Source organism: Harpia harpyja, chromosome 17, assembly GCF_026419915.1.
Source record: "Harpia harpyja isolate bHarHar1 chromosome 17, bHarHar1 primary haplotype, whole genome shotgun sequence".
NCBI classification, from domain to species: Eukaryota; Metazoa; Chordata; class Aves; order Accipitriformes; family Accipitridae; genus Harpia; species Harpia harpyja.
Genome location: NC_068956.1, coordinates 3,582,128 through 3,806,757, shown reverse-complemented (window position 1 = coordinate 3,806,757; position 224,630 = coordinate 3,582,128). Strand labels below are relative to the sequence as shown.

The 224,630-nt window shown below is 48.2% G+C and overlaps 3 protein-coding genes and 1 long non-coding RNA gene across 12 annotated transcripts; 2 read left to right on the top strand and 2 right to left on the bottom strand.

Moving 5' to 3' along the window:
• The first annotated feature begins 9,687 nt into the window (after nucleotides 1-9,687).
• GDPD4 (glycerophosphodiester phosphodiesterase domain containing 4) lies at nucleotides 9,688-48,103 on the top strand. 3 transcript variants are annotated; one of them, XM_052812675.1, is made up of 16 exons: nucleotides 9,688-9,780; nucleotides 25,210-25,429; nucleotides 26,066-26,169; nucleotides 27,226-27,319; nucleotides 32,858-32,917; nucleotides 34,498-34,596; nucleotides 36,919-37,012; nucleotides 38,585-38,730; nucleotides 39,086-39,168; nucleotides 40,041-40,191; nucleotides 40,745-40,969; nucleotides 41,786-41,943; nucleotides 43,244-43,391; nucleotides 43,906-43,988; nucleotides 46,091-46,173; nucleotides 47,013-48,103. In XM_052812675.1, exons 2-16 carry the CDS (start codon nucleotides 25,247-25,249, stop codon nucleotides 47,042-47,044), a joined length of 1,743 nt encoding a protein of 580 aa, XP_052668635.1. In that variant the 5' UTR covers nucleotides 9,688-9,780; nucleotides 25,210-25,246; the 3' UTR covers nucleotides 47,045-48,103. The 3 variants fall into 3 exon arrangements, with proteins under 3 accessions (XP_052668635.1, XP_052668633.1, XP_052668636.1); XM_052812673.1 differs by having other exon boundaries at nucleotides 9,693-9,780; nucleotides 25,221-25,429; XM_052812676.1 differs by lacking the exon at nucleotides 32,858-32,917 and having other exon boundaries at nucleotides 9,693-9,780; nucleotides 25,221-25,429.
• Nucleotides 48,104-50,122: 2,019 nt separating this feature from the next.
• MYO7A (myosin VIIA) lies at nucleotides 50,123-153,477 on the bottom strand. 4 transcript variants are annotated; one of them, XM_052812669.1, is made up of 51 exons: nucleotides 153,363-153,477; nucleotides 135,108-135,165; nucleotides 114,343-114,456; nucleotides 113,156-113,308; nucleotides 110,238-110,255; nucleotides 106,980-107,164; nucleotides 105,351-105,472; nucleotides 103,352-103,494; nucleotides 103,143-103,256; nucleotides 102,126-102,279; nucleotides 101,379-101,455; nucleotides 100,339-100,458; nucleotides 99,366-99,508; nucleotides 98,758-98,968; nucleotides 98,133-98,268; nucleotides 97,620-97,726; nucleotides 94,381-94,437; nucleotides 89,008-89,145; nucleotides 85,151-85,309; nucleotides 84,712-84,804; nucleotides 83,248-83,342; nucleotides 81,989-82,073; nucleotides 80,889-81,107; nucleotides 80,614-80,721; nucleotides 79,842-80,051; nucleotides 79,085-79,288; nucleotides 78,068-78,244; nucleotides 76,082-76,339; nucleotides 74,878-75,005; nucleotides 73,455-73,581; nucleotides 69,094-69,213; nucleotides 68,189-68,362; nucleotides 66,731-66,958; nucleotides 65,283-65,453; nucleotides 64,155-64,272; nucleotides 63,736-63,862; nucleotides 63,452-63,621; nucleotides 63,161-63,351; nucleotides 62,487-62,611; nucleotides 61,499-61,656; nucleotides 60,244-60,397; nucleotides 59,973-60,128; nucleotides 59,450-59,555; nucleotides 57,673-57,786; nucleotides 57,001-57,088; nucleotides 56,259-56,365; nucleotides 55,151-55,336; nucleotides 54,264-54,380; nucleotides 53,013-53,096; nucleotides 52,350-52,469; nucleotides 50,123-51,614 (listed from the first exon to the last, which is right to left on the bottom strand). In XM_052812669.1, exons 2-51 carry the CDS (start codon nucleotides 135,123-135,125, stop codon nucleotides 51,525-51,527), a joined length of 6,777 nt encoding a protein of 2,258 aa, XP_052668629.1. In that variant the 5' UTR covers nucleotides 135,126-135,165; nucleotides 153,363-153,477; the 3' UTR covers nucleotides 50,123-51,524. The 4 variants fall into 4 exon arrangements, with proteins under 4 accessions (XP_052668629.1, XP_052668630.1, XP_052668631.1 ...); XM_052812670.1 differs by having other exon boundaries at nucleotides 76,250-76,339; XM_052812671.1 differs by lacking the exon at nucleotides 94,381-94,437 and having other exon boundaries at nucleotides 76,250-76,339.
• Nucleotides 153,478-156,462: 2,985 nt separating this feature from the next.
• On the bottom strand, nucleotides 156,463-215,357 carry CAPN5 (calpain 5). 4 transcript variants are annotated; one of them, XM_052812408.1, is made up of 14 exons: nucleotides 215,234-215,357; nucleotides 213,734-213,831; nucleotides 196,364-196,540; nucleotides 179,492-179,623; nucleotides 168,651-168,859; nucleotides 168,036-168,228; nucleotides 167,275-167,468; nucleotides 166,460-166,537; nucleotides 165,698-165,893; nucleotides 164,570-164,692; nucleotides 163,863-164,059; nucleotides 163,371-163,492; nucleotides 160,162-160,298; nucleotides 156,463-159,820 (listed from the first exon to the last, which is right to left on the bottom strand). In XM_052812408.1, the coding sequence occupies exons 3-14, from the start codon at nucleotides 196,523-196,525 to the stop codon at nucleotides 159,638-159,640; spliced, it is 1,926 nt and encodes a 641-aa protein (XP_052668368.1). In that variant the 5' UTR covers nucleotides 196,526-196,540; nucleotides 213,734-213,831; nucleotides 215,234-215,357; the 3' UTR covers nucleotides 156,463-159,637. The 4 variants fall into 4 exon arrangements, with proteins under 4 accessions (XP_052668368.1, XP_052668367.1, XP_052668369.1 ...); XM_052812407.1 differs by lacking the exon at nucleotides 215,234-215,357 and having other exon boundaries at nucleotides 213,734-214,425; XM_052812409.1 differs by lacking the exons at nucleotides 213,734-213,831; nucleotides 215,234-215,357 and adding an exon at nucleotides 212,715-212,796.
• Nucleotides 215,358-215,490: 133 nt separating this feature from the next.
• LOC128153271 (uncharacterized) lies at nucleotides 215,491-218,321 on the top strand. The gene is made up of 3 exons (XR_008238909.1): nucleotides 215,491-215,607; nucleotides 216,025-216,211; nucleotides 216,605-218,321. It is a non-coding gene; the product is annotated as an uncharacterized LOC128153271 (long non-coding RNA).
• The last annotated feature ends 6,309 nt before the right edge of the window (nucleotides 218,322-224,630 follow it).

The window sequence follows — 224,630 nt, the reverse complement described above, 5'->3', positions numbered from 1 at the left end:
AAATGTTGCCTGGTCAGAAACATGAAGTGTGTAAAAGGCAGTCACTTCTTAGCCGAGATCTCTGTTAGTATCCTAATCCATCTGTCTCTCAAAATGCCGCAGGTTGGTATAAGTAGGGCACATTTGCAGCAAAGTACTGTGCAAGAATGGATGGCAATGGCCTGTAAGTAGGTACTTGCTTCCTTAAAACCTACCATCCTTGGCTGACAGTAAAATTGGTCCAGACCAGAGTCCAAGAATAATATTTGTTTGAACCTCATTCCTAATTAAGAGCTTGTATAATCCATTTGTACAGTGGATGACAACATCTTCAATGTTAAAATTGTTAAAGGTAAAGTCTGATTCTCCATCTTGCCACCATAAAATAACGAGACTTTTTAATGGCTTCTTATTTCAAAGTAATGGCGGGCCTGTAGGTGTATTTTGGGGTCGTGAGCCCAACTGGGTTAAGCGTATGGATAATTAGCCACGAACGATGAGATCCTAGAGCATTAATGACAGCTCACAATGTCAAAGATGGGATCTTAGAGAAGCAGCTGCCAAATTTGACAGGGAATAGCGGACAGTAATGAAACTGAAATACAGATGGGAACAGGACAGAAACTCGCTGCCAAAATGGATGCCTGCAGAGGAGCGGTGGGAAGAGCTACAGAAGAAGAATGGAGTTGGTCCAAGGGGTGCTGGGGTAGGATGAAGCAAAGGTTAAAACTTAAATTATGTAATTGCTGAGGAGATTCAGGGAGTGCCACAGCAGCCTGCTGCATCTCAAGGTAGCAATGTCTCTGAAGGAGAAGAGCAGAAAGGAGCCTGGGAAGGGGAGAGGTGCTGGAAGTGGAGATGGGAGCAGCAATATGGCTTTGAGTCACAGCCCATGCTAAGAGAGCTGGAGCTAATCCAGGAGGTTTGCAAAAATGACAAAATTCAGCTGAAAAGGGAAAGTGGGAGCTAGAATGGAGGAGATGGCCTTTATGTGCCAAGGAACTGAAGGGAGGCCAGATTTCATGGGTATGTGAAACGGCAAAAGCAAATTTAATGCAGGCTTCTGTGGATGACAAGCAGCTTGTTCCCTGTTGCCTTGCAGCATCAGTACAGCGTCTTTTTGCGATCAGCACTGCTTTGGGATCATGTCAGCAGCCACTGGGCTTTGGTCTCGTGTTTGTAAAGAAGACTTTTTGCTCTGCACCTACTGATTGCTGACTCCAGCTTTCATCTGTTGGCAGATGTCTTTGTGTCGTGTCTCACTGGGAAGTACAGGGGCTGTTGGCATTTTAACATCAGCTAGATAATGTGTTTCTCTTCATATTGCCATGGCGTAACTCTCCTGTACTGCCGGGTTTGTTTAATGTGCAAGGTCAGCTCAGCCATTTTAAAAATAAAACTGAAACCTTAAATAAAACCTGAATGAATTACTTGGTTCTCCTTAACTTGCTATTTCAAAGACCCTTGCAGTGACAGTAGAACTGAGTGGAGGTGCTTAAAGGAGAGGTTGTGTTTCTCTGATCTTTTTTAGATCAATCAGATCTTACTTGATTGAGCAAAGTGACTACGCTAAAAGTTGTTGCAGCAAGTGTGATTTTTACCACTTGGATGTAGTTAATGCTGTGACAAACATCAGCCTAGAAGCAGGATCTAGACCATGGCTTGAGGAGGAAGAGGAGGAAGCAGCTGGCGAGGGAAGTTGTTGTCTCCTGGATGCTTGTTTTCTCCCCAGGTAGAGCTTGGTGTCTGAGGCTCCTGGTATGGAGGAGGAAATCAGCAGAGGGTTTGGGATAGGTACCTACAACCACCTTCCCCAGCATCACTCTTGTGAGATCAGTAGGATAAGGATGATGACAAGAGCAGGAGTTGATCATCCTACGTACTTCTTCGCACAAGTGCCTCGCTGCAGTGGGGAGCAGGAACATCGTGATTTGGGGAGGACACGTGTGCCACCACAACCCTCCTTCTGCAGTTCATCTCCTGCCTGTAAAACACCTGACCTGGATGTTTGAAGTCTGAGAAACCTGGCCCAGTGCTGAGAGGACTTTCTGAGCTCAGCCTCTGAGGAGCGTGGGGGTAAGAGGCAGTGGGAAGCTCTGCCAAGCTCTTGTGAGTCAGCTGGATGCTGAGCCAGATTTTAGAGAGGGTGCTGGAAGAAAGGGGAACACCTTGAATGGGGCAAATAGCATAACCAACTAGAATAAGGCAATTAATGTTACTTCATAGAATCCCCTCCGCCCAGAACAGATGCTCTAGCTGAAGGCTGCTTTCCAACAGCTCTTTTTTGGGAAAGCCAAAGAAAAGACCTGTTTCTTTTTTTTTTTTTTTTTTTTTTTTTTGTGTGTGTGTGTGTGAAGATGAGGGGCCCCATCACTTGAGCAAGAGGAGCACTGCAGCCCAGCTGGCTGGGATTGCGGGCGATTCTCTTTGCTGTGATGTGGTAGCATCCCGTGTCAGATGTCCATGTCCCACTAGAGACAACCTTCTCCTCTGAAGCTTCACAAAGCAGGGTACCAGGCAAACTTACAATCCTGGTAACATACCCCCAAAAGTGCCCCTAAAAATGCTTACTGGGTTGGTGTTTTGTGGCTCTACCTCCTGCTGTGTGGAGGACGCACAGTCTAACTAACATTTTCTATGACTTCTGGGGGGACTTTCTGTGTTGGAGGCCTCTTCCCTTGAGATGAACTTGGTTGAATTGCCCAGCAGTTGCTGTGGGTGGGAGATGTTGGACAATGAATAATTTCAAGGCTTTAGGAAATGGTCGATGTTGATTTCAGTGAAGTATAACTCATCTGAAGGCTCTTCAGAGCCCTAGGGATCTTTCCTCAAAGGTGAATTCCTAACCAAACTTAAATAATTAGTGGGTTGGGGTTTTTTTAATAGCTGAATCAGTTTTGGAGAGTCAGATAAACAACTCTGAAGATTTCAGCCTTTAACCAAACATGTCTGTGAAACTGAGGTCTCAACACATCTCCACTTAGGAATCTGTAATGACATTGGCCCAGGCATGGGTCACCCTTGCAAACCTTGGTGCCTGTCCATTTTGCGTCCAAACCAGCAGTATACGATGTTCAGCAGTGCTCTCTCTCATCAACTGCTCATGTGTGTGCAGCAGGTTTGTGGTTGCACCTTTTAAGTAGAGAAAAGGACGGAACCACTCAGCTGCGTTTAGGATGAGAGGAAATGGCCTCAAGTTGTACCGGGGGAGGTTTAGATTGGATATTAGGAAAAAATTTCTTTACTGAAAGGGTTATCAGGCATTGGAACAGGCTGCCCAGGGAAGTGGTGGTGTCACAATCCCTGGAGGTATTCCAAAAGCGCATAGACAAGACACTTCAGGACATGGTTTAGTGGGCATGGTTGACAGTTGGACTCGATGATCTTAAAGACCTTTTCCAACCTGAACGATTCTATGTGGGAAGGCAGACCCATGGCAAAGGAGATGAACTTCTGCAGGGGTCCTGGTCAAGATGTCCTGGCTGCAAAATACATCCCAGCCTCAGGTCTCAATTCCCAAGGCCTCATTTTCTTCCATCTGCACAGGAGGGAAGCCCCTGTGTGATGATCTCAGAGGGGTGTCCTGAAGCTACAGGTGCAATTATTGCTATTCCTGTGGCACCTACCCCAGATCTCTAAAGTTTTACTTTTTCATCCCTAAATTTAGTGCCTTGTCCTCTTAGCTCCTGCTTTACAGGGAGAGGTGATGCCCTGTGTTAGACCAGCTGATCTATGGAGGGGGAGCAGGGGAAGAAAGACAGGGAGAAGCTTTGGGGAACACACAGCTTCAGGTCTGAGCCAGACATGGCGAACTGGCTGCTAAATCCTAGTGGGAGCAGTTATTCTGTGTGTAACTGCAGGATATTAGTTTATTTGAGAGTAAAATGGGGTAATTAGTGGTAGGAGAAGCAATACGCTGGTAGGTAGAGCAGAGAAGAGGTGTTCTTTATCATACACTGCAGGGAAAACTGCAGCACCCCATGCAGATGGTGCTTTGACTGGGTCCCTCATTTTTAGCAGCACCCAGAAAACTTCCAAGTTTTGGTTCCCAAGCTCATCTTTTAGGAGGATCCGTAGCTTGAACACGGTGTGCAGGGAGCTTGCTGGGCTTTCCCCGCAGGTCTTTCCCCATTCCTGGGGCTGTAATGCCCTCTCTCGGCAGCTGCACTGGGGATTCATTTCTTTTTATGTTGCTCAGTTTCCACGAGCAATGTAAAAAGCAGCTTTTTATGTTTCTTTTGGAGGCTGCATGCTGAAGGCAGCCCACACGCACCAGCAGGGATAAGGAGATGGTCATGACACAGGATCTGGTGTCCTGAGATGTCCGTTCCCCTGCGATCACCCCATCTCCAGCTTAGCCCTCGTCTCATTTTTAAGTTATTATTTACACTTATGCGTCGCGGCAGCCTCCTAAGGCAAACGTGTCCCTCCCAGGCCAATGGTTACGTGTGAGCCATCGAGGACAGACCTTCTGCTCCCATCACAACACAGGTCCCTGATGCTGGGTCCTCTGTGTACATCAACAGGGTGGGTGTTTGCAGACACCCCCATGCTTCCCCCTGGTCTGGTGGGGCTTTCTGGTGGGCCAGGTCCATGTTGACGTAGTGGTTAAGCCTGGTAAGGCAGAAGGGGCTTGTCCCCGCTGTGCCATGACGGCTGGTGGGTTTGAGAGAGGCTGCAAGGCACTGCTGAGCAGAGGCTCGTCCCCTCCTAATGCAGTCATGGGTGAAGTGAACCAGGACCTGCCCCTTATCCCACATCTTGTGCCCCAAAACCCACTAACCTGCTTAAATTTGGGGTTAGTAGCTCTGCTCACAGTCAAGGTCAGGGTCCTGCTGGCCACGTGTGCAGCTGTAACGGTGTCCAGGACTCAAGCACTCCTGGATCATGCCGTGAAGGACAGTGGGCAAGTAACAGCCCTCTCATTTCTCACTGGTGGTGAGCTGAAATGTTCAAAGGCTGCTCCTGGGGGCTGGACTGGTACAGGAGGGCAGTGAACTGGGGGGAAAACTGCTCCCCCAGCCCCACTCCTCCTTTTCATTCCCCAAGCTCATCGCTGCATAGATGATGGTCCCCTAGTTGGGAAGCATCTGCCACTTTCTTCTATTCCCTGTTTCCCAAACATGTCAGGCTCTAACCCCACTTCTCACCCAAGGTCTTTGTGTTTTATAGGCACCCCAGAGCACCCCAGGCTTTGGGAATGGCCCAAGCTGGGGATGCTATAAGTCGTCCCATCTCCTTTGCCACCAGGAAGAAGCCGGCAGGCAGGTCCTAGCCCAGAGAGGACAAGCGCAAGGTCAGTGGCAATGCTAGGACAGAGAGAGATGGTGGTGTTCCCACACCGGGCACCATCCATCTCTGCTTTCCCCTTGCACCAGGGAGGGTGGGCTGGGTGCACCCAGGTGGGTGCGAGGGCTTTAGGCAATGGAACCTCCTGTGTTGGCGTGCTGGGGAAGGGTTGTCTCATCGCTGGCAGCTCCCTCTGACCACCCACCTGTGTGAAGGGTGAGAAGTGGTTTGTGAGGTCTCTGGGCTCATCGTGGTGATGACAAGTGCCACCCGAGAGCCTCCATGGTGACAAAGCTTCACAGCCTGGGAGAGATGGGGCATAGCACAGGTTTAAGAGCCTGAATGGTGGGAAACACGTTTGCTGACCCAAAACAGAGCATTAAATCTGAGCCCCCACAAAACTCATTTGGGCTCAGGAGCATCACACACTGCATGGTTCCCCGTAGGGTGACCTGTGCAGTTTATAACTCTGGAAAAGGGGGGACCTCATTGTGACATCCCTGCTGAGAACCAGGAGGGTGTCCCCACCACCTGGGGGGAAACCATCAGGGAAGGGGCTAAGCTCACAAAACAAAACCCTGACATGCTTCACTCCTGACATCCCTCACAGTCCGCCTGCACCCTTTGCCACGTTACTTTGCTTGGGCGCAGAAACATTTGGCCAAGACATGGTTTATCGGACCCTCTCCTTCCTCACCGGTCCTTGCATCTGCTTTTCCCCTCTGAAACTCCCTTGGCCCTTTCAGGGTAACTCAAGTTGCATCCTCCCGGGTGCGTTGCAACCCCCTGATTTCTGCTGGGAAAGAACGAAACGACACCGTTGCATAAAGGACAGCCATAAAATATAGAAGAAGGGCGAGGACCATCTCTCCCCCTCTTTTCACGATGCTGTATCAGCTGGTCCGTGGTGCCAGCAGCCGCCAGCCCCACTGTGGGAGAGCAGGCAGTGGAGTTGCTGCAGCAACGGCTGCGAGAGGCAGAGAGTTTGTTGCTGCTGGCCACTTTGAAGGGTGAGGTGAAAACTCCTGCAGCCGCTCTCCATCCACACAACACGGCTTGTGTTTGTGCTGGCGGGCTGGTTCCCCATGGTTGGACTGCACGGTGAATCTGTCTGGTCCCTCCTAGCTGCCTGCCCGAGGGATGCAGCTCACTCAGAAATGATGCTCAGAGCCTCTCTCTGAATCCCAGGACTCAGGAGGAATTGCTTGACAATTTTGCCTGCTTGAGTTTATTTTTTGAGTTTAAATTCCAGCACTTGGGGTGAGTTTTGCACCTCATGGGTTGCACACTCCAGAAGAAACTGCCAGATCCTTGGCACATCTCGACAGGCTTTGCACCATTATTCACAGCCGCTATCGTCACTCGGGAAGGGACAGCAGCATTTCTTGGGACCAAGCGGGATTAAAAATAACTCTGATCAATCCAAGCAGCCTGAGAAATGACAGTGAAGGAGATACTGCAGGATGCAAGAGCAGGGTCAGGCCTTGGCTTCCCTGGAGGCTTGCCAGCACCACACAAAAGCTGCTGCTCCCCATTTTCACGGTGCCTCCTCTTTGCCTTGAGTATCAGCTTCAGGGGGCTGATACTCTCCCTGATTTTTGATGTTTCAGAGCTGTGTGTCAAAGGGTTCAGGCTGGGAGATGGGGAGAGAGACCCACTGCAGCCTCATCCCCCAGGGCTCAGCGTGAAGCGGGGTCTCTCTCCCTTTCTCTCCCCAGCCCATCCTCTGTGGCTCTACCAACTGATGCTTCCGCTTTTCGGTGGGATCCTGCTCGCTGCAAAAGGCAGATGCTGCTCGCCTGTGGCCACAGGGTCTGTATCAGCAAGCTGCCATTCCCCAGGAGAGCAAGGGCTGAGGTTTGGATCAGTTCGGGTCAACTCCTCCTTCTCCCCCCACCTCCCTTATCATTCCTAGAAACGCCAATACCATAAATGGTGCCGTTTCTGTAATTAATCTTATGGGAATGTCATTACCTGTGTGAGTCATCTGCTCTCAAGGCTCTGCAATCGTTGTGCAACAGCGCGATGGAGGGGGGACACGCACCGGCCCCTTTGTGCTGCCAAGGCAGGGCATTGCAAGAGGGCAAATGTCCCAAGCTGGGTAGGACTTAGGGTGGGAGGACGTGAACGTATGTATTTCCCAACAAAATACCCCACACTGTGGCCGGCAGCTGGGCAAGGAGACCATCCCCACTCCCTGTTTGTGCCATTCCCCTCGGTTTTATCTTCTCCTGACACAAACAGAGGCAAAACTCACGGGGGTTCAAGGCTGACCTGCCCCTCTGATATCCTCAGGGCGGGTTTGTACGGCACCAGTCCCTTGCAGGCATTTACTTTATGGGCTCATAAATTCCAAGGCTGGGCTCGCTGGTGGCAGGGCTCCAGCAGATCCTCACTTGCCTTCCTTGCCAGCTGCTGGCAGGGGTAGGGCACCGACTGGGACACCGGGCAGGGATTTTGTGGTTGAGATAAGCTGGTGATCTCTGAGCTGAAGATTCTGAAGCCAGAGCAGCCTCTGCCCGGTTAGTGAGTCCTTTGCCAGGTGTTTGCAGAGCAAACCGCGGTGCTGAAGGCTTTGCATCTCTATACCCAGAAGAAAGAAAAAAACCACGGCGTTATTTTAGGGCAGAGAACAGGGATATTTGGGATTTTCTTTGCTTGTTAGGAGGTGGGGCTATGGTTGTGTTTTAAATGACCTTTTTCATTTTTCAGGTCTCTTCCCTCCACTGCAGGAGCTCTTTTGCGCTGATGATGTTGCTCAGCCCTGTCCCCTTATCCCCCATGTACCCCTTGGAGTCCATCCATGCCATGAGGATGCAGCAGCTGGAAGAAAGGCAGCCCGGGCAAGGATGACGGTGAAGCCCCTTCAGGAGGTATTTTGGGGGGCACTGACCTTGCTGCTGGCTTCAAAGGCAGAGCAAAGCTCTTGGGCTCTCTGGGCTCTCCACTATTCCTCAAACTTGCCAGGCCACCCCCATGCCATGCCTCCCCTGGGCATGGACCTTCAGGACCTTAGCATGGCCCCATGATGAAGCTGGGCTCAACATGGCCACAAATACATAAGAAGAAAAATCCAGTGGATCAACTTGGGAGATTAAAACTGCAAGGTCCCTGGAAAAGCTGCTGTTGCTGCTCCCTACATCTCATCAGTGCTATCAACCTTCTTAATCTCACCCTTTCCTGCTCTATTTATCAGATTTCCAGGAATCAGACTATAAAGCAAGTAATATTTCTAGAGGCTCACACACAATCCCATGCCTCTTCACTCCAGCCAGCTGAGCATTAGCTGGAAGATGATCAGCAATAAAAACAGCTGCTTCTACCTTCATACCTTGCAGTTCCCTCATTTATTTAATATTCCAATTCCAATTCCAAAGGGAGATGATGCTATTTTAGTAAGGATTAGCAATACTGCTTTTAAAGTGGAACTCTTATATGCCTTCCACTCATCATTAGGTTTCAGAGTGAACTAGGCTGTCATTTCTAGCTCATCTTAAAAGTTTCTCTCTGTAATGTGAGCTGCCCCAAAACTGCTGGGCCATCATTTCTGGCCTGTTCTTCCCCTCTCTGTTTGCAGGGACAGTTTGCTGATTTTGCTTTTGAGGGACCCTCTGATCCGTCTTTTTATCCAACAAGAAAAATCCCAATGTGAGATACCACAGGGACAAAAAAAACTGGACCAGTGCTGTTTCAGAGAGCCCTCCAGGGCTGAGGGGATGTTTCTTTAGCCTCTCACGCAGCAAAGAGCTTTTTAGGAGCAGGAGGAGCTGCGTGAGGTTGTGCAGCTTCCTAGCCTGAGAAACTTTACAGTGGGATTTTGCCTCTCTGAAAGTCCAGGGTGCATTGGAGGTTACAAAATACAACCGCAAAAACTGCTTTTGTTGTGCTGACCTGCCCCCTCTCCCCCTCCAAAGGAAGTTGTGTCTCTAATAGGATTTAGATACTAAATCCCAAAACCATGCAAAAAAATAAGAAAAATAAGCAGGTTTTGCATCCAGGGTTGCTCAGAAATCTGGTGCAGTGGATTCTTGCCTGGGGCTCACAGCTGTGGGAAGCATTTTCACAGAGGAGGTTTGGGAGTTTTAATTCTGAGGGTCAGCGACAACATGTCTTGCACAAATCTCCTTTGGGATACTTCCTCGGACCCCATCCTTTGGACACCTAATTCTGCTGAGGCGGGATTTGAATACCAGCCTCTCCTGTTCTGGGTGAGGCGAGGGATGAATCCAACCCAGGTTCACCCTCAAGTCCCCGGCATCTCCCAGAGCCATGCAGTGAGCAGCTGCCTGCGTCCCATGAGGAGATTTTAGTTTTTCCAGCCTTGGGGACTGAATTTATAAAGCCTCGCGTGGCCCCTCCTACCGTGGGAGGGACGGCTCCAGCAGCCTCTCTAATACTGGGTGTCACACAGCGGTGCCACCATTCGGGTCCCGGAGTGTCACAAGCAAAGGACACAGCAACCTAAGTGTAGCAGAAAGCAAAAAATAACCCCTCCATGAGTATCCCAGCGAGGTAAGTTACCTCCTCTCTCCTAACTCTTAAAGATGCTCCTGCCTGGTGAAATGCGTCTCTGCCTGCTCTGTCCTGCCTGCCCTAAAAGTTAGCACTGTTGGGGGGGGATTTCTTTGACTTTTTCTTTTTTCCCTTTGGACTTTTGAGTGTGTTGGTTGGGATGCGATAGCGGGTGATTGACCCAGCTCCTGCCTGGATTGCAGCGACAAACAAAGCCCGAAGAGCCGGAGAATGGGGAGAACTGGTAACAAAAGGGGAGCAAAGGGGGTGATTTGTGAGCGGGGGGGTTTCTGATGGCTGGCTGGGGAGGAGAAGGTGCCCAGCAGTCTGGCTTTGTTCTTGGGGTCTCTGCTGGATGAGTTGGCTGTGACCTGTTGAGGGGAGAACTGGGAGCTGGGATGAGACGTGAGCGGTGGGTGGCTGGTGGGGTTGCTGTGGCCGGGGTGGTGGTGGGAGGGAAACGGCGGCCGAGCATTTGCAATTCTTGGGATAAAGGGCTGTTTCCATAGTAAAAGGGAGAAAGGAGCCTCTCTCTTTCTTCCCGAGTTCGCCTAGCGTGTGAACGGGGAGGTTGACTCGGGAACAGATAACCCGTGAAAGGGTAACATCTGGGAACAGCTGTAAATAATCAGGACCTGGTTAGAAAGGCTGGAAGGAACCCTCTGGTCCAACGTTTGCCCCGCCGCTGCATGTCACTCTGGGAGTTTTGGTGGGCACCTGTTTGGCGAGCAGCTCGCTTTGCAGCTGAAAGCGGTATTTGGCCCTGGTTTTAGTCTGCTGCTGTTGTCCGAATACTTCCACATTACTTGTAGGGATAACCATAATTAGCAGTGAAATGGGGGAATTTTTACTTCTAGGAAAGAGTGAACTTGAATTCAGGGTCAGGCACTAAGCTGATATGAACCTGGGGACCAGCACGAGGCCAACATAGGATTGGATTGTGCAAACTTTAATTAGCTGGAGGTCCAACCCATGGTGTACATCACCTCCTCTTCACTTCTATGCTTTCTTTGGGAATCCTGATCTCACAATATAGTGTCTCTCAGGACTTATCCTCCAGCATGTGATACCAGGTGGAAGGGCAAGAGAGAACAGAAATAATTTCCTACAGCTGCTCAAGGCTTTTAAGCTGCATTTAACAAAGAAAAAAAAAAAGCATAATGTACCCTGGGATCAGCCGGATTTTAATTAAAAAAATATTCTGAATGTGAAGGGAGCCAAGGCTATCACTTCCTTTCCAACTTTGCTATTGAAATGTTTAAAAGGTGTGCAAGATTTCCAGGGCAATTTGAAATCTTTGCAGAGAAATACAAAGCTGGGTTTCATGACCAGTCCTGTGACTTTCTTACGCCACAACATTGGACCGAGGTGATTGGATGGTGTCTTTTGAGCTTTATGTGTTATTTCTAGTGATGAAAATGCAGTTCTTTAAATTTGGTGGGGATAGCTTGTTGTGAGACTACCTGCAGCTTACAAAGTGCCTCTGCACAAGTTGTCATCATACGGTGGTGTTTAGTGTGATAAAATACCAGCCAAAATTTAAGAGAAAGCATTTTTTTTAAGTTTGTGGCCCTTTGGCAACATGCACTTAATCTCCTTGCTGTTTGAGAGACCAGAAGCCCTCCTTCAAGCTCGTTGTGTGCAAATGGCTTCACAAGTTATCACCCATCAGCTGAGACACGTGTGCTCCTGCCTCCTTGCAGGGTGGAGCAAATCCTGCCCAAAGTGGCAAAGTCCCAGCTGGGTGGCTTTGTGTTGGGGACAGGCTGGGGAGAACTCTGCAGTGGTTGCTCTCTGCAGACTGCAATGCCGTGCATGCAGCAATAGCCCAACTTTGGTCCAAACCTGGCTCCAGGTCTTGGGGTAATTTGAAGGAGGAGGTCTGTACCTCATCTTGGAGTGACCACCTATGATTCGGCTTGCAGGACTGCCCCAGAGACCTCTGCGGTGTGTGATAAATGAGGGTCTTGGACTATTTTTAAAAAGAGCAGATCTGATAGGAAGTTGGGAAGGTCCTTTCGGCTCCTTTCGGTCCTTACTGAAAGGAAAGAAAGGGAGCCAACATGGGTAGAGCAGCTTGGAGACATGACCTGTGAGGCACCCTGGACCATGCCTTCATGGCAGGATGAGCCCTGAGGGCAGCATGGGCTTGGCTCCACGTTGCAACCTCTGTTCCAGGTCCGGATACCTTGTGAGAGAGCGCTGAGCAGGCTGCCTGCAGGTGCTCCTCTCTTCAGCATCTTGTCCTCATCCTGTTCTCCATGTGCTGGAGACTGCTCTCCCAGCGGTGTTCAAGGAGGAGCCACAGCTGGCTGCTTTTTGGTGGCTGAGGGGTTGGCATTTGGTAAGATCCCAGTAAATGGAGGGTGGCATTGGCTCATGTTCCCTGTGACTCTCCCCACCAGCAGAACGTTGGCATCTGCTGCGTTTCAACCCTTTCTTGTCCTCTCCAGGAAAAAGGAAGGAAGAAGAAAGAGTGATACTTTAGAGGGTTGAACAGATTGAACATGCCCATGTCCTGGTTTCATACTGGTCTTTCTCTCCTGTCATTTTTTGCCTCGCAAGTCTTTGTGGTGTCCCTAGAGAAGATGCTGTGTTAAGCATGATGAGGACCTGCTTTCAGGGTCAGGATGGACTCTTCATCCTCCTGGTCCAGGTCCTTTCTGGTGGTTGGGCAGTTGTAGTCTACGTGAGTACACACGACGCTGTAGCAAGAAAGAGATGAGGGACCCTGTCCTGGGACTTGTCTGGTGCCAAGGGAAGGCTCTTGGGTCCATCACAGCGCACCAGTGTTTTCTTTAGTCAATGTTTGCATGGAAAGGTGACAAGGGCAAGAAGTTCACCGTGATGGTGGTGCACTGTAAGAGCAGCAGGCAGGGAGATAGAGCAGGGTTGGGTGGGGGTAACGTGTATGCGTGTGATTGAGGCTGTGGCTGCTGCCCATGAGGACAGTTTTGATGTCAAACTCGCTGTTGGGTGCAAGAAGAAGGAAGAACAGATCTGCAAGCAGGGCACAGCACGGAAGCGGCTTGAAGCGTCGCTGTATGTCTGCACACTCAGGCTGGAGTCTCATTGCTTGCATAGAAATGCTTTGGAGTCAGTCCCTTCCTTATTCTCCCACCTCATTTCCTCTGTTCTCCAATGCAGCAATTCCTTGTTTCTCCAACCTCCATCTGCTCTAATTAGGCTGGAAGCCCCTGGAAGGTTTTCAATCCCTGAGAGGTTTGTACAGCACCGAGCCTCTGTGACAATTGATGGGTCCAGTCCTCTCTGCTCCTGCGGCCCCGGCTGCTGCCACTGATTCAGTCTGGTCCTTTCGGCAGCTGCTCTTAATCACTGAACTTATTTTGGAAGGTCTCCAGAGTTGGAGAAATAAAAGACACTTTAGAAAAGGGGGGAGGGGGGAAATTGGCAAGAGCAACTGCTTTTTAAAAGACTACTTAGTTCTTAAGTTGTACTTGCTACTGATTATCCTTTGCTCTGTGATTCCTTTAATTGATTCATGCCTTAAAGCAGTCAGAAAGGTTCTGTGGGGTCATGGTGGCTCTCTCCTAAGCACTCTCTTTCTCTGCAAAGCTTTTAAGAGTTTTTGGTTGAGCAAAACCCAGTTCTTGCAAGAAATGCAGGTGAATGACACCGACCCTTTTACCTTCTCCATCCCCCAGATTATCCAGCCCCCATCTTAGAGCTTTACCGCTGTGACCTCTTCCTTCCCTCCCTGTCGCCAGTTGGCAGCCTGCTACCAAGCTGAGCCTGTCCCATATTCCTCTGCAATTCATGGTGAATGCTGGTTTGGGGGATGATTCTTTGGCCATTCTGTAAGAATGAGGCACTGTAGGGTTGGGAACTGCTGCCCTCAATAAGTCATGTGGTCCTACCCATGGGAGCATCTGTGGTCCCCGTGACTGCTGCGTGTAAATCCGCGTGGAGAATTTCCGTGGCTGCCCTTTGTACGGCAGCAGGGATAGACCCAGAGCCAAGGCGGTGACAACCCCCCGGCAGTGGTGGCCTTGGCCTCTCCATGCCGCTGGCTGAGTGACAACAAGCCGCCCTGTCCACCTCTGTCCCTGCGGATTGGGGGGTGGGATGCACCTGGCAGAAACTGCTTTTTGGAAAGAAGTGCTTGTTGGGCTGGAAGGAAGTGAAACATGATCTATAGGTGAGAAGAGCTTTAACAAAGATCCAGAAAACATTGTCATCTGGGAGTGCCACCACGGCTGGTGTCAGGAGAGCCTGTATGGGACGTCAGAGGCTCGCGTGCTGGCTCCTGGCACCGAGCTGGTCCATGTTTGTCACTGCCAGCTGTAACCGCAGAGCCGTCGTGCCTTGACCTGGGCACAGACATCCAGGGCTGGCTCCCAGCACCGGAGGAGCTAAACCGAGCAGGGCAAAACTGAGCAGGGCAAGGTCCATCATGTGCTTGGCAGCGCCTGGCTCTCCCTCATCCTGGGAAATACTTTCCTCATCCCATTAGCTGACATCTGCCTGGTCTGAGCTTTTCTGTGGGGGCATCTTCCAGGTAGCCATGGGCTTTGGTGCCCATACCAAGGCAGCTTGTGAAGCCCAGGATGCAGAAGTTCCTTGGAGGTGAGCTGGAAGGGTCACAGGTCTGAGCTGGGCTCACTGGGTTTGCGTGATGAACGCCGCTTTGACTTGGGCTGGGTTCGTGCCCTGACACATTGGACACGTGTGGGACAGTTCATCTGCCCTTGGATGAGTTGAGTTGAGTTGGGTTGTGCCCACTTCTCTCTGCTGGCTGTACTGGGAGCTCAGGGTGACCGCTCAAACACAGAGATGAGTCCAACCGCTCTTACAGGAGGACCAAGGGAGGAATGAAAACATCCATCCCAAGCTCTGCAACTAAATAAATTGCTCCCTTCCTCCGGGTTGCTGGGATGTGAGTGCTGTTGGGTGCTGATCCAGCAGAGCTGACTGTGCTGGGTGTCCTGGGCCCTGAGGAGGTCCATCAAGGTTCTGCCCATGGGTTGTCTGCACTGATCTTCCTGCCTTGCTAAGCAGACTCCATGGCTCACACCAGCAGATGCAGGAAAATCAAATGAGCTATACAGTCCTCATCTGCTGCCCTTGTTGTGCTGTTGGCGCAACCCTAAGTTGGGAAACTGAGGCTCTGGGTGACGGCTCCGCTGTGTCCGTAGGTTGGTGTTAGGTCAGGGGATTTGAGCATGGATCTTGTGTGTCAGACTATCCTTTTACTCTGAAGTGAGTTCAAAAGATTTCTGAGATGGTTTATGAAGAAATGTGGTAGTGTTTAATTAGCTGGAAAGGATTTTCCTCTGGGAACAGCAGAACTACATTCTTATGGTACAAAAATGGGCCAGCCCTGATGCATTTGGATGCTGTACATAACTAAACAGAGAAACCTCTAGCCAGTGGCATGGAAAGCATCCTTTCTTCCCTTTTCCTCCCCTCTTTGCTGGGATGTTTTGCTCCAAGGTCTGAACTTTAACACCCACAGCTTGGGGGAGGGCCAGCGCTGGGGGCTTCGGCGCAGTGACCGTCTAGGGCCCCCGTCCTTTGTCCAGGCTGAATAGCTCTCTGCAGAGCTGCCGGGCAGAGGTATGCAATCTGCAAACCTCTTTTCTTTCCCCCTCTTGGCTGACAGACAAAGTCTTCCCTCGGAGACGATGCTCGCGGCAGTATGCTGCCCTCGGTGGGGCTGTGGGGCCGGAGAGGGTCCCCCACGCTGCGTCCCAATCTCCTCGTCTCCCCTTAACAGCAGGGCACAAAGAGCCGCTTAGGCATTCACAGGAGCAGAGAGGGACCCAAGCCAGGGCACGCTGAATTGCACAAAGTAGGATTTATCTTCAAAGAAATATTTCCCCCCTTTCTGAGCGCCGTTTTTTTTTCTTTTTTTTTTTTTTTTTCCCGAAGGATTTATTCTTCCTCCTCCTCCCCCCCTCCAAGGCAGGCTTTGAGACGTTGAAGCACTTTTTGCCTCCCCACGGTGGCTTTTCAATGGTGGGAGAGCGACTTCTTAGAAAGCCATGGGCCACCCAGGGGCAAAGCCCAGGGCTGTTCCCCATGTGCTGCACGGGGCTGAGCTGAGCACGGCTGCACACATCGCTGCTGGTGATGTTGCACGGCCACAAGCAAGTAGGTTAGGTGAGGACAAAAGGTGAGGACAAAACTCTTCCCTTCTCCTGTTGACCACGCTGGAGCGTGGGGAGCAGCATTTTGCCCCACTTTGGTCATGCTGAGTCTCCATTTTCAGGCTTGACCTGGAGGTATGAGCTTACCAGTGCTCCTGATTCCCTCTTTGGGTGAACAAAATGACACCTAGACATGGACATCTTGCTGCTGCCAGCTGGGACCAACATCTGGCTGGGTGGTGGAAGGTCTCCATGTGGTCACAGCTGGAAGGTTGCTGTTCTGACTGCTTTTGGAGCTAATTTTTGCCTATTCCCACCTGTACTGCCCAGAGGAGGGATGCCAGCTTCCCCAAAGGGCTGGCCATCCTTATACAGGGGCCCCCAAGACTGAGATAAGGGGGGGCTATAACAAGTTTATGGGTTATATATCACCTCTATGAAGGAGCTGAGGGTCAAAGAGGGAAGGCACTGCTGATGGGTCTAGCATCAACAGGGCCAAAGCTACCTGTGTATTGTGCCCATTTCTGCGATGCTGGGAAAGTGCCCGTAGACCCTGTTCTTGGATCAGAGCTTTCTTACACTACGAGCCATGTGAATACATCCTGGGAAAGCAATTCCTGAAAAACACGTCATCCAAGCCATTTCATAGGTGAATATCTACTTTTTAAAATGAGATTTCTGATTTCTGATTCAGAGTTTTTCAGGCCCTTCCATGGCCAAACTGGGCCGTATCCACATTGTAGTACAGGGGAAAATATGGAAAACAGGCATGAAAGCATAATATTCTGCTGTGTTTACATCAGCATTTGATGCTGGATTTTGGGGCTTCTTTGTTATCCTCAGCCAGAATCTTCTCTCCCCCGTTACCATCAATAAAGCTGACAGCAATTGCTGCCACTTGGGGTGGGAGAGCACGTTGGGTTGGACACGGGTCACCCTTTCCTCCCCTTGGGACTGGAGCATCCCTTCCCTGGAGCAATGAGGGCTGGTAAGCCTCCCGCCTGCTCATCACCTGGACCCACCATGATGGAGCAGCTGCAGCTTTAGTCCTCGGGACCATGGAGACCCAGGGCTGGCATGGTCTGATGGCCATCAAGCATGCTGGGCTGGTGGCTGTGGGTGGCCACCTTTGCTTGAGTGGTGCAGTGGAAGTTTCTAGAAGGACAGTTGGGGCTGTTGGGACTTTCTAGAAGGAAGAGGGGGAGGTGCAACATTCTACAAGGAGGGTTGGTGTGGGCAAGACCTTCCAGAAGAAAAGCAGAGTGGGCTGGGAGGACCTCTCTAGAACGTAGGTAGGGTGAACCTGTGTAGAAAGAAGCTTTCAGTCAAAAATAATTTAAACTCAGACCCCACTGAACAGCTGTGCTGGGAATAACCTCCCATTCCCCCTCAAAGGAAAGTTTCCCTAACCAAAATCATCCCCATCTATGCCAGACCCATGCTTTTGCTCCTTGCAATGGAGGAAGGCTGGTGGCGTGCAAACCTCTGCAGAACTGAAGCCACCTGGCCCTTTTGGGAGATTTCTGTGTAATAATAATAGACGGTAATATGCTTGAGTCCAGCCAAAGACGTGGCATTTGTGAAAAGTCTTTCTCCACCCTTTCTTTTGCTTCTTTTTTTTTTTTTAAGCTACTATTCATCAGCTTTATTCAAAACACTCATTTTGCTCCTAGCAGGCGAGAGGGAAAATCTATTGTAGTGCCGTGAAACCCTTTTACAAACACAATGATTTCCCCTTGCCTGTTTCCACACGAAGCTGAAAGCATTTGTATAAAATCCGTTGTAAATGCTCTGAGGCTTGGCCAATAATTTCCTGGGCACACATTTGTTAATGTAGCTCACAAAGTACTTTGAAGATGAAGAAAACCAGCTGTTATTTCCAATGACGATGATTATGATTAAACAAGGTTTCTGCAAGTGATTGTGGATCGTGAGTCATCCCTGGGGACCGGACGTTGGGGAAAAACATCCTCCAAGCATGAGAGACTATTGAGAGAGGTAACGTGAAGGAGTAGAGAGACACCAAACAGTTTTGGGGCAGGGTTGGGGGAGAGGAAAAAGTGATTTGTGCGAAATGTGGTTCAACTTTGGAACTTTATTTCCCACGATGGTCACTCTGGAATAAAGCCAGGGATTAAGGTGCCTTTTCTACCCTAAATTCTCATGGCCAATCTGTGGCTTTGTTTTCAGGTGAATAGATCCCACCTTGGAGTGAGGCTTGCTTCACCATGCAGCGTTACCAAACCCTTATCACTCGTCCGCAGCCACAGGGGTTCCTCAAGGGCTTGTCAAATTGACCCCACAAAATTGATTGGTTCCCTCAGAAGGTCTTGCCTTAAAGCATTTGCATGTGACCACAGATGAATCCTGGTCTTAGCAGACTCTGGGACTGAAAATTGAGCAGGCCATGCCAGCCATTTCCAGCACAGCTCCTGCTGGGTGTCTGACCTTTAGACTGTAGTGCAGAGAGTCCTCTGTGACAGGGATAAGTCCCTGTGCAATCCTAATAGATGCAGGATTTTGGCTGTACTTGCAGATTAATTTGGTAGAAATGCATTTGATTATTTGTGTCTGTTCAAAGTGTGATGGCATATTACAAAATACAGGGCATTAACCTTGGTGGAAACCTCCCCATAGCTTTGAAAACCACAACCATTGCATGTTGGAGGTGTACTACAACAAATGAAATGAATAAATATTGTCCCTGCAATCATAGGAGCAGTTAATCCTTCTTAAACCCTTCTACTTCCACATTTGTTTGTTATTTCTTGTGTTAAGCCCTATTGTTTCTTTGCGCTAATGACACCTCAAAGCCAACAGCTAATCAACTCATGAAATGTACTTTGCATGTGTTTGTCTTGAGCTGCACATACTCCCTGGGATCCCACACAGAAGTAAGGTATAATTAGGGCTTATAAAGAAACTGTTGGAAGTCTTAGTGATAAATTATAATTATCATCTGCCAGGGAAAGGAAAGGATGTAGCGTATATTCCACATCATAGGGAGATTATGACTAGCTTTATTTTATTCGATCCTTTTTCCTTTCCTGTGTTAAACCTCATTAATTCGCTGAAAAGAAACGGAAAGCAGATGATGGTGAAATAAAGGGGACCCTAGGCTGTGATCCAGAGCCCTGGGCAGAAATGCAGGTTTAAGGAATGCTCTTTCTTTGCTGAGCTTTTCTGCCTGGTGGCAAGGTCTGTGTGCCGCTCGTGGTGATGGTGATCAACCAGCAGCTTGCCAGGAGGTTGATTTTACTCCTTTGCATCTATTGATGCGATGTTGTGGAAGACTCCCAAGTGGAAGGGCAGGAACCGATACTCCAGAGAGTGGTAGGATGGCACCAGAAGTCCCCACGCAAGGGAGCTACAGGTTCTGGGAAAGCTCAGCTCAGGCAAAAGGCACCTCCCACCCCTAGCATGGGGTTCATTTTTCTCTCCAAATCCCTTGAGAATGGTCATATGGGCTAAGTGGGCATCACTCCTATCGCCTGCTTTCCTATGCCATCAAGATGCTCAGGGCAAGCAGGCCATGCTCAGGTGCTGAGAAATGACCGTCTCCATGTCACTCACATGGCTGCTGGTACCCACAGAATTTTTTTTTTGCTAATTTTCTTCTTGCAGCTGACTGGGAAGTGTGTTTGTAATATCTGAAGAGAGCCCTGCACCTGCCTGCCCGTGTGTTGTAGGATATTGTGTTGGAGAAAGCTGGTTAGATGTAGGAGAAAGGAGGAAGAGAAACACTTAAAAGGCACAAGGAAAAGGCTATAGGGCAATGCCAAATTTGGCTGCTGTACCTGTTTATCCCTCAAAAGATGGATGCCCTAGCTCTACAGCACAAAAAAAGACAAGGATACTCTCTCTTTCCTTGTGTAGTGGCATCTCAAGCAAGCTCGGCTTGCAGTATCTTCTGCATTCAGGCCATGTGGCTGAATATGTTTCCTGCTTTTTCTCCCCTGCTCCTTCGTCCGTCATCCCCCTGGGCTATTTCTCATGCTTTTCCTCACTCTCTGTCAAGCAGTGGGAAACAAGCAGCCCTGTTCAACTGCCTGCGATTATGGGGATTCTTATCTGCGAACAAACAAAGTCTCTGTTTGCAAGGGAAAAACCTGAGATCTCTTGGGTTTATGGAGCTGAAAAACATATGTTACCGCTTTCACGGCTCACTTGCTAAGGAGTCCTAAACTTTGCTCTCCTCCTGATGCGTGTTTTCCTGCCTGCTCTTTGTTCCCTTGGCTTTCCCAGTGAATGGATTTGGATTTGCTCTTTCCCTCCTCTATCCATTTACCTTTGCCTGGCGGAGATGGGCAGGGATTGCAGACGACCTCTAAATTTTAGGAGCACTCTGCTTCAAGTCTAGATGCAAGCACTGTAAGGCCTTTTGCTAAGTCCTGGAAATGACTGAACTGCTCCAAATCCTAACACAGATCTCCTGTCTTTCGGCCTCTGCATCTACCATATGTTGTTGTGGTATTGTTTGCCCCTTAGGTGGTTGCTGGGTCCAGATGCTGGGGTATTATCTTTGTTAGGTTCAGATGCTTGTGAGTTCAAACGCTTCTACATTTAATGTGGTCTGAGGCATTGCAAATTCAGCCAGACCTTGGGAGAGGTGGTGTTATGGCTTCTGAATGCCTCACCGTGGCTGTAACAGCAGGCTGGTAATTTGTGAGCAAGGATGAAACTGTGGAATGGAGGATGATGGAGAGCCTGAAGGGTAGCTGAGGGGTAAGGAAGGAGCTTGCATTAGTTCAAACACAATATCTGAGCACATGGAAGTGCACCTGAGGGCAGGAGAAGTTGGGAGGTAAAAGGGAAGGAGTGATGCCTGTGTGGAAAGTCACAGAGAAAGAGAAGAAAGGTGTGCCTGGAGATCTGAGCACATTTTGAGCTGAGGAGGACCTTTCTGTTGCCCTTGCGTTTGTCTTTGTCTTCCTTATCCTCACACAGGACTTGTCACTGGTAAGAGGGGTTTCTCCTGGACTTCTCCTGGAGTCACCACCAGATCATTTGCCCATACCAGCAACAGCACAGTATAAATGTGTCGCAGATACTTGCATCCCCCAGAGCTGCAGAGGGAGATGAGCTATTCCTAGGAGTCACTGCTTTCAGAGTGAAGTAGCCTAAGGTTTTCCTTACCCTTGTCAAATCTTTCCTTTGCATCTACACACAAGTATTGCCTTTTCTCTGGCATCTCAAGTATCTCCTGTGCTTTGTTTCTCAGTGGAGAGCCATCAGTCCCCTACAGCCGTGGGGCAGAGTGGCTCAAAGTGTCCCATTTGTTTTTTCCTATGTGAGTCCCAGCTGCCCAGGGAAAGCAGGAGCAGCCTTGTGTCAAATCATGATCTGGGGCTTGTCAGGGTGGTTTCTGCTTTGGATGAGAGCTTGCTGATCTCACTACATGTGGTATAACAGGTTTATTGGCTTCCCTGGTCTCTAGCCAGTCTTGGTCTCTGGTGGTATTTCTGGATGGGTCTGATAGGTGACGGCAGCGTCTTTTGTGCATAGCCATTTCTCTTTTGAGCAGAGGAGGTTTTCAGCCATAGTAGATCTCATCCCCTAGTCAGCTCAGGTCAGAGATGAAGAACAGATGCTGGCAAAAGATGGGAGAGAGTGATGGGCTCCTTATAACCAGCTCCAAAGAATCGTTTTCCTGGGTGCAGAATTTGTGAACTCAGATGCCTAAATTTAAGCCTCGTAAGTGCTGCTTCCCAAGGTTTGGCAAGGGCTGGGTGCCACCATGCCCTGAGGACTTTGTTTGGGGTCAGCTCTTGGACAGTGTGTCCCCTTTGAGCACCAAGGGCTCTGAGGCCTGAGCCCATGATAGATACCTAGCCCTGGACTGGCAACCCAAAGAAAATGAAAGGGGTTGCACCATGTTTATAGTGGCTTCTTTCTGCTGTTTCTGCTGTACTGTCCCCTGTATGTTCAGAAACTGCATTGCATCAAAGAGCTCCTCTACCCCAACCATACCTTCTCCTCCTGGTAGAAATAGCCTTCAAAACCCCAAGCTCTTGAAATGCTCCTGAAGTAACAACACATTGTAACTTCAGCCTAGCATCGCTGAGCTAGCTAAGAGTAATTGGCCTGTGGGGACGACCTATCTCCTTAGCAGGCCAGATTGTCTCATGTAGGATGATATATCTCCATTTACTTGAGTGGATATATGTCAGAAAGCATCTGTATTCAACAAGATGAATGTTCAGTCTAGGTTTGTTGCTTTTGTGGGATGCTTTGGCCCTTTGCAGGCTGCAGAGGAGCAGCTGGGTGAGGTAGCTCTGTCCTTTGGGGCCTGGGAGAGGAGGGACAAGGTCTCTGAGCAGAGAAAGAGAAGAGGCAGGGCAAGGAAGAGGGATGGATTGATGCTGCGCCAGCAGAAGCCAGAGCCCAGAGCAGGGGACAGGTTATGCTCTTTGTTTGTTGATATGAAAAGTTTTACGAAGCTGCTTATTGCTGTGGTACCTCAAACATCTTGGGCAACGTGGTCAATGGGGAATCAGGGGATGTGAGACATGAAAGTTTTTGCTGATCTTTGGCCAGCCTGATGTTTTTGGGAGGGCCAGGGGTTGTTGTTGGTGGTTGTGGAAAGGAGGCTCTGTTCCTCTCTTCCTCCCTCCCCAGCTTCCCCTGCAATGAAGGGTCCCTTCCCTAACAACCACTGGGTTTGGAGAGATGACTTGCATGGGAAAACTAAGGCAGGAGTTCATTAAATTCTTAATTATAGAGATGTTCTTAAGTGCTCTGGCGCATAAAGCTGAAAATACCTTTCCCTTGCCACTGGGGGTGAGTCCAGGATGAATTCTTTAAGCATTCAGATGACCAAGGCCAGACGATGTGTTTGATACATGTGAGAAACTGGATGCTGCAAGTGTCGAGTAGCCTGTGCTGTGGGTGAACAGGTCTGCCCTGGAGGGGCTGTGGGTTGTTCACCGTGTCCTGTTATGGCTACCATGTGCCAAAAAACATGGGAAATGGAAAGAAAACCCCAAATAGCAGGTGACTGTGGACTCCCTACAAGGATGTTTTGAGGAGGAGAAAACATGAACTACGAGGAAAGAGTAGAAAACCTGGGGTTGTTCAGTTTAGAGCGGGCTTAGGGGAAGACATCCAAACTGTTGTGAAATATGTAACAGAGGAAAAGCTTAAGCTGTTCTTTATATCCAACGTGAACAGGGCATGAGGTAGTGGGCTTAAGCTGTACCACAGGAGACTACACATTGGGAAAAAACTTTAAATGTTAAAGCTAGTTTGGACCGGAGTAGCCTGTCTTGGGAGCTGGTGGGATCTCCATCACCGGCAATTTTTATGAGGGGGGAAGACTAACTACTAGATTTAACACCTGACATGCTGCTGTAACCAACCAGATGGAGTGAACAGTGTTTTGAGGTCTCTGTTATCTCTGTTTTCCTGTCAAATCCTATGTGCTCGTTGGTAAATATTGATGTGTGAGCCTCGTGCCCACACCAGGAATGTGAGTAACAAACCTCATGGCCCTCTGCCAGCAAAATTGATGGGTTTGGTCCAGTGTCCTGAATTCCTATTGCTGAAGGAAAAGGGCTGGGCAAGAACAGATGCTGTGGTCTAGTGATAGGGGAACTCATGGTTTAGGGATCCTCCTAGGAGGTAATAAATACTGCAACCCCATGGTACACGACACCCTTCTGGTAAGAGCTCTGAAGGTTCAAATATATTCAGAAGGTGTGGCTGGGGTAACTTGGTAATTACTGGGTTTATGCCAGGTGTACTCGAGGCCAGCTGATGAAGACAGCAGGATCAGCTGTCGTCTGCACCGCTCGCCGGTGGCATAACGCCTGCACCCCTCATCTGTGCTCTGGGTAATTCAAGAGCAGGATCACCATCTTGCCGCACGACATTAGCATCAATTTTTTACTATGGGGTGACCTGCTGATGCCCAGATCTGATACTGCTGAGCTTCTAGAGATGGCTTGACCCCACCATATCCAAGAGTGTGGGATTCCCTGTGACTGTCTGGGATGGGCAGACACGTCTGTCTCAGGAAAATATTCAGGGCTTGGCATGCTTGGGCACTGCTTAATTAGTAGTGGTCCAAACTGAAACCCCTTTTGTTTCATTTCCATCCTCTCTCTTTGCACCCCAGCTGCCAATAGGCTGGGACATTTGGAAAGGGTACCAGGGATGCATCATTTCAGTTTTAACTTGCATCTTATGTCTCTGTTTTATTTGTGCTTTCTGCAAACTGATCAGGTTTTGGGGAAGTGTCAGTTTGCAAGGAATTATCCACTGATTTCTGCAAAGACGCACAGGGCTCTGAGTTATTTGCAAACAACTTATGTGTGCATTTCATCCGTATGTATAGTGCAGCAAATTGTTCATTCTTGTTCTTAAATGGCTGTTATTACATCAGATAAATCAGGGAAATCGGAGTCCTAAGCTGAGACTTTGCAGCACACATGCCTGGATTTGAACATGGTTGGTATGGACTCAAGGATACAATGGCACTTTTTAATGCAACAGAAAAATATCTCTGGCTATCTCTGTGCTCTGAAGAAGTGCTGGATAATGGTTCTTCTTTGTATGCCTACACAAGACTTTTTTTTCTAAATCTTTCCTTTTGGTCTTGATAGTGCCCTGCTGGGTGAACTGCTCTTTGCTGGCACAAACCCCTGTGCTATTTGCTTCACTGTTAACTAAACTACATCAGTTGCAGTTTACCACCAAGTTCTTTGTTTAAAATCTTGATTATGAAGAGATCTCCTATGTGTGCATCTTTACAGCTACTCTTTCTGCCCTTGAAAAACAGTGCCATGTAAAGCTATTTCAGTCAGGAGAGAATTTTTTCTGAAGGGATCAGTCTCTGCAGTGCTGTAGTTTTGCCAGGATAAGAGATGTTTATGTGGAGCATTTTAGTCCCTTTCCAACATGAACTAGTTAAACTGGTAGCAGGTTGCAGACAGGTTACAGTGATGTTGAATTAATTCTCATGGCTAAGCCTGGGCTCAGGTTCTTCTGACATAATTTGGGAATCTGCAAGGAGTGCTTAAGTTAGTGATTTCATTTTCCAGAGCTCCCTGTACAGTCAAAAGGAGGCAGAAGTTCCCTCAGAGGTGATTCAGAGCACCTAAGTTACAACCGGGAGCACCACTGACTGCTCAGGAGAGTTGCAATCACCATGTGTTTCTGTTAGACAGCTCACTTGGGTATATAAAATTAGGAGAGGTGTCCTCAGCACCCTTTCCTGCTGGTTGCAGCATCCTCTTGAGAAACATTCCTCTCTTTTTTCTGATATGAAAAGCTTACCCAAAAAGAAAGGAGGGTTACAGTCTCCCCATAAAACCTGTAGTCTTGTTTCAGGAGGAAGATGAGATAAAGCCACTCAGATGGAGGCCAGTTCCACCAGCCTCAAGAGGCTCAAGTTTGGAAAGCTGAAGGTGGTACGTCGGCGCTTGCTACAGAGATATGAGCATCAGCCCTTCATCTCCTGCCTGGCTGGTTTCTACAGCTGCCGGTGGAAGCGGTACCAGCGCAGAAGGACCGAGCCTGGGAAATGCTGCTGCAAGACGGTAAATTAGCTCAAAATCAGCACAGATATTGATTTATGTGTAAGGACACAGAGGAACGGGTCAGTCCAAGCTGACAAGTGGTTGATGTCATGGGCCAAAGGCATCCCTGCCCAACATCATTTGGAGCCCACTGAGATCTGTGGGATTGTTAGATTTTGCTCTAAGTGTTTGATGTATTGCTGTGTTTCTGCGGCAAGCTCAGTTTGTCTGTGCCATCGCACAGCTAATAAATGTGTGGTGGCGGGAAAGGACTTTGCACCAAACCCTCCGGGCCGGTGAAACATCTCAAAGCCATAGGATCAAATTAAAGAAGTAAAACTGGGGATGGGTGTGCAGTAAGAATTGCAAAGAGGGCTGCTGCAGAGTGCGATTCCCTCTCACGTGAGGTGGTTAAAATCCTGTTCATCTGTGAAGTCGTGAGACCTGTTTTGCCTGAAAATAAATACTGCAGAGTACGCTTTTGAGGACATTCTACTGGTCACAGGGGACAGGGAGGGAAGTCCTCTCCATATCTACTTCAGGAGGTCCAACACCAAGCCACGTGTCTTAGGGACAGGCTAAAAGTGTCTGCTATTTGCTCTGATTGCCTTGAGGTAGACAGGGCTCTCACAACTTGTCCTTCCTCTCCCTCTCCAGCGGGAATGCGTGTTTTTCCCATTGCTTGTTGGAGCTTTCTGCTTTTCTCTGGTCTTTCTGTACATGTGGGGTGAAGCGAAAAATGACTACAATAACTTTGACTGGTAAGTACCCTCTTTTCCTCCTCTCCCGCTCCTCGGGCAGGTCACCAGGGTGGCTGGGCAGAGATGAGCACCCTCCCCAGCAGCTGTGCTGCAGCAGGGCACTTTAGCCGTGAGCCAAAGATTTGGCTCCTTAAACTCTTGGTCACAGCATCCAAGTTGAATGGCCATTGACTTCAGAGGTGCTGAGGCTCTGCCCTTTGCTTGGCTGCAATTTTTAGGTGTAAGTGTAAATTTGGGAGAAAGGGGAGGATCATCATCACAAAAATTGTGAGTGAAGGGGACTAAATAGCTCTTTCCTTTCCTTCTCTGAGTCTTTGTTTTTTTTTCCCCTGTTCTCTCTGAAGAAATGTAGTAGCTGGCATCAGAGGCATTGTACCAGCTATCTCGCTGAAAGAGAATTGCATGTTCCCAGGCTCGAAAGTAAGAAATAACTGGCAGGGATTTATGCAAATCCTTTCCTTCTGTAGTACGTAGGCAACAGTTATGCAAATCTGGCCCCTAAAATTAAATTAAAACAGCTGAAATATTATGGAGGGGAAAGGTGTAATAATGTTATTCATCCTTAATGAGCCTTTGGGTAAAAAGTAAAGCTTCCCCCTCTCTCCTTGGGCAATCCCTCTGCAGCTCCTCCAGCTTTCTGGTGTTTTCTGCTTCAAAACCTGACTCAAATCTCCTTTTTGCTGTGGTGCCCTACGCAACTGCAAGCAGACAAGGTGGGCTGTTGGCCTGAGTCATGGCATCTCACTGTTTCCCCAGGCTGCCTTGTCTACAGCAAGATGCTGTGTCTTACAGTCAGACCAGGAGCTCTCTGGAGCAAGGCCATCAATTTGGTCCTGTATTTTACCACCCCAGCACATTGGGATATTAGTCTGGTGGTTAATGCAATCATGGAAGGTAGCTCTTAACCACTTTTGCATGTTACAGGGTAGGTTATTCTTCCCTCCTTCTTTGTGTTATTACTTTGAAAACTTCAAAATTTCAAGGAGCAGGGCTGTTATTCCCCTCCAGTCCATGTGCTAAACACAAACACTATTATAATATTTTATTACTTTTTAGGTATAACTATGGGAACCTGGGCTTTTGGTTTCTCTGGTCTCTTGTTCTCCTGATTGTGGCTGCAATCTTGTTCATGTACATCACGCTGTTATTGGTAAGTAATGCTCCTTGTAAGCCGACCGTGATTTATAGTCCTAAAAAGTAAACATAAGGATGGCTTTAATGTGTCAGACCAAAGCTCAGCCTAGCCCTGCATATGATCTTTAAAGAGAAGATACCTGGGGAAGACTGGGAACACAAGTGTTTACGGTACTTTCTCCCCATGTTCACCTGTGGATGACCAATTTCAGCTTGGGGGTCTCTGAGCCAGACATAGTTTATGTGTTTTCTCTCAATGATTTCCCTTCGATGAATGTGTCCAGTCTCTCCCTGAACCCAAGGAAAGCTAAGCCAGCAGTGGCTGGATTTAGATTTAGGAGAAGCTAAAGATTCTTGCTTTGACAGCAGGGAAGTATGGGGCTCTGAGTCATGTAGCGGTGGTGATATGTCATCAAAGCTGAGTTATTCCTCTAATTCCAAATAAAAAGGCTCATTAGAAGAAGGGGAACTTTAGTTACTGGAAACCTACCAAAAGCAAGCATTTCCTAAAATGTCTACCTTTTTCTCTGTCCGCTCTCTCGTATGGAACTCCCCAAATAAAGACAGATCTGCATCTGTGTTTCCACCTTCTGCATCCCGAGCTATAGGCTAAGAAATCACTTTAACTCCAGGGACTGGAGTCCACGTTCAGTCTCATGCCTGCTCCAACTTTCATTTTGAAATGCCAGGTGCTGAGGGTGAGGTTATGGCTTTGACTCACCTCTGTGACCAAGACAACCAGCTTTTATCATCAATTCCTGCTGTTCTTACCCATTCCCTGATGTGTCATCATATAGTCAGTCTGTAAATTGCTCATGGCAAGAAATCTCTTTTTGCTTTGTTCATGTAGTGCCTAACACAATAGGTTTCTGGGGTCCTTTGTCCCTGCTGAAGTACAAATAAATAGTGATTTTATTCTAGTGCTAGCAATAAAAACCCAAAGTGATAAATAGGACATCTGCTTGGCCATGCCCACAGCAATCAATAGCATCATAAAAGCTGTGGACTGACGGAGCTCTGAGTAGGGCAAATAAGAATATTTAATTACAAGGATTCTGTGACACCCTGGTAGCTCTAGGGCTCAATGTCTATTATTCAGCAAAGCCTACCTGGCTTTCCCAGTGGCCGTGGAGTAGTACGGGTGGTTTGGTGGTTACAATGCTGCTTTGGGCAGCTCAGAGCTTTGCCAGAGATGCCCATGTGACATGGATACCTCTGAGATCATACCTCAGCAGGCTGTGGATCTGGAGTCAACATCAGGATCAGACTAACCCATCATAGCACATGCTAGAAGTGGGCTTTACAGGATTTCCTGGGCTCGAGGAGCCTGAAGACCCCTGGGGCTGGTATGTCAGCTTGGTCATGCTCTGTCTGGACCCAAACATCAGCCAGTGTCCAAGCAGTGGACTTTCTTAGAGGAGTTTCATGTCCTTGGCAGCATGAATGTGATGACTGCAAGCTATCAGGACGGGTGATGGGCAAATAAAAGCCAGAAAGGAAGATGGAAAATATGAGGTGAAATTGGTGTCCTACATGGTTCAGTTCAGTCTTGGTCCCACTCTTCATTGTGTAGACACATCCTCCTCCTTCTCTCAGCAGCTCAGCTCTGTCTGATGAGGCTAACAGCATTTGCCTTCCTCAGGAGGATGAGCATGGGTAAACCTGAAAGAATACAAGTAGTCTGGATGCTATCAGACAAGTCCTACAAGAGAAACACTTCAGAGGTTCCTCTGCTCTGGGGTCAGCCCCTGCAGTGAGGGTCCATGCTCCTTGCTTTCATGAAGCTGTTAAGCGACCCACCCAAAGCTGTTGGGTATTTCTTAGGGCACTTGACCTGCTTGATTGCATCACCATGTCATCATGTCTCATTTGGCAAGATTGCTGCATGCATCAGCGTTGAGCAGTGGGCATTGGGAGGCATGAGGCCCCACGCCATCAGAGCTGTTACCTAGACAGGCTTAGGTCTTGAAGGAAAGGGGAGCGAGGAAAGTAGTCACTGCCACCATTCATGCTCCCACTATGTCAAAATGTGCAGGGTCACACAATGGTCACATGCTTGCATGCAGGGTCTTGTGATGACAACTGTGGCTCAGCGATGCTCGTCCCGGCAGGGCTCCTTTCAGAGAAGGGCTCTACCAGGAATCACCCCTCCATCACTCTTTGCAGAGCTTCCCTGTCACAGCATCTGGCCTTTCAGTGTAGCCCTTGAACCACCCAGCAAAACACTAGGACCCTCACAGGCTAATCAGTGCAACTCAGCCTTTCCTCATCTAAATAGATCTATCAGGGTGGGTACTATACGATAGCTGGATCGCTCTAATTCATTTCAGACAACTGATGGCCAAATAGGTTGCCCCCATGATGAATTACATCCCATGTTCTGGTTGAACAGTGTTGGATGGAGACTATCCCCACACGTATTGCAGGAAGGACTGGAGATCTCACCCAGACAATGCTTCCTTGTCATGTTTTGCATCAGCAGCCCATCACGTCAGAAAACCAAGCACCCTGATGCCCTTGTTGGAGCAGAAAGATTTTATAGCAACCAGTGGATGGTCTGGTTTTGTCTGTGAGCACCATACCCTCTTCCTTAATGATGGCACCCAAATGGAGCCTGCAAGCCTGCTTCCATGACCTTATTGTGAACCACTGAAGCAAACACTTTTCTGCCCACCAGCCACCAGCGGCTGAACAAAACGCTGCACAACAAAGCACTTGCTGTCTGGACAAAGACGCTCTCCAGCCGCATGCATCATTGTAATTTTTTCAGACAATCAGTTTCAATTAATTCAATTGTTATCACTCCCGAAGACAATTTTCTCATCCCCATTAGAGCTAAAAGGTTAAGCTGAGGGGTCTAATTGCAGGACCATTCATGCTCAGTGAAGAAGAAAAAACTTTTCTTGTTCAGTCTTTCAAACACCAACAGATAATATTTTCCTCTCTGTAGTTCAACCATGTTTGTTCTAAGGGTTTTGTGGAAGTGACTAATGACTATACAAAGTAAAGAGGTTCCCATGTGTTGTGGCCTCTCCATTTGTAGGGTAAGAGAGAACTCAAAGTAGTACATTGGCACTGAAGCCCCAAAAGTGAACTCAAACCTCCACACCTATGAGAGTAGGGTCCCAGCCGTGTTCTGAGTTGCTGCATTTTTGCCAGAAAGTGAATGTAAGGATCTGAATTCTGCTGTTGTGAACATCTAAGTGAGCAGATGTTTCAGGTGAGCTGAATGTCTACGTGCCTGCCTCCAGGTCCTTGTGGTGGTAGGCTCAGAGCCTACCTAAGCCTCACCAGCACTATTGAAATAAGTACAAGGTCATTCCCATGCTGAAGTAGAGTGGGGTTAAGCGTCTGTTGTCCATCCTTTTGCAGCATAACCTTGTTGTGGTCAGTGCACCCACTCAGAAAGAGTGAGACAGAGGTGCAATCCTCCTTGCCACGAATCCCTCTCTCTTGCCGCTGGGAAGCATCCCTCAATTACCACTTCTCAGGTATGTGGTGGAAGGGAGACACTTCCACACCTCATGCTAAAGAAGAGAACAGTGCAAATGTTGGAGGCTGTAAGATTCGGGGAGATGCTGGGGCTGGCAAGAGGGACCTTGGCTCTAGCCTCAGCAGTACTAGTCAGAAACATACTGGTCACCTAAGCCTACATGTCTGTGTACTTGTATTACACAATCCCAGGATATGTGTGGAAGCCGTTTGGAGGAGACAGACCTGCTGGTGCTGGTTGTCCCTTTGCCTGAGGAAGTCCCGTTCTAGGTGCAAGCCTGTGGGACATTGCTAAGGGCAGCTGCTCTCTATGGCAGGGCGTGTTGGACAGGTCCTGGACAGCTTTAGAGGAGAAGGATGAAGCTAGGTGATTGTGGCTTGAGGTGTTAAGCTTCAGGGGTGCGCATCACATCAGCTCACTGGTCCATCGAGATGCGTTCTCCTAAAGTGACCAGTGGCGCAACTGTGAGAGTTCCTTCTTCACCCTCTGAGGATGAAACCTGGTGATTATTTGTCTCATAAGCTGATAATGAGATGTTGTTTCCATCCATGAAAATGAGCTCACCCTCCGATGGCATTCCCAGATGTGATGCATCATTCATACAGAAATCGTACTGCAGTAGCAGGGGAGAGTCCGGCTGAGCATGGCCTGTGAAATAAGTGTTTGGCTGCACCTTAGGCAAGGACCAGGTCTTTGTATAACATTACTTGCAGAAAAGGAGCAAAGTGTCTTTTTTCTTCCTTTTTCTGAAACAGCTTATTTAAATGGGGCTGGCTTAAGATCTTTAGAAGTAATTCAATTCTCTCTGAACTGCTCCCATGGTTACTCATCATGTGCTGGATTCGATTAAAGGAGGCTAATATGTCAAGAAGCACTTAAAAGCTGATCTGTATTCTCTGCTGAGCTTATATCTTGCTTCAAATCATCATGATCCTGAAAAGAGAGTGTGTTTGTAGCTGGATAGGAAACAGCTTAAATTCCTTTGTAGTTGTGTTTCAGGAGAGAAAAGCCTCTTCCCCTAAATCTGTATGTCCTGTTTTCATACGATCCCACTGTGCTGTAGTCTGGAGGGACCTGCATCATAAATGATCCTTCTCAGTACAGCACTGATGTCTACTAACAGACACTTTTCTCTGAACCCTGATATCTGATGATACTGGTCCCCAAATTGTCCCTTATGGTGGTTGGGAAACTTGCCCCAGGCACTCGGATTCCTGAGCATAGACCTGTGCATTTTCACAGCAGCAAGGTACTTCTCCTGGTGAAATTCATCACCAGGTTCATCAGTTTCTTAGGTCCGGGACAACTTGAAGAAACTTTCCATCAAAGCCACGGACTGGCTTTCCTCATCCTTTGCTTCTTGGTGTTCAAGGCTTCTCGAGTTGTCCCCTGCCCTGGCTGGGGTTTGTGCCATGCCTCACTGGAACCCTCACCAAGGGCTTCAACTTGCCATCGGAGGGAAAGAACGTGTCAGCCACCAAAAACTAGAATCTTTGAATCTCCAAGGCAGTTTTCCCTGTTCTGAGATGTGCCTGTCTCTTGCGTTTCCTGCGATTACTGTGGGAGTGTTGTCTCCTTCGCTGTCTGCTCTGTATTTTTGTGGTGCTTTGGAGGCATTTTTTATTCCCTGACGTCTCTCCCGTGGTTAATATGCCTCTAATCACAGCAAATGCCTCTAATCACAAAAAATAGGCAAGGTTAGTGCTGAATTGGTTCATAGCATAACAGTAGACCCTGGCCATCATGCCACTTTCAGAGTTTGTACTCACAAAGAAAAGTCATTGAAACTGTGTACCCTGAAGTGCCCCATTACCTGTTACCTGTGAAAGGGCTTTGATCCTGCAGGGCAGCCTTGGTATGTGTTTGGCCATTTCAGAAGCATTTCTACTGTAACAATAAACACTTCTCTCCATACACTTGTCCTGCTAGCAGCCTTGACATTGTGCTGGAAGACCTAGTGTTAAGTGACTTCCCAATGCAAAAATAATTCCAGAAGTACCTCACTGAACACACTTCGTCATCTTCTACCAGGATGCAAACAATCTCTTCTTGATTTCCCAGGTCCTAGCGATGTGTTTGCTTGCAGAAGGTCAGCAGCTGTACCTACACTGGAGTCACAAGGTAGGGAGACTCAGGGCTTTCTGGTAACTCTAATCTATGCTTTAAATCACTTGAGTCTGTGGTGTTTCTCTGCATGAAAAACATCTTAGATTATGGGAGAGAAGGAAGAGAGGGAAGAGGTTAATCTTAGGAGACTATAGATACCCATAAGAATGATATCTCCACCTGAGCTGATCACCTAAACTCCCTTTGTAGTCAGCAGAGGGAGGTGAATCCCCTGAGGATGCAATTCATCCAGCTGGTCATAGACATCTAAATTAAGATGAAATGAATCACACTTAAAGTACCTTTTTTTCCCCCACTGACTCTAAAAGGAGCCTGCAGTGACTCATTCAGGTGAAGTCTATATTTGACAGGTCTACATGTGGTAACATGAAGACAAAAGCTAAGTTTTCATAAGGACATCATGTGGCAGACTCCAGCAGCAGTGAAAAAAGTGGCTGCTATCTCTGCAGAAGAGAAAGCTGGCTTTTCCAAGGCATCCCAGTGCCTTATGCCTTTTGGTCTTTCGGTGGTTTCAGAAATGCTACCTGGAGTTTTGAAGGTGCAGAAACAAATCCCCAGAGAGTTGTTGCTGCAAAATGATGCATTAGAATCACCGTGCTTGATAAATTATTGAGGCTGAGGCGTTTAAAAAATTATCCTCTAGCCATGCAGTTTAGGGGAGAATGTAATGTGATTGCAAATCTTGCAGTGGAAGGGAATAGCTGAACATGCAGATACTTGATCCTGTGTTTCTTCATTTAAGTAATGGAAACACAGTCATCTTTACTATTGAAAATTGGCTTCCAGAAGAACCAGAAAGATGTAGAACAATTTGTAAAAAAACCCTGAGACTGCATCCTTGGGTAGAAGAGATTAGGGACAGATTATTAAGGTGTTGATCTGTAGGATCCCCCTGAAAAATGGTTAGAGCCTTGGTCCAATTTCTACTAGCACTTAGTTCTCAGCAGATACATGATGTACCAAGAAGAGCCTGCCATCACCATAGTGCTGGTACCAAACTGAGCAAGAAGCCAAAGAATAGACCGAGCTACCTCCTCGCTTTTTTGGTTAAAAAGTGAACTCTCATCTCTTAATTATGGGAGTCTTTGCTGTTGCTGAAGCCTGTTGCAGAGCAGCTCATAGCATAAGGAAGCTGTGTTGCTCTCTCTTTTGGATGGAATTAATCACTTCTGAATTTAGCCATCTGCAGGTTAGGGATTTGATGTAAGATGATGATCTAGGCTTCATCTACATCAACAGAGAGAGAGAGAGAGAGAGAGGCATCTTCCGTCATAAAGCAAGTGGGAATGGATCACCTCTGGGAATTCCTCTCTTTGTCCAAGGATTATAGAGGGAGCCTTGAGAGCTGACTTAGTTGGGTACCCAACTCTTAAGATCAGTCTTGCCAGCAATCGATAGCACTGTTGGTCTGGTTTTAGTCCCGTTGGATCTTTTTGTCTCTGAACTGGCATAGTCAAGCTGATGCATCCTAAACTTACCAAGTCCAAGCTGCTTAAATAAGCCTGTGAGTCAAATGGATGGCACACCCTGTGCAGAAATGCTGAAGCTGATTTATGTCTTCTTTGCCTTTCCAGATTGGGACTTTTCTTGTCCTGGGCTTCTCTATAACAGCCCTCTTCATATTATCGGTACTCTGGGGAGATCAATGGAAAACTGTCCGCCTGTCATTCCAGGTAAGAGGGGCTGGGAGGTCTGTTTGAAAGAACAACTTGTTTATAGAACAAATTTGTGGTAATTGCTAGAAAACATTCCACATGCGTTTTTCACATGGGTTTTCCTGGCAGGGTATGTGTCTTTGAGTAAACTTTTATTATGCTTAACATTTCCTGTTGGGAGAAAGGAAGCCAAGACCCAAGGCTGAGTTTCAAGCTATCTGATGTAACATGTCTCAGTTTGGGAAGTCACATCCTTTTTTTTTTTTTTTTTGGCAAAAATGTTGTAGGTATACTGTTAATTTTCAGGTGCCCAGGACAGGTAAATCAGACCCCTTTGGCTGCATTGCTGGAGCAAGAACTTTCTCCCTAATCAGTTCTTGCCAGTTCAGCAGCTTTAGCACTAGCACAGTTTCAGTCTTCTGTGACTCAGAAGTGCTTCATGTCCTGAGGGCAGGACAGCACGGAGTTTTTAGGGAGCAGGTGGGGAACGCTGGTATCAGGTGGGACAACCTGCAGGGTGTGGGAGGTCAGAGTGCATGGTCTGCTGGCCTCCTCAACTCTCACCAGATCTGGAGATGGAGGCAAGACCTGCTCAGTGCTGTTTAGTGTCTGAGCATCCAGGTCCCCACATGTATTGGGAAGCAAGAAGTATGTAGCCTTTGATTACACATCTGACCTGAAGATGTTATTTGGGCCTATCACTTCTCCCCCATGTGGCTTACTGCTTGTGAATGTTGGGAGAGCAATGCATATGGACTGGAAGAGGAATCACAGATGTGGTGTTCGTAGGGTGTGGTTAATTGCACGTTCCTGCTCTACAGAGTTTGGTAACCATTGGGCTGTGCACTGGCAAAGGTAATGAGAAACCATCAGCTTCTCCTCTCCCTTACAGACTCCAGGGGAGGTGGATAAGGAGAAGGAGACACAAGAGCCTTTGGGTTCCCCACAGGTGCTGTTTATTTTGGGTGTTCATGCCCTTTGAGATGCTTCACATGGCCTCCCACTGCTGTTCCCAAAGGACATGAATCTCTTGTAGATCCTGTGTCATGTCCATTAGCCCTGCAAAGCTATCTCAAATATCCTGGACATCTCAGATGGCACCTCTGTTTACGTAACTGAAGCGTGCCTCTGATCGGAAGATGTTGGTATCAAGTGTCCGGGGCAGACAGTATCACATGCAGTAACATCTCTCAATGACTGCTGCTTTCTTCAACCCTTCCAGCTTAGAGAATCAGGCATGGACTAAGCAATAGGAAAGGCTTGCATCTGGATAACTTTTTTTCCTAGCACATACCTTAATAACTCTCAGTTCTAGCTGGAACAATAACCACAGGGCTCTGACGAATATGAGAAAATGATGGACCGGTTTCTTTGACAGATTTGCCTAGTTTTATGAGAAGTGTGTCATACCAACCTCCATTCAGTGTCTGTACAAGTGACAAACTATTTTTGCTTGGTTTCCAGCTCTGATCATGCATTCATGATAAGCACAGAAGTGATTCTTAACTTCTGATCTTGTTTGATCTTTAGGATGAAAGAAATCTAGTCCAATTACTATATCTGTCCAGCAATAGGTATTATGTAATATATCATAAGCATTAAATGAATATATTGTTTTGTGTCAGTAAATCAAGAAAAATACCTACACACTGAGTTAAAAGTTTAAAAAAAAGAGAGAGAAAATGCAATTAGCCCTAATGCAAGTGAATTAAATGCTTTGAAAGAAATGCAAATTAATTATTTTTCTGGAATATATTGCTAATATGTGAAACTAGGTACTGCAGGGTTTATATGAGTCTAATAAAGTCCATGATCAGACATGTACCAGATTAACTACTTCTCTTATACCACAATAGTTAGTTCCATGCAGGTGTAAATACCACATTTTATCACTCAGGTTTGTTGACATCAGTTTAATGATTTAGCTGCAGTGTGGTATAGAGGTGACTATTACCTGGCTGGGATTGGATTGGGTTAGATTGGATTAAACTGGCTGCTCCCTGGAAGATGCTCACAGATTAGGGCACAGCAGTAATGGCAATCGTGTCCACATGGATGAGGACAACCATGTCCCCTTCAGCTGACTTAGGAGAAAGGAGAGCTGTGTAGTGCAGTGAGGAGCCCTCCTCAGCCTGGGCAGCTGGTCTGGCTGGGGGCACATCTCTCTCCTCCAACTCCAGAGGTGTTTGGTGGATCCGACACAGGTGTGGGAGAGAGGTTGAACTCCTGGTATCTGCAGCAGGAGCCCATCCAGGTGGAAGGCTGTAGCCGTGGTGGGGTTTGTTTCCATCTGCATCCACACTTCATCTTTTGACTAAAATCCTTTTCTCTCCTTCCCAGATCACAGCTCCCTATCTCCACATAGGGGCAATAACCATCATGGTCCTCCTGTCCTGGCCCGTGGCTCTTCATGCCATCAGAGCAGATAAGAAAGGTACGGTAGCTCTGCTTCCTGCTCCCTATATGACAAAAGACGTATATCAGTGTGGGAAAATAGGTGGGCAGGAGCCTTTTCCTCCCACACCTGCAGTCCAGCTGGACGAGACTTTTAACTTCTGTGTATCCCAGGGAAACTAGCAGGGCTGGGGCTTGGGCTGTGCACTGTCCTCTGGCTGTCCAGGTGCGTTACTGGTTTGCATGTTCCCTTCCACAGTTTTGGCCTGTATCAAGGCAGTGACCTGCCTTGAGATGGAGGAGATTAGCAGAAGTACCCATGTTCTGATTCATGCATGGAAATTTGTTCAGCCCTCTGCGGGGAAAAAGCAGCCCATGGCAGCTCTCTTGGCTGACTTTTGTTTGCTATTCTCAGCTTTGCTGTCTCAGAAGGGATCTCCAGTCCAGTCAATCCACGTCAGACTAGTGCATCTCAGGAGAAGCCAGCTGAGATAGGGGAAAGAGCTTCTTGATCAGTTCCTAGTGTTATCTCATGGGAAGCTCCTGTCCACCTCCGAGAAGAGTGACCAAGTAGTGTAAGGACAAGGCCAGATACCAGGAACAACTGCCGAAGAGCCTGGCTCTGGGACTGGCTGTTTTTCTCTGACCTAGTCTCTCCACATAGCCAAAATTATCTACATGAGACCCATCTGCAGATATTGATTTATAATAAAAATCACAGACAGAATGGGATACTGAAAGCATTTTTTTTTCCTGCCCAGGATTTTTCTTATTGAACTACAGCTGGGGATATTGGGAGGGAATATGCTGGGACCCTAGACATTACAGTCCACCATGCCTAATGGACGCCCAGCTCAATACATCAGCTTGGTGTAAGCCCAAGTTCCTTCAGAGCCACTGGCACAACATGCAGAGGGGTGGTGGTACCCATTCAAGAAAGAAATATTGGCACATAGGTGCTCATTTCTCAGAGGAACTCTTTTGTTCCCAGAGGTGAAGGCTCACTGGAGCTCTTGGGCAATGTGTTAACAGACTCCAGAGAAGACTGTAGGGAATGAGTTGGCAAGTTTCTGAGATGCAATACCCGTGCAGTCAGTCTGTAGGATTCTGTAGGTCACACACAGAAGGTCACTGACAGCAATCTGAATGAACGAAGGAAGTATTCACCTTAAGGGGATGTAACATAGTTGAAGGAGAAAGGTTTCTCCTCCTCTTCACTGTGAATGAAACTTCAAAGTGTTGCTTGTTCTTACCTGAGTAAGAAAAAAATCAGCATCCATCTGTTGAGGATTGTTTTTCTACAGATGGGGGATATTTCATTGCACCACCTCTAAAGAAAAAGAAATTAAGGCCATGTCTTGCTGTAAGACATAGTGAGATGTAATTAAAGCACAAAACCTACAGTCCTGACTTAGCCCATGTCCTTGCTTTGACCAGTTTGTTTTCCTGGGTTGCATTGTTTGGAGAGAAAGTGAAAATTAGGGGAAAAAGGGATGGGACAAAGCCCAACAGCTACTTTAGCTGGAGGGCTGTATTAAAAGTCAAGCTGCAAGGCAAACCCGTATGTTACCACATGGATTAACTCTAGCCTTCCTCCTTCAAATTCTTTCAGTTGTTCAGGTGATAATTGTTGGTCCATACCTGGCTATCCTTCTCTTTCTTTTCTTGATACCTCTGGGGATGTACTCTCCTTGCATCAGAGAGATGGGGACGCTTGGACCAAAGCCAGCCCTTATTGGACACCGTGGAGCACCAATGGTAGGTCTGGAGAAGTTATTTTACATCATTTTTTCATCCTGTCAGTGTCTTGCTACCTTCATCATCATCTTCTGGGTTTTTTTCTGTGAAATCTGTAGAGGGTGGAAGGGGACACATTTCCTTTTAGAATTGCATGCCAAAGGCATCGCTGCATGGGTTTGCTAACATGGATAACGCTGTTCCTGAGGGACAAGATGCGTTTGGTGGCTAAAGTGGAAGAAAACAAACAGTAGACTTTAACAAGATAACGATGTTCCCTTAAAAACCAGAGGTGTTACAGAGACAGAAAGTACTTACAGAGTCCTCCACAGTGTGTTTGAAAATTATCTGCTCATGCGCATTTTTTTTTTTTCAGCTGGCACCAGAAAACACTGAGATGTCATTTCAGAAGACAATTGAACATGGTGGGGATGGTCTTGAAACAGATGTCACCATCAGGTAAGGGGAAAATATCGCATCTCACAGAATATGCACTGCTTTTTCTAAGAGTTGCCTTTGGAGATGTGCAACGCCAGGCAATGAGGTTTTACTGATGGCTGGGACAGGGTCCCTCGGTGCGTGATGATAAGGGCTGTAGGGCATGGTTGTTCTCAGGCAAGTCAATGAGCTGTAGCTATTGATTTAACAAGTGTTATTTCTACAGTATATTTTAAATGCTTTGCAGAGTATAAAGACAAGTCTCTACCCTAGTTTGACTTCTACGCCACAGTGAGGGCTGTATCAGGCCTACAAACCAACAGAAAATTGTGTTCAGACTTGGGACAGCATAGTCCTAATTATTAGTTCTTTAATTGCCTTTGTTTGTGGGACCCATTGCCATGAATTGCTAACATGCTGTGCAGGATGAGCAGTTTCCAGGCACTGAATGAGAAAAATACTAATGCTTGGATGTTCTACTGATGTAGACCCTTCTATAAGAGAAAATTTTGCCTTTCCATCACTGTCCATTTAGACTTCAGTCCTCTGAAACCCATAGAAACACTTTGGTGTCACCAAAAGAGATTTCAACCATAAGTTACTACATATTTTTGGAGGGGCTGGCAAACATAAATGCCACTATCTCCACTTTTCCCCTGAGGAAACTGAGGCACAGACAGGCATGACTTCTCCAAGGTCACCCAGCAGTATTTAATCCAGAAATAACCTGGTGTCTTGAGCCTCAGCCTTCCTCCCTATCCCACCCTCTGCACTGAGGGAGGCTGTACTGCTGCATTCACGGTGGCCCACATATTCTTCTGACCTGGCATGAGTCTGCTCATGCCATGAACAAACCTGCACTCCAAGTGACCTGAACTCTTGCTCTCCAACAGCTACGATGGGGTTCCTTTCCTCATGCATGACAGCACCTTGAGGAGGACAACTAACATCAAGGAGGTCTATCCCAATGACACTGCTCAAAATGCTGCGTTATTCTCCTGGGATGCCCTGGAGGAGTTGAATGCTGGAACATGGTTCCTTAAGGTAAGCACCATAAAGGACTATCATCAACTGGATGTAGAAGACACCAGCTGGCTACTACTTAATAGCATGAATGTTAGGAGAGGAACTACTGGTTGACCCAAAACTCAAAGAAGTCAGTAGAAATCCTTCAGGTGGGGTCTCCTTGCTTTGTCCAGTTGGCCTTTAGGCTTAGGAGACCTATAACAATTGGCTAGTGGGTGTTCTTGTGGCTCCTCATCACGGCAGCAGCAGAACACATGGGCTAGGGGAAGAAGACAAGAGCTACTTGTGCAAGCTGCTGTGTATAATAGTCACAGCTAACATGATGAGACAGAGAAGCACAGCAAAACTAGCTGTAAACTATGCAATTTAGGTCCCAGAAGCAGTGTCGTCACAGCCTGGGTTAATTTCCTCTGTTTATCAGGTAGAAGAGCTAAGCAAAATAAAAGATCCTCGCCCGCTGAGGGCTGATGTCAAACTTTTTCCCTCTTAGAGATATGAGTTTTTTGCATGCAGCTGACTTCCAGAGGTGACTGCCTGATTGATTTCCTTTTTCATATCTGTTTATTTCTAGGACAAACCATTTTCATGCATGGGCTCACTGTCAAGGGCAGATCAAAACCAGGCAATGAATCAGTCAATTTACAAGCTAAGTAATTTCTTGCGCCTCGCAGACAGTCAGAATAAACTTGTGATATTTGATCTCTACCGCCCTCCAGAGAAACATCCTTACAGGAACTCGTGGATCAACAGAACCCTGGAAGTCATCCTCAGCGAGTCGGGGATTAGACCCCATCTGGTAGGGTGGCCTCACTCCTCCATATACCTTTTTATTGCTCTCTGAATTGGGACTTTGGGGTCATACCTTGCATGATTTCACCTGCATAAAGTCCGTCCCATTGCATTTCACTTGTTTTAAGAGGCATCATTTGGAGTATATTCCTACTATTGGTTCCTCAGCAAGTACAAAATGGTGTAACCCTACAGCAGCACAGGGAAATAAGCCAGTGAATATACCAGCTGATGCTTTAGCCCCTAAATGGCATCATTTCATCATTGTAATAATTGGCAGCCTACTCCCTGCCACCCATGCTTATTTTACATATTGCATAGAAACTCCTGGCTTAAATTAAAATACACTGAGTTGGGAGCCTTCATTGCCTTCCTCCTTCTCCTGGCAATGGATGAATGCTAAACGCATATGGATCAGGTTATGTACCCATCGATGTCCGGGGAGTTACGCTGATCTGTGTCTGCTGAAGATCTCTTCTCTCATGCTGGGAGAATGGGAGAACAGAATATTTTCTGTTGCCTTTCCCATAAACCAAAGCTGTCTTTCCATTCATTTCAAACACCGCATCTTTTGTTGGGCTGTGTGAAATGTACTCACTGATTTCAAGTTGATAAGCAAGGAACAGTGAATACTTATTTCTTGATGAAAGTGACTTGCAAGTTTTAACTCTGCATCCAAATGTTCTTTGATCATTGAACAAAACACGTCATTTGACCGGCTGGGTTAAGCCCCTCAAGACATTATCTTTACTGGGTTTGTGTGAAGGGCAGGGCACATTAGTACGTCTGCTGTGAATTCACTGGGTCCTCTTGTTGCCTGCAGGTCCTCTGGCTGGAGAACGACATGAGGTCCTTTGTTCAGTCTGTTGCTCCTGGGTTTCAGCAGACAATGGGCAGTAAGGCCCCGGTTGAAGACCTATTGATGGACAATATTGTCAAACTCAATCTGGCCTACACTGAAATGTCCAGCGAAGATATCCGGTAGGTTGCAGTTTCAGCCCCAAGTACAGTCGGTGGACTACAGCTGGACTATGCCTCATGCATGTGGCAATGTCTCCCTCCAGTGACCAGCTCCAGGATCTATAGCATTTTCGGAATCGCTGCTTTAGATCAAGCGGCCATCCCTGTTTTATTTTGGGAGTGAAGGACTGTTGTTCACTCCTACTGTTGACCGGTGTGTGGTCAAGAGGTGGCATACGCGATTACACCCCCTCCTGCCCCCAAGTCCATATTTACTTGACCAAGCTCTGAGGATCTCCTGGGTAGAATATCACAGCTCTCTCCTGATTTCTTGTCTTTGTATTCACGCCGTCCTCAGTCCCACCAACACTGCATCATGGAGAGTGAACACCTATTTCACCTCCCGTGGCTCTTCCACAAACATCGGTGTGAGTGCATAATGCTGTGGTGAGAGACCATCACTCTCTTGTAGCTGATGTTTTGGAGACTTCATTTCTTGTCTCTGTTACCTCCAGTACTCTGTTGCTTGTGACACACTGAAAATGTCATCTCTTCAATGGAAGGCTCCACATTCATTGCAGAAATTTCCAAAATGGTTCCCTCCAAAAAGAAAAGAAAAAAAAGAAAAAAAAGAAAAAAGAAAAAAAAGAAAAGCCAGTCTTACCTGTCCAGCTCTCCTTTTGTAAATAGGATTCTTTGCTTTTTCCAGTGCACAAACCAACTGAAATTTAATTTAAAAAAAAAAAAGAAAATGAGAAGTTTAATCCTTTGGATGAGAGTAATGTTCATGTTTTTGCAAGGATAATTTTCACAGGATGTAAAATCCTATGTAGGTCCATTTGGGTAAACCCTGGATAGATCCTAGGTAGATTTACAAGTGCTGTTATTGATGATACATTCCTTTACCATCGCACAGAGTATGAACTTACTTCATATTAAGTTTCAATAGCTTGTAAGAACTTGAAAAATGATGAGTTGATACAGCAAACAAAACAAACATAAGTAGCCAGCTTCGAGGTAGTTTTGAACACACTATGGGGAGATTACAAACTCATCATTACATTGACTCTTATGGCAAAAGGGTAAGAAAAGTTTTGACCTTTTGGACATTTTAACTGCATTTGCTTCCAGCGGATCAGCTATTCTGTATTGACCAATTGTGAACGATTAATTATTGGCTGGTTGGCTTTCCTTTCTATTCCTTATCTAGGTCCTAAAGCAACCCTTTGCTACAGAAAATTGCTGTTTCTCCTTGATTCAGCCCAAAAGAACTACTAACCTCCTTGCTTAACGAATGCTATTGCCTTTTGGTCTTTTAAAGGAAATACGCTGAGGCAAACATTACCACCAACCTCTATGTGGTCAATGAGCCATGGCTTTTCTCCCTGGCGTGGTGCTCTGGGGCACACTCTGTGACCACCAATGCCGTCCACACGCTGAAGAATCTCAGCCAGCCACTCTTCCTCATGGTAAGCAAAAATCCTCCCCTTCCCAGGGGTAGGAAGTAGGGTTGGGATGTTCATGGTTACCTTTGGAGACCATGGGGCAGTTCATGCATGGATGAAGGACCCTTTGCATGAAAAGAACCTGAGTTGAAACCTGGCAGTTGGTGTTCACTAAAAGACAATTTTGCCAGAGAAAATGAGATACCACCAGTTGATGTTAATGTTGGAGGGAAGCAGTGAGAACTACAGGGCCTGCCTGTACAAACAAGAGGTCCCTGTTATATTCACTGTGATGTGCTACAATCTTCTTGGCCACACAACAGACCTGTTTTTATGAAGGATGATGATTTGGCACCGACAGGCACTGGTGAGTGGCCACTTTGAAATGCCACCAAATGCTTTAAACCCCTGAGGGTTGTTACTGCACATGCAAACCAGGCAGCTGAATGGCCATATTCGAGCAGCAAGAAAGAGCTTGAACAACTTTTTTGCTTATCTTGGGATCTTGGTGGTGGACGCATACTCTGTTCTCTTCCAGACTCCACAGCAGTACAACATCATGTGGATCCTGACAGATCTGACCTCTGTGCTCCTCATCTCACTCATCTTTGCTCTGCACTGGTAACTACCAAGTTGCTAATGGCCATCCTAACCTGATCTTTTGTGCCAGGTGGAGGGAAGGAGGGATGCTTTTGGGTGATCTGAAGGGTTAAAACTACTCTTGAGAACATTACCTTTCCCTTCAGGAGCTAGAAGAGAGCCCTGAAAGTCTGCAAAAACCTCTCTGCCTCTCCTGCTCGCTCTTATTTTCCCTTGCCATTTTGGCAGCTCAGGCATCGTCTACCCTCAGGGTTCAGTGGAGACCTGGTGGATTTACAGTAGCAACAAACCAGGTATCGAACAGTGTCTCTCTGTCTGCATAGGCCAGAGCCCCTGAGAAGAAAATGTCTAAGTGTGTCACAGACAGCACATTTTGTTTCTTCCCACGCTGTCAAAGACATTGCCTCTGTTTAATAATTGGGAAATCTGGGTGTCGTGGTTTAACCCCAGCCAGCAACTAAACACCACGCAGCCGCTCACTCACTCCCCCCCACCCAGTGGGATGGGGGAGAAAATCGGGAGAAGAAGCAAAACCCGTGGGTTGAGATAAGAACGGTTTAATAGAACAGAAAAGAAGAAACTAATAATGATAATGATAACACTAATAAAATGACAACAGCAATAATGAAAGGATTGGAATGTACAAATGATACGCAGTGCAATTGCTCACCACCCGCCGACCGACACCCAGCCAGTCCCCCGAGCGGCGAATCCCTGCCCCCCACTTCCCCGTTTCTGTACTGGATGGGACGTCCCATGGTATGGAATACACCGTTGGCCAGTTTGGGTCAGGTGCCCTGGCTGTGTCCTGTGCCAACTTCTTGTGCCCCTCCAGCTTTCTCACTGGCTGGGCATGAGAAGCTGAAAAATCCTTGACATTAGTCTAAACACTACTGAGCAACAACTGAAAACATCAGTGTTATCAACATTCTTCGCTCTGAACTCAAAACATAGCACTGTACCAGCTACTAGGAAGACAGTTAACTCTATCCCAGCTGAAACCAGGACACTGGGGTTCGTAGGACAGGCTCACTCCAGCAAATCGGGTTGGGCTGCTGGATGCTCTGCTCTGCAGAGTTGGATGAGGAACTTGCTTGTGCTCTTATCCCAGTGGTGTCCAAGCAAAGCAGGAGGTGCTGGGCTCAGGTCTTCAGCTGGCCGGCTGCGGGGGGGTGGAAGGACCAGCCCAGCCAGCCCAGGGGTGTTTTCTGCAGGGGTGCTGGCAGCACAACTGTGCTGCCGGTGACGGCAAGGGGAAAGTTCGGGAATCTCCTGCGTGCGCAGTCCGGATTGTTTGTAACCATGACTTGCTTTGGCATAGGAAAGGGTGGCAGCTCTAATTTTTGCTCTGGGGTGGTGGAGAAATGAATTAGTAGCAGTACGGCCAGGCGGTGAACTAAAAGCTGTACAGGCACGTTTGCTGGGCACCCAGGCTTTTCCCTTCCCAAGGCAAAATGGCTCCTTCCCTTCCTTCCCCTCTCACCCTGCCCTGTTCTCCTCAGGTCCTGCTTTAGCGGCTTTCACCTTGCTTTCAAGCCTCCAATTTGCAGGATGGTTCGCAGCCACTCCTGCAACGCATCACCACCACCGTCAGACCTTCCCACGCCTGTCTCCTCCAGGCTCGCGTTCATGTTGTGTGTACGTTTCCCAGGGCCCTGCATATGCTTCTGATCCAGCCAAATAACAACCTTTTCTGGGCAAATAACAACCTTTTTCTCCCAGCCCTGCTGGGAGTGAAGGGCCATCAGCAGTGCCTGAGAGCCCTGCTGCGTGGTCTTGTTTGTCAGGTTTACGAATGCACCAAAATCGCAATTTTTAAATTTTCCTGGCTGCTTAGGAAACAACAGCTGCAAACATTTCTGGGGCTTTTCAGCTCTTAACTATTTCTTAGAAAACAGGACTTAGTCACAAGGTTGTCTTCAAAATGATGTTGCACACATGAAGTGTGGGTGCTTAGACATCAGTGAGGCACTGGAGTCCCTTCTCGGTGAGGATCTGAGCAAATCCCAAAATACCAGGGCAGTTCCTGCCCTGACAAAGAAAAAAGGTGTCCGGGGCACCAGGGAGCTGCGAGGGGAACGACAGCGAGCGGTGGCCTGACCCAGGTGCTTTGCCCCATGCAGGTGGCGAGAGCGGAGTTTCTCCTGCTGTGCCCATGACGGTGGCCCGATGCTGGAGAGCGGCACCTACAACAAGTTCAGGACAGGTGAGGAGGGCGAGGAGAGCCGGGAGCCACATCCTGCTCAGGGCCATCTCCGTGGGGGCACTGGGGTCCTGATGGATGGATGGATGGGTTGGTGATAGGTGCCCGTGCTCTGGTGAAGGATGGCTTCATCCTGGGCTGTCTCAGTCTCAGTCGCAGGTGGCAGTGATTTCTCCCCTCTGTTCAGCACTGGTGAGGCCATGTCTAGGCACTGGGTCCAGTTCAGGCTCCCCAGTACCAAGTAGATTGTGACACTACGCTGGAGGACAGGGCATTTGAGATCTGGGTTTGCACAGTGGGGGAGAAGGTCAAGGGGCTTCTTATCACTGTCTGCAACTATCTGATGGGAGGGTGTAGAGAAGATGTTTCTTGAATGTGCAGTGACATCAACACAAGCTGCAACCTTGGAAATTTTTACTAGATATAAAGAGAAAAAAAGAAATCTTCCCCATGAGGGTGGTCAGATACTGGAACAGGGGCCCAGACGCGTGGGGAATATCCACCCTCAGAGATGTTCAAAGCCCTGAGCAGCCCAATCTAATTGGCCCTGCTTCAAGCAGAGGTTGGGGCAGAGACCTCCAGATGTCCCCTCCAATATGCATTATTCTGCGATGCTGTGAAAAGAGAGCTCAGAGGTGCTGAGCACTCTTGGATCTGCAAGGTGGGGTGGGATTGACTGGGGACCCTCCCATGCACCAGGTCTCTGCACCCATGGAGCTACCATCCAGGCAAAATTACCCAACCTGGTCTTCACACATTTTCAGCCAGGTTCTGTTTGCTCATGACGGATGGCAAAACAACTGCAGATGTTTCAGTAGCTCACTGTGTGTCCCCTTTTCCAGAGCTCAGCGACATGCCCGCTGTCTTGGCCTGATATGGACAGGGAGGGGACGTGGACCTGCCATCTCGATGAGGGCTAGAGAGCAGACCTCCTGCTGCCCCTTCCTGCAATGCAAACACCAACCTGCCAAGGGGCTCAGGTCCACCTGGTGAGGAGGAGCCATTTGCCTCTGTGCGGAGGAGGCAGGAGATGAGCACCGAGGTTCCTCTCCTACAGTTTTACTCACAGTTCCGTACCTGGTGGGGAGCCCTGGGGTGTAGGGAGCACAGATGGAGTTGCAGCCACGAAGCAGCTGCGCACCATGATGAGATGCAGCAACCACATGGAAGCCACCATTTAACTCCGAGACCATTGGCATCCCACAGGGCAATCATCCTGTAATCTCTCCTGCTGTGCATAAGCCCTCTGTTTCCACAGCTGTGTTTTACACATGCTGCAAATATCTGAGCATCCTCCAGTCCTCCTCATTCTCAGCTGCCCGTGTTTCTCCTGACAGACTGGCTTCTTCTCCACACACTCCCTCCCTCCTTCCTCGCAGGTCTCCTCCATCCCTGAGAGCACGCTAGTCCCACCACGATGGTCAAGTGCTGCTGGCTGGGTCACTACGGTCCGTACCTTTCTATAACACAGGCAGTGGCAGCTTAGGTTTTCCTTTTCCCCACTCTTGCCCTGCCATAGACCCTAACAGGACAGTTTCTTCCCCTTGGCTGTGAGCGAGGGCCTATCTTCCCATGGGTGCTGAAGGACTTTTTGGTGCCTTGGCCGTGTAGCTGCTGAGACTATGACCAGGAGCACACCACTTTCCTTCAGAAGGATTGAGCTGCATGTGAACCAGTCCCACCAAGTGTCCTGTTTGCTTTTCCCTTGGGAAGGTCTGTATAACCACACTGTGGTTATTTCCTGGGATTTATTCCAATTTTCATTTCTCCCAGTGGCTGCTGGCACACAGGAGAGAGGGGGTCTATGCCCCGCACCGCAAGGGAGATGTGAGCATCTCCCAGGTTTAAGCCATAAATTTCTACTTGAACGGATAATAAGAACACATTTTTTGTAAATTGCAAGTGCTGTTTTAAATACATTTTAGCTCTCCTACCCTGTTTTGTTCTTATTTCGACAAACTGGGAAAGGGGAAGAAAATAGTAGTCTTTACCTGAATGAGGCTATAGACATTTTCTCATACACAAGTCTCACACAGCTTGGTGGTTTTGCTAAATAAAGCTATCACGAATGAATAGTGACAGAGAAGCATTAGGTTTCAGAGTTAGCTGTGCTGAGAAGCACTCAAACTTTTCCAAGTTGCAGTTTTGGAGTATTTTGGAGGCTAGAAATGCAAAAAGGCAGCATTCTCCTTTGGAAAAGGGCTGAAGGGCTGGTGCGTTGGTATAGAGCAGCTCCAGGTCTATGAAGCATGGGGAGAAGATGCTACTGATGCTGTTAAACCCCCTTTCCATGCTCCGCAGCCATAGCTGGTTCATAGTTTTTTGTGGGTACCACTCCCATGGAGGTACGTGAGTAGCGAAAATGAGGAGGTGGAGAGTGTGTGGGTTGAGCAGTGGTGTGCACCATGGGGTCCTCAGCCTGTCCCCTGGTGTCCAGGTGAGGGACTTGGCTGTGGTCCCCCAACTGCTGCTTTTAATATGTATTAGGAAAAGCCACCTCAACGCGCCTTCATCCATGTATCTAGCTGCTGGTTGGCCATTACACAGTGGTATCTCCCTGTACTCACCTTCCTCATCCTCAGCAGCCTTGTCCAGGCAGAGCCTGGCCTATTAGACCTGTGGTCTCCTGCAATGCCTTACGCCCTGTCACATCTCGGCTACTATTTTTGTTGCTTCACAGGCAACAGGGTCTGGCAATGCCGTTAAGCACGTGGCTGGTAGTCTGACTCCCACACAAAAACTTTTCACCCAGTACTTCCTGCTGAATTACTGGCTGAATCCAGTGATTTAGCTCAAAACTGGCCTTTGTGGAAAAACCAGCCCTTGTCTTAGAGGATGACCAGTGGAGACTCCCCGGGCTGCAGTGTTTTTTACCCAAAAAGAAAAGATTTCACTTAATTTCCAGTCCAGGCACGCTGATGATTTGCTCCCAATTGCTGGATACTCTCACCAGGAGTCCCACTCTGCAAGAAGAAGTCTTGTCCCCAATGAGGACCTGGGAGCCCTGAGCCCACCCTTCCCCATGGAGACATCACCACAACCACGCAGCGCAGAACAGCCTCCCACAAGCCACTTGATGCTTTTTAATTAGAATATTTCGCTTGGACATATGTTTTTCATGTTACATCGCTTGGTGTGAATACAAAGAGGCCAGCAGACGCTAATACATATGACACACAGGCACACGCACACAGAGTCCTGGCACCCCCCAAAATGATGGGGTGCGTGGGAGGCCAACAGAGCTGTAAGTGGAGGGATGAGGGTGGTGGCAGGGGAAAGCTGGCCCAGGACAGCGCTGGAAAACATTGCTGTGCTGTATCATCTACTGAGTGTGCTGTGGGAGGCAATGATGGCTGGAGACTCACGAAAAGCAGTGGTGGTGATGGGGATGATGAACACGTGTCTAAGGACAGGTGGGATCCCTGGGACAGCTGGATCATGGCAGCTGGGAAAGGGAGAGAAGCATCAGAGATGGATGGTGAGAAGGCAGCTTGGCTCCCAATGTAGCCTCGGCTGGTGTAACCGTACTCCCATCACCAGAATGCCTTGGGTAGGGGGATGGTGGAGGAAGGGGATCTCCTAGCAGCCCTGTCTGGCTGGTGGATGTCTCCGTGCAGCATCTCATTCACTTTTGTGCAGCAACCGAGTTCCAAAGTCGCTGCTGCATCCCAGCTGGATGTCACGGTCCTTGAGGTCCGGTAGGCAGTGCTGCCGACTCTGCCTGGCACGCCATGGGGTTGGAGGTCTGAGTCCAGCTGAGCTTAAGAGAACAATACATGACACCCTACAATATGGACTTTTATGAAAGCAGCCAAACTCAGCCCAATGCACAGGACCAAGAGAAGTCTCCCACATCTACCGCGATCCACTCAGCGGTAGTGACACCAGCACCAGATCTTGGTGGACAATTGTCACCCCTCCTGATGCCCCACACCCTCCTTTGACATGTACTCCTTTGAAGCCCGGATTTTGGAAAGACACCCCAGGCTCCTTTCCCTGCATCCCCCAGACGCAACATGGCTTCAGCCTCCTCTGCTGGCAGGTCCCAACTCTGCTCCAGAGCAGGCTGGTCTGCACTGCGTGGCGTCAGGTGGAAGAGCGGAGAGGAGAACCAGCCAGCAGATTAGTACAGCCAACCAAAGATGGAGAAAAGCCCACTGAAATCAAGGGCCTGCCCTTGCTGTGAGTGGTTCAGGTCTAGCTGGGACTCATAAAGAGCCATTTTTATACAGCAACACACACAAAAGCACAATAAAATAATTAGCTGTTTCCAACCCTGATGGCTAAGTCCATGTTTGAATTACAGCTCAATGCAGGCTTGGCCTCAGTCTTCCAAGCATGGGGACTTCAAAACCCCTACATCTATATTGAAGATTGCAGTAAAGATACTCCCAGGGTTAATTCATCTGGGCACAGGGGGCAAAAGGAGATAATTTGTTTTCCAAGCTTCACTTCCAGCTGAGCTCATAAGTTGGGAAAGATGTGCCTTACTCAGCCTCTGGCAATCACAGCTCTGGGAGAATCCCTGGGCGAGGGATTGTCCTGCAGGTCACCCTTAGCCCCGAGTCAGCATCCAGATACTGGCACAAAATGCAGGATTTTTTTCCTTTTTAATATTTTAAAAAATAAATAGAAGAAGAAACAAAACTTTAAAATTTGTTCTTTAAATATTTCCAGCATTGCACAGACAGCACTTTAGTACTCTAACCTGTTGGATCAGTAGTTTGTTTATTTTGACTCCTAGTTAAAATGTGCTCCTCCCAGCCTGCTTTTTCTTTCTGTCCTTCTTAAGAACACAACGTATTCTTTTGTAACGTCAAAAAAACAAGCCCTGCAGTGTTCACTGGACATCTTTCCAGCATGGGTCAGGGCTCTGTTATTCCTCTTCAAACCTGAAATGCCCATAACCTCACCAAAAAGCTGTTAGCATCCCGATAGCTCTCTCTTACTTAAGAAAAAAAACAAACCAAAACAAGCCACGCGCACACACACACAGAAATCCTCTTCCAAGAGCCTTTGCGATGCCAACCATTGGGTTCAGGCAAACCTCCTGCTGCAGTGTCTTTGCTCAGTCACTGTCCGAGAGCAGCGGTGTCCCCTGGAAATCTTTGAGGTGTAAGATGGAGTCGGGGTGCAGGGTGGGGAAGGAGAACGGGAGGTCAGAGATAGTCGTCTTCGCTGGAAGGGGAGGTGGGATTTGAGCCCTCAAGGTCAGAGTCCAGCGAACTCCCTGATGGTGTTCGGCTCATCTTCCACATCTGGGAGGCAAAGGTTCTCCCCCAGCTGCACGGGTATCCCACAGGCCTCAGCTGGTGAATTAGCCTCATGGCCACCTGCCAGTGGCTTCTTGCAGTTCACTTGCTACCCTTTGCACTCCTCTGTTTGCTCATGGCTGTCAGCATCTGGCTGATGTACGAGGTCAAAAGATCATCCATCTTGTACCCCTGAGGAGGAGACAGAAGATGTTACCTGCCTTTAGAGCATAGATCACTGTCTCCGGCTCGTGCCTCCAGAACACGCTGGCTACCAGTTTTTGACTTTCAACTTTTCAGGTACTTTTTGACCTGTTCCACTATTCTCCTTGGGTGAAATGACATCACCACAAGGAACACAGTCCAAACATAATTTGGAGTGTTGAGATGGAGGAACTCATCATCCCAGGATGCTCTTGAGGCTGGGATGAGACCTGGATTTTCAAATGGCCAACAAAATACTGAATGCCTCAGATAGATAAATAACAATTAATCCAGCAGGAATTTTTATCCTCCAGGCTTTGGGTTTAAGATAGTCTAGGAGGAGTTTTGTTTCTGTGACTGTTACGAGGGACAAGCTGGGCAAAGGATCTTGGTAAGAGGGCTCAAGAGTACCCCCTGAGCCCATGTTGGCTTTAACGTGCTTTTCAGACCAGTGACAGGGAGCAATGCCCCATGGTCCTGAGACGGCAAAGTCCCAAGCACCTCAGGCTTACTTGTAGGTTGGATGATGGACCAACTGAGAGCCCTGATCCATTGAGCAGAGCCATGGGAAATGCAGAAGAAAAAAACACATCGGGGGCTCTTCTAAGAGATCACTTTCAGCCCAGAGAATCCCTGAGACGCAATTTGCTGGAAGCATTTAATTTTGCCTGCCAAAGTCAGGATTTAGTCTAACTGTGTCCAATAATCTTTAACGCTCCTTACCAGGGAGGTCTCGCAGAGCAGCTTGCTTCCTCTCACCAGGTTGCCAATGGTTATATGAAAGTATGTGTTGCCACTGCTCCAGTTGGAGATCTTGGTGAAGGGGTGAGTGATGAGAATATCCTGGTGGGAACACAAGACTGACACTCAACATGCGAGAGCCTCGACTTTCATGAAGGGCTGTGGGGACCTCTCATGTCCTTGTTCACTTTCCATCAAAGCAGACCAAGGATGTCTACTGTGATGAGACTGTACCATGGCCTCATGGGAATGGCAGTGAGATGCGTGACTCTGGATCCTCCGGTGCTTGTGGAGGACTGCTGTACTAGAATCACCACGCGGCTAGTGGAAGTAACTAGCAGGAGCTCATTTACTCCAGCTCCTGTCCTAACGTCTGTGAAAAGATTAAGGAAGGAGTGTGTGTATCCTCCAGTTACAGGCCCCTAACAGTTGATGCTGCCAATCCATCTCCTGTTGAAAAAGGCTGGGCTGGCCCTCTGCAACAGTAAATTTCTGCCTCCAGAAACTTTTCTGGCTATCCAGCCTTTCTAACTAGGCTTAATGAGAACTCCTGAAGTTCTGAACAACACGCTCTTTGGGATGACCTCTGTGAGGGGTTGGGGAGTGGGCTCAGGAGCATCTGGTGAAGACCTCAGTTTTGCTTACCTTGGTTTTGGGATCGATGAGGCTGACTCCATGCTTATTGATGGCAATTAGAAGGATTTCTGGATAATTTGGCTCTGTAGTTTGCTGTTGGAAATGAGATTAACTGGTTAGGGGATGTGTCACGCAAAATCAGACCCCTTCCTATTTCCTCTCTCCCTGTCTTCTCCTGCCAGCATTTGGTGGCCCATTAACTGCTATCCAGTTTATCCTTTACAGATAAACATAGAGGTCATTAAGGTATCAGCAGTGGTCAGCGCTGTCTACTTAAGTACAGATGTCCTAAACGCATGATAACCAGTGGGTGACTTGCTGACAGCATTAAGTTCCTTCCTTCCTTTGGTGGCCTCCCAAAAGTGAAGCCATCTTGCCATTGGCAAGGAAGAGCTGGGACAGGCTGGCAAACCCCAGACCTCTCCTCTTCCAGTCTCTCTTTGGTGTTCTGCTCATCCTCATGCCTGCTGCTGTGGACCTCCAGGCCAAGACTACACTGCTCTGTCCCCTTCTGATCTTTACATTCAGTTTTGTTCCTGACGGTAAACCCTTCTGCCAGCCCTGTATCATGAGGACCTCCAATTTGTTCGATTGATGAGTCAGAGCACAGGGGATGGGGGCTCAGCTCTTGGTGCCGCTACAGATTTCTTGGCTACCAAGTCACTCTTGGTGGAAAAATCACAGGATATATTCAGATCCCTTATGCTGTCTAAGATGGATACAAGAGAAAATGACGTGCCCAAGTTCAAGGAACTGATGAGTAATTTTAGCAACTTGTTTCCAGCCCAGGCTCACTGTGTGGTCATTGAGAAAAGGGAGTTGCAATAAGGCGTCCAGAGTACTTGGACAGACTTCATGACTACTGGCCTCTACTGTCTTTGATGGAAGTCTGGTGCTGTGGTGGGTGGTCTGGATTTGGTTCGTGGTGGGTGCAGACACGTCCCTTGGAAAACCACACGTTTGCCTTGGCAAAACAGAGAATGGCTCTTCAGCAGCACAGCTACGAATATAGACCCACTGACTGAGATATGCTGAAGCTCTACAATGCCTTTGTCTGTGTAAAGAGGCAGGGCAGCAATAAATGAGTGTATCATCAGCCCTTTACCAATGGGCAGTCTCACACTCTTTCCCTGCTTCATCAGAGTTGTCCCAGTCTGGTCCAGACACTGGGACAACCCTGCAGACCTGGAACCCTTCCGTTATATGGGGCTCCTGACCTGGGCTCAACGCTGCCAGAAAACCCCCAAGAAGGGAAGGTACCTTCACTTCAAAAAATGCTGATCCAAATGTAGGCCACTTGAAGATAATCTTTAGGAAGGCAAGCTTGGCTTCTTCTCTTGTTTTGCCTGCGTGCTTATTGTAGTATGCCACGATGGACTGCAACAGAGAACACAACAGAGCTGGAGGGTTTGCACTACCTAACACCAGGGATGTTTGCAGGGAAGGAGCATCAGTCCCACAAAGATGGTCAGTTCTAGTTTCTGCTCCAATGAACACTTCACAAAAGTGCTGGCTAGTCACTGGAGCAGGGCCTGGAACCAAGGCAAGTCCTTCCTTCTTAGATGAGCTGTGCTGGTGACTCCATTAAAGGGATTATAAGTTTTGATCCTCCAATTTATGCAGCAGAGGAGACTGAGAGACCTTCAACCCAGAGAAGCTGATAGCTTGCTGGTTAGGCACATGGCTGAGTTCAAGACCCAGGAAACAGAAAGGACTTAAAAGACTATTTCTTGGCAGTGAGACACCCATGTTATTTTATGGCTCTAGACAAGCCTGTACCTGTGCCACAGCTCTTCCTGTGTAAAGCAGGGAAAATTACCCCTCTACTCAGTAGTCTGCCTTAAACAACAGACCTTTACATGAGACCGTCTCCCAGCATGTGTCCACATGACGTTGCATCCACCCACTACAGCCACAGCCACATGCAGCACAAAGAAAACCCACTGCAAGGCACGCGTGTATGAGCGCACATGTACAATTCCTCCTCTTGGTGATGTTGGGAAGGCTGCAGCTCTGCTAAGGCTCAAAAGGGACCGTGGGTCACTCATTCTGGCAGCCCCACTTCAACGCTGAACGTCAAACAATTCACCCAAGAGACTCGGCTTCCCGCAGCCAGGCCTGGCATATGACTCAAGCTGCTGTTTTACCCTTTTCCAGTCGTCTGGAGAATGCTGCCGGACGAGGTCCTGAGGCACCAGCTCCTTCAGGAGCTTGGGGATGCTGGGGAAATAGGACTTGTCATCCTCAAACTTCACCCGGTAGATGAGAGCTGCCAGCTGCAGGACCTCTTCCCGTGTGCATTTGTGGTAGCCGCGCAGGTACTTTGGTAACTCCTGCATGGAGGAAGGAACAATTCAGAGATAGAGGGGATGACCACAGACCTTCACCCTCAGATGTTAAATGGAGTTTGTGGAGGTATCCAGCCCCTGGTTAAGAGACTGTGCCCTGGGAACACTCGTAGCAGTTGTGTTGAGCGTGGTGGAAAGGCAGCTGCTCAGCTGAGACCACACTAGATGTTTTAAAGATCCTCTCTGCTCTAAAACAGTCTCCTGTTACATGGAACAGGGAGGTGCCTATGGTAGCTGTCAGGTGTGTGAACCTACAGTCTTATTCACCCTCCCTCATCCCAGGAGATCCACCCTTAGTAACGGCCACTTGGAATCGAATGGGTTTTTTGCCTTTTTTTTTTTTTTATTTTAAAAATCTATTCCCTCATTACCAGAAGTGTCTGAAAATGTCTCAACTGACTAACTCAACCATTAAGGGATACAGTCATATTGGGATAACCACTTTATCCAGGCAAGAACACAGGGAGTGTATGTGTATGTGAGAGAGAGCTTTGGGACATGAAGGTGTCTCTTCCACCCCAGAAGAAACAAGAGCAGAACTCTAACTTCTTACCTGACTGCTGGGACCATCACAGCTCATCTCCATGAATGGGGGTGGCTGAAAACCCTCAGGATGCCTCTGAATTCAGCCTCCCTGCTGAGGCTGCCAGCAGGACACACTCTCTCCCGTTTCTTGCTGCCCACCCAAGAGCAGCTGGCCCAAATCCCAGCTGAGCTGGTTACCCTAAAGTGCACAAAGGCTGCTCCTCGCCATGCAACTCAACAGCGCTCTTTGCAGTGCTCTATTTAAGGCAAGAGTTCTTCCTATTTAATGCAAGACTTCATCCATCTGCAGATGGACAAAGCCTTTGTAACCCATTCCTAATTCCTCCCAAGTCTCCACTGCTATTGCAGGCTCCCGGAGTACCTGGTAATAGTGGAAGATTGAGTCTGCCATCGAGTCCTTTCCAGGCATTGTGTTGGTCCACAGCTTTTTCATGAAGAACACTTGGTAGGTGAGGGAAGGCACGATACCTGTGCAAGGGAAGCAGGGAGCAGATATGTAAAAGCAACGTTGTGAGTACCACCTGGCAATCGGTGTCCATGCAAGCCAGCGGTGCCCACGTGCCATCACAACCTGCAGGGACAGGGGCAATCGCAAGGCCAAACGGACTCTGACCTTGTGGAGAAAACCACATTTTTCCCTTGCAAAGCTTTAATAAAATGGAAAGAGTGTCTGGATTCACTTGCACAACTGTACTTCAATGATAGTGCTCGTGCCTAATGCAGGACAGAGGAATTGCACCCTGGAGGCACGTGTGTTTTGCAGCCACTGGTATATTCAGCAGAGCTGCAGCCAGCTCCACTGTGGATGTGGGCAGCAAGGCGAGATGAATCCCACCATGGAAACCTTCCCACAGACAGGCCCTGGAGAGCTGCCCACCATCAGGTGCTCTTTGTAGGGGCCAGGTCTAGCCCTGGAGCAGAGGTCTTGCTGCTCCTGGACAGATGATGTCCCAGGTGATGTCCCTAGGGCTGTCCCCTGATAGCACACCCACAGTAGTGTGGCCCAACAGATGTGGCAGACCATGTGGTCAATCTAGTTTGAAAGGTCTGGAGGGCTCTAGGAGGGCTCTGTCTGACCCACAACGGAGAAAAGTCACTGTTACCATCTTTTGCTGGTCTTGCTTTCTTTATCCAGTCCGTCAGGTGTCTCACAAAGTCAAAGAAGAAATCTCCCTCGGGGACGCTGATGACCTGGGGGACACAGCACATGGTTACGAAGACTGAGCGAGTGGCAAGAAGCCACAGGCAGGATTGGCTGTTGCCCCATCTCCTGTAGTTGTTGCTCACTGCTTTGTCCCCGTTACACTGATGTGTTACAAACTGCTGACGTGAGAAAGCCACAGCCAGCACCTTGCTGCAGGCTCTGTCTCTAATTTCACCCATTACTCCTTACCGCAGCTGCCTATTTCACTGGAGCAATTCGTTTCCCTTCATGATGACTGTCTCCATAGATTTCTCCCAGTTGCCTGAGGCAGCTCTAAGCTGCACGTTTTTCTTACTTAGTCCTTTCTTATAAACCCAACTCAGCAACAGGCTAGGAGAGCTTTGCCTGTGTTTTAAGCCCTTTGGGATGACTGCTATAAGTCAGGGCTGTGGGACTGCAAATCTCAGCTGTAGCAGGTTGGATCTGACTTAACGACACCACGCTGCTTGCCGAGAAATGCATCTCACCTGTGAGGGTGCAGATAGCTCTGGCTCCACCAATGTGTACCCACTGGCAGGTGGGTCACCCCGAGTGCCTCGGGGCTACCCTAGCCTCTGGGTGGGTCACTCACCTTGTCGGAGATTTTGACGAAGAGGCTGAAGCCCTCAGAGGACTTTAGGAGCAGCCTGTTGGAGATGTTCTGGCAGAAGTCCTTGGCTTTTGTGCTGGACTCCACCTCAAATGCCTACAAAGAAAGGAAGATCCTCACCACTGCTACCTCAAGGTTAATTTCCACTTTATGCTCTCTGAGGAGCTCGAGGCTCAGCTGCGCAAAGGGATTTAGGTGCCCACCACCAGTGAAATCAGTGACATTGTGGATTGTGGCTCTGGGCATGGGAAGGGACATTTGGAGAAGCTCAGCCATGCTACTGCTGTACCGTTGTGCTTCGTGATGCTCTATCTGTATCCCGTGCTGGCTTATCCAGGGCTCCCCAGGCAACACAAAAGATTTTTCTGATCTAACAGTTACGTCTCAGAGCTGTTTTTCTAGGGGGGGTAGAGAGCGAGCGAGATATCTCCAGGCTGATTTGTCCCAACTGTCTCTCCACTGATGATGATGAGGTCAGATGCCTGGCTTAGACCAAATGCCTGACTTCTAGGTAGCTGAAGAGAGGGGAGATGACTCCTGCTTTACGTGTGGATGGGATATCTAAAGGACTGTCCCACGTGCATGCAGGTCCTAGTCCTGGTTTTGCCTTTTGAGCTGTGCTCAGAATTTACATCACCTCAGTTTTGTTCTGTCCACTTAAAGAGATTCGGTTCGTAGCAGTTTAAGGAATTTAAGCTTCTGACCACCACATGCATGACTCTGTTAGCCTGAACCACCACGACCCATGTTTCACATCCCACAAGAGGCCAGCCTGGAGCTCAGTGCTGCTGGTGTTCAGCAGCTCTTTAGTGCAGATGCATGTTGTACTGGAATGATGCTACTCTGCCAGTCCACCTGGGTGACTGCCATGGCCAGAAGGATCACAGCAAACCCATCCAAGTGCAGAAGTCCCACTGCCTCCTTCTACTGGCTCTCACACAGATGCATGTGTATAAAGCTCATTGCTGGTCGTGTAGAAAAAAGCACGCAAAGTGATGAGAAATCCCAGCAGTTCTCTCAACTCTCCATTACAGATAAGCAAGCTGCTGGAGAGGAATCCTTTTCCTTCCATGGGTGTGCACTCTTTTACTCAGAAACCCACTTAGAAATACAGGAATTTAGTTGTGCCCAAGGGCATGAGGGGAGAGGGAGATGCGAGCCTCACAGGAAGACTGTAATCAGTAGCATGAGACAGCAGTATCTCAAGGACATGCATATCTGCTCTGGCATCAATATAACGAGCTGCCTTATTAGCACGTAAGATGCTTAATGAGAGGTTCCTGAGTGCAGTTGTGATTTTTGTGTCATCTCAGGTCAGAAGGTATAATTTCAGTTACCTACTTGCCAGTGCTGCCATAATCTGCCCAGTCCCCAGGGAGCCCCATCATGGTACCCCCGCTGGGTGTAGTTGGGTGGACAATGTCTGTCGGTCTAGGCTGCAAATAACTGATAGCCAAGGCCTGTGAGCCACCGTGAGTGAATGGAGATGAACCCACCCAGTTTCCTTCTTTCTGGGGTCATAGTATAAAGCCTTCAGTAAACACTAGCACATCTTGAAAAACGTGAATTGCAGTAAATCAAACCCCTGAGCTGTCAGGATAGATAACGATGGGTTTTCCTTACACTGCTCTGGTCCAGAGTCTTCTGGAAAGGATGAGTTTTTCTGAATCAGAACCAATATTAGCCTCTTCTGAGATTTTAATAGGAAAATTGACTGCCATCCTGACAGAAAAGAAGAATTTCCTTCTCCCCTGTTTACCTCATCGGTGTCATCAGGGAAGTAAACCTTGTGGAAAATTTGGGTGGTTTTGTGTTGAATGGCTTCCACTTCTACCAGATGGGGCGGGTACTTCCTGGATCCATTCCTGCAAAACAGGAGGTGGCAAATGCCCAAGCATCAAAGCAAGAATCTTTTGTTTAAATCTTCCATTTTAATACATATTTTTTTTTGAGTAACTTCAGCTACTTTCTTAATATTAGGTTTTTTTCCCTCCTAAAAAGATGAAAGCAAAATTGTTATGGGGAATGTGTATTTGCTTAGGTTGTAGGTGACTTAGAAGGACCTGGACAAAGTCAACTTAATTAATCTCTACTTTCCCACACACAGTTTATCAGCGATATCCTCCACCCAATGTCCCTTTCATTCACTTGGTTGAACACAGAGAGAGGCTGTGAGTTTTCACTGTCCCCCCCAGCCACCAAAATACCTCCTACTCATATTTTCTCATGCATATTTGGATGCTGTGGCACAGTCAGGACTAGGAGGTCTTTTGGTGCTGTACCTCAGGGCTTTCTGGAGTCTCTGGATGCAGTCTGCTGCCAAGGGGTGATGTTTCCTGGACTGCAGAAACCTCTGGACATGGGGCAGGAGGATGTTACTTGGAGGGAAAAGGCCTGTACACAACCACAACAGCTCCCAGCCTTTCTCTTCACTGTACCTACACAAGGAGAGACCCAGGAGGAAAAAAAATCACCCACGGCACGGACACTTCAGATCTGCTTTGCTCAAGAGAGGCTAGTGCATTTGGGCCAAGGGGAACGAACAACTCTTACTTGATGTGGTTGTCCGTGAGCTGCTTGAGGGTCTGACAGTAGATTTCATCCTTCAGGGGTTCGGCTTTCAAGGCACCTTCAAATATTTGGTCTGTCAGCTCATTAACTGAGCGGGTCCTTTTCGATGGGTAGTCACCCATATACTTCAGCACTGGTGGGAGGTAGGAGTCAAGGATCAACTAACTGGGATGATTGGGGAAGCCCTTCTGTTGATGATGTCATTAAAGACATCCTACACATGACTACAGAAGTGGCTGCAATTTGATGGATGGGGCTCAGTGTGTCGTAAAGGCTTTAGATTGCTTTAGGCGATGTCCCGCAAGCTCTCTCCCTTTATCATGCATCGTCCCAGGTGGAAAGAATTGTTTTGGGGTCAGCATATGTAGACCTAAGAAAGCTGCATGTGATCATGTGTTACCTGATCACACATACAGGTACTACTGTAAAAGACCAGATTTTCGGCTAGTGTCAGACACCAGTGGAGCTGCAGTAACATAAACCAAATAACGACCTTCACCATCATGCCAAATTGCAACTATTCTGCATGAGAACAGGCCACAGTTTTCTGAATTAACATGTATGACACAGCAAGAGGAAAAGGATAAAATTACAAATGTCCTCTTGGGTTTTTGCCAGTTCTTTTAATTCCTCCTACTGTTATTATTTGCTAGTAAGAGGAAACCAGTATTAGCAGCAAGAATGTAATATTAATCAGTAACAGGCTTATACAAACAGAATGGTCAAACCATGAAGATTGGATCCTAGAGCAAAGCCCCACCAAAAAATAAAAGCTACTTCAACAGATTGGATCTATGTCTGCACTCAGTTCATCTCTCCCATGCTGTGTACGTTCTGCCAAGTAAGGGATATTCAGTCCTCGAGGCCCTGTGGACTGTTTGCATCCACACCGATTAGGTCTACAGCTTTCCACAGCAGATGTATTTTGGAGAGACATAGCTGAAGCAAGCCAGAACAGAGCCAGTGAGTTAACCACTAAGCAGTGTGGACCAGCAGGACTCAATAACTTGTTCTCTGGCCCTCATTTAGTAAGAAGCAGACAGCTCTCAGGTCTCAAGGATGCTTGAGTACAGATTTCAGGATCAGACCTATCTCCAAGCCTGCAACATGGTCCCAAAGCCCTTAAGGGGGACAAGAAACTTTTCCAAGAGCTTTGCTTGGGGCCCTAAAGAGCCTGGTCAGCTCTTTGCCTGTCAGACCTGTTGCCCAAGGGCTCCCCCAGGCAGTGGAAGGATATCAATGAAGGCCATGCAGGCTTCTTGGGACAGCTCCTCGCTGCCCAGGATCTTCTTCAACAACGGCTGTTTGATGGGCTCACGGGTGTAACACCACAGCTTGTCCTTCCCGCGGCTCTTGGTGATCATCACCCGGCTGAGGGTATGCTTGGGGGGTGGCCTGGTGGCAAAGGCAAAGCAAGAGGAAAGGTGGAGAGGTTAGAATGATAAAAGGGACAGCTTGTGGCCAGTGTTTCACCTGGGAAGGTTGCTCACAGCACCTGGCTAATGAACTCTTAAACCAAATGGGACTTCACAGTTTAGCAAGTATCCAGCTCTGGTTCTGCCCAAAGATAACCATTTGTACTTTCCTAGGGCTCAGAAAAGTCCCTTAGGGCTCCTGCCCAAGCACTGACACCAAAACAACCTTCTCTACCCCGAAAAGCTTCTAACCACAAGAGGAAGAATGATGGCAATGGATGGTCAGGGCAGCAACACTGAAAGAATATTACCTAGCAGAACAAGCCTACCAGGGTGAAAACATCCCCGAGGATCTGGTCTGCCTCTTTGGATTGCCAGCCCATCTGAACAGGAGTGGGAGTTTTGCCATCAGTTTGGTCAGCTGCATTCACCAGTGGTGCACATTTAAATCTTTGGAGCTGAGATGAAAATGCCCGCACCTAATTCAACTGCTGCCTACGAGGTCTGAGGCTGTGTACGGGATCATAGGAAAGCAATATGAGACCACTATGCACAGCCTCCCACATAATACTAAATTTCACGGTTACACCTGTGCTGAGCCAATCTGAAGAAATCTTTCTTAAAAGAAACCTTGTCTGTGGAAAACCTACAGCTCAAATGCCATGACCTAAACTGGAGGTTGCAATTGTACAAAGTCACACAAGGGCATATTTGGAGTCTTTTCCCATAGCCAAAAACTTCCTGATTCCCAAGCTACCTGGATATGGATTCCTATTCCTATAATTTTTGAGGATGGTTTAAAACAATCACCTAAAATAATCATAGGAAAATTCCTCCAAGGTGTACGGCTTTACTCTCTCTTCACTGTCTGAAATTGCCAGCTGAGAGGTTCTGATAACATCTTGTCGTTGGTCAGGGGTCATCGTGACCAGTGCCTGTGAGATGAAAAGGTCTCTGTCACCCAGTATATTTGATATAATATATATCTGGTCTATTCAGAGAGAGGAAGCAGATACAAAATCAAAAGAACAGTGAGTGAATAAGAATAACCCATTAATTCCAGTTAATAGTAAGAACTGTGCAATTGTCATTTCTCTGTGCCATTCTCAGTCACCAGTGCAAGGAATAACAAATGTTTCCATAGCGTGGATCATTTTCTAATGAAGATAATGTGCTTTGGATGATACAGCTCCATACATGAATGTAGTGGTTCCCTCCAACCCCAAATACACATTCAAGTAATCAGGCCAGCTGGAGGGATTTAGATTCATGGATATTCCAAGTCACAAGCTTCTGGTGTTCGAGGTGACAAGATCAGAAGAAAGGCTGAGATCACTTTGGCCTTGGACAACTTGTCACCTCTCTCAGCCACTTTAGTTTCCACCTTATCATCAGGGAGACTCTGGCCAGATCTAAGCTCTTCAGGAAGCCTTTGACCTCCTCAGGCGTTGTATCAAGTTTTGACATTCTGTAAGACAGCTTACCACGATCTCCAGTGGAGGCATGGTGACTGTAGGCAAGACGTACATGGAATCGGTTGGGAAATCTCCTCTCTGCTTGGTCCGTTCATTGAACCCATTAGCCCACCCTGAGTTCATCACATGTTCTCCTGTGTCCTGGTCCAGAACTATGAGGTCTCCTTTGAGGAAGCTGAGGAACCCGGATTCTTCTCCCACTGCAAGAAAAACAACCATTAGTTTGGTATTTTTTTCCAAAGCCCTTGGAAGTAATTAATCTATCTATATGTTTACCACTGGGCTGGGTCATTTACTTACCAGGGTTTGGGTTGTCTTGGAGAGTGACCACATACTTGGATCTCTTCCTTAGTCCTTCAAGGAAGGTCACCACCAGGTCCCGGATATCCTCTGCGTTGTTGGAGGTGAAAGTGTATTCATCACCTTTAATGGTGGCCAAGGTGAAACTCTGCCCTTGCAACTTTCCCCCTCTAGGATATGTTTTTATAGGAGACATAAACAAGAAACGTAATGGCATCAAGAGGCAAAGCCTGGAAAAAGGCTGGTTTATGGTGAGATTACCAGCTAAATCTGTTCCTCCTTACCTGCTGCTTGACACAGCTGTGATCTCTGGGAAAGAGAGCTCTAAGAGAACCTGCTCCTGTTCATCCACAAAGTACACCCCTGTCCAGTTGACAGCTACAATCACATCATTTTTAGGCAGGCTTGGCCCTGAATTGAAGACAAGACATACAATCAGTTCATGAAGTGTCTTAGGATATAGAAAGTGTGTGCATTTCAAAGGAGGACGCAAAGATCAAAAACCTCAGTGTTATTTTTAGTAAGAGAAATAGTGGCAGACTCGTAGCTTGAGCCATTGCTAATCAGAATGTGCCACAAAATAATGTATCAAAAAAAGACCAGCTAGATGGTCCATTAAGTCTTCTTGTCTGTGCAGTCCCTATCTCTCCTTCCTTTTGCTTTGGAGCATCCTGTGCTCCAGGGATGTGCTCTACTGACTCACCTGAGAATTTGAAGGCTTCGTAAAACCGAGAAAACAGTAAAGGCCACTTGAAACGTGCAAAATCCACTACCTCTTCCTTGACTTTTTTTGGGTCTGCCCTCTTCTGAGTATAAATTCCCTACAGACAAAGCAAACCACAACCAACATGAGGCACAAACCCAGTTATATCCAGGAAGAGAGCTAACAAAACCAATTCATGTCACCTGAAGGTCTTGGGACTAATATTAATTGAGGTCTCAATGCCACTAAGGGCCAAAGAAAGTCCTACACGAACAAGTGATAGTTTGGACAAGTCCTGGCCTTTGGTTCCCACTTCACGGAATAATTTGACTTTGAGAAGGCTGGGCAAGCCTCTAGGGTGACCAGTCTGGGTGGGATTCATCTCAGCTAACTTTGGGTTTCCCTAAGGTAGGTGTCTATCTTTCAGCTTGACAGTCCCTTAGCTGGAAACAGACACTCGACAGCCCTTAAGCACAGGCATCTAGCTTTATTTAGGACATCCTCAGGTACCTGACACTTCTGTATGTAACTGACAGGCTGATGGAGGACCTGCAAGATCCAACTGAATTGTATCCCTGGGTCTCCATTGACAGTAATGGGAGGTGAGACTCCTAATGCACATGGAGATGCTTACATTTTTAGGGGTCTTAATCTGAAGCTGGCTGCTGCTGTTAAATGAATGCCAGTTCTCATGCCTGGATGACCAACCCTCATGAGTGGTCATGAGTTATGGAAGGTGTCACTGTGGGAGGGTGTCACAAATGTTCTAAAGGAAGTCAGGGAGGTTTTATACGGTGCCTGGCACAATAAAGTTCTGACATTGCCTGGAGACGTGAACTGCCACTGTAATACAACCAATAACACCACGATCCTTTGTAACAGACACGAGACCCCAGAGATGGCATTTCGCTTCTCACGGTGAATCTCTGCAGGTCATCTTATTCTGTCAGATCTTGCCTCAAAACCAGTGGTAAAGCTGAATACGGCTAGTACAAAAACTGCCCTTTCTCTTTGCTTTAGCTTCAGGCCAGGCTAAAAGCTGAGCTCTGATGTCTGATGTATGTTTAAAAGGCACATGAAGCTACTGAAGCACGCCTTGGTCCTTGCCAGGTGATATATTGTCCCCACCTTTTTATGTGCAGCTATAATGAGCTGAGCCCATTTTTCCACTGTTTTTGAAGCTGTGATCTCTCTGTCTGGGATGTAGGATGGAATTAGATTTAGCAGCCTTTCCAGTACCATCTCTGACCCGTAGTCCACATAGTACTGCTGGGAAGCCAGTTCTGCCAGATCTTCTTCCTGTGGGATCCAAACAAGCCAAGTTAATCCTGTTACCAGGCCACCACCTCAACATCCATCCTCCATCACTCAAAGAGCTCTTTGTAGAGGCTGGCTGTACTGCTGCTTCAGAATGGTGTGGGGATTTTTCCTTTCAGCAGAACGTCACCAGTGCTTTTTGCACACCTAAAGTTCAGGGACTGACCACTAAAAGCTATGGTTAAGCCTTAACATGTTCAGTGACCAGCACCATGCAACCCTGTACTGTGTGTGAACATGTTTGTCCCAGTCTTTCCTTGAAGTTCAGTCTCCTTCTGATGCCTGCAGTCAGCAGTGGGTGATTTTGCTATGGTAGGCAGGGTTTAATGATTGAAAACTGCATGTATCCATCATTTCTCATACTTGAGAAGCCCGCCAGCTGACGCACCTGAGCATAATGCAGAACTGTAAAATGTCGTTCAGTGCAGCTACATTCCAAGCACTTTGGGGTCAAATAGTAGAGCTACCGAGATGATAAGAGCATGAGGAGACCAGGAGCAAGAGATGGGGAGGAAGAAAGGGCAGGACTTCTCATAGGATAAAAGAGCTGCAGTTAATGCAATATAGATGGGAAAAGATGGTTTAGTTCTCAAGGTGACTGGACTCTACCAGACCACAGGAGAATGAGTAGGTGTTGGGGAAGAGAGAGATATCTTCAGTTTGACACCTGGATGATTTTAAACACAAGCCCCCCCCCCCCCCCCCCCCAAAAAAAAGTGATGGACATTGTCAGAGATTTTGATCTTTCTTGAGATGCTCATTTCAGTGACACTGGAATAATTCTGTAAGCTTCCAAAGATTCTAGAAGCATAGGCTTCTGCTGCCAATGTCCCTTTAGCATATGGCAGCATTAATGGGTTTGTATTGCATGGCAGAGGTCTGGCTATCCTGAAAAGTATCTCTCATGTTTAAGGCTTAGCAGGATTCACCAAACAGGATCCTGCTGTGTACTCCTGATCTGGCGATCTGGTTACAGGCTACCTGTGGCCCTCCAAAATGAGGCTGATGGATGAAGTGGCCTTTCACTCTCGCATCCAAAATTCACCAGGAGAGGGTGCTCATGCAGCACATGGGAGCATCCAGTCTGTCCCCAGCCAAGAGGATGTGATTCCTGTAGCTACTGTTTCCCAAGCGAATACCATAATCCCCAAGCTAGCGGGTGTTCAGGGAGGAAGATTTCTCATCCCCTTTGGTGCAACCTATTTCACCATGTCGAGGATACATGTTGGACCAGACCAGTAGCTGCTGAGGTCACATACCTTGTCACACCGGTACTCCCCAAACTTCACCCCTCGCACGATCTGTTGGTAAATGAGATTGGTGGCCACGTTGTCCTCACTTGGGTTGTGCCAAGGAGTGAAGATCTCCTTCCTGAAGAAGAGCCGCCACGGCGCGTTGCGCTCCTGCGCTCCCTGCTCTTTGGCGTACTGCTCGCACTGAGACACGGCATCCATCACATGGTCGTTGCCGCTCCCCAGCGAGGAGACCTAGTCAGGGCAGAGGTAAATGTGGCGTTCACCCGACTAAATGCTGACCTTTCTAGGTAGAGATATCTATCTCTGAGTCACTCAGCCAGGCTTCCTTTATTATCAAAATAAATCAAAGTAGCTATCTCTACTAGCCAGCCAAGATTGAATAGTTCTACAGCATAGCTGGGTAAGCTATTTTGTTTTGAGCCCCAGTTTCCCATCCAGAATGAAAGGAGAACATCAACGTGAATGAGCAAAGCCAACGTTCCCATTATAAAGTATTGTTTATTCATACTGTGCTTTGAAACACCCTGTTTCAGTGTCATGGACTTGGATCCAACCATGCTAAGCATCAGACAAACCCAGAACAAAAAGCCTGTCCTGCTACAGAAGATTTATCACCTCTGTCTTCTCACTGTGGTCTGGCATGAAGCCCTAAAGCACTATATCTGCTGAGTGAGCATCCCTGGATGAACATCTCCTCAAAAAAGACCAAGAAGATGGAGTATAAACCATTTTCTTCTCCACCCACAGGCAGAGGTGGCCACATCTGGAGGTGAGAATATACTTCATCCTCTTACACAGCTGCTGTAGGAATAATTCTGTTTCATTGGCTTGCAGCTGTTGTCTCACCTGATGAAGTTTTACCCTAGGTCTGTTTTCCCTTCTCATTTATGCTTACCTTTATTTTTACAGAATTTCTGAAAAAAACATGTTTTGAGGTTAAATAAATTGGGTTAAATGCCAATGCAGGTATGGCAGTTCGGATTTTAGCTCATTTTAGAAGCTTAATTTCAACCATTAACTTTCCAGTTAAATATATTTTCTCCTTTGCATAAAAATCCAGGCTGTTTTACTGGAAATTCACCTCAAAGTATCTTGACTGAGAGTAAGAGCATAGCATCACAGATTAATGTAGGTGGAAAGGCATTTCTGGAGGTTTCTGGTCCAGCCCACTGGTCAGAGCAGGACCATCTTTGATCAGGTTGCCTCGTGCCTTCTCCTGTTAAATTCTGAATAACTCCAAGGAGGGAGATTTCATAGTGTCTCTACAGCCCTGCTCCAGCATTTAACCACTCTTATTGTGAAAATCATGCTGGGACTTGCACTGTAGAAATCTTTCTTCCCGACCTCAAGACTGGCCGTTTGCTGGCACAGAGTCCTTCTGCCCTCTGGAAGACATGTGACGGCACAGAGAACCTCCCTCTTCTTTCATAGAGCTAGTCAGGTACCTAACTTAAGATATACCTTGTCAAAAAGTGCAATGTAAAGCGAAAAGCCAAATCGGTCCTTCAGGCTGATTTTGTCGGCCAAAGAATTACAGAGCTCTTTAGCGGTTGTTGCAGAGTCGGTCAACAGCGTTTTTGTTGTCCCATCCATAAATGTGACAGGCAGCATGATCGGTTTCTTGGACTTGGTTGCCTAGTGGATTAAAGTCAAACTTTATAAAGACATGTGTATTTCAATCCCATTGAGACCATTTACCTACATACTCTTCCACCCAACTGTGGTAACCATTTTCTAATTCCTGATCTCACTGACTGGCTGCTTTTCAATACTACCAAAACATACTTCTCAACAGGATAATGTACGCTCAGCCACTGGAAGCACTTGGAAGTCCCAGATTTTTTATTTAATACATTCAGTCATCAAAATGCCTAATCCAGTAAATCCAAGCATGCCCAGGAATGCTCCTGGGCACTGGAGCACAGCTGTCTATGCTAGTAAATCAGCATAGAAAATGAAAAATTACTGTACAAACTGTGCCTGTTCCAGCTATGGCTATCCCTGAAGAAGTCCGAAGGACCGTTCTCAGTAGGTAGTTTGCCTGTGGCTACGTTCGTCTGGAAGACAGTTTCCTAGCGTACATGGGGGCTTGCTCCGTGCCAGCTGGCCTCAATGCCCGAGAGCACTCTTGAGGACATTTAATTTAAAAGTATTGATGTAGCCAAAGGAACTGATCTTCAACATACTCTGGAGCAAAGCCAGGATGCACGGGGAATGCCATGTCTTGGAAATACATGAAAATTCTTGAGAGAAATAGGTCTATTGTCATGCTACTTTCTGTCCTGCCAGAAATGTGGTTCCCATGATAGTGAAAGGCTTAAACGCTGAGCCCCAGCTGCCTGGGGAGGGGATGGAAGGGCTCGTACCTGCAGCTCCAGCCAGCTGGGCGGCTGTGTCCTTGTCCCATTGGCAAACGTCCTCCTCAGCCTCTCTTCGCAATAGGGAGCATAACCTGGGGGGCCTCCATTGATAAAGTTCCTTAAATACTGTTGGCAGCAGGGAACACGTTGGTTAGACCATGGGCTCTAGAGGCCAAGCATTTGCAAAGGTTAAAAAGCAATGTTTTACTGGAGAAAAGCTCTGTGGGACTAATGGCAGCGATACCGCTCAGGCTCAGGGTGTTCCTACATCACATTGCTGGAAGCTGAGAGAGAGTAGGACAGTCTGCACCCTTGCCTTGTTCCTACACTGTGCATTTCTGGCATCGGTGGAGATAAGATACCAGCCTAGACAGACCTTTGACCAAAGTCAGTGCAGCAGATTTTCTATTCCTGCTGTTGCTGCCACTGCTTTCTATCTCTGTAGGTTAAAGATGTATTATAAAGCGTTATTGAGTGTTGGCCAAAAAGATGGGAGTGAATGAAAAAGACCCATAAGTAATGATCCAGGGGAATTGTAAGCAAATGCTACTCAGAACACTTAGCAGCCAGTACAAAAGACCTTTCACAATTACATTAAACAGATGCTTCTTTAGTCAGGTTTTAAATTGCATTTTAGAAGATCCCAAACCAGAATTTGAAGCACTTCACTGTATATTAAAAATAAAACCACATTATTGTAGAGAAAATTAAATCCAGTGACTTCCACAATATGAAAGATAATACACTTAAAAATGTTACACAAATATTTTGGCCAAAGAGGTAGCTAAGACTAATAGTTCTGTAAATCATATTTTTCAGAGAGACTTTACAGATAAAGAGTTCTCTGAATGATAACATACAGTTGTTCTTTCAGTAACACAGACTGCTCTAAAACACTGTCAGTCCATAAATAACATGGGTAGAGAGACAGCTGTCTCTGTCGATAGTAACTTACAGAGATACTCTGAAATAACTAGGTAATACAGCCCAGTTATATGGATGGGAGCTGTTGCAAGTGACTGCAAGCAGCTGATGCTGTGTAAAAGTGTAGGTTTTAATCATGCTGTTAATAATGAACTATGTAATTACATATTTTTTGTATTTCTCCTTCATTGTGACTGAACCTTCCCACCAAAGTCCATTACTAGTTGAAAGATCGGTACAAAGAACAGGAGCGCTAATGTTTCTTGACCCACGCTTAGCATAAGATGTGATAAAGGTGTCTAATGGGATCCAAAGTGTGACCTTCCTATTTGGGAGCAGGAAAACACCTTGAAGGCTGTCTCATTTTCAGCTAAATCCTTCTCAAAATGTTCGGTTCTAACTGACATTTTTGAAGGTTGTGGAACAACTTCCAGGCACAACAATTTCCTGAAATTCCTCATCTTTTCCATAATATTGCTGCTATTAAAGTTAGAGCCTAGAGGTTTCAGGAGAAAAGTAACCAGGAGTCTGATACAACATTCACTGTGTGGAAAAGTATAGAAAAGAAATGCTAAGAGATATTTACCCTCATATGCTTTTCCTTCTATTAAATGGTGGATAATTACTGCTAAATGAGAAAATAGGACATCAATTGAAAAAGAAGTGAGGTTAACAAAACGTCATCTAGTTAACTGGCTGATAGCCAACGCGTGGCTATCATACATTCAATGGTAGCTATTGCATGGTTAAAGCAGTACTCAGTGAACTCACAGTAAATCAGATTTTGGCAGACTACTAACTCCTGAAAACATGGTACTAATAGATAAGAGTCTGATATTAAGGTCAGGCACTGACATGGAATTTGTCTCCCAACCCAGAAACAGACCGGACTAGGTGGCCTGGGCTAATGTAGCTTCAAAACTGAAGCGTTCACTGAACTCCAACAAACTGAATATTCTTCTGCTTTTCACAAAACAAAAAAGTGAGTCTGGATGGGAACGTATGTGGTTCAGGGGCAGAGTTAACATTTCATCATGAGAATGTTTTATCTCAAAACATAACATTTTAAGCTGGAAGGTGTCAGTGATGTCCCCATGGATAACTACAGTGGCTTTGGAGGAGATCCGAGACATTGCCCAAGTCACTGCCTGTGTGTTGCTGTTTGCAAGACTGGGGCTTTGAAAGGTAACCAGTGTGGGCTGCTGCAAATGTTGTTTGTACTCATACTCGAGGATTTTCTGTCACCACAGGCTGCCTATCATCTCCAACAGCCCAAGGTGCAAAAGAGTGATGAATAAGGGCAGAATTAGTATAAACCCTCTCCAAAGCTTTTGGGGATATTGCCACATATTCAGCATGGACCATAACTTTAGGCAGAGGTACACGTGAAACACTGGCCCGGGTTGCCCAGAGAGGTGGTCGATGCCCCATCCCTGGAAACATTCGAGGTCAGGTTGGACGGGGCTCTGAGCAACCTGATCTGGTTGAAGATGTCCCCGCTCATGGCAGGGGGGTTGGACTAGATGACTTTGAAAGGTCCCTTCCAACCCAAAGTGGTCTATGATTCTATGTCTGAGTCTCCAGAGCTATCCATAAATTATTTCTGAGAAGTGCTTCGCTCACCTAAGATAATGTTCCGCTATTAAAGATTTAAACCCACACAACCTCCTGTGGCATACTTTCTCAGATCTCATTTCCAGACATAATTTAATTTTCTGACACTTTGCCAGTGATTTCATACTGTCAAGGCCTGGGGATGAAGGAGGGATTTCTATTCTTGACTTCAGCTCTTTCAGTGCTGAGGACACAGTACCTGATCTGATATCTATGGAAATTAATGGAACATCTTTATCTCCAGCAGGCTAGTGAGAAGGTCCAGGCTCCAAGATTCAAAGATCTGAGAGGGACAAAGGAGGTCTTATAACATGGCTAAGCAAAGACACAGTGCTGAGCCCTTTGCCCTGAGCCAGCTAAACTCTTAGGCATGGGATTAACTTGAGCAGTCCAGTGTGTGTGTCCTGGTTTCGGCTGGGATAGAGTTAATTTTCTTCTTAGTAGCTGGTACAGCGTGTTTTGGATTTAGTGTGTGAATAATGTTGATAACACATGGATGTTTTAGTTGTTGTTAAGTAGTGCCTATCCTAAGTTAAGGATTTTTCAGTTTCCCATGCTCTGCCAGCAGGTGTACCAGAAGCTGGAAGGGAGCATGGCCAGGACAGCTGACCCGACCTAGCCAAAGGGATATTCCATACCATAGAATGTCATGCTCAGAATATAAACTGGGGGGAGTTGGCCGGGAGGCACAGATTGTTGCTCAGGCATTGATCAGTGGGTAGTGAGCAATTGCATTGTGCATCACTTGTCTTTTCTTGGGGTTTCTCTTTTATTATATTCCTTTTCATTATTATTATTATTATATTTTTTTATTATTATTGTTAGTATTACATTTTATTTTACTTTAGTTATTAAATCATTCTTATCTCAACCCACGAGTTCTACTTTTTTTTTTATTCTCCTCCCCATCCCACTGCAGGGCAGGGGGCGAGGGCAGTGAGCGAGCGGCTGCATGGTGCCTAGTTGCTGGCTGGGCTTAAACCACGACAGGGTGTTATTCAGACTGTAGCTGTGTAACTCATTTGGAAGGCAGACTGTTCAAATCTAAGCAACAAAACTTTGCCCAGAAAAAAAGAAAATCCTTAAGAACAACCTGATTTTCAAAAGTGTCAGCTGCTTAGCATCTCCCACCAACTTCAGTCCTCCTGATCCACAGTGCTTCTGAAGATACGTTACATGTCATCTCTCATGTGGCTGTTTAGAGCTGGATGTTTTCGGTATGACATATGGTGGGGCAAGTTGTAGCATGCGGAGAGCAACTATGCAAATATACTTCTAGGTAAATTAAACACTTGCCTTTATATGTGCAATTTTTTATATTAAGTTATATTTATAATTAGCTGTGCAGTACTATTCCTTGCCAAGTTTGTTAGAGTACAGGCCTAAGGTCATACTGCCAAAGCCAGTAGATGCTTGAATGAATGCATAGACCTTTGCATGTGAGAAATAGGGGAGAAATGTGGGCTATTTTGGGTGTACAAATTCCACTTGCAGCCTCCCACAATCCACTTTCCTGCCAGAAGTCATTTAATCATATCTTCACACACCTACAGCGCAGGAGGCATCATCTGAACAAGTTGTTTACACTTCCTTCAGTATCATAGGAAAGAGAGAGTCACTTCTCACGAGTGACTCGCCTGATCCACTTTAGACGTTGAACTTGGGATCACGCATACTTTTCTTAGGAACTTGATGTCATTTTCATTCCTGGCAAAGATAAAGACCAGGATTCCCTGTACTGTGAAACCCAAGAGAAAAGCTGGTCCTATGGATGGAAAAGAAAATGTACTGGCAGATAATTCATGAGACAAATATAATCTACAATTTACCTTCACAAACTTCTCAGAAGGAGCAAAACATCCCACGCAGAGGGACATCAGGATCCAACCCCTGGCGTGGCTGCTTTTGGATGGGTTCTGGGTCAGCTGCTTGCATATTTGACAGTAGATTTCATCCCTGCAATAGGAATGAAAAAAAGCATTAGAGTTAAGGAGGTGGTGGTTTTCAACATGAACAGAGAGAGAGACAGACCCTGTCTGCATGTGATTGGTAGTTAAAAGTTCATTTTAGCATCACAAGGATATTAATTTAACTGCCCTTATGATGGTCACCCTGATCGTTGCAGTGTCTCTAAAATGCCCTCCATCACCAGTCCTGTAACGTCCACTGAGTCTTCCCCGTGCTTCAGCTGAGATTTCCCACAGCTGATTGACACTGCTTAGAGACAGAGGGAAATAAAAGGGAGTCTCAAGGTTCAAGGAAGCTCAATGTCACCTCTGGATGATGGAATCTATTCTGGCTTCTTACAAAGATTTCCCAGTAACACCAAGAAAGTCTCCTAAACTAACTTCCATAGAGGGCCATCAGCTGGGAATATGCATTTGCTGGAGCTATCAGCTCTGGTGGAGGTCAAGGTTTGTCCACCTCTTACATCCAAACAGGCCCATACATTGACAGGTGTCTCAATTTGGGATTTAATGTCCACTTTTGACTTTAACTTTAGTTGTCTACATGCAAAATGAGGAATAACAGTACTTCCTTGTCTACATGGGAGGCAACAAAAATGTTAGCCAACCTGTTGTACTGACAAATCCCATGGGAAAGCCTATGGGACACTACGACATCTGCCTTCAGAGCAGACTTTGTGCAGAAAAGTAAGGCTAAGGTTTTCATGGTGAATTGGGAGGATAAAATGAAAATTAGAGAAGCTGGTCATCAGATGAGGATGCCCACTGTTCCTGGAGTGAGCAGATAGGTGTGAGGGAAAAGAGCATGAGACTACATAAAAGAGAGGACTGTATTATAACACGCACATATATAAATGGGCTAAACCAAAGATGTTGGCCTTGGTTTGGCACTTTCCAATTTTCAAATGCTTAATTTAGCAACTGAAATGAGTTTGAGTTTTTCATTAGTATACCATTAAAAATATTCACACAAACAAAAGAGATTTAAAGGTCAAATAGAAAACAAAGGGTAGTGAACAACAAGAGTGAGCATTAAAAAAACCAATCCGGTAGCCACTAACACTTTCAGAAGCATTTGAGTCTCTCTTTGTGGTCTTCCCATCAGGCCTGATATGGATAGTAAAGAACATGATCCAGCCCAGCCCGTATTACACAACACAACCAAAAAAATGATATAATGAGAGCCTTGTAAAGACGCACACAATAGCAAAATCATTTGGACAATAGCTCAAGGAAGAAGGAATGACAAGAATGGCATGTTTATGCCTTTGTCTTGATTTCTAACCTTAAGGCTGGCCTGAGGATGCCATTACCAATAATGAAATGGAGCTTCTCCAGGTTGGAGGTGGGTCGGTCTTCGAGCATGCTATTACCCTGGAGCGTGGACTCACCATCGTGAAGTCTCTTTGTCACCTGCCAACCAGACACATTGCTCTCTTTCAGCACAGCCAGTTACTATGTCCCCCCCCTCCCCCCCATCCCAAATGTGTGGTGCTCCCCAGGAGGACTCCTCCACCAGCCAGGAGGGGTCTCAGAAGTTCTTCAATCTAGCACTTTATCGGTGATGGGAGGGTGTGACTTTGTTGGCTTTAATCACATACGAGTGAAGCTGAAAATTGTCCTGTTTAGTCACACTCCCACCTGCTTGGTCTTTGCCCAGGGTTTCTACAATGGTCCTGCAGCCAGAAAAGGGCCACCAATGATCTCTGGAATAACCCCAGCTTATTGCCAAGGAAGGCCTGTCCCTTTAACTCAGTTATATTAAAATAATTATTAAAACACTGACAGAATGGACCCGCTCCCCATGCTAATGATGCAGCCAAAGGCACATAAGCATGGTGCTGTTTGTGAAAACAGGGATGGCATTCATCCACCTACCAGCTCTCTGTCTCAGCTAGTCAACCTAGTCTCCATTTAGAGCCGCTGGAGAAAGACGGGCATTTCTAGAGTGCTTTCAGAGCCACATTAGGGTAAGCCGTATCGGGTCCTATTTCTCCCCACTGGCCCTAAAGGGAAGGAAGGTGACTATCTCGGAGAGCATTTTTACGCTCTCAAGCAGCTACAGCCAGGTGAGAAGGTGCCTGCTCTGGAAGTGGACATGGCAGTGTGTGAGAGAAGACTGAATCCATGTCTTTGCACTGCTTTCATCCCCCCGCCACCCAAAAGATTTATTGCTCCTCACTCTTTTGAGATGGGATTTTCAAAAGCTCTCAGCTTGGGCTAACTGCTCCCGTGGGGAGTTTTGCCCCTGGCAGTGGAGAGGAGCAGAGGGTGGGTGAGACCCCACCTCTGCTACCTACGCCACGGTTGAGGGCAGGAAGCTAAAAGCAGGGATAACATTCAGACCATCGCAGAGTGGCGGGAGGTATCGGCAGCTAGATGGAGGGCTGTGAAAGAGGGGAGGGAAGGTGCCCGATGGATGGAGAACGGGAGCCGAGGGGAGGCCGGCGCGAGGTGCAGAATGACTCAAGGAGACACGGGAAGCCAACCTTTCCCCTTAAACACTCCTTAAATCTTTCAGGCAGAGAGACAGGTAACGCCAAACCCAGAGGAGGGCTGGTTCTATGTTGTCTAGGGAAAAGCAGAAGAGAGTCAGAGAGGGCTGCAGACAATCCAACGGCACTTGTGCTGCCAGGCGGCCAAGCGTCTCCTCTCACCTCCTCGGTCAGTTTGGATTTCTTCTTGAGTGTTAAGGAGACCAGTTTGTGCCGCACGCTGTTCTTCTTGTGCCCATCAATGTGAGTACTCTGCAAAGCAAGAGGCGTGGATGCAATGTGGTGAGACACGGAGCCCTGCCGAGTACGTGCTCTCCCTGCCTCCCCCGGGCTCCTGCAGAATACCATTAATCCTTGGCAGAGTGAGATATTGCAGAAGCTGGTGGGAACCAGAAGTGTGGACCCATATTCCCGTGCCCCCTGATAACCGAAGTCTGGCTCTGAATTTTGTAGATACTCTCTAATCAATGAGCCTCCCTCAGATCAAAATTACATATTGGGGACAGCTGAAAAAAGTTATGTTTAATACATGGCTGACTCCCAGTCAACCCAGGTCCACCCAGTTCTGCTGTATACCATTCAGGCTTGTTCCTACATCGCAAATGAGATGAGCAAGGCCACTCTCTGAGATGACCATTTGCACAGCAGGTTTGTGAGCTGGAAGTCATCTAGCCAGAGATTCATGGATGGGTAGTTACCCATTGTGGTTTCATCACCGTTAATCAGCTCTGTGCTCTGTCAGAGTTCCCAGAAGAATAAATTTGATGTAGGATAGACCCAGGCACTGACTACCTATCATCAAGTTACTGTTGGCTTTCTATTTTCATACCAAATTTATGTCAGCTGTGGGATTAAAATGGCATGGATAATCACTTGAGATTTTACACCAAATCAACACTTGGACTCCTGCAGATGTAATGGTTTATATCCATTATAAAGCCAAGTTGCTGCTGTAAACATGGTTTTGCATATCATCACACTCAGGGTCAGCTCAGACATCTCTCTGCACTCCTGTGCACTCTGCAGAGCAGACATAACCACAGAGGAAAATGACAGCTTAAATTTTCCTTCTCTTCCATACTACCTGATGTCTCAATTGGCCAAAATATGCCTTTTTGTAATAAACAAGCAAGAAATGGTGGGTAGAAAGAATGAAAGGTGATTCTTGGTGTATATTTTCACAGAATTACAATCCAGATGAGGCTACTATCCTTCTCAGGTAATTCACTGAAAGTGCTGAATGATACCACCATCTCTAAAAACTTGGAGATTTGTTAATTTACATCTGAAAATGCCCCTGGGGCTTGTCAAGATGATACTACAGAAAACTTCTTGAAAATGCAACAGTGCCATCTAGAAAATGCCAATGCCAGGTAATATCTTGTCCTGTTGAATAAAGTAATTGCTAAAGATGAAAGCAAATCAGTGCTATGGACAGAGATTTATCCAGATCAACGTCTTATCTGGGAAGAGTCCTAAGATGAAGTCCTCCAGTGACATCCCAGAATGCACTGAGGATGCAATAGGGATTTTTTTTTTTTCTTCTTCTTTTCCACAGCTTAATCTCCTGGTAACTCTTTACTTCCTGCTCCAAGATTAAGGGCACATTTTTAATTTAGCCTCTTCTGACCCAGAGCAGATCAAAAAGATCAGAGCAGATCTCCAAATGACAGACCAATGACACAGGACATTGCATTCCCCCCATGTGTTTCTGCCCTGTGAGGTGGAGGACAGAGATCAAAGCCCTGTGAGAGATATCAGGGCACTTTCCTTACTGTATTGCTGGGGAACATTCAGTTCTCCCTGTGAAGAAGAAGGGACGAGATCAACATGTGACACGCGGGCAATTGTCCCTTCATAGCATAATTGCAAATGAAGACGACAAACTGCCTGCAGCAAACCCCACAAGTTGTTTCTTTCCAACACATTTCAATATCCAAAAGCTAATAATAGTTTCTCTTTTACAGCCACAGCAGTTACCTCTCCTTCTCCCTGCAGAGCCTGCAGTTCTTTCTTATATGTCTTTTTCCCAAGAGTCTCATAGATTTTCGTCATCACTGGTATCTTCTCGCCACCGTCACTCATAGCTGTGTGATATTTCGGCTCAGGGAGGTCTCCCATGAAACGGAGGATAGTGATCCATACAGCAAGTGCTGCCTATTTGAAAGGAAAGATTAACTCCATTAGCTTGCACCAGGGCAGTGGAGGGGTGGTCAAGCCATGCTGAATCCATCAGGATTGCTCTGTACATCTGCAGGAGATAAAACATTTTCCTGCATCACACATAACAGTTTTGCCTGCAACATACACTCCATCTGAACAAGTTGGGCAGGCTGGTGGCTGGGACCACAAATTCAGGCTCTGTGTTCATGCCATCAGGAGTGTGTCTGGGCACCCTAGAAGAGGTTTGTTTCTTGGCCAGGAGATGCCAACCTTATAGAGGGGCAGTGACTGGCAGCTCCTAACCCACTGCAGAGAGAAAGGAGAACCACAGTGAAGGCAAGTTCATGGCCAATGAAATGTTCTTTATAGCCATGCACGTTCAGTACGGTTCTGCTCTTGTACCGCTGGCTATAGATCAAGTGTTTCTTCTCTGCTAGCTCTGCACTGGTGCATATGACAAGGTAAGAAGCAACTTTTACAGCTGCCGAGTAGCTGCTTTACAAGCGGTACTCATTCAACAATTTTTATCATCCATGTCCTGAGCCTAGAGCACTTCATTAATTGTCTTCACAAAAATATCAAGGTACAGAGATGGACTCACCCCTCTATCGCTACATCCCTGTAATGCTTGTTGACTTGTCATTGCTCAAAGGATGCTGGTGGGACAGTGTCCACTGACACACGTGCAGCAGATGAGGGCTGTGCTCTCCGCCAAACCACGAGCACACCAGTGTATCCCAAAGGGAAACTGCTGGTGCCCTTTGGCTGAAGGGTTCCCCAGGCTTGCTCCAACCCACCCTGCCCTGCTCGAGGCTTTTCCATCCCCTGCCTCACCAACTGGTCTCCTTCATCCTCATGGTACAAGAGAGGCTGCTTGAGAGGCCGGCGGATGTAGGTGTGTGTTGTCGTGCCCTGGAAATACGTGGCAGCAAACTTGGCAAATTTGTACTCCGAGAGATCTTCCTCCTCTTCCTCAGGGAGAGGCAATGCTGCATCCAGGTCCTCTTCCTCCAGCTCCTTCTGTGCTCGCTCAAGATCCTGGTGGGGAAGGACATGTCAGGCACTCAGCATGGCTTTAAATACTGAACTACCCTTTCCCTTTGGGCTTGACTTCTGTCCATCTGATTTCCATCCCAAAAGGAAAAGCCAGCTGGAGGGAAAATCATGAAATATAACTCTGGAGCCCATGCAAACCCCAAGTCCTGAAGGACATGCCTGTGTCCAGGAATGTCCCCAGAGCAGTAGGAGAAGCAACAAGCATGACCCCACTCCTAGCATGGGGAAAGGGTGTCCAAGAGCTAAATGCCGTGAGCTGTGGTGAACCATGAAGAAAAAGATCTCAAAGGCCACGGGTCCTCAATGATCTTCTAGTGATATTGCTCTCCTCCATTCCATGGCCCCAGAGAAAGCCTGCAGACTGCCTGCCTGACCCCAGCCACAGCATGGTAACCCTCTGGGGCTACACAGAAGAGCCTGGTCTTGAAGGAAGACTTCAGAGACCCACTTTTGTATTGCCATACTCTCCCCTGACTCATGAAGGTGTTGCTAAATCCTTTCATGTGATAGCCAGGCTTGTGTATGTCTCTAGTACCTCGAAGCCATTGGGTGCCTGTCCTTCCTGGCCAGGCAGGGAGGAGGTCGTCCCCAGGAATCCAAACATTTTGTCCACCATTTCCGAGTCGTTCACTGGCTCGTTGCGAGCTTTCTCCATTTTTTCTAAGAGCTCCTTCTTCCGACGTGCTTCCTCTTTCTCCTTTACTTCTCTCTCTGCATCTTCCCGCGCCAGCTGGGCCAGGCGTACCTGCAAGATGACAAGTACAATGAGTGAACTGCTCCCTCTAAAGAGCTGGCACTAAATTCTGCAGGGCCTGGCTTTAAAAAGGCAGACTGCCCTGTGCTTGGGGCACTATACCATCATTGCGACTTGGAGCAAATCAGTGACATGTCCATGCCTCAGTTTCCTAACTGCAGAGGGACAAAGCAGTAACATTTTTTCCTTCCTTAGTGCCTGTTTAGGGGGCTTGGTCCATGCACAGAGACTCTCACTGACCTTATTTTTTTCTTTTATACAACAACCATGTATGTGCACACACACACAGTGTCCCAGTTCCCCCTTCAGCCTTTACACAATAGCAAAAGCAAGTGAATAATAACCGTAATCTCTGGCATTCCTGTGTAACAGATCAGAAATTCTGGAGCAGCTTCAAACTAGTTAGAGCATAGAGTACTTTAGTGAATTAAATACAAACCGCTCAAGCAGGGCAGAAATCCCTTAGATATTTTTGGCATTCCCCCTCAAAGGAGCAAAACCAGTCCCTGGAAAACAGAGACAGAGCCCCAGAAACAAATCAGTCCCTGCGTACTTGGTGCTTCTTTTCTGCTTCCTCTTTGGCTTTCTTGGCACTCATCTCCTTTCGGAGTCGTTCCTCTTCTGCCAGCCGAAGTTTCTCTGCTTCCAGGCGTCGATGATACTGGGGGGATAAACACAAGAGCCCTTCTGAATAGGCATCTACTTATTTTTGAAATTCTTTTTTGCTCTTTAAAAAACAATCCCCTGAGCACGTGATGCAGAAGCATGTTTATTTCCCCTCTCCCCACCTCCGTTTCCCATGACCGACCTCTTTTCCGTGGTACTTACTTCCCCCCGGAGACGCTTATACAGCCTTCGGGCGATCATGCCCCGGGCATATGCCTGGACGGTGAGGACAGCCCAGAGGCGGTGGCGGAAAGCCCTACGGACCAGGTAGCCCCGGCACCGTGCCTGAAACTCGATGATCCGCCGGCGAGCCATGTGGTACTGCTTGTGGAGCTTGCGGGATCGGTAGAGGGCCTGCAGTCTCAGGAAGCCGATCCGCATCTGCAAGAGGGAGCAGGATGAAACCACCCCACCACCCCGGGGCTCGCCCACCGTAAGCAGATTTCCATCGCTAATCTCCTTCTTGCACAGCTGTAAACAAGAGCCACTGAAATCAGCCCCCACCAGGATAAGCCTTTGGGAGGGAGGTTCTCCAAGAGGGTGGAGAAATGAAGCCCTCCAGCTGCTGCAGTGATTCAAAGCCCAGGAAGGACAAAGGCAGCTTCTTCCTCACTGAGTCCTATGGATTTTCTGCCCTTGAGAGCCCTCAGGGGGTCTGGTTGGTCATCTCAAGGTAGCCACAAGCCACGAGGGTTGCTCCCATGGACATCCAGCATCTGCAGACCTCCTGCCTGACAGCCGAGGTGCTGTTTCATGGCAGGAGGCAGCATTCTGACCAGCCTGGAAGTGGCTATTCCTATCAAGTTGCAGGCTTGGAGGATGATATTGAGACACTTTAGACCCCAACACACTTCCCAAATGACCTGCTGTTGGGTGAGAGCCAGCTGGGACAGGGAGAGAAGAGGGCCATGGACTGGCCTGGGGAGAAACCCAGATATGGTCCCACCTGGAGATGGAGTCTGTTTTTCAGATGAAGCTGCTCTTGAGTTTTCAGTCACCTGGAAACTAGGGGAAGACTTTTAAAACCCCAAGTGACCAGTTGGTGCAATGGATGGGGAAAAGGACAGCTAGAAGGTGGTCAGGTGCTTTCCTCAATGAGAAGGCAAAGCAGCAAGAGCAAACCTCCATTGATTGCCCCAACTGATAAAAGCCAACCCCACCCCCTCCTCCCAGTGGGGCATTTTGAGCCAGGAAACTCTTACGTATGTCCCAGCTGAAAGAGGTAGGAAGGCAGAGGTGTGAGGAAGCACCCCTGTACTTACTGCACCGTAGTTCTTCCTGCAGTTATGTCCGCGCCAGTATCTCTGAATCATCAGGACTGAATTTCTCACTTTCAGGAAATTGGACCTGCAAAGGCATTTCAATCACTTGCCTCTGCGGTTTGGCCGCAAGTTATCATCATCTCCTGGGCCTTATTCTTTGGAGATTTGAAACTGAGCAGCCACGTGGAGTAAACACTGCATTTTTGCCCTGAAAAAGTCTCCTCCCCCAGCTCTCCTCGCTTTCATAAAAAGATCTGTAGGGGCTCCCTCTGATAGGTCTCTGCAGGCAGGTTCTGCCAGGTTATGGGAATGGGCAGAGCAGGAGATGCTGAGAATGGTCCCTTCCTTCCCCCTGCCCTGCACCCTCCTCTTGCATCTGAAATCTCTTCCCTGCCTGCCCCCCCCACTTCAGTCCTAGTGCCTGAAAACGGGTTCAATCTCACCCAAATGATCAAGAGCAAACTTCAGCAACACCACCCTGCTACCCTCATCTGCTCCTCCCATCTGTCTTAGCCTGGCCTGGTTCTACCTGTAGACACCTCGGAGACAATCGCGTTGGAAGGGATTGGGGGTCTCACTAGGATTACTGTGGGAAAGATTGCTGAGTTACCCAGCACGTGCCCTTTCTGCAAAGCCTAAAGCACAACCTGAGTCACAGCCATGGCTCAGACAGTCAAAGAGCCCAAAGCCCCAAGAACTGTCCCTCTTCTGCGGGTGAAGCTTGTCCTTGGCTGTGGCTCCCCGTCTTCTTCCACAACTGTGCCGTGAGCTCCCCGTGGACTACCTGCCCCCCTCTCAAGTCTGGCAACGAGGTTGCAAATGGAAGAGTCCTGAACCCATCGGGCTCTGGGGAGAGCAACGTTAGTCACAGTGGATGACCCAGTGGTCCCATTGCAGTCTTGTGGGGATCCCCGTAGACTGGAGGCTTAGCGTTGCCTTCAGCAGGCTCAGAGCCCCACTGCCGCATTGTCATAGCAAACATCGGCTCCCCTGAAGACAGCACTGAACAGGGACAGAAGGTACTATTCTGACCATGTTTAAGGCAGTTAGATAACACCGTTTTCCTCTTATTTCCTCTACTGTTTTCCTCCAATACTTACTGCACCTGAGTGGCAACACATCAGGGCTCCCCTCTTCCCAGCTGCAGGCCAGGCAAGTCAGATGGGCACCGAGGGAGCAACGCATCCCCCAGGAGCCGCTTGCTGGGTGAAGCATCCCACATCGCCCACCTCCCATTTGGCGGTGGGGCTCACACCTACCTGTCTTTAAACCCGCGGACCACCTTCTGGATGAGGATGACTTTGTCCGTGATGGCCTTGTCTCTCTCAATCTCCAGCAGCATGTCGTGGTGGTCCTGTGGGACAAAGTGACACAGCAGCCATGTCTCAAGCTCTCTATCTGCCTGACGTGGCAGGAGGGGTGGTACGAGGCCCTTCCCCAAAGGAGACGTCCAAAATAAACTCTTGGGACATTTTACATCCCACCTACTCACTGGGGAAATCCTAACATAAACCCTAGTGATCTACTGCCTTCATTCCTAAATGACCCAGAGCATCCAGAAGCTGCATATGCAATACTTTATAGTCTGAAAACAACAAAATTGCATTGCCCTTCCATGCAGAGCTCCCTGCTAGTGCTGTCAGCCATGGGAGCAGTTCCTGGGAGCACTGGAGCGGTTTGGGAACAAACTCCAGGCCGCCTGGGTCCCATCATTCCCTCTAGCCAAGGCTGCAACGCCTCCATACCCTAAGAACAAACCAGCTCCCTGAAACACTGAATTTCCTTGCCCTGAGGCTTTCAGATGCACCCGTCCAAGCTTTCTATTGATTCCTCCCATGCCGTTCGTAACTCGGATTTCTCTCCCGGTTGCGGCACGCTGAGCCCCGCTGTGCTGGGTGCAGCAGAGACAGCTCCACACGTTTCCTGCTTTGCTCGACCTCACGCGGCCCCTCGGGGCCTCCCAGTTTCTGAGTTTCCTGCCCTGACAGCTGTGAGATCTTGATAACAGGCTCTGGAAAGAGCCACTGGTGGGAACAGCTTCTAGGGAAGAGATGGGGCTGTTCGTGCCGGCGATGGTGTTGGGGGTGAATGTAGACACGAGCGGTCAGTGTTTACCGCTGAGATTTTTACTCGAGAGAAGCCTTTGCTTACAGCCCGGTTCCTGGCCAGCTCAGCCTCACCTTCCCACAGCAACACAGGAATGGGTTTGTAAAGAGACGTGAGTGTGAATGGGGCTGCAGGGGACCTGCAACGTTGGGCTGCCCTGTGTCAGCTGGACCGATGCAGAAAGGGAGGCTCCAGGTATGTCTTGGGTTGCTCAAGGACATGCTGAAAGCAAAGCGAGCCTGTTCTGCTCTCAGTCCCTCTCTCTGCAGGGCTCTGCATGGGCATCCTTCCTGCTGCTGTGCTTTTTGGGTGAAGGCAGGAGATGAAGTCGAGCAGCTGAGCCCAGGAGGGAAAAGGCCGTGCGTTGTATGTGACTATTTCTGCGTCCCTGTGGGTATGTGCATGCATCAGTGCTGGCAGAGTGTCAGGACTTCCTCCTGCCCGCTGCTTCCTAAACCGGCCCCAAATATCCTGCCTTGGCCCAGGTTCTATCCACTGCCACGTCAGCCCAGAAACCATGGGAAAGGGTCATGTTTGGTGATGGAAAGGGAATGGTAGGAGACCCCTTTGCAGGCAAGGGTGCCAGACGGCAAGGGGGGATGTGGAGAACCACCTACCTTCAGGAATATCTTTGTCTTGCCGATCTGCCAGTCATCATCCTTCCCAAGCACTGCTTCAGCAATGCGCTGGCACGTCCCACGCAGGTCGCCCTTGTAGGAGAGGGGGTGGGATTCACCAGGACCAGTCTCACCCATTGCTCCTCCCAAGCCCAGCGGGGACCTTTTCTGGTCCCAATTCCAGCAGTTTTCTGCTAATGAGGTTCCCAGGGCTTTACCGTCACCACATAAAAGGTGAGTGAGAGGGACAGGCTGAATATGGCTACCTGTCCCTGCCAGCCCCGTAACCATTTTTCCTTCACTTGGAAAGCCCAGAGCACCACTGTAACATATGGGGATCAAATGTTGCATAATAGCTTTTGGAGAGAATGCACACCCCATAAACATCTCTGGAAAGCCCAGCAGAGAGCAATCGTTACCTGTGGAAGAAGATGCTCACCTGCTTGTATGCTGGCTTCACCCCGGGCATGAGTACCCGGTACCGGTCCACGAACTCCACAAATGTGTAGCGGATGGGGTAGCCAGCTCGGCGTATCCGGATGGTCTCCATCATCCCTGAGTACCTCAGCTGACGGACACACAGCTCCCTGTCAAAGAGCTGGGGAGGTTACAGGACACGGTGGTTTGATTACACACCTTGGCCTGGATTTGCCATAGGAGAGTGGGGACACTGAAGATGTGTGGGGCAAGCAAGTCAGGCAACCACCCAAATCCTTCACTTGGGGACCCAAGGCCGTAGGACTGTTGGCTGTCACGGGCCTGATCCTATGAACTGCTGGGTGTGTTCGACTCACTACATTTCTTTAATTCCTGCTTGCAAGACTGGATGTGTCCTACACATTACACAAAGGACCGAGAGGAGAACTGGAGAGCACGATGCAACGGTGAACATCACCTTGGGAAAATGGGCAGCAATTCTGCATCTACAAGGGTCAAACCGTACAGTCACCTTCGCAATGACGACTCATGGTCATTAACTTCTGGCCGCCACTCTGAGCTTTACCAGCATGATCACAGCACTCCTGTACGGGCAGGGCAGTGCCGTTTTGCAGGCAGAGGAAGCAGAGGACCATATCAGCGAAGGCTCAGACACTCAAAGGTCTTAGGGTGCCTACACCAGTTCATCTTAGGGTAGGTGATACCCCGAAGTCACGCAAAGGAAGAGTGCAGCCTTGGAGATGCCGGAGCCCTGAGATAAGCCTGTTATCATCAAACCACCCTGTCCGGGAGGACATCCGAGGAACTTAAAATGAACAGGTCAGAACCGAGACTAGCTGAGGGTTTCAGGGAAAGGACAAATCTCAGCTCAGCATCTGTGGCTGCTCCTGACAAGCAACGGACAGTTTCAAGGCCAGACAGCAGACATAGGTAACCCAGTCCTTGCAGATGTTTGCTAATAAACTTGGCTGCTCTCCCTTGCTTTGGGTGCCTCAGGGTGGCTAGTGAGAGGTGCTACTAGATGGGCAGATCTGCTGAAACAAAGGGAGGTTCAGAAAAATCTCTGCCATGCTTCAGTGCATTGAGGAGGATCCTGGAGCCCCTGCGAGCACCCTCTTGCAGCCTGATGTTGTCTGCAGGGAGCATCCAAAAAGTGTTCAACCCAAGCGTAAAATAAAGGCGGACGTGGTGTGGTGCTGGCACACCGCAGAAAGTCAGGGCAGTAAATCACAGCCTGGGTCAAAAAGTTACTGCCAGGGTGTTATTCATCTGCCCTCCCTTCAGCTGTCTAAAATGGGAGCTTCTGTGCATGTACAGATAGGAGCATCTAAAATGTGAGTCACCTAGGCTCTCGCTGAAGTGAGTGAGGAGAGATATAGGTATGTGCCTGTAACTCAGATATCCCTGTATCTCAGAGGCATCTCCTGGGACAGCAGGATCTGCTGTATGGATGCATCCATCTCCCCATCCCTGGAGGGAGCTTTTCGACTAGCTCATAGGAGCCACTTAACCATGAAAGTGCTGGAGTGAAGTGAGACAGATCCTGATCCCAGGAGAAGACAATGGATGAATGAGGAAAAGGCAGAAAGTAGCATCATCCAGCTTTGGCCTCAAGCTGTCCCTGTCTAAAGTGGGTATTGGGGACAAGAAAGGTGCAGAGGAAAGAGGTGTGTGTTGCTCTGTCTCCCCCTGCCATGAAGCAGAAGGGTATGTGAGAGGTTGTGGGCTTGCAAATAACTGTCTGGAGTTTGTAAGGCTACTTCATTGCACATATGGGCAACTATGAGCTCCTGGCATCGGGCCCTGATGAGGCACAGACTGCTGGAGACAGTTTTGACTTTCTTTGCGTGTTTTTCTACCTAATTCATCCCATGCATTTCTCTTGCCTAACCAGAGCAACAGAGCAATACTCAGAAACAGCAGCGTGGGATGATGTACAGACCCAGAGAACTCCAGCCAGCATCCTGATGCAAACAATTTTTTTTTCCCCCAAAGCACACTTTAGAAGGAAGCAAAAGCTTTAAAATAACATAAAGTAACAAACAGTCAGGACTTTCCACTGACCTTTCACTTCCCACTATCCCATTTCCTATCACTATCAGCACACTTTCCTTCAAAGCCAGGGACAGAAAATGAACTCCCAGAAAACGTTCTCTTTTGCAGTCACCCTGCACAGCTCTGTTTACCACTACCTGGGATGTTTTTTTCCTTTGTATTATTAAACCAAGGACAAAAACAAATTTAGCAAGAAATCACATTTCATATCATATAGCACTACAGTCTCTGATTCAGTGTTAGCTTATCCACTCATTCCTTTAATGGGGAGATTAATTTCTCTTTGCCCAATTCTTACAAACTTAGAGCTGTTTTTATGTCCCACTGAAAGTTTTGTAGATAAATGGGTTGGACAGAGACTTCTGGCTTAGCGCTTGCAAGAACTGATGAAATACAGACTTCCTGTGCAGGGGACAAAATGCCAGACCGAATCCCAGACACACAGGTGTAAAAGCAGCTCAAAGTCAGGCCATTGGAAAGAATTTAACATCAGTTCAGGATGTACATCTGTTTCTCAACATCACCCATGTTCTTAAAGGTGGTCTTGTTCAGATCTCAGCTCAGATGATAATCTCAGATCAGACATATTGTTAAATATTAACCCAAAGTATTCCATTAACATGCTATTAGGTGCCTTTTTATGCTCACCAAAACCAGGATAAGGGCACAGTAAACTGCTCTGAGAAAGCCACCAAACCTTTGGCCCTGCATCATATTAGGTTCACTGAACAGCAAAAATAAGTTTCAAACAAACACTGCTTGTACATAACAGCTCTGAAATTCAGTATTTTATGCTTTTTTGCACTCAGCTGAGCTTTGCTAACAAACACTGACTTTAGATAAAGCTCCAGCTCTGGCTAGATTAACTGCTACTGAAGTGCAAAGGCATGGGCAAAATGATTCACAGAAACAAACAGCTGAAATTATTATTAAATAAAGCTCTTCCTCCTCAAGCAGTATCACTATTAAGAGTGGTGAGCAGCTAACAGTGATTGCTAACAGCACCAGGGTCCAATCCTGAAAGGTGCTGACAGTGGGATCAGGATGTTCAGCACCCGCCTTATTGTCTACCTTTCGCTGAAAAACTCGGAGTCCCCTCTGTGAGCAGTTTGTGGTCAGGGGGATTTACAGCCATCTCCTTCCCTTTCATTTGCTCCTTAAAGTTTGTCCCCAGAATGTTTGTTGCTTTTGAAGCAAGTCCCTGGGAATCAAAGCACAATAATTCCTCCCACCTTTCCTCTGTGCTATTTTGCCTCTTGTTTCTCTGCTTTTAGAATCGTGCTTTTGCAATTTGTGCAAAAATATAGCAGTTGAAAGGATCAAACGGGGTGAAAATGAGTGAGGCCCCTTGGGAGCAAAGATTTTGTAGAAAACACCCATGGGAAGGGGAATCACTTTTAGAAAACATTGAACCCTGCCATAGGACTAAACCCAGGGCCCTACAGCTCAGCCTAAGTCTCTGGTAGGGAGGTGCCTACCCCCGATGGAAATTCAGAAGCATTTCCTATAGGAGAAAGGGCTGCAGGGTGAATTCCTCGAGGTCATCCTTGGGAAGAAAGGCAGGGCCAGGAGCTCCCCTCTGCAAAAAGTTTTGGGGTGCTGTTGGATCGCAAAGCAAGCGCCTGATTTTGCCAACCCTTTGGTGACTCCCTTGCTTGCTGAACAGGCTGTGGGTTGGTTTTCGAAGCACCCAGGGTCAATCCTGACTCCACTGACGCCTGAAGGAGTTTTGCCGTAAGCTCCAGGGCAGCGTGACTGGCGGTCCTGTACGAAAAGCATCCAGGAGAGAAAAGCAGGACTTACCATGGGCTTCTTGTACTCATTGGGCTTGATGCAGCGGACAAAAAAAGGCTGGCACACGCTGAGAGTCCTCATCAACAGCTCCAGGGACCGCTTGAACTGGCTGCTGAGCGTCGGCGAGCGCTTCCTCGTCTCCGCTCCCTGCAAAACCGCAGCGGAGCGGGCTCAGGAAATGAAAGGATAACAGCGCTTTTCCCCTCCGGCCGTGTCCCCGGGAACCTCCGGCGAGAACCGGGGCTGGAGGGGGGAGCAGGGCCAGAGGTGGTTGAGTGTTGCAGCAGGAGAGGGGCAGGGCAGAGCCGGAGAGCTTGCAATAGCCAGACTCTGGCAACCTGCTCCATACACCTCTACCCAGGGAGGAAAAATGCCATAATTTAATTTCTCCTGCTCAAACCTCCCTGCGTGACTGGCAATCCCATCTGCCCTATGCAGAGCTGCAAGGAAGATCTGCCCATGGGAGCAAACAGCCCAGTCTGGGCCATCAAAAAATCTCTGTATTGCAGCTTGCGGTGATGCATCTGCCCAGGGACGCTCCTCAGAAACGGCTTGGGCTTCCCTGTCCCCATGCATCGCAGCATGGTCATGCCAACCCCTCTGTCGTGGTTCCTCATGTCATGCTGAGCCCCTCCTGCTCCCTGGGGCGTAGGACTAGAGACCCACGTAAGGTAAAAAACAAGCCAGGGACACTTTTGCTGCCGGGTGACTCTACAACAGCTCCACAAACTTCTGGTAAGGTCTATATTCCTCAGCTGGTACTACAGGGAAGATTCGAGTTGTTTTTGGAAAAGAATATTAACTAGACTAAATGAGGTGGGTATTCAGGGTGAATCAGGGTGATTTTGAGTATTTAGCTCGGTTTAGCTCCCTTGGTTAAATTAGTAATCCAATCTCCATTTTGGGGCAAGTGTTTCTAAAGCAGAATGAAGATGTTTCCCTTAACAGCCCCTTCTCCCTGCCCTAGGAAGACCTTGTTAAACCACCTCCAAACTAAATGAAGCCCCTAGCTCATTTTATGTGTCTGTCACTATTACCTGAGCTCATTACACACCAGTCACAGCGGTGCTGTATGTCTGGTGTTCAGGCAGCCTTTGTGGGGCAGCAAGTACTGCTGGCGGGTCGGAGGAAGAATTGGACACCAGGATGCAACTCCCTCCGAATAGAAAACAAGGAAAACTGTGACATGACTAGTGACATGACCTGGTGGCTAGGGATTTCCCAAAGGGAAGATTTCAATGGGATTTTAATGCGTTTTTCCTCCAAACCTCCTCTTCTTTGCAGGTGGTCAAGCCATCCGTGGAGTCACAAAGTCCCCATTTGCACTGGCCTTGCTGCTATGTTTTGCAAGGTGCTGAGTTTTATTTCTACTTTTGCTGAAACCTTTTTGTGCACTTCATCGTATAGCACTAATAACCCGTCAGATAACATTCCCACTCCCCAAAACTGAGGAATTTCATAGAATCACAGAATAGTTTGGGTTGGAAGGGACTATAAATATCATCTAGTCCAACCCCCTTGCCGTGGGCAGGGAATTTGCACAGCTCAGGTTGGATATGATGTTGAGACAAACCCAATCAACACAAACACAAAGTCATCATGGAATTCCAACAAGAGAAAACCCAGGTCATGCACACACCAGAAAAACCTGGCCTTGTCAAAAAGAGCATGGGGGGCTATTGGTGATCTCTCCCAGCAAAATCCTCCCCAAAGGACAAACTGTTAACAAATCTAGATTAATTAATGGATGCAGCTGCTACCTGCAGAGCACTGTAGAGTCTGGTGCTCACATTCTGTCATAGATTTGATGAAGAATAGGCTGTTTCAGCAAGAATCCTGGTTTCGATAGCTTTGATTAATGTTTTCTTATCACTTTGCTAATTATGTGCAAGGGGTCACCTCTGTGAAACGTGAAAGGATAGCCACAGGGGTTAGAAGCAGCAACAGACGCAGGAGCAGGGCTGGAAGTTGGAAGCAACTGCAAGTTAGCCAAGTTTGTCAATTTGGGCTTGGCTGGGAGAGGTCATTTTTCAGATGTGGTGGTAGGAAGGGTGCAAGACTTTGTACAAGGTTCTACAAGGGAATGCATGAGTGGTTTGCTCCCAGACAGCAAGACCTGCCTCTCTAGGTTGCTGATGCCTTGCATTTCTTCCTTGCACGCATCCAGCTCTGGTAAAAAAGAATGGTGTCATCTCCATCCTTACACCTGAGACCTTTTTGCTTGGAGGGGCTGGCGGGAAAGGACAGCAGCCAGAGAGCAGCTTGTCTTCCTATCCAAATGGTCAGAGTGGTCTGGGCTCCTCCTGTCAATACTGCACCATCCCACCCCTTTGCATGCTTTCTGGGCCTGACATTTGTGCACAGACCCCTCTCAATGGTGGGCACCAGCCACATGGGCACTAACCAGGTCCTCAGCTACACAACGAAACCTCAGGCGAGGGATTTGCATCAACCTCCTCTTGCAGGGACAGGGTGACACCACTGAAGTCATGGTGATTCCTATTCCTCTTGCCTTACCTCAACACCAGTGTGGGGAGAATCACACCTCTTCCCTTACTCCAACAAAAAAAGAGTGGAGCAGCCTGCCAACACACTCTAGTGAGGCACTGAAAATACAGATTTTACTGCAGAGGAGGAGCATTTTTTAGCTCAGAACAGACCCGGTCCCCGTAGCCTGAAGCAGAAAAAGCTGAACACATTCTTCTTTTCCCCTGGCCAGACATGTTTTAGCTTTCAAACTCTGAGACTGTAGCATCTTTGGGACACAGACTATCTCTTCACTGGTGTCCATACAGACTCTAGCACAGAGGAGGACGTGACCTGTGTGTCATGGGGAAGGATGAGCAGGATTCACAGGTGCTGTAGCCCAGATTGGGGCACTCAGTGATCACTCAGCCTGTGTTCAGCATCAAAGGAAAAAAAGCAGAACAGAAAAATAAGAAAAATAAGAGAATGACATGATTTACAGAGAAGCACCATCTCAGAAGGGACGTTCAGAAAGATGTGCAGACCAGCATGACATTCAGACATGTTTCAATGGCACTTCTTTCTGCCATCTCAGGCCAGCCTGAACTTCAGAGGTGCAGACGCAATCGTGGCTGTTTGCAGTAACATAAAGACAAAAGTCAAGGCAGAATATCATCAGTAGGACAAAAGAGGACATTCTTCCAGCACGGGGCGTCTGAGATCCCCAGTGGCACAGCTGGAGCATTAGGCCATTTCCCAGCATCTTTGTGAAGCTGTAAAATCTCTAGGGACCTACTCAGACTCCTTCGTTTGGTGTCTTGGACACATTTAGGTACCTATTGTGTCCAGGGCTGAGAAAGCAATAACCAGTTCAGCCTATCTGCACCCTGTGGGATCCTTTCATCCTACATTAAGTAGGATGGTCTTATACAGACCCAGAGTTCCAGCTAGGGCAATCACCAGGTTTCTTTCTTTGTAACATTCAAACCAAGAAAACAGAAGCAAGGAGAAAGGCGAGTACGAGGAGAAATGTCACTGAGCCAGAAATGGTAGGAGTTACTCCTGCTATACCTCTGTACCTTCTCCTCCCACTTTAAGGAGAAGGCTGCCTGGTGCACCAGGATCACAGTGCTCAGCACTAGGTCTGCTGGGGAGATGGTGACCTGCTTCAGTGGAAATGCAGAAAGATGAATTACTTAAGGCGAGTTAGGGAAGGAGAGAGAAGCATGTACCACCATCAATACTTTGGGGAAAGGTTCTGGACAAAGGACCATCCCCCCATCTCTTTAGGATGAGAAGGTCACTAAACATGACATGCTGTTTATCAGCCTTTTTTCTGAAGTCTGAGAAAAATGATGTTTGTTATTTTGTTATACGAAATGTCACTGGGGTGGCCTCGGGTGGCCACTCAAAGAAGTTGAGGCCCCCTCACAGCAGGTTCTGCAGTGGCATATAGTGAAGAGACAGTCTCTCTCCTAAAGGCTGTGCAGTCTGGAAAGTACCATCAGATGCAAAGTTGACATGGGCTACGTAACGGTGCTGAGTATTACTATTTTGAACTAAACCCCCATTTTATAAAACTTACTGATGTTGATATATTTGGAAAATCTTTTTTTGGTTTGGCTCTTCCACCCTTGCCTCATTGCCTAACAAATACAATAACTATTATTCATTAGAAAACCTACAAAACATGAAGCTATATTATAAGAACTATGACAACAGAAAAATTAAAAAAAATCATCAGTGTTATGTCTCCCATTTCCCTGTATCTCCTGTTGTTGTCTTCAGAGAAAAAGGGTGGCCTGGGCATTTCTGACAGATTTTGCACAACAATTCTCTCCTGGACTTAATCTTACCATACCCTAACTCAGTAAGGATTATTTTTTTTCGGTATGTGGCATCGGTACAATGCTAGAGCAGCGCCCAATGACACCTTGCAATCCAAACGGTTTGCAATCATGATACGGGGGGGAAGGAGTCCAGCTCTGGAATGAATGACTTTGGGTCATTTTGGGTCACATCCCCCTCATTGGAATTCCAAGTCCAAACATTCGAGACACTGCAGAGGTAAGAAGGGTTGAAATCCAGCCCCATGCAAGGATCTGAATGTTGAAAGTCAGGTCTATCATCTCCAACATAATCCTCTGGCTATTGAAAGATTGTCATGGAAATGTAAGCAGAGTCGCAAAGCTAACATCACAAAATCTTTACCACACAGTATACTACCCTATGGCCAAATATCTAGCAAGAAAAGTTTGGAAAGCTATCAGAACCAGTCAGGAGATGAGATGCAACAGAAAAGACCTAAAAAAGGTGCCAAAAGCCTGTTTCAATGATCATGGCAAAATTCAATATTAACTGTGCCTTTGAAGGCTTGGATTTGAGCTCTCCCCTGAGCAAGAATTAACCCTGCTCTGAGAATGATGGCATTTCCAAGCAACTCAGAAATGCAATCCAGGAGTCTCTCTTCACACATGAACTGTCAGCTTCTTGCCCCAAAAAGGGCAAAACAAGGGCAGATTTGCAGTTGCACAGAGGAATAATGTTCCACCAAAGCCAACGTTGGCACCATGATAAACAACAGCCAAATCCCACAAATGATCCATCTGAAGTTAATTGAAGTTATTCAAGTATCAGAAAAAATCCTCAAAACTTTGGCTCGGGCTGGTTCTGATTTTATCCAAACCAAATTCTCATCATTAAAAAACTCTTCCGAGTTGAATCCTAGAAATAAATGACACAGTCGCACACCTGTATCTATTCAACAAGCCATAAAAATGCTCTCCGTCACATTGGTCACTTGAAATGGATCCTCTATAGATAGTGCAGGAGGAGGAATAAACCAACAAGAGCAAAGCACAATCCTTGCCAAGGAGCGATGAATATACAACAGAGGAACTCATGTATTCAATTTACCTTTGGTGTGGGTGTGGGCGACTGGCCAAATGTGCTGGATGCATAGCCACAGAGAAACTACATGAAGCATAGGTGAAAAAAAAACACAAAACAGAGACAGAGAAGAGCAAATAGTGAAAAGAAGGAATAACCAAAATGGGAGCCTGACATTGTTAGTCTTGGAAGTCCAGCTGTTAAAATATCTCTGAATAAAATGCATTAATTCTTAGATTTTTGTCTATCCCCCTCCTGGCTTTTCCCCTTCACCTCCACGTTCACATCCCTGAAGCTGAGGGAACTGCCACCGTGCAGCTCTTGCCTGTTGGAAACAACTCTTCTGCATCTTCTAACCTCACTCATTATCCACCCAGTTTCAGCCATCTCCACTCCTCTCCCTCACAGACCGTTGCTCTCCTGCGATCAGTGCTCTCAATAGACTGCGGATGGGAAGATGCAAGTGAAAAGTAAATTTTCACAAAACTTCAAAAGAAATCCCTCCCTTCCTCCCTCATTTTAATCCAACTCATCAGATAGTTGCTATGGAATTGAAATTTTTGCCAAGGGGAAAGCCCCCAAATCTGCTATTTGTTTCTCTTTCCCTTCAGCGATTTCCACCCCCACTGCTTCTTCTACCTGTTACTCAAGCAAGCAGTGCTGTCAGACTGTGCTGGCTAATTCCTCAGAGGAACAGTGTATAATTCCCACTGAATCCATCATTTCACCTGGCACCACTCAAAGAAACATTCTGATTCCGCCAACACATGCAGATAGACCTCCTCCATGACAGGCACGCACAAATCAGGCTGCACAGCCCCATGCGCTCCAGCAATACCCAGTTCACCACACAGGTTTTGTTGTGCACAAATATTAGGTCTTTCAGGGACCAAACAGTTACTACGATATTCAAATATACACTCTTGACTAGTTTTCAAACTCCTCTAATTTGCGGCTTTCTTAAGTTTCTGGCATATAAGGATCCCATTTGAAAGACTGAATGTAAAGCAGACATGGATTTGCTTTTCGCTGACTCACAAAATCCTACAAATGCATCGATAAGCTCCTGAGGACCAAAGGTTGGAAGCTGTTGACCAAAATGCTTCATTATTTGATTTAGCCCTTAGCAGAGCAGCCACTTGTCTGTTTTTAAGGGAAGATGTTAGATTTGATTGACCTGGCCCAAGTGTCTCTGGAAGGTTTCTCCATGGATTGCCTCACTGATGCTTGGGGAAGGTGCACACACATCCAAGAAGAGCCTTTGCCCCAGCTCTTTGCTGCATGTAGTCAACACCTATGACCCATGCTCACCTACTCCTTCTTTTGGGGAATATATTTTAAGAAAGGGGCTGCAAAGGTTATTGAATTTTGGTGGAAAGCAATGGCAGAATCATCTCAGCCCCATGATGGATCCTGCTTGTCTGAGCAGATTTTTTTGTACGATGTTTAGGGGATTTGTGGTCTCCCCGTTCACACTAACATTGTGCATGATTAGGGGAGCTGGTACACAATGGTTGCTCCTCTTCCAGTTCCATGCCAGGCAGGTTACAAGTCTCTCATTCAAAAGAGAAAAGCAGAGATCATTAAAGTATCAAAGCACAGGGACCACCACTCAGGACAGATTCTGAAGGTGTTTAATGGAACCATAAAAGAAAAGGTTTATTTCAAAAAAAGTGCTCTGATGCTTTAAAAGGTCTCAGTTCTCAGGTCCTAGACAATGCCCAGGTGAAAATCTCATTTTTTGCTGTCATATACTTCCAGCATCTTTTAAAGATGCCTGGTAGGTATCCCTGTGAAGAAGTCTGCATGGCTGTGTAAACCTGAGAGCTCCATCTCATCGATTCCCCAGAGTGCATCTCTGCTCTGCTCAAACAAGCAAGAAATCATTTCCAAGGTGAACCACAAAGCTTGCACTGAAAATAAAAAGCAGTGAGGAACAAGCAATAAAAAGCAAAGTAAATGGCAGTACTAATGCTAAGAGAGTTAGTGCCTAGTTCAGCAGGAGTTTCCACATCTGGGGATAGCTCTGAACCCACCAGGAGTGTCATGCCAATTGGTAGCTTAATTGGGGCCGATAAACATTATCTTGTTCCTAATGAAGTCAAAAGGATATTGATTATTCCTTTCAGCAGGAGCAAAACCGAGTGGCTAAAGAACAAAGCTTGGAAACATGTCTGTAGCCTATTTAAAGAAATTTCTTGGGAATTTAAACATTTATTTCCCTTAACAGGCAAAGGAATTCAGCAATTCTATCTGTTCAGCACTCCTGAAAGTACCTAAGTCCCTTGGACCATCAGTGACATTGGCTGGCATTTGGAAACAGGACCCCAACTTCAAAAAAACTTGGTTGCCTTGGAAAAATTTTTCCCCACACCCTCTGCAGTCCCATGGCTTTGCCTAGGGAGACTGGGGGATTTGGCCATAGCAACCTATCTGTGTAGACTATCAGGTTCTGCAAGGCTGATATTTTAAAACAGTTTCTACTTTAATTTTGGGAGCAGGGCTGATGATATCTTAGTAGGGAGATGTAGATGTTTGACTTACTCAAGAAAACATCATATATTTGTGTTATTAATGGTGAAATAGTCACTAATCTCAGCATTTAAGCTGGTATCCTAGTAATAAATGCTCAAATGAGGTGGGAGGAGTTAAAGCAATAACTGTGCCTTTCTCCAGAGCTTCAGCACACATGGTCTTCTCCTGCACTGAGCATGGAGTAAGCACATACCCTCCTGAAGGACTGGGATGTGAAAAGGGGAGCTTTAAACTTCAGCTTTCATACCTGGTGTCCCCTCTCTCTGCTGTCATAACAGTAAAACATGACTGTTGGCTGGTCCTTCCCAGTCCTGCTGTGGTGCTTAAGGGCCAGCCAGATTGTCCATTCATTCTGCTCTGGTCTACAAGTATTAGATTTTCACTTCTCACTCTATTATACACAGATCTGGACTAGTCAGTTGAAAGGGCTAGCTCTTTCTCTCTCCGATTTCTACAATCAAAAACCTTATTGTTCCCATTCCTACACAATTAGGAGAGGAGCAATCACAGCACAAAATAATATTTGACAAACTGAATGCAGTGAACTGGGGGTGCAAGTGTGGATGTACCCATGACCGTGCATTAACACTTCCTAATGGTTGGCTCACACTAACAGGTTTGAAACACCCCAAACACCATCAGAGCAACATGACTTTTTGCAAATCTTCTGCCCCTTCCAGGAACACACACCCCCCCCCCCATGAATAAAGGTCTTCTCTCGCCTGCATTACCATTGCCACATCTGCTTGGAAGATCTGCTTGATGAATTTGTTTTTTGAGGAATGCACCAGCTGAATGATATCTCCGTGCAGCGTGTCCCTGTTTTTCTCCAAGAAACCTGGAGGAATAATGGGACAACACATAGATAGATGACACAATGCAACATGGCCAGGATGTGCCCTGCAAGCTGGGTTGCTGGACTACTGGCTGGTCTTGGGGAGGTAATGAGGGTAATGACTGGGCAGAGAAAGGGGGACCAAGAGAAGGAAGAAGAATCGCATCTTGAGACGGGATCAAAGATACATGTGATGCAAACCACTGCAAGTCTGTCATGGGCATGCACGAACGCAACAGCACCAAACTGCAGCTCATGGGCACCACTGAAGGGCCAAGCCATTGCAGCCAGAAAAGGAGTATACTGACACTACTGTGGGCTACCCTCTTGCTCTGCTCCAACTCAGCAGCACCTCACGTTCCCCCAAGCATCCCCTCACACTTGCAGTGCCCCAGGAGCTGCCCCATACCTTTTGTTTCGTAGTAAACAATTCCAGCAAAGTGGTTAATGCCAAACTGGGTTTCATAGTTATTCTTCGGAGGAATATAGTTGGTGTTAAGCTTGTGCTGGGAGTTCAGCTTGTGTAACATGGTGGCATCTGTACCCTGTGCGTGCAGGAAAAAATCTGACATTTAACCAGGGTTTGTCCTGCCAAGATAATTTTCCAATCAATAGCGCATTTCTTTTTTGTCTCAGGTGACAATGTGTATTTATTTTGAGAAGAGATATGTTGGAGGGGATACCTCAAGTGCAGAAATTTAAGAAATGGATTAAATATCACTGGTATGTTGTGCTACATTCAAGATTGTGCTTCAAATGGAGTATATTTAACATCATTTTCTCTTAAACTTTGTCAAAGGCTATTCTTGAGCCTCTTGCAGGCATATTCTTCCATCAGAAATACTAACTTCTTTAAAGCATGGTTGTGTACTCATGGAAGAAAATGAGACAGAGCAATAAGAACTATGAATAGTCAACCCACCAACGAATGTGTGTTTGGGGCTGATCAGACCCCTCATAGGATGCCAGCATGCAAATGCAAAGGGGGTAAAACCAGAAGAGTCGCTGGCAGTAGGGCTGAGCCCAAAACACACCTTGGGGAACTTGCTCTCCTCGTCAATGAGGGAGATGATGTTCATGGGCTTGATGGCAATCATGTCCAAGGCATCCTGGTTATCAGTGAACTCGATGTGCTGCCAATTGATGTTCTCCAGGTTGTACTCCTCCTGCTCGAGCTTGAAGACGTGGCGCACAAAGAACTGCTGCAAGTTTTCATTTGCAAAGTTAATGCAAAGCTGCTCAAAACTGTGGAGGGAAGGTCAAGGAAAGGCCACTTTAGATCCACCATAGTCTATCTTTCTCCATCTCTCTCCATGCTTGAATCAATACTCTTAGACCACATCAACCACTCAGTAAGGTTGCTGTTGGCTAAGAATTTCCTTGTCAGTTCAGATAACCAGTTTTTCTCCCCCCAAACAATCAATGTTATAGCCATTATACATGAGTAGCCTAAACCAATCAGTTTAGGAAATACATTGTCTGCTGCAACAAAAGTGGTTAGCTCTGATAATCTCTCATACAGAAGAAGGCTTGGCCCAGCCCAGTCCTGTTCATCTCAGGAGAGGTGAAAGGACGGCAAGACCTTGAGCTTGGGGTGGTGAAGGAGCGTTAAGACCTGGTTCTCCTTTTGCAGGCTCCATACCTGTTCACAGTGAAGTTCTCAAAGCCAAAGATGTCAAGGAGGCCGATGGATCTCCTGACACTTTTGAGTTCCTGGGAAGGAGGTCTGTAAATTGCAGCATTGATCTTCTCCACGATCCACACAAAAAGCCGCCCGTAAATTCCCTGAAATATCCCAAAGATGGAAGTCAGTGAGACAGGTTAGCAGTTTGCCCTGCTAGTCAGTGGCACCACTCCACTTGTGATGGCACAGGCTTTCCTATAGCATGGCCAGCAACTGGACAGTCCCAGAGGACACGCTCACCAACATTTATGCCAGACTCTTGGCATGGTTTAAAGCTTCAAGAGCTGTTATATAGATCAAGGAAAACAGACCTGAAAGCCTAGATAAAAGACAACTGAAAGCAAAATACCAAAATTGGATAGTCCTAAATTTTGGATCTATGGGCTTTCTGTAAACCAGTGATGTACGCCCACCTCATGAACCTTCATCACCCCAAAGCCTCAGGTGATGCTCTCTCTAAGTCCTCTGATGGCTGCTGAACTGCTCTATCCTTATTCCTGTGACATTCAGCTTTATTTACTGCTGCAGACATGCCCAAATCCTGAAATTCAGGTGTGGGTGTTACAGGTGTTGATGGAGCTGCTCTGATTTATAGCAGCTGAGGATCTAACCCTGGGGCTCAAGCTGGGATGTTTTCCTGAAGTTGAGGTGAAGTCATTTCAGAATGCCGGCTCTTTCCGTAGGTCACCTTTGGGTACAGACAGTCTCAAGTCCAGACTGCAAATCCACTGAAGACCAGGCTATCTAGACTCCTTCTATCTCAATTCTTTGTGCATCCTACTGATAACATAGTTTCAAGGCCATCTGCTCATCTGAGCTCACAGAGGCACAAAGCAAGACGCTTTTCCTGTGCAGTGGATGCTCTAGTCTCAAAAGCGGCAGATTTCTTCAGCTTATCAACAGGAGCAGAAGAGAATGCCCTAAGACTTACCTTTACAAAAGCATCCCTCACGTCCAGCGCTTGTTCCATGCTGAGAGGGGTTGAGACAGTCTCACCCCTGGTGATTATAGTCCGGCTGGTAAGGCAGTTCATCACATCCTGAGGGTCAACCTGGCAAGGACACCACCAAACACAGCTGCTGACTTTATAACACAAGGTCTCCTTCCAATGGCCTGGGCTACCAGCCTGAACGTGCGTGGCCAGAGAGGAACAGTGCAGCCCCCCGTGACTGCAGGTAAGTGACTTTTCTTAGCTGTACAGGGCAAATATCTCAAATGATGTCACAGGCATTTTCAGAGAGAATAATTAACACTTTAATACGCTGTTTTGCTATGGAAAGTGTTCTTGTGACTTAGTGTGAGATGCTAAGGAGGTGTGGGGAGAGAAGATGAAAAACCAAAGCCTGCAAAGCTGTATCCTACCAGCATGAATGTAGCTTTGCATCCCCTTGATCCCTTTTCATACTTCTGAGATCAAGCCAGGGAAATGTCCACCTCCTAAAGTACATGAAAACAGCCTGCAGACAGCTGTGGATCATGGTCTGGGTCTAACGGTACCTATGGAGATAAGAGGGTGTCCCTGAGGGAGCCCTGTTACCTGCTGGGGAGGTCACTGAGGAACGCTCCAGCCACTGCATGGATGGTTTGGGTGAGGGTCATCTCACCTCGCTTCAGAAACACCCAGTGTAAGTGACGTCTCTGTCTCAGCTGCTGTAATGAACTCTCTTTACATCAATGAGGGAAACACTCTATTTTAGGGACTGAACTATTCTGGATGTCCTTTTTAGGATGACGTGCCACCAAAGTGTCTGTTTGTCTCCGCTGACGTGAAGAGGAGCCCAGATACCCAGCTCAGATGGACACATCCATCTTCACGCTGCTAGTGCAGGGCAAATGATGGCTCACCCAGGCATCTCCAGCCTCCTAGAGCTGGTGGTGCAAGGAGAGCCCGGCTCAGATGAAGCTTTGCCACAACACGGGGAATATGGGAAGAAGGCAGAAGGGGGACAGCAGCACTGCAGAGCCACTGACCTCCAGCAACGATGCCGCAGTGATTAGCGACGCTGACTGAACAACCTCGCAGGCATCCAGGTTGTCATAGGTCCGAGCTGGGGGAAGAAAGGGAGAGGGAAAGCTGTCAGTGAGGGACGTGGCTCTGCAGAAGGTGGATGGGGGTGAAGGAAAGGGTCTTTTGCCACTGCCTCCGTGTGATGGCCAGGCAAAATGTGGCCATCAGAAGGGAGAGAAAAGTTCATGCAGCTGCTGGAGTCGTGCTGCTGGCTGCAAAGGACCTGTACTCTGCTCTGCCAGCCGCCCTAAATGACTAATGGGGTAAAAATATTCCTAGCATGTAAGTGCTTTAGGCTTCTGTCTTCCAAAGAAGCTTTTTAAATCACCTTGTCATTTCTGACAGCAGGATGGTTTGGTACCTTTACAAAGGCATATCCAATCACACAGGTGCTTGTTAAACACTCCATTAGTCTCTCCCTGCAAAACCTGAGTCTACTGAATGGCCTGCGGCCATGTTCAGCCTCCCTACATTCAGAAAAGGTGGATGTCACTGAGCACACTGGAGTCTGGCAACCCCGCAGCATGGGCAGGTGGACTTATTCCTCCTTTCTTGTCCTTACACACCACAATAAGCACCTGAGTCCCTGGCATGGCACCACGGCCGGTGGTCTGGATACAGCCCTCCATCCCTAAGCTTGGCTCCCTCTCACCATGCAGAATAAAGAGTAGAAGTGCGCTTCCCCACGTCCCTGTATTTTGTCCTTTTACCTTCGTACTGCAGGTTCCCCATATGCAGGATGGCAGCCAGCAGCTTGGAGATCTCCCAGTTCTCCGTGTCGGTGAACATTAGGACCTTCATTGCAGAGCGGATATTGGCATACTCCTTGCTATCATCTCTGCCATCGCAGGTTGTGCAGTTACCCTGGGGAGGCGAAGAGGTTGCACGGTGCATGGGGTAAAGCAGAGAGCATCTGGGTGTAACCCTAAGCTATCCAGGGCTTCCCCCTAAATCAGCAGACATTTTGTTTAAGGGATGAATAAGCAAAAGATGATGCTGAACCTGCGGATCTGGCTCTACCTTTTGGTGTATACTGTGATTTGGTGCTCAGCTTTGTGACCCGCATTTACCCTGCTGTCCCCAACTACCCTGTGCCTGTCTGCAATCGGCAGAGGAGAAAAAGCAACCTGAGGTGGGGATACAGAGCGAGAAGGAAACATGCTGGAGGCTCCCACCGATCCAGCCAGAAAGCTGGGTGCCAGCCTTCCTGATGATGGGCCAGTCTTAATTCTTAACCTGCTTCTACCAGCTCCTCTGGATTGCAACACTGGTATACAAGGAGTGAGGCTAGATGTTGCTGGCTCTGTCAGACATGTGGAGCAGAGACAGCTCAGCACCATATGCTGCTGAGAATAAGCCATCCAGCCACGCATGGCTCTTCGTCCATCACTGCTGCAAGAGCATCGGGTCGTATCTAAACACCCTGGTTATTTCCAAACAAGTGGCCTGGGCACCAAGCACCAAAACCATCCAAGTGTATGTCCCGCTCCACAGGAAGAGTGGAAATAACCTGTCTTATACACAGGGGTTAAGATTTTGCACTAAGACTGTGAGACTTGCGGTGGTGGGACAAAGAAGTCCCACAAACCCTGTGGCTAAGACTCAGGAAGGTCACAACCAGCAAAGCAGCTCTTGGCTGCGGAGGAAGCACCTCTCACTTCTCTCTCCCTTGCTAAGAAGCTCTAACCACATCCCCCCACCAAACTTCTGCTTCGCTGCGCTCTCACCATCGCAAGGTAGTTGTAGTCCGTGGCTTTCCCAAGACCCAGCTTCTTCTTCTGCTCCATTGACATTCCTCTCAGCATGCAGTAAAACACGTGGTAATTCCTCTCGTCCTGGGCCTGCAGTAGAAAAGCAAGCGTCGGTTCTGCGAGGAGAACCCCACCGCAAAGGTCAACTGACCGAGTGCCAGCTCCCACGCCTTGTATCGCCTTACCTGCCTGCAGACCCGGGACTTCTCCAGCAGGTACTGCTCAATCTTTGCCCCCTCGATGGCTCCCCTTTTGTTGAAGTGGATGTCGATGTACTTCCCAAATCGGCTGGAGTTGTCATTACGGATGGTCTTTGCGTTCCCGAAAGCTGCGGGGAAGAATTGCAGTGGGTTAGGGAGGATCATGGATCTGGTCTCACGGGCAAAATAAATAATTAAAAGAGCCAGGCTGAGAGGGTAAAAAGCAGCCTCAAAGCCTTTCTCTTAACTTTGGCTGGCTCAGTTTCATCTCAGTGTGGGGAAACAGGATATATCGCAGATGACTGTCCTTGGAAATACAGAGGGGAGCACGGAGAAGGAGACATAGGAAAGGGGTGACCTTATCCAGGAAGAAAGGCTAGGGCAGCAGGATTTTGGCAGCAGCCGGTGAAATACCAGAGGGTTGAGCAAGGCTAGCAGGAGGATGCTGCAGCATGCGAGGTGACGCTGGGTGGGAAATGACAGAGCTGCTGGTGAGTGATTTAGTGACTGAGAGGGAAAGGAAAGAGATCGTCCTTTAGGGAAATACAGATGGACTAAGCCAACCTCCAGAGGGAGACTTCTCCCTGCAAACAGGCTGTGTGCAGAAGAAGGTACCCATGTCCACCCTCTGTGCGGGTGTGGGCCGCTGGCATGAGCACCCTGGCCAGCACACCCTGGAATTTTTGCTCCAGGATTGCTGGTGGGTGATGGAGATGCATTTGAAATACAGAGCCTCTCTTCCCCTCAATCCTAGCAGTGATGAAGTGCACGTTCAGAAACACCCCGTGTGCGTGCCATGCACCACGATGCTTTACATCGCCAGCGGTCGGGCAGCCCTGCGGTGCCCTGAGAGCCTCGTTGCATCTTTATGCTACGGCTGAAGGAAGCTCCAGCAGAGCACAGAGAAGGAAAGCTCAGCCAGTGACTTTCTTGCCTGCTCTGCTAACATTATGCATGGAAAGCGGTTAGGATATTCACACTTCTGTTGATTCCTAGGCGGCTATTTACCAAGCAAAACACTGCTCTCTGTGAGTAGCATGGGAGGTAAAAATAATGTTATTCTTTAAGGAAAATGCTATTTTTCTGCATAAGTGTAAAAGGTCCATCTGGCATCACATTGGGGCCAGAGGGTCAGATCACCTATTTAATTTACAGACGCCCAATTAAAACGGTGGGGCTGATCACTGTAACAGCTTGCCAATGAATCTATTAGGGCCACGAGCCGATTCTTGTTAGCTCATTCTTTCTTGAACTGCCTTTATTTCTTTTTCTGCATTCTGCTGCCATTCACTGATCTTGGAAGGAAAAGGTGGCGTTTGCGATTGTGTATTGCCAGCACAAGGTGTTTAGTCTGTGAAGCTCTGGTCAAATTAATCTCATGTTCTGCTGAACCAGCAAAGAATAGGAATAAGATTTTTGCGACTATGGTCAAATAAAACAAAAACTTAGCTGGATGCAGCATTTACAGGATATCAGTGCTCTGCATACAGTCATAATTCCTGGAAGAGGTCGTGAGATTTTTCAAAAGAGCTTGCTTTGTTTGGTGATCAGCATTTTTAAATCCCAGACTACACAGAGAATTAGGTAAAATTCAGGTTTTTGTTTTGAAATTTTGGGAAAAAAAGTACTGATTTAAGTGGAAAAAACACATTTTTCAATTTTAAGTGAATAAAACAATTGAAAAAAATTTTCAGGTCAGCTGAAATGTTTCTCTTCCAGCAGTAGTTGTCAAAAATATTAATGGAAAATTTGAAAGCCCAAATCAGAGAATATTAGTCTTGTGAAGAATAAATTCAGACGGAAGGAAACTGAATATTCTGTTTAACAAATGTTTACATCATTGCTTTTGATTATTTTTAATTTTGTCACTTTTTGAAACTCAAAATGCAACGAAAGTGACTTACATTTGACCATATTTTGTGTGTCCTGAACCTGATTTTTTTTTTTTTCCCGCAAAAAATGCCTCCATTATCTGAGGCCTCACCTTCCAAAATGGGATTTGCCTCCAGGACCTGTTGCTCAATCCAGGAGTGCTGACCGCTGATCGCTGCCAGGAACTGCAGGATCAGTTTTGTGCTTTCTGTTTTCCCTGCTCCGGATTCACCGCTGCAAAGACAACAGGAATCGAGGTCAGTGAAAGCCCTGCTGCACCCCTGCCAATGTCCCTCTCTCTGTCTCCAAAGGGACTGCTGTCTCTGTGCCTCTTCTTTTAGCACAGGTAGGACGAGGCCACTAAGGATGGGTTTCCAGCATCCCAAGGACTGGTTGTAGGACAAACACAGTACCAGACAGCTTCCAGCCAAGATGCAGATTTGCTTTACAGTCCATTTGGCTCAAGCTGTTGCTTGAGTTTGGGTCTCTCCAGCAAATACCATCATTCAATCAGCACTAAGAAGGTCATGAAGCATTTTCAGACAGTGATTTTCCAGGTATGGTCACCAGACCATGAGCCTGTGGTCCGGGTGCTAGCTGGTCCCATGGGGCATCTTCATCCCCAGTCTTGAGTTGCCAAAATGCACTAGAAGGCAGAGTGTGAAATACTGCCTTTTAGTGACAGACACTTTCACAGGTCCCCTAGGCTTGTCCTACCAAGGGGAAGGTAGGAGAGGAGGAGATCACGGGGCGGGAAGCAAGAGTTACTCCTCAAAGCTTTCTCTCCATTGAAAAATAACTTCGGTTATCTTGCATGGTACAAGAGGAAGGGCTGGGCAGAAATCCCTTGGTGTGAGTCTGTGGCCTGTCTGATACATTTGGGTAGCCAATATAAGTGATTGAAATGGACCTTCTTGGTGTTCATTAACCAGCCCTGACCCCATGGCCAAATTGCCTCACTTCTCAGGGTTGTCTGGCCACCGGCACACTGCATCACGCCTGGCCTTGACTCTCCTCTGTATCCCATATGATGCTTTTTTAGCCCTGCAGGGGCTAAAAAAATCATTACTGCGTGGCCTTTTCAGTCCCACGTATCTGAAATACTGTGCATGGGATGTTCCAGAGTTATGTTTTCGTGCAATGAAACTTAGGGTAGGCATGCCTCGGAAAGAGGTGGTGACCTGGAAGCACAAAGACTGTCTGAGGGTTCAAAACTTGATAGGCTAGTGTTGGAGGGCTGAGGGAACCAAATCTGATTCATACCACTGTTTGGGACAGAGACTGGAGTGAACTATACCCATAACTGTGACCAGGCATTTCTTGGTGCCCAAAGTTGACCAGTCCAGAGCAGAGCCGTGCAGGGACACACCAGTTCAGCAGTGTGAACAACGACAGGTCCAGAGATCAAGCTTGTCCCTGGCCCTTCCTTGTGCAGAAAGTATAGATCTTTGCATCTTTGATGTCTGTAGGAGTACTGAGTTTAAATTTGAAAGAGGAGGTTAAAGATGAATATGAGATCTATTGGTTTGTAGGGTAAATACCAAAGGATCAATAAAGCATCTCTACTAGGAACAGTGATTGCAAACAGAGACTACCTATGCACTGGGAATATGTGGATAGAAGATCTAATAGGTCATTCAGATTTCTGACTCTGTTTGATAAGCTGTTGCCTATCAACAACGACGTAGGTGCTCAGCATCTGTTTTCAGGATACGGCCCATTTGAAAATTCACCAACTCACCTTATAATACAACACTGGTCCTTGTTGTTGCGCTGCATGTTGAAGTAGCAGTTGTCAGCAATTGCGAAGATGTGTGGTGGCATCTCACCAATCTTTTTGTTGGTGTACAGGCGTATCTGCTCAGGTGAGTAGATGGGTAGGAGCTGGTAGGGGTTTACTGCCACCAGTATTGAACCAGTGTATGTCTGGAGGAGAAGCACATGAAGGTTTATGGGGACAGTGAGATGTAGCTGAGAGGCTTTGGCAGCTTGGATGGAGTGTGGAGGCCAGAAAAATCAAGGCTTTTCAAAAGCTGGATGAAAGATGATGTTCAAGTCAAAGATGCTTGCAGGGTGGAGCCTGGAGCAAAATTGGAACAAAAGTCCCAAACTATCTAAATCAGTTCATACTCAGCCCTGCTCATGCACAGCACGGATTCAAGCCTTAATTCATATTTTGGATGCTCCTCAGTTAAGATTCAGAGTTTCAAGTCAAGCTCATATTTGCAAAAAATATCACCAGAGCCAGCACATATCCATACATACCTATTGCATTGCACAAATTATGAGAAACTAGAGATGAAAGAAACTTGAAGACCATTGCTGTATCTCAAAGCAGGACCAGCTGGATCCAAGCCATTCCTGACGGATGTCTAACCTGTTTTTATAAATCCACAACAGAGCTGCTAAGCCTCCCTCTGTAATATGTTCTTCTCTGCCATTTCTGCCTAACCAAACCTCTCCATGCTGCAGTTTAAACCTCATCCTGTGCACATGGATATGGCCCATAATGTCCTGACGTACCCCTTCTCAGCTATTTCTGAAATTTTTGAAATGGCCTTTGGTCCATCCCATGCTCTGTGTGCCACTCAAATGAGCAAAGCTGTCCTGGGCCTTGGGCAGCAACCCCCTTTGTAGTGTCTTGCTCTTTCATTTCTGCCCTTCCAGGAGCCATTTCTCTCAAGCCTCTCATCGAAGGACTCACGACCTTTGTCATCTTGCTCAGATGCAGCTCTGAGGTTAGGAGGTTTGGCCACATCCCCAGCTCAAGGCAGAGAATAGGATCTCCTTCCCCTACTTCAGCTGTCTAAAAGTTAGCGTCTAGAGCAAGCGAGTCAACGGGGCTCCATCTCAGGCTAACCAAGGGTTATGAAATGAAGTCTACTTTCACTCCATGACTTCAAAGGAGCCAAGCTGCCTTCTCTAGGTTAACTTTTGGCAACTAAAGTTACAAGATTAATCTCACCTTTCTTTCCTAGTGGGACCAGCTGTGAAAGTGCCCCCACTGCTGCATATATTCTTTTCAGGAAAAAAACCCTCATTGCAACATAAAAATAATCCTTATGGATTTTTATCTGTGTGGCCTAAAACCAACAATAAGCCTTTGGCACAAAGCAGCAAAGTGGCACAGACAAGGATGCTTGTGAACTGAGAAGAAAACCTCTCCGTGCTCTGCTGGGTGCTCCTCTTTTTGTGCATATTGCAAACTGGCTGAGGAATAAAACAAGTCTGAGCTGTTCCTCATTTCTGAAGGCGGCAAAATAACTATGACTGCTGGAGAGAGGAGTGGAAAGGGAGACTTGGAGACACAAGCCCCAGGTCAAGTTTCTCCCATCAAGCCCAGTATCCCTCAATCATGATGGAAAGGGTTTGAGTGGAGTGATGATAATTTGTTTGCCACCATCTACGCAACACTTCCCACCAGCTCAGGCTTCCTGAAAGGCAGCCAGTAGGTGGCAATTGTGTCCTACAGTAGGGATGCTGAAAGCCCTTAGGGACTCCTCACTTTCTAGTCTGGTGGCCAACACCAGAGAGCAACTTTCTGTTTGGTCCCAGGTGAGGTTTGACTTTACAGTGGTAACTGAGAAAGGATACGATAGTCTTTCCTGTAATAGGGGATTACATGCCAGTAAAGTAAAAAAGCTCTTTAAGCTCAAGAACAAAGTTGTCACAAACCCAAAGGGTAGAAATTGACTGTGAAATTGTGTAGACTAGATGTTAGAAGAAGGCATTGAAATAAAGGAGCAGAGAAGTCCCAGAGCAGCCTTCCACAGAGACAGAGCAGGTAAGCTTAGTGCTCAGAGAAGGAGTGAGCTCAATTTCTGAATGGGATTATGTCCCCAATGAACCCCAAGGGTCCTTCCAGTCCTCAGTGGGATACTTGGAAGACTGTTTTCCTCTTCATAATTTATTACCAGGTTAATTCTAGGGACAATTCTAATCTTCCTTGAGCCTCTTTTTGAAAAGACTGACTCTCTGCAGAGGTCTCTGAAATCTCTGCATTTCAGTCACACTGCTCTGCCCTGCCCTGAATGCAGCTAGTGAAAATTTTAAAGGAGTTAACCATTAGTTGCAGGAATGCTTTCTGGATGCTCTTACTGACCCTTCCCTTGTGATCTACAAAATACTCTGTCAGCACGACCTCTTGTACTATTGCTTGTTTTTGTAGGTCATTCCTAGTTGATAAATACACACAATTTGCCCAGTTCTCACAGCTGACAGAATGCAAAACTTTGTCGACTTCGCCGATGAGGGGCCAAAGGGCACCTCCAAGGAAATACTGTCTTTCTGGTTTCTATTGCTGGGTGAAGGCAAAGCCCTCCTGTCTTGGGAAAATAAAGCTTTACCAACAGGCAGGAGCTCTGCCGTAGCTGACCACAGGAACCACATCTCAGTGCAGATTCATTACTGCCTGCATGACCTACATTTTAATTAGCCCCAAATAAATCCTTTCTGAGCCTGCTTCCCTCGCTACCCAGAACACCATGGCTGACTTCATCTGGATTTTTATGGGGTCAGAGCTCTACCAAACATTACTGCATTTTGGCAACCCTTAGAGTGCAGCAGCAAGCATTGCTTTCGTCTCCAGATAAAGAGATTTAACCTTACTCACGAGGGCAAACTCCCCACCAGACGCTCTTGTTATTCAGAATAGTTTCTCTTAGTGCATGCAAGCCAAGCCACGGGCAAAAAGCCCTTGTTGAAGTTTTTCTTATTTTGCTGCAGAAATTTCTTTCCTTCAAGTTGAGGTCATTACTGAGAAGCACTTACAGCTTTCACCACATTCACACATTGGTGACTTTCCAGCTCTGGGAAGGTGTCACAACTTCACCGTGAAGGTCAAGCTCTGCGGCAAAGGGGATGATTCTTTCAGTGCATTTGCGAAGCAGCAGCAATGGTGGTGCAAAATAAATGAGAATGCCACAATGGTGAACAGAAACAAGTGATCCAGTGGAAGGCATGATAGTGATTGCAAATGACAGCGCCAAGTCATACTTACCCTCCCACCGCAGTTTGTCTTATGAGTAAAACGTGAGGGATGAGAAAAAGGAAAATTATATTTTATTAGAGCAGAATTACACCCTCCACAAAGCTAAGGAGATGAGGAAACAAGAGGGACTGAAGTCCATTTGGAAGTCACCCTTTAGTCAACAGGCTCAGAAATCCTTTTAAACAGTGAAGGTAAAGTCACACTGAGCTTCACCATCTTTAAGACAGAGTAAATTATACCCCAGAAAAAAACACCTTAGGGGACTGGATATCCTCTACCCACGTGGCATCCAAATGGTACCTTGGCTTTGCAAAACTGCCATCAATATTTACCACATTCAACACAAATCTACTCCTCCTAGTGCCACCACTCTTAAAAGATGGGATCTAAAGTTGGGTTCCTGAGCATCCAACAACATATGTGTAGACAGAGGTGGTTTACATGCCCCTCTATCAAGCTATGCGCTCTATATAATTTTGAGAGTGTCATTCTAATTTTGAGATTGCACTAATTGCTGTGTTGTGTCCAGGATCATGGGCTGGCACTCCAAAGCCGTTAGTGGTGTGGAGCAATCAAGGCACAGTAACCTGGAACCTCTGTGATGCAAATCCCGTTGTGGGATGTGGCCATCCCTTACGCAGTAGCTCTGTAGGACACATGGCACTGTCACCATCAGACCTGAAGAACTCGTGGAGAAACCACATGGTTACTGAGTCACTTCAGCCCAAATCACCGCCCACGCTCACCTCCAGGTTAGAAGCTGCCCTTTGCATTAGCCCTTGTTAGTACGATGCTGCCAAACAACACTCTGCCCAGTGCTCGTTTGTGTTCATAATCTCCCTGGATGCCTGTGAATAGCTTGGTGAGGGAGCTCAGAGGCAGATCTTTTGTGAAGGAGCTGGATGTATTCACAGGCAACCTGATATTGCACACATGAAATCTTATCTGAGGACCTCTGTTCACTTAGTGAGGCAACAGGCGCTTGCCCGATGACATGGGGACCCCAGGAAAGACACATGGACACCGCTGAAAAAATATCCAACATGATCCCAGCTTTCTCAGAGAGCTGCGGGAATCCACTTGGTACTGCTGCAGGGTGCCCACAAGTAGGAGAAAAAGGGGCAGTGCTCAATGCACAAATATGTGTTGCCTGAATAAGCCAATCAGCTACAAATTATTTGCTATCTGTACTTCTTGGGTGGCATTCAGGTTGCTTGAATTTAGTTATCCACATGAGTACTACATCTAACCTTGAAGATGGACGTGCTCTGAGCTGGAGGAGTTTAGAGTGTAGACCTCCAACCAGAACTTTCCTTCCAAGCTCCAGCCAGCTCTAAAGCAATCACCTCATCCGACAGGAACCTCTATTTGCACAGCTGAAAGGTAGTCTTAGCTTTGTTGGCTCTATTGATAACTCTGGTGAGTGCCATGGGTGCTTAGTGCACATGGAGACACCACCGAAAGTATGAATTTGGGCTGCTAACTTTTGCTAGTTTATTGTTATAAATGGCTGTGGCTCCCTGAAGAGAGCTCCAGGGAGTAACTCAGTTCATCTAACATGAATAATTTTCTGGTCATGCCTTTTTCTCTAAACTGACAATACAGGGGACCTAGGCATCATGGACAACAAATAAGGTGCCTGAGTGAGACATGAAGTTGGGGGTCTCTATTTTCCTCCAAGCTTTGGAATCAGGGACCTGTCAACCACATGAACAGCCTATGTAGCAGAGTGGTGTGTTCTCCATCACTGCCCAGCTCTAATCCAAAACCATCCTATCAAAAGGTGCTGGACATCAAGCACAACAAGAAGACTTGATAGATAAAATCCGGGATACAGTCTGTTAGCTTATGCTATCTGGGAAGTCTGACTGTACTGCAATTCCCTCTGGACTGAAAATCTGGTAGTCTCTAGAGCCTTTTAAAAATTAAATTACCAGGTGGCTTTGAAAAGGCCTTCAAAGGCACAGCAAGCACTTACCTGAATATCTGAAAACTGTAGGATTTGAGACCAATACCACATTTTCCATATTTGCATAGGCTGTTTGAGTACATTAGCTAGTGGCAAACACACACACACGCTCCACACTTCTGCCCCAAGAATGTGCACCAGACTACACAGCATATAGCACACTGATAAAGCCAGCACAGAGACTTAAATGCTGACTCTTGTCCTGCTGGGGAGGTGGCCTTTACGATTCTGTTGCAGAAAAGAGATGCAGTTCTGGCTGGCTCCCTGTAAAACCCTCAATTTCTGAATGTCTGGTGGGGTTGGCAAGGCTGCACTGGGTCCACTGGGCATGACATGACTGAGCTGACCTAAGGAAGGACACTGCTGTGCCCAGAGATCAGCTGTCAGGACGCCAGGCAACCCAGAGCTAGTAAGTCATAAACATAGACGGGGAAGGTACTTTAGAGCTGTTCTGGGAGTTGCTCACATCATTGTTCCCAGTTATTTCATGCATGCAGCTCCTCATCCTTCCTCCACGCCCTCGACCTCCAGCAATTGTTGTCTTCAGCCACTTGGGTTGAATGAGTTAATGGTTCAGAGGGGGAAGGCAGAAGGGCCACATCCAGCATGCAGTTGCCAAAGACTTTTGCTTTAGGATTACTACAGCATGCACATGGCCTGGGTTGAACTGGTTATTGTGTGTGCAGAAAGGTAATGCCTTTCCCCAAAACTACACGGGCTACACAGCGAGGTGGCACGGACTTTGCTCATTACCTAACTCACTCATGAGGTCTTTCACTGGGGCATCCATAAACTCTGCAACGTGTCCTCTACAGTGCAGAAGCCCTCCACTACTTGGACCCGGGTGAAGGTAGAAACCCAGATCCTCAGTTCAATCAGGGTTTCCCCCATGTGGGTTCCCCAGAGCTAAGGAGAGTAGGGGGTGCAGTGCAGAGCAAGAGGTGGAGAGGACACTCACATAGATGAGGTGCTCCCGATAGCGGATCAGCAGGTTCCTGAGGATTCCCGCCTCGTTCAGGTCCCCCAGGCGGATCATGTCCTCCACTCCATGGATGGAGGTGGGGTGCATGGGTTTGATGTGGCTGGCATTCTGCGGGGAAATCCAGTGCTCCTGGGAAGAGAGCAAGGGCAGAGAAAGATAAGCCAAATGAGATACTACTGGGATGAAAGCCAGAAACAGCCCAACCCAGACAGAAGGACCAGATGGAAGAACATACATGGCAGAGCATTAGCACACAGGCTACAGCTTCTATTCCTGGGGCATGGCAGTGACTAATTTGAAAGATTCATAGCAGAAGAAAACATCTTTTGGTTTACTGGAGCAGCAAGAGACATGAGACATGAGCCATCCTGGCAGAAGCATCATCCAGGGCAGCATGGACATCCAGCACATCAGGGGAGTTTTTAACAAATAGCAGATTTGTTCTTCCCTTCACACAACTACATTTTCACATCACTGATTAACCCTCTGCCAGAAAATACTGTTGAGCAGAGAAAAGATTATTTAGAAAAGCAGAGAGGGATGCACAGGGGTGGCAAAATTTTTATTGGCACAGTGTTGTTTAGACTGATCACTTCTAAAGGGCTTCAAAAGCCACTACAAATTGGACACAAGGACCCTGCTGAACCAAATCTCTTTCTACCACCCTTGAAGGGAATAAGAGCATTTACAATTATCTCAGGCTGGAAAAAAAAAAGATAAAGGACAGAGAACCTCCTCAGATCACCCTCTGCTTGTGATATAGATGTTACTCTAAGCCAGTCACCACTGCACAGAAGTAGAGGTGGGAAATTGAAGGAGAACAAGTGTTTGGGCACATCCTGTGTTGGTAGGAGGTCAGGAAGGACTGGATAACAGCAGAGGAACCGCAGGTCAAGGTGGGTTTGCTCAAAGCATTATCTAAAAGTACTTTAGAGGCTTCGTTTATCATTGTACTCAAGAAGCTTCGCAACCTTTCACTCGCAGTACAGCCACAAAAGTAGGGACACAGTATTATCTTGACTTTACAAATAGAAAACTATGGCAGAGTTGATTCCCAAGGACATATGAGAAGTCTGTGACAAAGTCAATCATCATGACCCTATGACCCCAGCCTAGCCAGGCCATAGAGCTGAAGAAGGGTCATCACAACCCTTTGTACGTACATTGCCTTCATCATCCACAACCTGGATCTGTCCAGAGTCACACAGTTTAACCACTGCTCCAATGGGGACATCGAATTCCCGTCCAGTTTTGAGGTCCATCCACACATAATCCCCCTGGAACCAAAGAGAAGACAGTTACACTCAGGGCTGCAGAAGGTTCAGCATCCCTTGGGATACAAGTTGCTGATGTTTGGTACCCAGATCATTGGTACAAGTCAAATGACTTCCTTTGCAAACCATCCCTTTTCCACAGATGCTCAGGATACCCTCTGCAAGGTAATATCAGCAGGGCATGCTCCACACAGCATACACCCACTGCACTATTTCTCCATTTCATGAGCTCATGAGTGGTTGTCAGTCACAGACTGCATCCAGCAAGCAGGTCACAGAGCCGTGACACAGGCAGAAAAACACACGTCTGTGCAATGTACAAGCCTAGAAAGTCACGCTTAGGAGATTGTTTTGAGCTCTGGAAAGCCTTGTCTGGAGGCTTGTGGCACATTTCTTCCTTGCAGATAACCACTATCAAATATACATTCCCCTACTTTGGTGAAAAGGGGATGACTAAAGAAAGGTTAAGAACATACCAGAGGGGGAGATATATATAATTCTTCAGGAGGTCTCCCAGACACAGCGATTTCTAGGTGGGCTGTTTGCATTTAATACTTCTCAGTGGATTTTATCTACTGTGAGCATGTCCAATTGCTTCCTGAAGCTGAGCAGTTTTAGCATCCATAATCTCAAAGGAAGAGTTTAGCTACAAATAGCGTGACAAGCTGTGTCATTTTGCATGTTTCAGATGTGTCACCTCTTTCATTTGAGACCTCTTTGTTTTTGTTTTGGAAGACACAGCAAACAGTTGACCCCTGTCCACTCACTCCATGTCACTGGTGATCCTCTTGCCAGTCCTGCTGGGCAGGGACTATCTGCACATCAGCTCTGTGGATATTAAATTACTCGAATGCAAACAGGCTTTTAAAGACGCTGTTTTCCTCAACACAAAAGCAAACTCCCAAATAACCCAAAACTAAACTCCCAACCAGGACCCACACTCTACGAAACAAGGCAGAATTATTTCCTACCCCTATTTTCAATGTGAAGAGATGCTAAAATTGGGAGTCACCTAGTTAAATTATTATCAGGCATGTTTGCACCAAGCAAGCAAATGTACTTTTTCATGCATCTGAGTTTAATGTTGTGAACTTGTAGCCCCACCTAATGCCACATTCCTGGGGGCCAACTCTACTTGTAGCTATTAAGCACAATGCAAATGCATTATCTTCCTTTTGAAGTCCTGAAAAACTGCTGGGAGGAGGGAAAGTGAAAAAAAGGAGGGATTACTTTGCATGTGCTCTGATATAACCCCTTTCCTGAGCATCCACTATTGACTATTTCTGTGGACAGAGCATTTATAGATTTGGTTTCACCCAATGGGCTGCTGAACAACCTTCAGCTCCACTCTGGGTGGTGGGAACTGGAGACATCTAGCAATATAAAACATGGTGAAACATTCACCACCCGAGTCACTGCTCGCCAGGACTTCTGAGAGATACTAACCTGTGAGTGCCACAGGGATGGCTGTACCTGGGGACTGACACATGGAGAAACACTACACACGAGGAGTCCCCAGCCATTTTGTGGTAGACTCCACCCTTGGCAGCTGCTTGCTAGGTTTCACCTAGGATATCAACAAAGTCATCCTGCTTACACGGTGCTGAGGATCCAGCCCTTAGTTTGGGTTTTCTTTCCTCAGAGGGTTGTGCTACAGCACTGTTGTCAGTTTTTTTACCCAGCTCATAAAAATACAATATTCAGATCTTTTTCTCATTAACTACCTTACCCTCACATCTCATAACTCTGTTAAAAAGGAAAAAAACCCAACTAATGAATGCAGTAAGCCATGCACAGATACATTATAAGTCCACTTATATTAATATTTATTTCTTAGCTCCTTTGATCCAAGACTCTAAAAGCATTTCAGAGTGTTCAGCACTGTTATTCTCACTGCATAGCTAGGCAAATTCATGCACAGTGTGGGTAACTTGATCAAGGTGTCAGCAAGAGAAGAGCCAGGTTGCTCAGTCCCTGCTCAGCAGAAAGCCCTTCTGACACCTCAGCAGCTGTGTAAAAATTGGTCTTGATCAAGAAAACAAGAATTGTAATGCTGTTTTTTTTAAAAATCTCTAATTTTGAATAGCTGTAAAAGCTGCCTGCTTCATATGTTCTGTTACCACCCAGCTGAGATAAAAAGGCAGTCTGCTCTCCCCAAGGTAAATTGATACTGTACTACCACTAAGACAACTCCTATGCTTTGCCTGCCTAATGCACAGAGTGCTCGTTCCCTCAAAATGCTCTTTCTAAACACATTAAAGTGCAGTTCTTAATACTGGTGAAAAAAGCAAGTCTTATGGGATGGGCTAAGCTGGTAAGCTCAGAAAGGTCTGGGGGCTTAAAAAATAACATCACTTATTAAAAATGCCGACCTATTTCCTTCCCTGACTTTAATGAGTTTGACATAAAAGCCATGGAAGTCAATTACACTCCTTCCACTGATGCAATCACCTTCAGATCAGCCCCAAAAGCATCAGATATATTGGGGATTTCAGGGCAAGTCGGGGTGATTCATGCATTTACCAGCTTGGGTGGACTGGCTTATAAGTTGCATAACCTGCCTCATGCCTGGACTGATGCAGTTTATTTTCCAACACACACGACAGAGTACTGGAGAAGTGAGAATACCACCAGCCACTTTACAGTATCAACACGGTCCAACTCTTCCTCCTCAAAGCAGCCGCTGGGTGCTGGTGTCCTTCCAAACGCTCTGGGGCAGACCCTCAGCACCTCACAAGCTATGGGCAGTGACAACCAAAGAGCGGTGCAAGAGGAGGAAACATCACGATGGGTGCACACACACATCAACGCAATTCATGAAGAGGATCTTTAGGAGGAGTTTCCAAATGCAAAGAGCAAGAAGGTTGCACCACAGGGGAGGTACAGCACTTAGAGGGGGAGCAAAGACTCAGGAGGAAGGTGAGAGAAGCTGGCACAAGCAGTATGAGGATCTCATCAAACAGTGAGACTAATTTCAAAGTAGCCTGAAAGCTTCCAGCCATGCTCAGAGCTTGGGACCCCCTATCTTACCGCTAAAATGGTCGTGGGCTTCAGGGCCTGGTTGACATTGCGGAGTAGTGTCCATTTGCCCTGGTCTCTCTCCTGATCTTCCACCACCTCAGGGCATGGCTGCATGAAAACGACTTTCTTCCTCTTCAACATCTCCAAAATCTTGCAGTGGTATTTGTCCCTCTCTCTGCTTTCTACGTGTATTCCACCATGAATGCCAGAGAGCTGTGGCCGGTTTGCTTTAGACCTCCAGCGTGACCATGCCTGCTGCTTGCAGGACACCCTCTGACCTGATTTACAGTATGGCTCTTGGTAAAGATCCTCTAGCAGAAAAATTTCCACACACCAGCCATGGTCCTCCACTGGCCAGCTAGCACGCTCACTCCATACAACTGGCACTGCAGGAGTCTCAAAGCAAACGGAATGACTTTGCTTCTCTTCACTTAAATTCTTCCAGTCTCTCCAGTAAGGGGTGATACTTGGTCAGAGACCTGAAGGACACTGCAACCCCCCGTTCTGGAAAAACAACTGCAGGATTAACAGGAAACCTCTTCACTTCCCCGTGACTTCTCTCCATTACCTTCCTTTCTTAGTGAAATAACCGTCTGCCAGCTTGAAGACTTTCAGCACAGAACACACCCGGGTGCTTATTAATCCACAAATGCAGTCAGCCCCCATGAAACACATGGCATTTAATTAACCTAATACCTTTACATACCAAATTAACCAAAGCGCAGCGGGAACTCAAAACCAGAGGCCATCTGCATTTTCTTTAAACTGATCGCCTTGAGTAGATCCATAGCAACTGAATTTTAAATAATTGAGTGGAAGGTGTTCAGAGCAGCACAGTCTCTGTGCCTATAGGTGAGAGGAGTGCCTGGGCTGTGGATGAAAACGAGGACCACAGGGATAACGAGGTTGCACTGACTCTACACCTCGCTGCTCTACAGACCCACTTCTGCAATCTCTCCTTCTCTGTACGGGGGGTTGTTCTTGTAAGGACTAATCAGGACTGCTGGCCCAACCAGAAGAGCACAAGACATTTTACAGTCACCCCAGATTTGCTTTTCCCTGTCCTGTCTTAGATACAGTTGAGATTTCTCATTTTCATCTAAGAAAGGCTTTCTGCCCATTTAGAGGATTTAAGGCCACTCTAGCTGGGCCCCAGTCTCTTCCATGGAAATTTTGAATCTAACTCGGCATCATTTGTACAGACCAGAGCAATGCATGACTAGATAGTGGTGCAGCTGCTAAGCTTTCCATGCCGTTCTCATTTATCACTATTTTAATGCAAAACTCTACTGATGCCTTGATTCCATGGGGTTTTCAAGCCATTTGTCCATGATGCAGGGGACATAGTCTTGGTGGAAAGTTATCTAGAGGAACAAAGGCTTTATAGGTCCCCTTGATGGGACACAGTCACCAAGGACAACCGTAGATGATGGGTACATCAAACTCATACCAAGCTACTTCTGCTCATCAGTGAACAGCAGTGAAAACAGTCAGGCAATCCTTGCCCAAAGGGCAGATAATGGATTAATAACTTTCCAGCATTGAGCCATATTACAAAGCCCTGAAACAATAAGGTGTCTAAGTCTTGTAGCTGTGCAAGTGATTTAAGGAAGAGGCTGAGTCTCATGGATAAGAAGGCAGGTTAGAGATTAATATGATGGATGTCCACAGTCCACCAAAGGAGCAAGCAAAAATGTACATGAGATGCAATAGTCACGTGGGGAGAAGAAGACACAGATCAAATGTAGCAATCTCATGGGAGATGTCTACCTCCAGCATGACCCGAACACACAGTGCTGTAAAAGCCTGCATTTTTGCTCCCCTAGAAAGTACGAGATAAATGTCCAATCAAAGCTAATAATCAATGAGAGGATGCACGTAGAAGGAAGGACTGAATAAATGTATATAAAAGGAGCCATAGGATGGGCTCTTTGGATTTGAGCTGGGTCCTACAGACGCTCTTTGCCCATCAGCACACCTTTCCTCACTGCCACACCACGGTAACTGGAGCAATGTGGGAGCAGCAGATCTGAGAAAGAGCAGCCAATCTATTTATCTCACTTTGCACTGGAGCAGACATTACAATCATTGCTCAGCTACACCCTCTACCATAGTTCTGAGCCTGTGTGTCTCTGTGTGCTGATGAAGAGTAAACTAAGGAGCAGAGGAGTGGAATGATTTGCCCTAGGTTATCCTTGGAGCAAAGTAGAGATGGAAGCCCAGAGGGCTGAATCCAGCCTCTGTAGTCCTATTACATGAGCGTGCTTATTTTTTCCCTGACTCTGGGGTTGCTGAAGGTCTGTAATTCCACACATTTTCTTTGCATATTTTTTTGCATTGCTCCTCTGCTAGCAGGAGGTTTACTGGGGACTCGTCAGACAGTCACGTGTGTCAGCCAGAGGCACTTGGTGTTTGCAGTGCTGTCTGTCTGAATGGCCCGAGCGTGCTGGCTCCTGGAAACGGGAAATCCCATCCCTCTGAAGGGATGACCTGGCTTGGAAACCAGCCTCCCTTCTGTATGCATCAAGGGGCAGAGCAACAGCATTAAGCCTCCCATCAGCATGCTTTTTCTAACGGAACGTGCTATGCCTTATGTGGGAAACAAATAAACACACTTAGGACAATAAGGGGAGGGATGCAATGGAGGAAAATAAACCTTTAGCTGGCTGGCAGCCCGTCAGCAATGCCATCCAGTTTAGGTTACAGCTCCCCGGGGTAACATTAGACTCTTCACTGCAGAGATAGAAGTATGAGCCCAAAGAGTCATGCTGGACCCTGATCTGATGATTTACTATACCTCTGCAGCAGCAGGCACAGCTGAGATCAAGGTCCTGCTGTGACACGCTTTGTGCACACGCGTTAGTAAGGGGCAAATGCTTATCCTGAGGAACTGATGCGACCTAGGCAATAGGTTTAGGCTGCTGCTGACACCTGAGCTCCCATTAAGTGCTACTGTGGTGGTGTGGACCGCACTGCTGGAGAAAAAAGGGCAATGCCACCTGCAGGAAGCATCCTCACAGCAGGTGAACCACCTAAATTAATGAAAGCTTGGGTTTCTTTGCCCCAGCCTGTTTTACAAGCCCAAAGAAAAGACATTGCCAGGGCTGAGGAAGTGGTCTTGAACCAGTTATTTTGCAGCTGTCACTGAAAAGCTGAGTTATTCAGTGAAACAGGTCAGGTAGGACTCAGCTAAACCCAGTGCATGTGTCCACCTCTGAACAAGACATCCAGGTCTTTGGGAGATGATCATTGTAGGTCCCTTCCAACTGAAATATTCTATTCTATTCTATGCTATGCTATGCTATTCTATTCTATTCTATTCTATTTACCTCTGCATAAAGCGGGTAATTAAACTAGGTCAGATGATACTGACCTAAAGGAGTGTGTGAAGAGGACAGTTAAGAGGTAGAAATCTACAGTACAGGTGTCCAAAGCTAGCTAAGGTGGCTCCTACCCCTAGCATGGATGCTGAAATGTCCTAAGGGCTGATATTCAGGTAAATTGCTGAAGGATATGCAAAATCACTGGTTATCAGAGGCTGTCTGTGGACTCACGTCAGCAGTGCTCCACTGATTACTCCCTGCACCACTAAACTTACTCTTCTAAAATAGGAAAAACGATACCCTGCAGAATGGCCATCGATGCACTGCGTGGGCCAAATGTGATGTGTGGGCTATAGCTCTGACAATTGATGTAAAACAACCTGTTTATGCAGCATTTTTTTTTTTTGGAAACAGGCACAATCACATACCCAGGTCTCCAGAGAGCTATATCCAAGCTGAGTCCTTTACTTCCTTACTGCTCATCTTTGAAGCAGAAAATCCTTAGTGCACACAGACACAAGTGCAAACATAGGCATTCCCCCAGCTCCAAATTTCAATGTCATTTGGAGAGCAGACTGAAATCTAAATGTATTGGTGCATCGCAGCGTATGATGCCAGTGCAGTCTTCCACCAGCCACCTGAATCCTTTGGGCAGTATCATGCCTGTGCTCTACTAAAAACACGTATCATCACCTCTAGATATCACCTGTCTGATTCAATTCAGCTCTCGATTACATGGGTGTATCCTGCTCAGTTTAATGGAGCTTTTCCTGGACCCACAGCTGTGCAGCCCAAGGGAGAATTAGGAGTGCTCATCTCTATTCTTTGCACTCATCTTTAGCTGTGCAGTTGCCACCAGCATCAAGAAAAGGTGGGAAAGGAAGAAAAAGCTTGAATTTCTACTTGACAACAAACTGTAGTGCAAGAAACACACATGCTGGTAGTCGGTAACCCTAATAATTTTCCTGTTTCATAAACAAATAAGATTCTCTTCCCAATTTCTCATAGCACATCAGGCACCAGCTGTCAGCCAAGGTAACGTGCTACACACAAAGGCTTTCTGAAGCAAAGGCGGAGATGCAAGAGGAATCGTTAAATAATTCAATAATCAATGCACCACTCGCTCATCCTGTAACTTTGATACTGACAGGAGGGAAAAAACAACCCACAAATGTGGCACCCATCTCAGCATTTTCCCATTTAGTGCTGAGGGATAGTCAAAGACTCCGTGAGCAAAAATGATGGATTTAATCAGGTTTGCAGGGGAGCAATCTAGCATGGTGTAATGAGGCTCAGCTCCCAGTGATGTCTGACCTCATCCCTGGCTTTTGGCAAGGAGCTTGTTGTTGACTGTTTGGGACCTCTCGGCTCAGGATTGGGTTTTAAGCGTGCAGACAAACATGGAGATAGAAGATTTAATCCATGAATTCTACGGCATTACTGTTGCGGGCGAAGTGGAGAATCCGGCAATCCGTTGACGTTACAAGCAGATTAGGCTGGCCCCGGGCGTCACCCACCCAAATGCCGTGCCAAAGCACTGCATATCAGGTCTCACACAAAAAGCTGATGGCCACTGCTTGGGATGTGATTGAAAAATCTGCTAAGATGCAGAAGTGGAACAGGAAATGAAGACTGAGCCTTTCAGCCTCACGGCGGGGTCCTGTCCTAAATGCACATGGAAGAAATCCAAAGGAAGACGACAGAGCAATCGTAAGACAGACAAATCTGGAAAAAAAAAGAGGGGGCAAAAATAAAACCAGGAGATATCAGAGGGCGAGCGCTTTAGGATGGGAGCATGTAATTTAGTACTGTTAGACCGACACATATTCCTTCAGGTCCTAGGAGTAGAGAGGTTGCACTGGTACCACACTGGGAGCTCTCAGATCCACTCTAAATCTGCCAACAACAGTCACTCCCATCTCCCCAGACAACTGAGGTTCGGCAAGAGCTCCTTAGTTTGCAACAGGAGGCATGATGGAAACCCCTTGCCCTTAGCCACCCAGAAGCAAAGATTTTGGACATTTTCCTTTAAATGCATGTTGTTCTGTATGTCAAGCATTAGGAAGATGGGACTAAGGGAATGCCATCTCCTTCTCTGGGCACGGTTTGGGAGGGATGCTGGTTCAAGCAGGTCCCTATGGCTGGATAGTAGAGCTAAGCTGCGTGCTCCCATCCCTTTCTTTGATTTGATCCCACGGTGAAGCGGCTCCAAGAATTAACCCAGCAGCAACATTTTCATGTGTTTTTGCAAAGTGTTTTGCTGGTTTAGCCCCTGAAGTGGCTCATCAGGCAATCAGCAAAGCCCCAGTGAAAGAGCAGGGAGAGCAGGAGGACCGTGCAGCTGGCAGCATGGCCAGGGAGCAAAGCTGCTGCCGGCGCAGGTCTCTGCTGTGGCATCACTGAGCAGCGCTGATGGAGGCTCTGCCTTGCTTACGGATGAGCTTTATTCCCCAGGTGAAGGCAGAGAGCCGTTTGATTTGATTCACGAAAGAAGAGTCCCAGCTGATGAGCAGGAGAGCTACAGAACTATGCAACAGATGGAGGTAATCAGGTATTTCCACCCAACATTTTTCTGCCTCTGAGGCATACAGCCTTTTCAAGATCACAATGATTCACAGAAAGGACACAGTTTGAATTCCAATGTACAGTAGCGATGAAGGGGAAAAAAAAAAAAAAATCATGCACAGAAATGTAAATTGGAAGGGATGTTTTTCATCCTGGCTCAGAAAGGCTGTTCAAAGAAGCCTAAAAGCCACCACATGAATTCAATTGTTTTACATGATTTTATTCCTGGGGAAACAAAACAGGATTTTTCCACCATCTGCGATAAAAATCTCTTTTACTTTTCATATGCAACCTGCCAAATTCTCTTTCAGAGTTTCAGCTTCATCTTTCATGCTCTGGGAAGATTCTTTCTCCTTCATTTCTTTGCTTCAGGCTCCTTGTTCCCTCCTCCCTGCCTTTTTGCAACCTCACTGAGATCTAGTCTGCAATTAATTCCTGTGTACCAAATAGATGTGGGACTATTGTAATCTGCACAGCTATTCCTGCGTAAACAGAAATCATAGAATCACAGAATCATAGAATCATTTAGGTTGGAAAAGACCTTTAAGATCAAGTCCAACCGTTAATGTAGACATAGGGCAAAGAAGTGCTTAATCCTAGTAAAAATGTATGCTTTTCCCATATAGTAGTAATCTATACTCATGTAACTGTGATTTTCCCAGCAGAAACGTGTCTGTGCTAAGGGTCTGCATTAGCCAAAGTGGCACTGATACGTCTAGACAAGCCCTACCACTTAAAATAGCATGTCTCATCTTTGGAAATATTGAATGAAAGGGGAGTTATGCCGCTTTTCCTTCACTGCCACACCAGATCTGAGCAGCACTGCCCTTTTCCACACTGCCTTTGCTTATCCACTGAGGGTTGTCTTGGTTACTGGGGAGAGTGAGGGGGTCTGGAGGAAGGTTAGTCTGCAGCTCAGTCAATAGCATCTTGAGGGATTTTGTGATATGACTGCTTAAGGGAGAAGCGGACTACTCCAGGAATGTGTTTGAAAAGCCAATTTCTGAGAGGAATGGATGGCAGGAGAAAGCATAATGGAAAACAAAAAAATCATGCTGGCAATGCTTGTGATGCAATCCAAAACGTCTTGATACTGGTTTTTGTTCCTTAGGTGTCAGACACAAGGGTGCAGAGATGCTGTGATACAAGTAGTGTGCTTCCAAAAGGAGAAAAGATACTCCCAGATGTCAAAAAATCTTGAGAACATGAAGCACCTGGACTTTTTTGCCATGAGGAAACAGATAACAAAAAGAATCCTACTAGTATTATTAAAACCCAGCAAAATCACCCATATTTCATTGCTTGCTTCATGGGTTTGAAGGCTCCAGGGTTGGCTCCTTGCAAGACCACCCTTGAAATGGAAACCCAGAGCAGGTTGGTAACTGCAGCCACTTACCTGGATTCTTCAAACCCCTCTGCCTATCTCGTTTGGAAAACTTCCCAAATTGCTGGTGGTGGGTCCCTCAGAGAGGAGGTGGACCAGCCACAGAGTTGCACCATGGGCTCCCAGCAGCACAATACCAGCCCCATCTGCTGTAACTCTCAGGAATTACCAAGTGCACCAGGAGGTTTATTTCTGATGATTTCTCCATGGGTTTTAATTAAACTTCCATGCTAACAGTACCCTAAGAAGAATGAGGAATGATACAGTGTGTATTTTAATCCCAAATTTCACACCATCACAGCTGGGCTGTGGAAGGTGTGAAATTCCGGAAGGCTCTGGTAGAAGGAAGGGACCCCAGAGGACAACCAGGTTAATTAAGGTTCTGAAGGAACCAGTCAGCAAGTCCAGCTAGACAAGCCCTAACCTAAAGGTTGCAGAGAAAGAGTGGAGGTTTTAGGCTGGCACAAGATGATAGAGATGGGGCCAATCATGACTGTTCAAATCACAGTTGTATTTGGCAGACACAGCCAAGACAGTTGCCTTGTTGGATCAGGACATGTACAGATATGCACTGTGGATGCCTTCAAATTGTGAGCTTGGGACACTTTTACAGCTAATGGTTTATAGCTTGTTGGGCACATATTGAAGAAACTTGGCTTTCAGAAAGCGATTAGAAGCCAGACCCTGAACATCAGTCATTTCTACACACACAAACCCAGAAACCTGCTTCAAAATCCAAGTCCTGCTAAATAATCACCAGCCATTGCAAATGAAACAATAGCCACAGCTTGAAGAAGCAAGTTGGACCTATTTCTTACATGAAATTATCAAGGAATGGTGGCTGGTAAGATTGCCAGTGGGATTAGACTTTCATATGGACGTCCTGGATTCTAGCAGCTAGAAGAATAAAACCATAAAAGAAATAAGCTCTGCATGATTTTGGCTCAGCAACTAATTCCTCTATTCTTGATACTTCTTATTTTCCTCATGGCTATTTTATTACATAGACAGTCCATTCTGCATATGCTGCACAGGGGGATGTGGCCTCCAAAGGGGTTTTGTTTCACATTTTATCCACTTTACTGTGAAAAGGGTTGCATTACAAATGGGTTTTGTTAAATGCTACTCCTGGAACCAAACTTTTGGGTTTTGTTGTGGGTTTGCAAGGTGCCTACAATGGCAGAGATCCTTGCCCAGCAACAGGCAGCTGGTTGATGCTCGTGTGAAAACCTAAATCCTGTAAAGGGAAATTAAATCATGTGAACAATGCTCATCAATTTTATACTTGTTTAGAGAAACTCAGTAATTGCCATATAGCCTTAATTTTGAGACTGCAAGAGTATTATCACATAGATATATTAATTATGCCTATGTTTCTGTAAGGAATGGGCTGACAGATTATCAGCATGGAGATATGGTTTGTGCCTCCATCGTATTTTGCTGGGTGCAAATGCTGTTTAACTCCAAGCATCTACTTAATGGGAAAGGGCTGCCTGTCTGTCTCGCACCGAATCTAGCAATCTTATGGGGTTAAGGGGCAGTAAAATGCCTTTACAAAGTGATTTGCAGGTCATAAAAATGTAGTGTGTGACCTTAAGAGTCATTTGCCAGCAATGGCACTGGCAATAAAACATCTGGCTAGGGGGTAGGAGATGCACATGAATTACTCATATTACATTCACACTGGCTGCGCAAAAGGCTTCCGAGTTGTGGTGTGCCAATCACTGGCAAGGCTCTGTCCCAGATAGGAGTTTTTCCCAGTCTTAAAACCAAGCAGCATTTGGCTCTTTCTTCTTCAGCATGCAAAATAAGCCAACCTCTTTTTCTCCCGGGTTCTGTTAAGGTGACTCTGGGGAAAGGATGGAAGGCTTCTGGTTCTTGGTAAAAGAGTTGGGAGGGAGCAATACTATCAGGATGTAAGTGGAATTGCCTCTGGCAGGACATGAAAATGGGTGTGCAAGGTTAAAGCACACCAAAAGACCATCCTGGGTCGCATCCTATCCTCACCAGTGGCCCATGTGGATGCCTAAGGCAGAGTGGACAAGTCTGTAGAGATACTTCTTTAAAATACTCTTCCAGTCCAAAAATAAGGTGACATCAAAGTCAGTAGGGGCTAGGTTCAGCAAAAAGCAGTGGAGGTGGATAGGACACCTGGGGGAGTAAGGAAGCTGGACAAGTGCTTGGAAGGCAGATGCATTAGGGACTACTAATCAAATCACATCAGGCTTGGGAAATCACCGAGCTGAAATCTCATAGGTGGAGGCCAGGAAATTAGCTGAAGGATAAGAAAATATTGTGAGGAAATTACACTGTATGCTTACTTGTCCCTTGGTGTTCACCAACAGACAGTCTGGACACAGAATACCAGATGGGACAGACCTGGGTCTGAACAAATATGGTCATTTTATATACGTTCACAACTCCAGTACACTGTAAGTCTGTTCAGAATTTTATAATAATTTCTGTTCAGGAACAGAAGTCCTCATAATTTATAGCTGGTGATGTTTTCTCCTTTCACGAAATTGCCTAATGAAGGATGAAATCCTTGTAAACTTTTAAGATTGACCTCTCCCAGTGCAAGAAAGCAGCTGCATTCCTCCGCCAGTGCCACCTCCCTTGTGCAGAGAGCAGCAAGGGTGATATGGGAAGGTGACGAGAGGAGGACTCATCCACCCTATCACCTTCTCATGGTGGTGGCAAAACTCAGATCCACACAGATGTGATCAACAGGGAAAAAGCAATTCTCTTACATTGCAACAGTGTAATGCACAACCCCTGCACGGGCTGGTCAGTACTGCTGGCCACGAGAGCAATATCTGTAAATACACCCAGGAGTGGCAAAATGGAAATGCAAAAGCATCAGCATACAAATTCCCAAGTCTCAGTCCACACTTACTCATCTCATTTCCCCACTGATGAAAGCCCCAGTAGAGGTATCTAAAGTGCCAGCTGGCTTACCAGCGTATCTCAGGCTATTTCACTCACAGTATTGAATTTTCTCTGCTCTTAAACAGATTTTTTTTTTCAGAACAGTCTCCTTATGTGTGTTCTAGCAAACGTCCAAATCCTCCTTCTGTTTTGGTTACACTAAAAGTAGATTTACTCCTCCAAAATTCTTACTGTAAATCTTCCTTAGAGAATGCCATTTCACCAAAACCTAAAATGCAACAGGAAAAACATATAAACAAAGCTTTTCATGAAAACACTGGAGTTTGGCTAAAGACTGACACAGAGTGTATTGTTTTGATGTTCTCATTGGAATTCTGTCTTCAAAGTCAGCTTTTAATTCCAATAAAATTATTTTATTCATTGACCAGGCAATGAAATCTCAGCAGATACACTCTGTACTCTCAGCTCAACTTTCTCCCGAGAAAGAAATGCCATTTTTCAATTTGTGCTATTGAAATGGTCTGTTATTGCTTTCCTTCCCCTGGGCCCCAGGACCTGCATACAGCTTCTTGAACCTGATTGCAGAAAGCCAGAGCTAAGGGGTTTTTTAGGAAAACAGCTGTCAAATCTACACTGTGCTAGAAAACGGTGCTGTGGCTTGAAAAATGAACGCATTTTACACCATGAGGGCCAGATCTTTCACTAGTGTACATCAGGGTCATTCCACAGATGTGCCTGTGACCCCAAATCCATTAAACATTGAGGGCTTCCTTTTTAATGCCTTGCTGTTGAATGTTTTCCAATTTTGCAAGAGGAATTTGATGAAGAGGAAGGTCATCTCGAACAGGGAGAGCTGCCTGCCTGCTGCACAGCCATTCGTACAAGGAGCAGATGAAAAGCATGGTCCTACACTCCATTATGGATGTCATATCACAAACATTTCTTACAGCAGCCATGTTGGTGTAAATGTCTACCTTTTACCCAAATCATTGCAACTGTCACTCCCTATATCCCATCTGAGAACTGATCTGAGTAAAAATAACAGCAATAAGTAAGAAATAGTAAATAATGTTCAAGGTTTTTAAAAGTACTTGTAAGTCATATGATTTTGGTGAAATTATGGACAATGTGCTCCAGCCAACAGCTGTACCACACATCTGGGAGGGAATGGAGGGCAGATAGAGGCAGGTGGGTGTGCAGGGATGGGACTGGGACAGGACAGGAGCTCCTTTGCTCTGCTCTGTTTGCACAGATGGTATGAAGATGCTTCGTCCTATAACGAACCATAATCAGAGGCTCAGTAGCTGGAGTGAGAACCAAGGGAAATCAACCCTTGTGCTGATCCCTAGCAGCAGGATAAGATGTGGGGTGGGATGGGGGTAGGTGGGAACGAAGGATTTCTGACCTCCCTCCCCAAACCTCACTCCTGCAAAGGGGTTCCTAGATGGGCCAGCAGCCCCCAGCTCCACCAGCTGGTGCACAATGGCCATGTGAGGTTCAAGATTCATTACAGTCTTTTTCTTTACAGAAAGCATATACAAACAGCGAGAATTCTTCAGAGTCAGGTTATAGAATCATAGAATCATTTAGGGTGGAAAGGATCCCTAAGATCACTGAGTCCAGCCATTAACCTAGCACTGCCAAGTCCACCACTAAACCATGTCCCTAAGTGCCATGTCTACACATCTTTTAAATAAATACCTCCAGGGATGGTGACTCCACCACTTCCCTGGGCAGCCTGTTCCAATGCTTGACAACCCTTTTGGTGAAGAAATTTTTTCTAATATCCAATCTAAACCTCACCTGGTGCAACCTGAGGCCATGATGAGTTGGAGGGCTTAAGAGAAAGAGGCAGTTTGAGGGGCTGAATTTCTCTCTTGCTCCAGATGTCAGGTCTCAGCAAGTTAAATGGCATCTTTTAAGGGCTCTGAGAGACACAGAGAAGTTACCATCAAGCAAGAAAAGATGATATGTGAGCTGCTTTGCAAGAGCTGCCCCTGGGGATGTAGATTTTCCCTGGGGAACCTCAGGTCCCAAGATTAATTCAAGGTAAATATTGTTACTGAGCCCTTTGAGGTTTCCTATACCCTCAAATGAATGTCCCATTGGCTGGGTATTTTGCTACTGCCTCTTAAAAAAGCAAAACTAAATTCACCCACACATATAATAGCTCTCACTCCAAGCCTTTTCTATCTTGAGATCAAATAGATTAAGGTTTCAGTGCATACACTTTGGGAAAGACGGATCGTGGGGGCTTGTCTAAGGTATCAAAAAGCAGGAACGAGTGTGTTTCAGACAGGCTCTCTAAGAGGCAGAGTATCTCCACACCAGGGCTGAGATTGTTCACTCTACCTTTACTTGACATCATGCAATTTATATTCTGCAGCCATAGCACTGCAAGAACATCTCCCTAGCCTGCAGCTTTATTTTCTGCACACAGCTACACCAGCACTTTAATTGTCCCATAAATTTGATGGAAAGGATTTGATGCAGAGAGCTGTTAAAATGCCAAATGTCTTGAGCACTGCAACTAATGAATGGCTCCCAACGATTCATGTTTCAATCTATATGCAAATGTGCCCTTTGGTTGGCTTGTGCTGGACTTTTCATTGCTGCATTACAGCTATCCAGGGAAGCCTCAGACTCATAGATCAGACAGATACAAGGCATAAATGGGAGAAGACTTAAATTATTCAGTGTTTATGAGAAAGAGAATCCAAACAGTGGACTTACACTTTGCTTTTTATAATAACATGATTACAGATCAGCCCTGAGAAGACCTACAATAACATTGGTTTTCTCCCCCGCCCCTTCCTCCTTGCTAACAAAATATATAGCATAATGAATCACTTAGCACAGCTGAATGCATATTATCCAATAACACCCAAAATAGTGTATGCCAGCTCCAGGTAAAACCGGTGCTCACAGAGCCCAGATGGGAGGTGTCTGTGAATGGACTGAAACATTTCAAAATCTGGTCTCCGCTATTCTTACTCCCAGCAAGGGAAAACATCTCCTGGAGCATCAAACCGAGATTCTGTAAACAGCGACGGTCACAAAATCTATTCCTGCTCATTAATGAACTGCACAAATCCCTTTCACCTGCAGTGCAATGTGCAATTCTGGTCTTAGCAAGAAGAAATTAAGCTGGAGCAGCTGCAGTAAGGGCTGCCACCATCACAAGAGGGCTGCAGAGCTTGTTTTACAAGGCAGAAAAAAAAAAAAGGGTTTTAGGATTTTGGTCAATTCCAAGGCTAGGGAAGGAAAGCAATTGCTCTTTATACAAACACCTGAGAAATGGCAAGAACGGGAAAGGACAATTTTAGCTAAAAGCCAGTCCTGGCACAAGAACAGGAAGCCACAAACACCCTCAGAAAGCACAGACATGAACATATCAATGACAGTGTCGTTCATGTAGGGCTTGTTTTGTGGGGTTTAAAGCTGAAGCTGTATTGGGGGTTTTACGCTCAAAGAAATGCCAGAGGTGCGACAGACTTTACAGAATGGATGGCTGCAAAGAAACGGCGAGGTTTTGGCATTGCCCCCAAAAGTCACCTCACCAGGAGCACTGCCAAGCTAGGAGAGCAGAGCTGAAGTCTCCGACCAAGCCTTCGCTCCTGCAAAGCATCAGACTAGTTGGAGTCATCTTCCTTGCTTTGGTGTTGAACTAAAAGGAGCTTTATAGCACGAGGCATCCACAGCACTTGATCCCTTGGGACCTTAATTTCTGGCTGAGCTTTGATTTCCTCTATCATCTGCTTAGCTTAGGTCTCCGCTGTTTCTTTTCACTCCTATTTCTACTTCTCTCCCTATAACCCCCAGAGCAGGTTGGGGCGGTCACTAAGACTGGGAGAAACCCACAACAGCAGCAATGCTCTTCATGTGGTCTGGACACGGTCAGGATACTACAGCAATACAGATACAATCTTCTGCCAAATCTAGTTTAGTGGATGAGCTTTGTGGGATGCTGAACTTGGTCCTACATGAAATACTTAAATTTTAGGAGCATGCTTTATTCCCCAGCAGGTAAGTAAGTGGCTTGATTTTTGTTGGTTTGGCCCAGCAGCAGGAAATTTGCAGGGCTGGGAAACCCTGGATTTAAGATCAGGTTATATGAGAGTTGCCTACATGAACAAGACGACGGAGCTGGCAAAAACAGCCGTGTGGCAAGCAGCAGACGTTTGTTATTTGCCACCAGGACAGCGGTGGCCTCGGCAGAGCCCTCTGCCTGGAGCAGCAATGTGTCCCTTGCCAGGCTGCGTGGTCACCTGCGGCTGGGGCCACCGCACCCTCCTGGTCTCCACTCCAGTTCTAAAAACATCTCTGCTTCAAATAAAAGACAGAAGAGGAGGGAACGAGCTGCCGCTGTGCTGCGGAGCCAAATGAACTTGTCAGGCTGCCAAGGCAGGAATTTAGGAAGCCCTCCTTTTTCTTCTTCCCTTTCTTTGTGCATGGAAATGGACTTGCCATGAGTGATTTGCTAGCTACTAAAGCTGATAAGTTTGGCTCCCTACAGGCCCCTGCTGGGGAACAATATTGGCTTTTCTTCTGAATTACTGGGTGGAAGACACGGGGCAGGAGCTCTGTGTGTTTTCTCATCCTTGCTCGGAGCCGTGCACTTCTCTCTGTGCTCAGCTGCCCAGAGCCAACCTCTAAGGGAGATCCTAGTGTGAACTGTTTTGAGGGGAGAATGGAAGGGATGCGATGCCACGGGCTCATCTTTAAAAATTCCTGGATTTATAGCTGAGTAAGGACAGGAAAACCAAGCTGTAGGGGCCAAAAGCTCTGGGCTGTTCTATCGCAGGCGATGATTTGGTCTTTTGTTTGATCTTGTTGGAGAAAGTTTTTGGGGGAAAAGGGGTGGGAGGGGAGGACTGTGAGGTGCACATTCCAGAATGAAAGTAAAAAAAGACAAGACAGAGGGAAAGCTCCCTGGGAAGTCATACCAATCAAGAACAGCAGAGACTTGTTTCTAAAATCTTACAGCAAAACTGAAGGAGGTAAAATACATATATTGCTGCTACTTGCAATTAAGCACCAGCATAAACAGCAGCTCTTTGGACCACAGAGAGCAAAGTGGCTCAAGTGTGTCTCAGATCGGACCTTTAGATGGGGTAAACTGGTATAAAGTGACCTCAGAAAGAGCCTGTATCTGCTAACAACTGGGTAACCTTATTTCATTATGAAGGGGTCCTTGCTCACCTTACCCATGATGCAGAGAGATGTTTGCAGTAAGCAACAAGTTCTACACAAACCTGTTTCCCTGATATTTGTCAGCACCTGCTCAGCGTCCGAATGCACAGGGAGAGGTAGTCTCAAAACTGTCGAGAACAGCAAGAAATGGAAGAGCTTTTTGAAAACTGCAGGTTGTTTTAGGGGCCTAGGTTTTTTCTTGTTTAATAATAAGAAGCTTTAATCCCAAAGTAATGTATCAAATATTGTTGATAACTTCCTGGAGTCCACTTGGAGATTCCTTATACACTTTTGACACCCAGTCCTTATGAACTAAAAGATGTTTGTATGGAAAACAACTGAGTATCTTCTCTAAAAAAGCCTATAGGAGACCGAACATGCACACTGAATGTTAAGGCTTTGCTCTTAAGGGTTCTTCTGGTAATACCTGCCTGGAGGTGATGGGCTTTGGACACTTGGGCAATACAAACACATCAATCACAAATGGCTCCAGGTTTATTCTCCAGCATCCAGCTTTCAGTACAGAAATGCCACTACATTTTTTTCCTTCCATTGTAACATCCTAGCAATAACCTCTCACCTGCTAACATAAGAGCAGCATCACTCCTGCTCTGCTCCAGCTTTACTGCTGTAACACTACAGACACAAGAGGTAAAAGCCCAAGAATCAGCCCCTTTTTCACACCAGACCAACCACATCCTGAGGTTTTAATAGGACCCAAATCCCAGACTAGATCCTGGGACTGCTAATTAGTGTCTAGATGGATGGCACAAAGTGCCTTGATGATGTTATTGGAGCCATCTACTTGTCCCCTTTTCTGTAAGTTACTTTCAGGATAGCAGCAGTAACAGAAGAACCGAATGATGTCCCTGCACCACAGCTCTCCATTCACAGTTGGGTCCATCTAAATGTCAAGTGCCTAAGCTAGTCTTGCTTAGGGCTTAGGTAGACAAGGGAGAGAGACATCTCCAGAGAGGAGATCCATCCTACCCTAAGAGAGGTGGGAAGGAAACGACTTCTGAAGCACCCTGCCTCCCTGCCTAGACAAGACACCTTGGTTTTAGGTAACTAGCAAGATGGTCTACTTGATTAGAGCTCTGCAAAGGGTGGATTCAGACCAATACAGAAGCCTATGAACAAGTAGCTGAACCATAGAGGGGTAACCTCCAGCAGAGAGACATTACAGACAGCCTGGCGTGATACCATCCTAGACAGAGATGTTACTGGGTATTTCTTAGAGCCACAACTGCTATTCTGAGCTTTCAAATTAGCATATGAACTTACTTCATTTTAATGCCCATTTTCCTTAGCATTGCAAACTGTATCAGTCAGAGTTTGCGACATGGGGCCGATGCCTCTGAGCCTTTTGGAAGGAGGACGGAGCTCCTAATTACTCTTACCAAAGTGCAGCCTTTTTTCATTGGGCCACAACTCCCAATAGGTCAGAGCAACACTGTAAAGAGCATTTCAGTTGCTCCATGAGATCTTTGTTATTCCTTTCACCCCCAAAGCTATCCTCAGCTCTTCTTGTCACTGGTATAAACTGGTACCATGTGAGTTCCTGCTTCAGAAGTCCAGCGCTTTCTGCCCAGTTGCAGCCAAAAGTGTATTTGCCAAGACAGACACAGAGCTGAAGCAAAACTGTTGGGTAGATTTGCTTCATCACCTCAATGCTTGACTGTGTTGACATACTTAAGTCTCAGCCTGCAGCCCCAACCCAGGACACATGTATTGTCAGTCCTCCCCAGGTGACACATGGCAATGAGACAACCCAGAAGCAGCGAGTGAGAGAGACTTGTTATGCCTAGACACAGGGAAAACACTACAATTCAAAGCCCTAAATTATTTCAGAATCTACACGAGACCTGCCAAACAACTTAATTCTTCAATTCGATGTGCAAAAGGACACAGCAGCACTGTTCCTGGAAATTGAAAAGCAATTCTTGACTAGATTATTCTTCAAGGCAGGCAGTAAGCTGTTTTATTCTTCTGCATATCCAGGACTCACGTACAGCTTCTGGGCCATCCCAGAGGAGAAAATAGAAGTGGAACATTGCATGAGGTTAATCTGGACTACACACACAGAGCAATGATTTCCTCTAAGCCAATCAAGGATTAAGGCTAATGAGTATCTCTGCATCTTGTAACAGTCCTTTTAGGGAAATAGAATAGGATAAAAATAGCCTGACTTGATCCTCCCTGCTCCAAAAAAGATTTTATTAGTCCTTGGGGTGATGGAGTAAAATTAGAAATGCTGAAGAGAGGTATGCTTCACTTACCTGTCGTAGAATGACCATGATTCCTGTATAAACACATCAGCAGTCACCAGGAATGGACCTAAACCAAAAGAAACCAGCAGTTAATGAACTGACACCCTGACTCATAGGTCCCAGCTCAGGGACTGTCCCAACCCTAAAGGGACAGATGCAGCCCCTCGGTGTGGAAGAGGGCTAGGAGCACTTAAACTCCCCACACTTTTGTAATATTAATTCCAGACAGTGAGAGACAATCCTCTAATACATCCAGATTAATGTCTGCACCGTGGTGAATGAGACTGGGACTGGAGGTTGCTTACGCAAGTAATATTTTGTCAACTGAGTCCTAGAAAGTTGTCCAAGGATTAGCCTAGCAAGCAGACTGATACTGATTTATTACATGTGTCATCAGATCCCATGGTACGGATTAAAGCACATGGAGAAGGGGAGTCCTGTCCTTACAGCCCACGAGACTGGATGGATTATCATGTTTCTATCAAAACTGCTTTCAGAAGAGGAAAGAAAATACCAAGCCCTCCACCACAGCCTGCAACTAATACCTGGATTGGACTGAGTATCTCCACACTCTGCTCCTGCCTGTTGTACAAATTGTACCTTTGCGGGATTTACACGGGAAAGTCCCCCACTGCTCCTGGGTTTGTGCTTGCTGGTGTGTGCTGCCACTTCACGGTGCTCCCAGCATTAGATTGGTTTGGTGTGTATGAGTGAAAAATGCTTTCAAAGAATTGAATTTCTGCAACTTTTAATCTCCAAGTCATCCTTGCTACATGGCAATCAGTAATTGTTATATTTATGATGTGGAACATTTTCCAGTATGGTAAAAACACTCATGCCTTAAAAAGCAGGCAAAAAGGCACTCTATTTGAGAGACACAACTCCCACGAGACACTGGGGATGTGAAGGCTGATGAAGGATGATCTTGCAAGACACAAGACATTTCCCCTCACAGTGACAAAGCGGTCCAGACTTGTCATACAAACCTAAATATTTTGTTTCATGTTTTAGCCATAATTTTTATTTTTGTGCTTTCCCCACTAAAAGGAGAACCTTTCTGGGGGGGACAGGAGGGAATAGTAAAATCTTTCTACCTGCCCTCAACCATCTCCAGAGGACATGTCCCAGAGAGACACAATATGGGACAGACTCAGTCTTGCAAAAAAAAGGGAGTGATAATGCCCTGTGCCAGTGTCCCAACACAGTTTCCTCATGGCAAGGAGAGCGATATCTCTTCCCCACCAGCAGCAACTACACTCATCCCACTCAGTAATGTAGGACTTGACTTAGTCTTTGGTGCTGATCCTGCTGGCTGAATTTTCTGTAGCTTCTCAGCTGCAGTGGGAAACACGGATGATTCCATCCTAGCTAGAAAAGCAGGATTTATCCCTATTAGCCCCTGCAGGGACTGCAAAGGCTCAACAGCATTTCCAGTTATTCCCCTTTTCCTCACCACGCTGCCTGCACCACCTCTACATTTTTACCAACCACGTATTTGAAGGCAGGTAACTATCCCATTGAAAGTTGTAGGAGATTGCCAGCTAAGTGCCTTCACCACCTTAATGAAAACATCCAGCTGTTGAAACCATCCACATGATCCCTCTGCATTGCCCAGAAAAGGAACTGGTGTCCTAAGAGCAGCCAAGGCATCACTGTTCATTACAAAATACTAGACAAACTTTGGCCATAGACCATATTTAATGAATTAATTTTGCTTTTTCTAGAAGATTGATGACTCATGGAAAATCATGTGCCCACTTTAGTATCTGAAAGGCTGTGAGGCAATTTTCCTAATTCTCAGTTCGAATCTTCTCTGTAGCACATAAAATTATTCCTCTTCTCCTTAATTCATATGGCTTGAAAATAACTCTCTAACCCTGCCAAGTAGTGAGCCCTGAGACAAACTGCCTAGGGATCCTGAAGACTCTCCTCCACTGGGAACAGTCAGTGAAATCTTGGCTTGGCTCAGAGCGGGCACTGGGTGAGGTTCTCCAGAGATCCCTCCCAGGTCTGTAACATGATGATCGTAGGGGTAGTGTTGAACACTGGGTTGGGTAGCAGTCTGAGTTCCTTGGCTGAAGGACGAGTCATCTTATAGTTCCTTGCCTCAATTTCCCTCTCTGAAAAACAGAGATCTCACCCAACAGGGTTGCTCCTAAGTATTCCAGTCATTATTTGCATGCTAACCAACCAAATAGCCTAGGTGGGCTTGCCCCATTGGGTGTCCATGTTGCAAAAGCCATGCATGGGGAATCTCTTCCCACAGGCTGGGCTAGAGCACCAGGTTCAGGTCTCAGAACTACTCCTTCAGTCGTTTATCCTTCTGCTGCTGAAGCAAAGCACTGTCCCATGGTTGCTCTGGCTCCCAACATGAAAAATACCCTGTATGTTGGCATCCTGCTCAGCCCAGCCTATGGTGATGCTGAATAGGTGTTGTGCCAAGTTTGGAAGAGTATTTACATACCCAACAGAGTCTGCTTTTAAAGAGGACTTTGGTACCCAGAGCCTGTTGTGGTTTTTTTTTTTATTTTCTGAAGGTCTAGCCTTCGGTCCAAGCCACCAGGCTTGCTCTTGTTCAATGCTTTGTAAGCCCCATCATGATGCTGTTGCAAGGGAGGTTGTACACAACAGGCAGCCAGATTTCCCCACAGCCTGATCAGCAGGGAAAACCCCCAAAAGGAAGGGCAGGGGGAGCAGCAGACTGCCCTCCCTGTTCTTCCCACAGGGATCAGTAAGCAGGATTGGGCTTGTCTGAGCACCAGGGAGATCAGCTCCCTGCCACCAGGCAGCCCTGGTGGAACAAAACACCCATCTGGACCCTCCAACCCTCTCTGGCAGGTGAGCGTAGGGTGCTTCAATCCCACCTTCATCTCCTATGTGAAGCTCTACAGCTGCTTGTGGTATGGGAAATGAGCTGGGCTAAACAAAATGTACCCGGCACCTCTCCCAAATCACTCACACATAACACAAGAGCACAAAGACACCCTTCTGGAAAGTGTATTTTTTGTAAATTTGGTTCATTTTGCAGCTTTCTGAGCATCACTAGTTGGCTGTCATCTGAAGAGAGCATCTGAGGGAGGCAGTGGGGTGAGGCTGAAGGGGCTTTAAACTACTTGTGGATGCAGAGTGATGTGTGACATGGAACTATACATGCTACTTGCTTGCAAGCAGTGGTCAACAGAAGCCAAGGAGTGCTTCAGTACACGGTCTCCACCATGGTGACCTCTGCCATGGCTTTCTTGCTGGTTCTGAAGAGATCCCAAATGCAAGAGCAAGAGGAACCTGACAGAGCTCGACTCTGGAGGGAAAAAGCCTGAGGATCCTGGACGAAACCATTATCCTGAGATTGCAGAGAAGGGGGTTGCTATTCTAATCTGTTTAACTGGCATTTCTGTGCTCCTTGTTGGCACTTCAGGACCAGAGTCCAACCACATGACTGGCCATACTGCCTTGGGGATCACTCCACAGTGCTAATCCTCCAGAGCACATGCTCATTAAGTATTGATTAGGAGAAATTCAGGTATTTTATTCTAAGTGCGAATTCTGTTCCTTTCTCCTGAAGTTCCACATCCCTCATGATTCACCTGTCTGCAAATGCAGCGAAGAAAATGAATAATTAATTTACAGGGTGTGTGCACTGACATTCAACGACAGCCTGTCCCCCTCTGCACCCAGCTTGGAGTAGAGCCTGTCTTTTAGAGAACACCCTAGGCAATTAAAAGTGTGAAAAAACAAGAGAAGTTAATTCACCTTATGTCTACTTCACTTGACTGACAGAAACGTAATGTATCACCTTAGTTGAGCAAAGAGATTTAACACACCGATGCTCTCTGCACACTGCTGCCTTCACCTCCTGCCCTCCAGCAAGGGATCGGAGAAGGATTAAAGATTTTGCACTGTATTTTACCGTTCATCTGAGAAATGGTGAATAAAAAGAAGGTCAGACCTACATCCTTGGAGACAAACGCCTTTGTCCTTACCACAAGCAGGATTCAGATCAGGAAGAAAAACAATGGCTCTTGAATGAGGTTAAACCAGCAAACATGCCAGTCTTTGGGATCTCTAAACATTGAATGTGCATGACAGCAAGCAAAGAAGAAGGCGGCAGTGTCACTACATACCACTCCTTCTATTCTGTCCTGCTCAAAGTTGGCATGCTTGGGAAGCTACGACAGTTTGTATTTTTGCATTCTTCCTAGAGCCCTCAATCAGAACCAGGGCTTTCAGGTCAGAAGATATTTGTCTGAATATGGCAGCCAACCATCTTCTTCTTGGCTAACAAGTGTCTTCCTTGCTAGCTTGATCAACAAGCAAGCTCTGAACAGAGACAACCTACTACTTCTCTAGGTAATTAGCTCCAAAGGTCAAATCATCCTTAGTGTGTCCAGTGATGTCTGCTCCCTGTGAAGGCACTTACAGCCTGCTCCCATCAGTTCTCACTCTGCTTTTCAATAAACTGAACATTCAGGCTCTCACAGTAAGAATTTCAGACCACCTGCCATGGCTTCTGAGCCCATCTTGGATAAATCTTAGATATTTCTGAACTCCTGCTGTCCAGTGCTGCCTGGGACATCCCTGACTCCTTGGGCTGTAGCCTCCCATTTTGCTTTATTTTCTGCACAAAAGGTAAGTTCTCCCATCTGCTCAGGTTTGCCCTCAAAGCCTATGTGAACATTGGCTGTCCAGGACCTGCTGAGAGGTGGGTAGCTCGAGTTAAACCCTCACCTTTGTTTAACTCAGACTTTGAGTCTCGCTAGATGAGTGCTTTAGCTACTGGGATGTTGCTTAAAACATTAACATCTCCCTGTCTGAGCTTTGGACTGAAAGGTTCATGGCAATGGCCATTCACGTATACCTTCCCTTCCTGTGGCACAAATATCTTCATCCTCACAAGAAGAAATAATAATTTCGAACTCCTCCAGTGCAGATTACATGGAGAGTAAAATCCAGTCTTCTGGTTTTGTTACCCATCATCTCTTTTAACGTGGAGAAAAGATGCATTCACATTAAAAGCAACAACATTCCCCTGAACTGCAATGGCAACAGGAATTCACCCAGAGTATTTGCTGATTTTTTTACACACAGGACGGCACTCTCTGAGTTTTTACAAGTGAGCAAACAGTATGAGACTCTCGTGATGGAGATGTGGGGACACAGCGAGCACCACCTGGCCAGCATGCTGCCTGCCACCGTGCTGAGAAAGTTCCCTTGTTTATGTCTTAATCGCCGCCTCCGCATGGATGGATCAGCTTGAGGTCATGCTGACAGGTGATGGGAGGAATGCGAGGAAGCTGTCACCTCAGCAAGGCAGGTCACAACAGTAATAAGCTGTAGAAAACATTAGAATTACCATTTCTCATGTGACCGGTGCATCCATGACACAGCATGCCTGCAGGCTTTGTATGCCCTGGGAGATGATCAGCACAGAGCATGTTTTCCTGGAAAAACTCTGATCTGAGTTCATTGAAAGTCAAGAAAAGCCTTTCCCACAGCCTTTGGATCAGACCTTGAGTGGCCACCAGATTTCCAGTGGGATCAGGAGACAAAGGAATAGCTGTTTGGAACAAGAGGTGCATTTTGGTGTAAAGAATTACCTTCCCGCTCAGCTGTAGGTCCAGCTGCCTGGACAACTGAGGGGAAAGATTCAAGCGGAGCTGCAAGTTGACACGTAAAGCTATAGGTGATAGTTGGGGGTAAAGATCCATTGTGAAGCCCTGGATCCTCAGAAAGGTTCCTCAGTGTCTAGTCACAGCCTGCAAGGGCTGTTTTAGGGAACATGCAGATTTTTGCCTAGCTATTCCTGCAGCTTTCAGCCTTACAGTGGTGAGAACCACAGGATTAGGTACTAATTAGATTTGAGGGTACTCCCGTTGGGCTTCTCTTTCTGGTGGGCGGATGCTGTTCTTAGGGAAGACCTGGTAGTTTGTTGGTTGCTTTTTTTACAAGACGGGATGTTCCAATCATCCTGCAGACCTGGGATCTCCAAACCAGAAAATTCCAGCCACTCGAAGTAAACCCAACCTTTCCTACACAGAAGAACACAGCCAACTTGCTAATCAATTAGCCAAATAACTAAAGGGAGAAAAGACTGCAGGCGTCAAGGTGGCTTACTGCAGTAAAACAGCCCAGGATGGGAGTAGTCCTGATGCATTCGATACACAGATAATTTGCATTTCTGAACATCAGGGTTTTTTTTCATGCAAGTTGCTCAGGGAAGAAAGTGCAGCACTAATGCATTGCAGTCTGTCATTCTGCAAGTGCAACTGAAACCCGGGGAAATGATGCTCGTAATTGAAACCACCAATAAATTGGGTGTAATCTACTCAACATGAGTGACAGAGAGGTGTCAGGCATTGTGCAGTAGGTAGAGTTTCCAGCTGAAGACTTCAGTACCCAAAATCAGGGCCTGATTTTCAACAGACCTCAGGTAGAACTGAAAGCTTCTGAAAAATCTGGCTTCTCCCTGAAAACTGAGCACTTAAACCTTGTCCTGAGCTCTCCTCATTGGTCAGGTTGACTATTGATCGGCTAAAAATGTAAACACTGTTGTTTCTTTTGACCCGGCTAAAAAAACTCACTGGCCAGACCCGCAGCAGCATGAAATGTCTGAGACACAACTGACTTCAGTCCAACTGTGCTGATTTCCCTGAGCTGAAAATCAGAACGTCATGAAATGCTGAGGTGGTGATCTCGCTGGAGGAGGCTGGGTGTGAAAGGTTTTGAAAGACAGCAGGTGAAAGGAATGTGATCCTCTGTGCCTTCCTCTGCCAGGAGCTGCAGGCGTTAATCACAGCCCGCGATGACAGCTCTAGGCTGTGCTATCCTGTTTGCCTTTGCAAAGCATCGCACCGGTCAGCGAAAGGACCACGGAGACTCAACGCCAGCTGCAGGATCTCAGAGCTTGTTTGGTCCTCTGCATGCCAGTACCAATCTCCTAAAAGAGTTACCCAAACTATTCCATATTTTGGATTAGGACAAGATAGACAGTTCCCCGGTGAGGCTGATACAGCATGTGTGTTTAGCTGTACCAAGAGTGCAACACTCTGAGTTAACGCCATGTCTTCATACGACATGTCTTACAGTATTAAAAGAAACTAAGCAAAAAACATTGCAAGCATTAGAATGTGTTTTTAAACAGAGCTCAAGACAAAAGCTAAAGCTTCCACAAAGCCAAGAGCCCGTCCTGTGATGCACTTACTACCTAGGAATGGTGTGAAGCAATGCCTGAGCATTCCCTTGCCTCCTCCTGGCCACAAGCACAGATCACAAGAGAGCTGGGAGCTAATATCAGTGTCACCTGTGTTTATACACATGAGCCTGGGGACCACGGAGTAAGACAGAAGCATGCAAATCCTACAATGAGAGTTCATTATTACACATCTCTGCTGTGGCTTTCTGCACCAAATCCACACACATTGTCCTCTCACCAGTGACAGTGTTGTCATTTAGGTGACTTTGTGGTTCTCGATCTTCTTTTTTTGTGCTCCAAGTCCAATCTGACACCCAAAGTGGGACTGAGCTGTTCAGATACAGACACAGCATTTGATCAAGTCAACCGAGATCACCTCCATGACTATGGGGACAAACAGGTGCTTCCAAGAACCGATTCCCTCAGTCCGTTTGAGAAGTCAGCATTATTTCTCTCCATTGACTACCAAGGAAGCCTGAGGTGACTGGTTTCATTTGGATGTCCCCTCCTCTCTCCTATCCCTGTGCTCCCCGAGCAGCTGGGAATATGTCAAAAGACCACTTAGCTGACTCTGTGGGACTGGTTTGGCTCTCAAACCACCATTTGAAGGGTCTTGGTAGCAGTGCCACCGAGAGACACCTCATCTGAATAAGTACCACCAAAAAGGCTACATTAGAGCAAAAAAAACGCAGAAAACTCCCTTCTCTGGAACTTCAGAGAATCAATATGTAGTCTCTGTTCATCTGAGAGTAGTCAGGAAACGGGCATCAATATTTTAAGCCTCCAGCAGGAAGTTCAATAGATTTGCCCTGCATTCAACCCCCCCAAAAAGCCCGGCAGGTAGAGAAGCTGAACAAAAGACCTGACCTCTTCTCCCTCCCTGCGCTTTCACGTAGCCAGAGCAGAACAAAGGACCACGGTGGCATCCGATCCCAGCTCGCCGCCGCAGAGCGCTCGGCACAGCCTCCCGAGGAGGGCAATTTCCTTTTGTGCACCAGCCTCTACCGGTGATTGAGTATTTTTCAACAGCCACAATAATTAATCAAATAAAGTATCCTTTTGCAAGGAGGTCAGGTGTAATTTCAGCATAATCCGGACCTAGCAGGCTGAGCTGATCTAGGCAAAATGCTGCACTTGCAGATTGGCCAAAGGGTGTTTGCAATCTGTTTTCATCTCTTCTTTAGCCATAGATGAACTCCCAGTCGTGCTAGGGTCTACACATGGGCCCTGGCACATCACAAGAACAAATTAGGAGTAAAGCCTATATTTGAAATTGAGGGGGATTTAACACATGAACATGCTGTCAAGACTCTCCTCCTTGGAGCAGGGCTGTTCTGCACAGTGCTGGGCTATACTGGAAGTCCCCTTGCTGGTCCTGAGCTCACTGGGATGTCCGCACAGCACTGTGCCAAGATCAGAGCTCAGACCCTGCCCACCCATGCTCAGGGAACCCCAACTAGCCTGGGCTGAGCAGACCAAGTGTCGGTGGGGTCACCGTGGACCTGCTCCTTCATGGGCTGCTCAACCCCTGCCATTGACAGAGCGATGTATTCAGGCAGATGTGGTGGTTGACTTCAGGCTGATGTGTTTTACAACAAATGCATGAATGTGGGAGCAGATTCAGATGTGGCATGTCCTGTTCTGGGCCAGGTTCAGGAGGCAGCACCCTTCTCAGCCATCCCGGCTCTGCCAGCCCTGCAGCCTTTAGCCCTTAGCTCAGGTGCAGGTTTAATCCTTTGGTTGTATTGCTCAGGCAGCTACAAAGACTGTGTCTATAATCTGAGAACAATTCCATGAAGATCCAAGGGAAAGTGTGTATACATGTATATATACCCTATATAGACTGATACATATATCCCCTAGATGTATACTCTGGCCAATCCTATATTACTGGCTCCAGTTAGGAATAACTGGGCCATGTTATGAAGGAAATTGGACTGGAACATCTCCTTGGCCCTCCAAGCTTTCTATATCTCATGAATCTACCAGACCAGAGACCTTGCTCCAAGGCAGAGGGCAGGAGAAGGAGCACTGCACCCACTGCAGGCTGGGACCAGGGCCCCAAAAGGAAATTTATGGGGTGTCAGGTGATTTGTCCCGTGGCACACTGGAGTTTGTTCCTGAAGTGGTTTCAGAAGGATTTAGGTACTTGGGCGAAGTGCTCCCTTTCAAAACAGTCTCTAGATGATCTGCCACCACCCAGACAACGTATGGCAGAGGTAAGATCTGAACGCCAGACTAATCTCAGTCCAATAACTTAATTACTAACCCACTGCTGCTTTTTTTTTTTTTTTTTGCTATAGAAAGGTTAGTTAAAGAGAGTCTTTACTGCAGCCACTGTTTTAGTAATCACTCCAGTGAGATATTACGCTGTGTTATTGCCTCACAAATCCCAGCCTATTTATGGAGGAGGCGATGATGCTATCCTCATTTCACACAGAGGGAAACTGAGGCATGGAGGGAGGACGTGACTTTCCCCAAGGTCACGCAGGAGAACCAGGAAGGTGCGATGTGCCTCTTGCAGACACCTAAGTCTATGCCTATGACTCCGGATCGAAATGCCTTTAATAAAGGCAGCTCCTCTGATCTTCTCTATCCTTAAATTGTCCTAATAAGCAGCTGTCTCACCCTCTACTCTTGCTGGTCCCTAATGGTGGGGCCTTGGCTGTGTGGGCTCTCTCCTTTCAGTGCTATTAGTGCTGGCTGGAGCAGGGCTTCTGCAAGCTGTTATAATCCTGTGAGGCTTTTTCTCAGCAGGAACCCCTTTGCTAGGATTTTCAGTGAAATCCTCCCTCCGCCTGCCCCAACACTATCCTCTTATCTCCTGTGGTCCTGGAGAAATTCAGGACGGCCCTTCAGAGAAGCTGGGGTCAGGCTCCAAATGCAGGGACTAGTAGGATTAAGTGGGTTCAAATCAGAAGATACCAGCCCTGTTTTATCTTATTGAGACCCCTGATGACTCCAGAGGGTGTTTTGCTTGAACAGGGACTGTAAAAATTAAGTAGAGACTCTGCTCTGCCCTTCCAGGGTGCCTTTGGTGCAATCACCATCGCATCCCTCAGGGCAGCATGAGGCAGTGCTGGGAGACATCAGCCCTGTAATAGCCCCGATGAAAGGGGAACACATGCTCCCTGACTCATTGGCTGCACATGCAAAATGTTATACTAATGTTGCAGCTGGAGAAACTGAGTCACGGGGGCTGTTTGCTGCTCCGCCTACTGCTCTTCACATTTTTGTGGTGTACCGAGTTGCTAGGTGTGCTTCAGCACATGGGATGCCCCGTGCTTTCAAGGACATCAACTGGTTGAGCTGAAGTCATGCTTGTAGGTCTTTGCCAAAGCAGAGTTAGACTAAAGAACATCTGAGGCTGTAGATTTAGATCAGATATTAGGAAGAAATTCCTTACTGTGAGGGTGGTGAAGCCCTGGAACAGGTTGCCCAGAGAAGCTGTGGATGCCCCATCCCTGGCAGTGTTCAAGGCCAGGCTGGATGGGGCTTTGAGCAACCTGGTCTAGTGGAAGGTGTCCCTGCCCATGGCAGGGGCATGGAACTAGATGATCTTTAACATCCCTTCCAACCCAAACCATTCTATGATTCTGTATGTTAGGTGTTGCACAGGTATAAAGTAAAAGTCCGTGCATCCCCAAGCAGCCTGGATGGGCGAAAGAACTGGAGGCTCCAGGGGGTGAAGTGACTTTGCTCCATGCCAAGTTCCCACCTGGTGAAAAGCAGAGCCAGAAATAATGACAGAAGTCCCTCTGCAAGCAGCAGAGCTAACAAAAGCCTCATCTACAACCACGAAACTCCAAACAATAAGATTTCTTGACAGTCAATAGGGCATAGTCCCCCCAAGAAGCCTTTCCCACAGGTAGGGCATCCAGGACAGCTTTCTCACCCTACCCGGCCTCTCTGGTGTCTGATGGGAGTTGGCACCATGCTGCAGGGTGCTAGGTTTCTCCTCGGCCCGCCTGCATATTTCTATGAAGTGCCTAGGAACTTTATTTCTGTGCTACAGCTGTCAAATTTGGAGTGAACTTGGTCAACAAACTACCATGATTAGGTGACACATCTAAAGAGACAGGCAGTGTGACCACACAAGCCTTGTTTCCTATGGAAATCAGACTAGATGAGCAAGCCGGCTTTAATCAGGTACTTAATTTATTCCAGTTTTAACAAGGTGCTCCTTTCCCACCCTCGTTTGCAGTATTTTGAGATATTCCTCCAAGGAAAGGGGTGGCTGTTGCTATTTGTGATTTGCTCTCAGCTACACATAAGAAATGGGTGTTTACTGGAGACCAGTCTCACTCCCTGGGCTGAGTTCAACATCACAGCTGTACCTGAAAAGCCTGACTTTTGTTCCAGCCCTTTTTATTGAATATCTTCCCTGACTGCTGAGCTCAGCACTGGGAGGACAAAGACCTGGTTTGCTACTCCAAACAGTAGCCTGCTGTGTGCAAAACCCAGATATAACAGGGACTGGGGGAGATCCAGAGGGTTATTTCTAAAAGAGCAATAAGGTTTCCCAAACAGCTTTCACCCTCTCTTACCCACCACCCTAATCTGCACTGGTACAATTAACCTGAATGAACAGCAGTCCTGATTTGCCCTGTCACGGTACCCCAAGCCGACACGGCTCTCACAGCGACTTGGCCAAGATCACTGGGTGCTCTCTTGTCTCCCCCCTGATGTTTTGGGTGCACGCATGACATTTAGCAGTGGAGAAAGCAGCATCTCAGTGCCTTGCTGGAGCAATACAGCTGCACTCTCAGAAACTCTCCTCCCTGTGGCACAAGGACCTGCTCCATCACCCACAAGCACTGGTGGCATCACCAGGCAAAGATTCCCCTGTACTGTGCTGGAAAGAAGCAATTTCTTACATGGGAGGGATGGTGTCCTTGCAGTATACCTGCTCTGAGAGACCTCCCTGGCATGACAGCAGATTGGGCTGACCTGCTCATTAATTGTTTATAAGTCTCCGTGTACCGCTTTACTGAATTACGTAAAAGGTCTAATAGTTCCTGCTATGGATCCTGATCCCTGGGTGGGCTGTGTCTCAGCACCCCAAGTGCTCTGAGATAGTTGGTGGCTCTGAAAGCCTGCAGAAATGAAAGGAAATCCTAAAGGACTGTTGGAGAGTTTTGTCCATCCTTTTTTTTGAATCAAGGATGCCGTAGTACCACCAGCCTGGCATGGGGGCATGTTTGGGAGGTGTATGGGTAACACCGTTGACAGCTCATGGAGACTTTCAGTAATTCCAGCAATATGATGCTTAACTCATGTCTGTGCCAAAGACTGCTGTGGGCCCTTGCAGCTCTCCAGCATACAACCCCACCACCGCCCCGCCATAAAGCCAGCTATTCCTGACCTTTTCCTGGGCTTTACTTCCAAACAACAGACCACAGAAGTCCAGGTTATCCTGGCTCTGTTGTTCCACTGGGATTGAAAGCATCCAAGAAGCTGAGCAGAGGAGCTGAAGAGCAAAGGGGGATCGTCTTGGTCACTCTGACAGCTCTCTGCATGCAGCTTAATGGGCCTGAGGAAGGCTCTTGCACAGAGGTTACAGATGAAATAACCACCCCCGTTATTTCTCCAGATCGAAACCTTCTGCAGGCTGTAGGAGAGACAAACCCAGTGTGTGTGTGTGTGGTTTCTAGAGTTCGTCTCAGCCCAGGGTAAATCTGCTGGCCTTGATGGCGCTGATCCAGCAAAGCTGAGGGATGAGAGGAAGCAGGACAGAAATAGCTGGGGCAGCACAATGTAATGACAACCACCACTGATGCTGGAAAACACCCAAAGGCTCAGACGTAGGAGGCAGAAGTTTGAGGCACTCCAGCTAGACTTGCAGGGCTCCTTCCGACTCAGGACAACACGCACTTGCTGCACCCCTCTGTCCTAATGCAGGAGGTTTGCCTGTCCTCCCGACAGCCCCAGCCAGGCAAGAGGACCCTATCTCTGGTGATGGGAGGTGTTATGGTTTGTGGGTGCTCCCCGCTGTTATTGTGAAGCTCTTTGGTCCCACAGGAGCTCAGTGGGACCTTTGACCAGACTGGGAACTCGGTGCCACCAAGAGGCAAAGCATTCTCTTCTCCCAGCCTCTCCCGTCGGCATTAACTCAAACTCCCCCACACCAACACACACTGGGCACATGGAAAAACATCTTGCTGACTTGCAAAGCAAACCTCAGCCTAACAACAGCATGGATCAGCTCTGGGATTCGCAGGAAAATGCCCGCAAACCCCGGCCTTTCTGGCGGTGATCTAGCTGATCACCATCTTTGTGGCAATTCCCTAATGGCCTACAAGAGACCTGATATAGAACCTGCAAGAAATCCCATTAAGCTCCTCTCTGTATTTGCTGGCATGAAAGTATTTTCAATGAAAAAGGAAGAGAACAGGCTTTATTTTCCTCGACCCACACAGTACATGGCACTGCTACTAAAGTGATGAGGCTGACACCTTATCTTCTCCAACTAAGAAGAGCAGCGAGGCAAATATCTCAGAAGAATTGTTCCAAAGAGGATCTCAGGGCATGAACAAGTCTTGATGAGTGGAAGCACCAGTTCATGAGCTCCACATAAAAAAGCCCTTACTGGACTCAGATTGTGGGCTCCCCATCTATTGTATTTCTAACAGTGGACAACAGAGGATGCCTAGAGAGCATTATAAAAGCAGGGTGAAGATTTAGGGGCACTACTCCGTAATACTCCCCCAGACACTAATAATTTGCAGCTCAAGAACTTCTAGAGCCAAAGAAGGGTAGCTTTTTTCTTTAATATATATATTTTATAGCTTTTGAGAGGCTTTTCATCAACAAATTTGTCTGAGTGCTTTTTTAACCCATCAATATTTTTAGGATCCACAGGGTACTACAGTAAGGAGTACCACAGATGCCAGGTTGTGTGAACTCTTTTTTGCTTTGAGCCTGGTCTCTATAAGCTTTATTTGATGCTCCCTAATTTTTATATTGCAAAGAAAAATTAAGGAAAATCCTCCTTTTGCCTTCACCATGCAAGCATGGTCTTCCAGGATCTATAAGGTGTCTTCCTCCTATCTCTTTTCCAGCCTGAAGTCTTTGTCTAAACAATCCTTCCTCATGTGGAAGCTGTTCCAGACCTCTGACCATCCTTCCTTTCTCTGAATCCTCTCCAGCTGACCTACATCATTTCTGGGATGGAGGGACCAGAACGGCACACAGTATTCCAGTTGCAGGCACATCAGGAACTCACAAAGGTGCAATGCTGTTTCAGTCTTCATTCCTCTTCTGACATCTGTTTTGCCTTTTTTTGTTTCGGATTACTTGAAATAAGTCAACAGAGGGGTGAAATGTGCTCTCTGGACAATGACAGATACCCCGGGGAACGCACAAGGGCTTGGGCCCAAGAGATGGATCCTTGTCCCAAGTCTAGCACAGCCCAGGTAGGGCTCAGAGCAACTTTTCCTTATGCCTCAGTGTGTCGGGCAGGTGAGTTCTGCTCAGCATTTGCAAAGCCCTCTCAGGTGGAAGGTATTTCACAGCTGCAACCTGCAAGCACTACGAGACTAAACCATAACCATTCCTAAAAGTCTTTGCATTTACTTGGTGCCATTGACAGCTGCCTTCATCCAGGCGCTGTAGATACCTGCCATTTGCTATTTATCCTCCTTTGCCAGCCTTCACGTTGTGCCCATCCTCTCTCCAGCTCTGCCATAACCCCAGATTTATCTCACCATTTCCAAAGTCAGGAACTGCTGCAGTGAGTGGCTTTGTCTCCTGGGGTGAAGCCCCCTCCCAGCACAGCTCCCACCATACAACCCAGTGTCAGATGGGAAGAGAGGACAAGACCAGGATTCACAGAGGCTCAGTTCTCCCAACGCTCAGCATAACCTTGGGCATGTCCTCTTGCAAGCCTTCCTTCCCCCACACATCTTAAAGTTGGAGGCCAGGCTGCTTGTGCAGCAGAAACGGCAGTGGAAACCTCCACCCAAGGCAGCCTCTAAGTCTATAATCAACCTAAAGCGTAAGTTTTAACTCCTTTCATGCATGTGGAAACTGTATTCAAGTCATCTGCACCCCAGGCAAACACTGGCTTATTACAGCAGGTTAAATTCAGGGGATGGCAGCAGCTGAACCAACACACTGTGAAAGGAACTTGCTAGGACTGAGGTCCAAGAAGAGCTCAATGCTCTTCTGCAATTGCTCTGAGATTGCCAATGGGATCAAGCATTCAGTTTTCGGATCCTGGCTGAGGTGGGAGTTGGTACCTAGCTGCTCGGGCTGGGCAGGTCTGGGGAGGACCCAGCCCACGATGCCAAGAAATGAAGTGGTCCCCAGAGATTTTTTGCTTTGGATTTTGAACTTTTGTATATTTACTTAGCACTCAATCTACTCCAAATGCCTGTTTTTCATTGCATTTCCACACATTGCACTCCTCTTGTGAAGTGGGAACAACTGCACCCTGCTGTCTCCCAGTACCCTAACTGGAAGAGCTTTTCAGAGCAGGGGCTTTGCGCACAGGCTTCGGGTGCAGTAGGGCTTGGGGGTGCTACCTGGGGATGGATGGACAGCCTAAGCACGGATACTGCTGGGGCAGTTTTGTGCTGAGAAGCTTTCTGGCTCTACATAGCAGCTCAGCTGGGGGACCAGACCATCACAAACACACTGGCTCATCCCATATCAGGTTCTCCTGCACGTCACCTAGCAGAAAGGAGCGTTTCACGGTGCAAAGCTCTCTGACATGCTGTCTCCACATCCTGCCAGTCCCTTGGTACAGTGACACTTGTCCCACTCTACTTCGGGAGCAAGAAAACTCTGGCTCTGCCCCAAGAGAACAATAAAAGTCCCCATTTCTCCTCTCACCCTCAAAAGGGACCAGCAGAGCTGATCTGGCAGCGAGTGGAGGCAGCAACTGCTACCTGAGAGTATGGTGTCGGTGCAGACAACCAAAAATGTGCCCAGGACTGAGAGTGCCTGAAGCCGCCTCTCCCGTCAGCCCTTTTCTGCCGGGCTTGGAAGCTGTTCTCTGCAGCTTCAGGAAAGGCTTTGAAAAAAACTACGAGCTGACAATGCCTTCATTAATCACAGCATAATCCTTTCCATGGCAACCCAAGGATTGCGAAGTCACAAGTTAGCAAGCGTAAGACAGAAACACTGTACAGCAGTCCCCGGTCCGTGGAAACTTAACAGTGAACGAGATGAATTGACTGCTCTGAGGAGGGGAAATGAGTTAGAAATAATATTGCCTTGGAAAAGGGGTTCGTCCCTGGGCTAGATTCAGATCTCATAAATGTTGGTGTTAGTGGGGCGATACTGTAACTTCATAAAGTTACTCCAGTCTCACCCCAAAAAGCCCAAGGAGAGACTTTGGCCCTACAAGTCGGTTTTACAGAAGCGCAAAGCTTTCAATGAGGTCAGGCAGAAAAGAAAGACAGTTTGTCGCCAGCCCATCACCATGACTTAAACATTAAACACGATTTAGACAAATGTATTTGGAAATCAGCAGAGCTCAGAGATTGCAAAGTCAATGGTGAAAACAATGCGAGTGTCAGCCAACGGGAGGGAAGTGCTGTCCTGGTTTTCCCCTTGTTTGTCCCTATTCTGCTTTCCCTGGGATAGTTTAGACACCAGGTAGGGGAAAGGCTTGCACAGGGTCTCACAGGTTTTGTCTGAAGCTTTGGCAAAGCTTAGTCCAAAGCTGCAAAACCATCCCATACCTTCTCACCACCACTGTTGGGACCTTGCTGTCCCTCACCTCATGGGAAGAGAGGTAAGACCCGTAGCATCCTACAGTGGAGAAGGAGGGGAGAGGAGTCAGCTTGCAACACAAGCCATGTCCTCAACATCTTGATGCAAAGCACAGGTTAACCCCATGGGGTTGGTTCTTGGACATCTTTTTGCTGGGACCATGGAAAAAAGCACTCTCGCACCAACACCACAGCCTGGGCCTGCAGGAAGACCACCTCCAGCTCCTTCTGCAGGGGGGATTTAGCAACCAGGGGCAACCAGGCAATCTTAGACCCACTGGCCTGTTGCCTTTCAAACTCTTCCTCCATGTTGCCTACGAGACAGGTCCTCCACCGTACACCCCAGTCTTCCCAGAGACACCAAGGGATGCCAGTTCCACCTCCATTAGGACATCATGACTGTAACTATCCTAGGAAAGCCTGGGAGTGTTCTTTGGTATGGTGCTCAGCTGATCCAGCACAGCCCATGCACATAACGTTGTACTCCTGAACCAGGCAGCAAAATGCAAACTACTTTGTGGGAATTCCCTGTCCCATGCTGGCTCTCTCGCAATCCCTACCCGGGGGTGGTCCTAATAATTTAAACATTTAAATTTAAAGAAGGTCCTGGGCACTGCTCACCAGCACTGGTGTGACCCCGGGGACACACCACCAAAACACAGCCCGGACACAAGCCGTGCTACTCTGCGACCAGGAAAAACTCCTCCTGCTCTCTGAAGAGCAGCACCAGTTGCCTGAGAACAGGTTATGCTTTAACCTCCTGGGTGGTTCGTTTGGAGCTGGGTCAGAGCAGGGAGAGGGCGAGGTGGTCCTGGGACCGGTGGGATTGGGGGCACACCTGGGGTTTTGTGCCACCCGCAGTGGGTCCGTGCAGCAGGCACATCCCCAAGAGCCTCTCCCCATCCCTAAGCATTTCCAGACATATTCTTGAATATGAACATGTGGAGCAAAGCGGGGTGGGGGGCTGCATACCGCAGCACAGGAGGGAAATAACCCACACCCCAGCTCACTGCTAGGTGACCCAAGCTAAATTAAGCAGCAGCTAGAAATTACCGAGGCACTAATCCCTGCTGCAGTAGCCGAGCTGGCTGGGGGCTGCTGGGCATTTCTGCCCTCCCCCCGCCGCCTCCCATCGAGCCCAGCCCCTTCCCCAGGTTTGATCCGAGCTCTGGAGCAAGCTGGCTGCCACGCAGACCCGGCGGGGGTACCCCCGGTCCATCCCCTATCCCCCCCCTCCCCATTGCACCCCATTGCAATCGTTTCACCCCCTTGCACCCCCACGGCATCCCATCCGGAGCATCCCCAGGTCTCAGCCTGGTCCCTCCCGGTGTAACCTAACAATCCCCTCCGCCTTACCTTAGCGGGGCATGGCCGGGGCCGCAGCCGGGGAAGGGGCGCTGGTGCCCGGCGCGGAGCCGCGCTGCCTCCGGCACCGAGAGAAGGCAGCTCCTGCCCTGCCCGTCGCTGAGCTTCTTAGCGGGGGAGGAGCCGGGATACAGCCAGCCCTTCGTGTGTGTGTGTGTGTGTGTGTGTGTGTACGAGTGTGTGAGGGGGTGTGTGATACCTCCAGCCTCGGGACACTGCAAGGGTCGCGCTCCCCAAGCATCCCCGCACCCCAAAGGTGCATCCTCCTGCATCCCTGGGCTCTGCTCCAGACCACGGTAGCCGTGAAAAGCCCTGCTATGAGTCAGGCTGCGTTTTTCAAGTCCTTGCTGTGCACTGATGGCTTTTTGGGTAAAGGGGTGGCTGGGAGGATCCCTCTGCCCCATGCAAAGAGGTCTCAGGGGTGTGCAAGGGACCATATTGAGGTCCCGTGGGATGGGCCAGGAGCTGACAGGCATTCTGGTTTGAATGCACCAGGTTGCGCTTGTAGATGTGAAAACTGGAAGAGAAAAACCCTTGAGGACCAGGAAACTCAGAGCTGAGGTTTTTTCTAGAAGCTTAACTCTGACCTGGTGACTCCCTGCCCAAATCTGGGCTAGTGTCTTTTCTCCTTCCTGCTAAGAAAGGTGGGGTTGGCTTTTAATTGTGCTACGAAGCATCACCGAGGTTTCTTGCTTAGGTATAGAGCATGCCATTTTAGCTAGCAGATGGTGCAAAACACGCCTTTTTATTTGCAGTGTTATCACACAAGGTGTTTCTAAGCTTTGCTTTGGAATGAGGGCACCTGAACCCCTCCTGGGGACCAGGATAGCTGAATTTTTTTGGTGACGCTGCAGAAGTAAGGAGCAGTAAGAGGGAGCCTCTTTCCTCCGAAGCCATACCAGGAACTCTGCTCAAAATATGGGAGAAGTGATGGCACAGCCACCCTGTCCCTTCCCCAGCCCTTAGAAACTCCCTGCTGCAGCCCAGCCCTCTCATGGGAACCAGCTATGAATAGACCCAGCCGACTTTAAGCTCAAGAGAGGTGATTTATGACCGCCTGAGGCCATGCCCAGTTTCACCCAAGCCCTACTCACTGTGCCAATGTAGTTTGCGTGGGTACAAGGGCAGATATTGGCTGTGCCCAGGAATCGCTTCGCTCTGGACTGCATCTGATGTGCCTGGAAAGGCTTCAGACTTGGGCAGCCTTTTCTTGTGCCCAACGTGTCCCATGGGTGTGTGGGAAGGCAGCGAGGGAGGCTCTGCCAGGGACAAAGGGCTGGACGTGCTCCTCTGCCTGCACCACTGGGTTTGGAGGTGGGATTTGAAGAGCACAAGGAGCCTTTGGAGAACTGCTCAGCACAGACTCTCACAGCTGCAGGTCATGGGCTAATCCATGGGTATTTAATACCAGGGACATTGGCCAAGGATGTGGTAGCACCTGAGCAGCTCTGAGGGACAGGCGATGAACCCATCCCCTTGCTGAAAGCCCTGCTACTTCTGTAGCCCTTCTTGCTAGTAATTCCTGGTCCTTTTCAGCAGCAGGAGGTTCATATCCATATGGGGGATGGAATGTATACGGGTGTTAGGGTGGGAAGCTGCAGGCTGTAGGGGACCCCACACTGAGGAGGAATATTCCAGCGTCATCCTGCAACCATGGTAGGATGCCTGTTCCTCCATGAAGATGCTCTTGCAGGTCAAAAGGGACTCTGAAGTGTCAGTTTAGTTAGTTTAACGTTAGTGAGCAGAAATCCCTGGCAGATGGCAGCGCTGGAGGGATAAGGAGATGCTTGCTGCAGGATCCTTGGGGAGCCTGGGCGGGATCCTGCCTGGAGCTGTGCACCACTCTACTACCTGCTGCTGGTCTCTGGACATGCACAAGCTCCCCATATCTCCAGGCTGATGTGTTGGGGTCCCACACCAATTCCAGCATCCCTGCCCGTGTTCACCACCAGCAAAGGGACAGGCAGGGCTGCAAAACAATCTCCGCTTTCAAGCCCTCTGCCCCAGTACCAGCAAAACCAAGATGTGGATGCTGGTGGGGAAGCATGACCTCCACGCCTACAGGATGATTTGTGGCTTATCCAGGTTTGCATAGACCTTTTTCTGAATGTGCATAAAGCAAGACTGGGTAAAGCCACCTGGTCTACACCAGAGCGCTTGTGCTATATCCAGCAACAAGTATCACAGCCCCATAGGTGCTCAGCCATGTCTGTTGCTCAGGACATCCTCCAGGAGAGTATTAGGACGTTTGGGAGGCTGAGATGTTTGTAAGGCTCTCCCCTGAAGAACGGTCCTCGCACGCTGTTTCAGTGATGGAAGCAGAGGACTAGGATGCTCCTTCCCCTCTCTAGGGTTTGGTGACACACTTTCTCCCAGGGGATGATCCCAAGAGCAGGAGGATCTGGATGGGTGCCCCCACCCCACAATAAAAAGGCTTTTTCCAGATGCCTGAAAAAAAGATGCCTTTTTGCTCCAGGCTCTTGAGGGGGAGGCTGCAGAGGGGCACAGCTCCTCCGTGCCGCGGAGACCCCGAGCACAGGCAGGTGGTGGAGCTGGGGGCTGAGGTGGGAGCGAGATCCCAGCGCCAGCACGTTGGGACCGCGTGTTACAGCAGCAAGACTGGAGACTCCCATGGGCAGGGACAGGCTTTTCGCTTTTCAAATGCTCCCAACGTGCAATCTGCAGGTTTGTTCTTTGAGGGAAAGCTATCCAAAAATCACATCCTCCTGCTGCTTTGCCTGTAATCCTTTTTTTTTTTTTTTTTAATTTTTATTCAATCTGCAGAGCTTTTTCCAAGTCAGGCGAGGCTCAAAAAAACAAGTTCCCTGCATTGTCATGACTTTGAGGTATAGGATGCAAAGGTTTTATAGTCAGAGGGGGCTACCCTTCCCCTCTATGGCTTTTCCCAATGAATGTGAGTGCAAACTTGCGTGAAACCTTCATGCAGATCACCTTGCCTCAGTCTCAAAGTCCGCAGAGAAAATAATTTGAATGGAGTTTAGTGAACCAAGCAAATTGAAAAGGCTCTGCAGAGCCACCTTGTGCCCATCAAAAGCATTCTGGAAGAACACAGCAGTTTAAAGGCAGGGAGTCTGAATAAAATATACACAATTTATTTATAGGAGGTTTACAGCTGTACAACGTTGGCTTTCTGTTTGGACCACTCTCTGATCTTGTGCAGCATGACACGTCAGTGCCTTTGGAGTTGAAGACAAGTCATAGCCTGCTTTAACATGCAGATGTCAAAAGGATTTCACAGAGTATAACGGCAAGCTACTTGCAACCATTGAAATGATTAACAAAAGAAATGGAAAATAAATCAGAGACATGTCCTACACCACCTGGGAGGGACTGGAAAGTGCTTATCAGACCTGCCCTCCCCTCAGATAAAAAACCCCTGAATATTTCTGTTACTTCATTCAAAGAGAAAAGGCATCAACATTAGGAATGGCATTGCAATAACTGCTCTCCCCCATCTGCTCTACAAAAAAGACAAGACAAAAAAAAAAGCAACAAAGGTAATTTTTGTTATTCTATTGGAAATGTAGGGGGAAGGAGGCTTCTGCTCTAACCTATCAAAAGTTTTCGAAAAAAAATAAGGACAAATATTACTGATATTAAGACATTTTGGTCCTGATATAGTGTGATGATTTTTTTTTTTTGAAGAAGAAGCTGTTAAAAAGCTGCCTTTCCTCTCTTTATGGCTTGATTCTCTGTAGGAAGGAAGGAAGGAAGGAAGGAAGGAAGGAAGGAAGGAGGCTGCCCATGGGTACAAGGGCACTGCTACTCCTCAGCAAGCTTCAGCGCCATTCCTCGGGGATCACGGCGCGGTTTGGCACATGTCAGGGCACTCCTGCCCAAATGGCTCTCATCTCCTCAAGCTATCGGTAGCCTGATTTCCTGAGAAAACAAGGCTAATGCAGGCAGGCTGGCTACCCCCATCTGATGATGATGGCACAAAGCTCCTGTGATGTTCTCCCTTAGCTAAATAGATCTTCTCCCTGCCAGGTGAGGTATCTTTGGGCATCACAGTCCCTCTCGTGCACCACTCTGAACGTGAGCCTGTGAGATCTTCTCCTAGGACCTAAATCTTGCCTTCTAGCCCCAAAATGCCGCTTCCGTTTATTTTCAGTGATGAGTCCCATGAACAAAACCAGAATAAAATCAAAATATCTCTGAATCAGTCTGCCCAAATTCAAGGATTTGCTTTGACCTTGGGGTCAAAATGTCACTTTACCAAACTAGGAGCATTTGAGACAATTCTGCAAGATGCTGAACTAAACTAGGTCCCAGTGATGGCACCAGGAGTTGGAGGGTGCTCAGTGCAAGCCAGGAATAATTGAGACCTGGAAAGAGCATCCTGTGGGCCACTGCTTGCCTCTAAGTCCTGGAAAAAAAGACCTAAGAAAATAAGCAGTTTGGTCAAAACCCCAATTCATAACCACAGGAGGTAAACTCTGAAGATGAGGAAAGGGGAAAAACAGCCTGCAAAAATCGATGAAGTTGTACCGTAAGCTTCTGGATGCAGCAAGAATTGAGCTGGCAGGTAATGTTACTTTGGGGAACATCTTTTCACATTACAGACTTAGCAGATCCTTAAGGACTTTAAAAGAAAATACAGACTTGCAGCACAAACATGAGCTTTTAGTAGGACAAGCAGAAACCGTACTTGCTATAGCAAAAGGAGGCTTTCCTGCTCACTTGTCCTCACAGGCAGAGGACTCTGCTCAGGCCAAAATCTACCAAGATTACAAAATTACATCATATCTATTCATTTCCACTTGCATGCAGGTGACTGCAAAAGATTTGCTTGTTAGAAAATCTGACAGGAAAATCCCTTAACTTGCACCATTTTTAAAGGCACATGAATTAAAAAAAACCCAACCTAAACAACAGGAGAAAAAAAATGCTTTGAAACCTGCCCTGATCAGCTGCTGAAAGGCCAGATAAGCGTTTCTTGTTTGGCTTATCTGGGATGGTTTGTAAGAAGCCGGATTCTGCCACCCAGTGGAATAAGGGAGATAAACCCAGTCTTCACGGCAAACAGGAGCAGAGCATGGCCCTAGACACGGCCCCAAGGACGCGTTTGGGTTGTGCTTGTGCGACTGGCTCTAGCACTCTGCAACTCATCCTCCAGGCCAGGACACTGGAAATTAAAGGTGAGAGATGGACACTGGTACGAACGAAATATTCCCAGCATTTTCAGGCTGCACTGGGAGCAGTGCTCCTCTTCTCTCCTCTAGCACAATCTAATATCCCACTATTTTTTAAAACAATTTGGGAAAGCGAGGCACTGAGAAATGATGCTCTGTATGCAGCAGTAAAGATGGAGCCCACTGAGCAAAGTTCCCCATCCCTTGGACCTGACGCTTTGGCCTTCGGAGGAACTGATCTCCTCTTATCTAAACACCGAACGGCCCCAGCGGACAGCCCACCCCAGCTACCGGGGTGAGCTCTTGGGATGGGGACTGCACGAAGACATGGAGACAGCAGGCACCACGGCAGTACGAGAGGCACACGCAGGACCCGAGTCCAGACCGATTCAAAAACTTGACCCCGGAGAACAGTTGTCCCACCACTGTCGTTGGCATCTTTGCATCCTTCATGGTTGCGTGGGGTTGAACAAGACTCAGGAGGAGATGGCTCGTCCCTAAAATGATAGAGCCATTAGTCTTGTTGCCCCTGTGGATTTGGGACTGCCTTGGTGCATTTTCCTTCCAGTTGCAGTATGCAAACCCATACCCGGAAAACATCCAAAAGGCCCCAATCTATTTTTCCACTTCTTTGCTGAGGTGCCTCCACAGAGAAGCGATTAAAGGGCAGTTTCACGGGAGGCAACTCCACGCACGCTACTCTAAAACCAAGCAGACACATCGAAGACGCATTGAAGCGGCTGGTGGGACCGCGGTGGCCACACGTGTGCGTGGTGGCACGTGCGTGCCAGCCCCGTGTAAACAAACAGCATCAGGGCATCGTGCTCTGGCTGTCAGGACACACAGCGTGCTCGCAGCGATCCCCCAGGGCACGCAGCGGCGACGGGGGCTGCAGAGGATGCCAGCAGAAGGATCGTTGCGGTTCCCCAAAAAGGCACCATTTTTTAACATTGAAAACACAAGATTGGCTCCTTTGAGTGGAATGCATGCATAGTTCATATACACTTTGCAGATGGTAGGTAGGCTCTGTGCGTGTGTGTATATATATGTATGTATGTATGTGTGCATGATTATATAGACATATGTTGCACCAGAAGAAGAGTCTTTGAGTACTTAGACATTGGTGAGAATGTTACTGCTGAGCAGCCTCACAGCGATGGTTCCAGAAAGATCATTTGATCTCCTGTTCCCCTTGTCCTGGAGGTGCAGCGTGTGCACGGACTGCCGGTCGCTGGGATCCCCCGTGAGCACCACTTGGCCCAAGAACTCATCGCTTATTAAGTTGTGGTTCCAGATCTGGGGAAAGAAAAACAGACATGACAGCAGCTCCTTGAGGGATGCAGCCAACCTTCACACAGCGGAGAGGAGAAGGGGTTATGGGGGACCTGCTCTGAGCTGGAGATGTGGAGGTGGTCGAGGTGTGGGGTGTTCGCTCTGTAAGCGAGAGGGGCCAAGGACATGCATTTACCAGATGTCACCGCTCAGCCGTGGTGGTGAGAGGTTGAGCTGCATGAACTGTTGATGCTCAGCCTTGGGGAACAGACCCGCTGTGGCCAGTGTGAAGAGAGGGCAGGTGGGGGGGGGTCCAAGTGAGAGAGGGTCTCCATCCCTCGGCTCACTGCTCGCCTGCCAGGTACCTGAACAATGATGGGTTGTCCTGGCTTCTTGCGGTAGAAGAGCCCTTTCACGTCAAATTCTGGAGACACCGTGTTCTTCTTCACTGGAGAGCGAACTTTTTGCCCTTCGCACTTTATCATCACATAAGGGTCAGCTCCTGGGGAGAGAAAAGGGAATTTTTGCTTTGTTGTAGCTCCCGTAATTCCTCAGACACCCCTTTTCCAGGGATGTCACGCAGCACTTTTCCTCCATACCCCACCGGAGAAGATGGGTATCTGCCAAAGAGTTCATCGCACCCCAGATGAGGTCCATGAAGCTCAGCTGTTGGGCTCAGGCTTACTTCTGCTAGGTGACATTGTCCCTGGGCAGCAGGTGGTGATGGACTGCTATGAAATGGCCGCCTCTTCCTTGACCCCATATTCTACATAAACACTCCTTCATCACCCCAAATCCTCCTGACCTTTGGGATAAATCTTCCGTGGAAGACACCGCCCTGCTCAACTCTCCTTTTGGGATTTGTTCTGCTGAAGGCAGGCAGAAATAATGCCATGGAGAAGAGAAACAGGCTCATAGAGGTTGTTTCAAGCAAGGTAACACCAAGAAGGCGAGGGCCTGCAAGCTGCAAAAACCCCAAAACCCAAAAAACTTCCAAGCCAGGGTAACCCTGGTTTTACTTTAAGGTAATAGCTAGCTACCTCAGCAGGGACTGTGCTTTTCACCCCTACGGACAAATCATTGGCATATCTTCCTCCTAGATTTAGTGAGACTCAAATGCTGTAGGGGCTGTCAGTATAACGACTAATGTTGGTGTAGGAAAAATGCTGGGTGGTCAAAGTGATGAGAGATGGCAAAATGCTGAGCCAAAATTAAGTGTCAAGATGTGTTAATTTATGAGATCCAAAAATGAGACCACTGGGGCACTGGGAAGGTGTGGTGAGCAACCAACGAATGGGAAATATATTTAAATACATTTAATATATAATATATTTAATATATTTAAAAGGCTTTTAAGAGGTGAAGATGGTTCTTAGAGTATTTGCTGTGGGCAAGAATCCAGGGAGAAGATCAAAATGTCATAAAGGATCATTGGTGGTAGTGAGAGACATGGGGAAGAGAAAGACTGGGCATTGACGGGCAACCAGGCGAAATGAGTGGGAAGTGGAGGAAAAAGTGGGAAAGGAAAGCTATTGCAATTATCCCAGCTGGAACAAAACAGTCATGGGGAACAAGCAGGCCACAAAGAGGGAGAGAAAAGTTACCAAGTTCACAGACTACCAGCCTACAGCTGGACGGTACCTGAGCTTCCAGCAGAGGGAAAGAGTCCCTCATTAGTGAACATTTTCCCCTTACGAAACAAGTGCTCGTTTGGGGATTTTCAGTGGAGAATGAGCTACTGCTATGGAAATTTAACTGCCAGAATGCGTTTTCTTACTATGACCTTTAGTGGCTATGATGGAAACACAGACCAGGTGGATGAGTTTTCTTGTCCAAGGAAATGTGGAAAAGAGGAGGAAAAAATCACCCCCTTCTGAGGGCCAGGGATTTAAGAACCACATCTTTGATTGCCAGACCACCTCCTCGCTAGCTTTCTGTTTGCAAGGACCTGGCTCCCCTGGTGAGACACAGCTGCTGGATTTCACAGCTGTTTTTCCAAACTAGCCTTGTCTTTTGGGATGTCCTATTAAATCCTTATATTCCATCAGCTGGAGCCAAATTCCTATCTGTAAATCACTATTTCCAAAGTAGTGTGAAAGGCCGGGGCTGGGAGATGAGAGAGATGCTATTGCACTGGAAAGCACCAAACATGCACGCTGTTGGTGGTGGGACCTGAACAGCTGGAAAACAGCTGGAAAAAAGCCATTCCTAAGGGCCTCTTGCTGAAAAAATTTTTTATGGCTCCAGAATCCACATGTACCCTTGTCCAAAGAAAAGATAAATCTCCTTGTTTCTCTGAACAGTTCAGAGACCTTTGGCTACAGATTTCCCTGCATTGCTGCAGATACACTGAGCTATTGTGAGTAAGCCAAGAAAAAACAACCTGCCTAGGGTAAAATTCCCTCTCCAGACACCAGACAGGATAAAAGGACTCCCTTTGTGACATGTGATAAATAAGCAAATTGGGCTAGTCCTTGCCCTAAGGATCCTGCTCATTACTTTCAGGGCTCTAGTGATACGCAGCCCTGACAATAATGCTTGGGTGAAAAAACAAAATATTTTAATTAAGTTTTTAATTTAGATTTTTTAAATTTTAAGTTTTCAATTTTTATACTTTAAATTTGGCTTGAAAGTGCCTGGCTAAACCTTGCCACATTCAACATGTCCTTGATTCAGGAAATGGGGGAGAAAGGCTAGGATCTGGTCTGTTCCCATGGCTGAAAGGCATTTGCTTCTCTAATCGCAACCTCTAGACCTTTCATCCCTACTTCGATGAACTCCCATTACAAGTCATCACTGTCCCTGGGTTTCTTGGTCCAGATGCCCCAGGGGCTCTTGCCATGAGCTTCTGCGTGGCTGCAGGACATGGTGAGGCATGGTGCTGCTGCTGTCTTTCATGCAAGAGAAGCGTTGGATGTCAAAATTGCATCAGAGCATGGTAGGACCATGAAAATGAACCTTCAGAGGACCAAGGAGGCAGAAGCATAGTGCACTGTGCTCGTGGTGGCTCAGGTCATCTCAGAGGGCTCCTAGTAGCCAAGTGTGGAGAAGGACTTACAGGAAAGAGAGGGAGGGGCTGTCGATCCACCCTACCCCAAAATGAGCTAAATTTGACCTACCCTCTACTGATACACATTTATTGAGCCTCTGGTGATGAACACTACCCCAACACGTCAGCCTGTTCTATTGCTTCTCTGTCCTTCCTACTAAAAAGCCTTTAAATACAATTCCTGACTTTTACAGCTGCTCATACTCGGGAGGAAAGCCTGGATTGTTACAGGACTACTGCTAAGGGCTTTGGGGAAGTTTTGGGAGGATCTCCTGAGGATCTTAGACAACAGCCTAAATATAACAGCTCCCAGATCATGTCCAGAGCAAAGAAATGAATTTGATTCTCCATGGACTTTCTCCTCCTCTGGTGTCTGAATCAGGCACGTTCACTGAAAAAAAAATCTGAGGACATAACAAATCCCAGCAACTTCCCACCTCATGAAACCACCTCCCCCTTTTCCCACTGAAACAACCACTTCCCAACTCCTCCAGGACTAGACAACAGGCAAGGAAAGACCAGTACCTCCTTGGGAGTCCTGATTCTTGAGCCCAGCCGCGGCGAGGACATGGATCTGGGAAACCACTTGCGGGTAACCACACATCCCACTCCAGCAGGTGTGTGGTGGCTCATCCAGCATCAGCTCTCTGCAGGGAAAAACCACGTGGCCTTTGAGAGGTGCCCAGCCTTACCCCATGGGCAGGCCAGAGAGTTTGCTCTAGCAGAATGGAAGGACTATGCACTGTCCACTGTCAGACTCTGCTCCCCACTCCGATCTCCTCAACCTGGGTTTGGGATGCTCTCCCATGTCATGCTTAGAAGCAGAGTGGGAGCTTGTCTGCATGTCTGTGGTGAGACCTGTAAAGATGCCCTGTCTCCTGGCCCACCCTTGAAAGGAAGCCAAACACCAGCTCCAGGTAAGGCTATGACCAATTCCAACCAGGAAAACCACATGTCAAAAGCAGAGGGCTGTCTCCAAATAGCCAGCTCCTCCCCATCACTGCTCTTGGTCCTTACCGGCAATCTGAAGGCACATCTGTGAAAATCCTGAGAAGGAACTCGCCTACGTGACCGGGGTCAAAAGTGGTGGGGATGATGACGTAGCGGCCTTCCTTCAGGTCCGTCCTCAGGAAGACACTGCGGGAGTTGATGTAAATGGAGCTGGCCACCTTCTGCTGCAGGGTGTGCATCCGATAGTTCCTGTTCAGCTCCACCTGGGCAGAGACCACAGCGGGACAGTCAGCAGGACAGCACTGGCTGACAACGTATTGGTATCCACCTTGGGGGGGGCCAGACTGCAAGGACTGACCCCGCAGTGCTGGCAAACCTGGAGTTAAGAGAACCAGCAAAATGGTTCCAACTGGGCTGGATGGAAAACAAGTGTGGACGTGGCTGTCCCAACCCTGTTGGCTCAAGGACTCATTGTCTCTCGCATCCCAGCTTGACACTGGAGGCCCAGCAAGAACACAAAAGGATCAGTCTAATGGATTTCAACATTTGGACATAACAGATTAACCATTGCTTTTAGCAAGGAGAACTTGTCCACACTGTCACTGTTCACCTCTGAAATCTCTCATCATCTCTAGAGGGGGACAGGCTGTGCTGAAGGCACCCAGGCAACACTTAAATGAACAATACCAATCGTCATGCAGGACTGATGTACCACTCCACCACTAACAAATTTATGGGGGTATTCAGGCCAACATGCAGGAACCACGGTCTACCTTATGGATATCAAAGCCTATGGCCAAGTTCTCTCCTTTGCCCTCTTTGCGACTGGTCCTTTTTGGCTTCTGCTGGATGGAGATCAGCACTTCATCTTCTGCCTTCTTCACATCAAACACGTACTAGAAGCAAAAGCAGGAAGGTAAGGGAGAACTTCTACTAAGACAGGATCACTGGGCATGGGTGGGGGTGGGCACACAGTAGAGTTAACCTCAGCTTCTCCTCACCCGCCTCACTGCAGAGCCAACTTGGCTTCAGTACCAGCACTGAGAGCCCATACCCACTCCTCTTGGGAACTGGCATCATCTTGCCAAACCAGAGACATTTTTGGCTCATCTTAGAAAAAGACTGGGAAATCCAGTCTTTGAACTGCTCGGCAGAATCCAAGGAGTCTAGATGCAGTCTCAGACCAGAGACTTTCACCGCTTGCAGTCTGCCACAAGTCCTCCTACGAGGCATGGAAGGAGGAACTCATGTTCATAGAGACCTAAGATGAAAGCTAATACAGAGCTGGAAGCAGGAAACAACTCTCCCACATTCTTGATGACAACTCCTGCAATGGACCAGACCACCCTTCATCTGCTTGTTAGGTGAAGGACTCACAAGAACTTGTCCCATGTTACTGAGAATCCCAGTTCAGAGCAGGGCAGGACAGAAGAGCTTGTTCTAGGAGATGAACTTCAGAGCACGGCCTTTTCTCAAGGCCAACCTAGAAGGAAATAGCCCTATAGACTACACCTGTCCTGGTAAATTAACAGTGCCAAGGTTTGGGCAAAGGAACTGGAATTTAATGATTCAGACATCCAGATTGTTGGAAATGGTTCCTGGCTGTGTTTGACTGGCACCAGCTAACACTGCTACCTTGTGGCACAGTTTACTGTTTGCTTGTGCCAAGACGCTCTACACCAAGCACTTGGATGCAGTCTCCCTGATAAGAGAGTTAGGTCAATGGAGTTGGCCTGGATGCTGGTCATGCTGTGCCAGGGGTCTCAGCCAGAGAACCGTTGTGAGCAATTTAATCTACTACAGGTCTGCTAGCCAGTTTGGCCTTCTAGGTCCCTGTAGGAGATTTAAACACTTGGAAGCACATATGAAGGCTCCAGAAGGTCCTCTGCTCCATGACTCACTTGGGGGTTCTGCAAAAAGGTGTCCTTGTGGTTGATACAGCCTCCACAGCGGTTCTTCAAGGGGTCATTGTTTCTGGTCCACGCCCCGTGTAGCACTGCCTCCTCCCAGGTCTTGTGGATGCTCAGGTAGGACGTGTTGATGAGACGGCACTTGATGATGTCCGTGAAGTATTTGCAGAAATCTTCGAAGGTCATCCTAAGTCAGGAAAGGACAGAGCTGGGTTGTGCTGCTTCATTCCCCTGAACAGTACGCTGCAGGGATTTTCTTGACCACCTGTTAGAGACTGTGCGTGGGTAGCCTCTGATGCCTGATGAGTAACAAAAAAGATGGAGATACCTTTCTCCATGCATGCAGTAAATACTTCTTCAGTTTAAACAACAGAGCTGTGTGTTTTAGAGTGGGAGAAGCAGAGCAGCGGCCCTTCCTCCACACATGGGTACACGCTGTATTGAAATGTACTGGTGAGGCTGTTAAGTTCAGCACATTCATAACAGGTTCCCAGTACCCTGGTGAAATGGTTTGGACTCAGTGTGATACAGAGCAGCTTGCAATCCTAGGGTCATGGCCATGCAAAGCTAATACCCATGGGCTCAAGGAGGAGGCTTCACTCAAGATTCTAGGGCTTGGAAGGCCATTTGCTCTGGATAGCTGTACGCATGGAAATGACTCACATAGCTGTACGCATGGAAATGACACATGCTTCATGAGGTGGGAGGACTCTGTGGGCATGGCCCATGGCAATAACCCCAGGAGGGACTCACCAGAACTCTCCGTCGTCTTCCACTGTCATCCCCATCTTCTCTCTCTCACTTTTACTCACCTTCTGCCACTCCTCAGATCTGTGGGAAGAGTACAGGATCATTACTGCAAGGGCAAGGGGACACACAAGAATTCAAGAGGCTACTTGGCCTTGGCAGGATCTGTCAAGGGCACAAGGCCTGGACAAAGCTCCAGGCATGCAACCAGTCCCCATACTGCTCTTCTGATGAGCTCATCTTCCAAACATGAGGGGACCACAGCATGGCTTGGAGCTTCAACTTCCTTCGTGACCAGAGGAGCTGAATCCAGCTTGGCAAGATTTTGTTTGGCCAGTACCATCGCAACCCTATCAGTGAAGACAACAAGATGGACTCTGGCCAAAGGCTCTGGTTACACCAGCCCTTGATTCTTCATCCCATCCACAGACAACACCGCAGTCAGCGGTGGCAGTGGTTGATTGTGTTGGGTGCTATTTTTGCTAGAACAAGACTGGGAGTGGAAAGATGAGCTATAACCATCCTTCACTAGCGTGAACATGCTGGTGATTTCAACACAACACCCATCAGAGCCTTAATGAGAAGATCTGCCAAGCTCAGCCACCCTCCTGCTATCCTCCAGGGACTCCAGGGCAAGGAATGCATCTACCCCACTGTAAGAGTAGGTTTAGGACATGGGTTGAAGCAGCATCCCACAACTGCCCATACAATGTTATCCTGCGGGTGTGGATGTAGCCAAATTGTCTCATGCCTCAAGGCTTGCACTAGCCCAGCTTTTTCCACCAACAAAAAAGGTGCCGCTGCTGCCCATCCTAACTCACGTGTCACTCCAAGGGCCGTTCCATTCCCGCTCGCCCCACGGGTTGCGCATGCGGATCATGTCCAGCTTTTCCGACTTGAAGAAGGACAGCAGGCCGTGGCCCAGGCGGACCTTCCGCACGTCCGTCACCGCGTATGCGTGGCCCTTCACCAGTCCGCAAGCCAGGCGGGCCTCCATGTCAGCTGCTGACGTGGCCTGGGCAGGGGGACACAGACAGTGCTCGTACCAGGGGGATGTGACTGCCTTTGCATGGACTGGGAAAAAAAGGAGCTCAGATTTCCCTGCAGTTTTCCCTGAGCCAAAAAGAAGTGCGCCAATGCTCAGGGAGAGAGCCAGTTGCCTTGGCAGATGTATCAGATGCTGGTTTAGGTCCTAGATCCTTCCTGGTCTTCATCTGCCGTATGAGGTCTCTGAGCTCCCATACTGTCAACCAATAAAGCTCATTCTACTGGTTATCATGGGAGGTCTGGCACCCAGTGTTTGTAGAGATGTCCACATGCAGACACCAAAACACCTTTCTCTGGAAGTGAATCCTTTCCTAACATTTAAAGGGTGGTGGGATGAATCTGGTCTCTTGGACATAGCAATGAGGAATAAAGAGGGCTGGCATCCAGGTTTGACTCCTTGTGCCATCCACAAGAAGTAGGAACCCTTGGCTATAATTTATCTGATCTAACTTAGAAGTCTCTGACAGTGTAAGAAAACTGCATCCTAAAATGCCTATTCCCATGAGACCGTGACCATACAGGTAACATCTCTTACTTTGATGGAGCAGCTGATGAGGCCTCCCCGGTTGTGCACCTTCAGCACACGCTCAAAGAGAAGGTTTCGCTTGGCTTCATCAGCAATGTAGTCCCCTTCGGTCAGGTCGATAGGTTCAGAGACCCCACCAGTAAAGTCTACCAGGGCATCAGCTGTGTTGCCTCCATCCAGGGCCTCATAACAGCCTGACAACCTGGAAGAGGCACAAAAACACTAGCTTGACATTTTAAGGGGTCTGGGGCAGTTCTTGGGGCAGCCTGGAGAACAGAGATTTATAATAAAACTTTCAGTGGGTGAGGACAGCAAACTAGGGTGAAAAAATAAGACCCATGCTGCTTGCAGCACTCTTGCTGTCACAGGACAAAGCAAAGGGAACTTGAAATCTCTAGGATAGGTGTTACTTAAGCAAACATGGAGTTGGAGGATATTTTGCTTTGAGGATAAATTAAGGCTGGAGAAGGTTATTTTCTTACAGTTTCTGTCTGTTTGAGATATGTCCTACTCCTCCCCAGGAAAGATGTTGTTTCCACTGGTGCAAACCAAGTGATGAATGAACAGAGAGGAAAACCAGGGTGCCCAGGTCCCAGTTTGTCCTGCAACTGCCTGGGTACCTACTTGGCATAAGCTTTCTCCACCAAGGCGCACCAGAACTCGTTCCTGGAGTTGGAGTGGCAGTAGATGAGCTGGTTGTGGAGTGTGGGCAGGCGGTCATCTATCACCACGTCCAGCCACTGACCGAAACGCCAGAACTGGAAGTGGAAGATGCCCACGTAGCTCTCAGGTTTCTCGGGATTCCACTCCTGCTCCTTCCAGTCTGGGATGACCTGCAAGAGAGGAGGCACAGGCACCTAGGTTATTCCCTTTTTTGCTCGGTTTGACACTCATCCTGGAACTAGCGTAGATAATATCAAAGACAAGGAAGAATATGAGGGGGGGTGGACTGGCTTACAGCCTGTAGGGGTCAGATTTTGGACCTGGTTCCTCCAATGCAGACTAGATTAACATGTACTGAAATAGCTTAGACTTCATTGCGCCTTGGAAGATGGAGCCAAAGATCATTGTCCTCTTTCTTATAATTCTACCCTGGACACCTGCTGCCATCTACTGCTGTAGACAGGCTATTGGAGCAGAAGAGTCCTTGGTCTGCCCAGGGATGCTTATTTTTGTGACCGCATTTTTGTTCATTTTGGTGTCAGGAGGTTACCACTAATAGAGGGCACCTTCTTTGATTCTCTTACTTGATTCTGGTGTGACTTGACTGGCCCAAGAGCAAGGGTTGTATTCAACTGCCTGGTGGCAATGAACAGGGACCAGACACTCTGCATACATCTACTCTGCTAAATAAAAGTGGGAAAAGCAAGGTCCCCATCCCCAGAAAGTCTCCATTCCTCCCTGTCAAGAGCTACCATACTCATCCAAGCAATCACAGGGAGGTGACTTGCTAAAAGAAGGAAAAGAGGGGCTGGGGGAAAGAAACCCTAGAGCATCTGAGGGGCTGAGGGAGCACAGGTTTGGTGTCATTGCCACCTGTACTGCCAGTGGGACAGGCACAAGCGAAGGATAAATGCCAACGTGCATAGTCCTTCAGGGCTGCAGCTATCACCAACTTTGATTTGGATGGAAAATCCACCCAACAGTTGGGACAGAAATGGGCACAGCCATGCAGAGATGCTACATCTAGGAGGATCGGCATTTTATGTAGAACCAGGACATAGAGACACACAGCAAGGAACTGCCCCACCACAGCTTAGCTTCTGTTGAGAGTGAAGGCAACATGGTTTTACTTCATGGCCAGGGTGAGGCCATGTATAGTTAATGTAGCTGAGAGTTGACAAGTACGGAGCGATTCAGCTGCAGTAATGTGACCGACTGTCCGCACCTTTGCTTCTTTACTTACCTGCTCCCAAAGCATCATGACCTAAGTGAAGAAAAACCCCAACGTGCCCACGGGGAAAATTATGTTCCAATACACCAAATAATCACTGTCCTGTGGAGGCAGCTGTGAGTGTTGGGGTGAGGTAGGACAGGACATAGCTCCATTGCACAGAAGGAGGCTCTTCAGGAAGTCCCAGGCCATGGTGAGACCCCCTGCGTTGTGCCTTGGCCCTTGTCCAGCTGCCACAGCCTTCTGGATTTTTTTTTTTGGCTGCCGTCATGAAGCTGTAACCCTGCAGAGAGACTTCTCTCTGCAGAGCCCCCCGACTCCTTAGCTCCCAGCAACAATTCAGCCCAGGGCTTTTATTGCTTCTACACTGAAATATTAATGATGCCATCAGCCCTGCGAGCTCACTGGCACTCTTGAGTTGTCTGGATCAATAGAAGCAGAGAAGACAGAGCCATGAAAAAGAGCCACTTTTGGAGGGTTTGGTGTTTTCCAGCGATGCCCCAGACTCCCTCTGGGAGGGTGCCAGGAAAGGTCAGACAGCCCTCCATCAGTCCCCATCAATTCCCTCCTGACTGGAGCTCATCCTAATGAATTGTCATAGAGGACCATTGTGCTAATCAACTCGCTATTAATATGGGCTTAGAAATGATTATGTCATTGATTAGAAGCAGCTTGTCAGCCAGAGCTGGTAGCAACAGCTTCCAGCTGGCTGGTTCTGAGACTTGCCATTACTGTCAGTGGTGGCAGGAGATACTGTTCCCCACCATCCTCTTCTGTCCGTTTGGGGACAGCACTGAAAATACCCTCTGCCCCTGCGGGTAGCAAAAGCGGTCAGCCTTCATGCAGAGCAGGATCCAGGAGCAAGGACCGGTTGTGTTTCTACACCGACCCAAGGGGAAACGAGAGGAGCCTGACCTCCAGAGCCCAATCTGTCCTCAACCTGCCAAAGCGCAAGGTGTGAGCTCAAACATCAGGTTGCTCCCCCCAGCTCCTCCCAGAACACAGCATCCCACCCAGGCCAAGGATCCCTCCAGTTGCTTCACCCCCTGGCCAAGGTGTCTGTGACTCTCCTGGGTGTAGGAGAGAAGGAGCAGCTCTGGATGTGGTGCCTATGGGGACACCACACTTCAAGGCATACAGCACAACCCCTGACACTGCCTATTACCTGGAGGATTAACCTGGGGTACATCTACAAACCCCAGCGGCAGCTGGAGCCCAGCTCCCTCCAGGAGATCATCATGCGACTGAGGTCCACAGCTCCCACCCACTCCCAGGAAACCTCCCCAGCCATCTCCATCCCCCCTCAGCGGATGCTGGAGAGCATGCCATGGACCACCCATCCCAGGATCCCACTGAGTCCTGGACTCAGCTTGGTTGTGTGACACTGAGGCAGCAGAGACCACATCTCCTCATTCACCCAACTGTGCTGCTTTTTGCTCAGGGGCTCCCAAAATCTGGAGCTGTAACACCCTTTAGAGGGACAAATCTACAGTGAAAAGGCTTAGAGACAGGCAAATTGGGAGCCCAGAAACACCACGTTCATTTCCCTAAGCTGGTTTAGGGCTTTTCTCATTTTTCTTAAGAGTGGCTAATTAAGAGGAAAGGCACCTGTGACCCTGGGGAACTGTCCCTGATGAGAAGGAGGAATTGGTAGACGCCGATTCCTCCAAGCAGGGGCTCTTCTGCGGGGAACTTGCCAGCCCAGGAAGGGGAGGGAGGGACCTGGTTGTGCCAATCTGCTGAACCATGGTACAAACCGAGATTAAATCCCCCTGGGAGATGGGGCAGAGTGGCATATCTGAAAGCCTTTATGGGATGCTGAAAATTTGCAGGGAGAGTTTCAGTGACTGGTATAAAGAGGGTCACCTTCTCTGCAGCAGCAAGCGATCGCACTACCCCACTCACCTCCCACCCGCAGCTCTGGTGGAAAGGAGAATTCACCTGAGGATCATTTCTCCTCCTCTGCCCAGCTTCAAACCCCTCCCCAAACCACACAAAACTGCTAAATGCTCCATGAAGCCTTTCACACCAAGAGAAAAGAAGGTAAATGTTCATTTTACTTTTTACAGGAGATAAAAAGGTGCTCAAAAATACCAACAGTGAGTTGAAAATTGGTGGGTGCTGCTTTAATGCATGCAGGATTGAGGCAGCTTCCAAAAAGAGCACGAAGACACGCACAGCCTCAGTCCTTAAAGGGAACCATGTTGACTAGGCTTTTATTTACTGTGGTACATCAATACTCAGCGAGGTATCTGCAGCAAGAACTCTACCCCAGCAACGTAGCATATTGTGAGACCTGGTATGCAAAAACCCCTTTGGATGTTGGCAGTGGCTCCTGTTATTTGGTCTAATGTGGTCTGTAGTCAGGAGCTCTGCTCTGGGATGTACAAGGAGGGGTCTCCTATCAGAAAGTCTGCCAGGACCCTAGAAGTGGGTTTGGCCCACAGTGGGCCAAGCAGGGGTGCATCTGCTTTTATCTCTCCTTACAAAGTCCAGCATTTCTTGGGGTCTAAACAAAGACATCAACCTTTCTGGCAATGCCCGTGGCATGGCTGTATGATGTGAGCTTTGGCTGTGGGCAAGACTCAAAGCTCCCACCATCTCTCCAGCCAGTAGCTGATCATCCTGCTTTCCTTCTCCTCTCTGCCTGGCATAGCTTGTGCATATCATTTTATACACTATTGCGGGGCTGGGGAGGGCGTGGAGTCTGCATCTCTGGAGGCTTTGAAGAAGAGGTTGGACACTTTTGGGGATGGTCCGCAAAAGTCAGCAGGCCATGGATACAAAGTCACCTTGTCCTGGCTTTCCCATCACTGTCCTCTCCTTACACAACTCAGGAAAATCTCAGGCCATACGTTGAGGAGCGCTCACCCACAGTTGAGTGCAATCTTAGCAGAGGACCAGTTGTAATAATACTTGACTCTTTCAAAGGACATTTCTATCTGTGGGTCTCAAGAACTGTCACCAAAGTACCCTCCACTTTTTGGTGGAGGAAAAGGGAACATCCAAAGTTAGTAATTTATTCACAGTCATGGGACAAGCCAGGCACAAAGCACCTTCCTGCTCCTAAATTTGTGAAGGTAGCATCTCCCCTCTCTGCTCCCAGGGCCACCCAGACACCGCTCCCTGCCTCAGCATTTGTAGAGGGTAGGAGATGCTGCTTTTTTGGGGACAGCAGCAGCAGGTTCCTGCTCTGCGGTTTGCAAAGTGTTCTGCAGCCTCATGGCTCTCTGTAGATGCTTCAGCATAAATATATTCATGGGTGCTTTAAGGCCACAACGACGCACAAATTGTTTTTGCTGCAGGGGACTCGATGCTGGCTCAGACCTACAGCCTGCTCTGAGCTGCGGGCTCCTTTGCCCAGCTCTGCACACACATGCATGGCTGCTCCAACCCATCTCAGGACCAACAATCTCCAGGCAGCACAAGGTGAGCAACGTGCTGGACTACACCTCCCCACAGTGGCCCCCAGCAAGAAATGGTGGTGGCTCTCAGGAGGAGGGTGGTCCAACCTCCCCGCACCAGTTTGTCCAGTGGGTTTGCAATCTGCAGCCTACAGCGTGTCCAAAGGTACTTGAGCTTCACAGCAAGGTAATCCTCCATGGGACTGGTCTTCAGAGACACCAAGCAGTCACAGTCGCAGCGGGAGTCACTGCAAGCACTCGGCATCCTTGCAAAGAGAAGCACTCCATCGCAAACAAGCCCTCCCTTTTTAATGGCTAGGATGGAAACTGGAAGCCAGGGCTCTCTCCAGGTTGTCTCTCCTGTTTCTGGTATGGCAATTTCTTACTTTTTTTCATCAGGCTTTTGTTATGCAGTTGCCACAGTTGGAGGGCTTAGGGCAGTCTCATATTTCCAAGCCAGCAAGACCCTGCGCCAGTCAGACCTGGTGAATCCCTGCTGAATTCACAAGCATGCAGTCTTATACTCTAGGCAAATACAGCAGCAAGCTCATGGCCCCCTCCTCCCCATCACTGAGACAGAGGACAGCACGTATGGGGAACGTTTCGCAGGGCTGAGAGGCTCCAGAAGCACCAAGCTGTCCTCCACTTTTTCATGATGCCGTCCCTCATAAAAAAAAGAACGATGTAAAAACTGAACAAAGAACTGAACTGAGAGAAAGAAAAGCGAAGACAAACGCAAGGCTGGAGCAAGAAGGGCTGAGCAAGAGGGGATCAGGCTTTAAAAACAACAGAGCCCTTCAGCTGAGCTGGCTCGAGGCCATCGGTGAAAGCGAGGAGGAAATACATCACCTTGCGGATCTGGGCTAACTCTGCTATCCGCTCCCCAAATTCCTGGGCATCTGCCTCATTGCACTCCACCTCCTTGGCCCCTGGCTTCTTCCAGAAGATGCCCACCGGCTCCAGCAGCTGCCGGTTCATTAGGTGGGTGAGATCAGGAGTCCAGTGCTGGGAGGTGCCAGTCACCGTAACCTTTCCAGGTCTCTCCAGCTGGATGTCCCAGCGGAGGAAGCGCAGGTTGTGCTGCCGGATGAAATCCACTCGGTAGACGTGCTCGTTGGGATGCAGCAGCTTCTCGCCATCCTGGGGCCTCATGTTTTTTTGCTGCAGGCTCTGGAATCGCAGCCGCATGCACCGGGTGAGCTGGTCATCGTGGACGAAGGGCAGCTCGAGCATCCCTGCCTCAGCTGCCATCGCCTCGGCTGCTCCTCTGCTAGGTCCTCAGCAACGTTTGGCTCTCAAACAGGACACGCGGGGGGAAAAAGCCACCAAGCCCCCGGAGCTGGTGCCCCCTCTCCACGGTCCCAGCGGTGCTAGGCAACCCAGGCCAGTGACGCAAAACACCCTCCGGGGCTTCTTCTGGCTGCCCTCCCGCCTCGTTTGCAGATTAGGAACTGATGGTGCTGCTGTGCACGATAATCTATAGGGAAGGGATGTCTGATGTCAGCCTCCCTGGCAACCTCCCTGACAACCGCGGCTCGTTATCCCAAAACGAAGGCGTGCAGTCAGGGATGCCACCCGCCAGGTCTGGGTGGCAGTGGCTTTCTCTGAGTATGGGGTCATGGGATAATTCAGGTTGGAGGGAGACTCTGGAGGGGTCTGGTCCAACCTGCCGCTCAAAGCAGGTCTTACTTCAAGGTTAAATCAGGTTGCTCGGGGCTTTGTCCAGTCCATCTTTGAGTATCTCCATGGATGGAGATCCCACAGCCTCTCTGGGCCCCTGTTCCAGTGTCTGACCACACTCACGCTGAAGATAAGCTGCAGCTTGTGCTATTGTCTTTTGTCCCATGACTGTGCATCCCCAGAAAGAGTCTGGCTCCATCTTGTCCCGCACCCCAGTCTGCCACTGTCTTCTTCTGGGGACCCCAAAACAGTGCCCAGATGGGAATTAACAAATGCCAGACAGAGGGAAAGAAGAATTTCCCTCACCCTGCCAGCTGTACTCACTTTAGTTTGGCCCCACGTGTGCTTGGCCTTCATCTCTGCAATGGTACATGTTCGACTCGGAGTCAACTTGTCCCTCAGGACCCCCGTGTCCTTTTCTGGATGGCACAGCTGGCCGGAGTCAGGCTCCACACTGCTCCTGCAGCAGCAGGTGGGCACCAGCAGCTCAGCGTGGGTCTGCCTTCGAATGGACCAGTCCCATGATGGAGAGGCTGCTCCCACGTGGGCTTCACCTTAGTGCGCCTGGGAAAGGGGAACTCGGGTAACAGTCTTCGCCTTAATGCTTGTCTCTTTGGGTCAGGTGGAGAAGCAGGTCCAAGATGCAAGCAACCTCTTCCCAGGCACTGTAGGGATGCTCTGAGTCCATAGGAGCACCAGCAAGACCATTGTGCCCAACCTGGAACTACTCATTCCCCAGCAATTGCTGGGCACAATTAAATCCAGATCAGTGGTGCTGTGCTAGTGGGATGTCCGGACGGTAGATGGGATAAAGAGGGACAGTGGTGAACACGCTCCTCTTTGCAGGGTGCTGGGTGCCTCCATGAAGCTCTGGATCCTGAAGAGAGGTGCCATGCCAAGCCATGCTCCCTTCTGCCATGTGGCCCCGTGACACAACAGCTAAACCACAGCCACAGTTTTAGGTGCACCACAGAAAAGGCCTGACTCCTGCTAAAGGTGCTGTGGTATCTTTGGGATACAGTCACTGGTTTGGAGACTCGGAGAGTGCAGGTGTTTCAGCATAAAGCTTTAGAGCAGACATTGTGTGGAGTCAGGTTCTTTGGGTTTTCTCCATCCTACCTGTGACTCAGATTGGCTTCTGCCACATGCCATGTTCGCATGGCACTTCGGGAGCTCAATCTGTGTTAAGTGTACTCTAGGAAACAGTTTTTCTAAAATATTTTTACAAAAGCCTGTGCTGGCACCTGCACTGTGTCACACTTGACTCACAATCACCCAGTACCATCCCTGGAGGGTATCACTTTGACTTCGAGAAGTTCCAAAAAAGCCCATCAGAAGCTGGCCTTGGCCAGACAAGCCACAGACAGCAGAGGCTCAAGGTGGGTCATTTTCCTGGGAATAGTCCTGTAGTCACCAGCCTGCTGTTAGTTCTAAAGACACTGAGGACAGAGTCAAGAAAGCTAAGAGCTACACAGACCCATTTGAAGGGAGAAAAGAGAGGTCTGAGGAAACCTGACCCTTCTGGCCCCCCAACATCAGAAGGACGTGGACCTGTTGGAGTGAGTCCAGAGGAGGCCATGAAGATGATCAGGGGGCTGGAGCACCTCTCCTATGAAGACAGGCTGAGAGATTTGGGGTTGTTCAGCCTGGAGAAGAGAAGGTTCCAGAGAGACCTTATTGCAACCTTTCAATATATAAAAGGGGCTTATAAGAAAGATGGAGAAGGACTCTTTAACAGGGAGTGTAGTGATAGGACGAGGGGTAAGAGTTTTAAACTGAAAGAGGGTAGATTTAGATTAGATATTAGGAAGAAATTCTTTACTGTGAGGGCGGTGAGGCACTGGAACAGGTTGCCCAGGGACACTGTGGCTGCCCCATCCCTGGCAGTGTTCAAGGCCAGGCTGGATGGGGCTTTGAGCAACCTGGTCTAGTGGAAGGTGTCCCTGCCCATGGCAGGGGAGTTGGAAATTCTGGCTGTTGTCTGAGCTCTTGCTTCACTTGTTTACTAGCTTTAAAACACCTTTAGCAACAACTGTCGATCCAACCCTTGGGTTTTAAAAGCTAAAAATGCCTTCAGGTAATCCTGGAGACCTTCTTGAGCTGAGCTACATGTGACAATGTCACATGCACCTTGCTTGGACTGCTTGGTGTTACAGAGCCAGATCACACCTAAAGCCATGTAGGGTCAGCCAAGACTCAGGAATTTAGAGAACAGCTCTAAATTAAATTCCAGTACCCCATTCCCACTCAGTGACTCAAACAACACAGGCTTAATGGGAAGTAGGGACATGGAGGGAGCCTTGGGGTGTGGTGGAAGAAAGGGTGTGAATAAAATTATTTCTTGGGATACACAGGGATGTGCTGGCCCGTCCTATTCCCTTGAAGGTATTCCTCCTCTCCACACTTAAGAGAGACAGTTTCACTGTGTGAAGTGGAGCAAGGGACACACAGAGCCTGGTTACATCCTGGTGTAAATCAGGGTTACATTTTCTAGGAGCAATGGGAGACCTGGGCCAAGATCCCTGTGCTGATATTTCAGAGATACTAACACTTGCGTCAGCATCTTTCAGCTCCTCCTGGACCCTGAATCAGAGACATTTTGGTGTCTAATGACACTAAAACTAGGTTTTAACCTAGGTTTAAAAACCTAGTGTTTTGCTGCTTTGTCTGTCCTCTCAACTGTTGCTTGCATCAGCATATTGACCAGTCAGGACTAGAGGTTTGCCTTGCAGGCACTGGGTCCTATGTGTGAGGATGCCTGAGGGCCAAGAAGCACCAGATACCTCCAGCAACGTTATCACCATTGCACGTGCAACTATACCAGGGACCAAGAGGTCCACTAGTTCTGGGCCAACGAAGGGCTCCATGATATCAGGCAAGGACCATGGTCTAATCCCAGCACATCCAGCAGAGCTGGTGTCTCTTTGGACCAGGGGGTTATTCGGTGCACTCGATGTCTCCCATTTTGCTTTAAAAGTTGCTGCTGCAGTTTCTAGCCATGCTTACTCCCTGCAGTTCATCACAAGCTCTCAAAGCACTTTGCAAAGGAGGAGCAAAGGTCCCATCTAATGCAGAGGTCTCCAAAAGCAGGCACGTGCTGAAGCATGCCTGACCAGAGCCCGGTAGTGAACACCACAGCAAACTGAACATCATGGGAAGCGAAGGCTTGGGGAGAGGTCTGCAGCTTGTGCTTTTGTCAGAAAACAAACCTGAAAGAAAGAGGAGGCAGGTGAAGAAGAGCCTCTGAGAGTTAAGGGCATGGAAAATGAGAAGTCATAAACACCCACAGCCAAATTGCCAAGGGAGGAAAAGCAATGCTGTTGGCAAACTGAAATAATGAGGTGTCCAAAGGGACCCGGCTTCTGTTCGGTTGGCATTTCCCAGGGCAGAGCTGGAAATGAATGGTGAGGAGGGAAGACAACTCTCCCGCTCGCCCTTGGGAGACATCGACGCAGAGGAACAAGCTAAACAACCCCTTGCAGCATGCCTGTAATGAGAGCCACAACAGTCACCACAGCCACGCTGGGAGGAAACCTTACTGCTTATCCAGAAGCCAACAACAACTAGCCTGTTCCCATATAAAGAAAAACCTTGATTTTAACAGAAAATGGGGATGCTGCAACAAACACAAATTCCTGAGCTTAGTGTTCACGATCACGAAACCCACACACAGCAGAGACTGGAAGTACCACAGCGCACAGAGCAGATGTAAAGGCGTAGGGTGGAAGGACCCCTTTTGGGTCTGTTGCAGCAGGAGGCTGTGGGTGAAGCAGGTGATGCTGTCTGCACACACTGTAGGACTTTGGTGGCTGCCTTTTGCAGTAAAATCTAGGAAAAGGTGCTTGCAACTTGCTGGTCTCTTGTCCTACAACGAGGCACGCCTGGTGTGCTTTCTGGCCCACGCTCCTTGGTGGCTTTCTGGCCCACAACAGAGTCCCTTTGGACCCCACACTCGAAGGAGCACTGCTACATGGTGCAGTCCAGCCATGGGACATGCCAGGGATGGATGCTTTGGGGAAGCAGTGGCTTGGGAGAGATACTAATACCCTCAAATCACCCTACCTGCCCCAGCGCAAGGTGTCTCATTGCCAAGGTGGGCGCACGCTGAGCGGCCAAAGAGAGGTAACACCATGGGAACTAGGGAAATGGGGCCAAACACTGCAGCTGAGCATCCTCAATTTTGTTCTTCTTGTTGCTTTTTAGGTTATTTTGGAGTGGGGAGGGTCAGGTTTAGGACCTGGAGGACAGGACGGGACTTGATCCACTTGGTTAAGGAAAACTGGCCAAGGGTTTGGCTTGAGTGTGATGGGACTGCAGTCATGATGATGAATTCCCCTTGAAAGGTTGTCTTTTAAGGGAGGTTTCTGCACATGAACAGTTTTTCAGGACCTGAGGCATCCCTGAAGAACCAGTTTTTGAGCCGGACAAACACAATGCGAAGCCAAGGCGTTGAAGACAGGCTTTCCCCTGGCATGGGAACTGCTTACCTTCTGCCACAGAGACTCCCGGGACGCCAGGGAGGAGCAGGCAGCCACGAACCAGCAGTTCCCAACCTGGCCCTGGTGTAAGTCATGGGAGCTGATCCCGTCCACAAAGAGATGTGGATCATCGCAGATTTCCTGTGGGATGGGAGAAAAACAGACACACTGGGTAAGCGAGGACATAGGGAAATCAGGAGCAAGGCCTCTCAGCAAAGGAAAATCTCTTCCTCTCTTTCTCAGGCTCCATTTAAATCCCACCTGCAGCTTTCTGCTGGCCTCGTTCATCACGCTGGTGGCAGGAGGACCTTGTCCTGCCTTCTGCTCTCACCAGGACATGGGCAGCATCACTGCCGAAGTGACGCCAGACCTACTCCCTATTCTGTTCCAGCATCAGCACAGATTTGCTATAATTATCCCTGATGATAATGATACATTTTCACACCATTACAGCCCATCCCCTCTTCTAAGTTCACTCTTTGTTATTTCTCATAAGCCCTTCAGGTCTCTCTACTCCGTGACTGCTTTAACCAGCTCCTCTCTCTCTTATTTTGCTCTGGAGAGCATGAGAGCATCACCCAAACCTGCTGTTTCCCATACTGGAACTTGTGGATCCATCCAAAAATAAAACCCTGCAGGAGCAGGGCAGAGCCAGGCATTTAGATGAGGAATCGCAGTGCCTAAATCGGACAGTTCACCCAGGAAAGCTCAACGCAGATTGAGGGCTCAGCCATGGTTGCAAGAAGCCAAGTGTCCTCACCCGGGAGGTTTGTTCTTCCAGATCTTAGCACAGCAGGTGGAAAAAATTCAGTGAGCCAAAAGCTTTGCAGTTGGGCCAGGAGACCCATACTGACACAAAAGCCAGCATGGTGGATTCTGCACGGGCACCGTGAATGGAGAAACTTGGGCAGGAGGAGCTGGGAGGTGAGCTCATCCCTCCAACCTCTCAGGCACCAACCACATCGCCTTTCCTCTGCCCGGCTCCTGCCAGGCTCCCTTCTTCCCACTCCCACTTAGAACCAGGCCAAGAAAGCACTTAAATAACAGAGGGTGTTGAGCAAGCTTCATGTGAAACACCACTTTTCTTTTTTTTAATCTTTTCTCCTGATCAATCCAGTTTGGAAGGTCATGTCCAGCTGGAGGCTGGGAGCAGATGGGACAGACAAAGAGCTGAAAGAATCTCTTCCCCTTTGTTATTGCTTTTAAATTGAAGGGGGGAAAGGAAAAGCAGATTTTCCTTCTTCCCCCACACCTCCCAGTTTTTCACGCTGGCTGCACCTAGAATAACGTTCCCCACAAACTTTGCACATGAGGACTTGCATTGCCTCTGCCCATCACGGGGAGGAAAAGGAATCGCTGCTTTGTAAGCACCTCCTGCTATTCCCACCTAACCCAGCCAGCACTCTACACCTAAAAAATAACCTGAGCTCCATCCAGACACAAACTGGGCAGGGATCAAACCCAAGGGAGAGGACTAATCCCCTGCCAGCTGCTGGTGTTGCAGGAGGTTGGGATAAGCGCTAGAGGGAGGCAAGCTGACAGCCACCAAAGGCAAGAGCCACCTGCTCTTCCCAGCATCTCTGAGTGCAGGCAGGGATGGGAGAGGAGCAGTGGGGTTTATCTCCGTTTATCTCCTGTTTCATACCACCGAGGAAGCACCCAGCAACAGGGGATGTGTCTGTCCTGTCCGTTGGTGAAGGGATGTCTGCAAGATCAGCTCTTAGTGGCATCCTGGTGATGGGGAAATCATACCTAACTGGCAGCTCTGCTCTTAGGAAAGGTCCCTGAGCATCTGACACCCTCTACCTTATGCTAATTTCTGCCAGGCAGGGTATGTTTTTCATGCTTTCATGTTCTCCCCTATCTACGTAATACCAAGCGACTCCTTTTTTGTATGCTGCAGATTCACCCAAGGGTAGAAAGGGCAGTTCTGGTCCTCAGATGGGGCAAACACAGTACCTCTTTCCCCCAGAGCATTTTGGCCCTGGGCTAGACTGTGTGGCTTTCAATCCGCAGGGATGACATTCTCTGGATGCTCTGCCTGTACTGAGGTGGGAGCAAGGGACCAAGGCACTGCTCCAGCAAGGCTGCAAAGCCCCCAGGATTGCATGGAGCACAGTGGGGCCCCGGTGTGTGACGCAGCACCTTCAGGGTGCAAAGCACACTCAGAGCTATGAAGCACCATGCCCACATGAAGAGGTGGGTGATGAACTAGAGACCTGCAGGAACTAGGTCAAAAAGAGCCAAGAAAAGCATTTAACTTAGTTTTCCTGCGGACAGAGCTGAAAGAGATAAAGAACTTGTTCTGCAGCCAGACTGAATTACAGGGCCTGGGGTTGCTATGTGCAGGGGGAGGAGAGAAGCAAAGATGCCTTGATCATAAAAAAGCCCCTTGGTTTCCTCCTGTCCCTCTCATGCAGCAGACAGAAACCAGGTGAGCAATAACATTTACCCAGGCAGGTGCGTCTCCAAAAAGCAAACACCACATCACCCTCCCAGCACCACGACTCCAAGAGAAGAGGGCAGCACACGAACGCGCACACCCACACACGTCCTGGGAGCCTTTTGGGTTCAGGCATCAGCCATCACAGAACCAGCTCAAACTGCCCCGTGGCACCGGAGGCTTCAGCAAACAGTGACTCGGTCCCATCCTTCATCTCATCCCAGCCAAATCCTGGGTCACGGCTGCTCCTAGTCTGGACACAGATGGCGAACAGCAAGGAATAGGTGGGGAAAGACACAAGCTATGGCTGCAGGGAAGCTATGGCTTCCATGTGTTGGTCTTAACTCCACCTTGGCCAAGAGAGCCATCCGTGCCTCTTTACACCCAAGGAGAACCTGTCTTGGAGGATCCCAAGGATCCTAACCACCATCGGAGATGATTTGCGCTCCCTAAAAGTGCCTGCCGAAATGGCCACTGAGCTCCAGGCAACAAAATAAAACTTAGAGAAAGCCTGTGTGGATGGTCCTATGGAAATATATAGCCTGATAACACAGGGAGTGCCAAACTAGTGATTCAAAATTCTGGTAATTCATATACTCCTTCCCACATCCTTCCTCCTGCAAGGGATGTGGGACAGAGGTGGAAATCAGAGCCGGGGCTGGGAGAGGATTTTAAGGTCCCTGTCGATGAGAGGCTGATTGCAGGTGTACCAGGTCTGGCTTATGGGAGCTGAGAACAGGCCAATTTGCTCCCTCAGGCTTTGGGTTATTAAAGTCCATTAAGGAAAAAAAAGACCCAATCAGTGCAATTATCTTGCACTTGGTGGTGTAATTTTGCTTCCCACCAAAAAGCATGTAGGCTTTTCCTCTGCTCTCCCCTTTACTACTCTTTCCCCCAACACACACAATTTCCTTCCAAATCCATTTAAACCAGAAAATATCACCCTCATCTTCTCCAGCTAGTCCAATTCCACACAGGGTAGTAATGAGCAAATCACCCTCTAATAGGCTTTATAATTGGTGACTGTCTCATCATAAATGTTTCCCAGTGCAGATTTCTGAGCTTTAGATTCACTGGGGATCTGGATCGTGTCAAGCCAGCTGTGGGGAGGGAAAAAGCTAAGGGGGGAGAATAACCATGTGAGGTACAACATCTGCTGCATGCCAGGACCATTTTTTGCTAACAAGATATTGCAAGGAGCAGACTAGTCTAATTGCATTGCAGAGCCTGGCTGTTTCAGGAACAATGCTTTCACTCAGACTTGCAAAATCAGCAAGATAATCTATTAGCGTGGCTGCGCTTCCCCTCTCCCGGGCAATGGGGAGCCAAAAGGATCCTGTGTCATAAATGTCACTCACACAGCCAAGAGAGCAAGATGCGTCCAAGCACGGCGAGCAACGGTGACACAGCTGGCACAAAGGTCCCTGCGCTGCCTTGCTGCACGTACCTGCATTGGGATGTGATTTTGCAAAAAGGGCAATTAAAAAATTTGCAACAGGGTGACATAGGGGAGGGAAAAAGGTGAGTTTAGAAAACCAAGGGTCTGTGTTTTCAGAGGGATTTTTATAGAATCATAGGATCATAGAGTCATAGAATGGTTTGGGTTGGAAGGAACATTTCAAGGTCATCTAGTCCAACCCCCCTGCCATGAGCAGGGACATCTTCAACCAGATCAGTTGCTCAGAGCCCCGTCCAACCTGACCTTGAACGTTTCCAGGGATGGGGCATCGACCACCTCTCTGGGCAACCTGGGCCAGGATTTCACCACCCTCAGTGTAAACCAATTCTTCCTTACATCTAGTCTGAATCTCCCCTCTTTCAGTTTAAAACCATTACCCCTTGTCCTATTGCTACAGGCCCTATTAAAAATTATATCCTCAGTGACTCAGCTTCACACACATCAAAGGGTAGGTTTGGTTGGGAATATCTACACCCTATAAAACTGTTTGTGGGGGTTTGTACTGCCTCAGTCAGGCATCCCTAATGCTAATCCACCCAGAGTATCTTAACGTATACACATTTGTATCTGTTATCAGCTCCCACAACACACAAAGGGCGTTGGACACACCACCCACAGAAAACAGGACTTGCTTGTACAGGGAAGCATCAAAAAAATACACTCCCCACCAACCCCATGACTCTGCTTGTGTACCTCAGCACGACGCCGTGCAGTTTGTTTTGGCACCAGAAAGAGTGGGGATGGTGGCAAACAAAATCTAAAGGTCAATTTGCAGGCTTAGCAGCCTTGACAGGCCTCTGCGGTTTTATCTTCCAGGTATCCAAAGTACAAAGGCACTGAAGAGGTCTCTGTTAAAGCAACGAGACGTGGAGAGACGCAACATGCTGTGAGAGCACCGCACCTCTCCAGGAGCAGACAGAGAGGGAGAAGGATGGGAAGGAGACTGGAACAAGCGCAGAGACCTCGGACCCACCGTTCCCGTTCCACCCGCCCGTGCTCTCCAGGGATGCACTCTTGGAAAGCCTCATCATTACTCAACCCAGGACTTGTTCGGTCTCTACCCAGTCACGACTGATGTAGAGGCCACGACAGCCTGGCTTTTAGCATCTCGACGCGTGCAGACGCAGCCCTCCCCAGATTGCCTCTCCCACAGCGAGTTCTTTTGATGCGGCTGGTTGCAGAGCTGCAAAGAAAAAGTACTCCCTGGATCCTGACAGCCCTGAGATCTGCAGATCTCGGCACCGAAGCAGGAAAGTCTTCACACATCTCACTGACAAACTGGGGGGTGGGATGCTCAGAGCGGTGAGATGATGCACCCCAGGTTACCCCATCCAGAGGCAGAAGTGGTCCCTCTTGGTTTCAAGTCCCAGTCACCACATGAGCCGTTGTTCCTTCATGGAAACGATGTCATCTGGCTCCTTTTCATGCTGCATTGCCTGAGCCAGCCTGACCCTGACGAGTGCACACAACCACAGTCTTGAGAAGTGAAGGAGAGGACAGTGAGCAAACGCAGCAGCTCTCAGAAATGGCTCCACCTGGATCTCCTTCCCTTAAATCTTACTACATGTAGGCACGGGCTCTAGGGAGCTACACCGGAGAGGTGGAGGAGGAGGAGAAACAAAAATAAGCTCCCATGGCTGGTTTAACTTTAATACCCTATGACAGATACACCCCTCTGATTTATCACAGTGCTGCAGGCCACCTTCTCCCAAGTCCCCCCATCCTCCATCATATCCAAGTCTTGAGCTCTCCTACGGATCTCCTTTGACCAAGCTCCCTTGGGACGGTGCTAAGGGCTTGCAGGGCGAGGAACAACCCTGGTTTGGCAGCATCATGGGTTTAAAATACACCCACCCTCCAAAGCCTGTCCTCTCACCGTGGCATGCTGCGCCCTCAGTTGCACCAGCACTTCTAGTTGTGGGGTCTAACCTCAACCAGAGGAACGACTTTGGCTTGAAACTATCTCCATCAGGCCCCAAACTTGTTCTTGGGGAGGTTCACAGTCACGTTGGTACAAGTGAGGGACCATGAACTACAGGCATGAGTCATGAGGATCTTCCACAACTTGCATCACTTTTGAGCCATCAGTCCCCACCCTGGAGGACATGGTGGTGGGCACTTGTTGGTGGGAAGGGAGGAACTTATTCAAGTAAGCCCTGCTGTGAGAAACCACAGTATTTTGGGAGGAATGGTCCAAAACCACCCACTCATCACAGAGCTATTGTGAAATCCTGGAGCAAGCTGATGTGGCCACGAGCTTGGCTGCACCATTTCTGCCTCCAAGTGACATAATTCAGGTTTGGTACTTACACTGTCCTGCCTGAATCCCAATTCCTGTGTCTCACTGAAAGCCAATCTTCTCAACCAGGATTTAGCCATCTAAATCATGCAGGGGGTTTTTAGTTTGGGGTTTGTTTTTTTTTTTTCTTTTAATTATCCTAAAAGCCAAGTTATTGATGGGAAAAGAAAGAACCTGAAGCTGCAAAGGAAAATTTTCTCCACCCTCCACTGTGCATATCTCCGATCAAAATCTCTTAACTACTTTTCTATGGGGATACCTCCCACACCCCCTTGAGCCATACTGTCCCAGGGTGAGGAACCGCCCTTTGGTTTGTGATTGTGTCATATTTATAGCACAGAAGCACCTCAATCTAAGACCGGGACTTGACCCCACCACAGTCCAAATTAATCCCTGACTATGCAATGACAATGAAGAGGTTATCATGAGTTTAAGCCATTTAAAGAAATGACTTCCAGCCCACACCTATTCTGGTTATTCATACCCTGGGTGTAGCTTTACAGAGAAACCCGCTTTATGAGAAAACCACCCTCTAGAAATGTGAACTCATGAGCTTCTGTTAGCTGGGAGAAGGGACAAAAAGGGGCATTATTTAGAGAAAATGATTCAATATTCAGCCACCAGGAAAAGGCTGAGCTCCTGCCACTGTTGAGAGAAGGAAGCGGAGAGGAACTTGGCAGCAGGGTTGGCCGAAAGCACCCAGCGTTAGCTGGCACCGGCTGGCACCTCCAAGTGGGGGGTTCACCAAAAAGGATGAAGCCTGTATTTAACAACCAGTGGGGATCTTCCCATGAGGCCATGGGCTCAAGTCGTGAAACTGCAGGAGTTCCCAGAGACGTCAAACAAGCAAGCTTCATCTCTCCTTGGGAACATCACTTTCCCCCCTATGGTGATTTTCTCCTGACCTGCTCTACTTTCCCAGTAACACAGGCAATACGCAGCATTTCCAGATGAGACTTTGAAGCCTTCAGTTCATGCTCAGTTTGCTGCCGGTTTACTGAGAGACACAACAACGCAGGTACAGAGCAGCAGCTCCAAGACAGGAACATGCACAAGCTCTCCCAGCAATAGGTAGCACAGGGTCACCACACAAACTCACTACATGGTTTACATGGGCTGTATACAAGCTAAATATGTGTATGGTTAGACTTTTAGCCAGTTTCTCCAGTTATTAAGCACTCTGTTTACATTTTCCATCATTAATTCTTACATAACTCTATCAGTGGTATTTGTATCAGACCACAATCAAGCTTTAACCATCCAGGACCACTCTCCATTAAGCTGGTTTGTCCACCCTTTTCCTTCCTGGAGGGGAACTGGGAGGAACGCATCACTGAGTGGTGATTTCTTCCCAAAGATCCAGAAATATCAAAGATGTGGGATGCTTTGTTTCGCCTCTATGTGAACACACAGGTCACCCCTCCCAAGCTGCAGTCTCTTGCCTTGTTGGTCAACACAGCTCTGGCTGGTCCCAGCTATCACCCAAAGGGGACAGATGCTTCAGCTCGCCCTTGCTGACCTGATTTCTTCTTGTGAGATCTGAGTGAGACACCACCAGCTTCAAGGGGTGGAGAAGTGGTGCCAGCTTGTCCCTGCCCCACAGGGACTTGGAACAGTGGCTGAAGCACTGAGCTCCTTTAGGGCACCTGAGAAGCCATGGCCAAAAAGGGGGTGAAGCCAGAGCATTTGGCAAACTCCTGTGAAAGCATCACCCTGGGGTGCTGCTTTTGGCTGCACTTTCGGTGACGGATAGTCTAAAAGGGACCTATTGGTGGGTTTTCATAGAGATGAGCATCCAGATGAGGATGTGAAGGGGTCACAGAGGTGCAGGCTTGGTCCTGGCGAGCTCAACTACCAAGTGCCTGTGCTCCAGGGCACTGCCAACACCTAAAGGCTTTGTCCTTTCTCAGAGATGCTTTTCATTCTCCTCCACTTCTCCAAGTTCAAGACTGGCTTGTCCATAGAGGTGTCAGGGGCATAGCAGGGAGCTGAGCACCAGCTCCCTACAACCGCACATGGCAGTGAGGCAGCATGCACGTTGGGGACGGATGGCCACGAACATGGGTAGGATGGTCAAGCAGGACAGCAGCATCCCAAGGAATTCATCCCCTGCATTGCACAGTGTTTCAGCACACACAGGTCTAAATGATTGCATTGGGCTAAGTGCCTTCACTTAGGACAAAAATTGCACCCTTCCCTGCACTGCACATTTCAGTCTGCCTCATAAACAGGTTTTTAATCTTTGCAGGGCTTTGGGGCAGTATTTGCATAGTCTCTGTGTTAAATTATATATATCAGAGGAGAAACAGTGCCATTCCACTTACTGTCAAACTGTGTTGGGGTTTTATCTTAAAAAGGGACGACTTGGAGAATTTAATGCTCCGTACAAATAATTCAGATGGCGTCAGTTGTTTGGCAGCAAGGAAAGGACAAGCCCTTGCCCTGGGATGCTCACAAAGACAGATGCTAGCTGCATTTATTCATCCCCAGTCAACCCATCAATGCTTCTGGACTGGACAGGAGTCCAGGCTCTGCTGAGCGAGGGAAGAAGGAAAGATGATGGAGAGAGGGTTTGTACCTGTTTCTTTGCAGGTGTGGGTATCCCTCTGCCCTGACTACATATGCATTACACGGTTACCATATATTTAAAGGGAACAGAAATGCAGAAGCAAGCGAGTGTGCACACAAGATCCAAGGGGTGTACACTGAAGCTAAGCCAATTCACACCAAAAAAAAGCAAATCCTGAGGCAGGAACTGGTCTTTAGAACAAGTGATCCAGAGCCACAGTGGATTTTGCTCTCCTGAAAAAATAAAACTGGATGGTGCTTAGAGGAAGCAGGTCAAGTTTAGTTCAATGGGGAGTTAATTCAAAGAAATGCCATGACCTCTTGTTACACAGAATTCAGCTGATGCATCGACAATGGTTTCCTATGGCTTTGAAATCACCAGACCAAGGAAACGGCTCCTTTTCTGCTCTAACCACAGGGCCAGCATGGCTCCAGCTGTCATCCTCCCACCAATGCTCCCTCCTTTTTCTTTCCTTCTTTAACCACTTCTTGCAGCAGCTGGACTCAGCCCTCAGTTTTACCACACCTAATATTTTATTTTTCTTCTGCAAGAGGCAGCACCGTGCCTGATGGAGTCTTTGCAAGGGCTTTGGTGAAAGGCACTTGTTCCAACAGGACCAAGCCTGACCTTAACACAGGCAAATCACCCCAAAAACCCAACCTCTTTGGGGGCTCAAAAATTAGAGCTCACAGGCATTGCAGCACCTCCCAGCTTGCACCAAGATTAAAAACCTGGGTTGATCCAGGGCATAACTAGCTCTGTACCTGCTCCGCAGGCTGAATGTGCCCCTCTGGCATCCCAGAGCCAAATCTGGGAGGATTTGCACCATTCCCTCCTGTCCTGGTTTAACCCCAGCCAGCAACTAAACACCACGCAGCTGCTCACTCACTCCCCCCCACCCAGTGGGATGGGGGAGAAAATCGGGAAAAGAAGCAAAACCCGTGGGTTGAGATAAGAACGGTTTAATAGAACAGAAAAGAAGAAACTAATAATGATAATGATAACACTAATAAAATGACAACAGCAATAATGAAAGGATTGGAATGTACAAATGATGCGCAGTGCAATTGCTCACCACCCGCCGACCGACACCCAGCCAGTCCCCCAGCGGCGAATCCCTGCCCCCCCCCACTTCCCCGTTCCTAAACTGGATGGGACGTCCCATGGTATGGAATACCCCGTTGGCCAGTTTGGGTCAGGTGCCCTGGCTGTGTCCTGTGCCAACTTCTTGTACCCCTCCAGCTTTCTCACTGGCTGGGCATGAGAAGCTGAAAAATCCTTGACATTAGTCTAAACACTACTGAGCAACAACTGAAAACATCAGTGTTATCAACATTCTTCGCTCTGAACTCAAAACATAGCACTGTACCAGCTACTAGGAAGACAGTTAACTCTATCCCAGCTGAAACCAGGACACCTCCCATGGAGCTCAGAGGGCAGTGGATGCCCAGGGCTCCTTTCTGTGACAACCTCTGCTACCGTTATGCTCTTCCCCATTACCAATACAATAATTTCTAGAAACCGATGTGCAGTTGCATTAAGAAGCAGGCAATGAGTCTAATCCACTGATTTTACTGTTGCTTTTGCATTTAAGGCCGTGTCCTTCTGATGCCAAGGACAGAGCAGACTGGCTGGATAATTTCTTATCAAAGGCTGCAGTGAGCCATACTCACACTGGGCAGCTTGTCACTCCCTATCCTCTTTGGGGGAAAGGGGGAGAGCGTGTTTGCCTAAGGCCACGGGCCTGTGGCCCTGGGAGGATCTGGCAAGATCTGCTGGAATGCTGCCAGGGTCACCATCACGTTTAACGAGAGGAGAGACATTTTAAAATGAGCATAAATGATAACAAAAATTCTCTTGTCCATCCTTGAGGAGAAGGGACAGGGCGAGTCTGTGAATGGCTTAAAAATGTAAGAACAAGGTCAATTTAGAGATTGCATTAAATGGTGACCAAATCCTTTCCTGGCAAGGAGCGACCAGACTGGCACTCAGCTCCAGGCTTTACTGAAAACAGCAGATAAATTAACAGGCGAGTGTCTCATAAATCCCTAAGCTGAGAAACGCAAAGGTCTGGAAGGACTCCGACTCCCATGATGGATCACAGACAGACGACAGACTCTGCTTGGTGGAGACGAGCCTTCAGTCCATCCAGCAGCACAGAGGAGCCACAGCATCAATGCTAACCACAAGCATCCTTTGGGCAGGACCAAAACTGAGTGAGACAGGCCAAAAAGCTGCAAAAAGCTGAGCAAAGACATCCCTGGAGTGTGGGTGCCAGAGGTTAGTATTTCTGGCAGAGGATGGTCCAGGTGGGGCACCAGAAGGTTATTATTGCTCCCAATGACCATTATCATTTTAATTGCCTCCGAGCGCCTGCTTCAGGTGAACTCTCAGAGCAAGGAACTGCAAGAACTTAACCTCTGTCTTCCCCATTATCTTCACCCTTGTGTTTTTGCCAGCTTCTCAGCCTGCGCTATACACTGGGAAAAAGACCTTTTAATGCAGAAACTTGAGAGCAGGCAAGTGCCGGTCCTGCTTTTAGTGAATTAGTTCATTGACTCCTTTCCCCTTCCAGGAAAACCCTGTGGGGATTGATTGTATAACCCTCATTCAGCAAGCGAAAGGAGCTAAGTGCTTAATAACAAAAGGAAAAGGGGATCTGAAATATGCTCTCCCATCCTGCAACGTCTCCTCATCTTCCAAACACAATAGCATCGAATTCAGGAGACAATGGGTATTATGGACAAAACCCCTATACACAAGTCAAGTTAGATATATGTCAGGCCAATAGGGAAGTGGCTACTGAAAAATGGTATTTTCTCAGTTTCTAAAACAAGATTCCTCTTGTCTGGCTGGAAAAAAAAAACCAGGGCTGTGAATGAGAGCATATCTCTCCAGTGCCACAGTAGGGCTGAAAATGCCATGGCCCTACTGCCCTAAGACCCCCCGCTTCCCGCAACCCTTCCCAAAACACCTGGCCTCTCTGTCTCCCCCAAAACTACTCTGACTCTCTGACTTTCCCCTCCAGATGACATTGCCTCCGCACCCAGATAAAATAATATTACCATTTAGCAAGAATTTACCTTTGTGCTGTTTAATCGGTGACAAATTCCCTTGACAATGACAGAGAGAACTCGGCGCTTGCGAGCAAACGCTGGAGAGAGAAAATTACTGAGAAACAGGGTTGGAGGGCAAAACTCTTCCCCTGGAGACGGGAGGGTGTAGTCTTCATCCAAGAGAGTTTCTCTGGTGGTTGCAGCCAGCCAGGCTTGAACTCACAGTGCAGAGGTGCAGCTCAGGTTCAACCATCATCGCACGTCACCTTGAGCCACCCAGCCACTGTGACGACAGCCTGCTTGGAAACCCTCGTGCTTTGTCACAGCCTCTCTCCTTCCACCACCTTTGGTGCAGCTCAGCATTGAGTTGCCACCATGTCCCCTCCCAAGCATCTTTGAGATCTCCTGCCCCAACCGCTCTGCATCTTAGGGAAGACCATGAGGTGCTTTTGCAAGGTCCTGCGACACGCTGCTGTCGACAGGGAACCACTCCTGCCTCCCAGGAGTGGTTCACATGGTTCAACATCACATCTGTGCATGGCGTAAGCTTCCCACCAGGCTTCATTTGCTTCCCACAAGATCACAGTGATGCCCAAATTTGTCCTGGCTAGCGACCAGTCTCTGCAGCAGGTCATCGCTTGGCGGACTGAACCTGAACCACGTGGCCCTCCTTGCTGCAGAGAGAAAGCAAGCCCTTGCTAAGGGGTACTAACAACCCTAATTTAACTGTGTACCAATCCCGTGGCATCACTGGAAGCAGCCCGTACCCAAGAAGAGAGTTTGGGACAGTGATGATTAGAAGGGATGAACTGTTTTCCCCCAGGGTAGATGAGCTTCTTCCACCCTGGGCCATCACTTTTTTTTTCCCACAGGATCAACAGACACAGCCGGGTGCTCCAGATCCCCCCTTATTTCTGCCTCTCAGCCTGCATCTCATCCATCCCCTTCCCTTCTCCGCAGTACCACCCTTCCCCATTTACCTAGCTCCCAAAAGCCCAGACCAGCTCACCAATGCACAGACTAAAACTCCTGCTCCCGTGCTGCCCTGCCAGCATTCCTGTCTCAAACAGGGAGGGCGAAACCCAGAGCTTAAGGATCAGGCTAAGACCTTCTCTATGGGTGGTACTACTTGCCTGAATTACAGAGATCTCCCTCGCCCTCATATGCCAGCAGGCAGAGTGTGAGGGAAAAGGAGTTTCGAGCAAGGAACTAGGATTTGGGCTTAGCACAAAACGCTAGGTTTAATTTCTAATGCAATAGCCAAGTGCTGCTGCCAGAAAGAGCCGCTGATGCTGCCCTAGCCAGCTCCAAAAGCTGCTTTGGCTCAGCAATGACCAGCCGGTCTCATTTTTAAGTGGATTCACTAAAACAAAGATCTTTGGGACCCCTTTCCCAGCTCAGGCTGATGCTACGGCTTCCCTCCCTCCGATACACTTGAGCAATTAGCTTTCTGGCTTGACCGTGCTGCATCCCGAAGACTTCTGGCAAACAACCGCCAAAGCCAAAGCCTGATTAGAGGGCTCAAACAGCTGCTCCCTCTGCAAAGATCTGGCATCCAGAGCAGGGCTCGAGGCCAGGGGAAAGCAGGGAGGAAGGGAGGGAGGGAGGACACCCCGCTGGAAAGAATAAGGTTGAGCCCGTTCCAAGAAACGCTGCAACGCCAGATGCAGGGGGAAGTTGAAGCAAAACAGCCTGACCTGGGAAGGGTTATTCATGGGCTGTTCCAGCGAAACCCTTCAGTCTTGTCTTTTCCCCCTTGCCCAGAAAAACCTCAAGCAAGAGGGAGAGCACTGCAAAGATTGCCTTTTTGGTTTTTGGGTTTTTTTGCCAAAGCAACCTCAGGCTTTGGGAGCACATGGAGGAGCAGAAAGGATGAGGGCAGGTTCTGGTGGGGAAGGAACAGATGCACACACGAGAGATGAGCTGTTTAGATCTGTACGAGTGCCATGTAAATACATGGGAATGAGATCCTGCCTCCATCAAACCTCATTCCCACCACCCCAGTGAGTTTACTACAGTGACTTTTCACATACCAGTGCTTTGCCTGAAAAAGTTAGCTCTTATGTATCACTTCTCTGCATAGACCAGAAGTGACAGCCGTTCTGAGAAAGCAAACAGTTGTTTTTAATTGCTTCCCCTCTCCACCCACTCTGCTCTCACAGCAAGGCTTGAAGCATGATGAGCTCTTGCATTTTATCACACAGTTTCAGCTGAAACTCTCCAAAACAAACCAAGGCTGTGGCCCTGAGAGATAACAGAGGTGTGTACACACCATCCCCTCCCCGCAGACAGCATCCCCGGGGACTGGCAGACTCCATTTCTGGGTCAGGAAGTCCTCAAAACAGCACTTGCCAAAAGTTGGAAGTATCACTGTTTTTTTTCTAAACAAGAATAAAATGTGATTGCCTAAGGAAAGATTTGCTGGTTGTAACAGAAAGAGGACGCTGCAGGGACTTAGTGAGGCTTAATAACTGTACTGTGCAATTACCACACAAGCAGAGCAGTGGATTTGAACTTCGTGGACATTTTGGACCCTACTGAATACTGCATTAAATTGGAGAAGCCGATGATGTTTCCCAGCTCTCTTGCAGATAGCAAAGTGGTGAGATATATATCAAGATCTCTAACACTCAGATGCACCACATTTGCTTTCTTGCAGAAGATGCTGGCACGTTTTGCTGGGGTGTCTCCCTTAGAGAACTGGTATGAATTCAGGCAGAATTGGGTCCAGCAACTAAAAATGTCACTGTGCATTAGCTGGCTGGCACAAAGCAGTTCTTCTCCCCTTAAAATTCAGTCACTTTCGCCAAAATGGACAACTGAAAGGAAAGAACCTTGAGAAGCCCTCTAGATAAAGAGGCTTCTGGAAACTTCAGCAGTAACCAGGGCACATGTGAGGTCAAATTCTTATTTTATGGTGATTTGGTGATCAAGGCAGCTAGACAGGTCTGATCAGATGATCCTACCAGACAGTGGCGTCAAGGAGACAGCTATTGCTCAGCACAGACTCCTGGTGATGAAATTGCTGGCAAAGTTCCCTTTACCTAGTGCAGAAACAGCGAAAGAGGGACCATCTCCACCTCCAGTTAAGCGCACAGGACCTTGATTGCGTGCGGGACCCACTTCCAGCACCCACTCCCACTGCCAGCCCATGCCAGAAGGAACCTCTGTTCAAACCGCAGAGCTGGCTGGTTGGAGAGAGCTTGAATTCACCCCATGCTTCAGCAGGGATGGGCTTGGACCTAGCTGAACATGTCACCACACAGGTGAAGACCAGGAGGTCCAGAAACCTTTCTTAGAAAGACCTCATGGTCTCTGGAGCAGGGCAGCAACAGGATGATGCCTTGCTGGCTGACCTCAGGTCTTCCTCAGCAAGAGTTGATGCTACATGCCTGAACACCAAGGACTGCAAGTGAGCTGAAAGCCAGAAAAGCAGATGGAGTCGAGGTGGGTCACGCATTCAGAAAAGGTCTCCCTCCTCCCTGAAAGGAAGCACCGACGAGTCTATGCATGATAAAGTCTGAATAACCAGAGTCATTTGTGGCCCATGCAGCAAGCTCTGAGACATAGATGCTCAGCAGAAGACAAGCAACCTCTGCCCCTCTACAGCTGCATCCAACCCTCTGCCATTAGACATGGGGCTGAATTAATGTGTGTCTCTGAATGCAAAACAGCAAGGGGGTGTCAAATACGTCCTTACCCTTTAATCCCAAAGAAAGTTATTTAGAAAGTCTTGGGCATCACCTATATGTGGGACGTGCAAGGGGTTTTCATGTCCTCCACAATGAGCCCAAACCATGGTGAGCCCTGTCTTCAGAAGGCAGCTGTGCACAGAGCATCCTTTGACTCCAGCGGACAAGGGGAATAAGCTAAAATGCATGCAGAGCCTTGCACAAACCCCATGTCCAGACAGAGCTGGCATGGAAAAGCCCAAGGCAGAGCAGAGGGAAGTCAGACCTCCTCCCACGAGGAGCACGGTGGGATAATGGGGGGCTCAGCCCCTCCTGCCACACAGAAAGAATCAGTTCAGCTCCATTCCTCCCTTCACACAAAGCCTTTTTGTCCACCCCCCCGAGACTGCCCTCACCCAGACAGATGCAGCACTGTCTCGCGAAAGGCCAGCTGATTTTCTGGGCTGCTAGCAGGGTCAAGAAGGACAACGGCAGCTCAGGCGACCCTGCCACGCTGAAATGCCACCGAGCTGCGTGTGAAAGAGCACAGGCTGGGCAGCAAGGGCTGCTCCTCCCTGCCGGCAAGGAAGGAGACCCAGGTGTGTTAGATGCTGTAATATTGCCTCTACCCAATTATCATTGCTCCCTGGGATGCCTTGTATTTCACGGCAGTCAGAGAAGCGGCCTCGTGGTCAAACCCGAGCAGATGGCCACACCAGGGCATACAAATTCCCCAAGACGTAGTGCCCTCAGGCCCTGATGTGCATCTTTTGGGCAGGAACGGAGGACAGCAGAAGGGGGACAGGCAGCACTGGAGACAGGCAATGTTAGCCCCAGGCTCCCACAACCTGCCTCCATGCTAGACACAGCAGCGTGGAGGACACACAGGGTGCTTTTTGCAGAGGACAGGCAGAGGACACCAGTTTTGCACAGGAGAGGAAGGACGGGTTAGATCACCTACCCCCCAAAGACCCCAAACCCACCTCACCTACCCAAATCTTATCGTCTTTTCCCTTTCCAAATGGACCACCAAGAGTATTCAGAGATAACACTCTGCCTTTCTGGACCCACCAGGCTTAACAAGAGCACCCAACACCAGCCCGGCTGCAAACCACCTCTGTGGTTTATGCATGGGGAAACTGAGTCACAGAGAAGTCTCCTTTGCTCTCGGGCCTCATGGGGGGCAGAACAGGGTGCAGCAGACCTCCCTGGCGTCCCAGAGGTTCACGATGCTGAACCTGGGCAAATAAACCCTGCTGGCGAGAGGAGATGTCGGCTGGGGCTTAGCACCCTGGGTGAAGGATGTGCTGTGCATTTTCGGGGATGCCTGAGAGCAGAGACAGTGTAAAGCAGTGTCGAGGTACAAGGGGACAGGCTCACTTACTTTCGGCCGCTTCCACTGGATGCCCTGGATCCTTGACTTGTAGAAGAGCGAGTCGTCGTTGGCGGGGAAAAGCGGGTCCTCAAAGAGCTGCTTCCGTCGTTGACAATCCTTCTTCAGGGAGGCGTAGCGCTGGTTCTCGTATGGCTTCACCGAGGAAAACATCCTTCCCCGCCGGCCCTGGGAGGACAGGCAGAGTGGGAGTGAGATGGGGCAGGGTCTGGCCAGGGACACTCAATCCTCCACTGCAGCATCTGAGTGGCAGGACCAAGACATTGTGCCTGGAGATAACCACGCAGCCTCTGCCTTTCCCCAGATCTGGCTGCATCGCTAGACCCCACATTTATAGTCCAATGAAGCACCTCTGGCTCACTCCAGGAGGTATCAGCGTGCTCCATCACCAATTTAAACAGGCAGGGAAAATCCTGCATCCAAATGAGGAGGGACAGATGACTCCTCTATGCCCTCTGCATGTACCTTGCTGATCCCCTGGACACAGGACTCCCATTTAGCCCCCCAAGCTGGCCAAACGCCACCAAAACAGGCACAGTAGGAGATGATAACTGGTGTCCTGCCTCTTAGTGAATTTGTAACTCATTTGGGAAAAACACAGCCCTCGGAGGCAAAGGAGGAGAAGACATTCCCTGCAAGACGAGTGTCCCCAGGTTTTATGGGGGCTGAGCCCTACCCGGAGCACCCCCACGATGCAGCCTCAAATCACAGCCATACATTTCATGATTTCATCAGAGACGCCAGTTTCTCAGTAGACTTTATCAGATCTGTTTTTAATTATAAAAAGGCCTCCTGGCAGACCGCCATGTGTTTCTGGATTAATTATTCTGTCTTGACAAGCATCTAGCTTCCAGGGCAGAGACATGAATTTAGGAATCCAGAAGACAGCAGGAAACCGTTGCCCAAATGCCCCTCAAAGATAGAGCAGCACCTCTCCATCACCACTCTATCACCCCTGTCGTTTGGTCAGTGGGTACCAACCCCTTTGCTCAGGTCCTCATCCCTCCGCCCTGCAGGTCGAGTCGCCTTGTCCCCACAGCAAGCACAAGGAGAGGGGGGTGCTCTACGTTGTTCCCCTCTACTAAATCACAGACCTCCTTCCAAAGCTCCTTCCCTAAAGTTTCTCTGTATTTATTTATAACAGCCATGTAGAACCCTTCTCTCTCCCCAAAATGGGATGTCCTTTTCAAAATGTTGACCATTAGTGGCCCTAGTCTGAAAACACCTAGTCTGGTTTCCTAAAGAAATGGGGTTTTGTGTGCCACATAATCCCAACTGTGGTCTCCAACACCATCCACAGGAAAACGAAAGGTGCCCATCCTGCGGGCAGATGCATCCAGCAAGCTGACTTAACTCATTGCTCCCAGTGAGACATACAGAAACCATATGCTTACTGTGGTATCATCACGCGTGGTGGGACAAGGAAATTGCAATAAAGGCTAATTGGAAGCAGGTAATCTGTAAACATCCACAATCCCAAGGATTATATGATCACTTACAGTCAGGCATCAATTTAGGAGCAGTGTCACATCCCTTGTTAATGAATCTCTAGGATTAGCTGCAGGAAAGTAGGTGTTTGAGAGCTAAACCAATGCCCATGCTGATCAGAGCAGTCCTTCGAGAGCATCTCCCACCCAGCCAGCCTCCTCTCGTCTGGGAGAGACAAAAACACTTCACTTCTGCAAAGCAGAAGAGCAAAGCATAGGTTTTAACTGACGGTATTTATCAGCCTGATTAGCAGCACAAGTGCTCATCACTCAGAGCTTAAGTGAACCCAAAATAATCTCCCTGTTGGCTGCTCCACAGGTCTCTGCCGCTGAGGATCAGTTGCTAAAGCACCTTGTGGGGTGTTTTCTGCCAGCCAGCCACCTTTCTCCAAACCACCTAGTGTGTCCCAGCCCCAAGCCCTGAGATGCAGCGACTGCAAATAACTGTGCAAAGGGGCAATTAGGCCTTTAATTAAACACGATCTGAACTGCAAGAGAGGCACCGCCCTGGGCAGACTGCACAGGATGGACTGGGGCAACAAGTAGATGCATCTCCCAGGAGGAGACCAGTGGGACTGGATGGCCAACAACCCACCTACCCCGATGTCTCTACTCCCATGTCCCCGATGTGGAGGAAGAACGTAGTGAGCATTTAGCGATGATCCTCCAGGATTTTTGATTTGAGATTTTATAGTTTATAACATCTTAGCTTGCAGGCCAACAACAAGGAGAGCAGCTCTGCCTTCAGCGCCCTGCATGACCTGCTCTATTTAGAAACCAAGGCTAGGACCGTGCCTGCGTAGGGCCAGTTACAAAAGTATTAATTCACACAGGAGCCTTTGAAGGCAGCTCAGCAATGTGTTGAGGTGCTGTGGTATAAAGGGCTTATAGCGATGCTCACAGGATTTTCTCCTCAGCATCAGGACGTTCCCAGATGCTACAAAGAGGCCCAAGTGCATCACCTGCCCTCAGAAAAACCTTGAAAATAAATAGCCTGATAGCAAAACCTGAATTATACACCAGATTTACTCCTTGCAGAAAAGCAGACAGCCTCACCGAGCAGTTAGGGAATGCAGCCAGTAGTCAAAACATGCATCCACCCTGCTAAGAGGGCCAGGGAACGAGCCAGCCTCCAGACCTCCAGCAGAGGAAGGGGGTGAAGGACAGGGGAGATGTCCCCAGGGAGGTGGTGGGGATGAGCTCCTTTTGAGGGACGAGCAGGCAGGACTTTCGCAGTGATAGCACTCGCTGCTAGAGAGACCCAGGCAAAGCAGCAGCGCTGGGAAAGGATGGTTGGCGGCTGCCTTCTGCACGAATACAAAGGCTGAGAGGGAAGGATGCTGCTGTTAACTGAGATGCCAGATGAATTGCTTGGACTGGTGCATGAGCTGGGCTGACAGATTGGAAAGGACATTTCCACGGGAAGTTGTGCAGAAAGAACCAGTGAGATTTAGGAAGAGAGCCTGGAGAAGAGGGGAGGGAGGTCTGGTGCCTTTCTAAAAGACACGCTCGAGTTAAGGCAGGAGTTATGGGTTTGACGCAGGAGATGCTGGACGCTGCTCCACAGCCTGCCCTGTGGCCGAGGGCTGGCACTTGGCTGCTCATTCATAAAATTACTGCTCCTCCCCGGGCAGCTCTGCAACGACAGCTTGGAGCTGAGTTTTCCAATGACCCTTGCAACGCCGACTTCCACGAGACACCCTGGGCAACGTCCATCCCTATGAAAACAGGACTGCGGCCCTCTCGGCCAAGGAGCTCCAGCCGTTTTGCCACCCAAATTTGCCTGGGGGAAAAGGGTCAACTCCTTGCCCTGCTATCCCACCCCACAGCGACTATCACCTTGACAGCCATCTGTCCTCGCTGCGGGGCTGCTCTCACACGAGAGGGTGGAGATGGATTTGAGTTGCAAAGGAAATGCCAAGCAGAAGGAGAAGGGATACTGTTCAGGATCATTTAAAAAAAAAAAAAACCTTGCAAAATAATTAAAAGGAAGGGACGGGGGAATCTTCTTAGGGCAGTGTTAAAATTCATTACTCTCTCTAATTTGCAGCATTTCACGCTTACCAGGCTGAACTTCCGATCTGCCACATTAAAATGCTCAAGGGCTGCCTAATTACTCTTTGCTTTCTTGCGCCAAGCTAGGATGCTCCAGGAGCACAAGAACTGGGCATTTTCGTGCCTGGTCCGAATTAACACCCCTACACTCGCACATGGATGTGTTTGTGTGTGAGCAGGGAGGGGTATCTGCACTCACAACTCTTAGCAGAGCTGACTTTTTGGAAACAGAGGTCTGAGCCCAACCTCAGTCCGGCCATGAAGGAGTTAAACAGGATGCTATTTTATTCCAGAAGGGAGCCTGACATATGACTCAGGGGTGTTGTGGACTCCCCCTTTTCACTTCCAGCATCCTCCCTTCCTTCCAGCACCTGCCAGCTGGTAACGATCAAGGCTCCGAGCACCGCAACGGGGAGAGGGACTGAAAGTGCTTGCGTTGGCCAGGACCAAATACTTGCTGAAAGTCTCTTCCTTCCCCCCCTCCCCAAACCGCTTCTTCTCCTTCCCTTCCAGCTCGGAGGCTCCTGTACCACGGCTAGCTGGCACGGGCTCACCACGCTTGCGTTATCGCAAAGCTGCACCCCAGCCAGGAGCAAAGGGCTCCTTGCTCGTAGATCCTACAGTCGCCTGCCTCCAGGTCAGACAAAACACTTTGTCCTTAGAGGACAGGATCTGCTGGCCAGGGTTCTCCAGCCCTGTTCTCACTGAACAGGAGATATCTTCGATAACACGTTGCAAAGCCATAGGATCGTCCGAGAAGAAGACAAAGCAGGAACCAGGCATGTGGTTGCCCAATCCCCAACCAGGCGCAGCCTTATGGGTGCAATGTACAACACTGCAGCCCATAGCAGGGTGTTCACAGCAGGCAAGTTCTTTCTAAAAATGTTATTTAAAACATTTTTTCCAGCTTCCTTGGGTGTTTCTATTGACAGACATGGGGTTGCCCTTCCACCTACCAACACAAAAGTCCAGCTCAGCGGAGGAAACGCTTGCTGACACAAGGACAGCTTTATACACTTTTTCTCCAGGACCCGGAAAGATGCAGTTGAACCGTGAATCACTCTCTACACGGAACACGAGATAAGCACTCCACACCTCTTAGCCAACATCTCTACGAACAAAAAAGCCTCAAGTCATGGGCTACAAAGTGACAGTCCCATTGAAAGGCCATCAGCACCACCAGCACACAGTCTACAGCAGGTATGAGCTCCATTCCCGAAGCCCTTTCCAACTCCCATCTGTGTATCGACCGTAGCTTTGCTTTGGACTTGAAGTGGCATGGCCCAGGGCCAGCAGCACCGCGTAGCATCCTGCATTACCAACATCTGCAAGGACTGGAAGGTGAAGCCACACTGATGAAAATTAGAAAACAAGACATCATTTCTTCTCAAATTGCCTGCGGTTAACCAGGGGAGCTATTTCCTATGGGAAGTCATAGGTAGCTCATCTCCAGATGTTTCTGAGCAGAGTTGGATGTCTTTCCAGAGAAGCTGCTTTAGCCAAAATGCAAATTACTGAGCATTTACAGCAGTTACTTGCTGAAACAAAAAGAAGAGAGGAAGACTGACTGTTCCGTTCTGGCCTTTATCTCTCCTCTTTATCCAGTAGTATCTCTGTTCTCATCTAAGAGCTAAAAACTCCACTAGGCTAAAGGTGAAACAACCATTTTTGTTCTTAATTATATTTCTATCAAGCTCTGATTGTTGTCAGTGATTTGCTGCAGCACAGCTGGGATCTGAATCCAGACACCTGAACACAGCACCTTTCAGCCAGAGGGTTAGTCTTCTGTGCGTGCACGTGGGGATAAGCCATCCCCCTTCAAAAACTCCGTGTAGATGGAGTGGATTTAGTCTCAAAAAAATCCTGATGGGTTAAGGGCTGTTTGTTCTGAGCAAGTAAACCCGCTGCATCGATACGGCTTTTTGCAAGCACTTAAGTATGGCAAATGCTCCCTGATGATACCTCCTCCTCTATGGAGTGGGAAAAAGCATCACTTTCCATCTGCAGGGATCCTGGTCCCTCCTGCAAAGCACTCTGAGACCTACAGAGGAAGGTGCTGTCTAACAGCTGGCTATTACTGCAAAAACCTCAAGAAAAAAGTAATCTTCCATTAAAAACTGCATTTGCAGCACAGCCAGGGAAGGGGCCAGGGTCACTCGACCTAGCAGAAAACTACTGCAAGTGACTCTGTATCACCAAAGCGAGCCTGGCTGGCAACAAAATCAACCGAAGGTCAGATGTCACATTTGGAGGCCGTTTCCAGCAACGCATGGTGATTTTTATCATGCTTGCTTTATTTCCTCTGTTTTTTTTTCTCCAGAACATTGCTCCTTTGTTGCTTAACGGCAAGAAGACAGCACAAGGAGAGATACAGCCAGCCAGCGGGTTTGCGGGGAGGCACGGTGTTCGGATATGTTTTTTCCTGGGAAGGCTGGGGTTAGTGGGAGGGTCTCTGCATCCTTGGATACCCATCTCCTGCAGGAGCCAGCGGGATATGATGGCCAGGAGCTCCCTTTTGCTTGGATAACTCACACTGGGGACGCTTTTGGCCCCGGGAGTTCCTCATTCCTTGCAGATATGAGTCACCGTTTGCAAACAGAGCCGATGTCGGAGCTGCAGGAAGAAAGGGCAGCCCTGTACCGTAAACAGCCTAATAACTCTGCGTTGGTGGCAAGCTCTGTCTAGCAAGAGCGCTGCACAGAAAAGGCGTTCGTGGCATCAGCCAGACTGGTCCTTCTGCTCAACTCAGACATTAAAGTCAGATGGGACCAGGACATATGTCTGAAGGCATCCTGGCACAGGCAGCAGTAACAAGCTCAAAGCAAAGCTGGTGGCAGCATCCCCCACCAGACCGGCAAATGCAGGAGGCTGGAGAGACGGAGGACTAGCAGGGACAGGGGTGGAAGAACAGCAAAAGGAGATGGCAGAGGGACAGACCCAAAAGCAGTGGGAAGAAGGTGGCTATAACTTGCCACCAGGCAGCCAGCCTTGGTCAAGGGAAGAAGAGAGGAGCTGAAGATATTCACCACTCTGGGTCCAGCTCATCCCAACCCACTCATGGTTTGAGGAGAACAGAGAAACTCAGTTTTGGGTACCCCTCAACTCGTCCCCAAGTGCTATTTAAGCCCAGAGCCAGCCTTACCGTGGCAGACACGCATTACATTAGGTTTGTTTCCCAGGCCACAGCAAGGTTAAAAACCCTTGTAGATCAGCAAAAGTTCCAGGACAAGCACCGAAAGGTGAATTAATGGACTTTCCCAATGCCCAGCCCCTGGCGACAGTCATCGCTTCACCAACCCTCCACGCCCCAGCACCCCGACCGTGACCCTGGTTAATAATTGCAAGGAGCAGCCCAGAGCACCAGCAACAACAAAGCGCTCCTGAGCTCACTCAGGAGCCCTGGGGCTTCCCAGCAAAACCTTGCTGACAGCAGGAACCTTCTCCAGGGCTCCCCCAGGTTTATATATGGCAGCCCAAACTGGGATGGAATAGCACAAGGACGTGGGGCTGGTATCGTTTAGCAATGTCTATGTTCAAACATGGCATGTCTCACACAGAGCAGGTTTCCAGGCATCAGAGAAATACAGCCTAGGAAGGGTAGAGTCGCACGTGCAGAATCGAGACACCTCCATCTGTGGTTGTCCAGCCACACAGGCCTTTCTTATCCCAAGAGGGCTGTCACCCCACACGCACATCGCGTTGAACACAGACCACCTACCCCACGAGGTAACAGGAGCGCTGTGCCCTTCTCGGCATCCATTTTGATCACTTTTTGTATTAAAAAAAAAAAAAAAAAGATGCTATCTTTGCAGGAGTGGACTGAACATGTATTTCTATTATTTATTCAGGGCTTCTAATTGAACGTCTGGACTGGCTTCTTTTAAATCCGGTCACACTGACTCCACTGGAAGCCTTGTACCACATCAATACACTCGTGCTGGTTTTCTTGCCAGGTGGGCAACAACATTATGGTCTAAAGACAGACCTGTACCTCTGTGAGTGGCTAGAGGGAAGGACAGAAGAGTCACAGGGCATTGCTTGAGATAGCCTAGAGAGCCTTTTTCTTGGGCATTACAGGTCACAGAGATGCTTCGTTAAGAGGTTTGGGTAACTGGCAAATTCATTCAGAAAACTCATCATTAGCACAGATAAAATGCAGCACATCTGCATGCAAATGCTCTGCCTTCAATAGCTTCTGCAGCCTCTCAGATAATTAAAGCAATTGAACTTCAAAAGATGCAGAGAACTGTGCTCAAGGAGCAGAAGAGATAACGGGGCTGCAGCTACTCTGTAGGAGACTGAATCGAGGCAGCTGGATCCTACAAGATCATCCCTCCCAGACTAGCTGAGCTGCTTGTCCCTCCAGCTGATCCAAAGCATCCCTCCTGCAGCTTCAACCCAGACCACATCATAACACCGACGCCGTCCCCAGGGCTAGAGGTTTCTTCTCTCTCCCTCACCTCCACCCCTTGTTGCAGGCAGAGCCCAAAACTCTGTCCCCTTGGAGGCCTGGAGGTACAACCAAGTCCTTCAGGTCTCCTCTTGAGAGAGTCCTGGCCATACCAGAAACGTGTCCCTTGTCCTGCTCCAGTTCAAACCGAGCGGGATCCAAACATCACCTGCAATTTCAGCCAACGAGGGCTCCCCACTGCCTCTGACGATGGGCTCCGCACCCCAGGCTTTGCCCCAACCCTACAGCTCCTGGCCCCGAGTCAGGACTCAAACCTCTGCCAAGACAACATCTCCCAGGTTTGGCTAATAAACAGTTCTAGTATTTTCTCTTTGCCTGACCTAGACTGGAATAAAAGCACCGAGGCACTCTGCTCCTTGCCCTCCTCCAGCTTGGGTCCTCCACTTTCAGTTTTCCACTTTGATAGACTCTTAAACCTCTTGCCAGACCTTTCCTGAGCCCGACGTCTTATAAATCCCATACCCACAACACTAAATATCCAGACCACACCTGAGTACTGTCTGACTTCAGAAGAGCATTCCCCTTGTCTGCAAAACCTTCAGGCTGGGCCAGCGAGATCTGCCGTTTTTTGATTTTACCTCCTTTTCCCTCCATCTTTAAAGAGTTTTTCTTTCTGTGACTCTTCTAAAACATCACGAGTACAAAAGTCGTATTTAAAGGCTTGTAGCAACTCAAGTTGCTAGTGCTTTTGAAGAGGGAAGCCTCTCTTAGGTAGATTGGACCGCTTCAAATTTGTGAGATTTATTAGAAATCTTTGTTACTGGATCCATCCGGCTCTTGCAAGCCGAAAGGTCTGAACCTAAGTTCCCGCTGTCTCAGTTTGAGCTCTCCAAGTTGTGTTTCTGCCTTGGATGCTGCAACTCTCCCAACCTCCCAGGCGACTTTTCCCCCCTTATTCCTTCATTTCAGCAGTGCTGCTCTTCTTTAACATAGAGGCAAGAGATTGCCATATTGCTCTCGGAGCTGAAAGGCTGCAGCCTTTTACCAGGCATGGACTAGACACCAGCTTTCCTCCCCCCAGGAGACGGATACAGGTCACGATGCTGAGCACCACAGGTTACCTCCATTCGACCTCATGTTCCTATCGAGCATCTCCCCTGTCAAGTAGCAGAAGGTTGGCTGGATACCTCCTGTGGGCCACATCTGGTCCATGACCTCCAGCCAGATGATCAAAGCCAACCAGCACCACAAGAGCTGCTGCTACACACCACGGCCGACATGCAACACAGCCTTGCAAGGTTTGCTGGCGTAGGGAGGGATTGTCTCCTACTGTGGAGATGCTTTCAGCTCTTTGTGCATAGCAGAAATACTCAGGGAGGGACTGAGCCATTTTACAAGGGACAGTGATCTCCAGAAAGCGCAGGAGGTCACCGTGCACCAATACAACATGACCTTTGGTAGGGGATCACGCTCCAGTGCAGCACCCACCTTTGTTTCCTTTGCTTCCTAGCACTTCTCTAAGAGGATCAGCCATCAGGATGTGATGCATCCCCATGTCAACCTGCTCCATGCAGTCCAAAGGGCAAGGCAGGACCTCTGCACCCATGGGGCTCCACATGGTCCTCTGGGGCCCTTCCTATGGTAACCCAGAAGAAGACCCTGCCCTTTGCTAGCCCTTCCTTAACTGTGTCCTCAGGCAGGCTCCCCGGGTCAAACTAACCCATCACCAAGCCACAAGCACAAACAGCGAGACCAAAACCCTGCTCCTCATGCTGCAAGTCCAACCTACCTCATTTCTGGGGGCAAAATCTAAAATTCCTTCTCCTCTGAGAGCATCCAGTGCCCTGGGCCACTCACCCTCCTAGGGCTGCCCCTGAAGCTGGGATTACAGGCAGCAGCAGCAGGAGAGACCTTACACAGACAGAATAAAAAGCAGTTGTCCACCCAGGTCAAAAGATTTCTTCCAGATGAGGTTTTCTTCTCTTTTGAGGACCTCTTGCTTTGCTGCAGCCCAGCACGGCTAGCGCTTGCCCCTGCTGCCACGGCCAGCTCTTACCCCAGCAAAAATGCCTGTCACCGCTCTGATGTCTGTCTGGAAACTCTTCCCGAAGCCGGAGCGGGCACCGGCTTCTCTGCAGGACGTGGCTCAGGGCATGTTATTACCGCACGGTTAACGGCAAGCGGGAGAGCACGGGTCAAGCACTGGGCTCTGAGATGGGGATTAAGCCCCTGCCTCCTCTCCCAGCAGGGATCCTGCTGGAAGTCCTTGCTCCTTATCTCTTTAGATATGCTGCAGCAGCCTTGAGCTGGAGCAGCGAGTCACAGGGTATGTACAAGACGTACCCCACGACACGGGGAAGACTTTCACTCCCCCACACGGGACAGAAACCTGCTGCAGTCCCGGCCGCAGCCCCGTGTTCGACGCAATAAATCACTGCTGTCCTGCTCCCGCATGAAGACCTGCCGAGCAGCCAAATGCAAGATTTGCCGGGCGAGCAGCCAATGGACACCATCTCCATCCAACGCCCACGCAGCAGCGGGTGGCCTGGCTCCTTGCAAAAGCAGAGTTTGCAGCTGCATCTTTTACCAAAGCAAGACTTCCCTTTGCCCAGCAGAGAAATCACCTCCCTTAAGCAATCTTTACATTATTTACAGATGCTCAGACAACTGGTAGGACCAGCTCTGCAAGTCTTTCAGAGCAGCAACTGTGCAAATACTTTGTAGGAAGCTCTTGCTTACCAGGGTGTGGCTTGCAAAAAATAAAACAAACCAACCCCAAACTCTGAGCAACAAACAGGCATGCTTCCTTTTTCTTTATAAGGGGACTGGGCCCAATGGTGGAACAACTCAGGATGGGCTGGGAAGGGATGGAGTCAACCAGAGCCATCTGCATCCTGCACCAGTGAGCCAGGGAACCTCAAACAAGTAGAAATGCAACGTAAGCTTGGACGGAGGGTGCTCACTGCAAGGGAGGGATGTGCTTTCTCACCTGGGGAATTCACTGTATGAATTATCTGGAGATATAACAAAAAACCCAGCAACAACAACAACAAAAAAACACAGCTGGGGAAAAGCGTCTTGGTTTAACGGAAGGCGAGGCAGGAGCAGAGCTGGAGTCTTGCCCTTTTCACCCAGCAATCAGATAGACCTGCTGCCTGTCATGTTGTAACTCCATAGAAACCTGTCCCTTTCCCTGATGCTAAAAGCGTAGCCCTGCCCTGGGTTGCTGCAGCCTTGTTTGATTAGTTATGGCCAGATTACAGGATAAAACTTGAAGGAATAAACCAGGGCTGCAGCCTCCCTCATCTGAGGATAAGCTGCAGCCAGCCAAGGAGACAATTTGCCCCATAAGCTGAGGAGGTCCCTGCATGGCAGGGAGAAGAAAACCTCTCCTATGTATCATTTCAGAGCTCCCCATTATGGTTTTCCAGCCTCCCAGCATTAAGGTGGTTGGGATGCGTTACAGTTCCCTCTAGCCTTCACCTATGTTCACGACCGATTGAAATCGCAGGACACAAGGCAGCAGAGATGATGCTCAGATGAACAGTGGGAGGACTAAAACTGGTTGGTTTTGCACAAGGGCAAACCAAGGGGCAGGGAGTGCTTTTCTGTGCCAAAAGAGTATTTTAAGGTAAAATGCGTCAAAACGTTATTGAACTGGGACATACCCCCTACAGCATATGAAAGCTGCCTACGGGATGCACGAGCAGGCGGGGGGTGAGGAGCTCAGTCCTGGCCCATCTGAAGGGCTGGATCAGGCCCAAAGGAGATGGTTCTCTGACCTACATGCTGCAAAACCCACGGGCTCCCAGCATGGCTTTGCAGCGCTATCATCTGTCACGTCTCCAGCACAGGAGGATCCCCAAAGCATGAAGATCTGCAATATTGGTTGAAAACTAACGCATCATGCAGAAAGGCACAAGCTTTTGAAGCCTCCCCGGTCCCAGAGCACAGAGCAGAAAGGAATTTTTCCCAGAGGGCTTGAAAAATTCAGTGGCAACCATTCCTATTTCCACCATGACCTCAAGAAGTTACCCCTCTATTGAGGCACCAGAATGGGGTCTCTCCTACAGTGTAAGCCAATTTAGCAGGAATAACCCATGGATGAAAAGGCTCCACGGTGCGAAGGGGAGAGCTAGGAGGAGGGGAAGGGTTAATGTTGCAGACAGACAGATGCTCGACTGGGGAAAAAAAACCAGCCCCCATGAAGCCAATAGGTCTGTGTCCATTTTCTGCAGTGCCCAGAGCCCGGCCTTTTCTCCCTGGGTAATCAACTGGAAGTGAGCAGAGCTGGAGTAATCACTGTACCTCATTCCCCATCCCCGACACTGTCCGCAGGGCCAGGAGATGGAGGAGCACTGCCTGGCCCGAAGCAGGTCAACACAAGACTGTTGTTGAGCCTTTGTGCTCCACAAGCAGCTCAGAAGAGTGGGTGAAAGCTCAGGCATGAAGATATCAGCAAATAAATGGGACCCGACTGTGCCCCACGACACCACGGCATGAGCAAAGGACGACGGACGCCTCTCTATGGGCTGAAACCCTCCCGCAGGTATGGAAGAGGTTTCACCTCTGAACATCTGCAGAGAAAGGAGTTGACACCTCTAGAGACTAGTGAGGAGGAGGAGGAGGGAGAGTGCCTGATCCCAGCCTTCAAGGCACAGCTGCATCCTTCTCTTTCTCCACATATTAACCTGCTGCTGCCCTGCTTGGAGTAAGCGTTAGGAGAGAGGTCTTGGCACTTCTGGACCGGCCAAAAATATCTGGTAATGAACGCACAAGCGTGAGCGGATTTAGAGGATGCACCCGTTCTTAGTACCATCATACCCCAGCACAAACGCTGTCTAAATCTGCTCTTGGGATCAGATCCAAAGCCTTCTTAAGGCATCGAGGCTTTGTTATTAATCTGTGCAGCAACCAGGGAAGGGAGAGCTGGATTTTTTTTTTTTTTTGAGGCATACTCAAAGACAAAAAATTATCTCGGTGACATGGCTGGGCTTCATCTGCTTCATGCCTGGACTGGTCCTGCATCAGGCAGATGGTGAGACCCATTCGGCTAACACAGCCCTTCCCAAAGGAGATACCAGGACAGGGTGTCTGGACCAGAGAGTCCCAGCCTCCTACCTTGACAAACCCCAAACCCTCTTTATACCACAGTCAAGCACCTTAGAAGAGAGGTGATGTGCCCTAATTCCCATTCTCCTACCCTCCTCCGATGGGGTGCGGTTGCAGAGCCTCTAGATAAGCCTCTCAAGCTAAACTGAATGAATTCACACCCGTTTGTTCCCCCACCAACACTGTCCTCCAGTTTAAATAGCTCCTCTGCCTCCCTGGTGTTCACCCCTTGGATGTATTTATAGGCAGCAAGCACATCCCCTCTCTGCCTTTGTTTCGCTGGGCTTTTATAGCCTTGTATAATAGCTCTCCATTCCTCTGATCAGCCTCAGAGCCCTGCTTCCCCGCACCTGCTCCAGGCTGAGTTAATCCCTCTCAAGCTCCAGATCTCAGAGCCCGGTCCTTCCACATTAACTCTTCCATACCCTTGTCCCACCAACACCCTTTGCCTGGTTCTCCTCACCTTTTTGCAACCTTCCCAGAGGCACCCGGAGCCCAGAACAGCCCTGAGCCCCCAGTCTCGTCTGTCCCAACGTGATTCGACCTCCAAACATAACACAAAGCCCAGCCATACAGCACCTTGCTATATGGCCTGATATATGTCCTAGAGGACATCCCCACACCCTGTAACTCATCCTCGAGGTCAGCCGGTTCCCTCTGGCCGAGCATCTCACCCACCCCGTACGGACGGTGCCTCTCAGCTTGGTTTTGCAGGCAAATCTTGGCAGGAAAAATGAGAATGAGCTCAGATCTTCCCTTAAAGGCTTTAAGCAGATCTAAGCTCTCCTGTGTGGGGTTAATCTGTCCAGCAGTGCTCTTTGCCAGTTCCCCTAGGCCCTGGCAGAAGTCTTCTCCACTGACGCACTCCCACATGCACTAAGTGTGTAAAGCTCCATCAAGTCCAGAAAAAGGAGACCTGTAGCATCTCCTTTGCCTAAAAAATGAAAGCAAAGCTACAGGTCGGTCCAGCACAGCCCTGGGTTTCCACCTTCCTCCACCTCGGGGGCTTGAGGATGCCCATGGTATTTCTCCATGGGCATCCATCGCTGGCTGAAAGAGCTCCCTTGAACAGACAACGCTGAGGGGGAGACAGCAGCTAAGCAGGGATTTTGCTGAGCTCGTGGCCATGTCAAAGCCCCACCTAAGTCATTTCTTACCACAGCAGGCAAGGATGGGGGGATGCTAGCAGAGAGCAGGGTTGGACTTGACTCTGCCATGAACTTCCCGAGTGCCTTGGTCATGTCACTTTGCCCCTTTTTTACGTGTCACCGCTTTGCAGACAGGATTATTGCTTCTGCATGTCACACGGGGTGTCCCTAGGACATGACAAAGGGGCTTGATTTCTACTCTGAGCGGGGCCCGCTACAGCAAGCCCCACTGCCTTCCTCAAAACTTGCTTTTCCTTTCACTAATGCCTTGATCCTCAACTCTGCTGCCAACAAGAAAGTTTTTCCCAACCAGTTCTGGCGCATGACTCCTGGCAAGCACCAGACACTGAGCAAGCCAGCCCTCACACACGCAGCAGCATTTGTACACAGGCACCCGTTGCAGGGGGGATTTAGACCTCGCACCCAGCTGCCAAGGGAGGAGGGTCTCTCAAAGAGCATCCATCCATCAGTCCCTCTTGGGTTTTACAACCCTGCTGCCTGGCTCATGGGCTGAAGCTGAGACCCAGGCGATTCACATTAAAGAATTACTTAAATAAGTAGGAGGCAGCCAGATGTTCCTGGGAAGGGCAGGGGGAAAAAAGATTGAACCAGGACAGATGTGCCCGTAGCAAGATGTTGCACCGAGCAGGAGCTAAGCGGTGAGCACCCGGAGCAGGCACTGCTCCTCCATCCATGCCTGGCTCTGCTGCTTTTCCCCCTCCCCGGTTCTTGCAGCCCCAAGGATGCTCCCAACAGGTACCTACTCTCGCCTGCATCCGTAAGCTTGTCCCTCCTCAATTCACCGCTACCCCGAGCAGCATGGCCAGCCAGGCTCTCTGCATCTGCCTTGGGCTACCCACCACCCACATGCAGAGCGTGGGGTGGGAGATGCAGGGACCCTGTGCTGCCCTTACCCCAGTATAACACCAGTTCAGCACAACTGGACACCAGGCTGAGCCTGGGAGGGGGATCCGAGCCCCCTAAGATGTGAGAGTGGACAGAGATGAAAGGTGCCCTGGGGAAAGTCTGCAGCACAGCCCTTGTTGGATGCAGCAAGAAAAGCAGCTGAGGACCTAACAGCATCCTCCGCTACCCGCTGTGCTCGCTGCCCTGCTTTCAGCTCCGTTTGCCACACCTGCCCACGCTCCCTACCAAGCTCAGAGCTAATGCAGCACCCAGGCAGAAAGGTAATGGTAATCGGTAATAAATAATTGGTAATAAATCCAAGCATCGCACACAGGTGGATCTGCAGAGCCGGGCGAGCAGCCTGGGCTCACCTGGCAGCTACCGGAGTGGGAGGCGAGGGACAGAGAGGACCAGAGCCACTTCTGATGGGACACCCTCCACTTGAAAGCACCGGGCTGGTTTCTCAGGTCCAAAATAACATTTTTCAGGGCAGGCAGAAAGGGAGAAAGGGATGGTGCCTCCCACCCCCAGGATATGGGAAATCCAGATTCATATCTCTGCTTGGAAACCCAAAAAGACATCAGTCTCCTGCACCCCAGCAGCAGCCTGGCCTGCCCTGGGAGCAGGAGCTCTCTCTCGCCTTAACTTTCCGTGCAACTTACTAAAAGCCCTTGGGTTTGTCCCAAAAAGATGGAACAAAGAACAATACTAGAAACCTCAGGATTTTTTTCCCGGCATAGAAATCCTGCTCTCCAGCCAGCGCCGAGGCCTCGCTGCTGAAAGTTTCTGTCCAGCTTGTCTCTACCAGCAGAAACAAGCCAGACTGGGAGCAGCTGCGGGGTTTTAACCATCCGGGTTGCAACTTCCAGCTGCACCAGCCCCAAGCACCCTGACTTCCAGCATCCCCCCCAAAACTAGACCTCGCACCAGCGCTCGCTAAAGGCAAAAGCAGCAACCCGCTCCACACAAGACAGCGCAGGGGAGGAGGCAGGTACCTGCTTTGGGGTTTTTTTGCGTCCCCCCCCCCCCGAAAAAAAAAACAAAACAAAGCACAACCCTTACACCCGCACACCCCCAGCAGTGCCAAAGCCACAGGTACCCTGAGCATCCCCCCCCGAGGAGAAGGCTGGACCCCGGGATAAGGAGCGGAGCTGCCTCCCCCCGAAAAAAAAAGCAGGAAAAAGCCCCCCCGCACCCTTCCCCGGGGCTGGGGTTCGCCTTACCTGCCCGTTATCGGTGTTTTTTTCCCGATGCCGGTGGCCGGTACCCGCCGCTGCCCGCTGCAGCCCCTTCGCGTTCCCCAAGCACCGCCCCGGCGGGGCGGGCAGCGGCCGGGGCCGCGCCTGCGCTGGGACCGCACCGGGAACTGGGAACCGGTACGGGAACTGGGTATTTCTCACCCCTTCCCGGGAACTGGAATTCGTGGTTGGGAACCGGGATTGGCACCGGTCGGCAGTGGGAAATGGGAGCGGGCAGGGGTTGGCGCCGGTTCAGGGTCTGCGCCTGGGACTGGGGAGCAGTCTGGTGAAGCGGGGGAGCCCGACTGGGAACCGGGATCTGGGTCCAGCGTTGCTCAGGCGCCGAGACACTGGGATCAACGGGAACGGGGGCCGGCACCACCCAGGTGGGGAACTGGGACGGGCAACTGGATCGCCTGGGCACCGGCACCAGCCACTGGGACCTCCCAGGCACTGGCACTTGGACCAGCATTGCCCTGGCGCTGGATACCGGGACAAGGTCCCACCAGCTCTGCCCAGAACCTCACACCGGGGCTGGGAACTGGGCAAACTGGAGCAACCACACACCAACACCAGCTGGGCACTGCACAGCAGGGCCACCCACCCACCAGGCAGCTGGGGTGCGTTAGGCTGTCGCCCATGGAGGGTGCAGGGGAGAGTCATCGGGGGTTGCAGGATTTGGGTGCGAAGGGGACATCCCCCAGTCAGGAATGGCGTGGGGCAGGATCAGTGGGGTCGAAGGAGACGTGTTTTCCAGCCCACGACCAAAGTTATTCCCCTTTTCTGTTTTGCAAGAGGGAAACTGAGGCACTGGGGAGCGGGGAGTCAAAGGCTGGGCAGGCGCTTGGCCCCCCCCCACATCCACAGAGGTGGACACGCAACGGGTGTCACGGGGCTGGCAATGGGGCCGAGGTGGCCAGACCGGCCGTGCCCTCCACGGTGGAAAACGAACATTCCCAGCCCACAAATATACATCCAAGAGGGGAAAAATAAACATGACCTACCTAAAAGTGCATCCCCCGCAGCGGGAAGGAGCCGGTGGGGTTTTACAGACCCTGTGTCATGGGCAGCTCTGATCTGATGCTCTGACTTGACACACAAGCTTTAACGGCGGTATTCAGGGTTTTTTGTAAATTAGGCCAAAAAGAGATGGCAAGGGAAGAACGATTAAAGAAAACGGTTGTAAATGATGGGAATAAACTTCTCACATTCAAAATTACGGGTGATGATCAGACTCTTTTAGACAACAAAAAAACAGGCTAAGGGTTAGCTGCTGCCTGCCAGCGACAGAGTGAACGCTTACGGACATCTGCTTGCCACATCTGCAGTAATGCAGTGAAATTTCGGTGACAAAATTAGAAAGGAGGCCGTGCCTGGAGCAGCATTGGCGTGGCATGAGCTCCTGGTCCCACCGAGGTGTCACCTGCAGCTGTGTGTGGGTGATTCACCTCCTCTGGGGTCACCCATTTCCTCAAGTTTCTTATTATCTGAAACCCTTCTGGACTTTTCATATCAAGGTTCTTGTTATTTTCCTGTTAATTTTATGATAATTTCATTACTTATTCAATTCATGCAATATTTGTGTTACAATTATTTTAATTCATTTATTGGTTGAAGGAATAGGAAAGCCAAAAATCTGTAGTTCTACGAATGCTTTCTTTGGCAGCAAAAGCCATTTTCTAATGTTTTCCTTCTCTTTGCTTGTTTTCCCCTCTCCCCCATGGATCTGCTGTGATCTGGCTGTGCTCAAAACCAGGTCAGTGCAAGGGGCCCATTTCACACACCGCTTTTCTTTCCCCTCATCAAAAATCACCTAGGAAAATAACCCTAAACCCCACTAGGGTTTAGGACCCCATATTTAGGACCCTATATTAGGTCCAGAGCCCGGCCGTGCGCAGCGCTGAACCATCATCCTAACCATGGTGGGAAACTCCAGCAGCAAATGGCAAAGACCCCCCAAAAAAGGGAAAAAAAAAAAAAGGCAAACCCTCAGTTTCTGAATATTTGTAAAGGGGAAGAGTAGATCCTACACAGGTCTCCAACCCCAAGCCCAAAACCATCAGTAATAGCCCTAACACCAGGTACCAGGCAGGCTGGGGCAGGGGTGGCTGCTGCTGCTGCTGCTCCCTTGTAGGACAGGGAGAGCATAGAACCCATTTTGATTTGCGATGTGCTTAAATGGGGAGACACTCCATCACTGTTAGTTAATTAATATCATCATCCATCATTCCTCCCACCAGTACAGACACCTCCTGCCCAGTTAGCCATCGTGGGCTTGCTTGAACTGCAATGGAGATAAATAGGTAAATTCCTATTGCACTTTTTCACCTATTTGACCTCAAAGCTGCTAAGGGGGAGCATCTCGCTGCTGGGTACGTGGGGACCGGGGGGCACGTGGGGGAATTTGTCATCCACAGGGGTGATGGGTGATGCTGTGCAGCGCCGGCTGAAGGGATGAAAAAGAGGAGGAAGGAAAAACGAAAAACAAGAGAAAATGGGCTCACCCTTGAGATGAAATCAGCAGCGGGAGGACGGCTTTTATTTTGTTAACGGGCTGGAAAGCATTAGGGAAAAGTTCCTCCGCTGAATTAAGGCAGCGAGCGGGTCCCCAGCCGCTCCCGTCTCCCCGCAGGGACGCGGAGCCCGAGCCCGCTCTCGTCGCAGGCCCAGATCTCGCCGATTAACTTAGTTGCATTTTCGATTTCAGCCTCAGCGGGGGAAGGAAAATTATGTAAATACGATTTATAACGACGCTTCGTTGCTCCTCAGTGTGATGCAAATGAGGCCACAGTGACGGGGGTGACGTGAGGGCTGCGTAGGGGGGAATGAAGAAATAGCGATGTTTTAAAACCGGACCCTGAAAATAAGTAGGAACAAGGTAAAAGGCAAAGCGGAGGAGGAAAATTGCAGCCAGGGATTCCTCCAACAAATGGGATTTCATTATTCCTTCTGGGATTTCATTATTCCTTCTGGGATTTCAAAGCAGATGCCTTAATGAGGTTTTCCTCCCTCCCGGGAATAATTTGTTGTTCTTGCTCGTGCAGGGGACCCCCAAGGTGAGGTTTGGTCCTGGGGTGGTTCAAGGTGAGGGTCTGCCTGCCCAGGGCAGTGGGAGGTGAAGAACTGCCAGCTCCTGCCACCCCTGCTGCTACAAGGCCAGCTCTGTCCCTCCAAGGGTATGTTTGGGGGAGAAAAGTGAGAAAACGACTGCAGGTTGGCAGCTGGTGCCCATATCCCCATTTTCATGCTGCGGAGATGCCGGGAGCAACCTCCGACGGCCCCATCCCCAATGCAGGAGCTGCCTGGTGCGAGCGAGCTCACCACTGTTGATCCCATCAGGCTGCAGTCTTCTGCTCCTCTTTGAACATATCAAGAAATGAGCCTACTACAATTCTTCTGGTCGCCCATCTGCACTTGAATTAAACTTCATTTTGCTGAATTCTACAAAGTTGTTCGCCCCGGTTGCAGCCTCTGGAATACCAGTAATGTATTCTCTCCTTTCCCTCTCCACATGATTGCAGCATAATCTCCTACTCATTTGATTTATTTAAGCAGGCCTTCAGATGCTCCAGTAATGGGAGTCATTTAGGTCCCTCTGCAGATATGTATTTATTTATTGCTGTTCATTTAAACTGCAGAGCCAGTTGGCAGGATAGAGACAAGACTGGGGTCACAAGGATGTTAAATTATTCGCTGTCAAAAATAGCTGGTTGAGAAAGTTAAATTAAGCAAGGTCATTCAAGGTCATAGTCAATCACTGGTGGGAGGAGAGGGGTGTTAATTAGCTGTTTTATTTAGGGGGGTCATCATGACCAGAGGACCAGCAGTTGGTAACAAAAAGGGAAACTGTAGCAACTCCTCTTGTTTTTTGGCAGAAGCAGCTCTTGGGTGAGAAGCCAAATTGCTGTCCTTGACCATGACGGAGAAGTTGAGGCTATTGAAAGGCAGTGTTGTGATGCTCACGGAGACCCTGTGGAGCCCCGTGAGGCACGGGCCAGGGAGTTCCCCCTTGCAAAGTCCATCTTGGGGCTGAATTTGGTGATGCTCCTTCCCCAACGATGCTTGGGCAGTGGCTGGTGAGGTGCTTAGCAGGGGTGGAGGTCTCAGAGGGCATCTGAGATGCTTTTGTTGCTTTTGCAGTCAGGTCCTTGCCCAAGATTTTGCCACCCCTCTTGGCAGATGGTCCAGTAGCTGCATATCCTTTCTATTAATACTTGTTTCATTTCCCATTTGAACTTCCCCAGCATCTTCTTGCAGCTATTAGACCTTGCAATATCCTTTTCCTCCCAGTTTAAGAGCTCCCTAACATCGGGCATCTCCTCCCTTTCCATTCTCCTCTACCACACACTACCATGGGCCACCTAAGGTAGGAAAATTAGTGAGTAAACTGGGCAGGTATGACCTGGAGTCACTGGGAGCCAACAAATCCACACCTTGTAGCTTAATGTCCTTCCACAGGAGACCATCATGGCCATGACAGCCGGGTCTTTAATGATAGCAGTACCTGGCCAGAAGAGACATTTCCATCCAAAGATCCATATCATAACCTTTTATCACAGAAAAGGCCCATTTTTTTTCCTGTTTCTGCATAAAATGCAAGGTGGAAACCATAAGCCCTGGTGAAACCCACCCTCTGCCTCGCTGCCCTGGTGAACGCTGGCCACGGTTCGGGATGCGCCCGTGCCGTGATCTGCACAGCAGCTGCCTGGCAAACAGCTCGCGTTAATTGATAACTCTGCTGGGAAATCCATACCATTAAATTCTCCGCTTAATTGTCTGTATCAGCGCTTACTTCTGCACAGTCGCAAATCAGGCAGCTTTTTAATGGGCCGGCTGCTATTAAGCAAGACAAGTCAAACAGCAAGAAGCTTGCTTGAAGAGGAATGAAAACATGACATCGGGGTTTATACTGGAGGACAGAGTTGATGTTGCAGCTGAGATCAGGGTAGAAGCTGTGGCCCAGAGAGATGCTAAGAGATTGGCCTTCCCCTGAAAAGCTAGCAAGGTAAATCAGCAGAGGAAGGGTTATCCGTGATTATATCTACAGAACGTAACTCAGGTATCACAAATCAAGCTCTGGAAGCACAGGGCTACTTGAGCATTTACTCTTCTCTATCCTGAATCCTCCTTGAATCCTACGTGGGGGTGACCCCGGGTGACACAAGTGTGGGAAACAGGGCTCAGGTCCCCAGTCCCTTGGCCATCTGAGCAGCCTTTTGCTCAGCAGTGCATAATTAGAGGAGAGCTGGGCTTACTCTAACGGCTTTCCTCTCCCACATCGATCTGATCTGCTATGTGAACACTTGCCTGCTTATGAATAAGCGACTTCAGAGGAAAATGCCCAAGTTCTGAAAAAAAGACGGTGTTGCAAAGCCTGGTCTAGGGATGTGCTGCAATATTAAACTCAGCCGTGTCAGCCCAGCCCTGCAGCACTTCAGGGTAATCCGCACTTAAGGAGATGAGGTTGGGGCAAGCGTCCTGGCTAAACCCCAGCTGGGTTTGCAGCCAGGCAGCTGAACTGCTGTGCAGAATGAGGAGATACCACCTAAAGGGCAGCTTGGAGAATGCAGATGTGAGCATTTCCTACCCTCTTTTCCCACCCTCTTAACCCCCTGTAATTCCTTCTGGGCTCCAGGAGCTGAGTGTGACACGGTCCCTCTATTCCTGGGCTTTCAAAGAGCCTGAACCCATCTTCCCAACAAAGCAGAGAAACCCTCAAATTTTCAAGGCTTCCAGATATAAGCTGGTGGACCTAGGAATAGCAGAGAACTGAGTAACAGCCAATGGTAAACCTCCATCTTACCTGCCATCCATCCTTTCGCTAGACTAATATAGAAAACAAGGACATAACAACTCCCAGCACCACGTTCCTTATGTTCCTCCTCAACTGAAAAGAACAAAATCTTTCCAGAAACCGCAGCAGAGTGCCAGGACCAGGTGGGGGTTGTTCAGTAATGACCTACAGGTGCTGCCCTCTGCCAAAGCCCTGGGACATCAACAGATAAAGGCACTGGCCAAGAGCTCCCACCTTGCCAGGGTTTTTCACGGCACAAGCATCACTGGAGCGCTTGGAAGTCAATACCATCTCCTGGTCACAAACCCTCCAGGACTTTGGTCATCGTTCAGCCATGACCAGCCAGCTGGAGGGGAACAGGGCTCAGCTGCTTTGGCAGGGACGCACCTCTGCTTGGGAGCAGACAGCGTTATTGGAGTTCAGTCAATGACCTTGATTTTTCCATGGGGTTTTCCACAGCGAGAAGCAAGATGGTTAGGAAAATAAGCAGGTTGCCAGCAACCCCACATTCCCTGGAGCAGAGAGGAAGGAAAGGAGCAAATGGCACCGCTGTCCTCTCAGCTGCTCTTTATTTATAACAGGTCAGAAGCTGCCCTAACAGATGCTGACTCTAAATAGTCCTGCCAAGAGCTTTTTAGGCTATTTTCCTGCTGATTCTCTTTTGTGCCCCAGAGACACAAAAAAACCCCCACCAGTTTTTTTTTTTTCTCCTCTCTGTCACCATCTCTGCCTTCAGCTCCCAGCAGAGAGACACCTTAAGCTCCCATTTCCAGCAGCTCCCAAGAGTGTACAGAGAGCTGGGCAAGGCAGAGCCGCACGTGAAGGCTCTTCCACACAACTCTTCTTGCAGATAAGCAGCTGCTTGTGATATTAGGACAACTTCTGATCCTCACTTAACAAGCCTGAATCAACGCTGGAATTAGTGGAATGATGTTGGACTTACCCTGGTGTAACTGAGACTGAGTTTTCCTGGATAACAGCTTCCCTCTCCTTCCAGTCACGCTCGCTGTGCAAACCGGTAGCTTGTTTCTGAAGGACTCACAGAAAGGCAGGATTTGTGTTTCCTAAGTAAATCTTAGAAAACTCTGCTGTGTTTTGAGTTTCTCCTTGTTTCCCAGCTGCCTAACAATACTGCCGATTTGTAATGTGTAGATACATCAAAGCACTGCCTGGTTCCTATGTCAGAAGAGACTTTGTCCTTCCAGAAGGTGATCCTCAGATGTCACTTTTGGACTGCCCTCCTTGGCTTTTGGAGTGGCTAACTCTGGGGAGGACGAGCAGGCAAATGGTGGACCTCATGGGAACACCCTTGACCAAGTCCTTGCTACCGCATACATAGAGCAAAGCTCCCAGAAGACGACGACAAAGATTACTCAGATGATTCCCTACAAAACAAGACAGTAAGATGAGTAGTCATTGGATCCAAAAGGACAAATTTCCCCAGGGATTTACTCATTTTGTGCAATATATGTCTGACTGAGCTACTTCCAACACCCACCAGGACCTGTGGGTTGGCCACTCACGTCCATGGCATTTCAAGGAAATGGAGGTTTCAAAGGGGCTGAGGATAATTTGCTGTGGTGGCCTCGTGTCCCAACAGTCCCTTCACCCCCCTGCACCAGGAACCATGCACCCATGTTTCCATCACTCTCACCCCATGAGAACCTGTCATCTGGGAATTTCCCCACTGTTTCCAAGGCAGGTATTTTCACTCTACAACCTACTCTCCTTCTGCAAGGAACATCTCTAGGGCATGTCCTGGAGGCCTCTAGAGTATTTGCTTCTACGTATTGCTTATCAGCCTCACCTTGACCCCAACATCAGCGTGCAGCAACTCCAGCACTTGTGCTGACTCCTGTAGTTGGTGAGGAAGCCAACTCCAACTTCTGCTCCCGGACCGTCTCCGATTACAGAGCTTGGGGAAGTTGCCTGAGCATTAATTAGAGAGGTCACCTCTACATCAGCTTCATCCGGGCTTAGCTTCAAACACTAGGCAAGCATAAAACCATTAGCGCAATCAAGATTTATTTGCTGCAGTACAGACTGGCTGGAAAGGTGGAGCCGAGGGTGTCAGGAAAAACAACAGCAATGTAATTCTTTGCGTAAACCCCGGCAGCAAGGCGCTGCTCAGCATCCCTGCCCGACCCCTGAACCGTAATTCAGCTGCTGTGTTTGGGAGTCCACAAGAGCCTTGACTTGGGTACAGCCCCTCAATGCGTGCTCAGAAATCATCCTCTTTTCTTGCAGTGTCTAGCGATTGGCTTCTGCCCCTTCCTCCTCTGCAAGTTTTATATTTTAGGGGAAAATACTGTACTGTAGCCAAAATGAGTGGGTAGGAGAAGGGGATGTTCCCAAATGTACTTTTTTCAAAGAGATCTTTGACACCTGTAGTTTTTCATTGCTGCCGGTTTACGAAACAGACTGAACCATCATTTTAAAAGCTCTGGATACACCTTTTTATCATATACTGGGAAAAGCAGCGATTATCTAGCACTGCTGATGAGACTGCTGGTTATTATCTGCGGTGTGCAGATACTCCCCTCACACTAGTAATACAGATGACAATGATACCAATGGCATCTCGCGTGCCTTGATTCCCCTCTTTTTCAAAGTTTTAGAGAACAGGGATGTCTCAGTCAGAAATCTTGAGGAGAACATGACACTTATTTTAAATGCTCTGTGTAGCCAGTGCAGGCTCAGGCATTGCATACATGGTGTTGAGGCCCCATAAATCTTCAGCCTGGAAAGGCTTCTCCACCAACCCCAAAAGTACGATATGCCCAAGGCCCACCTAAGCTTCAGCAAACCCTGCTGAGTTGGCTATGTTTTTTTCTCAAAACCTCATTTACTTAGCCCTCCAGATAGCTTCCCCCCCCTCTTTTGCACAACACAACTGCATTAGTCAAGAAAATGAGTAACAATACAGTTTCTGAGAAGACCTGTGGTGCTGCCAAGAACCTGTTGCTCATTAAGTCTGTGTCGTATCTACTTTCACTCACACAAGGAGGCACGTTTTGGCTGCTGGGCAGTGTACACAAGTTGAGAATTTGGGCTTTTTTGTGTTTCAGATTCTTGGTGTTTTTTTTAAAGGAGTTGCCGTTGTGCAGTCTGTGGGAAAAGCAATGGAGAAGGAACCAGGTACCCTCTGATTCTGCAAAAAAGCAGTTGTTAATCCATCTTTCAGAGAAAAATATATACATCTGACAGTTAGCATTTTCTGCTTTGCAATGTGGAAAGAAAAGCAGTTACTCCAATTCTTTCCCGACTCTGCAACCCTACCGGCTCGTGCTGTAATTACGCCTGATCTCATTAATGAAGCACTGCCAGACCTGGCTGGGATTTGGAGAGGAGATCTAGGGAAAAGACAGGTGTTGCAAGAAGCAGCAGGGCTGATTCATGGCTTGGCTATCTTCCCTCTGAATCAGCAGGAAAATAATTAATATCCCAGGCTAGCAATAGGGGACAGCAGCCAGCTAGATAATTATACAGTCCTCCTTACAATCTGAGGTCCTCCTTATCTCTTAATGACTCAAGTAATCTCACTTACTTGCCAGCTGCAAAGAAAGGACTGTATTAATTAGCAAACAAGTGCATTGTGCAAAGCATTTGGTAAGGAAAAGCAAAGACAAAATGATAAGCTTTGCCTTAAATTCTCAGCAGAGCCTCTTGTTTCATCTGGGCGGGTGTTTGCAGCCTAAATCGAGTCCTGGGACTTGCCGTGGTGCTTTCAGTGGACCTCAGCTGGTCTGGGCTGTGGAAGGAGGTATTTGGTCCTGCATGGGGCCAGTGGGATGGGCTTGGGATGCCTGACCCGGGTGCTGCATCCTTCGGGAGCCTTTGGTCTTGCTCAGAGGGCTCCCAGGGGGATGGTACTGTCTCACATAGGCATCCCTGTGTTTTAGAGGGGAAAAAGAGAGAAAAAACAAGACCCAGCAGTGGTCATATAGCACAAAGCATCCAGATTGTTTCCTCTTTGTACGTGGTATTTTAATAAGTCTAATGATATATACAGCCAGTGAAATGTCTTTTCATTGCTATATGTCTTTGCCAAAATAAGGGCATTGATGCCAAAAAGACACAGAGGAAAAAGGGTTTCAGAATTGAAGAGTTTCTATTTCAACTCTGAAGACGGGGGAGAAAAAAAAAAAATCCAGTTCAGTGACATCGATAGTTTAGACAAAAAAAAGGAAGACGGAAATCCCCTTTACATTCAGCTTCTTACATGGAGAAAAGCCCAAAGGAGGGACAAGGCTTGCATCTAACTGAGCTATTAGGGAAAACTTCCCAAGTCTAGTTTTGGAGCAGGCAGACAGGGGAGGCTGTAGCATCCCTGTTCCTAGAGGTTTCAAAAATCATCTTGGAAAGGCTGCGTTGTGCTAGGGCATGGCAGCTGAGGGGGGGTGCAGGTGGGGGGATGAAGCATCGTGCTGGCCCTAATTGGCTTACCCCGTCCCCCCATGAGCAAGGGGAAACAGGGGGACCCCCAGGCACAAGCAGCCCTGTGCTTTTTTGGGTACGGCTTCTGCTGCCACAGCATCGCTGTGTGCCGGTTTTTATTTCGGGGGGGAGTTACTCAGTGAAACAGCCAGGGACGTGGGGCATCGTCCCCTCCTCCAGCACCTGAATCCAGGAGGTGTTACTCCAGTCGTACCCACAGATTGATGTTGTCACACCAGGGTCTGCCAGGAGAAATCCCACAGCCTCCTAATCTGGATCAGTGCAAGTGATTGCAAAAATCACATTGAAGAACCGGGTGGGCTACTTCTCATTAGTCAAGCCAAGAAAAAAAAAGAAACGAGGCCTTTAATGCAAGTGCAGTAGGGTTTTACTCTTCACATTGACATGGACCATACCTCAACAGCTCATAAAGATATATGTTTCTTTCTGGGACCAATGTACGAGACTTACAGCTACTGTCACACCTTAATGAATAACACTGGAGACTCCTTCTGCTCTCCCTAATTTGCTGACTTCTGAATTCAAGCTGCAGGAGCCATCTCTGAGATTACCAGACTGTATTTTTATATCTATATATAATTAAAATACAGCTCTGAGCAGAAACAGCCAAGCTGGGCATGGATTCAGGCAAGAAAACACCAGGGTTTCATTTGAAATCGGAGGCTGTAAAGGGATATTCTCCTCCACCTCCAGCCTTCCCACCTGAGGATGTTTCTGCTCCGGATACTCATCACCACCCTTGCTGGAGGTAATTGCCTCCAGCACTCTGTCTAGCACTGTTGAATCTACTTAAGGCAAAAATGGCCAGGTTTTTATGTTGATTTGGGGTTCCGTCTTTAAAACGATATGTCCTGAGTGGTGTTTAAATATTGATTTCCCCTAAAGCCTGATCCAGGCCAAGATCTCATCATCAATTTTGGGCTAGGGTTGTTGCTGTGATGGTTGTACAAACCTGACATGGGGCTGCTGATGTGCCCCGTGATGCTTACTGGAGAGGAAGGGGTCTGCTGGGATGTGACATGGATCATGGTATGGGAAAAAGGTCTTTTACTGCATCCTGAACATGAACACCACATGATGTGAGCATATTGACAAACCCACCAAGTATCAGATGTCCTGGGCATTACTGAAGAGGCGCAACTGCTCTGGAGGGGCACAGGTGAGCGCATCGGCTGCAAAGCAAATTGATAGTGAACTGTCAAATACAGGGGGATGTGGCCCAGAGATCTTCAGCAGAAACAAGTCCTCGATGTTAATCAGCCCTCCTGCTTCAATTAATGCCAGCAGCAAGAAAACACAGCTGGAGTTTGTTTGCTTTTCAGATAACCTGTATAAAAATACCCCTTCTGTAACAGCTCTGCTTTGACGCTGTTGCTTGCAGGTTTGTTGCTGGTTTTCATCTTGTAACTAGCACTTAATCTTGTTTTCATTCCAGCCGAGGTGGAATGTTAAAAACAAGAAGATTAAAGAAAAAAAACAAATAGATGAAACCCCCCCCCCCCCCAAAACCCCCAAACCCTTGGAGGACTCCAAACGAAAATCCTGTTAAGCAATGACTCACAAGTGCCTGGACAGATTTGCCTGGGTGCAGAGTGGATTTGGCTGTCCTGTTCATCACTTCCCTTACCTGAGGAGAAGAAGTTGGACTT

Bases quoted from the DNA above. Each gene is read 5' to 3' on its own strand.
- GDPD4 (XM_052812675.1), top strand. From the start codon at position 25,247: ATGGAGGCCAGTTCCACCAGCCTCAAGAGGCTCAAGTTTGGAAAGCTG. The intron at 26,170-27,225 runs GTAAGTACCCTC...ATTACTTTTTAG, and splicing joins GACTACAATAACTTTGACTG to GTATAACTATGGGAACCTGG. The intron at 38,731-39,085 runs GTAGGTCTGGAG...TTTTTTTTTCAG, and splicing joins GACACCGTGGAGCACCAATG to CTGGCACCAGAAAACACTGA.
- MYO7A (XM_052812669.1), bottom strand. The intron at 98,969-99,365 runs GTATGGAGCCTG...TTCCCTCCACAG, and splicing joins GAGAACTTCACTGTGAACAG to TTTTGAGCAGCTTTGCATTA. The intron at 80,722-80,888 runs GTAAGTACCACG...TTATCCCCCCAG, and splicing joins ATAAGCGTCTCCGGGGGGAA to TATCATCGACGCCTGGAAGC.
- CAPN5 (XM_052812406.1), bottom strand. From the start codon at position 174,575: ATGGCAGCTGAGGCAGGGATGCTCGAGCTGCCCTTCGTCCACGATGAC. The intron at 168,860-174,173 runs GTGATGTATTTC...CCTCTCTTGCAG, and splicing joins AGTTAGCCCAGATCCGCAAG to GTCATCCCAGACTGGAAGGA. The intron at 159,821-160,161 runs GTACCTGGCAGG...TTCTTTCCCCAG, and splicing joins GACAACCCATCATTGTTCAG to ATCTGGAACCACAACTTAAT.